Genomic DNA, 288,358 nt, shown 5'->3' on the forward strand with positions numbered 1-288,358 from the left:
CCTAGGATTAAAGGATGAGCTGCTTCCTATGGCATCATGAATTTCCTTCTTTCCGTTCTAGCAACTGATTCTACCTCCAGGATTTGCATATGTTTTGTGCTTCATTTTTTTTGTACAGATATCTGTGCAACCCTGTCATTCAAATTCTTGACATTTTTACTCTAATATTGCTAAGGATTGCATATGCTCTGAACAGACTGGTTAAGGGTCCGTATTTCTGTGACATAGGTATATTCATTATTGTATTATCATTTATCACCATTGAATGAAACTGCTACCTTGATTCTCAAACTCCCTTCCCACCATAAACAATTATACTCCTTGAATCATGGTACGTATGCAGAAAATATCAGCATAGGATCAGGATGAGTCCCTCTGATTGAGGAATTCTTAGAGACAGGCTGGGCTTGGTGGTATGTGACTTCCACTACAGCAACTGTGGCAGTCTGGGTACAAATATGAGCAAAGATGGAACTCTATTTTAGAATTATCAGCACAAAATGAGATGGCGAGCGTAGTTCAGTGGTAGAGCGTCTTCCAAACAAACATGAGTTCAAATTGTATTACCACCAGAAAAGGGAAAAGAATCAGTATGTATTTAGTAAACCAAGCAGAATAGACACATAAGGTCTGAAGATTACAGAGGGGGTAGGACAGGATTTATAGAACTTCAGGCTTCATCATAGTTTGAACAATTGGAAGGGGACTGGGGAACTTATCAGTGTTCCAGTCAAAATTGCTTAATGCAAGTGTGTCTGGGTTATTGTTTGTCAGTTGATTTGAGCCAAGTCTACAAGAGCTTTTTTTTCCAAGTAAAAGATTGGAGCTGGGTCTGTTCGATATGTCTTTTAGAGATGCCAGAAGCTCTCTCTCCTCATATTTGGTCTCAATCTGGATTAATTTAAGTCAGGTCTACATATTAAATATGAGAGGAAATTTAAGTATAGAGCTTTAATTTAACAATGGCAACTCAACACTGTCTTACTTGGTTGTACTCTTAAATACTCCTCAATATTTTTTATTAATCTCTTGAATAAACCATTCTCAAATAATGGTCCCTGATAAGAAAGTATTTGTGAAAGGTACTATTCTTATATCCTCCTCTGGCCTATATATATCCTCTGCTTTGCCTCCACCCATTAATGTAATATAATGTGTGTGTTCCTTTAAAAGAACAAAAAGAAACAACAACAACAAATAAAACAAAAAAGAGCTGCCACAGAATCTACTCTGATGCCCCTGTTTGCATAAGTTGATTCCACAGTTTTCTATATGGAGTGTGCATTTGGAGTTCATCTGTGTGTGTGTGTGTGTGTGTGTGTGTATGTGTGTGTGTGTGTATGTATGTGTGTGTGTGTGTACTGTCTCTTCTGTCTCCATTTTTATTAAATATGAAAATATTTTCTCTTCTCCAAACTAAGAAACTTTCAAGTGATACAGAACCTCATCAAACCCAATTTCTTGTTTACCACCAACTGAAAACTTAAGGATTAGGTCATTTCTAATCAGTAAATTGTTTTATTTCTTGGCATATTGAACTTAAAATACCATAGTGCATTTAGTCTGTTGAGTCTTAATATCTATGAATTGGCCTTGAAAATTCATTCTCATTGATCTGACTTTTCTTCTATTTGTCCTTCCAAACATTCAAGTGAACTCTGGCATCTTTTAAATGTCTGGAAAGAGGGAGCACTTGAAAATGAAAGCTTCATCTTGGGTAATGCATTTTGGATGTTGGACTCTGCTCACTATAGAGAAGGTTTTTGAAGTATTACCTGTGTCTATCCTGTACAATTTAGTCTGCAGATAACTGTAATAGGGGAAAATATCAAAAGTGGATGTTTTACAGAAATAATATGGTTTTTAACAACTTAAATTGCTTGTCCTTGAGGCTTTTTATTCATATGGCATGTCAAAACACTTCAATATTCACTGACCTTTCAAAGTTTTTATTTCTAGCTTTTATATGGAGCCTTTGAAATTATCTAATACTCAGTGGTACATTTTTACCACTTGTGCTTTCATTCATGTGAATTGTATTCCTTACACTTTACATTTTCTTTTATCTGTTCTTAAGTAAGAGAATACAATTTTTTGAACATTTAACCATTATGGAAACAACTCAAAATGTATCAAGTCATTGAAAAGTAAAGAGATGTGTTCCCCTCCCATGTGAATTTCAAAAAACATATTAATGTGGTCAATGTGTGTTGGAGTTATAATGAAGAGAGTAATTTCTCTGAGAAATCTAGCGTATTGAGAAGAGTAATCGCTGAGAAATCTAGCATATATTTATCTGCACAAATGTTGATTACTGTAGATGAATGGGTGGAGGATACTCTCTGCCTTGAGTGGGATATGCTAAATTAGCTGCATACCAATTACTCTGTGATTTGGAGAAATCATTATTAGTTACAACACATTGATTCTCCGATGAGCAGAATATGTGTGTGACATTTGCTGTCTGGATATCTCCAAAAGGACATGCATCATTGTACATCAGCAACACCTGAGAGAAATGATATATTTTAAAGCAATTCTATCATGTGACACTATAAATGTCCGCTGTGTCTGTCTTTGGATAGTTGACTTAGTCATTTTTGATGATTTCTGGGCACACAGTGCCCTCTTCCTACAGCAAGTGAAAAGCATGTGTACAAAAGAGCTTCAGCGCAGCTCTGTCAGAGAACACTCCTGAGGGCTATTTTACATCTTCTCTGTAAATTATAGTTAATAGACAGAAAAGTGCTAAAAATAAACTGAAAGAGACCAAAGGAAGGAGAGGCACATGTCTTTCATGCATATCCATCATAAGCTTATTGGCAATGTAGCTCGTTTGGTAACTTCAAAAAACTTCACCTATTTAATTTTTTAAAAAATGGGTTAAGATGTGGAATTCAATTGCAGTATTGGTTTTCAGCCTTGCAGAGCAATAGATTCCCTCTCTGAAACCATAGCTCTTGTTCTCTTCTCCACCACAGGGTGACAGAGAGCTGCAATTAATAGCTGTGGGTAGAAGCATATGGGATTCAAAATCAATCAGTTAAGAAGAAAAGATGGATGCAGACACTTGCTTTAACATCGAAGGACCTGAAATGATGAAAGGAAAAAATGTGAGAATGCTCCGATCCAATCTTTTGTTGTTCTTTTCTAAGGATAGGTTTTATGATGGTTCTAAAACTGAGGGAAAGAATCGTGGGGCAATGAGGAAGAAGAGTGGACATGGGAGAGGGCAGTCCACTGTTCTCTTACAATGTAAGGACAAAGTTTTGTCTCCATTGGCCCCATTTTCAACACTGTGAGCAGTATCAGTTGTTTCACTTTACTACCATCACCACCCTTCCCTGTTGGGGGCATACTGCAATACTTTTGAGACAGGAGATAGTATAATTGAGCTGGAGACCTGGTTGGGTAGAAGGGAGAGTCAAATTCTGTCCCTTGCCCAGCAGAAGCTCTTACCAGACATATGACACTTCTGAGAGACTTGGCACAAACAACACTGAGCATAACACACAGAAACTAGTTTGTCAAAGAGCAGCCACTAAGCAGATAAAGAAGAGAAAAGATATAGTTGAGAAAAAATTGGGACCAAGTTAAAAAACGATCCAAATATGCACCCAAAACATGAAAGAAGAATAGGTTTTAAAGAAAAGAAACAGTTGAAGCATTAATCATTTAGAACAAATGCTTCCATAGCTCCAAACAGCACACAAAACACTGACCCACGCATCAGTGGCTCATGCCTGTATTCAAGAGGCTGAGATCAGAAGATAGAGGTTTGAGGGCAGATCAATGGGAAAGTCCGAGAGGCAGCTTCCAATTTAGAATTCCAGAAGTAGAGCTCAGGGACAGTGTCTAGGTCCAGAGTTCAAGCCTCAGTGTTTTATATATTCTTTTAATTTGCTCCTGAGTCGAAATTTGTACTTGTCATTACCACTAGCCACAAATTGCTAAATGTAAACTAATAAAGCAAATCCTCTATGAGCCATAATTTCTGAATCCTTTTCTCCAGTGCTGTTTGCCTAACCATTTTACAGTAGTCCAACTTGACAATTCAGCAAATATGATGTTTTAATACCATTTATGCTATTAGTATTTCTCGTGAATGTGTTTACTTTGTTCCATTAGAGGCTCAAAGATTGTCCTCTACAATCAGTATGAAACTTTTCATGAATTCCCCAACCTCAACTCTGTGATTGTACCAAATGATCCTCACGTACATCCTAACTTACAATCAATTGTTTCACAAACTCTGTGCTCCTTGAAGCCGAATCTGCTTTGCGTCCTTATGTCTGAGGTACCATAGATGGCATTTTTTCTCAATATTGGTCAGCACACTTTAATTACTAAACCCTTAAAGCAACTTAAGACAATATACAATATGATATTCCATGTCATTTACTAGGACTGTTTTATGCCTACTTTCTCCCTGTATTTCCCATCTTGTAGCATTTTCTTTTTGCCATAGTCATGTAAAAAATAAGCAAAATTTTAGTTGTGATGAACTACTAGTGACGGAATGAAAGGTCATTTTAAAGTTAAATGTTAATATTATCTTCTGTCATTACTGGGCATTTCTCATTATTAGCTTGTCTAAATTTTTGTCTATGATGTTTGTCATCATTAGTTGCTCAAAATAAATGGGAAGCTATTCATTTTGCATTCACTTTATTTCTTTTCATGTAAAGACAGTGCATCTTGAAATGAAAAACCTTCAAATTTGACCTTTAAAAGCATACTTAGATTTAACTCCATTAGTAATAATGAATATGTTCTCTGACACATGTAACTTTCAAAATCAGGCTCATATTTCACGAGATGAACAATTCTACACATTGAGCACAGAAGTTAAAATCACTCCCTGCTAGTTTAACCTATAGAGGAAGAGTCAAATTATCTGCTTGTTTTTTAATTGGCTGAATAATACAGATGTTATTTCCTTTTTAACTATCTAATTACAATTATTTCTCAGCTTACATTAGAATTTATAACTATTGAAACTAGATAATTGTTTACCTACACGTTCTAGAAAAAAGACTTATGGTGCCGGGAGTTTGGCCTAGTGGTAGAGTGCTTGCCTAGCATGCATGAAGTCCCGGGTTCAATTCCTCGGTACCACATACATAGAAAAAAGCTGGAAGTGGTGCTGAGGCTCAAGTGGTAGAGCTCTAGCCTTGAGAAAGTCCAAGGACAGTGCTCAGGCGCTGAGCTTAAGCCCAGGACTGGCCCTCCCCCACCTCCCCCAAAAAAACACTTCTATGCTTCACAAATGTTACTATATCAAATTTACGCAAAAGAAACTTTTAGAGACTGTTTCTGGAGACTGTATTTCAGGGATAGATAGCCATTGATTGAAGAATGTATGGTAGGTACCCTTTCCTTTTATTCACAGTCTTATACTTCAAAATAAGCACTTTTCCTTCTATATCATGTGCCTGAGTTCCTGTTGGTGAGGTGGAAGTTATTCTTACAACCTTCTAGAACAAGGATTGGGTTGATATCAGCTAAACCAAAAGGCATACATAGCAAGATAGGGCCAGGCGTTTATTTATTGCAGAGATGACCCTAGCATAGGGAAGAGACAGTTCTGAAGCTCTATGGAAGATAGAAAGAAGGCCACACTTCTGGAGAATGCAGAGGAATAACTGATTTGACTAGAATGGGCCAAGAAAATTAACTTAGAATTAAAAACTAGTTGAGAGGCCATGCACACTTGCCTCTGACTTGTAATCCTAGCTACACAGGAGGATGGGATCTGGAATTGGAGGACAGTCAGGCAGAACAATTGATAGACTCAGTCTCCAAAATGAAAAGGATAAAGAAAGTGGAGTCATGGATCAAGTAGTAGAGCTCTAGTTCAGCATATAGAAAGCCTCTATTTCAAACCTCAGTATAACCCCAAAAATATATTTTTTAATATTCTACCAGACTTTAGTTAGTAGAGACCTAACTTACATCTGGAGGTTATAATATGCATTATTTTGTTTCCTATGGAAGTAATAATCCAGAAATGCAATTTTCAAAAAAAAGAGATGTTATGAAAAACTGTCTAAGGTGCAATGTTTATTTTCTTAGAAAAAGAAAATAGTAGAAAAATTCAACATTTTACCAGCTAGTTTGATGAAAAATTAACAAGTAAAATCAGTATACACTTAATGAACATGATGTGTTGGATATACATAAACAGTGCCTGAGGTAATAGCTATGTTAATTTGTGATGATCATTTCAATCACTATTTCTTTAATATGTTGTATACATACAAAATCCAAACTCTTACCAATTTTCAAGTAAAGTACAGCACTGATGGCAATCACCAACTTGTACCTGAAATCCCCAGAACTAACTTACAGCTAAGATTTTTGTGTCCGCTGACTAACATCTTCCCATTTATTTCACACTCCAAACCCTGGCATTCTAGCTTCTGTTTCCTTAAGTCTGATTATTTAGATTCCATGTACAATAGGGTTTGACCCTGTTGCACTTCTGATGCTGAGATTCAGCAGGATGAAGGTGTCTGCTAGACCAAGGGTTTCTATAAGCCTTACTTGGCCTCTGTGGCTTAGGCATTGAGAGGGTCTAAAATACAGAAATGTGATATTTCAACAAATGTCTTTTCAGATTTTGATCAGTGCTGCAAGATTAATTTTTCTTTCATAAGGCATCAAATAATATTCTATGCTTTGTAAAGGATAGGGAAAGAATTTCTTTTGACCTCAAATACAATTTGAGTACAGATAGACCATACATATATTTATAACTGTTTGAGCATGGATGGATTGGACAAAAAGGAACATGTTTTGAGATTAGTCCCTAAAGGAAAACACTAGTCAGCATTAACATCAGCAAAGCTGTTGATGGTTGTTGGAGTTCTTAACACATTCTGTCATCAACAGAAATGATTCTGCTTCTTCCCTAATACCTCCCATCTGATCACCCCATCTCTCTTCTGAAGCAAGCTTTTGTGCAGAAAGGGAAACATATTTGCACAAGAAAGCTCTGACTTCCTTTTTTATTTTATCTCTCTGAAGTCACAGTAAGGAAGGAAAGGAAATGTTACCATGGATACAATGACATGCAAGCCCAGAGCAGGGACTCAGTGAGGTGGAAATGACAGGAACTGGAGGATGTGAAGAGCTCACTTGCTTGCTTAGAGTTTATGATCATCTTGTGGCAGGGCAGGGTCTCCAGAAGGTGCTCAGTACTATAGAAAAGCAGATTTCACAAAGTTAAGAGAACAGGCTTTTCATTACAGATTGCAGATTGAACCATGCATGTGATCTGTTCCCTCACAACCCCAATAAATCCACAGTAAATGGATATTTTTTAAACTAAACCAAACCTATTAAAACGGAGGGAACAAAGAGGAGACAGTAGAAGCAAACTCTGAAAAACAGAAAAGCAGACATGCATACTAAACCAGCCAGCACAGCAAAACAAAAGGAAGAAAAATGCCAAAATCCAAACTCTCAACCAGCAAAAGGGAAATTCGAAAGACAACTCAATCCATACACCAAATGCATGAATGCTTGAGAAAATGAGGATGTGAAGTGTCACAGGATGCTTAGGAAGAAAAGCTAAATGAGTGAGGATTGAATACAAGCCGTTTAGGACATTCAAGGCTTTCATTTAGCGCCATATTATTTGGCCTTATGAATCTAGGTTTTGTTCTATTGTAAATCTCTGCTAGGAGAGCCCAAGGTTTCTACTGATTATGACAAATGAGGGAAACCATTGAGCATATATTCCTTTGAGTCTGGCTTACTTCAGTTAATATGATTTTTCCTAAGTCTTTCCATTTCCTTACAAATGGGGAAATGTCATTCTTTCTGACAGCAGCATAGAATTCCATTGTGTATAAATACCACATCTTGTTGATCTACTCATCAACTGAAGGGCATCTCATTGGTGCCATATCTTTGCTATTGTAAATAGTGCTGCAGTGAACAACATTGTGCTAGTGGATTTAGTATGTCCTTGTTTCTGGATGAGTGGGTATATACCAAGTAATGGAGTTGCTGGGTCATTGGGAAGCTATTGAGGTACTGCCATACTGCTTTCCACCAACAGTGTAGTAGTGATCCCTCCTGGCCACATCCCCACCAGCATCAATTGTTATTAGATTTCTTGGTCATGACCATTCTAACTGGAGTGAGGTGGAATCTTAGAGTTGTTTTTATTTGCATTTATTTTATGGCCAGAGATATCAAGCATTTCTTCATGTGTCCGTAGGCCATTCTTTTTTCTTCTTCAGAGGAGACTCTCTTTAAGTTTTTGGCCCATCTTTTAATGGGATGGTTGCTTCTTTGGAGATTAGTTTTGAAGTGATTCAATTTTTTGAGATGTTGATATATTTTAGATAGGAGGCCTTTGTCTGTTATATAGTTAGTGAAGATTTCTCCCACTCTGTAGGCTTTGAAATTCCTTCCAATACCTTGACTTAACTGATCACCCTATCCTAACTTAGCAATTCACTTCTTGGTGGAGTTTAAAATTAAGGTACTGGGAGTTTGAGTCAGAATAGGAATGCTGTCATCAAATAGAAAATAATGTCAATGTGGAACGCTAATTCTGAGACTGTGGTGTTTTCCACTTCAACACTATTTGGACTCCAAAATCTATTGGTTGGCCAGAATGTGTATACAAAAGCTGAGAAGATGCTTTTCTCTTGGAATCGAGTTTAAGAGGAACCATTAAGCATTCTTGCCTTAGGTTACTCCATCAGCCACCCATCAGTGTTAAAAAGACCAGTAGTGCACTAGAAGGAGAAAAGCAAAAGGAAACAGCAAAGGTGGATGATTAACTTCCCCTTGTACTGTAATGTGAAACCAGTAGGTAGTGTTTAAAATAGATTATTCATGCCTGTAATCCTAGCTATTCAGGAGGCAGGTATCTGACAATCACGATTTGAATCCAACCTGGGCAGAAAATTTCCTGAGACTCCTGTTGCCAATTAACTAACTAAAACTGGAAAGACCTCCAGTCTTGAGCAAAAAAGTCAAATAAGGGCAAAAGGCCCTGAGTTCAAGCCCCAGTATTAGAAAAAATGTCATTCAAAATGACTGCAACTATTGTCAAAACATACTAAGGAACTCAAAATGGTCAGTGATGTCTGAGTGCCTTATACAACTGCTGAGTGTCTGAAGTTACCTCTGGTGGAAGGACTCAGGGAATCAAGGACTAGTATGAAATCACTGCCAAGATACTTAGTGGTATGCTACAGCCAAATTATAACCTATTCCCCAAAGCCAAATATCTTCATCTCCTCTTTCTCTGTCATCAGTGATGGAGTGCTGATAGCTGGAAATTGGTCATGCTGGGAATATTTACACGGAGGAGCCCAGGAAATGGCACACATGGGTGCTTTCCCAATGGCTGAAGAACTGGTTGTTAAACATTTATCAGTAGTCCATTGATTATATGCAAAGTTGACTTTCATTCACAAATTTATAAAACATGTACAACTCAGTCAATGATAAATAATAAATAGCTTCATAATAATGAAACATTAAAACATTCCAGGAAATATTTTTATAATGCTGTGTTCCAAGAGTCTTAAGAATATTGATAACTCAAGAAGGCCTGAGGACTATAAAACTTATGCTAATACAATCACAAATTATTCCAGTGAGGAAGAAAGAGAAGGCACTTAAATTAATGCAAATGACAGCAGGCCCTATGATGAACTCAGAACTTTTAATGATCTATACACATGCTGAAAAGAGTGTTGAAGATCAAGTATGATTGTACTAAAGAGCCACAATGTCAAGCCAAAGAAGAAAGCAAGCTTAAAGTGAGCCTGGGCTAATGAAAAAAAAATAAGTATAAGAAGAAAGCTTTTCAAAGTACTTTATAAAAGAGGGAAATAACTGAAGAGTGGAATGTCTTTTCTCAGACTAGTGAGTGCAAACATTTGATATGGAAGTGAGCAAAGCTATTCAGTATCTCCTTTGCTACAACAGAGCCTCAGGCAAGGAAAAGGTCAGGATCTTACTTTAGGAGACTTTAGTTTATCTCACAGAGGCTACAGAGGTAGGAGAGATACTGTGCTCTACAGCCTGGCAACCTGCATATTAGGCACACATATGTCTATCCAAACTCCAGAATGACAATACAACTAAGAAATATGATGTCAATATACATATGTAATAAAGGAAGTGAGAAATGCATAAGTCTGGGGGGGGGGGAAAGAGCAGGTGGGTTAGAGAACAATGATGGAAGAAGTGATTGATCAAGATGCTCTGGACACATAATAAAATATGATAGATTATAACTTTCTCATACACAGTGTGGTAGTTTAGATTAAAAACAGAAATATGCTTAATTAAAAATGTGTTGTCGGGGGCCAGGAGTTTGGCCTAGTGGTAGAGTGCTTGCCTAGCATGCACGAAGACCTGGGTTCGATTCCTCTGTACCTCACATACAGAGCAAAAAGCCAAAAGTGGTGCTGAGGCTCAAGTGGTAGAGTGCTAGCCTTGAGAAAGTCCAAGGACAGTGCTCAGGCCTTGAGCTCAAGCCTAGGACTGGCAAAAAAAAATGTGTTGTCATAGGAAATCTATTTCCATTTTGTGTTTGTTCATCCTAGGATGTTGCAAGATGATCAAATGAAAAGGAACAGAGATAAAATGAGAGATGGAATTGTTTATGAGGCATGAGGGCCCATGCTTATAATCCAAGGTACTTGGAAATCGAAGCTGGGAATCATGCTCCAGATCATACTGGGTTGAAAAGTTTAAGAAACTCAAGCCAGGCGAGGTGGCTCACACCTGTTATCCTAGCTACTCAGGAGGCTGAAATCTGAGGATCATGGTTCAGAGCCAGCCCGGACACCAAAAAGTCCAATAGACTCTTTTCTCCAATAAACCACTAGAAAACAGGAAGTGGTACTGTGCCTCACGGGGTAGGATGGTAGACTTGAGCTGAAGAGCTCAGAGACAGTGCCCAGGCCCAGAGTTCAAGCACCACAAAAAAAAAACTTTTAGAAACCCTAGAGTACATGAAGAACAACAATCACAAAGATGAATCTCTTGTTTCTTTATCCTGGAATTCATTTTGCTTATCCTTATCCTATATGGCCATATATAAATAGCTTTTTAAGCTATTGTGATCCTGTACTAGTAGAATCCTAAATTGTTCTTAATACACTGTGTGAAGTTATTTCTTTTCTCTTTTCTTCCCTTTATGGTTAATCTCATGTGGTTACTGTATTTGACTTTGTTACCTGGTATGTTGTATATATGGTCCTTTATTTGAAATAGGGAAGGACAAAGGAAAAACAAGATGATTTTTGGGGGGTGGAGGGAAAGTGGGAGAAAAACATGGGAAGGGGTATCAATGTTCAAGAAGTAATGTACTCACTATCTGACAAATGTAACTGTAACCCCTACATACATTATGCCAGTAATAAAATACAATTATAAAAAAAGAAATATTATATATCAATCCATGGCTTGGTATGGTGAGTATGCTTGCTATCTCAGCTGTGAGCAGACTGAATGGAAGCAGAGGCAGGTACTTGTCATTTTTAGAGATATAGGGAATCTTACTAAGGGGCATCATATTTGAGGCTGACCAACAAATGAGACCTGAATTCAATCCTCAGTAATGGAAACAAAAAAAGGAACAATTTTTATCTTTGAAGACAAAAATATTGTCAAACTTGATCAAGCTAATCTTCATGATTCTTACAAGTCATTCCCAACAAATTCTCCCATCTTCCTAGCTTACTAAGAACATTTACACAGAGGAAAATGACTTTATCTTTTTAGCAATACAATTACAATATTAAATGTTTGGGGGAACATTGTGTTCATTAAGAGAGCGACAAAGACAAATACCACCAGCCTGAAATTGTTAGTTCAGAATCACATGGTGTGAAATTGAAAACATGCATTGACTGAAAATTATAAATATGCCAGCTACTCAATGGAAATAATATTTGCCCTTATAATGGTAGCTTCTACTAACTTAATGGGGCATTAGGAAATGATGTCACAGCTTTTCTGCTGTATTAGAGACTCTAAGTCTGTATTATAAATGTTATACAATATATGTGGAGACTCAGGAGAATCAAGATTACTGAGATAGGAAAGCAAATTAGGCTGCAGCATATAGAGAGGTTGTGAAAGAGTGTGCAGAGAACATCAAGACACTTGAATAAAGAGAAAAGCTGGTTCTTGTCTTAACTTTCCTTCTTACCAGTGATATAAATGGCATCCATGTGCTTCATTTTTTTTCTAAATTTCACTTTTCATGAAATAAGACAATTTACTTCTATAGCGCACATTGTTTTGGGTAACAATGAAGAAAATATTTAAGATAATGATGTCTAAAATATTAAACTCTTGGTTTAATAAAATAAAAATTAGTGTCCATTATTAACTGTAATTTAATAATCCAGATATGGATAAATGAAATTCTATATACAATTAAGTAATTTTTTAAACAATTTTCTACTAGTGGAATGTGGAATGGAATGGTTAGAACTCAACAGAAAGCAAATGCTGCAGACAATTCTATTAAAAAGCATGCTTCCTCAAAACTAATAAAAATTAATAAAAAATCTTTCGGAGTTTCAGTATTCATCTAAACTTACATTTGTGTGTATATATATGTATACATGTATACATGTATATGTACATATGTGTATATATGTATGTAGTCTGTGGCTATGTGTGTATATGTATGCATGTTTATTTGTGTGTATCTATATCCATGTGTATGTGTAAGCATGTACGTGTGTAAGTGCATATATGTGTATTTTGTTTTCATTTTCCTCCTTTTCTTCTGTATTGAATTTAGAGCATCCTACTTGTCAAGGAAGGACTCCACCAGCTGAGTCATATTGTCAGCCCCTCAACATATGAACGCTATTACCTAGACCATATACTTTGTAATCACAGATAATTCTATATGAATTCAGGTTGCTTGAAAGTTTTTAATACCTACATATATTTGCTCTAAAATTGATATAACGAGGTAAAAACTGAAAGCTAACCAATATTTAGTTAATCCTAACTACTTAGAAAGCTGAGATTTAAGGATTAAGCTTTGAAGCTAGTCCAAGCCAAACAGTTCATGAGCTTCATATCTCCAATCAATCAGCAAAATCTGCCTACCTTATACAAAACAAAGAGGACCTACCTTATACAAAAACAAATAAAAGAAGCCAAGAAAACCAGAGAGGCCCTGAGTCCAAGCCCCAATACTACCACCAAAAAGTAAAAATTTAAAAGTAGTTATAACATGACATACTATATTAGGCAGAATAGCATAGCCCTACCAAATTGTCTTAATCCCAATAATCCCTAGAACTTGTAAATTTCAAATAACATGCATTATCTCAATGGTCTCAGTTGTTTCTCAGGGGTCTTTAGTGTGGAAGATAAAGATAGCAAAATCAGAGTAATAGATAGAAGAAACAGATTATCCATAATTGGCTTTAAAGGTAGAAGAGGCTAGAAAAATGACAGACACCTCTCTTGGTGAAACAGATAGAAATTTATAGAGGCATCTGTTTCTTAGCAGGAAATACAACCCTACCAAGAGCTTGATTTTGGCCTACTGAAACATATTTCAGATTTTGGAACTACAAATAGTACGATGATGTATTCATATTATTCAAGCCACTATATCTGTGGTAACTTTTTCATAGTAGTAGTAGGAAACTAAAATGCATATACCCTACTTAGATGTTTACATGTAGTCAATTAATCTTTGAAAGGTCATATAACTTTAGAGTATTATTCTCTTTTATGACTAGTCACCAAGCAAAGCAAAACAAAAGTCAAATAACTTGACCAACAAAGCAAGATTCATTCTTGAGAAATTTGAATTTCACATTCTGGCTGCAGAACTCTTAAAGGTACCAAATACTGCCAAATATATTTTTATATGTTTATTATCCCTAAGTAATAACAAGCTTGAACATACTCCAGGCGATCATTAGAGGAAATAGATTTGTCTATCTTTATATGCCATTTCTGTGACTGGAGCACATTATGGACATATTAGGATGACTTAAATACTTTAAAATTAATCTCCATAGAATATAAGCATATTAGTTATTGCTGAAATCGCCACATGTCAAAAAAGAAAAGAAAGTGAAAGGTGTCTCCTGTAGACTTTTGGTGTTTTTGTTGCTACTGTTATTGCTGTTTACTGCTGTTAAAATCTCTGTACATGCCTGGTGTGGTGGCTCATACCTGTAATCATAGCTACTCAGGGGGATAAGATCTGAGGATCAAGGTTCAAAGCCAGCCCAGACACAACGTCCCCATGAGACTCTTATCTCCAATTAGCCACTAGAAAATGGAAAGTGGGGCTGTGGCTCCAGGGGTAGGGTGGTAGCCTTGAGATCAGGGACAGTGCCCAGGCCCAGAGTTCAAGCCCCCTGATTGACCAAAAAAAAATCTGTACACACACACACACACACACACACACACACACACACACACGCATACTTGCTTTCTAATCAGGTGATACAAAGAAACTTAGCAAGTACAATAGCAGATAGAATTCAAGTACATCTCACGCATGTCACCTGAGATTATTAGCCAAGCTTTCTGAATATACCTCTTGCCTTTTTCTCTCCCCCATAGAGCCTTTTCATTGCAACTAGCTCCAAAACAATACAAAGAAAATTTTAAAGAGGACAAAAGCAGAAATCATTTCCTTTCCTTACTGCCTCAATTAATGATTTCTCATCTCTTCATTCTGAGCCTCAAGAACAATGTTCAGTGTGTGTGTGTGTGTGTGTGTGTGTGTGTGTGTGTGTGTGTGTGTGTGTGTATGTATGGTGTGTCCTTATATGTGCTTATGTGCCAGTCCTGAATCTTGAACTCAGGTCCCTGGACTCAGGTCCCTGGGCTTTACCTTAGTTATTTTACTCACAAAAGACACTCTACAAAATGAGCCGTACCACAGACCAACTGGAGAAAAAGTTTAAACTAATTTTTTGTCTGCTCTGACATAATCCTCATATCTCAACTTTTTGAGAAACATGGACTTATACACACGAGCCACCAGGACCTGTTTATCTCCATTTTATTGTTTAAAGCTTTCTCTCTCATAATGTGAACTTTCGGAGATAAGAAAAATAACAAAGCACAGATTTTGCTCTTCATGTCCTAGCTCCATCTCAGTAGTGAATTAAGTTTCTATTTGGAGATGTGTTGAAATCAAGAAATAGGAAAGGATTAACCACACATAAGAAAAAGCAAAGAACTTGAAGATATGTATCCGAGGGTTTACACTTCCAAGTGATGGCAGGAACAGCTTGCTTCTCGTCAGCATTGTCAATTATTAGTTCTAGGACACTGCATGCTAAATGGAGACAAGCCTGCTGTGCGGTTGAACAGAACCCCCACCATTCTCCTGCAGACAGAGACAATGTGCTTCTCCTCTGCCTGTGAAAAGTGTTTTATTAAAATCATTTCTCTACACTCTGTCAGTGACAGGTGTTAACCCAGCCAGTTGGCAAACATTATTATTTTTTAGATAGAATGCTTCAAATGACAGTTTCATAATAACCTAAAAGTGAGCATGATATCCTGTGCAAAACCCACTGTAAATTATTAAGTAATGAACTGTACCATGATTGAACTGGTTCCTGGACTACCCATTGTTTTTGGCATATACAAAACCGAATCTACGTTTTCTTTTTTCTCATCCACAGGCAGGACAAGAAACACATAAACGCAAACATAAACACACATATACATACACACAAATACACAGGCACACATGCACACACACATACACAATCATAACAGCTTTTCAACTTCAGTTTAGTGAAAGCTTCTCTCAGGAAAACAGAAAAGTCCAAATACCTAACCCCAGCAATGTAAGTATAGCTCTTATAGTGTATCTAAACTAGGGGTGCTAGCTTTGCTCTTATTTTGCCCTTGAAGGGTGAAAAATTGAGCAAGATTTCCTTGTAATGAAATACACACATACAAATGAAACTACAGGCATGAGACTTAAGAAATAGAAAGAAGGAATATTTCATATAAAGTCCTACCTCTTTGTGATTGAAACCAAACTTTCTTTGCTTTTGAAGGAAATGTGATTAAGTGCACTGAAATATACTTAATGTGGCCTCCCAATATTAGACTCAAGATTCCAAAGTAGATCCTGAGAAAGGGTGAGTTTAGACATGTATACAAAATTCAATAAAAATAATTTAAAGTAGAACCAACATAATGAAAATGGCCATACTGTCAAAATGATATACAATTTCAATGCAATCCCCATCAAAATCCCAAAGACATTCTTTAATGAAATAGAAGGTGTAATCCAAAGGTCCATATGGAACAACAAAAGACCTAGACTCACCAAAGTAATTCTAGGCAATAGACCAATGCTGGTATTACAATGCCACACTTCAAACTCTACTATATTGGCGTAATAACAAAAACATCATGATATTGGCACAGAAAATACACCAGAAGATCAATGGAACAGGACAGAAGATCCAGAATGGAAAACACATATCTAAAGTCAACTTATATTTGGGAGATCCAGACATATACAGTGAAATAAACACAGACTCTTCAATTATTGGTGCTGGGAAAACTGAGCAGCCACATGTAGAAAACTATAAATTGATCCCAGCCTATCACCACGCACAAGCATTAACTCAAAATGGATCAAAGACCTTAATATCAGACCTGAAACCTTGAAACTGTTACATGATAGAATAGAGAGACACTGGAACAAGCAAAAACTTTCTGAACAGAGTCCCAGGTCACAACAGATTGGACAGAGACTCGACAAATGGCACTACCTAAAAATAAAAAGTTTCTGCACAGATAAAAGCATAGCTACTAAAGTAGAAAGACAGCCAACCAACTGGAAAAAGATATTGACCAAATGCTTAATATCCAATATCTGCAAGGAACTCAAGAAACTAATACACCCAGCAAACCCAATATACCAATCACTGAATTGGCAAGGGAACTAAAGGCTTATGAAAAGAAGAGGTTAAAATGGCAAAAAATGAGAAAATGCTCATCATCCATGGTCATAAAGAAAATACAAATAAAACCAACTCTAAAATGCCACCTTACCCCAATTAGAATGGCCAAGATTCTGAACTCAGACAATGACAAATGCTGGCAGGGATGAGGAAAAGAGGAATCCTGAACTGTTAGTGGGAATGTAAACTAGTTCAGCCACCACGGAAGGCAATTTGGAGGCTTGTCAAAAAACTAAACATAGGTTCTGGGAGTTTAGCCTAGTGGTAGAGTCCTTGTCTAGCATGCGCAAAGACGAGGGTTCGATTCCTCAGTACCACATACATAGAAAAAAGCTAGAAGTTTTGCTGAGGCTCAATTGGTAAACCTCTAGCCTTGAGAAAATAAAAGGACAGGGCTCAGGCCCTGAGCTCAAGCCCAGAACTAGCAAAAAAGAAAGAAAACTAAAAATAAACATTCCCTACAATCCAGCCATACCACTCCTAAGCAACTACCCTGCGTATCATAACCCAAGATATGATAAGGACACCTGCACAGCCATGTTCATCACTGCACTATTCACAATAGCCACATGATGGAAACAACCTACTAGTCCCATTACTGATTAATGGATACAAAAAAATGTGGTACCCAGGTTTGAATTCTCAGTCCCACATACATAGAAAAAAGCCAGAAGGGGTGTTGTGGCTTAAGTGGTAGAGCTCTAGCATTGAGAAGCCCAAGGACAGTGCTCATGCCCTGAGCTGAAGCCCAGGACTGGCAAGAAATTCTATGATGGTAAAAATATGTTACGCACCTAATGCTATATTATATAGATAGATATGTATCTATGACATACAAACTCTCAGCTAAATTTTAATTATGTTATAAAAATCTATGTGCCAGTGATTGCCTATAAAGATTTCCTTCTTGAATGCTTGTTTGTTAAACATGACATTTGAAATATGATGTAAAAATCAGTGTTAATAAAAATCTTTCAATAAAAAATATTTTAAAGTTTCAGAAATCTTATTCAAGGCAGGAACCAAAGTCACTTTACTGGCCATGGTATAAACTACAATTCTAGATGAGAAGACTTCCTGGCTAAAGAATTTTTAGAACAGGTAGAAAAAATAGGAATATTTTTATGAACTAACATTTTAAAATTCACTTTTTTTAACACAGATCATAGTTGTTCACATACTGTAAAGGGTCATAAGATAATATCAACATTATATGTTTTAGCAATGTATACTGTTAATATTTTGAAGCCACAATAAATTACCTTTTAAATGATACTGTTTTATTTTAACAATATAATTCTCATTTTAGCTCTGTTACTAAGGGGGGTTCACATTTACTGGATAAAGGATGAAGGAAGGGAGGAAGCATGAAACTAGTAGGTTTTTTTGACATTTTTAAAAGAAATTTTAACAAATCCTATTATAACTAGGCTGTAACATGGTTTCTCTGAGACTTAATTTACTTCAGACAAAAGTTTTATGAATGCCTACCAATTTATACTTATCTTTGTAAGAATAGGAATTGATTTTCCAATATAAGTGTTGCTTACTTGAGGGAATAGACACATTCTAGAAAGTTGCCGTAAGTGCTTTTTTATAATTCTTGGATTTTATAATCCTTGGTTATACATTTGAGGACCACAGGGTGATTTATGACCAAAAGAAAAAGTCATCTCAAGCTTAATATTCAGAAGCAAATACTCTTTCCTAGAAAAGTATATTTAGTGCAAAAACAAGTAAAAGATAAAGTGTAATGGATCATATAATTTGAAATTAGGCAATTGGAAAGATTTCTCTACTTTAAAGCATGAGGCTAAAAAACAATCAAAGTAAAAATAAGAAGTAAGAAGAGACCATTCATATCCTGGAGGTCCTTTCGTTTAGACTCATCCTATATGATCTTATGAATCTAGGTTTTGTGCTATTATAATCCTCTGCTAGGAGAGTCCTAGATGTGTACTAATTATGACAAATGAGGGAAACCATGGAGCTTGTGTTCCTTTGGGTCTGGTTTACTTCACTTAATATGATTTTTTTCCAAGTCTTTTCATTTCCTTACAAATGGGGCGATATCATTTTGTGATTGTTGTTCTTAATGTACTATTTTATTTCTCTCCTATTTTGTTGCCGTTTGGTTAATCTCATATTGTTACTATATCTGACTGCATTACCTGGTATATTGTATATACATTTGATTATTTGAAATAGGAAAGGGAAGGGGGGAAACAAGTTGATTGGGAGAGGATGGGGGGAAGGAAATGGGGAAAACATGAGAAGGGGTATCAATGTGTGAGAAGTAATACACCTTCTATCTGGTGAATGTAACTATAACCCCTCTATACATTAAAATAAAAATTACAAAAAAGAGATTATCCATGAATGTCACCAGATTAACGGAGCATTGGCTGTATATAATTACTTATTACTCGCTGAAAGCTCATCTGTACCCACAACAAGCTTCCCTCTGTATTCATTATCTAAATCATGAGATAACATAAATTACTCATGGCCTTAATGATTTTTTAGCTATCATGCTTTTGGTACTGAGATCAAACCCACGACCTTTTATTTGGCTGGACAAGCTCATTTTGCCAGCGAGCTTTCTCCAAACCCTAACAATGGCTTTAAGATTAAAGAGAACTCAAACAGAATCTAAAAATGTTTAAGTCATTAAAATAAGTTATCCAAACATGAGATATGAAGAGTGGTGAAATTTACAGAAACAGAACATGTATTTTTATTTTATTATTACTTGAGTCAATATAATTCTTACACAGCATATATGCTGGCAAACCCTGTCTTCTAGCATCATAACTCATCAAATCAATATTAAAGTTAGCTCAATTTTTTTTGAAAACCAACAAGTGTGTAAGACTAGGGATGTGCTCAGTGGTTCAGTTCAGGAACAAGTGTGATATACTTTGTCAGTGGCTTAGCACCACAATATAGAAATTAGAAATTAGAAAGTATGTTTCATTCTTTTTATGAACATAAAATAATCCTGAACACAACACAATTGAAATTATACTGATGCCATATAGGGTTCCATTTGTTTACAGTCAATAAAACTGTAATTGTATTCACTGAAAATAAGGTTATTTGAGGACGGCAAATTGGCTCACACCTGTAATCCTAGCTACTCAGGAGGCTGAGATCTAAGGATCAAGGTTCAAAGCCAGCCTCAGCAAAAAAGAACCTCAGACTCGTATCCCTAATTAACTTCTAGAAAACAAGAAGTGGGGCTTCTTGAATTGCACTATAATGTATATGTATTATTTGAGATTAAATTAGACTTAATTATTATAATATTGATCTTGTATACATCATTAATATTAAAAAGAAATTTAAAATACAGCTCCAACCTTCTCTTCATCACTCATTAATAAAGTAAGTGACATATTTTATTAGGCCACCTTGAAACAAGTAATTCCATACCCCATTTATGCTCACAGTTTTCACATAGTCAATGTAGTATCTCTTGGTGGATAAATAATGATTTTTTGTTGCAATTGTGATCATAGGTTACTTGTTTAAAGTTCATATCTTTCACCAGACTGGAAAACTGAGGACAAACTAGTTTAAATTTTCATTCATGTCCTTTTAGCATTCAATTCAAATAGGTGTTGCATTCACACTTATTAAATGATCAAAGGATAAAGCAAAGTACTTGAGTTACATATCATCTGTTAAAGTCATATATTTATTCTCTTCCATTGACAATATTGAAACATCATTCTTTAATACCTGGATTTTTATAAAAATTTATAGGAGGAGAAAAAGGCAAGCAGTAAATAATAAACATCTAATGTAGGGAAATAATAAAAATGTTATGAATATGATTAACGCATAAAAACAATTATGATATGATAAAGGCCTATTATCAAAACATGTATACATTTAGCTAAAATTGAGAACTTTGGACTAATTTCTGTACAATATTGATAACCCTATCATACAGGTTCCAAAGTTATGTCTACTAAGTGAACATCATTCTGGCAGGTGAAGTTAGGGAGAAATTCTGATATATTATACATACATATATACATATATATGTATGTGTGTATGTGCATATATATATAATAGATGATCGCTTTTTCTAGGAAAACAATCTTTATAAATTTAAGGTATTGAAAAAGATATATAATCGATATGTTTTTGGCCAGTACTCAGGGCCTGAGTACTGTCCTTGGGCTTTCTTCAAGGCTAGCACTCTACACTTGAGCCACAGTACCACTTCCATTTTTTTCTATGTATGTGGTACCAAGGAATCGAACCCAGGTCTTTGTTCATGCCAGGCAGGCACGCTTACCACTATACCAAACTCTCAGCCTATAATCAATATTCTCCACATTTAATTTTTTAACTATTTGTGGTTGAAGAATTTTTGTTTAAGGAAGGAATTTTCATCTGTTGGGAATATATACAAATTCTATTAACTACATGTGACTTCTGTCTCCTGTCTCCTCCAGTCCTCTCTTAATTGTAAGAATTGTTCTTAGGAGAAAAGAACAATAGCTTTAACTATGGAGCTGGTAAATCTCCTTTCTATCACAAGTACAGAACTTTCTGAGCTGGGCTCTCACCCTGAAGCATACCAAGAGAGTGATTCTGAGAGGAAGCTTAATCAAAACACTTTGATACACCATCAAAGCTGAGATTGTCTTTTACTAACATTCAATAGAACACATTGCTACATACTAAGAACTGATAGCTCAAAAGCCAATTGATGTCTCAGACAGTGCTAAAGTGGTTCATGGATTTGAAATGACTACAGATGCTTTGAAAGGGAAAGCCGGCTGGATTTTGATTGAACATGCTAATTTTCAAAAGGATCATTTCCTAGCACGATTTTACACAGTGCAACCTGTTAAGGCTATTTGGAAATCACAGGGGCTGGCGATAAAATAATATTGAACTCAATTATCCATTATCAGAGGAGGAGATGCCAGCATCTCTGGTCCCTTTACAGGCATTTGTGAATATACAATACAAAGGGAGAATGAGAAGAGGACTCACAAGAAAAGTGGCTATGTGCTCAGGGAGCCATCAGGGTGAATAAGTGACAGAATTTGGGGATGTATTCCTGCTAATTTAGTTTTGCTTTGAGATTGAAGTTTTAATTTCTACCACTTGAGAAAAGAGAGTTAAACAAACAGCCTCTATCCTTAAGGCAAGATTAAATTGAATCCTTTATCATGTGGATCCATAACAGATTGAAGATTGAAGAATTCTCATCAGTCAGTTAACTTTAGAAAATATTTAAGTGTAGAATTTAACAAAAGGGATTGTTTCTTTAGAACTACATTTGCTTTAGCTGAAGAGAGTGAAGCACATACATTTATAACTTACTGCATTGATTAGTAAATGGATGGCAAACCCTAACCTCCATCTTTATAAGAGTTTCAGAATTTCTCTTGCTAAAACCAGTGTGCTAGGATACTCTTGTACCCCAACAAATGTGACATGAAGGTTAGCTTTGAAATGTTTTATACTAGCCTAATACCTTGCCAACTTAATTTAATTATTTAAAGCTTTGCCAAGAATTCAGAGTCTTCTTGAGCTTTAGCAGGAGAGTTGGGATTAGGGTGAGGTGGATGAGATGTTTCTATTGTGAAAAAAAATGAAGAGAGTTATAGAAAACTCAGGAGTTTACAAAGGTATAGAATACTTTATGCCACATGGGATGAAGAATAAAAATGCAAGGAAAAAAGATGAGAAACGTGACAAAAATTTGTATGAATATGAGGAGTTATTTACTTTTGACAATAAACTCCTCTTTAGTGAATGTGGTCTGTTCATTTATATTATTTTAGGGGTCGAAGATGCAGTCCACCATTCTTGTTCCCCAATTTACAATACCCAGTAGATTTCTGAAGGTTAACAATGACATATGACTAGACTAAGAAAAAAGAAGTATGAATTTATTAATTATAAAGACATTCATTTTGGGCCATTTGCTTCACTGTATGGGAGGATATTTAAATAAATATAGGCACATATATTTTTTTGTCTCAAGCTACATCATTCCAGGACTTGAGAAAAAAAAAGAAGAAGAATCTGGGCCCAGTGTCTCATGCCTGTAATCCTAGCTACTCAGGAAACTGAGATCTGTGAATCACAGTTCCAAGCCAGCCCAGGTGCTAAAGTCTGTGAGATTCCTATCTCCAGTTAACTACTAGAAAACCAGAAGTGTTTCTCTGGCTCAAGTGTTGCATGGTATCTTTGAGCTAAATAGCTCAGGGACAGTACCCAGTCCCAGAGTTCAAGCCCCATGACTGTTAAAAAATAGAAGGAGAAGTATATACTTGAGGTCTATAGATCAATACTTTGATTCTGACTGGAATTTCAAGTAACGTTTGATAGTATGTGTAATACTAGATACTGCACTCTAAATAGTCCTGAGTTCATTGAAAGGAAAAGTTTCAATGAAAGCATCTGCAGGTGATGTGGAGATTGCTTATCTCATTAGTGAGATGTAGCAAGAAAGAAATAGATTGCTTCCCTTTCCTGCCTGCTGGTTTTCTGAAAAGTAGGATGGGTGAGGCAAGCCTTGGGGATGGGCTGCTGGCGAGTCAGGCACTGGGTTTCCTAGCCTCCCTTTCTCCAAGTCATTTCAGAAGGCAGTGTATGTTCTTTCCTGAGGACTTGTGCTCCTTTTTCTCTTGAGCTAAGCAGAGTTATTCACTGCCAGGTTAGTCTGATCCTGACAGACTGCCTCAGAGTGTGAAGATGCTTTTCCTGGAGGACTAGTGCTCACCTCTGCAGGAGTCTGTGGTGGAAAGGAGTCTGGTAGATGGATGTCTGTCTTTGTCCTTTTAAGGACACAGCAGCCCCTTGGGATTCCATTGTGGGTGCAAGGACAGATTATGAGATCAGAAGCGCAGTTCCTACGCATCTCATATGATACTCACATATTGATCTGGGGATAGTATGATGTACTGAAATTGTTGCTCAACAGAACTGTACACTTGCACTTGTCTTCTTCCAACTCCATTGGAGAAGGCAGTGCGTACCTCTTCTCCAATGGCTGGGGTAGATGGCTTATTCATTAAGCTTTGATTGTCATCAGGTATGCAAGTATGTAATAATACAAATTTACTACTTGAATACCTTCCACCAGTATTATGTTTTCTCTTTCCCAAATCCAGTCCATCCATTTCATAGAATCTATTACAATAACAATTTTAATGAAGTTGAGTCAAGTACTTTTTGCTCTAAAGATTTTCCTCTATCCTCATAAAGAAGATAACCATTTTTTTACTTTCTCTTACAGGAAAAAGCATTATTTTTCAGATTTCCTCAATATTACAGATGCTGCCATCACTATCATTATTTTATTTATGGACATCACATACATATTCTTTAATGCTACATTTTTTAAAGATATCCAAAGGTAGGAAACCCATGACTTAACTGTCACACTTTTCTTTCATTTGTTCTTTAATTTGTACTTATTATTGTCTTAAATTGTGTATATTGAACTGATTTCTGTTTAAGTTCTGAACCTGATACATTTTTTGAAAATAAAATATTAGGGATGATGACATGGATTGAGTGGTAGAGGCCTACTAAGCAAGTGTAAGGACCTGATTTCAAGGGACTGTAACACAAAAATGGAAGAACAAATGAAGGGAAAATGATGCATTTTCATACCCTTGAGATCTAAAAAAAGGCAACATTTAAGGCCAGTTAAAGGTGTCTTCACTAAAGTACTTCCATTGGATATAGGAACTGGAACATCATTTTGAAATCCCCCCTTGATGATCTACTAATCTGCTTTTCCTAATATTGCAAGTGTATTGACTTGAACATGTATGAAGTTTCAGTGGCTCTAGTTATACTTCTCTAAAAAATAGCCGATGGAAACCAGGAAATCACGTATATGGCAACCCAGATAATGGATTTTTGCAATGGCAGTTTGGTAAAATGAAGAATGTTAAGGCACAGTTAAAGCAGTAACGGATTACTAAGTAATATGTGTATGGGTGTGGCTGTCTGTCTGTATCTGTGTCTGTGTCTGCCTCTGTCTCTATCTCCCTTTCCCTAAATGAGATAGAAAAATACCAATGTACACTGGAGGGCTAATGTTAGGAGGCTTTTAGCTATATTCATTAGAAGTCAACGAAATAGATTCTTTCTTTACCAAAGTTTCTGAGAGGTCCAGTGTGATCCCCAAGTAAATATTGCTTTGGCTAGGGTTTGGATCTTGAAAATAACCTCAATCAATATGGTCCTTCAATGGGCAACCTCAACACCACTTGAGACCTTGGTAGCAAGACAACACTTGAGGTAGCAGCTACAGCAGCTGAATCAAGATGGATCAGAGTCAGAGTCATGGTCATGGCCAGAGGTAGCAAGAAGGATGATAAGGACAAGAAAAGGAAATATGAAGCACCTGTACCAACTAGAGTGGAGAAATAGAAGAAGAAAACGAAGTGACCAGATGCTGCCAGCAAACTGCCACTGGTGACACCTTACACTCAGTGTCGCTTGAAATAACTGAAGTTAGAGATAATTAAAGATTATCTTCTCATGGAAGAAGAATTTCTTAGAAATCAGGAACAAATGAAGCTATTTGAAGCAAAGCAATAGGAGGAAAGATGGAAGGTGGATGACCTGGGGGGGGGGACCCTGATGTCGGTAGGCACCTTGGAAGAGGATCACTGATGACATTTGTGCCATGGTGTCCACATCTGTGGGCTCTGAGCACTGTGTCATCATCCTTTCCATCCTGGACAAGAACCTGCTGGAACCAGGCTGCTCAGTCCTGCTCAACCACAAAGTGTATGCGGTGATAGGGATGCTAATGGATGACACGGTCCCGCTGGTCACAGTGATGAAGGTGGAGAGGCTCCCCAGGAGACATATGCAGATATGGGTGGCTTAGACAACCAAATCCAGTATATTAAGGAATCTGAGGAATTGCCGCTCACTCATCCTGAATATTATGAAGAGATTGGTATAAAACACCCATCATTCTCTATAGGCCACCTGGCACAGGTAAAACTGTTGGCTAAAGCAGTAGGAAATGAAACATTGGCCACTTTCTTGAGAGTGGTGGGCTCACAACTTATTCAAAAGCACCTAGGCAACGGGCCCCTACTTGTATGGGAATTGTTTCGAGTTGCAGAAGAACACGAACTATCCATTGTGTTTATTGTTTAAATTGATGTCATTGGCACCGGAATGTAAGATTTGGACTCTGGAGGTGAGAGAGAAGTTCAGAGAACCATGTTGGTGCTGTTAAGCCACTTGAATCGTTTTGATTCAAGGGGGGATGTGAAAGTGATCATGGCCCCAAACCAGATAGAAACTTTGGATCCAGCACTGATCAGACCAGGCTTCATTGACAGAAAGATTGAGTTCCCCCTGCCAGATGAGAAAAAAAATAAGCTCACCTTCCACATTCATAAAAGCATGACTGTCCTGGCAGACAACGTGACTCTAGATGACTTGATCAGGGCAAAGATGATCTCTCTGGGGCCAACAATAAGGCAATCTGTACGGAAGCTGGGCTGATGGCCTTGAGGGAACGCAGAATGAAAGTAACAAATGTAGACTTCAAAAAATCTAAAGAAAACCTTGTTTATTCAAAACAAGAAGGCACACCTGAGGGGCTCTATCTCTAGGAACCACAACTGCCTCAGGAAAGTGATGGGAGTTTTCCTGGCTCTCCACTGGGAAGCCATTAGTGCCTGCCCAGTGGAAACCATGGGTCAGATGATTTTACTAAAAATTCCCCTTTGTCTTAGGAAATGTGGCTTGTAGGTCTCACATCTGGCAATCTCTGTTGTCTATGCTGTGCAGCACTCTGCTTCCCAATAAAGTGCGTTTTTCAGAAAGAAAGATAGAAAGAAAGAAATGAGGAAGGAAAGAAGGAAGGAAGGAAGGAAGGAAGGAAGAAAGGAAGGAAGGATGGACAGAAAGGAAGGAAGGAAGAAAAGAAGAAAGAAAGAAAGAAAGAAAGAAAGAAAGAAAGAAAGAAAGAAGGAAAGAAAGAAGGAAAGAAAGAAAGAAGGAAAGAGAGAAAGAAAAGATGAAAGAAAGAAAGAAAGAAAGAAAGAAAGAAAGAAAAAAGAAAGAAAGAAAGAACACATCAGCCTCCACCCTAGACCACTGAATTGAAAACTCTGGGATCTGTGAACCATGGTTGAAGCAGTTCTGCCAAATGAATCTTGTTGGACATCAGCACACCTTTGTGTTTCTGAATGGAGGAGAAACACCAGCCAGTATGGTTGGGAAGTATTGCAACCTGTTCCCTGCCTGATATGCATGTACTAGCTGTAGGGAGCCTCTGTTACTAAAAGGAATAACACCAATGTAACAAACAATCAAAGTTCATTTGGGGGGAAGATGAAAATTAAATAGTCTATAAATCTGAATGAACTCGTTACTGTTTGTCCAGACAATAATTTCTCAATCTTAGCATTACTGATATTTTGAGAAGATAGTTATTACTTGGGTAGGGAAGAGAGGACAAAAACATCCTATCATTCTTCCTAGATTCATATTTATTGTAGAGTGTTTAGCAGCAGTCCTAGGTGTGATTAGCACCTGCATCCATTTGGTTGTGACCACCAAGTATGTCCATATGTTACCCATTGTCCTCTGGGATGAGGGGTATAGCTGACTGTTAGAGCACTAGAGCAGAACGTGGAGGCCATGGGTGTGGTGCAGAGCGATGTAACATATGTACACAGATTTAAACGTATGTATTGATGAACTCTTCTCTTTCTGAACTAAAAATGTGTATCTATAAATTTTTAGAATGATTGTATTCTTTCGGCTTCTGAGGCTGATAACACTTATGAGGATCTTTCACCTTGCAACTCAGAAAAGACATCTAGAAAAATTAATCAGAAGACTGGTAAGTGGGCAGGACATGTTTGCTTCCCATCCTGGTAAAAGTATTAGGTAGCAATATCAAATTCTTTGTGGTTGACTTCTGTTTTACAGCTTCATCATTTTTTGTTCCTCCCAGGTGTCTGGCAATAAGAGACGATATGCCAAGGATGGATTTGACCTAGATTTAACTTACATCACTGGTTTGTGAAACTTAACTGTTGGTTGACTTCTCTTAATTATAGTACTGTTTTTTGAGAAACTTGTCATGTGATTGACTTATGTTTAATCCACATTTTCCTTTGAAGTAAGAATATTCCCTTTGATTTTCCCAAACCACAATGTTTTTTATCTAAGGCACATTGGTTTATGCTTTTTGTTTTTGATTTGTTACTACGTTGGCTTCTTTGGTGGTTCTGGGAAAAGAACTCAGTCTCTTGCTTGCTTGGGAGGCTCTCCTACTTCTGCCACACCACTAGCACTTTTTATGTAGTTGTTATTTTCAAGGTAGGCTCTTGCTTTCTATCCCACCTTTTCTGAGCTACAGTCTTCTACTTGTATGCCATTGTACCAAGCCATTTATTGAGATGAAGTCTTTCCATGTTCCTCAGATCTTTGCCTCCTGAATAGCTGATTTCCAAGATTGAGCCAAAAATGCCTAGCTTTTTTGCTTTCTCTCTCTTCTTTTTTGTTTCTCTTCTTTCTTCCTTTCTCGGTCTCGCTTACCTTCTCTTCTTTCTTCTTTCCTTCCTTCCTTTCCATACTCTCAAAGTATTTTTCTCAATGATTTCATAGGCTACTGTGTTATGGTAATGGATTGGTAGATTACATCTGGGCACAGGTAATCTCATTCATTTCAAACCAAGACTCCCTGGTGGTTAGACAGTAAATACGATGCAATTTCAAGTGGCTCCATTAAAATTTCACTTATTATTTATTCAGTTTTGTTAGCTATCTAAGCATCCAAGAGAAAGAGACCTTAATCTTCTAAAATCCCAGAGAACAAGTTCATTATCCATGAGGTCAGGTTTGCTAAGGGAAGAGGGCTTCAAACACTAAGTTCCTGTTGAGCCTAAGGATATTATGATATTGTATAGCTTATTTATTTACTTTTGTATTGTATTGTCAGTCCTGGGGCTTGAACTCAGAACTTGATAACTGTCCTTGAGCTTTTTTGCTCAAGGCTAGCACTTTACCAGTAGAGCCACACTGCCACTTCTGGTGTTTTCTGTTTATGTTGTCCTGAGGAATCCAACTCAGAGTGTTTTTGCATGCAAGTCAAACGCTCTGCCACAAAATCACCTCCTTAGACCTCTATTGCTTCATCTTAATGCATCATCTTGGTTATGTCACTATCATATCAACTCTTCTTGTACTCTGAGAAAAGAACCTGGATAGATGTACAAATAATTTTTGTTATTATTGTTGTTCCCATCTGTACTGACTTTCCTAATAGGGATTCTTTTGCTTTCCAGACCGTCTTGTCGCCATGTCATTTCCATCCTCTGGGATACATACATTCTATAGGAATCCAATGCAGGTAAGCATATTTGTGCAGCACAGAGTGAACTCTATAGACTCAAAAGCTTAGTGTTGACCCAGGCAAAGCAGTGTTCTACCATTTTATTCTTTCTGGTGAAAAATCATAAAAGCATGGTATCAACTTGCTTTTGTTTATGCGAAGCCCTGGAGGTCCTACTGATTAGTAAGAGCACCCATTTATTTATCTCAAGATAGAGTGGTTTGAACATTTGGATGGGGCTTAATGGAGTGGTTCCAATGATTAGGTACAGGACTGGCTACTTCACTGGGCTGATCTGGTCATCTCTGATCAGTTGCCGCTCCTCTGAGGACTAGCTAATCTGAATTGGCTTTTCTGATTGCCTCTCTGTTATTATGTCTCTTCTCCCAGGCAGCTAGATCTTGGGGACCATTGAGATGGCCTTAGGAACAGCAAGCAAATGAATGTAATTACATTAAGACTAAGTCTTCAAGTGAGTGTGAGTGGCCTTGAATTCATTAGCTAAGACAAAAATGAATTACAAAAGCAGTCTGGATTCAAGGATCAGAAAATAGGCTCCATCACAGGAGGAGAGGAATTGTGTCCCCATATGTAGTCTTTTAGGGAGAAGAAAGCCATGTCTAAAAATATATATGTTCTTTCACATAGATTCCCTGATAATTAAATAAGGGAAATCCCACTTTTGGCTCTGTAAGTGACTAACTTAATTTTAAGCCCCTTGAAGCTCCTTACTAAGAAAGTACATAAAATTTTGGGTTAGGGATATATGTACGTATGTATTCACATACAGTGAATTCCTGTAGTAATTCCTACTGTTTTTCCTTAATGAAATATAATTGGAGATCTGTGTATGGGTTCATATATAATGTATTTACATTCAGTGGTCAATGACAGGAAATACTCTGATGGGTGATCACTCAGTGTGTGAACATCAATGAATGTACTTGAAGTAAGTTCCTGGAATTCTCAGCAGCTTTATCACATAAGAGTACTGTTGTGTAAGCTGGGCATCAGTTATCCAAACTCTTATGAGACAAGCAAGCAAGTCCTAGTAGGAGAGTGCTTTCCTAGTATGCATGAAGCCCTGGGTTCCATTCCTTGGTATTACATTCACAGAAAAAGCCAGAAGTGGTGCTGTAGCACAAGTGGTAGAGCCCTAGCCTTGAGAAAATCCAAGGAGAGTACCTGGCACTGAATTCAAGCCCCAGGATTGGTAAAAAAAATAGTGTAAGAGAAAATGTAGAACCTCACTCATCATCAGAAAAATGCAGGTGGAAACCACAATGTGATAGCACTGCAACATTCCACAAGCATGACAATTATTGAATAGTTAAGAGGTAACACATGCTAGTAAACTGTGGAGAAAGATGGCCCATGGCAAGCTATTGATGGGGATATCAATTAGCATAGACATTCAAGAAAACAGTGTGAAGATTCTCAAACAAATCTCACTTCAATGATCCTGGGATCCAATCATACCTCGAGTGGGTGTTGATGCGACTTAAAGAGATCATTATGTGGCAGAGACATATGTACCCCTGGTTAAAAGCTCACTGCTCAGCAGTGAATAGCCAAGAGATGAAATCCACCTCTTAAGTTTCCATTCCAAGGTGAATGTTGTGGCACCTCTACATGATAGTGCATTGTTTACTCCTGCAAACAACTGTCTTTGTCAATAACACAAAAGGAGAAGTTATAGGTTAATCAAATAAGCCAAATGGCAAGTATGGAATATGTGAAATAAAAAAGCATTGATCTCAATGAAGATGAGCCTAGACTAGTGAATATCAGAAACTTGGGAGAATCAGAAGGAGGAAGGTTTGGACAAAGGTTGATCAATGAGCAAGAGATTATAATGACATAAGAGGCAACTTTTCGCTGAGCTGTTGCACAGTAGATTGATTACACACAACAGCATTGTGTTATATATTATTAAAGAAGAAAGGATTTTAAAGTTTCACTATGATGTTATCTAATGCTTGACATAATAGTTGTATTTAACCTGATTTATGTACATGTATGTATGTGTTTTTGTATGTGTATACGCATATACATGTGTGTGTCTCAAAATTTCATGTGATATTTAGTAATATGCATGATATTTATTCTTCCGTATGTATCAATAAAGAACAATACGGTACCACATACCTAGAAAAAAGCCGGAAGTGTTGCTGAGGCTGAAGTGGTAGAGCTCTAGCCTTGAGAAAGTCCTAGGACAGTGCTTAGGTCCTGAGCTCAATTCCAGGACTGGCAAAAAACAACAACAACAAAAAAAAAACAATTGGTGTTTAACTGAAAAACTATCATTATGTAATGCATGCTTATATAAATAAACCTTTACTGATGCAGACTCCACATTGCCCTCATCTTACATTTGTCTATTAACACAATTATGTATGAGGGCATGCAATGAACACCATTATCAAATTGTTGACAATGTTCTGGCATTTATAATCACTTTTCAAACACTGAAAGTGTTCTTTTGATTTTTGATTGCCATAGATCAGTTTTAATGTTTCTTGAGTTTCTCATAGTAGAAACATATGGTAGGTCTTTTGTAACTGAGTTTCTACCAGCAAAAGAAATTCTAGTTTTGTGCCCTGGTTGTTCTTTTAAAAATAGGATTAATATTTATGGATCTTTGGAAAATGCACGCACAGAAAGTATAGTGTTATATACTGCTCCAAAGTGTCATGAAATGCATTATATTCTGCAAATCCATTTGGTAGAAAGGAAAACATGCAACTATGACAAAATAAAGCTGGAGGAAGAGATGTAAATTTGGCAGCTGGAAGTTTTTGAGTGGACATTTTATAGCTCATATGACTTTAAATATTTGAGTTTGAAAACAATGAGGGTAAACATTGTACTTTGTGTTGATCTGTACATCATAAACATAACACTGAACAAACTTAATTCCTGAGGAGGCTAAGCAGGTCATATGCTCCTGCTTGTCCTTCAAAGGGAAGAAGGTTTCAGCATTGAATTTTGAACAACACTGAATATAGGAAGAAAAGGGTCAGAGTGCAGATGCGTGGGACACAGCCACAGGTACTGGAGAAACAAACACAGTGAGGAAACATCAACAAGTCTGGCCACTTCTGTATGCAGTCAGGCCATGTCCCTTTGCCCCTAAGTCAAGAAAAAGCTACTTTTGCTGGAAAATACAATGTGTTCTTGATCTTAGCCATGCTCTCTTGCAGTCACTTCATAGATATCTAGGGATCCAGGAAGAACAGGATTTATAAAACTGCAAAAGGCAGACTGCTTTCCAAACACAATGCCTTTTCTTGTCATCTTGAAGAGAAAAATCCAGAACTATAAACACTGGCCAGGCCTCCAGAGACAAAGGCTAAGGGCAGGTCATTCAGACTGAGACTTGGACAGATTTAACATGCCTACCTTAATGCCTCCAGCACCTTCCTGTTTAATATGAGGGTCTATCTGGAGATAGACAAGAATTAGAAGGCATGAATGCTTGGCTGCTTTGTCCTTCAGAACAAGGGGGGAGCTAGTGTATACTCTTAGGTCAAAAGAAGCATTTTGCAGACTTGAAGAAGAAGAAAATCAGAAGATTAAAGCTGTGACAAAAGCGTTTTCAAAAGTAGACAGCATGTTTTACTAGTATCTTTAAGTAGTTGTACAAAGGAGCCGCCTTCAACAATATAGTTTATGAATGTGTTTATCTTTTTTAGAAAGTGGCTCGTTTCTTCAACACCAGACATCCTGAGCATTATTTTGTATACAACCTTTGTAGTATGTATATCACTTTAATATATTTGCTACTGTAGATATGTAAGAAAGTCACCTTGGGTATCTTTCATTTAATTGTAAATATTACGTAGTAAGAAGTCAGATCAGAAATCTCTGTAATGCACTGGTGCTATGTGAGCTTGGCAGCACAACATTCCCTAAGAAAGAGATGGGCCAGTGAGACCGAAGAGGCAGACTTACAGAGGAAGTGCTCAGGAAAGATCTGCTCGTGCTCTTATGCTCAATCAACTCTTCCTGCCTTTAATGCCAGATTGTATCACAGACAATTCAGCAAGTATGTTCTATGATCCACCAGAAAGGGTTGGTGATGAGAACAAGGCGCGTGATGAGAAACGACAAAAGAAAACAGAAGAAAGAGAAGAATGTGCCCCCAGTTTCTCTGCTGTGTCTGTCTTCAGTTTTTCTCCTGTCTAGACATTAACACCTGTCTAGATTTTTTTATGGTGGTGTGGGTTTTTTTTGTACTTTATGTAGGGTTAATGTATAGAGGGGTTACAGTTAGATTTTTTTAGGTAATGGTTACATTACTTCTCAAACCGTGATACTCCTTCTCATGTTTTTGTCCTCTTTTCACTGTCCCCTGATTTCCCAATCATGATTTTTATGTACATTTTTATTGCATTTTATTGTCAGAATAAACATTTAATGATATTTTCAGGGACTGAGCATTTAGACAGCACCATTAACCTCTGCTTAGTGGTACCTATGTAGTATGATAGAATAAGCAGTCTAGAAGATAGAATAAGCAGAATGCAGGATGATAGGATATGCAGTCTAGAAGATCGAATAATCACTCTGTTAGAAGGTTAAAGGTAAGGAATATAAAGCATGAGCTGATTTTAGATTACTTGGGATGAAAAAGTCTTTAAGGACAAGAATCTGTCCCTAACGTCCTTCATGTCTCTTTGGCTCTTTGGTCCACTGGTCTGCCTGTGTTCCTCTCAGGACCTTTGTGCTGGTGATGTTAAAAATCCTTTTAGAACAATGGAAAGGAGATAAGAATTCTTAAGAGAAATTTTAAACTTCGTTCCTAACTTTCATGTCAGTAGGCATACAGCTCTGACACATATCTCATTTCTTTCAGGCGAACGGTCTTATGACCCCAAGTATTTTCATCACCGTGTGCATAGAATAATGATAGATGATCACAATGTCCCCACACTTGAGTAAGTCTGATGCCACACTGATGTTCAGAAAAGCACTAAATTCACTGGGCTTGGAATTTGGGAATGAATTTTAATTAACTAAAAATTTTTGTTAAACCAGAGAGATGGTTTCCTTCTCTAAAGAAGTCATTGCCTGGTTATCCAAGGATCCTCACAACATCATCATAATTCACTGCAAAGGTGGAAAAGGTAATGATGCTTTCCTTTCTGTCTCCTTTGTAAAAAGATAGTTGAGAATAAATATTGACGGGCAGTAGGAAGATACCTACTGCTACTCCTCAGATAGATTCAGCATTGCTAACATATTAATATTGTGTTTAAAGGATGAAAGAAGCAAAGAATACTAAAAGGAAAATAGAGAAGGGGAGGGAAGAACAAAGGAAAAACTAATGTAAAGAAGGGAGGACAATGAGCTACTTCCCTTAATTGCTGATTATATGGGTTTCTTCCATTTTGGTTTACCCATGTATACCTGCCTCCCCCAAACAGTGTTCAACTTCAGGATGGTATTGCATTTGTATCTCATTTGCAGCGATGCCTTTTTCTTCTTCAGCTGACAATGCTGCACTTATGTATCATGTAAATGTAATACTTTCCTATTTATATACAATGTGGAATGCTGAATGAAGCTAGTTAACAAATGCATTCTCACCTTGGGCTTTTAAGATGCTCTTCCCTGTTACCTAGTGACATTGAGAATTGTTTCATAAATCTGTTGGCCACTTTAAGGTTTCGTTTTTAGAAATGTCTTTCCAAGTACTGTGTCCTACCACACTGCCTTTTGATTCTTGGGAGTGTGGGGTGATTTTGTATTGTTTCTTGGCATTAATATGGTCGGAACCCAAGGCCTCACACGTCCTGGGGCCCTTTACTACTGGAGCCATTTACATTCCTCATACCTGTTTGCTTTAGTCATTATTCACATTGGTTCTCACTTTTCATCCTGAATACAGAAAGGACTAGACTGTGACCCTCGTTAACTTTTTCACACACTTGGGTTCGTGGATACATACTGTGATGCTCTACTTTTTACTTGAGAAGAATTCTTGTATAGATTTGGGCTTGCCTTGATTGACAAACCTCCCCATTGTCTATATCTGAATAGCTAGTAATACAGCCACTATGGCTGGCTTTGTGTTTTGTGAGCATTTGTTTGGTTTTGATAGAGTCAGGATTTCCCTATATAGTCTCAAGCTTGTTATCTTCCTGCCCTTGCCTCTGTGTGCTGAATGGCAGAAATGGCCACCATACCTCCCTCTTTGTCCTGCTTTAGGAAAGGTTAATGTATTGTCTTGCTATTTGTGTTGTTTCTTAACCCATTTTGGAGATTCTCTGGTTCCATAGCGTATACCTCTTGCTCAGCTGATTATCTACTTTATTTTTAAAAATTTAATGTATAGAGGGGTTACAGTTATATTTGCCAGATAGAAGGTGCCAAACTTCTCACACATCTATATCCCATCTCATGTTTTTGTCCCCATTTCCCTCTGCCCAACCCCTCCCCTGATTTTTCCCCTCCTATATCAAATACACAAGTAAATATCTAGATAATATACCAGGTAACAAAGTGGGATACTGTAACAATATGAGATTAACCAAAGGGCAACACAAGAGTAGAGAGAAGAACATAATATATTACAATAACAGTCACTTATAATTAAGCTCTTGTTTCCATGTCCTGGTAGTCCATTAATTTGGCCTCATCCTATATGGCATTATGTGTGTAGGATTTGAGCTACTGTGTTCCTCAGCTGGGGGCATCCTAGATGTGTACTAATTATTACAAATGGGAATCCATTGAGCCTATGTTTCTTTCAGTACTTCACTTAATATGACTTTTTCCAAGTTTTTGCATTTCCTTACAAATCGTGTAATGTCGTTCTTTCTGATGGCGGCATAGAATTCCATTGTGTATAAATACCACATCTTGGTGTTTCAATCTCTACTGAAGAGCATATGGGTTGGTTGCATACCTTTGCTATGGTAAATATTATGGCAATGTAGATTGTTGTGCTAGTGGCGTTAGTATGTCCTTGTTTCTGTACTATTAGATATATGCCAAGTCGTGGAATTGCTGGGTCATGGGGTGATCTAGGTTTAGCCTTTTGAGGAACTGCCACACTGCTTTCCATAGTGGTTGAACGTGTTTGCACTCCCACCAACAGTGTAGTAATGATCCCTTCTGGCCACATCCCAGCCAGCATCTGTAGTTATTGCATTTCTTGATCATGGCCATTCTAACTGGAGTGTGGTGGAATCTCAAAGTTGTTTTGATTTGCATTTCTTTTATGGTTAGAGAGGTTGAGCATTTCTTCATGTGTCTATAGGCCATTCTTATTTCTACTTCAGAGAAGACTCTAAGTCTTGGCCAATCTTTTTATAGGATGGTTATTTCTTTGGAGCTTAATTTTGGAATGATTCTTTTTTTTTAGCTGTAGTTATATTTTAGATATGAGGCCTTTGTCTGTTGTATGATAACTGAAGATCTTCTCTTACTCTGTGAGCTTTCTATTTAACCTGCTACCTATGTCCTTTGACCTACAGAAGCTCTACAATTTAATGCATTCCACTCTGTCCTAGCTATATTTAATTTTTTGTGCTTGTTTGGTCTTTATTAAGAAAGTTTCGACCTGTGCCAGGGGGACTTAGTGTATCTCCCATTCCTTCTTGTAAAGTTTTTAAGATCCATTTGGAACTAATCCTAGTGTAGGGTGACATAGAAGGTACCAACTTTAATTTTCTGGAGGTGCTTAACCAGTTCTGCCAGCATCACTTGTTGAAGAGGCTGTCTTTCTTCCATTCTATTTTTTGGGCTCCCTTATCAAAGATTAAGTGGTCATAGGTTTGTGCATTGAGTTTTGGGCCTTCAATTTGATTCCTTTGGTCCTCTGCCCTGTTCTTGTGCCTGTACCAAGTTGTTTTGATTACTGTAACTTTGTAATAGAGTCTGAAATTTGATATTGATATTCCTTCAGAGTTGCTCTTTCTGCTATATAGGGTCTTTTATTATTCCATATGATATTGTGGATTTCTTCTTCAATTTCATTAAAGAATGACATTGGGCTATTGATGATTATTGCATTGAATTTGTACATAGCCCTTGGCAGGATTGCCATTTTCATGTTGTGAATTCTTCCAATTCAGGAGCATGGGAAGTTTATCCATTTCTTCAGATCTGCTTAAATTTCATTATTCAGGTTTTTAAAGTTTCCATCATAAATGTCCTTTACATTCTTAGTTAATTAATTCCTATGTATTTTATTTTCCTTGAGGCTATTGCAAACGGAGTTGCTTTCCTGATTGCTGCCCCAATCCCCTCTTTGCTGGTATACAGGAAGGCTGTTAATTTTTGAGGGTTAATTTTATACCATGCTACCTTGCCAAAGTGTCAAATCAGCTCAAGCAACTTGCAAGTAGAATCTATAGATTTCTTTAAATAAAGAATCATGTCATTTGCAAAGAGGGAAAGTTTCACTTCCTCTTTCCCTGTTTGGATCCCCTTTCTAATTGCTTCTTTTCTTATTGCTCTGGCTAGGAATTCTATACTATGTTAAAGAGAAGTGGAGAGAGTGGGCATCCTTGTCTCATTCCTGAATTTAGTGGAAATGGCTTTAGCTTTTCACCACTAAGTATAATGCTAGCTGTGGGTTTGTCATACACAGCCTTTATTATACTGAGGAATGTTCCATGGATTCCTAGTTTCTCCAGAGCTTCTAGCATAAAGGGGTGTTGGATCTTGTCAAATGCCTTTTCTGCATCTGTTGAGACAATCATGGAATTCTTGCCCTTGCTCCTGTTGATGTGTTGAATTATAGGAATTTACTTGCGTCTACTGAACCAGCTTTGCACCCCTGTGCTGAATCCTGTTTGAGCCTGGTGTATAATTTTTTTTCATAGTGTATAATTTTTTTGAGGAGTTGCTGAAGATGGTTGGCCAGTAATTTGTTGAGCAGTTTTGCATCAATATTCATCAAAGAGATGAGTCTTTCTTTGATGAGTCCCTATCTGGTTTTGGGATGAGGGTTAGGGTGGCTTTGTACAATGAGTTTGGCAGAAGAGTGTTCACTTTCAATTTCATTGAAGAGCTAGAGGAGTATTGGTGTGAGCTCTGTTCTGATGGCCTCATAGAATTCAGCTGTGAATTCATCTGGCCCTGGGCTTTTCTTGGATGGGAGGTCTCTTATTGCCATTTCTATTTCGGGACTTGACATAGGTCTGTTTATTTGGACTAGGTCTTCTTGGTTCAGCTTTGGTATGCTAATATTGGCTAGAAATTCATTCATCTCTTCTAGATCCTCAAATTTGTTGGCATAAAGGTAGAAATGTATTCCATTATGATGTTCTGTACCTTGGTAATTTCTGCTGTGGTATTTGCATTCTTGTCTATGATTTGGTTTAATTTTGCTTTGTTTGGTTTTGTATTTTGAGGGCCTCAAATCTAAAGTATATCAGCAGCTCAAAAAATTGAATGACTCCAAAACTAATCTCCAAATTAACAACCATCCCATTAAAAGATGGGCCAAAGACTTACAGAGAGTCTTCTCTGAAGAAGAAATAACAATGGCCTATAGACACATGAAAAAATGCTCAATATCTCCGGTCATAAAAGAAATGCAAATGAAAACAATTCTAAAATTCTACCTCACTCTAGTTACAATGGCCAGGATCAAGAAATCTAATAACAACCGATGCTGGAGGGGATGTGGCCAGGAGGGATCACTACTACACTGTTATTGGGAGTGCAAACTTGTTCAACCACTATGGAAAGCAGTTTGGCAGCTCCTCAAAAGACTAAACATAGATCACCCCATGATCCAGCAATTCCACCACTTGGCATTTACCCAATTGTCCAGAAACAAGGACATACTAAATCCACGAACCCAACAATGTTCATCGCAGCACTATTTACCATAGCAAAGATATGGAACCAAACCAGATGTCCCTCAGTTGATGAGTGGATCAACAAGATGATGTGGTGTTTATACACAATGGAATTCTATGCTGAGGTCAGAAATAATGACATTGTCCCACTTGTAAGGTAATGGAAAGACTTAGAAAAAATCATATTAAGTGAAGTAAGCCAGACTCAAAGGAACATATGCTCAATGGTTTCCCTCATTTGTCATAATCAGTAGAAACCTTGGGCTCTCCTAGCAGAGATTTACAATAGAACAAAATCTAGTAAGCACCTCCAGGATGTAGAAACAAAAGCCATATAATGAGTGATTGTTGTCCTTAATGTGCCATGTTATGTCTCATCTCTTTTGCTGTCCCTTGGTTATCTCATATTATTACAATATTTCACCTTGTTGTCTGATATATTTTATATATACTTAACTGGTCATTTGAAATTGGATAGGGAAGGGAGGAAATCAAGATGAAGTAATGCACTTTTTATCTGATAAATATAATGTAACCCTTCTATCAATTACAATAAAAGATGTATGGAAAAAAAGAATCCTGTCATCTGCAAAGAGAGAAAGTTTCACTTCCTCCTTTCCTATTTCAACTTCCTTTATGTTTGGCTCTTGCCTTATTGCTCTGGCTAGGAATTCTAATACTGTATTGAACAGGAGTGGAGAAAGTGGGCATCCTTGTATCATTCCTGATTTCAGAGGAAATGGCTTTACCTTTTCTCCATTTACTTTTATGCTAGTTTGTAGAGTGGTCGTGTAAGATTATATTGAGGAATGTTCCATGATTCCTACTTTCTCCAGAACTTTTTGCATCAAGGGGTGTTGGATCTTGTTAAATGCCTTGTCTACATCTATTTAGATGATCATGTGATTGTTGTCCTTGCTACTTTTGATGTGATGAATTATATTAACCCACTAGCATGTATTGAACCAGCTTTGGATCCCGGTGATCAGTCCTGTTTGATCACAGTGTATAATTTTTTGATGAGTTGTTGAAGTTGATTGGCCAATATTTTGTTGAGCAGTTTTGCATCAATATTTATTAAAGAACTGGGTCTCTGGTTCTCTTTCTTTGATGAGTTCCTGTCTCGTTTTGACATGAGGGTTAAGCTGGTTTCATAGAATGGGTTTGGTAGAGAGCCTTCAATTTTAACTTCATTGAAGATTTTGGGGAGTATTGGTGTGAGCTCTTCTTTGAAGGCCTTATAGCTTTCAGCTATGAATCCTTCATGTCCTGGGCTTTTCTTGGATGAGAGGTCTCTTATTGCTTTTTCTATTTCATTACTTGAAGTGGGTCTGTTTAGTAGATTTAGATCTTCATGGTTCAGTTTGGTTATTTCAATATTTGCTGGAAATTCGTCCATCTCTTCTAGATTTTCAAATTTGTTGGCATGAAGATTTGACAAGTAATCCCTTGGGATGCTCTGGATATTGGTAATTTCTGTTGTTGTATTGCCCTTCTTGTCTATAATTTTCTTTATTTAGGTGTTCTCCCTTCATTTTTTGATCTGATTTGGTAAGGGTCTGTCAGTTTTGTTAATTTTTTCCAAGAACCAACTCCTTGTTTGTGGATTCTGGGGTTTTTTGGATTCTTAATTCATTTGATTCTGCTTTACTTTTAATAATTTGTTTCCTTCTACTAGATTTTGGTTGGGTTTGGTACTCTTTTTCCAGCATTTTAAGTTGTACCATTAAATTGTTGGTTTGAGATTTTTCTGTAGTAAAATGTATGAAACACACACACACACACACACACACACACACACACACACACACACAGCACACACACACAGAGCTCACCACATCCAAAGTCACAAACAAGATATTCTATAAAATGGGAAGTTACCTTGTAACTTGTAAGACCTATAAAACTTACAAAGTAAGTCTATGATTAGTGTTTTGAAGAAGACCCTCCATACTGATTTCTCTAGTGGATAGACTAATTTCAAGCCAACCAACAGTATACTAATATAGTTCATTCTCACCTTTCTGCTCCATACTTGCCAGCCTTTGCTGTTGTTTTTTATGACTTCCATTTTGCCTTGGTGTGATGAAATCAGCACAGATTCAATTTGTATTTTCTTTATAGTTTCTTTAGGTATCAATTAGCCATTTGCATATCTTCTGAGAACCAGACCTCAACATGAATGACTTCTCACTTGGCATTTAAGATACTTTGTTTTTGCCTATGTGAAAGTTTCACCCAGGCACTGGTAACCCATGCTACTCAGGAATGTGAGATTTGTGGCAACCCAGGCAAAAAAAAATCCCTAAGATGGTTGTCTCTGTTTAACAAACAAAAGGCTAGAAGTAGAGGTAATATGACTGAATTGGTAGAGTACCTTCTCTTGATCAAAAGAAGCCAAAGGAGTTCATGAGTTGAAGCTCCCAAGACATATACTCACGATGAGATCCATCCTCACTGGGAAGGCACGTCCTCAGTCCAAAATATGTGACTCAAATTGGCAAGCTGGAAAAGGCAAAGGCTAAGGAATTGGCTACTAAGCTGGGTTACATGTGCAATGTTGATTTCTCTGTACATGAAGATAATAAATCTGTTCTTCCTCCAGTGGAAAAAAATGTTTAAAGAATAGATGAAAAGTGTGTACTTTTCAGGTGAAAGGGTATGTTAAAAATTAGATTATAGGGATGAATATAGAAAGAGAAAAGAACATATTTTCAAACTTAAATTTTGTAGGACAAAACTACGATATAAGTAGAAAGTAACAGAAGAGACTTAGAGGATGAGTGATTTGAAGCAGGAAGAAGTCAAGGATTTGCTATAATTGTCAAAGTATTTGCTACAAAACACTATCACACACACACACACACACACACACACACACAGGCAGAGGCAAAGAGAGAGGGAGAAGAGAGAAAAGCAGGCATGTAAGCTGAGGTAGAAAGTGAGCAAGAACACTACAGCAAAATACTTAGAATTACATAATCTGAGGAATAGGAATATGCGTATTCATTATGCTTGTCTCTCTATATTCTTATGTTTGCAAATGTTCACAATACAATTCAAATAATACAATTACATAGGGACTACAGTTCTAGTTGGTAATGTGGGTTCCTGCTTGCATTTGCACTCAGCACCTGGCACGTGCTTGGCCAGCATTCTCTCAGCATTCACTTCAGGTATATGCTCAGCTCTGTTTTGCTTCAATGCTTTTTTTAGATAAAGTATCCTACATTTTCCTGAGCTGGCATCAGTCTGAAACCCGTTTCTATATCTCCCACACAATGAGGGCTGTAGATGTGAAGCACCCGGCCCATCTTGCTGGTTGAGAATGGGGTCCTGCTTATTTTGCCTAAGCTGGTTGGAATCACAACCTTCCTGATCTTCCCACCTGGGAATCTGGAATTATACATGAGGACCAGCGTTCTTTTCATTACATTAATGAAAAATAAAGTCTTAATATTTCTCAATTGGAAATTTTGAGACAGCAACACTTCAGAAGAAACAGTACCAATACCAAATGAGTATTTGTGAGTGTATTTTTACACTAGAACAAAGGTTTCTTGAACTCATTTCTGCTCTTTTCTAGGACGAACAGGAACAATGATATCTATTCTACTTCTTGCCACTGGCACATTTTTAACCGCAAAGGTAGGAAAAAGGTTTTGATACTTAGTCTTTTATATGTATTGAATTTGCTAGTTCTGAAGCATTCATGGTAAAATATTAAGGAAATGCTTAGCTCATGGTGATTAAGTGAAAGTGAAAGCCTGGATTAATGCAGCCTTGTTTAATATGCAGTTATTTACTGGACTTGTACCCTTGTATTCTTGTTCTGGGCCAAGCCTATAGTGAGAGCAGTGAGACACAAATGCGAGGGAATGTCCAAATTCAGAATTACTAAGAAGAACAGCATTTTAAGGTATATTTTTTACCATTTATAAGTAGTTGCCATTCAAAAAAGCAGTCTGAGAATTCAGTGCATTGTGAGTAAGGTCACTCATTCATCATTCTCCTCCCTCCATCTCAACCCACTACTTCCTTCCTACCATTTCTTTAATGTTGTAGGATATACACATGACTTTGTAATTCTGTATTTAAGAAATAAGAATCAACGTTTTCTAAAAAGCTGTATCCTCATTAACTGACTTATGTAATTGTAGCCTCACTGTACAACACCTTTATAATGAGTTTTAAAGATATTTTTATTGTAATTCATAGGAGGGTTACATTACTTTCGCCAGATAGAAGGTGCATTACTTCACATACATTGATACCCTTTCTCAAGTCTTGGTCCCCATTTCCCTCCCCCCACTCCCACCCTCATCTTGTTTTTGCCCCTTTCCTATCCAATTTCAAATAACCAAATACGCATATGTACAATATATCAGATAACAAAGTGAAGTACTATAAAAATATGAGATAACTAAGGGACAGCAAAAGAAATGGGAGATAACATAGTACATTAAGGACAACAATCACTCATTTTATGGCTTTTGTTTCCATTTCCTATAGGTCCTTTCATTTAGCGACATACTGTATGTCCTTATGTATCTAGGTTTTGCTCTATTGCAAATCGCTGCTAGGAGAGCCCAAGGTTTCTACTGATTATGACAAATAGGTGAAACCATTGAGTATATGTTCCTTTGAGTCTGACTTACTTCACTTAATATGATTTTTTCTAAGTCTTTCCATTTCCTTCCAAATGGAGTGATGTCATTCTTTCTGACAGCAGCATAGAATTCCATTTTGTAAAAATACCACATGTTGTTGATCCACTTATCAATCGAAGGGTATCAGAGTTGGTTCCATATCTTTGCTATGGTAAATAGTGCTGCAGTGAACATCGTTGTGCTAGTGGCTTTAGTATGTCCTTGTTTCTGGACGGTTGGGTAAATGCCAAGCAGTGGAATTGCTGGGTCATAGGGGAACTCTATGTTTAGTCTTTTGAGGAGCTGCCATAATGCTTGAATGAGTTTGCACTCCCACCAACTGTGTAATAATGATCCCTCCTGGCCACATCCCCTCCAGCATCTTAATAAAATATATATATATATAAAGAAATTAGGCACAATAAAAATGTGTGATGGAAAAATATAGTCTTTTCAATAATTGGTATTAGGACTTCCATATGTAGAAAATTAAAATTGGATCCTTGTTTATCACCATGCACCAATATCAACTCAAATGAATTTAAAGACCTCAACGTCAGGCCTGAAACACTGAAACTATTGCAAGTTGGAGTAGGAGAAATATTAGAACTGATAGGCATAGGCAGGAACTTTTTGGAAATAGTGGCAAGGCCACAGAAAGTAGGAGAGACTTGACAAATGTGATTATATCAAAATAAAAATTTTCTGCACAGCAAAGAACATAGGTGCTAAACTAAAAAGACAGCCAACAGACTGGTAGATCTTTACCAGCAATATATCTGACAAAGTCCTAATATCCAAAATATACAAGTAGCTCAAAAATTAACATCTCCCTAAAACTAATGAGCTAATCAGTAATTTGGCAAAGGAGCTAGAAAGACCTTTCAAAAAATAATAAAGTAATTTTTAAAAGAATCAAAGGAAAGGTGGGCATTGTAGACTTGTGCCTGTAATCTTAGCCACTTAAAAAGCTAGTAACTAAGAAAGTTCATAAGTAGCTCTGTCCAAAGAGGACAGATAAGCACTGTGATTGTATTAACCCCTTTTCTATAGGACAGCATTGATTACTTCGGGGAGCACAGAACTGACAGAAATGTGAGCAGTCAGTTTCAAGGAGTAGAAACTCCTTCCCAAGTAAGTTTCTCTTGTCACAAAGTTATTTATGGGGAGATGTTAGTGGCACATTTAGCCTGGTCGCATCTGTAACCCTTCTTTAACAATCAATGATGGCAGAGGACTTGTGACTCCTAACCATTTCCTGATCTTTGGAGGCCCACATCTGTAGCCTCATAGGCTACCTGGCTTGGTTCTCTGCTGGGGCCTACCGGCAGCAAATTGGGGTTCCTGAAATACGGGGCAGGGACTGGAAAAAATAGAAGAGAGACAAACACATGGGGTTGGTAGGTCTGCAGCCCAGGTAAAGACTGCAGCCCAGTTTATCCTCAACTCAAGGCTTATATCCCTTCTTGAAACCAGGGAACTTCCAGGTGTTACATTCATATGGTAAATCTCAGGTCATTTAAACAGAATAAGGCCAGAAAACCATAAGGCAATAAAGCAATTGTCTGATGCAAATCAAGGTACAGTTTGATTCCACTCTGGCTCCCAACAGTTCTCAACAGAGCATCACACATTCCATTTCTTATTCTTTATTCCCTACAGCTTCTGGAATTGAGTCCCCTCCCAAAAAGGAAGGTCAAATATCTAAGGTTTTCTGATGCCTGAAGATGATCTCTGGCTAGTAGATGATCTACTAGCCATTGGTTTCCCTAGAAAGAGAGATTGGATCCTTCACCAGTTTTTGCTAAGGCAATGAGCAATTCAAGGTCTTTAGAACACTGCCAGGATGGTTTTGTGATGACCCCAGTGTAGGGGAAAGAAGAGTGCAGAGAAGAGAAAGAATGAGAGATCCTCAGACCAAGAATGAGAGATAAAGACACACAGAGATAATGGGAGTATGAAAGAAGAAAACAGAATGAACTGGGAAAATAAGTATTTTACAAATCTTGTTCCAGCAGACATTATCATATTCTTTCATTCCATATTCTTAACATTGTTTAAACTATCCACTGTTGTCCTATTTTCCTCTGATAATACTTTATTATGAAAATATGAAAAATCCCAATTATATTGGATTCGGGTGTTGGTCACTATAAAAAAAAAATAACTGACCAAAGAACTTAAAGTGGGGAAAGATTCATTTGGGCTCACAGTTTCAGGATTTCCTTTAAGGCCACTTGATCCCATTGCTTTGGGCCTACACTGACACTGAACAATCATGTCAAGGAGGCGGGTATTGTGGAGAAGGATTGCTCACCTCAAGGTTCCCAGGAAGCTGAGGAGAAGGAAGGGTTTGCGACATGATCCATCCTTCCAGTGACTTCTTTGTTTTCATGAGGCCCCAACTCCTAACATTTTCCCCACCTCCTACTAATGCTTTAAATTTAGGAAGCCCTCAACAAATGAATCTGTGGATAAAGTCAAAAGCCTCAAAATATAATTACTTCCCCATACCCACCTCTGAACGCTGCTGGTATACTGGGGATCAAGCCTTCCATCTATGAGCCTTTTAAGTGCACATTTCATATCCAAATTCTAACACACAAAGATGGAACCATACAGTGCATTCTACAATCATCATCCCAACCTACAGTCATGCTTTGTTTATTCCTTCCCCACTCTTCTCAAACCCTGGGTCACCCTTCCTACTCTTCATTCCTCAACCAGGATTACTTTGAAGGAAATTCTATTCATCAGGTCCTTTTACCTCACAAGAAGTTTGGCATGACACCCAACATATGCACTCTTAAAAAAAAATCCAACAACTGCAAAGCATCTACCCGACACTGATGACTGGCACCTGTCTGTATTTCTAGATACAGGCTGAGATTTGAGAATGGTGTTTCAAAGCCAGCCCTGGCAGGAAATCCTTTCATTCTTAGTTCTAATGAAGAACCAAAACAGCCTGAGTTGGAGATGCGAAGTGGTACAGCACTGCCCTATTGCATCTTGCATTGCCCTATTGCATTTTCAGGCATCTTTCTCACTATTGCCCTTTCATTGTTTGCCCATCCTGGGGCTTAAACTCAGTGGCCTGGTGCTCAGTAGGCTTGAACTCTTCACAAGTGGCACTTTACCAGGTGAGCTAGATCTCTAGCTCAACTTCTGGCTAAGTATATAGAGATGGATTATCTCAAAGTTTTCAGCCCTGGCTGGCATTATTCTTCAGTCCTCTCAGTTTCTGCCTCCTGAGTAGCTTGGATTACAGACATCAGCCACTCGCATGCAGTACAAGTGCTTTTGCTAATTGGAAATGTGGCAGTTCACTTTCTGAACTCTTCTCAGTTGGTTCATCATCAGACATCTGGAGTTTCTCAAATTGAATTCTAAGAAATCCTGTTTGAGCAACTTGCTAGGAGCCAAAGAGTATTGAAAGGTTCCCTTACCAAAAAAAAAAAAAACATATTGGAGAAAAAGGCAGATAAAGAATCTCTTCTCTGTAGAGGACCCCTCACTAATGGTACAGAATCATGTAGTGCAGCTATGTGGAGATGTCATTCCTCCTAATGAGGAACTATCTCCCAAACAATAGTCCTTTCTCTAGTGCATGACAACAGATTTTGTCATCGCTGTTTCAGCACCTTCACTGTTCTCATGGTCATAAGCAAGCCTAGAAGCAAGGGCTTGTTCTTTCCATGTTACTGTCTGCAAGTCTCAGCTGGGCTCTTTTTCCACAATGAGGAAAATACATAAGAATGTTGATAATGTAAGGGCTCATTCTAAATGTTGTCTTCCTTTCTTACTGCTGTTCACAAGCTGAAAAAGAGAAGGAGATTAGGATACTGACTTTACATCTGGCATTCCCACTAAAGTGGAGGCTTTTGTTGCTTTACAGAGTCGCTATGTCCGCTACTTTGACATCTTGAAGAATGTGTTGAACTGGGAAATGCCAGTGAAAAAACCTCTTAAAATTGTGAAGTTTGTGATTTACTCCATCCAAGGTAAGTGCTTTGGAAAGGAAGGAGAAGACAAGAGGATGTGCGATCCACTATTTGGGAGGGTTTTGCTTATGTTATGCAAATGATCCTACATCACAGCTAAGGGTCAATGCATGTGACCTTCTCCCTCTTGAGCTGCCATGTCAGCTCTCCTTAGATGCCTCTCTTATCCCTTACCCATTTCCACTTGAGGGGAGGTTCTACCCCTTGCGTTCTGTTCTCGATGTTCTTGTCTCAACCTAGGATAGATTTTTTTCATAGGAGAAGAGAAGATTAAAGAACCCAGTAGAGTCCTTCTTTCTCAGACTCATTTCTCCTTCATGGTTCATCTCAGCATTGCTGGCCCTGCCTCATTTTCTTGGCCAGTCCTTCCAGCGGCCCTTTCTTCTCAGAACTATAGTCTTTTCTCTCTTTCCTCCTCCTCTAAGCATCTCCTCACTATCTTCTCCATCAGGATGCCTTATTTTATTTGTTGCCACCTTTGGCCAGGTCATATGCTAGCATTCAGCTGGGTTGTGAGCAGAAAAGACAAATAAGTGCTTAGATTTTAAAAAACCAACTACAATGCAGGGGTTCTCAAGGCTCTTTACCTAAAAGCCTCCTTACTGAGAAGGCTGACATGTGGAGGACCACAGTTTGAAGCCATCCCAAGCCACTCTGAGTCTCCAATTGCAACCAAAAAAAGCAAAATGGGGGCATGCCTCAAGTGATAGAGTGTCAGCTAGACAAGCTGAGCAGGTTCAAGACCCAGACTTCAAACTCTGCTACTTGCAAATACAAAAGTTAGACTCTGTTGCAGGCCAGGTTTAGGTAGTACAGACAAGGTTCCTAGAGGGCAGCACTTGGATTCCCCTGACTGCCCTTGTTTGACACTCACACCTGAATCTCCATGGACATAGAACAGGTTTGGAGAACTTGTTCTTCTACTAGACTCCTCTAGCAACTGCCAAGTTGGTGCTGTTTCCAAGAAATCAGACTGTCTAGTTTAGACTTCCCAATATTGCTGGAAAGACTGGCACAGACCACCCAGTTCTCCAAAGTTTTCCCCTGGGTTCTCCATCTCAGTCTTCCCACAACTGGGACTACAGGCTTGGGCCGCTCTACTCTTTTCCTAGATGAAGTCTCTCTTTACCCAGGCTGGCCTAGAAAAATAGTGAAAGAGGTTATTTATTTAGAGCTAGAAACCTAAACATGTAGAAGAAGGTGAGACAGAGAATTTTCACTTCATTTTGTCTGCATTTTGTCGGTGGGTGCATGGGAGGATCATGGGTTTCCAGCCCAACCTGTGAGTTGTACCTGAACTCTTCAGCTCAAGGCTACGACCCTACCCCTGTTCCTGGGTGTTGTCCCTAAGCTCTGCAGTACCCTTGAGCCAAGCCCCACTTCCTGTTTTCTGGAGGTTAGATGGAGATAAGAGTCTCGGGTCCTTTTGTGCCCAGGCTGGCTTTGAACCTTGATCCTCAGATCTCAGACACTAAGGAGCTATGGTTACTATGGAAGCCACTGAGCCCAGCTTTGTCTGTATTTTTCAAGGATGAAATTCCTTTGTGTGATGTAAATTGTTTAAATGTGAGGAAAATAAAGGCTTAGCACATTGTACTTGTGCATTTCAGTGGCTTATTGCTAGAGGATATCAGTAGAAAGCAGTTGGACAACTGGAACAAGGGAGAGGAGAGTGCAGCAAAAGCCATGTTTCCATCAGAAATCTTTCTGATGACAGTGTTTGATCCATGAAATTAAGAGACACCAAAACAAGGCAAGATGAAAACCCAATCAGACATGCTTCATGTTAATGTGAAATAGGCAAGGTTGAAAGGAAAAGCTTCATTGTGGACTCTGAAACCAGATCTTGGAGGAAAGGCTGAAGGAAGAGGGGCCATTTGAACTGAGGAAAAGGTCACACACCCTGGGGTCACGTTGGTTATCCTAGCTACTTAGGAGGCTGAGAACTGAGGATTGTGGTTTGAAGCCAACCCAGATAGAAAACACTTATCCCCAATTAATTATAAATATTCCAAAGTGAAAGGGTGTCCCATCCAGCGGGACATCAACTAGGGCCAAGAACCTAGAGGGAGGAATGAAAGGGACAGGAGACATGAAGAAGGCAGCAAGACAAGCATCCTGATCAAGCTGCCAATTTATTTTTCACACAAGGGTTTATATGCCTCTTCAGGAGAGAGATTGGGGTATAGGAACTGCTCGGGGGAGGGGGTCCGGTAGTAGGATGTTTGCTTGGGGTAGAGGCCAGGTAGTAGGATGTTTGCATATCAACGCAAGCAGGCATGTGTTGCTTAGTGACCTACTTACAAGATGCAAGCACATTCTTACAGTAAGAATTCAGGGAGGGGGAGAATGTCCCCGATCTCCTCCCGTCATCTTGAAATAAGTGAGGGGCAAGGATTTAGGCAATATCTGAATTATGGTAGGCGTTAACCTGAGAGGGGGGACAGAGGCCCTGATTCCTAGAATGGAGGCAATGTTGAGGAAGAAGCAAGACCCACTGGCTCATGTATCTGTCTTTCTGCTGAGGCCAAGCATCTTTTTGCGGGGGAATGGTTTTCATAGATGCCAACTTCCATGCTATTGGGCGTGTCCCTCAGGAGACCCCGAGACTGAGGGCTGTTTAGGTTGTCTCCTCGCAGTCTTAGCTGCACCTCATGCAAATGCTCTACACCGGTCAACGGTAGATGCATATCCCTCGAGTGGGGATTACGGTTCCTCTGGGGCCCCATAGTCCTCATACCCATTTAGTATCTCCCTCATCTAGGCTGTTCAGCACTGGATGGAAAATTCACCCATCCAGAGTCACCATTATGGCTGGAACCAACTAGGGGACTTTGAGTTTAGCACAGAATGTCCCATCACCAAGAGTTTTTGGTTCCAGTCCTCTCAGGAAACGGCTGTGGGGTGGTGGTAGAATCAGGCAGAACAGAATATGTGGCAGCAGTTTCATCTCTCAGTAACTCCAATGGAATGTCACACCTCCTGCTGGGTTGCCAGCAAATTTCTGCACAAACTGGTTAAAGAAGCTAAACCTAAGGCCTGACTTCGGTGAATTCTCCCAATGATTCCCTGGTTGTTTTCCTGAGCACACTCATTTTGTCAGGCTGACAACCCATTAGTTTTTTTTTAACCTTTTCTTTTTTTAAAAAAAGAATTTATTAACGTTGATTTTTACATCATCTTTTAAATGACAAGTTTAACATACAAGTGTTCAAGGAGGCAATCTCTATTTACAATCACTGGGACTTAGTATTTAGAACTTAATCACAATGAAGCTAAGGTTTGTATGTCATAGAAACACATTAATTTATGAAATAAAACTATGTCTATAGAGTCATAGGTTTTTATGTCTATATAGAGGAGGAATTTAGATTAATGTGGAGAGAATAGGGGAATGCAGCCATAATATTTAACAACATATATCCTATGAACCTAGGGAAATGGAGAAGATAGGATAGGGGTTGATATATCCATCAAGATATATTGTACTTATAAACTGATTGGTTAATATAAACCCACTTGTGTAACCACCTAAGATACTAAAAGTATAAGTTAAAATGGCATAGAACTATTTCTCTCTAATGTTTGGGTATACCTGACCAATATTATCCTTGATATTGATTTATAAATTTGACTTAGAGAAAATTAAATTTAGATTATTATTATAGAACTCTAAAGGTAGCATTTCATAAGCAAGAAATTCTGGAAGCTCCCAATGTTTTTTTTTTCCTGGAATGGTGATGTAGTAAGAATTTATCTTGTAGAAGATTAAGATATAATGATTTTTGTCTTTCTTTGCAATATTGTGAACTGCTTTAAGAGGCAGAAACCATTTGTAAAGGACAAATTCTATGCAAGATCAAATGATTAACTAAACCCACAACCTTAGTAGGCCAATATTTTCTCTCTTTATTCTCCATTGAGTTAACTGGCAAGACATTTTGCTCTGTACTCTAACAAACATACACGTTTTCTTTTTCACTTTTATGCAGGAGTAGGAGAAGGTAATGGAGCAGACCTGAAAATTGAAATAATAATGCAGCACAAGACTGTATTTACTTGTACTCGCCAAACCTGCACGGTGAGCCAAAGCTCATGAATGAGAATTCTCATGTTTGTGTCAAAGCTCCCAGTCAAGTGGCATGATGGTCTTCCCCAAAGTAACATTCACCAAAAAGAGACAGCTCTTGCCCTCTGTCACCATTCCAGTTGGCATTGCTTAGTTCAGATGCAAAGCAGAGCCTTGTTCCAAACAGTTTCTGAAAGATATTGTCAAACTGTGCTTCAGTTTAGTGCTGCTTCGAATTCACTTGTGCCCACAAATGCTAAGAATGTCCCCAGGAATTACTCGAGGCTTTAAATGCATACATCATGTCAGTATTTGCCATATGATCTTCCTTTTGATCATTTTGATCATTTATTACAAAGCTCTCATTCTCAAATGCAGTGTTCTTGAAGGTCACCTTGGCACTTGTGGAAGTGGAAAGTCATAGGTTCAAAGAGTGATGCAGAATCTGTCCACTCAGCAATGGGCTCAGTGACTGTCATTGAGACGTTTTGTTGGATGTCATCTTGAGAGCAGTAGAGACAGCATATGGACTGAGGAGATGCCTCTTTACCCACAGCCATTTCTGAAATGTTCAAGAAATTCTCAAGACTGTGCACCTTTTCCAGGAGAAATTGGCTAATTTCCTTTTTAATCCCAAAGGAAGCTTTCAGAATGATTCCCAGGTTCCTGTTGTAACTTCTGTACATGCACACAAGTGTAGTGTGTTGTGAGGTTTAGGTAATATATTTGAATTTAATCTCTAATCTATGAGTTATCAAATCAGTGTAAAAAGTGACCATTTTCAAACCACTTTGTCACATGGGACACTGATCCCATCAATTCTTAGCCCACATTTATTCTTATTTTCCTGGATTTTAAGCTCTGAATCCGTAACAACCCTAGTGTAGCCAAGCTATTTCCATCAATATCTGGACCTACAAATTCCCATTAGAGAAGACTGACTCATCTGTTTGGCACATGGAATAAAATTCTCAGTTTCAGTGATATTTTTGCTGGTTTCTCTTCTCAGGCCTATATTATTCCTCCTTTATTAAAATCCTCCAATGACCAACTGAAATTCTACTTTCTAGAATATGCTTTGTTATTCAAACTTTCTGCTGTATACTGCCCTCCCATAGGACACACTTGCACACTTCCTTATAAAGCTTGAAAACAATATATTATTTTCATATTGTTCTGTATGTAGAAAACTTCCTGAAAACTTGAAAATCATGTGAGATCTTCTGTGGGTATGTTTCTTGAAGCCTAGCATAGCTTTCTTCTTATTCTATGATGGTATATGAATATCAGAGTAATACATGGGATGATTTCATAGTTGTTAATCCCCAAACTTGACCTGTTTGTGGTCATTCCATTCACTGGAATGGCTCATTGACCTCATCAGCAACATAATATTTGTCATGAAAGTGGGGTCAATTATTCATTGCTTCTTGAACATCAATATACTGTTTCAGACTGAAGTTAAAGTGCATCCTTAAAAGAATATAAAGATCGGATGATTCACATAGAACAGTCATGTGTATTACATTAGAAACTCCTGGTCATATAGGATGAGACTAAATGAAAGGATCTCTAGGATATTGAAACAAGAGCTTTATCTTGTGTGATTGTGGCTCTTAATGCACTCCGTTATTCCTCTTCTGTTTAGTTTCCTTCTGGTTAATCTCATATTGTTACTGTATCTGACTTTGTGACCTGGTATATTGTATGTATGTTTATTTGATTATTTAAAATAGGAAAGAGAAGTGGGGAAACAATATGATTGGGAGAGGTGTTGGGGGAGGAAAATGGGGACAAAACCATGAGAGGTGGTATCAATGTGTGAGAAGTAAGACACCTACTATCTGGTGAATATAACTGTAATCCCTCTATACATTACAATAAACAAAAAGACACTTGTCAAAAATGAATACTTTGCTTCTCAAGTGTAGTCTTAAGATAGCTATCAAACATTTGGAGCCCAGTACCTTTACCACTTCAGAAAAAAAAATACTGCTATTTTCTATATGAAATTACTGAGCTATGAAATTATGAGTATATAATGAATTAAGGATGATTTCATGAGTGAAAAAGAATACTAATTGCTGGCAACACTTTGAGTTCCTAATGCCATGTGTTCATTAACAGGTTGTCCATGATATTGATACCAATAGAGCAATCTTTTTGGTGCCCAACTGTCCGGACTTATGTGATGATATAAAAGTAAAATTTTCTTCTTCGGTGAGTCCTCAAGTATCCTGCATGATTGTATGCTCTTTTGTTTGGTCTGGGTTTGAAATTTCCTTTGCTGCAGTTCCCTAAAATACAAAGGACAGATAAAAATGCATGTCTCGGGAAGGGGAGGAAAACACAAAACAAAGTCATCAGGATTTCTTGTATATATTTAAAATATTTCTGATCACTTTCTTCTGAATTGTAAGCACTTGATATCTGTTACTTATCAAATGAGAAAAGTATGAAAGCAAAGATGCTAAAAAGAACCCGACATTGTTGGCTTTCCATAAAAGTAATTACAGTTATGTTGTCTATCTTTTAAACACGTCGTGATCAGTGTGTCTACCAAATGTGAGGGAGATTTTACTTTCCTGTCCATAATTATCTATTGACTTGCTATCATTAGTATGACTGTGTAATTTTAATGGATCAGCCGTACATGTCATGTCTGAGTGTCATATATGACTATAATGATTTTCTATGAAATCATCTATTCCTACTCTCAGTAAGAACTTCCATGTGTTCTGTATGCCCTCCTTCATTACCTGCTTGCTCACTGCTGAGCAGTCTTAGGTTCTGAGATGTGAATGTGAATGTTGAAGCAAGTGACCACCTGGGAAGTCTCTCCATTTCAATGTTTCCCCTTGGATAACAGAACCACTGTGAATTCTTGCTTAGCTAGTGTCTCTAAACAAACACTGTGGTTTTTTTCCCTGGTGCAGGGGGTCTTGATGAGAGCTAGTTTTGTGATTATTAAGGGTTAAGATGGGATGGCATGCTTGTGAAAAATGAGGAAATTATTGATTACTGGTTTGTTTTGTTTTTGGCCATACTTTGGTTTGGATTTTTGCTTGGTTTACTTGCTTGGCTAAACATCTATCATTCGAGTCATGCCTCCAGCCTGTTTGTTTGCTGGTTAACGTGGAAACAATACTTTACTTTTTGCCATGGCTGACTTTGATCCTCCAGATCTCAGCTTCTTGTGTAGCTAGCCATCACCAATATTGATGCCTAATTATTCAAACTAGCTGTCAGTTATGGAAATAGATGTGAGTACTAGGACTTTGGGCTGACTCTCAAGGACTCTGTCTCTGGACAGGACCATACATTCCAGCTTTGTTGTGATGGAGCTCCAGGTGAAATGGCTGTGGATGCTGTACAGTGTGTCTTTCACAGGATGATTGTTTACCCTGGTGGGGAGTGGCTTCATGTCTAATTGGCCCACTGGTGACCATGGATGCTCCTCACAGGAAGCTTGTTTGTACTGACAGATGACCTATATCTGCTGTCTGACTTTCTACCAAATTAATCACTCTAGGAAAACCCTGAATAGAGCAGGTTGTATATGCTTATTACATAAGTCACCAACAAAGCATGAAAACACAACACAGTGAATAAGAGAAGCAGTGTATGACAGAGAAGGGAAAGGCAGCACATCTTGCAGGGCCAGTGGATGGAGGGGAGCCATCCAGGGGAAACTGATACCTGACCAGTAGAGGGACACAAGGCAAACTTAGAAGCAAATAACATTCTCTTGGGGGCCAGGTGTGACCTTAGCAGGTTTTCCATGGGAGGTTTCAATGTGGTCCAAGGTGCTGTAACACAAGTAGTCACTATGACATATCTTCAGAGGTCCCTGGTAGTATGGAGTCACTAGGTCAAGTGCATTGTATCTGCTTTCACATAGACAGGTGATCACTAGAAAATGGGTGCATGAGACAAGTGTCTAGCTCATTCCCACTGAGGAACTGAGAGGTAGCAGAGACTGGAAACTGTTGGGGGTGGCTGTGCCCTGCTTCTGGTATTCCAGCCTAACAGAGTCAAAATGAAAGCAGAGCAAACAGAAAGGATGAAGAATTCACCACAGTATGTTTGGTGTGTGTGTGTGTGTGTGTGTGTGTGTGTGTGTGTGTGTGTGTGTGTGTGTGTCTAAACATAGGTCTTTAGTTGATTCTTTAGTGGTGTTCTAATCAGATTGAGAGATCATTGTCTATATTAATCATATAAAAACATCCCTGAAGTTGAATTGGTGCCAAATGGTCATTCTATGTTTAACTTATTGAGAAACCCACAGACGCTTTTCTACCATTGCTTTCCCATTTGGCATTTGTGTCAGCAAGGTCTGAGGACTCCAGTGGTCTGTGGTTTTGCTGAATTTTGTTGGTGATCCTAGTGGGTGAGACAGTAGAAGTCCAGCTCTGCTCTGAATTTGCTTGCCACCTTTGGGGTATACTCTCTGACTAACTGAAGTATATGCTCAAACCCTTGGTGTTTGTTGCATCTGCTTTTGTTTTTCAGACATTAGTTTTTGAATTAAAAATATTGTGAATACAAGATCCCATCCAGATACAAAATATGCCTATGTTTCCCTCTATTTTGGTGCTATATTTTTTCACCCTGATTATGTCTTTTAATGAAATCCAACTGAACACTTGTTTTCTATTTCATTGTAGTAATTTTGATCCTTTATATTTTTAATGAAAAAGTATTCTCTTCAAGCCTCTGAGTACATTGTAATAGATAGGATGTTGCAATTGATGTACACAAAAAGGCAGAAGGAAGGAACGTCAACCCCAATGCAATTATTAGTTTTTGGTATCCATTTTATTATACAAATCACCTCTTTCTTTAATCATGTGTTTTTAGAAGCTTCCAAACTATTATGATGACTGCGCATTCTTCATGTGGTTCCATACATCTCTCATAGAGAAAAACAGGTAAGGACAGATTGTAAGACAGATTGGCAATTCCTTTGCCTACTCTACTAAGCTCATTTTCTACAAAAATAAAGAATTGCTTAAGCAAACATTTCCTATCCCCTACCATAAGGCAATGTGTCAGTGAAGAGGCAATTACCCAGATCATAATAATGATCAAGTTCTCTCAGGAAGTGTACATCTACCCAGTTCCTGGAATATAGAAAGGTCTAAGTGGATGTCACTTTATTGGGTCATGATTGTGGGATTAGTCTAGGGAGGCTTTAGCTGGCTTTCTTCTGCTGTAAGCACATTTCCATGTAGGACAGAAGTTTTAAGGCCTGAGAAGTATTAACAATTTCAAAAGCATTGTTTGGTTAACCTCCCCTTTGAAAAGGTTTCCTCATAACTGAATGATGTATTATTGCTAAGAACCTACTACTTTATCTAGAAACTCATTCCTGAACCTACAAAGACTCAGTTTTCAGGAGTATTGACCTGTGGTGGTAAAAAGAAAAACACTTTCTAGATCATTCACATCAAGGCAGAAATGACTGTTGCCATGTCCTCATAAAACTGTGAGGATAGATATGAAGACCTTGGAGCTGGGGGAGGTGGCTCAGGCCTATTATCCTAGCTACTCAAGAGCCTGATCAAAAGATTAAGGCTCAAAGCCACCCTGGGCACTAAAGGACCTGAGACTCTTATCTCCAATTAACCTCTAGAAAAGGGAAATAGGGGTTGGGTTAAGGGTAGGGTGTTATTCTTGGGTTGTAGAGCTCAGGGACAACACTCAGGCCCCATGACCCACCAAGAGGGAGAGAGAGAGAGAGGGGGGGGGGCGGGGAGGAGAATGAAGACCTTGGGCCATGAGTTTGTCCTAGTGGTAGAGTGCTTGTCTAACATGCACAAAGACCCAGGTTTGATTCCTCGGTACCACATACATAGAAAAAGCCAGAAGAGGTGCTGGATAGTATTGGTTACATCCAGTGCCAGACTTCTCTTGAAATCTGAACTGGGCCTGATAATACCTCAAATCTATTAAGACAGCAGCAAGAAAGCCTCATTTCTACAGATTTGTAACACATACAATTTGATTTTGGAAAGAGTAAACTCTACATTTAAAGGAAAAATTCTATCAATTTTCCTACGTGTCCAGCTGTCTCTTGAGCAAAGTCCTCGACAAAGGCAGGGTGTTTACTTGTTGCTTCTTGTCAAACTGGTTCTTGCTAAAGGATAGCTTTGTCCTTTCCAGCACCATCATCTCATTGGAGATTATAAGAACATTGGATCCTCCTTTTTGTAGTCATTTCTGGAAAATTGGTATCATTTTTTCCTTGCTTGATAAATCTTTTTTTTGCCAGTCCTGGGCTTGAGCTCAGGGCCTGAGCACTGTCCTTGGACTTTCTCAAGGCTAGAGTTCTACCACTTGAGCCTCAGCACCACTTCCGGCTTTTTTCTTTTTTTTTTTTTTGCCAGTCCTGGGCTTGAGCTCGGGGCCTGAGCACTGTCCTTGGACTTTCTCAAGGCTAGAGCTCTACCACTTGAGCCTCAGCACCATTTCTGGCTTTTTTGTACGTATGTGGTACCAAGGAATCGCACCTGGGTCTTCATGCATGCTAGGCAAGCACTTTAACCACTAGGCCAAACTCCCGGCCCAATTCCGGCTTTTTTCTATGTATGTGGTACCGAGGAATCGAACCCGGGTCTTCATACATGCTAGGCAAGCACTTTAACCACTAGGCCAAACTCCCGGCCCTTGATAAATCTTTTTTACACTGATGAGATTGTGGCTTAGACAAAAACATCATTTCACCGATTCAGGGCGATATAGCTGGGCACTGGTGGCTCAGTGACCTGTCATTCTAGCTACACAGGAGGCTGAGATCTGAGGAACAGTTTGAAGCTAGCCTGGGCAGGCATGTCTATGTCACACTTATCTCCAATGAGTCCTTGAAAAATCAGAAATGCAACTGGAGCTCAAGTAAGAGAGGGTCAGCTTGAGCAGAGAAAGTTTATTGAGAACTCAAGGTCGTGAGTAGAAACCCCACTACTGACATTAATGTAAACAAAGACAAATACAAAAAAAAACCCAGAACACTATTTAATTACGAGGTTTCATTATACACCCAATTATGTCTTGGTAATTATTGTGACAGTCCTGGGGCTTGAACTCATGGCTTCTGCACTGTTCTTTGGCCTTCTCAAGGCTAGAGTCCTACCACTTGATCCACAGCACCACTGTCAGCTTTTCCTATGTATGTGGTACTGAGTCATTGATCCTGGGTCTTCATGCATGCTAGGCAAACACTCTTACACTAGGCCAAACTCCCAGCCCCTTGGTAACTTTTGTTAATTATGAACACTTAGAATATATGTTTGTTTGTTTATTTGAAGTAGGGAAAGGGGTGAAACAACATGATTGGAAGGGGGTGGGTGGAGGGAAACAGGGAGAAACACATGAGAAGGTGTATTAATGTGTGAGAAGACCTGCACCTCCTACTACCTGACAAATGAAATTTAAAAAGTTTTACAAAACACTTAGATAATATGCTCAATGTGGGTGTCAGTAATTCTCTAACAGGCATGTTGTGACTGATCAATTTGTTTCTGAAGATTAAGGTCTTTTATGTCATTCCAAAGAGGCAGAATGGGCTAAGTAGTGAAGACAAGTAGGACTTAAATCCTGGTTGCAGCCAGCAAGTCTCTTTGTAAACAAGGGTGTGCTATTGGATGACTATTCTGTTTTGGTTTTATTGTTCTTTTTTTAATGTCGGGAGAATGTAAAGATGGATTATAGTTATATTCGTCAGGTAGTAGGTGCATTACTTCTCATATAATTGTACCCCTTCTCATGCTTTTGTCCCCTCCTCCACCTCCCAGTCCTCTCTTTTCCCCCCATCCCTTCCCTGTTTCAAATAAACAAATAAATGTGTATACAATATACCAGGTAGCAAGTCACACACAGTAACAACATGAGAAAAACCATAAGGGCAAAAAAACGAGAAGAGAAATAACATAGTACATTAAGAACTACAATCACATACTGTAAGCCCTAAAAGAAAATGTAATGACTTTTTTTCCTGTCCTTAGACTTTATTTAACACGAGCTGACCTGGACAATCCACATAAAGAAAAGACATGGAACATATATCGTCCAGACTTTGCTGTAGATATATTCTTTGAAGAAGTCTTTCAGTGACAAACACACTATCTTTATACCCATCACTGTTTAAATTTTCTGTATGTTTATTAAATAAATTATATATTGGTAATAGTAACCTGTCTTCAGAGTGTGTATGTTTCTATGAACTCATCAATGCATGTATACATATGTACATACATCATAATCTTGAATTGGCTAGTTTATGAATTTACCAATTGTATGTCTCCACAACTACTGGCCTTCTTCTCTCAACTCATTTTCTTTCTTCCCTGTGTATCCATTTTTCAGAATTGCTACAAAAAAGCCAGGAGTGGTGGCTCACTCCTGTAATCCTAGCTACACAAGAGGATGAGATCTGAGGATCTGGGTTCAAAGCCAGCCAGGGTACTAAATACCATGAGACTGTTATCTCCAATTAACCACTACGAAAACCGGAAGTGGCCCCTGGTTCAAGGGCCAGGGCAATAGCCTTGAGCTGAAGAGCAAAGGGATTGTGCCCAGGCCCAGAGTTCAAACCCCATGACCAGTAGAAAAATAAAAAAGTACTGCTAGAAAAATATGCATATAATTTACATCATTCTACCTCTAATAGTCTATAGTGAAAATAATTTATTTCCAATACACTATGTTACAAGCTCTTTAAATTTTAAAAAGAGTTTTCAGGTAAGATAGGTATTTAGAACTACTTATGTTCCAGCAGTAACCCTCTTGGGAATTTATCCAAAAGACTGAAAGTCAGTATACAATAAAGATATATATATATATATACATATATATATACATATATATATATATATATATACCTCCATGTTCATTGATGCACTAATTACTATACAACCATGTTAAGGAAACAGCTCAGATGCCCTACATCAGATTGATCCAGAGAGAGAGGAAGAGTGAGGAATTTTATATCAAAATGGACCTAGGTAACTTGAGAAATGGAAAAGATTGGGAGAAATTGGGAAAAATGATTGAAGGCGTGGCATGGATCAACATGCATTGCACTCAGAAAGTGACATGTTCGATTGAAACCACTAATTAAATATAATGTACTAATTAAATGTAATGCACAAAAGATTTTCCAAAGATGTTTCAACTGGGAGATAATGCCTCATGCCTGTAATCCTAGCTACTCAGAAGGCTAAGATTTGAGGATCCCAGTTCAAAGACTGCCTGGTCAGGAATGTATGTGATTCAGATGTCCAGTTAATCACGTCCCCAAAAAAGTAAGAAGTGGATTAAGTGGTAGAACACTACACTAGAGCCAAAAAGCTCATGACAGTGCCCTGGCCCTGAGTTCAAGCACATAATGGGCACATACCCAGGTACATTCCCGCATGTATGGGCTCTCCCCCTCTCTCTCCCTCCCTGTCTCTCTCTCTGTCTCCCTCTCTCTCTCTCTCTCTCTTTTTCTCTCTCTCCCTCTCTCTCTCTCTCTCTTTTGCTCTCTCTCTCTCTCTCACACACACATACATACATATGCACACATGCACACACAAATTTTAAAAAGGAAAATAGACTTTTCAATATCATAGAAGAGCAAAGTTATTAGTATACTTCGGTAGCTACTTTAGAGAGTTATTCATGATAATTCTAAAAATAGTAACATTTATGGAGCCCAATCATAATAAATCGCACTGCCTAGAAGCTCTTCAATAGTAAATTCATTTAGTCCTCATAATTCAAGTGCTATCATTACTTCTATTTTCCTGGGAAATTAGAAGTTTGGACAATTAGATATATCAAAAAATTAGTAAAGTAACAAATTCAGGATTTACACCCAACATAGTAATCTAATACCTTGGATAGCATGCCAGTAAGGGAATAGCTTTCTCTATTTTTTCTTATTCACTTGGTACCATAATGATGGACTCTTAATCACCAAGAAGCCAGGTACTCTGCATCCCCTACCAAACTAAAGCTAAACAGTAAACCGCTGACAATTTGCATAATCCTTAGTCTACCCCCAGGCTCCCACCCCGTTTAGGGTGGAATTAATCCAGGATCAGAATATAACTCTGAAATCCTGTCTGGACTCGGGCGGTGCCGGAAGACGGTTCGGTTAGTGAGAGGGTTTAAATCCCACCTGTGAGGCAGCTTGGCTGCAGAGCCAAAGCTTGGAGCTTCAGCCTCGGCTCTGCGGGCTGCGCGGCTGGGAGCCAAGAGCTTGAGTGGCCATGGAGGAGCCGACTGAGCCAGAGCACAGGTTGCAGGAGGTGCTGCACTTGGTGCTGGGGCTGAGCCAGCGGCACCTCCAGGGGTTCCTCATGGCCAAGATGCAGCGCTAGGCCTAGGCCGAGGAGTTCCTGCAGCACCTGGAAGATGCACTGGACCTGAGCGCGCCCGCGCGGGACTTCGCCATCCAGCTGTGGCACAAGGTACCAGGGAAGCCGGTGGTAGAAAAGCCAGCTAGGGTCGCAGAGCGAGAGGCTCGAGCCCTGCTAGAGAAGAACAGATCTTACAAGTTGTTGGAAGAGAGTGAAGAGAGCAGTGAGGAAAGTGGGATTCTGAGTAAGAGCAGCCTCCAGAAAAAGCGTAAAAAACGGAAACATCCCAGGAAGAAGCACTGTGATGAGGAGGAGGAAGAAGAGGAAGACATTTCTAAAAAAAGGAAAAGGAAGACAGGGGAGCATGAAGAACGGACACCGAAAGCAGAATCAGAGGACGGGTGGAGAGAACGAGAGCGCCTTCGGGACGCGATGCCTTTGCGGAGCAAATGCGTCAGTGGGACAAGGCTCAGTCTCGCCATGTCCTGGAGCGCTCAGACAAGGAGGCTGATGAAGGGGCTCAGAAGCGCCTCACGGTGGCTGAAGAAGACCAGAAAGCCGTGGGAAGGAACACAAACAGATCTTGATACCAGCACCTTTTCTTTCTGTACATTGTTTAATTCCTGTTAAATAAAATTATTTTTTAATAAAAAAGTCATATTGCCTCACGTGATATGTCCATTTTTTTTCCTGCTCCCTTCAGTCAGGAATTCAGTTGGTTTGGGGATCATAGATGTGAATTTCGCTTTTCCATTTGAAAGTAGGATCAGTAAGGACTGAAAGGATTTGGAAAGAAATGGGTAGGTATTTCCAAGCCAAGAATAATGTCTGCTGTTCAGCACCCACCAAGAATGCTCAAATTGCTCCATGCAACAAGATATTATACAAAGGAATTTGATGACAGGAAGCAGTGCTTTGGGCTGAGGGCACAGCTGTGTGGTAAAGACTCCCTAGCACACAGAGGCCCTACCAAAAATTGAACTAAATATCAGAAAAGAAAAGAAAAGAAATTGCATACTAATTTCAGCACTAGCAACCTTGTTAAGCACATTTGAGGCTGTTCATTCACGCATTGACCTATTGATCCATTCATACCTCATAACCACCCATCCGTCCATTCAGCTCTCCATCCTCCCATACAGACAATCATTCATTATCCATTTCTCCATCCATCATCCATCTTTCTATCCATTCATTTGTTGAGGACATTTTGCAAATGCATAAGAGAGAACGAAGGCTACCCTGGTAGATAGGGAAAGTGGTACAATCTGTATTCATTTACACAATAGCCACCAGCCACAGATAGCATGACAGAGTACAATTAGTTCCATTGAAATCAAATGAAAATTTCAGGGGGTGCTTAACTACAGAACTTACATTGGATTGGGGAAGACTTATCAATTTCTTTCCAAACCACAGTCCAGCCTTTACTGCTTCTCTTTCAAGTTGAAAAACAAAATTCACATCTGAAATTCTAAAACTGCTTTAATCCTTGACTCAGGCAATCATGGAAAAATGGACATGTTAGGTGAATAAAAAGGCCTTGAGCTCAAGTGCCAGCACTGCTACCCCTCCCCCCAAAAATGTCATGAATAGAAATGTAGGTGAAGCCCTAAGGTAAACAAGGACAAGGCCAGGACTTTGATTCCCAGGAAGAAACACACACACACACACACACACACACACACACACACACACACACACACTTACTTCTCATAAATGATTCTTGGTTATCACTAACTCATCTTTGGCTAATGATGTGCTGTAAAAATAACAGCTAGATTTCAGTGAATGCTTCCCCTAATATAGAAATTCTTTAATAAAACTGTCCTTGCCTTCATATGCTGCTTTAGAATGTGTAATAGTATGCTTACAGCTTATAACACCTCAGGCCTCCTGTGTTTTACATGTTAAGTACATTTCCTTAGCAGCTGTAGTTTGATGGTTTAAATAGATGTAAGACTTTTACATTTGGCAACTTACAGTAATGTCTTTATAAAGATAAGATCAAAATTTACTGGTAGGCTCCAGTTATTTTGTAAATGGCAAGTGAGAAACTTTACGCATATGGGCAGATAGTGTGAGTGATATTTTGGGTTAAGGTAGGAAGATGTCAAATTCGAATGTAAAGATCGTGTCCAAAGTCCACAAGAATGAGCTGGATTGCTTCTCTGGGCATGATTCAGCTACCTCCCAGGCCTCTTACTCTCTTTCTCACATAGTTCTTCCCGAAGGGAGACTCAGGTAAAGCAGCCAGATGGCTAGTGCAGGTTGGCAGCAGACTAAGAGAAACTGAAAAGAAGACTTTGAATTTCAGTAATTGTATCTCTCCCCTCTCCTTCTCCTTATCTCTCTCCCCCTTTCCCTCTCTCTCACCGTCTTCTTCTCTTTCCTCCTGATTCTTTCCCTCCTCCTACTCTTTCCTTAATGTGGCACCAATTGAGGACCTAAGGCACTTGTTTGTCTTTTTTCACTCAACATTAGTTCACTACTAATTGAGTTACATTTTCACCCCTAGCTTTTCTTCTGGTTAATTGGAGATGTGAGTCTCATGGACTTTTCTGCTGAGGTAGGCTTTGAACCACTATCCTCAGCCTCCGGAGTAGCAAGGATTATAGTTGTGAGTCACTGGAATCAACAACTGTTGTGTTTTCACATTGAGAATTAATTGTAGTCCTAGTTTGTACAAAAAGATTGTAAAATATTACTGATAAATTATTAACCCCAAGAAAGCAGCTACTCTCATTTATTTGAAATAGAGAAATCAAATTGCCTGACACTGGTGGCTCATGTTTGTGATCCTAGCTACTCAGGAGATCGAGATCTGAAGATCGAGGTTCAAAGCCAGTCTATGCATGAAATTCCATGAGACCCTTATTTCCAATTAACCACTAGTGTACTAGTCTTGAGCAAAAACTTCAGGGACAATGCAAGGCCCTGAGTTTAAGTCTCAGTCCTGGCATACATGCCCAAGAATTATGACAATGTAAATATCTGACAGGAAATCACTACTTTTAGTTAGATTTGTTAGACAGAATAGGTGAGAGGTTTTCGGTGCCTGATAAATTTTTTTATTAGTTAACACATGCTTTTGCAATGGTAGATGTTGGAAATCAAGTTTCCATTCGTGAAACAAATACCTGAGAGTGAACTTCTAAAGAGGAGAGGCTTTGCAGGACATTGATGGCTCACACCTGTAATTCTAGCTGCCCAGAAAGCTGAGATCTGAGGATTGCAGTGCAAATTGAACTTGGTTTGCAAAGGGTATGAAGCTCTTATCTTCAGTTAACAAGAAGATGGAAAGAACCAAAAAGAACAGAAATCCTGGCCAAGTTTGTGAGATCAGTGCTGCGGGTGCAAGAGCTATTTCGTGGCAACCAGCTGGTTTTCACCCATCTTCTTCCAGATGGTTAAGCAGAGTTCGGCTGGCTCTTGCTCAACTGACCTTCCCTCAGAGCTCAGTGAGGATGCCCCTACCAGCTGGGCTGGCAACCTGCAGGTGGACTGCAGTCCATCCAAGCCCCGCCCCACGGCCCCACCCACCCGCGCTTAGACACGCCCCTCCTGCCCAGAGGACCATGGGAGCTGCTTGCCTGGAATCCCTGTGGAAAGCACAGTTGGAGGCCAACGGACAGGGGCTCTTGGTAGACCTACTAAAGGAGCATCTGGAGTTTGCTCGTACATTGACTTTAACTTAAAATATGTACTTTATTTATAATTTAAACGTTTATTTATATATAGTTTACTTATAACTAATAATTTGTTCATTCATTTTGGGGAGTGGGTCCTGAACTGGGGTGGGGAAAGGTCTGGGTTTTCTTGCTCACGGTTAGTGCTATACCATTTGAGCCACACTACTTATGGCTTTCTGGTGGTTTATTGAAGTCTTATGGACTTTCTTGACTGGGTTGGCTTCAAACCATTATCCCGAAGTCTCAGTCTGCAGAGGAGCTAGGGTTACAGATATGAGCCACTAACAAATGATAGATAATAAAGGTAAGCTTAGAAGGTAGATCCAAGGAATAATTACAATAGCATATTGAATTAGCCTTTTTCTTTATAGGTCAAAAGTTACCTTGTAAATTGACCATTTTTTATCATCAAATTCTATAAATGCCACAGAATGGGGTTCCATAATGAGTTTCAATAGGGCGTACAGGAGGAAGGAAATGATAATGAAGCTCACTCAGAGACAATGTACTAGATCCAGGAAAACAAAGTTTGTGTATAGAAATGGCTATGGGCAAATGAAGAACAACATTTTTTTCCTAGAAATGTAATAAATTATTCCCTTAGGTGTCACGCTTAATGTTGAGAAAGCTATTTGGAAAGAGTCTGATCACTGGACCAAAATACAATCTTAATTCTACATGCTCACAAGGCCATTCCTTTCTGAGCTTGTCAGGGAAAATAAGACAGTATAAAACTCCTTACCAGCAGGAAAGGGAAAACCATCTAAGGAAATATTGTCCATTCTGAGAGTTATAGATACAGTGAAAATTTGATAAAGAATTAAGCTAACCTCAAAGAATGTTAGTGTGGGCATCTAGGAGGAAAAGGAATCCTTAATGAAGGTTACAAATGGTAGACTAAGTCTTTAATGAGGAAAAGACTTGCCAAAGTAATCGAAGAAATACTTTGGGAAAATACCTATTGTTGAGGTGAAAGAAATTGGAACAAGGTGTTTATAGGTTATTCATGTGAAGTACACAATAACGTGCATTTTAAATTTGCTCATTTTGGTGTTTTTTTTTTTGCCAGTCCAGGGTGTGGACTCAGGGCCTGAGCACTGTTATGTGGTAACTAGGAATTGAACCTGGGTCTTCATGCATGCTAGGCAAGCACTCTACCACCAGACCAAACTCCCGACCCCTCATTTTGGTATTTTTTTAATGGCAGTCCTGGTGCTTGAACTCAGAGCCTGGGCACTGTCTTGAACTTTCTCAAGGCTAATGTTCTACCACTTGCGCCACAGCACCACTTCTAGCTTTTTCTATGTACATGGTACCAAGGAATTGAACCCAGGGCTTCTTGCATGCTAGCACTCTACCATGAGGCTATACTCCCAGCCCTCATTTTGGTATTTTGTGCCTCTCTCTCTCTGTCTCTCTGTCTCTCTCTCTCTTTGTCTCTCTGTCTCTGTCTCTGTCTTTTGCCAGTCCTGGGGCTAGAACTCACAGCTTGGGCATTGTTCTTGGGCTTTCTCAAGGCTAGCACTATATCACCTGAGCCACATCACCATTTCCAGCTTTTTTTCGGTGTATGGGATACTGAGGAATTGAACCTAGGGCTTCATACATGCTATGTGAGCACTAGACCATTAGAATACTACTGCTCCCAATTCCAGCCCTACTGTTTCTTTTTATTCTGCTAGCTTACTTGTGTCAAATTAATAACCAAAATGTTTCTGTGTGTTCATCTTACATGATACTCAGTATATATTTAAATGATGAAGATCTAGGTCACTGAAGTAATACCTGAAGGAAAAATAAAAGTATTCCAATAAGAATTACATTGAACACCTGAGGAAATATACTTTTGTTATTTCTTATTTAAGGATCAGTGTTTCTTTTGCTGTAAATACCACGATTTATCTGACTTTACAGGATGTGATTCAGTATATTGCATCAGAAGAGCAAGACAGTTGTGAGGAAACATATCCAGCCTTTGGTATGTTCATTATTTATATTCTATCTTCTCGTATAAGTGGGTTTTGTATTTTCAATAATATAGCCAAAGGAATTTACTTCCCAGACTACCCTGAACAATTAATAGGTCAAATCAGCAACTGCTATAATTATTTTTGCAAGTATGAGTACTTACTAAAACACTTAAGAAATATCAGCATCATATTAAGTATGATCTTTAGAGTTATGCTCAAAATGTGTGATTGATTTGTGCTTCTGATAATAAATATGCCTCATGTGATAAAACTTTAAATCCAAATCAAAGACTGACTAATTAGTCAGAATTAAGAATCCTATTTTGTCATTAACCCTTAGCTTCTTATCAAAGGGAAATAATTCTTAATGGCTCCCAATTCATAATTTCATATTAAAATCATTAATGCCAAAGACTGGAACAGAAATATATCATGTGGTATGCGTGCCTTCCATGTGTGGCTTGAGGGAGAGAAGAGTCTGACATGTGTCTGAAGGAGATGATTGGGAAGGGTGCTGAATATTACAAAAAACCCAGAATATTTCATTTTAATGAATTGGATCAGAAAATACAACCACATTTTTATAGACTGATATAAATATAGCTTAGCATAGATTCACACTGGACTTTCTGCTGTGAGTATACACAGATGAAAGACCCTGTATAGACTATAACCAAGTGGAAGAAAACCATTAATCCATATATCCAATAGAAACTTAGAAATCATGGCTTCATGCCATGATAAAATTGTGTTGTGTATTCAAAACTGAATCAGTTTCCCTTTCTGAATAGTTAGCTATGGAGACACCATCAGGAAACAAACCATGCATGCTTGCATTGTATTGACATGACAGAGAAGGAATCTGTCAGCAAAGAATTTTTAGCTCTAGAACCACTTCCAGTGAAGATGTTGAGAAGGATTTACATTTCCTTTGTACCTGAGATGGAAGCCAGAAGGAAGAAAATTCCCTACTCAGACAACAGGTTCCCTAATATGACATTGATCCTCCATGGAAAGAAAGCTGACAGATGAGTGAATCTCTAGGAAGATCATCATCCAGGGAGATGAGCAGAGCATGCCTAGGTTCATCATTTTATCCTGACAGTCAGGGGCTGAGCAGGTGTCAGCTAGAAAGATACCATTATCCTGGCATCTACATTGTTATAATGAACAGAAAGGAATGACAGCGGGAGGACAAGGAGATTTCTCACATTTAAAAAGCAGCTCTTCTTGGGATAGGAGTTTGGCCTAGTGGTAGAGTGCTTGCCTAGCATGCATGAAGACCAGGATTTGATTCCTTGGTGCCACATACACCGAAGTGGTGTTTTGCCTCAAGTGGTAGAGAACTAACCTTGAGGAAAAAGCCTAAAGACAGTGCTCAGGCCCTGAGTTCATGCCCCAGGACTAGCAAAAAAAAAAAAAAAGAAGTAACTCTTCTTACCATATACAGCTTATACTTTTGTTAATCAAGAGTCTGGGAATTGGTAGGTCCAAGTTCAAAGCCAACCCATCACAAAAGTCTGGGAGACTCCCTATCCACAATAAGTAGTAAAAAAAGGAGGCAGACAGTGTACCTCATGAGGTAAAGGCCAAGTGTGGTATAGAAAGGCGAGAAAGGGTAAGAGAGGCCCTCAGTTTAAAGGCTGAAACCAGCTAAATCTGAAATCCAAAGAAAGAAAGATAAAGGGATTAAGCAAGCAACTGTCCTTTTGCCTTTTTTTTTAAAGCTTATTATACTTTTTTTATTCACAGAGGAATGCTGTAAATGGTATTTTCTTCGGTTTTTGGCTGTTGGGCTTGGATTCTGGGCTTGGGTGCTGTCCCTTAGCATTTCAGTTTAAGGCTACTGCCCTACACCTTGGCCACAGTGCCATTTCCCATTTCCTAGTGGTTAATTGGAGAGAAGAGTCTCACAGTCTTCAGGGTCTTTAGTGCCTGATCTGGCTTTGAATAGAGATTCTCAGATCTCAGACTCCTGAATAGCTAAGATTACAGGCATGAGACACTGTGCTTGGCTGTAGTTCCTTCCTTCCTTCCTTATTCCTTTCTTTCATTCATTCTTTCATTCATTCTTTCTTTCTTTCTCTTTTCTTCCTTTTTGTTTTTTGCCAGGCTTACGACTTGAACTCAGGGCCTGAATACTGTCCTTATGTTCTCAAGGACAGTGTTCTAGCCCTTGAGCCACAGCACCACTTCCACCTTTTTCTACGTATGTGATACCGAGGAATCAAACATGACACGTGATATGGGATACGCAAGCACTCTTACCAATAGGTCAAACTCCTGGCTCAAACATAGTATTTAAAGCTAATGTACAATCTAAAATATATCAACAACTCAAAAAATTGAATCACTCCAAAACTAATCTCCAAAGTAACAACCATCCCTTTAAAAAATGGGCCAAAGTCTTAAAGAGAGTCTTCTCTGAAGAAGAAACAAAAATGGCCTATAGACACATGAAGAAATGCTCAACATCTCTGGTCATAAAAGAAATGCAAATCAAAACAACTCTAAGATTCCACCTCACTCCAATTAGATTGGCCAGGATCAGGAAAACGAATAATAACAGATGCTGGAGGGGATGTGGCCAGGAGGGATCACTACTACACTGTTGGTGGGAGTGCAAACTCGTTCAACCACTATGGAAAGCAGTGTGGCAGTGCCTCAAAAGGCTAAACATAGAACTCCCCTATGACCCAGCAATTCCACTACTTGGCATTTACCCAATCATCCAGAAACAAGGGCATACTAAATCCACTAGCACAACAATGTACATTGCAGCACTATTCACCATAGCAAAGATATGGAACCAACCTAGATGTCCCTCAGTTGATGAGTGGATCAACAAGTTGTGGTATTGTACACAATGGAATTCTATGCTGCTGTCAGAAAGAATGACATCACCCCATTTGAGAGGAAATGTAAAGACTTAGAAAAAATCATATTAAGTGAAGTAAGCCAGACTCAAAGGAACTTAGGCTCAATGGTTTCCCTCATTCATCATAATCAGTAGAAACCTTGGGCTCTACTAGCAGAGATCTGCAATAGAGCAAAATCTTGATATGTAAGGCCATATAGTATGAAGCTAATTGAAAGGACCTCCAGGATATTGAAACAAAAGCCATATAACGAATGATTGTTGTCCTTAATGTACTATGTTGTCTCTCATCTCCTTTGCTGTCCCTTGGGTACCTCATATTGTTACAGAATCTCACTTTGTTATCTGATATATTGAATTTATTTGTATTTGGTTATTTGAAATTTGATAGGGAAGGGGGGAAAACCAAGACGGGTGAGGGGTGTGGGGGGGAGGGTAATGGGTACCAAGACATGTGAAAGGGTATCAATGTATGTGAATTAATGCACCTTCTATCTGGCAAATATCATGTAACCCTTTTATTAATTACAATAAAAAAATTAAAAAAGAAAAAAATAAAGCTAATGTACAGAAGAAAATTTCCATTGAACTCTCTCACATGATTTACTGCTTTCTTGCCAGAGAAAGCTTTTCCTTAATAAATAGATTAATACCCTCTTGGGTCCTTTTGTATCTAGGAAAATACTTGTTTTTCTTCTTGTTGGTGTTGCTTGTTGGTGATGATCCTATGGCTTTAACTCAGAGCTGGGCACCTACATGTTTTTGCTCCTGGTTAGCACTTTCCCATTTGAGCCACAGCTCCACTTCTAGTTTTTTTGGAGGTTTGTTGGAGATAAGTCCCATAGACTTTGATTCCTAAGCTGATTTCAAGCAGGGATTCTGAGACCTCGGCCTCCTGAGTAGTTAAGATTACAGTTGTGAGCCACTAGAGCCCAGCTGATGATACTTTTTCTTTTGCTTAATTCAGTATTAGGATCCCTCTGATTATATCAATATCATCTTTTGAGACATAAGCAATTTTTCTTCTAGAAAGTGTTTTCATATTTTATTTCTAGCCCAGTGAAGATATTAGTACTTAAAATATGTATTTGATACTCAACTATAGTAGTTTAAGTTAAATAAAGAATAAACACAAATATAAAAGCTCTGATTTTCTCTGATGACTTCAGTGTGCAAGATGGAGTTTTAATATCTGTGAAAACTACTTTTATTTCCTCTGGCATCTGTTAAACCACATCTTGTAATTTTTGGGGGGTGGGTCATGGGTCTTGAACTGGGCCTGGGCACTGTCCCTGAGCTCTTCAGCTCAAGTTTACCACCCTACCCTAGGTGTTGTCCTTGAGTTCTTCAGCTTCCCTACTCTTGAGCCAAGCCCCACTTCCCGCTTTCTAGAGATTAATTGAAGATAAAGTGTCTCAAGTCCTTTTGTTCTGGGGCTGACTTTGAACCTTGTTCCTCACATTTCAGCCTCCTGAGTATCTAGGAGCTGATGTAAACACCTGAGAGCCTTTTATTGCAAGCTTGAGCCTGGGCTCCTAATCATCAGCCACACAGCAGGTTAGAATTGAGAGCCCCGACCCTTCAGTTAGCAGGGGTTTTTTTTTTTTAGTAATTTGACCATAAGGCACAAGCTGGCCATATGCAAGAGGTCAATAAAATTGTAACATTTCCACCTGGTTTCTTGCCTTTGTTCTTCTGTCAGGAATTTACAGCCCACAGCTTACTCAGGAAATTAGGGGGAAATCTAGAGAGGGGTCTCTTCAGCCTACTAGATTCCTTCTTTTTTTTTGCCAGTCTTGGGCTTTGAGCTCAGGGCTTGAGCACTGTCCTTGGACTTTCTCAAGGCTAGAGCTCTATCACTTGAGCTTCAGCACCACTTCTGGCTTTTTTGTATATATGTATGTGGTAACGAGGAATTGAACCCGGGTCTTCGTGCATGCTAGGCAAGCACTCTACCACTAGGCCAAACTCCCAGCCCTAGATTCCTTCTTAGAGAGGATACTTTCTGGCACTAATTTGATCACTGTGTGTGTGTGTATAGTAAGGCTTGAAATCCAATCCTCAAAAACTTGCTTGGTTGTTTACTTATGGCTGGCTCTGTACCACTTGATCCTCTACTTTCTAGTTTTTTGATGACTAACTGAAGGTAAAGTTCTTCTATATTTACCTACCCCTGGTAGCTATGAACCAAGATCCTCTGAGCCTCTTGAGTAAATAGGATTATAAGAGATGAACTACTGGCATGCATATCTATTGGCATGGGGTTTCTTTCTTTTATTCACTTGTAAGAAATGTCAGAGGAAAACAAATGACTTGTAATTAGGACTACTCAGATAAAACACTGATGTTTAACACATGGGTTAACATTCGCTATGCTCATCAACCTTCCGTATGATTTCAAACTTTTATCTCTGTAATGTGTAATTAGATTTCTTGAGCCCTATTTTTGGCAATAATTAGATCACTTACAAGAAAGTTGGTTCTTCCTCTCTTGGTTTTATAAATTTTTGGATATTTCAGGGCAGGATTTATGGAGTGTTAATTTTGCCCTGCTGTAGCAAGGCATCTCTGATGTCCTCTGTTCTGTAAAGACATCACTTCCTGGCAGTGTGTGAACAATAGGTAGTTTCCTGTCATCTCTTCATGTGTTTTATTCCTCAATGTCAGGCTCCTTTCTGAACACACGTGATCCACTGCTCCGTTACATATGCAAGGGGGTCCTGTGTAGCTCTCCTGGATTTCCCTCATACCACTCTGAACGCTCCAGTGCGCTGTCACGTGACACTCATCCTCCTCGCTTCCATCAGCCTGTTTCACTCACCATTGCATCTTGGGAACTTGGAGTGTGCACCACCTAGCTCCCTTCTTTCTTTGCCTTGGTCTGTGCATTCACTGACTCCATTCTCTCAAATAGGTTGTCTTCAAAGTGCTTTAATGTGGTTTGCTTGAATATTTTTGGATTGGCTTCATACAGAAACAGAGCTCAGTGCAGCTTACTCCACCTTAGGTAGAAACAGACTGCCATGAAGCATCAGTAAATATTATAGACTGGATAAATGCCAGTTCATAGTCTCTCTTCTTGCTTCCTTTTTAGTGTTTAGCTATCACTGTAGCTATTTTCTTCTGGAAAGTACTCCTGTGCCTAAAGAAGGTCAATTCCTAGGAGAAAATGCATTTTATTCCAGCATCTAGTGAATCGATAGTGGCCATTTTTCTGCCTTTCCATTGCCCTCGTCTCTAAGCTAACACAGAACAAGGATGTAACTCATCTACCTGCAGATCTTCATGTAGTTGTTTCATGAAGTAGAACCTCTTTATGCACTTGTACAGAGAGTGGATGAGAAAATATGTGTTCCTTTATAATAAAAAAATAACCCAACCTGACATAGCTTTTTCCCTTGTTTTCTTTCAGGTTGGTTATTTCAGCCAGAATGCACTTCATTCATATGTAAAATACATATGAGAATATGCTTGGGAAATATGTGGAGATGCCAAGACAAGGAGCAAAAAAAAAAGCAAAGAATATGTTATCACAGTTACAGTGTGAAGAACAGGAAGGAGAATTTTGTCATTTTGAGGTAAATGCCTATCTATATGTAGTGTTTGACAGTTTGGGACAAGTTAGTTTACCACTGATACATGTAATGATTAAAGGCATATTTCTTAAATCACAATTTTAATGACTTCCTAAAAGGAGAATATACTGAGATCTCATTGTAAAGCAAAACATTTTGAATATGCTATTTGTTGATGCTGCCAGAAAAAATATTCTGTATATAAATAATTTTATATGTTCCTATTTAATTACTTTCAACAAATATTTTTATGTAAAGGATTATAAAATTAAAACATGAGTTGATCAATATCTCAAAAATACTCATAGAAAGAATCTTCATTCACAGCTCCTCAGCACTCAGCCATGTTATGACATATTTCCAATATTACTAACACTATGGATGCAAAGGCATTTTTCATTTATTCTTTTGTTCTGGTTCTCAGAAATGCAAGTTCCTTAGGAGTTCTTTATTGACTAATGAAATGCTGGTATTTCTCCTTGGCAAACCTCACAGGACTGTGGACAGCATGAAGGAGGCCATTGAAGGAATTTCCTTGGTGATTGCACACACTCAGTCTCTTGCCCATACTCCTGTCACAAGGCCTAGCAGCGAGGGCTATTCTACAGAAAAACTTCCACATGTTGCAGAATTGAAGGGAAGTTTCTCTCCTGGAGAAAACCATGTGACTTCTTCCTCAAATGCATACACTTCAGTTGAGAGCCTGGACCAGTACCTGAGCAGGGTCAGTTGTGTCAATGTTTTCCACTGGCTTGCAGTATTTGAATGATTATTCTTCAGTTTTTGACATCCTGACTTGTTTGACTGCCTTGTATGTATTCAGTTAAGATTGCTACCATTCAGTGTTCATAAAAGAATTGGAGATCTTGGCATTTTTTAAAACCTCTAGGTCTCATTCTGAATTGCTACAGGTTTTTTTTTTTTTTTGGTCATGGGACAGGGTGTTGTCCCTGAGCCCTTTCAGCTCAAAGCTAAAGCTCTTGCCCTACCCTGGAGCCCCAGTGCCACTTCCGATTTTGTAGTCGTTAATTTGAGATAAGAGTCTCATTGACTTTAGAACCTGAGCTGGATTTGAACCGTGATCCTCAGATCTCAACTTCCTGAGTAGCTAAGATTACAGGCAGGAGCCATGGTGCCTGGCCAGCTGTTTTTGTTTGTTTGTTATTGTTATGTCTTTTTTGTTCACAGTGGGGCTTCCAGTATCCTCCATACTTGTGTTCTCCATTCGTGGGATAATTTCAACAGTTGCTCTGACTTTATTAATGTTTATCAGATAGTATACTGAAGAGCATTTTATACATGTCCCATACCTTCTCTTGTCATGTCCTCACTCCCCACTGCTGCCCTTACCGCAAAAGGTCCTCTTGTACATTCCTATTATTCATCTTTAAAGTCTAGATTTACAAAATGGAGAGAAGATGTGACATTTGGCTCTCAGTGTGATGTATTTGGCTTAGCATGATGAGTTCTCCTATCCATTGTCCTCATAATGATTTCACTCCATTTTTAGAGCAGACTCATTCCTCATTTTGTCCACATATAGCAGTTTTGTATATACTCATTGATGAGTAGGCAATAGTTTTGATTCCTGTGTTTCAACATTTTTGTTGTTGTTGTTGTTGTGAGACCAGAACTCTGGGCCTGGGCTCTTTCCCTGAGCTCTTCAGCTCAAGGCTAGGGCTCTAACACTTTGAGCTTCAATGTCACTTCCGTTTTTCTGGTGATCAATTGGAGAGTACTGTGCCATGTATTTCCTGCCTATGCTACTTTGAACTGTGATCCTCAGATCTCGTCTCCTGACTAGTGAAGATTGCAGGCGAGAGCCACTGGTGTCCAGCTTCAACTCTTTTGAATAGTGCTAAAATAGGCACAAAGGTACGATGAGAAAAGTTATGTTTTGTGTAACTTGACTCTATAAGGATATGGAAATTAGCATATTTTAAGTTTCTGTGGAAGCGGCATCTGAACTGGTTTGGAAATGAACACTGATGTCTAGACACATCACTGGCCATGCTCACCACCTGCGTGATTTCACCTCGCAAAACCTGATTGTCCTGCACCATCTCAAGCTTACCCTCCATGCTGGAGCTCATATGCTTACAATTAAATGTCAGCAAATAATTTTATGGACCTGTAAACTTTAAAAATGAACTCTGTTTCATGAATAAAATTGTGTCAATAAAATTTTGTTCAAACACAAAATATTTTTCTATGTGGTTTTGTTATTGTAATATATAGTGGGTTTACAGTTATATTTGCCAGATAGTAGGCGCATTACTTCTCACACACTGATACTCCTCATGTTTTTGTCCTCATTCCCCTTCCCCACCCGATCATCTTGTTTTATCCCCTTCCATTTCTTATTTCAAATAAACAAATAAATGTATGTACATTATGCCTGGCAACAAAGTCAGATATTGTAATGATATGAGATTAACCAAAGGGCAACAAAAGAGAAGAGAAATAACATAGTACATTAAGAACAATAATCACACAAGATAAAGCTCTTGTTTCCATATTCTGGAGATCCTTTCATTTAGCCTCATCCTATATGGCCTTATGTATCTAGGTTTTGTGCGATTGTAATCCTCTACCAGGAGAATCCTAGGTGCAAACACAAAATCTCTAAATTGTAATTTTCTTGACCACACTTTCACATTAATTTTTTTAAATAACATTTATTGCTGTAAGTCTTTTGGGTGTGATGGTAGATTTCACTTAAGTTCTAAGCAAATAATTGGATTTTACTATGCTACAGGTCAAACTTCCTGTGCCACACTTGTGAGCTCTATACCTTTGTCTTTAAATTCTCACTGTCTTGCCATCACTAGAATGCCTGCTGGATAAGTGAATATTAATAACTTCTATGTTAGCTATTGTGGGAAACCAATATGAGTCTGGGGTCTAACAGAGTTATACTCGAAAGGCCTATATTGAGGACAAAGCGTGAAGAGTACAATCTGCCTGCCTTTATGCAAGGGTGGAGTAACCTTTTTGCCTAAATTCTCACAGGTCATGACAATGTGCTTTGAAAGTATTCCCAGACTTGTTTGGTTACCCTACCCTCCAGGAGATGGATTTGCTGAGAATAACTTGATAGTTGAGACTGGATGATTCTTTATACAAACAATAAGTCTTCTGAGAATTCTTGTTAATATTCAAGTATTGAACTGCAGAGGAAGATGGGTCACAAGACCACCTGAGGGAGACATGTCTGGAGGCAGCAGCTGCTGCTCCACCTTGAAACCGGCCACTCCCACCATTGGCTGTGTGTCCCAGGTGGGCTGTTCAGCACCCAGGGAGGAACCAAGATCATCTAGGGCTGCAAATTCCCGATGCAGTGAGGGAAATCACCTGTGCCCAAAATTCACCTCAGGGAGCTGCCAGCCATTCCTGGGGTCACTGAAAGGCAGGACCGATAAGTAGGCGTGGGCTTCTGCTGGGGCCTTGGGGAGGGTCCACCCGAAGACAGGACCTGGACTGGACGTGGACTTGCTCTGGGGCGGGTCTATCTGAAGACAGGGCCTCTATTGGACGTCGACTTGCTCTGGGGCGGGTCTACAGGAAAACAGGACCTGTATTGGACGGGTACTTGTTCTGGGGGCGGGTCTACCTGAAGACAGGACCTGGACTGGACATGGACTTGCTCTGGGGCAGGTCTACAGGTAGACAGGACCTGGACTGGACGTGGACTTGCACTGGGGGCGGGTCTACCTGAAGACAGGACCTGGACTGGACGTGGACTTGCTCTGGGGAGGGTCTACCTGAAGACAGGACCTGGACTGGACGTGGACTTGCTCTGGGGAGGGTCTACCTGAAGACAGGACCTGGACTGGACGTGGACTTGCACTGGGGGCGGGTCTACAGGAAGACAGGACCTGGACTGGACATGGACTTGCTCTGGGGCGGGTCTACCTGAAAACAGGACCTGGACTGGACGTGGACTTGGGCAGGGGGCGGGTCTTCCTGAAGACAGGACCTGGACTGGACCTGGACTTGCTCTGGGGGCGGGTCTACCTGAAGACAGGGCCTGGACTGGACGTGGACTTGCTCTGGGGGCGGGTCTTCCTGAAGACAGGACCTGGACTGGACGTGGACTTGCTCTGGGGCGGGTCTTCCTGAAGACAGGACCTGGACTGGACGCGGACTTGGGCAGGGGCGGAGCCTCAACCAGGAAGTCACCGATGCAGCCTCAGCTGGATGCTGGGACACTGGGAACATTTACTTCCGGCTCTTGACGGCCATTTCCTCCAGCTGCACCTAGGGGACTAAGTTCTGTCCCCATGGCCTTCCTGGGGAAGGAGTGGCAGGACTCCTTTTCACCCTTGGGGTTCCCAGCAGCCCGGGTCACCTGTCCTGCGGGCAGTTTTGAAGCGGCCTGGAGCCCACGAGCACCCGGCAGTGGCCTGCGTGGGGGGCCCGGCCCGCCGGTCCACTTGGGCTGTCAGAGCCCAGGCTGCACAAGAGGTGACAGCTGCTCCTGGAACCTCCATCCTACAGGGGCTGCCTGGCTGGCCGAGTGCTGGGGCCAAAGGCCCAGACTTGCTGTTCTCCAGGCCTAGGAGTTGGTGCCTGCCTGACCCAGTGGGCCGCCTGCAGTGAGAGAAGAGGCATCTAGGCAGTGCCAGACTGGGGGATTTGCCTGGCGGACCTGCCGAAGTTATTCCATGGCCTGGCCTAAATTGCTGCAGCCCCAAGAGCCCCAGGGTTCTGGAAACATGGGGAAGGGGCAGGAAGGACTGTGAGTGAAGGGATGGAGGCCAGCCCCTCTTCTTCCCCAGATGAAGAGCAAGTATGCCAGATTGTCTCCCTGTAGCATTTGTATTCAGACTGTGGTCTGCCTGGACTGGCTTCCAGAAGATTTGACCCTGGCCATGCAGCTGCTAATACTGAGTCCTGAATTAAGCAAGAAGAAGAGGTGATGGAGGCCAGGTTCAACGACGAGGGAACGCATGAGGGACAGGAACAGGATTTCTGGAGGCCATCGTAGTTGTCCAGGAGTGGTCTGTGTGTTGAAGCAGAGCATTCAGTCTTCACAACCTCAGGTATTAGTAAATTGTGCATTCATGGAGAGCCTAGCATGCATCACTTACACCATCAGATGGGAACTAGTTACCACCCTTAGAAGCGTCACTGAATGTAGATTTTTCTACATGTTCACTGCAAGCTAATTCATTTACCCTGCATTTCACTTTTTTTTAACATTGATTTTTACATCCTATTTCAAATGTCATGTTTAACAAAGGGAATGTCAATATACAGTCACTGGCACATAGATTTTAGAACATAAATAAAATTAAGCTGAGTCTTTGTGTGGCATAGATAATATTAATCTATGTAATAAAACATTATTCTATAGAGTATATTGCCCATCATAGATTTTTATGTCTATGTAGTTATGTTTATATATACAGGTTAATGTACTTTCTTTACATTGTCAGAGTGAGGAAACTATCACTCCATATCACACATAATGAAACCCCATACCTAATAGCAGTCATATTTCCTGTTCTTTTCCTGACTGTCCATCAGAGCTATAAACAACTACTAATGTATCTGTGTATTTGCTTTTTCAGACTTTTCATGGATTGTTTTTCTTAGTATGCTTTGGAAGCTCCTCCTGGTTGTAGTATGTATCTATATATCTATTCTGCACTCTTTTGGATGGTCAATACCCCATCGCATAGACATGGCATATTTCAAGCATTCATTTGTGTTGTTACTACTTTTTGGGTGGTTTGAGTGATACAGCAGTGAACATTTGTGGATAAGTGCTTTCATTTCTCTTGGGTATGTACACAGCTTACATTAGAAGTATTGAGTCCTATGGTCACTGTGAAGATCTGCCTCATTACATGCATTTTCCAAAGCAGTTGCATCACCTTGTAGTCTTGTTCCCAATTCTTCCCCATGTCTCTTGTCAGCCTTCGGTATTGTCTGTGTTTTTGGGTACAGCCAGCTGTATTTCAAATGTTTTCATTGTGAGGAAAAATTCATTCAGTTCTATTTCCCCTCAATAGTATTGCATAGAGAATCTGAAGTATTCTGAAAAACTTTTTTCAGTATGTTGAGAGATTCCTTTCTCACCATTCCTGTGCATATTGACACATAAGTTACAAATAGTCTTGTATTAGCTTATATTAATTTTAAGGTGGAGAATTGGTTTGCCTTTTTTTCGTACATGTATACAATATATTGTAATCAATCTTCCTTTATTACTTTCCCCCAATTTTTTCAACAGGTTTCCTTGCTCTGTCAGAATTTTTGCAATCAAACTAGCTATTTCAATATTTACCCACTACTTTTATTTTACCCACCCTTCTCCATTTATACTTACGTAGTCCTTTAGTCAAATTCCTGCTGTATATTTATCCATATAGGCCTAAACATGAATATATACTCCTTTTAGTTTTTGATTCCGCATGTGAATGAAGACCTAATTTTTGTGAAGCTAGTTTGTTGGGTTCTATGAGATGTTCTCAAATTGCCTCCCATTTTGTTGCATTTTTAATTTGTATGGCTGTGTTATATTGCAGCTATACAGACATTATGTTAAGCTCATGAACAGTCTTTATAAAAATAAGAAGTCATGTTTATGTCTACTCTTCCTACACATTACTTTCTATAACTAGGGCAAATTCTGAAGTCGATAGATCATATTGACTTAACTGTTTCAATTTTCCTTGGTATTGAAATTGGTTTCAGCATTTTAGTGTAATGAGATTTACTAATTTTGTTTGCATAGTTATTTTGTAATGATTAAACAATTTATTAGCATTTATGAATAGTACCATGGGGTTTAATTATGATATTCCTATACATATGTACATTGAACTTTGAATGAGTTTCTCCTGTCCTATTCCTTTTTAACCCATTTGTCCATACAGCATTTAATAGGTTTCTGCAGACTCTCTCCATATATAGGTGAGTGTCTGTATGAAACATCATCTTCCTCATACCTGGTTTCCATCTCCCTCTCTCACTTATTTAATCAGCAGGTTTCCCTTTGTTGTGTTTTTGTTTCACTTTGTTTTGTTTTTTTATTACACATCTCCCATTTTTACTATTATTTATTATCATTACTTTAGATCTAGTTTCCACATGAATGGAAACCTGTGCTATTTGACATCTTGAGCTTGGTTTATGTCAGTCAACATGATGATCCCAGTTGCATTCATTTGCCTAGAGACAATGATATTTGACTCTTCTTCACGTGAATCAAACTCCATTGCTTGTAAGTATTACATTTTTTCCTTTTGCCAATCCTAGCACTTGAACTCAAGGCCTGAGCACTGTCCTTGGGATTTCTCAGGGCTAGGGTATTACCACTTCTGGCTTTTTCGGGCTTTTGTGTTGGTGGTACCAAGGAATGTAACACTGGGCTTCGTGCATAGTAGGCAGGCACACTACCACTAGACTATCCTTTGGGCGCGAGTGTTACATTTTCTTTACGCATTCATTGGTTGTTGTTTACCTTGGCTGAGGCACAGCCTAACTGTTGGGAAGAGCACTACAATAAAAATGGGTATTATAAATGTTTAACTGTTTTAACAACTTACATTTCTCCAGATGTTTGTCCAAAGGTCATATAGCAGCATCTGAGTTTTATGTCTAATCAATCCTTTGACTCTATATGCAAAGGTCACACAGCAGGATTATAAGGTTGCTCTATTTTAGCCTATCCCAAGTGCCCCTAAATAGGAGAATTTTAGGTCAAGCCCTAGAGTTTGTTCTCTTGGCTTGCTTGCTGGTACTTAGCCACTTAAACCATACTCCAGCGTGGCTTGTTGCTGGTCACTTTGGAAGATGAAGTACCATGGTCTTTCCTCCAGGGCTGGGGGGAACTCTCATCTATCAGGTTTCACTCTACTGATTAGCTAGGGTTAATGGAACTAGCCAACATAAATAAATAAATATATATGTATAAATACATTTATGTATATACACACATATATACTGATACATACACATATATACATACTTATATGTGAGTTTGTGTATATATAGTCATATATATATTTACATACAAGTATGTATATATTTATAGCATCCTATAAGTATGTGATTTCCACAGTGGACACACGAAATTACATGCCCACCCACTGTAGTGTATTGTATAAAGGATATTTTCCCCATGTCTACTCTCACAACCTCATCATCAGCATTTGTTGTTTGCTTTTATAATAATTGCTGTTCTCACTGTGGTGAGATTGCAGTCTCAGGGTCACTTTGCAAATGAGGTGGAAACTGTTTGTACTGCTGCAACCTGAAGAAGTCATTTGCTAATTTATTAATTGGTTTTTGTTTGTAGAATTGTGTATTCTTCATATTAACCCTTATGTGTTTTATAGAGGACCAAGATTTTCTCCTATTGTGTAAATTGTTGCATGAATTTATGGTGTCATTTGATGTGTAGAGACTTTTTAATTGATTGGAATCCTATTTGTCAACTAATTCTTGTTCTTATTTTCTTGAGTTCTATCCAGGAGATAATTTCCTGTCTCTCTTGTTCACTGCACCCTGTGTTGTTCTGTAGTGATGTCAAAGTTTCAAATCTTAATATAAATAGCTTTGATCCATTTTGAATTGATTTTTGAACTGTATAGAGAGACTATGATTGTAGGTTCACTCTTCTACATGTAGATAAGCAGTTGTTCAAAACTGTTAAACCATACTTTTGATTCCTTTTTCCAATAATTGTATGAGGATGGCTGTGTGCATTTAATTTTGAGTCTTCTATTTTGTTTTCTTAGTTTTCTAAGGACCATGTTGTTTTTATCCATGTAGCTTTACAATCTTTTAAAGTCTGGTAGTATAAAACCTTTAGTATTTTGATCTTTTTACCCAGGATTATTTTTACTACCTGGGATATTTTATGTTTCCCTATGAATTTAATGATTTATTGCTATGATGATTTCAGGAAAAAAATCACTGTGAAGTTTGGGTGAAATTTTGCAGAGATGTGAAGATTACTTTCAGAAAGGTTTAAAACTGATATTAGTAAATAATTAACATGAAATAATGATACATGTTAAGGCTTTACTGTAACTATCCCTTAATTATAATGATGAAGTACTATTAATATAAATTCCGACAATTCAGTTTTCCATGTTTTAATGTCTTTATCCATTTTTTGAAGGATTGATAGAGTACGCACCTCTAGTTATTATTTAGGGTTCCTGCTAGGTATTGTTTTAATAAAGGCTGGTATTAATTGAAGAGCTTAATTTTTAGTGTATATTTACTACATAAAGCAGTATATCCATAATATTTGCCATGTGTATACACTGCATTTTAATAGGAAGAATCTCATCCTATTTCTCTTTCCATCTCCCATTCCTCTGTTCATTAACAGCCTTTTTATTTACTATAGTTTGATTATATTTAGCCTCCATGTTGGTTTTTCTGTGTATATGTGTGTGTACAGACATATATATATATAATATACATGTACTGGTATGCCTTTAAAGTTTGGATTCCAGCAATAATTGAAAATGTGATATTTTCTTTTTGAGCTTGGTTCATCTCAATCACATGATCATTTCCAGGACTGTCCACTTTACTGTAAATCACAGGATGTTAGGATTTAAAAAAAAATAACTGAGGATTTACGGAAGACGGCATGGAACTGAGGACCCAGACATTAACCCACAGACCTATGGTCACCTAATCTTTGATAAGGGAGCCAAAAAAATAAAATGGAAGAAAGAAAGCCTCTTCAACAAATGTTGCTGACAGAACTCATTCAGCACCTGCAGAAAACTAAAGTTGGATCCTTCTTTCTCACCTTGCACTAGGATTAATTCCAAATGGACCAAAGACCTCGAAGTAAAAGCTGATACACTGAAAACTTTATAAGAAGGAATTGGAGATACTCTACGTCTCCTTGGCACAGGTTGAAACTTTCTTAATAAGGACCAAGAAACACTGGATAATTGGGACTGCATTAAACTGCAGAACTTTTGTATGGCAAAGGACATAGCTAGCAAATTAACTAGAAAGCCTACAGAGTGGGAGAAGATCTTCACTAACCATAGAATAGACAAAGGCCTCATATCTAAAATATATGAACAGCTCAAAAAATTGAATCACTCCAAAAGTAATCTCCAAAGAAAAAACCATCCCATTAAAAGATGGGCCAAAGACTTAAAGAGAGACTTCTCTGAAGAAGAAATAAGAATGGCCTATAGACACATGAAGAAATGCTCGACATCTCTAGTCATAAAAGAAATGCAGATCAAAACAACTCTAAGATTCCACCTCACTCCAGTTAGAATGGCCAGGATCAAAAAATCTATTACCAGCAGGTGCTGGAGGGGATATGGACAAGGAGGGATCATTACTACACTATTGGTGGAGTACAAACTCGTTCAACCACTATGGAAAGCAAGGCAGTCCCTCAAAAGACTAAATATAGAACTCCCCTATGACCCAGCAATTCCACTACTTGCCATTTACCCAATCATGCAGAAACAAGGACATACTAAATCCACCAGCACAACAATGTTCATTGCAGCACTATTTACCCTAACAAAGATATGGAACCAATCCAGATGTCCCTCAGTTGATGAGTGGATCAACAAGATGTGGTATTTGTACACAATGGAATTCTATGCTGCAGTCAGAAAGAATGACACCGCCCATTTGTAAGGAAATGGAAAACTTTGGAAGAAACCATATTAAGTGAAGTAAGCCAGACTCAAAGGAACACAGGCTCAATGATTTCCCTCATTTGTCATAATCAATAGAAACCTTGGGCTCTCCTAGCAGAGATTCACAATAGAACCAAATCTAGATTCATAAGGCCATATAGTATGACGCTAAATGTAAGGACGTCCAGGATAAAGAAACAAAAGCCATATAATGAGTGATTGCTGTCCTTAACGTACCATGTTATCTCTCATCTCTTTTACTGTCCCTTGGTTATCTCATATTATTACAATATTTCACCTTGTTATCTGATATATTTTATATATGCTTCATTGCTTATTTGAAATAGGAGAGGGAAGAGGGGAAATCAAGTTGTGCGGTGGGAAGGGGGAGTGGAATGGGGACCATGACATGAAAAAGTGTATGAATATATATGAAGTAATGTACCTTCTATCTGGTGAATATAATGTAACTCTTATATTAATTACAATAAAATATATGAGAGAAAAAATAACGGAGTCATATTCCATCATATATATGTACTACAATTCTTTATTTAATCTTTAGTTCCTAGGCACTTTAGCTGAATCCATCGTATGCTTGTGGTAATCGAATTGAAATAAACATGGTATGCATGGGTTTTCCTGTATATTCATTAGATTCCTTGAGATATATCCCCAATAGCAATATGGCAGGGTCCCAAGCTAAATCTATTTGTAGAACCTACATCCTTCACCAGGGTGTTTCAAACCTACACCTAGTATTCTTGAATTAGATGGACCCACGTTTTCTTACTCTCCCTATATCTGGTATTATTCAGCAGCGTCTGAATACTGTCTCCATTCACAGATACATTCTATTGCAGTAGTTTTCAACATCTATCATTCTCTTTTCCTCATTTCCTTCTAATCTAATAAAACATTCCCATAATAATGAAGATACTCCTGTATTTTTGTGTATGATCCCATGTATCCTTTTACATATGTTTTTGCATATATGAGAGGAAACGTGATTTTTCCCTTGTGAACCTGGCCTGAAAACAATATAACTTCATCTTTATGGATGAATAATACATATTATGTAGCTATACCCCATTTATCAATTCATTTGACAGTTTTGGGTCAACTGTTTCCATATGTTGGCTATTTTAAACAGTGCTACAAAGATTGTGTGTTTGCTTGTGCTTCTATCATATCCTGATTTACATTCTTTCAGATACATGACCCAAAATGTTATCACTGTATTGGTTGGTAAATGTATTTTTAGGTTTTTGAGGAACCTCCGTATCAGTTTCCATAGTGCTTGTACTGATTTCTGTTTCCTTACCATTTGTTGTTGTTTGTGTTGTGAGTGATTGCCAATTCTGACTGATGTTGAAGAAGTTCTCACGTTTGGTTTGTATTTCTCTAAGGGCAAGGAATTTTTGAAGACTTCTTCCTGATTGTATTCTTTCAAGATATGTCTCTTCCGTGTGTTTGCCCATTTGTTGGGTTACTGAGTCCCCCTTTGTGGTAATTTTTTTTCATAGAAATCTCCAAGGAGTCATATCCAGGGCATTTTAGCTTTATTTCATTTAATTTTCCTCTGTTACTGTATTCAACCATAACTATGATGTATAGTGTTAAAAATGTTAATTTGCAGTGATTTATTTCTTTTCATTTCTTTTTGAGGGAGGCAGCTCTTGCTTTATGTCTGGTCCAGATGAGCTTTTTGCAGTCACCTTGCTGGGTAGGATAGGCGTGCAACACGGATCCCAGCCATTGTGTCTCCCTTGGAGCTAGGATAATAACAGTTAGTTCAGATGTGCTTTCAAGAACTAGTATTCCTTGGCTGACCTTGAACCACAGTCTCCAGTCTCTGCTTCTCAATAGATAAGATGGCAAGCTACAGCCACCATACCCAGCCATATAAATTCTCAATTCTCTGAAATGAGAGCGTGAGCGATTCAACTATTCCTCCCCAAGTCCTCACTATCGCTCTTGCCTAGTGGACCCCAATTGAATATGGGTCAGAAAATATCCAGCCTTCTAGTCATTCTATCCAACCAACAGTGGAAGACACAGATCAATGTAATATATTTATCAGAATACATAATAGGTGATAAGAGGATTCTGAGACTTCTCAACTTGTTATGACTGTAGGATGGAGGAGGAAAGAGAAAAACAGCGTACATCAACAACATTAAACTAGAGAAAAGGGGACAATGCTTCAACTGAGTCCCTGTATTCTTAAGGTTAGTCACCAAGAACTTTGTACTTCTCCTTAAGAACCAATCAAGGAAGAGCAAATTTCTATCAGTTCAAGACTTTCCTCCCTTTGTGTTGTGCTTTCCTTTTCATGTGATGCAGTATAATATTTTAGTATTCTTTCAAGATATTCTTTGTATTAATGAAACACCCTGGTTCTCTTCACTAGGTGGGCAATTTTCCTTTTACCTATTCTCAGTAGGGAATTGGAACTAGTATTAACACTTATTTTTAATTAGAGTTTGTAAGAGTTTAGTAAAGCTTTTTATTTCAGAAATCTCTTTTTTGCCAGTCCTGGGATTGACCTCAGGGCTTGAGCACTGTCTTTGGACTTTCTAAAGGCTAGAGCTCTACCACTTAAACCACAGTACCACTCCTGGCTTTTTCTTTTTTTTTGAAATTATTTTTTGTATTTTTGAAACTCTTTGAAGAGCCAAGTCCTAAATGTAGTAGAAAACCACCTCCCAAAAGTTCAGTCCATTTTAAGATGATGAAGACATATAGATGAGTGACAGTTTGAGATGTCCTCCATATACCGTATACAATTACAATGAAACCCAACATGATTTTTATTCATAATTCTGATGTGATGAACTCAGAAGGAATGCCTAAGTAAAAGTCTTTGGCTTAACTCACTGTAGTGACATTAATACAGGATGGACATCTTGGATCAAAGATAAGAGGCTACTGGGGAACCCCTGGAATGCTTCAATATCTCTTATAACTGGATTTGACTTAGCAGGAATAAATTTTTTTAAAAAAGAATTCCTTTGTAAAAGAAAGTTTATACAAAAAATTTCTAAAAAACAAAGAACCATAGATATAATGTGTTCAGTACAGGAGAGAGAATGAATCTTAAAAGCTTAGCTCACTTCTGGTTTAATTTTACTAATCTAGGCCACTCTTGAAAAAAAGAGCTTATATGAAGAGCTCTGAAGTATGGCCTTCAAATATATTGGATATTAAGTTTACTAAGTAAATCTATGTCTAGTATATGACATATAGTATGCTACTCGTAATAGGATTATTCTATGTAATTAATCTGGGTTTGGAGGCAAAAATAAAATTTATTTCAATGCAGAACAAATTTTTCATGTTTCTATTAAATGTGTCATCCCAAACAACAATGTAATGGTGTTCTATGACTTGGAAACATAATGTAATTTACAGTATTGCCAAACAGAATTCCACAAAAATTTTATAGCACACCTTATGTGACTAGCTCAAAGTACTTAGTTCAACTAAGTGATATGGAAGCATTTTGGTAACTATCTGCAAACCAATACAGCAGTGAACAGTTCCTAATACAGAAGTCCATTAAGAAAAGTCAATTTTGTAACATTTTACATAAAAATAAAAGTAAAAAGGGCACTGCTTCATCAGCACATTCTTCACTTCTGTCTGGACGAGAGGCCAAACTTACTGTTCACTCTTCAGGTCATCTTGTTTTCCATTTAGTTCTTGATCAACTTGTTTTATGCATTCTGGTATGCCAGCGTATTCCTTGGGAACAAGCTCCACTAGTTTTGCCAAATTAAAAACATATCTAATTTTTGGCTGAATTTTGAGCTAATAAATGGTTTTGTAACACCCCAATTCTGGATTTTTTCTAGGTATGAACCAAATAATCAAATCCAAGTCTTCATGCATGCTAGGCAAATGCTCTACCACTAGGCCAATCTCCCAGACTTTTATTTCAGAAATCATTTTTCAAGTTTGGGTTAACGGAAAAATTCTCCACATTAAATATAGAGGCAAAAGAAAAGGTGAGGTATTCTATGTGTTGAAACTATTTTACTGTAGTGTTCGACTTTGGTCTTATGTCCTTTCCAATTTCAGTCCACTGTCTTTAAGGAGAACTGGTATGCCTTTAATTCTCAAACATTCCATTCCTCATTCTGCAGTGATGTAAAGATGACCAGTACATTCTGTTTGGGGTTGCCATAGGAGCAACTATATGAGTAGAGTTTGCTCTACAAGGTAAGGGTCTGAGCAAGGGCAGTCTGTCTATCATAGGGTTTGGTCTCTATGACATTGGACTTTCTTCCCATCCTTTCCATAGGGATTAAAGTAAAAAGAATGAGTTTTTTGAGGGAGGGCTTGTTGGATAATGTGAGGAGGAGAAGGGGCTGATTGGAGGGGACTTGGAGGAGTGAGAGCTGACTGGGGATCTCTCTGGTTCTTACATATGAAGGCTTTGCCTTGTAGCTACCTGAATAAAGTGTGTGTGTGTGTGTGTGTGTGTGTGTGTGTGTGTGTGTGTGTGTGTGTGTGTGTGTGTCTGTATGGGGACTTGAAACTGGGGCCTGGACACTGTTCCTTAGCTTTTTTTTTCTCCAACTCCTACCACTCTGCCACTTGAGCTACAACTCCATGTACAAGTTTTGCTGGTTAGTGGAGATTAGAGTTCCACGAAGCTTTTTGACGCTTTGAACTTCTTGTCTTCAGATCTCAGCTCCTGAATAGCTGGGATTTCTGATTAGTCAATCACCTAAAGCTCATTTCCTCTAAAGATTTATCTTAACAAACTGGGTTTAGGGGAAGTGATGAACCAAAAAGAATGAAAAGAAAAAGAAAAGAAAGTTCTTAGCCTGAAAGGTAGCAGGAAAATCAGCTATGATTTAAATTTGTGACAGAGATTGATCCTCCTCTGTGTCTAGCTGTTTACAAACTGAAAGGCTGGAGACAGTTTGAGTCCTTTTGCCTAATTCTTTTAGGTTACATGAAGCTCTTCACAGTTCTGTCACAGCTCCACAGCAGAAGCAGGGCTGGCTACAAGTCTTTTTTCTCTGCCTTAACCTCTTCTGGCTCCCATGGCTAGGGACTAAGGACTAGGGACTGCAAGCATTGGGAGTTCTGTTTCCTTTCTGTATGAAATGGTATGGCTGGATACAATGTGTTTTACAAGTGTCTGCTCCAGATCTAAAAGTCAGAACCAGTATTTTACCTAAATGTATTTATTTATATATTTTTACAAGAAGAATTTTATTTTCATGTTACTTTTTATTTTGAAGAGTGTAGGAATGTATTACATGTATCTGGATGCCTTAGTGTAAATATATTATTATTATTATTATTGGACAATTTTGAGTATGTGGGTGTGTTTGTGTGTGTGTACAGATGTTGTGAATGTGTGGTAACACTGGGGTTTTAATTAAGGGTCTTAAATGCTTTCACAACTTTTTTTGCACCCAGGATTAGTGAATTATGACATCTGCTACAGGTCCAATTTCAGCTTTTTTTCAGATATATATTTTTTCATATATTTTTATTGTAATTAATAGAAGGGTTACATTACATTCGCCAGATGGAAGGTGCATTACTTCACATACATTGATACACTTTCTCAAGTGCAGCTTTTTTTCCTTTTAGATAAGTGGAGTCTCCTGGCTGTTTTTTTTAGGTTTCTTTGAATTGAGATCCTCAGAACACCTTAGTAGCTAGGGTTATAATATCTTTTTATTTCCCATTGACATTGTATTATCTTAACATGTACCCACTCTGTGAAATATTATAGAATGTACAATATTTCTCATCCTTTTTATTTCTATTATAAAATGTTTCCAAGTAGAAAATCCATAATAACTGTGATATAAACTCTGTTAATAATGGATTTATTTACATCTCTATGTCCTGTGAAGCAATGCATTATCTGTAAAGGTGCCTTGTATATCAGTGAAAGTTTGTTGATTCAAAAATTTTTCTTCTCTTGTTCTGTAACAGAACTTTGAAAAGTAATTGCAGAATGTACTTTTCCCAGGATTGGTCAACTCTGAAGAATTATGGCTTTCAAGGTTTCATAGGCTATAGATTTTAAAAGGCTCACCACCACCTAAAACAGTTCTGTGTGCATGACTTTCCATAATGTTTGGTATATTAAGTATATTTTCAACACAATCAGTGTGAAATTCTTCTGTGTTTTCCTTCTCTTAGGTGAATGGTTTGTTACCTAGTGATACTATACTGAGATATATCCGGATTACACTGTAGCAGTGTTGACCCTCAACAAATATAATATGTAAGTCATGGGATTCAAAGATGCTTTAAACCATGAGTAAAAGTCCCAAGCTGGGCTGATGAGATTGAGAATATACCTATACTTTCTTTGTTAATAAATGTCAACTCTATGGAAATGATATGTCACACATTCACAAATTAAACACATTTCTTTTTCTTTCTTTCTTTCTCTTTTTCTTTTTGTGGTCTTGGTACTTAAAATTCAGGACATTAGCACTGTCCCTGAGCTCTTGTGCTTGGAGCTAGTTTTCAGATACTTTGTGCCACATCTCCATTTCTGTTTGTGAATTGCAGATGAGAGTCTCAGGGACTGTTGGCTGCGGCTGGCTTCAACCCTGAGCCTCAGCTGTATCTCCTACAGAGGAGAACTACCAGCGTATGCCAGCACCACCAGGCTTCCTTCTGTTTAAAATACTGCAGTTGAGATGCTGTGATAGGCATGCCTGAGTCCATGTAAACTGGGCTCTGGCAGCAGCTGTTGATCCAGCATGAGCAATTGGTGAGTGGATTTACCTGTCATCTGAAAGTAAAATCATTTTGAAATATGGTACCAAGACAAAGTTGATATTACTGCCCAACCATATCATGTAACTATTATCTGTTTTGAAAATAGATACCAAAGGAAAGAGGTCAAAAGAAACTTTCTCATAGGCTGTTCTAAAGTTAACTATGAGGAGCTAAAAGAGTATCACAGGTCAGGCACTCAAGTCACAATGACTAGTTTGAAGTGAGGAGGAATTCAGATATGAAGTAGCTAAAGGAATCAGGATAAATGTGTCAAAAGCCAGGACTATTTCACCTGAAATACCACCATCATGATGGATAGGAATCTTGCTTCCGCTGTGCAGATCTTTTTCTCCATAAGACAGGCAGGAAAGAAAGCTAGTATTGGTGGAAGCAAGGAGTAAAGGGGAAACAGAATCAAACATTTTGATGATATATCAGCTGGAATTTTTATTATAATGCATGAAGTGGAAAACAGTGAACAAGGATACAAAATTTAAAAGCCATATCAGCTGGAGTTTCTACATAACGAGCAAAAGGGATAAAAGGAGACCTGGAAGCAGAATTTGGGTGATATATCAGATTCAGCTTCTACATAGCAAGGGAAAGAAAATCTAGGAAACAACAAAACCACAGAAAACATTGGTGTAGGTTCACAAGGAAAGAATTCTTCATCAGTCTTGTCTAAAAGCTTTGTTTTTTAGAGATGAACATTTAGTTAGATCCCAAAGTCTCTTTTTTAGGAAAACACAAGAAATACCCTCTTGAATATATATATATATATATATATATATATCATATTTATAGTTAGTCTTCAGTGAATTGCAGCTAATTTGTGTGAAAAAGTACATATAGGAAGGGCCAGGTGTATGGCCTAGTGGTAGAGTGCTTGCTTAGCATGCAGGAAGCCCTCGGTTCTATTTCTTGGTAACACATACACAGGAAAAGTTGGAAATGGTGCTGTGTTTCAAGTGATATAGCGCTAGTCTTGAGAAAGCTCAAGGTCAGTGCCCAGGCCCTGAGTTCAGGCTCCAGAATTAGCAAAAATTAAAAAAGTATATATAGGATTGTACATAGTATTTGACTGTGCTTAATTTAATGATTCAAAGCAGATCCCATCTCTATCTAGAGAGGTCAGCTATGATAGGTCAAATAATGAACATAGATAGGCATATGTATGAAGATATACAGAGACTAAATAAGTATGTAGGACCGATTATTTTCTTTGATTTTATTTTGTAGGATGGGGACTTGAACTCTGGGCCTGTGTGCTATTGTCCCTGAGCTCTTCAGCACAAGGCAGGGGCTATACCACTTGAGCCATAGCACTACTTCTGGGTTTCTGGTGGCTAACTGGAGATTCCAGTCTCATTGGAAATTACAGTGGCAAGGCTGGCTTTGAAATATGATCCTCAGATTTCAACCTCCTGAGTAGCTAGGATTTTAGTCACTTGATCCCTGCATTATGGAAACTATTTTGAATGTCACAGCTGTGCAGCTCTATCTATGCCATACTGTCCTTTTAAAGTTGGGTGAATGATTGAGACACCAGTGAGGAGATGGGGTTCTTGATGTTTCAGTGAACAGTAAAGAGAAATCTTAGAAAACTCTGATAGGATAGCTTGTTTATAAGACCCTATTCTGAGAGACGGTACACATTTTGTAGACTGCAATGACAAATGATCACAGAAAAAGTAGCTTCCGCAGTAACAATTTACATCACAACACTGGGGGATATAGGGCTCAAATCAAAGGGCCCACAGCTACTTGGCACCTACACAGGGCTGAGGAAAAGGAAGTTCCTTGTAGATCCCTTTTCCCTGTTTTCCTGGTTGTGGACAATTGTCAGGCCCATGATTCCTCCTCTAGATTGCTGCCCTGCTTGGCACATGCCATTCTTATTTTTTCATATATTTTTATTGTACTTAATAGAAGGGTTATATGATATTTGCCAGATAGATGGTGCATCACTTCACATACATTGATAACCTTTCACATGTCTTGGTCCCCATTTCCCTCCCCCCACCCCCACCCCTCATCTAGTTTCCCCCCCCTTCCCTATCCAATTTCAAATAACCAAAAAGAAATATATCCGATATATCAGGTAACAAAGTGAGATACTGTAACAATATGAGATAACCAAGGGACAGCAAAAGAGATGAGAGATAACATAGTACCTTAAGAACAACAATCATTCATTATATGGCTTATGTTTCTACATCCTAGAAATCCTTTGATTTAGCGTCCTACTCTATGGCCTTTTGTATCAAGGTTTTTGCCCTATTGCAAATCTCTGCTAGGACAGCCCAAGGTTTCCACTGATTATGACAAATGAGGGAAACCACTGAGCCTAAGTTCCTTTGAGTCTGGCTTACTTTAGTTGATATGATTTTTTTCTAAGTCTTCCCATTTCTGAACAAATGGGCAATGTCATTCTTTCTGACAGCAGCATAGAATTCCATTGTGTACAAATAACACATTCTTTTGGTACAGTGAATACTTTTTCAAAATCTAAATCCAAGATTTATGACTCAATGAATAGTGTGTAGATATCAATAACCTTGGGTAAAGCATTGAAATCTAGGCATCAAGAATGATTTTAATTGTGAAAATGAACAGTGACTGGGTGTTCCAAAGAAATCATATTCTCAAAGAAATTAGGGAGAGAGTATGTGTGTGTGTGTGTGTGTGTGTGTGTGTGTGTGTGTGTGTGTGTGTGTTTATATGTGTGTTTGTGTGCTGGTACTCTGGTATTATGACATCTGCCCCTCTGCTCTTGTGCTTAAGTCTGATATTTTCTTTTCAACTCTCCTTTCCAGTCCAATATTTTGTTGCCAATATTTTGAATTGGAAATGTCCTTTCAAAGCCATTTCTATCTGATTTCCTTCCATTTATTATCATCAGTCCTCTCAGTAAATGTCATTATTGAGTTGAGCAGTGGTTCACCAATCCATTCCTGGCCATGCTGAGGGCACAACAGGGTTCATGTGATGAGACTGCGTTGCCAAATGCTAGTCTCATCCCATGCAGCTTCATCTAGTGCAGGCTTCTGAAGTCAAAGCTCAGTACTGCAAAGAGGCCTGGTAGGGATAGCAGAGGTGGAGGGGTAGCTCCTGTAGCAGATCCCATGCTTGGCATGGAGAAGTCCATGGTTTCAATACCCAGCATTGTAGATAGAAAATGATAGTTTTCTTTACTTTTTAGACTCAATTTTTGCGTATGTGTTTAATTTCTTCACAGTGTGGACACTTACACCCAGAGGGGAAAGTTGTCCCAGTCCTGGCCGGCCCTGAACATCTGGTGAGTCCCCCGTGTACTTCTCATCACAATGCTAACCAATATGCAGTGTTGTAACCATAGACAATACCCATGGCAGGCACACAGTGTTAGTACAACCTTGTTTTCAGTTTTGAAAATAAACAGGCCACAATGGAACACACCAATAAACAACTGTTCCTATTCTCTTTGGAAGTCAAGTTCCAGGATCTATGCAGATAAATGAAGATGGTCACGGTGAATATATGAAACTCACACTAATTGAATGGAATGGAATCAGATTTCACATACAAAGTAGCTAATGGAGCCTGAATCAGTTCTTTATACCCCACACTTATGTTACCTTGAAAGACTCAGCATCACATCAGATAGAGGTCCTGCAGATCCTTTTATCAATCAGAGAGGTAGGACAGACAGCCACTAATACTGCAAACAAGTAGGGAACAGAGGAGCTACGGAAGCAGAAATGTAAAGGATATGTCATCTTGATTTCCTACATAGCAAGTGAAATGGAAAATAAGGGAAGCCACAAAGCCACAGTCAACACTGTGTACATTCATAAGGCAAGATCTCTTGGCCAATGTTGAATAAAAACTTTGTTTGGTAGAGGTGAACATTTATTACAGTACGAAGCATCATTTTCCAGGAAAATTCAGGAAGTACTCTCTTGCATATACAATATATAGATAGTTTTTGATGAATTACAGATACTTTGGGAAAAAAGTAGGTGTGAGAATTAACATAGTATTTGACTGCGTATAATTTAAAGATAAAGTAGTGATAATAAGGGGAAGGAAATGTATGTCTAGAGAAGTCAGCCATGAGGGTCAGATACTGGAATATAGATAGGTATGTGTATAAAGTTGTACAGAGAGTATGCATCAAGTTTGTGGGCAGTATTTTGAATGTCACAGTAGTGCACTTTTATCTGTGCCATTCCATCCTTTCGCGAGTTGGGTGAATGACTAAGATGAGTGAGGAGAATGGAGTTCCTGTTGTTCTAGTGAGCCATAAAGAGAACTCTTAGAAAAATCTATAATCAGATCACCTCCATGAGACTTTATTCCAAGGGATTGTGTATGTTTTCTAGAGCTCAGAGACAAATCACAATGAAGTAGCTTCTGCACTAACAATGTATTTGAGAGCACTGAGGGGATTCAGTTCTCCAAGGGCCCATGAACACTTGGCTCTGACTCAAGGATGAAGAAAATAATTGAAGCACAAAGTCCCATTTTGTTGTGATAGTTTTCTTGCCCATGGATTCATCCTCTAGTTTTCTGACCTACTTGGCACATGCCATTCTTTCTGTACAGTAAATACTAACATTTTTTTGGCCAGTCCTGGGCTTGAGGTCAGGGCCTGAATCCTGTCCTTGGATTTTCTCAAGTCTAGAGCTCTACCACTTGAGCCTCAGCACCATTTCTGGCTTTTTTTTCTATGTGTGTGGTACTGAGGAATTGAAGCCAGATCTTCATGTGCTAGGCTAGCACTCCACCACTAGGCCAAATTTCCATCCCAATGCCAATTTTTAACAAATATGAATCCAGGGTTTATGAGTTGATGTGTATTGTATAGCATCATTTATCTTGGGCGAATCATTAAAGTCTTGGGATCAAGACATGATTTTAATTGCTGAAGTGAAGAGTGACTGGGTGTTCCAAAGAAATCACATATTCAACCAAAGAAATTATGGACTGTGTAACCTATGTGTTTGTATGTGTGTGTGTTTGTGTGTGTGTGTGTGTGTGTGTGTGATATGTGTGTTTATGTGTATTCATATGATTATGCACTGGTATTATGACATGCCCCTCTGCTCTTGTGCTCTAATATAACGCATTATCACTCAAACTCCACATTTGTAGTCCAATGTTTTGGTGCAGGATTGGAAATAGCCATTCAAAGCCATTTCTACTCTGAGTGCCTTCCACTTGCTATCATCAGATCTTCCACGAAATGTTATTCAGTGGTTCACCAGTCCATTCCCTGCCATTCTAAGAGAAAACAGAGGTTCACATGATGAGGCAGCATTGCCAAAACTCGAATCACTCCTATGCAGCTTCATCTAACCCAAGATTCTGAAGTCAAACCTCAATACTTCAAGGAGGCCTGGCAGGGATAGCAGAGGTGGAGGTGGAGCTCTAATATCAGATCCCATGCTTGGCATGGTTTCAATACCCAGCAATGTAGATATTTTTCTGTACTGTTCTGGCTCAATTTTTGTGTATGTCTTTAATTTCTTCACAGTGTGGAATCTGACACCCAGAGGGGAAATGTATCCCAGTCCTGGCCGGCCCTCAACATATGGTGAGTCCATGTACTTGTCAACTGAGTGATAAACAATGTAAAGTGTTGTAACCGTAGACAATATATATGACAGTCGATCAGTATCAGTACATCCTTGTTTTAAGTTTTGACATAAATAAGAATAGAAAAGGTCAAAAGACAATTGTTCCTGTTTTCTTTCAAAGTCAAGTAGTAGGATCTATAAAGGGAAATGAAGATGGTCACAGTTCGTGTATAAAACTCACACCAATTGAATGTATTGGAAACAGATTTCACATAAAAAAAACACTAATGGAACCTGAATCACTTCTTCATACTCCACTCCTCTGTTACCTTGAAAGGCATACTATCACATTGGATGGGAGCCTACAGATCTTTCTATCAATCAAGGAGGCTAGAAAGACAGCCAACAGTAGCACCAGCAAGTGGGAACTGAGGGAGTCATGGAAGCAGCACTGTAGATGGTATATCAGCTTGATTTCCTGCATAGCAAGTGAAATGGAAAATAAGGAAAGACACAAATCCACAATATATGTCCATAAGGAAAGAATTCTTTGTCAATCTTTTATACAAGATTCCTTTATCAGAGGTCAACATTTCTTTGGACCAAGAACCTCATTTCTAGGAAATTCCCCCTTCCAAAAATAGTATATTTTGTGATTGTTTTTGATGAATTGTACCAAATTTGGGTGAAAAATAGTTTTAGGAATTTCCACAGTGTTTTACTGTGTATAATTTAATGATTCAAAGCAGATCACACGTATATCTAGAGAGGTCAGCATAAAATAACAGATACCAGAATATGGATATACATGTGTACAAAGATGTTCAGAGACTGAGCACATAGAATGTGGAGAACTATTGGAGTGTCACGGCAGTGCGATTTTGTCTGTGCCATTCCATCCTTCTGAAAGTTGGGTGAAGGACTCAGACTCCAGGAGAAAGTGAATTCTCCCGGTCCTTGTGAGCAGTGAAGGGAACTCTTAGAAAACTCTGATCAGACCACCTGGGCATGAGACACAGATTGAAGGGTTTGTACACATTTTCTAGGATGGCAGTAACAAAGGATCACAAAGGAAGAACTACTAACAATTTACCTCCCACGACTGGGGATTATAGGTCTGAAAGTGGCTGTGAACATTTGTCTCTTGTTCGAGACAGTAGAAGAGAATGTCTCCACAAAGTCTCCCTTTTGGCTTGGACAATTGTTTGGTCCATCCACTCCTCCTTTAGATTTCTATCCTATTTGGCAGATGCCATGTTCTTCTGTACAGTTAATGCAACTTTTTCATAAATGTGAATTGAAGGTTTCTGACTCCATGAATAGTGCACAGACGTCATTTATTTGGGTAAAGACTTAAAGTCTTGGCATCAAGACATGATTGTAATTTTTGAAATGGACAGTTGCTGGGTTTTCTCACAAGATCACATTCTTCATCAAGGAAATTACCAATTGTGTGTGTGTGTGTGTGTGTGTGTGTGTGTGTTCCTGTGCAGTTGCTATGGTATTTGGCCTTGTGCTCCTTTTGTTCTTGTGCCATGGGTGTTGCTTCCATTCTTTTTTTTTTTGCCAGTCCTGAGCTTCGGGTCAGGGCCTGAGCACTGTCCTTGGACTTTCTCAAGGCTAGAGCTCTACCACTTGAGCCTCAGCACCACTTCCGGCTTTTTTCTATGTATGTGGTACCGAGGAATCGAACCTGGGTCTTCATGCATGCTAGGCAAGCACTTTAACCACTAGGCCAAACTCCTGGCCCTGTTGCTTCCATTCTTGATCTGTAGATTCCCTCATCAGCATTTTGCTGCTGAACTGAATTAGCCTTTCAGACACATTCTTTTCCTTAGTGACTTTGTTTTTGTCATCTGTCTTCAGTTCTCTCAGTACATGATCCAGTAGATCACAGAGGTCTGACAGTGGTTCATCTACCCATGCCAGATCATCCTGAGAGCACAGCCAGCAAGGGATGATTGAGTCAGCATAGACAAAAGCAATCTTCTGTCCTCAGAAGCTTCATTCAGCACTGGGCCCAAACTTTAAGCTGCAGTTTCAGAGACAGGGATTGAAGCTATAGAACAGTTAGATACACAACTCAAATGCATATCTAGCACAAACCATAGTTTAAACCCCCAACCTTTTAGGGAAATGCATTGTTTCTTCTCCCAGTGTCCCACTTAATTGTCTCTATGTTTTGTATTTTGTTATAGTGAGCACCACACATTAGAGGTCCTCATATCTGAACCGAGCGCAAATGTTTGGTGAGTTGATTTGACATCTCAGTGTACAATCGTTTTGGAGTCTGAGGACAATACAGATTATACAGACAGCCTAGGAATATCTTTATGAAGTCATTTTGAATATTGACACAATTAGAGGATGATTGAGTTGGTCAAAGAACACTGGTGGATTGGCTGCTCTGTAGTCTAGGAAGCAACCAAATTTTTCATAATGTCAGTGCTTGTATGTTGCTTTCTATTAGCCAACGGAGGTGACAGTCCTACTCAGAACTAACCCTGTGGTGAAATGGTGTGTAGAGCCTACTATTAAAGTTCTTATTGTGTATTGACCCTGCATTCTCCAAAATGGTGATACTGAAAAGCCCACCATTATATTGATGGAAGTCCTGCTTCTGGCCTACTGTCCATTGTTCCTATCTGAGAGTTGAAATCAGTAAAGATATCCCAGATTATTGAAGGAATGGAGGAAGCAGAAAATTAGGGAATTCAGGGTTGAGTTCCTTTGACTTGCATTGAAAGTTACACAAGATGGAATTAGGCATTGTGGTAGATGTACTGAGAAAAATTCTTCCATCTTGGATGAAACCTTTAATTTTCTGAGGTCCATATTTAATATCCCCAAGAGATACAATTCCATTTCTATGGCAAAATGGAATACTGCTTTTCATTTAATAACATGCCTCTCAGTTTTGCACTGCAGTACCAGAGAAAATCACTCGAGGGAACACAAGAGCTGGAGATGTAGATGTAGCTCAAGTGGCAGAACATTTTCCTAGCAGGAGCAAGGCCATGATTTCGATATCCAGCTTGTATAAAACATGTTTGAGTTCCTCTACATGGTCCAACTCAATTATCTGTTTCTAATTTTATTTCATTACTAGTGATGTCACGACGTTTCCAGCCACTGCGGTTTGTGACTCGAACATTGACATTTGGTGAGTTGTCTATCATCTGAAAGTTAAACTGATTTCAATGTAAGTACAATGCCCAATCAATATGGCAGCTTCTCAGAGAGTTCTCATGTAATCCTTGTGTGTATTGAAATAGAGAATGATAGCATAAATGAACACACTCTTGATCATGGTCTGCTTTGAAGTGAAACCTAGCAACCAAATCCTTATTTACATATCAGTTCCTGCATGCAACTTTCACAGAGCCAACAGTGGTAAGAATCCCAGTTAGAAACAGTGAGAATGGTCTTAGTGGTTTCTCAATGAAACGAACAACAGATCTTTTTCATTCTCCAGAATTCTGATACCCACTATCAGAACTGATGAGAATCCTTCTTCTTCGGCTACCGTTCCTTGTCCATTTGTGAGAGGCAGTTAAAAAAAACAACCAAATAAATGAAAGGACAGAGGGAGTAGAGCAGACTTAGAATGCAGAAAATTAGAAGTTCTAAAGCATTGAGTTCCTCTGAAGTGAGTTCCAACTAGCATTAAACTGCATAATATCAATAGCATTGTGCTAAGTTTACTAGGAAAGAAAGACTTTAATCATGCATAAAAGTTTTCTTTTACACAAGAAATTAATTTTCCTTTCCAGGGAAAAATGGAAATACCTTTGTTCATTTTGCTAAGTTATGTATTATTTCTACTCATGAATTTATTTGTGTTAGATAAACTGTAGCCAATTTGAATAAAAAACTAAGACTATGAGTTCACATGGCATTTGACTATCGTTTAATCCTCTAGCACGGATGGAAAAGATCCAACAGAAGTTGGGACAGACGAATTGACAAAAAGGTCAGATATCTATATGTAGATAAAGATATATAAATATACATGGTTGTTAAGCAGAGTGTTTCTGGGAATTATGTTCAAAATGTTCTCAGTGCAGCTTTTGTCTGTAATATTACTCCTTTTCCATGGTTGTTGAATAAATGAGAAACGAGTCTCATAAAAGTGTTTTGCTATTTCAGTAAGCAGTGAAGCAAAATTCCTAGAAAATCCACACCTTGCTGATATATGAGATCCTACTAGAATTAGATTTGTTCCTTTGGTGTTACAGCAGTGACACACAATTCCATGCATTTGTTCTGACCAAATGAATTTTTTCAAGGTGAAGAAATAAAATGTCATACCAAAGAGACTACAAGTTTGTTTCATTGTGAAAGGGGTAAATAACCTCTTGTACAACTCTTTCCCATATTTTTGCTGGTTATGCCCAGTTCTCTGATGGGTGTGCTCTTTGTCTAGATCCAAAACTTCATTTATGCATAATATTTTCATTGTCCACTTCATGCCACATTTTAAACACTGTGGTTCTAAGGTTGGTGACACTATGAACACTTTATAGACAGCATTTTTTTATTGTAATTAGTAAAAGGGTTACATGATATTTGCCAGATAGAAGGTGCATTAATTCACATACATTGATACCCTTTCAGATTATAGACAGCATTTATACTGGTGAAAGAGATGAATCCATGGCATTATGATTTTATTTTACTTCTTACTGCTCACATGTGAATACAGGGATCATGAAAAAATTCACATTTCAAATAAAAGAGTTTGGAGACAGATTGGGTCCACGAGTATGTGGGATGGGGTACTCTGATACTATGGCTTCTAGTCAGGGCTTCAGGAATAGTCTACTTTCTTGCTTATACCTGAGGCTCTGCTTCTGGAACCACACATACAGTGCAACATTTTACTGGATCCTTGGAGATGGACAATTACAAAAATAAATTTCTACCCTGGATGTTTTCATATTGCTGTCCTCTGATCTTTGCCACCTGTGTAGATATAATTATACATATGAACCAAAAGCATGCACATCCATCGTACATTCTGGTGAAAGCCCAAGTGGAAAGATCACTGATCAAGCAAGCCTAGGCACAAAGATTCACCATACCATGAACAGAGAGTATCACAGATAGTGCTCTGAGTTGAGACCTGAGTACTGGAGATAAGGGATGTTAGGGACAGAAAAGCTAGAGATACAGCTCCATTGGCAGATACTTGTGTGGCATACTCAAGGTCATAATTTCTATACCTAGTAGTGTCAGAAAAAAATGTGTGATTTTTTTCCAACATGGTGCAACCTGATTTTTGTATATGTTTAATATGTCCACAGTGAAGACAACGACTTGACAACGGTTGTTTTTCATTCTAATGAAGACAACAGTAATTGGTGAGTTGATTTTTTTTAGTAATATATCATTTTGGAGGATAATGTGTCTTCAGACTACACAGGACTGCCTGTCCATATCTGCAGGTAATCATGATCTGGTTTGAAACTTATTAGAAAATGATAGAGTAGATCAAAATACACTGGCTCATGGGGTGCTATGAAGTCAAGTACTAGCATCTCAAATCCTTAGATCACCACAGTGCCTGTCAGCTAGTCACATGAGCCCAGGCAGCTGGGAATCCCTTTCTGAAACAAAAAAGTAATCCCAGCGGTCTATATGGCCCATAAAGGAAGATTATATCCTTCCTTCTATAGATGCCTGCAACCACAATCAATGGTAGCCCTGCTTCTAGACTTCTGTTCCTTGTCCCTATCTTAGAGGCAGGAAAGTCACCAGGGAATAGAGGACACCTAGAATGCTGATATTTAGATGATATCTAAGTCTTGATTTCCATTGAAATTAGTTGAACTGAAACCAGAAGAGGTTATTCTCCATCAGATCAGGTAGATTTATTGGGTCATAGTATTCTTAACTTTTAGGGAAAAGTCTTACCTTTTGCAAGTAGAAGAGTTTAATTTCTCTAAGACACCTCCAATTGAGTTTCTTAGCATGTATGGATACTGAACATACCTATCCAAGTAGACAAATGTGCAGACTGAGAATTGTGATGTTCATGGAGGTTTCCAGCACTAGAGAACACCATTAACCTAGTTTCTATCTGATCTGAATACAGTGTGTATAGGAGTCTTTCTAACTTTGTTTCTTTGGGTAAAACAGAAACTTATCTGGATAAGAGAGAAACATGTCAGGAAAGCAATGTTTCATTTCCCTGTTGTGTTTAAGACACTGTAAAAACACCCACACAATCTAAAAGAACATTTCATTCAAAATGCTTTGGTATGAGATTTTTGAGATTGGGTGAAGGACAAAAGAATCCTGAAAGAGCAAGAAACAAAGAATTTGGAAAGAGCCAGGAACAGGCTGCAGTTGGCAGGGCGTAGAGGAACCTTCAACAGCAGGTGAAGCTGGTTCTACAAGTACCCACTCATCATCACTGTTGATGGAACCCGCCTCACATTTATACGTGTTTCATGTTTATTCTTAGTTGCAAACAATGAGCATAAAAGTTTTGTTGTATGGATATGGCTTTGTTGTATGGAATTGTCCCAGACCAAATATGTCCCTTCCCAAACTACTCTCTCTTCTTTATATGGAAAGGTTGTTGCCAAGTCTCAAAGTGACTGGATTGATATGGTAATAATGTTCAATCTTGGCACCACATACTCTGAAGATTATCCCAACATGTGAATGGAGGATATAGCAGTATCGTTCAGAGCAAGTAATGACTCCATGGTTATTTTCTCTCCTCTGTCTTCAGTTACTTGGGAAAACTGGAGGTTTTGATTACATGTGATGAAGATCATGGATAGATGACTACCCTGCCTTCTCCTTAGGAAGTTGTGGCCTAGTGTCTTGGTGACTCAATGAGTAATGTGTTCTCTTTACCTTTGGAGATGACCTTGCACCTGTCTTCTTTTCTGACCCAGTGAGCTAGATACACAATTACTTTAGAACGCTTATTGTTAATATTTTATCACCAAGTATATTTCTTTGATAATCTTAAACTGTAATGTTGTGCTGATTTGAAATCAAGTGTGTGAAGAATATCTCAGTTATAGGGAAGAAGCATAGTCCACTGTTTTGTGACTTGCAAAATAATTTGACCCAGAATATGAAGTTTAATTATTCATGTGATATCTGACTATATGTATTTTTTGTCCCTATAGCACATCTGCATTTGAATTTTGTTCAGCACATGATGATGACAGTGTGACTGAAAGGTAAGCTATAATCCAAGCCATATAATAGAGTGCTAGACAAATGTATATGTAGAAGTTTATGTACATATTTTATATGAATGTATGTACAGACACAGGGACACATAAGTATCCACATTCATAAGGCTGGAGCTGAGCCCTTGTATTTGAAGAAATACAAACAGCATGAAAGGAGCGGTGACATGTGTGATGCAGTGCAATTCAGAAAGTGAAAGATTCTGTGTTGGATCACCGGTGCTGCTAGGAAAATGAAAGAAATATGCATCAGGAAGGGTCTGCCTGTCACACTGACTGTGTGGTATGTGGAAATTGGAGGTGATCCTATGTAGAAGCCAGCATGGAAAACAAGTTATTGAGACCCTTATCTCAAGCAATGAGCCTGTCCTAGGAGCTCACAGCTGTATTCCCTTCTCCCAGGAGCACAGATAACCAGGTGATGATCTGAGGCCACTTCCAGACCTAGACAGAAGGAAGACCTTCCTGGAAAGACATCTACAGCACCAAATGACTTAGGCCATTACTCAGGTGGTCGAGTGTTTGCCTAGCAGGCAAACAGAATGCCCTGTCATCACACTCCAGTGTGACAAAAAGGGGAAGCATTCAGTAACTTTCCAACAAGCTCCTACTGGGCTCTGTAAAACATTAGGTGTGACTCCTTCTGTGCTAATACACCACTGACTCTGTACCCACCTCCAAAACTCCCCACCCTGTGACTACAATTCTACTTCACACTTCTTGAGTATCATGTTGAGCTGTCACCTTAAAGTTAATATGTTTTTCAATATCATCACTTTGTTTTCATTTGCTTCAAGACACTTTACATTTCTTTCTTGGTTTATCAGTCCCCCGATCATTCAAGTGTCTATCAATTAACTTTCATGCGTTGTTTTTTCCTCTCTCTTTTTGTATCTCTATTGCTTTGTAAAAATAAGATACATTGGTATATCCAATTTTTGTTTCAGTTTCTTCTAACCTGGTTATTAGCTTAACATGTGATTTTCTGGTAGAATGTATATTCTTCAGTTAGAAAATGAAATGTTTTGAAGTGTCTTCTAGACAAATTTGAAATGTGGAAAACTTTGATGTTTTGTGATTGACATTTTTGTCTGAATGATCCTTCCTTTCTAGCAATGGATATGAATGCATGTAATATACTCTTCAAGTATATGTCTCCTTGTAGGTCTCATGATGTTGTTTTTATAGAAAAGCATTTTCCTGCACTATATACCTCTATCTTTACAATAACTATTCCTGGTTGTTTATTTGATGTATTTGCCATAATTTCCTGCTCTTCTTGACATCTTTTTCCAGTGATTGCTGTAGTCTGGGTTTTTTTTTACATATCAAGAACTGCTTGTTATTACTTTCATTTGATTTTTTCTAGACATACAATCTTCCTTTCCATCCTCACTCTTAAAAATGGGTATTCAGCAGCCAGCATATCATTGGGGCAGGGGTTTTCAAACTTACTCTACCATTGGCAGTTTCATTGGATACAATAATGCATATTCCCCTAAGTTTCTGATTGATCAGAAGAGACATATTGCTCCCATTCTCATTTATTTCTGTCATATATCCTTGTTTCATTGCTTCTTTGTTATTTGGTGGCTGCCAACCCAGAGAAGGATTGATTCTCTTCTTCTTTGTGTATTAGCCTAAAATTGTACCCTGTATGACTGGCAGTAAGTTGACTTAGTGAGTGTCAGTAAAGATATGATTAAAATACTTGATTATCATCAAAGTACATATTTATTTCAGCTTGAAATAAATGCTTTTGTGGGGTCTGTGGTAATATTAACAAACTATTGTTAAGTGAAGGATAGTTATACAATAGTAAATGTTAATAGATCATTTTTATTATAATCAAAATGATGACCTAGTTTCATCTATCTTCTGATTTTATCTATCATTATGTATGGTATCCTATGAGGTAGCAATTTGCTATGAGTAGTGAAAATTGATCATTTGTATAAAGTAGATTGTTCTTTGACTGAACATGTATGCTAAAGTTATGTGTCATGCCTGCCTATATATTCCAATACACTTCTATCCTGAAAATTGGCTGTAGGACATAATGTGTGATCTAGGATGGGAATGTGAGTTAATATCCTTGAAGGCTCTCAATGATCTGATGATATTTACATATATACATATCTACGCGTACTCCTAAGGTCAGAATGAAGGCAAGAAATGTGTGTATACACACACAGATGTCAACATGTTAAACAAGAAGTAGCAGAGCAATATGGTATAGGCATGAGATCCCAGCTGTGAGACATAGGTAGGAATACTATAGTCTGCTGTCAAACCTAAGCAGTGAAGGAAACTCTGTGGGAAATGTATGAGTGGTAAGAGATTTTGCCCCAAAATGAAGAACTGTCATCTGATACTACAGCTGAACTTCCTGAAAGAAACAAAAATGAAGGTTAGGGTGTAAATATACATACACTCTCACCTATGTGTATCTATGCATATTTACATGTTGGTAAGTCCAGACACACTTGAATGGATAGTTACAGAAAAGAAAGTGATAGAGATTAGAGAATTTAATTTTAAGTATTGATGACACTGCAGAGCCTTTGATATTTTTCTAAGATCCTTGGGCTCTAGTATCAGTAGAGACCTTTCTAAAATTTTAGGTATTTCCAAGAAGAAATACCATGAATTCTTCTTGTTCCTAGTCTATTGTAGTGGCCAAAACCAATTCAGTGTTATGCTGTAAGACTCAGGAGGTTAAGAAATTTCTCTCTGGTGACTCCATTTTGTCTAGCTAGAGGATAAAGCAAGTTACAGGGGTTCTGTCTTGTCTGTCTGACTGACTGTCTCTGTTTCTCTCTCTCTGTCTATTGTCTGTGTCTCTGTGTGTCTCTCCCTGTCTCTCTCTATGTCTCAATGACTGAGAAAAGGTTGGTCATTAGGGGTTTTTAAATTTGATGTGTATTTTCCAGAAATGCCTTACTGTTAAGGTGTGTTTTCAGCCCCAAACAAAAATTTGCCTAATTATGTGCTGGATGTCTATCTCAAGAGATGATGCTGAAAAGACCAGAGAATCTTTTCATGCCCATGATCATCCCTGATATGTCTCATTTCATTGCTGTGGGAAGGAGGCTGGCTAAAATAGAATGACTTGCCTAGGATTTCACATGTTCTGGGGAAAACAGACAGCTGAAGACAGCTCCCTCATACCATTTGTGATATTTTTAGTGGATGAGAAGTCTTTTACCATCAAGTGATGGTTGGAATTTTATGTGAAAGGTAATACCCAAAGCATGTCTGTGTGTTTGTTTGCACATATATTCTGTAGATTAAGGTGAATAACTCATGAACTACAAATCCTTTTATGAATCAGAGAGGCTGGACAGACAGAGGACAGTAGTGCTAGCAAGGAGGGGAGAGAGGAAGCAGAAATGTAGATGGTTGATCAGCTCCATTTTCTTCATAGCAAGGGATATGGAACATAAGGAAACCCACAAAATCACTGCAAAAAGTGGTTTAGGGTCATGTGAAAAAAACTCCTTTTACACCTTGCGTAAATCTTTGTTTATCACATTTCATTGGAGAGAGAGACCTCATTTCTAGCAAAACACAGGAAATAACCCCTAGCATATAAAGAGTATTTAGAGTTAGTATTCAGCTAGTTATAGCTGTTTGGAGAGAAAAAGTAGTTTTGGGAATTTCCAGAGTATTTGACGGCGCATAACTTAATGGTTCATGTTGGTAATGAAGAGCAGAACACTCAGAGATCTACAGAGGACAACCATAAGAGGTCAGACACCCAAATACAGTCAGACTTGTGTAGAAAGCTGTACCGAGATGAAGGAACATGTTAGTGGGAACCATTTGGAAGGTCAGGGAAGTGCAATTTTGTCTGTGCCATTCCATCATTTTGCAAATTGGGCGAAGGACTGAGACTCCAGTAAGGAGAGGGAGTTCTCACTGTCCTAGTGAGCAGTGAAGAGTTCTCTGCTTCTGGCCTGCCACCCATTGGTCCAAGGTGAGAGTAAGTCAGTAAAGACATCCAGGATTACTGAAAGTAAGGAGGGAATAGAAGGAACAGGGGAAGCAGAGTATTAGCTATGACCTCAGGTTGAGTTCCCTTGAACAACATCGTATTGAAAGTCATACAAGATAGCATTAGGTCCCGTGTTAGGCTACTGGGAAAAATTCTTCTACCTTGGATTAAATCGGTCCATATTTAATTTCCTGAAGAGATTCAACTGCATTTCTGTGGTAAAATGAAAATACTGCTTTTCATTTGGTTCTGGTCTCTTAGTTCACACCAGAGTACTCGAGCAAATTGCTAGATGGAACAAAAGAGCTGGAGATGGAGCTGCAGCTCAGTGGCAAACATGATCCTAGCATGAACACAGACATGGTTTAAGTTCCCAGCCTCGTAGAAAAGTTTGATTTCTGCAGTATGTTCCAAATGAGTTTTCTGTGTCTTATTTTATTTTATTGTTTAGAGATGACACAACGTTAACTGCAATTGCAGTTTGTGACTCAAGAATTAACATTTGGTAAGTTGTGTTATCTGTCATCTGAGTGTAAATTCATTTGTAGTGTGAGTTTAGTGTACAATCTATGTGACAGCTTATCAGTATCCTCATGTAATAGTTATTTTTGTACTGAAACTAAGTAGAAATTGATAAAGTCAATTAGTACATACTTGGTCATGGTCTGCCATGAAGTGAAATTAGCAATCATATCCTTATTTACCTATTATCAGTGCCTACGTGCAACTTACACTGAGCTAATGGAGGTACGAATCCCAGTCAGGAACAATTAGGTTGTCTCAGTGGTTCTGAGGTGAAAGAGTTGTTGGGCCTCTTTCCTTCTCCAGAAATCTGTTTCTTAGACAGGCCCACTGTCAGTTCTGATGAGAGTCCAATTTCTAAGCTGTTGTTTCTTGTATTTTGTTGATAAGCAGTTAAGAAAAGAGCCAAGTTAGTGAAAATAAGAAGGGAGTAGAGCAGACTTAGACAGCTGAAAATCAGATTGCATAAAGGATTGAGTTTCTCTGTAGTGAGTTGCATGTACAGTTAAACTACATGATACCAATAAATATTTTGTTAATTTTAAGAAAGAAAATGTCTTTACTTGTGCATAGAAACTTTCTTTTGAAGAGATAACAGTGTAAATTCCCAAAGAAATTAATTTCCTTTCTAGGGAAATGTGGAGACAGATTTCTGATGTTCAGGGAGAGTTTTCCAGCACTAGAAAATGACATCAACTAAGTTTCTACCTCATCTCGATATTGTATCCCTGGGAATATTTCTAATTTTATTTGGACAAAACAGAAATATATTAAGATATGTTTTATGTCCCCATTGTGATTGAGATCCTGCAAAAACACCAGCACAATCTAAAGGGCATTTCACAATCCTTGGACACACACAACCAAATCCCCACTGTTGACTACACTTCTGTCTTACACATCTGGAATATCAACTTGAGCTACCACATACAAATTAGTGTGTTTTGCAATAGAATCATTTATTTTTCTATTTGCTTGAAGTAATTTTTACTTTCTTTCTTGGTTTATCAGGCCTCTGATTGATCAAGTGCTTATCAATTTACTTTCATGACTTTTTATAATCCCTAAAGTCTTTGGGATATTTGTAGCTCTGTCTTTATAAAAATAAAAGATACATAGAGCCTATAATCCTAGCTACTGAAGAGTCTGAGAACTGTGGATCGTGGATCAGAGACAGCCCTGGCACTAAAGACCTAGAGATTCCTACCTCCCATTTACTACCAGAAAAAAACAGAAGCGGTGCTGGGGCTCAAGAAGTAGAGTGGTAGCTCTGAGCTGAAGAGCTCAGGGACAATGCCCAGGCTCAGAGTTCAAGCCCCTTGAATATCAACCAAGTGATACAATCCTTTCTGGACGAAGCAGTGGAGACCTAATTAGTAATATCGGTGGGAAACTCTGGAATTCTTATCCAGTTAACTTCCTGAAAGCCAGAAGTATGGCTCAAGTGGTAGAGTACCTTCTTCACAGAGAAAGCTAAGGGAGAGCACCCAGGCCATAAGAGGAAGCCCAATAGTACCTGCACATAAACACAGTAAGAAAGAGAAAGAAGGAAGTCCACCTCCCTAGCAGAGACAGTCACAGGCCTGATGTGAATGGATGGAAAGAGATATTCCAATATGGCACCCAAAAGGAAGCAAATGTAAATGTACTCCTAGCTGGCAAAGAAAACTTGAAAGTATTACAACATGAAAGTCATTTCATTTTGCTAAAGACACTGCAATGATTAACAACAAAAAGGCAACTAATCCTCAATGCACCCAATTTGACACAACAGACATCGCTGAACATAAATGAGTAGATGGATCCCAACCATGTTGGATCCTTTCCAAAGAATCCGCAAGAATCCAGATTCAACTGAAGGCCAAGAGCCAAAGGCAGCACATATCTGCAGAATATTCCACACAACAGTCCCAGAATAAGTATCATCCCAGCAACCCCCAAGCTTTCTCCAAAGGAAATAATATTTAGAGCCTAGAGGCAGCATTATTCTTTTTCCTTTTCCCTTCCTCTAATATTCCTCTACAGTAATTATTCAAAGAGGTTTCTTGGGAGAGTATAAAGTAAGTCTTAACAATTACATATAAGAAAAGACAGGCCGGGAGTTTGGCCTAGTGGTTAAAGTGCTTGCCTAGCATGCATGAAGACCCGGGTTCGATTCCTCGGTACCACATACATAGAAAAAAGCCAGAAGTGGTGCTGAGGCTCAAGTGGTAGAGCTCTAGCCTTGAGAAAGTCCAAGGACAGTGCTCAGGCCCTGAGCTCAAGCCCAGGACTGGCAAAAAAAACAAAAAAGTAAAATGGGCTGGGAGTTTGGCCTAGTGGTAGAGTGCTTGCCTAGCATGCACGAAGACCCGGGTTCGATTCCTTGGTACCACATACATAGACAAAAGCCGGAAATGGTGCTGAGGCTCAAGTGGTAGAAAGTCCAAGTACAGTGCTCAGGCCCTGAGCTCAAGCCCAGGACTGGCAAAAAAAAAAGAAAAGACAATGTTACTGTTTGCTATCATACTATGATGGAATTCAATTGGAAATAGACAAAAGATAAAAGACAGAAAATATTGAAATACATAGAAATGGAACAAAATGCTTTGAATGGTTAATTGATTATTGAAGAAAGAAAGGATAGATATGTATTCAAGTCTATAAAAACCATTAGAGAGTCTGACTATGACATTTGGTTTCATCCTATAGGGACACCTCATCCTATACCACAACCAAACTTGACGAAACAAACAACAATGAAGGGTAAAGTCTAAATAGATAGATAGATACATAGATAGATAGATAGATAGATAGATAGATAGATAGATAGATAGATACTCTCATCTATGTGCATCTATGTATAATAAAATGTATGAAGTACAGTCATACATAAAAGGATAGTCACTGAAAAGAAAATGATTAGGATTATTGAACTTTATTTTAGGTATTGATGACACTGCAGGGCCTTTGATATTTTTCTAAGATTTTTGGGCTGTAATATCAGTAGATAACTTTCTAAAATCTTAGGTGTTTCCAAGAAGAAATGTCAAGAGTTATTGTTCCTAATCTATTGTGGTGCTCAAAGGCAATTTAGTGTTTTGTTGTAAGGCTCAGCAATTTAAAAACTTCTCTCTGATAAATAGAGGATAAAACAAGTTACAGTTGCGAGCTCTCTCTATCTCTCTGTCTCCTTCTCTCTCTCTCTCTTTCTCTCTGTCTCTCTGTCTCTCTCTGTCTCTGTCTCTCTCTCTCTCTCTCTCTCTCTCTCTGTATCTCTCCTTGTCTCTTTGTCTCCATGAATGAGAAAAGGCTGATTATTAGGGGATTTTTAATTTGATGTGTATTTTCCTAAAATGCCTTACTGCTAACGTGCGTTTTCTGCCCCAACAAAAATTTGCCTAATTATGTGCTGGATGTCTATCTCAAGAGATGATGATGATGATAAAAAGACCAGCGAATCTGTTCATGCCCATGTTCATCCCTGATGTGTCTTATTTCATTGCTGTGGGAAGGAGACTGTCTAATATAGAATGACTTGCCTAGGATTTCAGTTGTTCATGGGAGAAGTGGCAGCTGAAGAAACCTCCTCATATCATTTGTGATTTATTTAGTGAATGAGAAGTTTTTTATCATCAAGTTAGGGTTGAAATATTATGTGAAAATCAAATATTACTAAACAGCCAAAGCATGTCTGTGTTTTTGTTTCCACATATATTCTGTAGGTTAAGGTGAATAAGTCATGAACTAGAAATCCTTTTATGAAGTAGAGAGGCTGGAGAGACAGAGGACAGTAGTGGCAGCAAGGAGGGGAGAGAGGAAGCAGAAATGTAGATGGTTGATCAGCTCAATTTCCTTCATAGCAAGGGAAACGGAACATCAGGAAACCCACGAAAACAGTGTAAACAGTGCTTTAGGGTCATAGGAAAAGAACTCCTTGTGAATCTTGCATAAGTTTTTATTTAGCACAGGTAATCATTTCATTGGAGAGAGAGGCCTCATTTCTAGGAAAGCACAGGAAATACCCCCTTCCATATATAGTATATGTAGAGTTTGTTTTCCGGGTATTATAGCAATTTGGGAATAAAAAGTCTCTTTAGAAACTTCCATAGTATTTGACTGTGCATAATTTAATGGTTCATGTTGATAATGAGGAGCAGAACATACGTAGATTGACAGAGGACAGCCATATGTGGTCAGATACCCAAGTATAGACAGAGTAGTGTACAAAGCTGTACAGAGAACAAGAACCGTATTTGTGGGGACAATTTAGAAGGTCAGGGAAGTGTAATTTTGTCTGTGCCATTCTGTCTTTTTTGCAAATTGAGTGAAGGATTGAGACTCCAGTATGGAGAGGGAGTTCTCCTTGTCCTGCTGAGCAGTGAAGAGTTCTCTGCTTCTGGCCTGCCACCCATTGGTCCAATCTGAGAGTAAGTCAGTAAAGACATCTAGGATTACTGAAAGTAATGAGGGAATAGAAGGAACAGAGGAAGCAGAGTATTAGCTATGACCTCGGGTTGAGTTCCCTTGAAGAGTATTTTATTGAAATTCATACAAGATGTCAAGAGGTACTGTGGTAGGGGTACTGGGAAAAATTCTTCTACCTTGCATGAAACTGTTCCATATTTAATTTCCTGAACAGATTCAACTGTATTTCTGGGTAAAATGAAAATACTGCTTTTCATTTGGTTCTGGTCTCTTAGTTCACACCGGAGTACCAGAGCAAAGAGCTAGAGGGAACAGAAGAGCTGGAGATGGAGCTGGAGCTCAAATAGCAAACATGATCCTACATGAACACAGTCATGGTTTTAGTATCCAGCCTTGTAGAAAAGTTTGATTTCCTCTCTATGTTCCAAATCAATTGTTTGTGTCTTACTTTATTTTTTAGAGATGAAACAACGTTAACTGCAATTGCAGTTTGTGACCCAACCATTAACATTTGGTAAGTTGTATTATCTCTCATCTGAGTGTAAATTCATTTGTAGTGTGAATTTATTACACAATCTATATGACAGCTTCTTAGTGTCCTCCTGTTATCATTTTGTTTGTATTGAAAGTAAAAGAAAATGATAGAGTCAGTTAGCACATACTTGGTCATGGTCTGCTATGAAGCGAAAAGTAGCAAGCATATCTTTATTTACCTATTATCAGGGCCTTCATGCCACTTGCACTGAGCCAATGGAGGTAAAAATCCCAATCAGGAGCAATGAGGTAGTCTCAGTGTTTCTGAGGTGAAAAGAGCCGGTGGGCCTCTTTCATACTTGGGAAATGTGATATTTGGACTCTCAGTTCTGATGACAGTCCAGCTTTTGGACTCTATTTTGGTGAGAAGTAGTTAAGAAAACAACAAGTTAATGTAAGTATGGAGGGAGTAGAGCAGACTTGGAAAGTTGAAAATCAGATTGCATAAAGGATTGAGTTCCTCTGTAGTGAGTTGTATGTACAATGAAAATACATGATACCAATAAACATTGTGTTAGGTTTACTAAGAAAGGAAATTTCTTTACTTGTGCACTAAAGCTTTCTTTTGAAGAGATAAAAATGTAAGTTTCCACAGAAATTAATTTCCTTTCTGGGTAATAGTAGAATTCCTCTGTTTATTTAGCTAAGTATGGAAAAATTTAAATTCTACAAATTCACGAGTGTTTGGGTAACTTGCTACCTTGAGTAAGACTATGAATGTGCATGGTATTTGACTGTATATAATTTAATTCTCTAGCCTGGATAAAAATGATTCAACAGAATTTGGGACAGAAGAATTCAAGCAAAGGTCAGATATCTATCAATAGAAAAACATACATAAATATATATGTTATGAAACAGACTGATCATTTCTGGGTAGTTTCCAAATACTTTCAGTGTACCTTCTGTCTGTCATATTACTCCTTTTCATTTTGATGAGTAAATGAGAAAGGAGGTGCACACAGTGTTTTGCTATTTTAGGGAGCAGTACAGGAAAACCCCCCAAACCCTGCACATTGCCAGTGTATGAGAACCTACTACAATTGGTTATGTTCCTTTTTTCTGACGGCAATGACATACAATTCTATGTATTTATTTCCTGCCATAACAATTTCTTCACAGGTGAAGAAATACAAGTGTCAGTTCAAAGTGGCTATACAACTTTGTTTGATCTTTTCCGTAGTTTTTTGGCTATGTCTGATTCTTTGATGGGTATTCCCTTTCCCTAGGTCTGGACCTTCATTTTTACATATACCTTTCATTGTGCACTTAATGCCAACTTTTAAAAACTGTGGTTCTAAGTTTTATGTAACTATAAACACTGTCTCTGTACCATTTATATTGGATAATCAGATGACTCGGTGACATTATGACAAGGTCCTTACTACTGACATCTGTGAATACATGGTTCATGAATAAATGTACATTTTCAATGAAAGAGCTACGAGACAGAGAGTTAGAGAGAGAGAGTCCATACGTGTGTGGCTGAAGGACGGTACTCTGATATCCCTTCAAGTCAGGGCTCCAGGAATGTTTTCCTTTCTTACTTATCACTGAGGCTCTGCTTCTTGATACACACGTGCAGCACACCATTTTGCTGATTCATTGGAGATGGCCTACCACAGAAAGGAATTTCTACCCTGGATGGCTTCATCTTGCCATCCTCTGGTGGTCTTCCCCCCACATCCACCACACCCCTGGAAAACAGAATCACATCTGTGAACAAAAGGCTTGCACATCCCTCTCGAGTTCTGGTGAAAGACTAAGTGAAAGTGTCATTAAACAGGCAAGCCTAGGCATGAAGGCTCACCAGGCCATGACTAAAGGTGTAGCAAGGACAGGGCTCTGAGTTGAGACTTCAGTACTGGATGAAGGTTTGGCAGAGACAGAAGAGCTAGAGACATAGTACATTTGACAGACGACCTGTGTAGCACACACAAGGCCATAGTTTTCTAACCGAGAAGTGTCAGAAAAATGCATCACTTCTTCCTACATTGCCCCACTTAATTTCTGTATGTTTCAATATATCCACAGGGAGGACAGCAGCTTAACCAAAGTTGTTGTTCATTCAGATGAAGACATCAAGAGGTGGTGAGTTGACTAATTTTAAATTTTATTTTATTTTTGATTGTTGGGGTAATACATAGAGGAGTTACAGTTACATCTGCCAGATAGTAGATGCATTACTTCTCACACAATGATACCCCTTCTCATGTTATTGTGCCCATGGGCCTTCCCCCTCCCAATCATCTTGTTTTTTTCTACTTCCTTTTTCTATTTCAAACAAGGAAATAAACGTATATACTGTATGCCAGGTTACAAAGCCAGATACAGTAACAATATGAGATTAAGCATAAGGGGAAAAAAAGAGAAGAGAAATAACATAGTACATTAAGAACAGCAATCACACAAGATAAAGCTCTTGTTTCCATATCCTAGAGTTCCTTTCATTTAGTGTGAGTTGAGTTTTTGATCATCTAAATGATAAACCATTTTGGACAATGATGAATTTTCACAGTACACAGGACTACCTATCCATATCGCACGGAATCATGATATGTTTTGAAACTAAGGAGAAATGATAGAGCAGATCATAAGACAGTGGCTCACGGAGTGCTGTGAAGTCAAGAACTAGCACCCAGAATCCAGAGATTATCACAGAGCCTATGAGCTACTCACCAGAAGCCCAGGGACCTGGCAATCCCTTTCTGAAACCTAAAGGTAGTCCCAGGTGTCTGAAGGGCACAAGAGGAAGAAGCACATTCACACTGAATGGGAGTCCTGCTTTTAGACTGCTCTTCCTTGTCCCTAACTGAGGGGCAGGAAATAGAGCTGGGAGTGGAAGGCAAGTGGATGCGGAAATTGAATTGAGTTGGGTGCAAGAAGATGAGGCTGTTATCCACCAGGTTAGGTAGATTTATTTGTTTATAGTGTTATTAAACATGGATAAAAATCATCTTTTGCAGGTGTAAAAGTTTAATTTCTGCAAAAAGCCTCACTTCAGTTTCTTTGCATGTGTGGATACTGAACATACCTAATGAGTAGAGAAATGTGGAGACAGATTTCTGATGTTCAGGGAGAGTTTTCCAGCACTAGAAAATGACATCAACTAAGTTTCTACCTCATCTCGATATTGTATGCCTGGGAATCTTTCTAATCTTATTTGGACAAAACAGAAATATATTAAGATATGTTTTATGTCCCCATTGTGATTGAGATCCTGCAAAAACACCAGCACAATCTAAAGGGCATTTCACAATCCTTGGACACACACTACCAAATCCCCACTGTTGACTACTCTTCTGTCTTACACATCTAGAACATCAGCTTGAGCTACCACATGAAAATTAGTGTGTTTTGCAATAGAATCATTTATTTTTCTATTTGCTTGAAGTAATTTTTACTTTCTTTCTTGGTTTATCAGACCTCTGATTGATCAAGTACTTATCAATTTACTTTCATGTCTTATTATAATCCCTAAAGTCTTTGGGATATTTGTAGCTCTGTCTTTATAAAAATAAAAGATACATAGAGCCTATAATCCTAGCTACTGAGGAGGCTGAGAACTGTGGATCGTGGTTCAGCGTCAGCCCTGGCACTAAAGACCTTGAGACTCCTACCTCCCATTAAGTACCAGAAAAAAACAGAAGCGGTACTGGGGCTCAAGAAGTAGAGTGGTAGCTCTGAGCTGAAGAGCTCAGGGACAATGCCCAGGCTCAGAGTTCAAGCTCCTTGAATGAAAAAATATCAGAAATACTTTTGATTTCATTTTTTCAGCTTCTTGAGATCTGGTTATTAGCATATGATCTTCTGATAGAATATATATTCTTCAGCTAGAGGAACAGGTCATGAAGAGAATTTTTTCTAGTCAGTATGTCAGCTGCACTTCACAAGATGTTACAAATGCAGTCAACCAAAGGATAGAATCCTTTCTGGAACAAAGAGGTGGAGGTCTAAATAGTAATATCGGTAGGAAACTCTATGAGATTCTTATCCAGTTAACTTCCTGAAAGCCAGAAGGATGGCTCAAGTGGTAGAGTACCCTTCTTAATAGAGAAAGCTAAGGGAGAGCACCCAGGCCATAAGAGGAAGCCCAATAGTACCTGCACATAAACACAGTAAGAAAGAGAAAGAAGGAAGTCCACCTCCCTAGCAGAGAAAATCACAGGGTTGTTGTGAATGGATGGAAAGAGATATTCCAAGAATGGCACCCAAAAGGAAGCAAATGTAAATGTACTCCTAGCTGGCAAAGAAAACTTGAAAGTATTACAACATGAAAGTCATTTCATTTGGCTAAAGGCACTGCAATTATTAACAACAAAATCCTACTAAGACTCGATGCACCCAATTTGGCGCAACAGACAGTGCTGAACATAAATGAGTAGATGGATCCCAACCATGTTGGATCCTTTCCAAAGAATCCGCAAGAAACCAGATTCAACTGAAGGCCAAGAGCCAAAGGCAGCACATATCTGCAGAATATTCCACACAACAGTCCCAGAATAAGTATCATCCCAGCAACCCCCAAGCTTTCTCCAAAGGAAATAATATTTAAAGCCTAGAGGCAGCATTATTCTTTTTCCCTTTCCCTTCCTCTAATACCTCCTCTACAGTAATTATTCAAAGAGATTTCTTGGCAGAGTATAAAGGAAGTCTTAACAATTACATATAAGAAAAGTCAATATACTATTTCCTATCATACTATGGTGGGATTCAACTGGAAATAGCAAGATAAACTGCAGAAAATATTGAAATAGATAGAAATCGAACCAAACACTGTGAATGGTTAATGGGTTATTAAAGAAAGAAAGAAGGGATTTGTAATCAAGTCTACAAAAACCATTAGAGAGCCTGACTATGACGTTTGGTTTCATCCTATAGGGACACCTCATCTTATACCACAACCAAACTTGACGAAACAAACAACAATGAAGGGTAAGGTCTAAATATACATATACTCTCATCTATGTGCATCTATGCATAATTAAATGTAGGTAAGTACAGTCACACATTAAGGATAGTGTCTGAAATGAAAGTGATTAGGATTACAGAACTTTATTTTAGGTATTGATGACACTGCAGGGCCTTTGATATTTTTCTAAGATTCTTGGGCTGTAATATCTGTAGATCACTTTCTAAAATCTTAGGTGTTTTCAAGAAGAAATATCAAGAATTCTTTTTGTCCTAATTTAGTGTGGTGGCCAAAAGAAATTTAGTGTTTTGTTGTAAGATTCAGCAGGTTAAACATTCTGGTGACTCCGTTGTTTCTAGTTAGAGGATAAGACAAGTTAAAGGTGGTCTCTCTGTCTGTTTGTCTGTCTGTGTGTCTGTCTCTGTGTGTGTCTGTTTGTCTCTCTCTCTCTCTCTCTCTCTCTCTCTCTCTCTCTCTCTCTCTCTCTCTCTTTCTCACACACTGTATCTCTCTGTCTCCATCTCTCTCTGTCTGTCTGTCTCTCTCTGTCTCTCTGTTTCTCTCTCTCTCTCTCTGTCTCTCTCTCTATGAATGAGTAAAGGCTGATCATTAGGGGCTTTTTAATTTGTTATGTATTTTCCTAAAATGCTTTACTGATAAGGTGCGTTTTTGGCCCCAATCAAAAATTTGCCCAATTATGTGATGGATGTCTATCTCAAGCGATGATGATGATGATGATGAAAAGACCAGCAAATCTCTTCACGCCCATGTTCATCCTTGATGTGTCTCATTCCATTGCTGTGAGAAGGAGGCTGGCTAAAATAGAAAGACTTACCTAGGTTTTCAGATGTTCATGGGAGACGTGACAGCTAAAAAAGCTCCCTCATAGCATTTGTGATTCACTTAGTGAATGAGAAGTCTTTTACCATCAAGTCAGGGTTGGAATTTTATGTGAAAGGCAAATATTACTAAATAGCCAAAGCATGTCTGTGTGTTAGTTTCCACATATATTCTGTAGTTTAAGGTGAATAACTCATGAACTACCAATCCTATTATGAATCAGAGAGGATGGACAGACAGAGGAAGCAAGGAGGGGAGAGAGGAAGCAGAAATGTAGATGGTTAATCAGCTCAATTTCCTTCATAGCAAGGGAAACGGAACATCAGGAAACCCACAAAAACAGTGTAAACAGTGCTTTAGGGTCATAGGAAAAGAACTCCTTGTGAATCTTGCATAAGTTTTTATTTAGCACAGGTAATCATTTCATTGGAGAGAGAGGCCTCATTTCTAGGAAATACCCCCTTACATATGTAGTATATGTAGAGTTCGTTTTCTGGGTATTATAGCAATTTGGGAAGAAAAAGTCTCTTTAGGAACTTCCATAGTATTTGACTGTGCATAATTTAATGGTTCATGTTGATAATGAGGAGCAGAATACACATACATTGACAGATGAGAGCCATTTGTTGTCAGATACTCAAATGTAGACAGATTTGTGTAGAAAGCTGTACAGAGACTAAGTATCATGTTTGTGGGAACCCTTTGGAAGGTCAGGGAAGTGAAATTTTTCTGTGCCATTCCGTGTTTTCACAAATTGGATAAAGAATTGAGGCTCCTGTAAGGAGAGGGAATTCTCAATGTCCTGGTGAACAATGAAGTGTTCTCTGTTTCTGGCCTGCCACCCATTGGTCCAATCTGAGAGTAAGTCAGTAAAGACATCTACGATTACTGAAGGTAATGAGGGAATAGAAGGAACAGAGGAAGCAGAATATTAGCTATGATCTCAGGTTGAGTTCCCTTGAAGAGTATTGTATTGAAATTCATACAAGATGTCAAGAGGTACTATGGTAGGGGTACTGGGAAAAATTCTTCTACCTTGCATGAAACCGGTCCATATTTAATTTCCTGAACAGATTCAACTGTATTTCTGTGGTAACATGAAAATACTGCTTTTCATTTGGTTCTGGTCTCTTTGTTCACACCAGAGTACCAGAGCAAAGAGCTAGAGGGAACAGAGGAGCTGGAGATGGAGCTGTAGCTCAAGTGGCAGAACCTGTTCCTAGGATGAACGCAGTTATGGTTTTAGTACCCAGCCTGCAGAAAAAGTTTGATTTCCTCTACAGTTTCCAACTCAATTTTCTGTGTCTTTTTTTTTTACTTACATTTTAGGGATGACACAACCTTAACCGCCATTGCGGTTTGTGACTCGAGCATTAACATTTGGTGAGTTATCTGTCATCTGAATGTAAATTCATTTGTGGTGTGAGTTTAGTACACAGTCTATATGACAGCTGATCGTTGTCTTCATTATTCCTCCTCCTGTATTGAAACTAAATAGAAAATGACAGCATCTGGCAGCAGATACTTGGTCATGGTCTACTGTGAATTCAAACATAGCAACCGTATCTTTATTTACCTATTCTCTACCTTATTTACTTATTGCCTACATGCAACTTTTACTGAGCCAATGGAGGTAAGAATCACAGTCAGGCACAGTGAGGTGGTCTCCGTGTTTCTGAGGTGAAAGAGCTGGTGGGCCTCTTTCATTCTCCAGAAATCTGATACTTGGACAGGCCCACTGACAGTTATGATGAGAGTCCAGCTTCTAGGCTCTTGTTCCTTGTCCTTTGGTGAGAAGCAGTTAAGAATACAGCCAAGTATGTGAAAAGAAGGAGGGAGAAGAGCAGACTTAGAAAGCTGAAAATCAGATTGTGTAGTGGATTGATTTCTTCTGAAGTGAGTTACATGTACAAATGAACTAACGCATACCAATAAACAGTGTGTTAGGTTTACTAAAAGAGAAAAATTATTTGACCATGCATAAAAGCTTTCTTTTGTAGAGGTAAAAATATAAGTTCCTGCAAAACAAATTTCCTTTCTAGGGAAAAAAATGGAAATACCTTGTTCCTTTAGCTAAATGTGTAAAGGTTTCAATTTCTACAAATTTGTCAGTGTTAGATTAACTTACTACCTTGAGTAAAAAAGTAAAACTATGATTGCACATTGTATTTGACTGTATATAATTGAATTCTCTTTAGCTTCGATAAGAATGACCCAACAGAATTTGGGACAGAAGAATTCAAGCAAAGGTCAGATATCTATAAATAGAAAAACATACATAAATATATATGTTATGAAACAGACTGATCATTTCTGGGTAGTTTCCAAATATTGTCAGTGTACCTTCTGTCTGTCATATTACTCCTTTTCATTTTGATGAGTAAATGAGAAATGAGTTGCACAAAATGTTTTGCTATTTTAGGGAGCAGTGAAGGAAAACTCCTAAACCCCCCACTCACATTGCCAGTGTATAAGATCCTGCTACAACTGGTTGTGTTCCTTTGGTCTGGTGGCAATGACATACAATCCTTTGCATTTATTTCGTGCCGTAACAGTTTCTTCACAGGTGAAGAAATACAAGTGTCAGATCAAAGTGACTACAAGTTTGTTCGGGCCTTTCCATATTTTATTGGCTCTATCCAGTTCTTTGATGGGTATACTCTTTCTCTATATCTATTCTTTTCATTGTGAACTTCATGCCAACTTTTCAAAACTGTGGTTCTAAGGTTTGTGACACTGTGAATACTTTATGGACACCATTTATATTGTATAGACAGATGACTCCATGGTGTTATGACAAGCTCCTTACTGCTCACACCTGTGAATACAGGGTTCGTGAATAAATTTATGTTTGCAATGAAAGAGCTAGGAGACTAAGAGAGAGAGTGTGTGTGTCCACATGTGTGCTTTAGGTAAAGGGGCTCCAAATCAGGTTTCCAGGATTAATCTGTTTTCTTGCTTATCATTGGGCCTCTGCTTCTTGATCCACACATGAAGTGCACCCTTTTGTTGATTCCGTGGAGATGTACTTCTGCAGAAAGGAATACCCTGGATGGCTTTCTATTGCTATCCTGTCATATTTTCCCCATCTGTAAACCAAAGGTCTGCACATCTATCTAAAATTCTGTTGAAAGGGAAGGGTCATTGATCAGGCAAGCCTAGGCATGAAGGATCAACCTGCCATGATCATGGGAGTAGCAAGGACAGTGCTCTGAGTTCTGACCTCAGGAAAAGAAGGGTTGACAGAGACAGAAGACCTAGACACATAGTACATTTGACAGACCACCTGTGTAGAAAAACAAGGCCACAGTTTTCTAACCGAGTAGTGTTAGAACATTGTATCATTTCCTCCCACATTTTCCCACTTAATTTTTATATGTTTTGATATGTCCACAACAAGAACAGCAACTTAACAACTGTTATTGTTCCTTCAAATGAAGACATAAGTAGTGTGCGAACTGATTTTTTTTTTTGGTCGTGACAAGGTATAGAGGGGTTACACTTACATTCGTCAGGTAATAGGAAGATTACTTGTCACAAACTGATTCCTCTTTTTCATACTTTTTCCCATTTCTTTTCCCCACCCCCTCCCAATCATCTTGTCTTCCCTCCTTTCCTTTCCTATTTCAAATAACCGAATAAGAACATATACAATATACCAGATAATAAAGTCAGATACAGTCCCAATAGGAAATTAACCATAAAGAGGAAAAAGGAAAAGAGAAATAACATAATACCTTAAAAACAACAATCACACAAAATAAAGCTCTTGGTTCCATTTTTTTAAAGTTCCTTTCATTTAGTGTAAATTGAGTTTTTTGTCATCAAGTGATAAATCAGAATTGGACAGTGGTGACTTTTCAGGATACAGAGGACTACCTATGAATATCATATGTAATCCAGATGTGTTTTGAAACTAAGCAGGATATGAAGAGCAGATCAAAAGAGAGTGGTTCATGGGGTGCTGTGATGTCAAGAACTAGCACCTAGAATCCCTAGGTGCCTGTCAGCTACTCACAATGAGCCAAGGTCGCAGGGAATCCTTTTCTGAAACAAAAAGGTACTCTCATTTGTCTGTAGTTCCCAGGAGGTAAGACACTGATAAAACACCAGCACAATGCAAGGGACATTTCACAATCCCTCTACCCACACTGGCAACGCCTTATCTCTGACTACTATTCCATCTTACACATCTGGAATATCAGCTTTACTACCATATCAAAGTTAGTGTGTTTTGCAATAGTATCAATTTTTTCCCATTTCCTTTAAGTAAGTTAAACTTTCTTTCTTGGTTTATCAGTCCTCTGATTGATCAATTACTTATCAGTTAACTTTCATATCTAATATAATCTCTAATACCTTTAGTATTTTTGTAGCTCTATGTCCTTAAATAAGATACACTGCTGCTGTCATTCTGGCCACTCAGCAGGCAGAGATCTGAGGATCACAGTTCAAAACCAGCCCTGGCCTGTGAGACTCTGTGAGTCTCTTACCTCCAATTAACCACGAGCAAAACCATAAGTAGTGCTGTGACTCTAGGGACAGGGTAGTAGTAGTCTTGAGCTGAAGAGCTCACGGAAAGAGCCGAGGCCTAGGGTTGAAGCACCATGAATTGAAAAAAGTAAGATACACTTTTGATTTCAATTTTGTTTTTTGATTTCTTCAGACTAGGTTAGTAGCTCAGCATCTGATCTTCTGATAGAATATATATTCTTCAGGTAAAAGATGAAATGTTTTCACGTGTCTTCTAAACAAATTTGGACTGTAGTAAACTTTGGTGTTTTTTGATTGATATTTTTTGTCTAACTGATCTTTCCTTACTAGCAATGGATAGAATGCATCTAATGTCATTCAAGTGTATGTCTCCTTGAAGATTTCATGCTGTTGGTTTTATAGAAGAGCAGTTTCCTGCCCTATATACCTATATTGTTACAATGACTATTCATGGTTGTTGTTTTTTTGTCGGTCCTGGGGCTTGAACTCAAGGCCTGGGCAATGTGCTTGGACTTTCTCAAGGCTAGAGCTCTTCCACTTGAACCATAACTCCATTTCTGGCTTTTTTCTATGTACATGGTACAGAGGAATTGAAACCGAGTCTTTCTGCATGCTTGGCCAGCACTCTACCACTAGGCTAACCTCCCTTCCCCCCTTTTAATACACTTATTTGAAATAGAGAAGAGGAGGGGGAAAACAAGATGGGGTTTCTATTTTTGTTAGTTTTATATATTTTAACCTGAGTTCTCCATAAAGAAAGTCTAGAGACAAGAACTTATGACTAATTTCCTTCTTTGGGAATAACACCTCAGAAAAGCAGAAATCAGGAGATATCTATGCTGCCATGGTTGTTTATTGGATATAGTTCACAAAATTTCCTGCCAGTCTTGATACTTTTCCACTGTTTACTGCGCTTTTCTTTTAACTGTGTAACACGAATTTTCTGTCATTGCTTACATTTGATTGTTTTCCAGAAATAAATTCCTCCATTCCATACTCACTCATGAAATGCGTGTTTAGTGGGCAGTGTATCATTGAGTCAAGGTTAAATTCATTATATTTAAACCATTAAAACCATTGGCATCTTTCATTAAAGAGAATAGTCCGTATCACCCAAATTCTGCTTGATCATAAGGGACATATTGCTCACATTTCTTTTTCTTTACTGTATCCTTGTTTCTTTCCTCCTTTGTTGTTTGGAGAAAGTGTAGAGAAAGTTTTATTCTCTTCTTCTTTGTGTATCTGGCCTATCAATTTACTCTTTACTACTGGCAGTAGTTAACTTAATGAGCAACAGGAAGCATATGGTTAAAAGACTTAATAATCAGTAAAATCTGTGTGGGTGCAGTATTTACACTCTAACTTTCCAAGTGATACATGCCTTCATGTGCATATATGGTAATACTAAGAAACTGTTGTTAAGTGAGGGACAGTTCCACTATTAGTAATCATTAACAACATACTTTCATTCGAATCAAACTGATGACCTAGCTTCATTTATCTACTGATTTTAATTACTTATATGTATACTGAAGTATGAGGTATCAGTGTTATAGCAGTAGAGAAAATTGATCACTTCATGTATAAAGTAGGTAGCTATTTGACTGAAAATGTATAGTATAGTTGTGCCTTATGACGAGACTTTCTTATCCTGGAAGAAGTGTCTGTAGAATGTTATGTGGGATCTAGCATTGAAATGTGAGTTTAAATCTAGGAGGACTCTCTGAATATATATATATATACATATACATATATATATCCACACATATTTCTAAAGGCAGCATGAAGGAAAGAAATGTATTTGTGCGTACACCAACAGATGTCAAAATGTGAAATAAGAAGTATGGGAAGCAACTAAGACACAGGCATGACAGCCCAGCTACTGAGAGACAAATGCACATCTTTCTTCCTTCTTTATAACAACTAGGGTAAGAGAGGAACAGGTCATGAGGAGAATTTCTTCTAGTCATTATATCAGCTACACTTCAACCAAAGGATAGAATCCTTTCTGGAACAAAGCAGTGGCATTCTAAATAGGAATATCGGCAGGAAACCCAGCAGTTTACTTCCCGAAAGCAAGAAGTATGGCTCAAGTGGTAGAGTATTCATCTTAATAGAGAAAGCTAAAGTAGAACACCCAGGCCCTAAGAGGAAACCCAATAGTACCTGCAGAGAAACATAATAAGAAAGAGAAAGAAGGAAGTCCACGTCCCTAACAGAGACAGTCACATGCTTGATGTGAATGGATGGAAAGAGATATTCCAAGAATGGCACCCAAAAGGAAGCAAATGTAAATGTACTCCTATCTGGCAAAGAAAACTTGAAAGTATTACAACATGAAAGTCATTTCATTTTGCTAAAGACACTGTAATGATTAACAACAAAAAGGCAACTAATCCTCAATGCACCCAATTTGACACAACAGACATCGCTGAACAGAAATGAGTTGATGGATCCCAACCATGTTAGATCCTTTCCAAAGAATCCGCAAGAAACCAGATTTAACTGAAGACCCAGAGCCAAAGGTAGCACATATCTGCAGAATATTCCATCCAGCAGTCCCAGAATAAGTATCGTCCAGGCAACCCCAAGCTTTCCCCAAAGGAAATAATATTTAGAGCATAGAGGCAGCATTATTCTCTTTTTTCCTTTTCCTTTCTCTAATACTCCTCCGTAGTAATTATTCAAAGAGGTTTCTTGGCAGAGTCTAAAGGAAGTCTTAACAGGACATATAAGAAAAGATAATATTACCATGTGCTATCATACTATGGTGGAATTCAACTAGAAATAGACATGGAAGTAAACAATAGAAAAAATTACAATATATAGAAATGGAACAAAAATCTGAATGTTTAATGGCTCATGGAAGAAAGAAAGGAGGGACATGTAATCAAATGTAGAAAATCATTGGAGCCTCTGACTATATATTTTGGTTTCATTCTTTAGTGATATTTTATCTGATACCTCAACTGAACTTGACAAAGGAACCAACAATGAAGGGTAAGGTCCGAATAAACATACAATGTCACCCATGTGTATTTATGCATATATACATGTATGTAAGTACAGTCATCCATGAAAGGACAGTCACAGAAAAGAAAGTAATTGAGATTAGGCACCTGTAAGTATAGATGACAATTGAAGGTCTTTGATATTTTTCTAATTTACTTTGGCCATAATATCAGTAGTTCCTTTCTAAAACGTTAGCTACTTTTAAGAAGAAATACCAAGAATGTTTCTTGTTCCTAATCTATTTTAATGGCCAAAAACAATTTAATGTTTTGCTGTAAGATTTAGCAGGTTAAGAAACTTCTTTCTATTGAATTTGTTTTCTCTAGCTAGAGGATGAAACAACTTAGATGTGTTCTCTCCCTCTCCCTCTCTCTCTTCCTCCCTCTCTCCCTCCCTCTGTTCCTCCAGAATGAATGAGTAAAGGCTGGTCATTACTGGGTTTTAATTTGATAGGTATTATCCAAAAATGCCTTACCTCTAAGTTCACGTTCAGGCCTAAACAAAAATTTACACAGTTATGTGCTGGATGTCTATTTCAAGAGATGGTGATATAAAGACCAGAGAATCTTTTCATGCCATATTCATCCCTGATGTGTCTCCTTCAATTGCTGTGGGAAGGAGACTGGTTAAAATATAATGACTAGGATATCAGATGTTCATGGGAGACGTGACAGCTGAAGACACCTCCCTCATACCATTTGTGATTTATTTAGGGGATGAGAAGGCTTTTACCATCAAGTAAGGGTTAGAATTTTATATGAATGTGAAATACTACTAAATAGTAAAAGCATGTCTGTGCGATCATTCCAACATATATTCTGGATATTAATGTGAATAACTCATGAAATACAAATCCTTTTTATCACTCAGAGAGGCTGGATGGATAGAGAACAATAGTGCCAGCATGGAGGGAAGAGAGAAAGCAGAAATGTAGGTGGTAGATCAGCTTGATTAATTCCATAGCAAGGGAAATGGAAGATAAGGAAACCCATAAAAACAGTGTTACCAGTGGTTTAGGAAAAGAATTTGTCAGTCTTGCATAAGTGGTTGTTTAGCACAGGTGAACATTTCATTGAAGTGAGAGGCCATATTTTTAGGAAAACACACGAAATACCCCCTTGCATATACAGTATATGTAGAGTTAGTTTTCAGGCAGTTATAGCTATTTGGGGAGAAAAAGTAGGTTTTGAAATTCTCACAGTATTTGACTGTGTGCAATTTAATTATTGATGTTGATAATAACTAGCAGGATGCACATGGATGCACACAAGACAGCCCTAAGTGGTCAGATACCCAAATGTCGACAGACTTGTGTAGAAAGCTGTACAGAGACTAAGCACCATGTTTGTGGGAACCATTTGGAAGGTCAGGGAAGTGCAATTTTTTGTGCCATTCTTTCTTTTTGCAAATTGGGTGAAGGATTGAGACTCCAGAAGGAGAGGGAGTTCTCACTGTCCTGGTTAGCAGTGGAGAGTTCTCTGCTTCTGGCCTGCCACCCATTGGTACTCTCGGCAAGTAAGTCAGTAAAGACATCCACGATTGTTGAAAATAAGAAGGGAATAGGAGGAAGAGAGGAAGCAGAATATTGACTGTGACCTCTGGGTTGAGCGCCCTTGAATTGCATTGCATTGAAAGTCATACAAGATGGCATTAGGTACTGTGGTAGGGGGAACAATTCTTCTATCTTGTGTGAAAACTTTACTTTTCTAAGTTCCATATTTAAGTTCCTGAAGAGATTCAAATCCATTCTACTGTAAAATGGAAATACTGCTTTTCATTTAAGTACAGGTTTCCTACTTCACACCATAGTACCAGAGCAAATAGCTAGAGGGAACAGAAGAGCTGGAGATGGCGATGTAGCTCAAGTGGCAGAGCATGTTCCTCAGATGAACACAGTTATGGTTTTAGTACACAGCCTTGTAGAAACAGTTTGATTTCTTCTAAATGTTCCAACTGATTTTCTGTGGCTGATTTTCTATTATTTTATTTTTTAGAGATGATACAGCATTAACTGCCATTGCAGTTTGTGACCCAAGCATTAACATTTGGTGAGTTGAATTTTCTGTCATCTGAGTGTAAATTCACTTCTAGGGTGAGGTTAGTACCCAATCTATATAACAGCTGATCAGTGTCCTCATGTATTCCTTCTCTTGTATTGAAACTAAATTGAAAATGATAGCGTCAGGCAGCAGAGACTTGGTCATGGTATACTGTGAAGTAAAACATAGTAACCGTATCCTTATTTACCTATTCTCTACCTTATTTACCTGTTTCCTACATGCAACTTGTACTGAGACAATGGAGGAGAGAATCCCAGTCAGGAACAATGAGGTGGTCTCAGTGTTTCTGAGGGGAAAATGTTGGTGGGCCTCTTTCCTTCTCTAGAAATCTGGTACTTAGTAGACAGGCTCATTTTCAGGTCTGATGAGAGTCCAGCTTTTAGGCTGCAGTTTCTTGTCTTTTGGTGAGAAGCAGTTAAGAAATCAGCCAAGTTAGTGAAAGGAAGGAGAGAGAAGAGCAGACTTAGAAAGCTGAAAATCAGATTGTATAATGGATTGAGTTCTTCCGAAGTGAGTTGCATGTACAATTAAACTACATGATACCAATAATCAGTGTGTTAGGTTTAGTAAGAGAGAAAAATTCTTTGACCGTGCATAAAAGCTTTCTTTTGAAGTGATAAATATGTAAATGTTTCCATTTCTACAAATTTGTTAGTGTTAGGTTAACTTAGTACCTTAAGTAAAAAAGTAAAACTATGATTGCACTTGGTAGTGGCTGTATATAATTTAATGCTCTTTAGCTTGGATAAAAATGATCCAGGAGAATTTGGGACAGAAGAATTCAAACAAAGGTCAGATATAGACATATAGATCAACGTGTATAAGTATATGTTAGGAAACATATTGATCATTTCTGGGAAATTTCCAAGTATTGTCAGTGTATCTTCTGTCTGTCATATTATTCCTTTTTCATTTTGATGAATAAATGAGAAATGAGTTGCACAAAAGTGTTTTGCTATTGTAGGGAGCAGTGTATTAGGTTTACTAAGAGAGAAAAATTCTTTGACCATGCATAAAAGATTTCTTTTGAAATGATAAAATGCAACTCCCCTACGCCAAATTAAATTCCTTTGTTCATTTAGCTAAATATGTAAAAGTTTTGATTTCTACAAATTTGTTAGTCTTAGATTAACTTACTACACTGAGTGAAAACGTAAAACTATGATTGCACCTGATATTTGATTATCTATAATTTAATTCTCTTTAGCTTGGATAAAAATGACCCACCAGATCTTGGGACGGAAGAATTCAAGCAAAGGTCAGATATCTACAAGAAGATAAACATACATAAATATAAATGATATGAAACAGATTGATCATTTCTGGGTAGTTTCCAAATATTGTCGGTGTACCTTCTGTCTGTCAGATTGCTCCTTTTCCATTTTGATGAGTAAATGAGAAATGAGTTGCATAAAAGTGTTTTGCTATTGTAGGGAGCAGTGAAGGGAAACGCCTAAAACCCCCCACATTGCCAGTGTATGAGATCCTACTGCAACTGGTTGTGTTCCTTTGGTCTGATGGCAAAGACACAGAATCCTATGCATTTATTTCCTGCCATAACAATTTCTTCACAGGTGAAGAAATACAAGTGTCAGATCGAAGTGGCTACATGTTTGTTCGGTCCTTTCCATATTCTGTTGGCTATGTCCAGTTCTTTGATGACTATAGACTTTCTGTAGGCCTAGACCTTAAATTATACATATTATTTTCATTGTGCATTAATGCCAACTTTTCAAAACTGTGGTTGTAAGGTTTGTGACAGTGTGAGTACTTTATGGGCACCATTTCTATTGGATAGACAGATGGCTCCACAGCATTATGTCAAGCTCCTTACTGCTCACATCTGTGAATACAGGGTTTGTGAATAAATTTATGTTTACAATGAAAGAGGTAGGAGACAGAGAGAGAGAGATCGATCATGTCCACACGTGTGTGGCAGAGTTGCAATACTCTGATACTATGGCTTCAAGTCAGGGCTCCAGGAATATTTTACTTTCTTGTTTATCACTGTATCTCTTCTTCCTCATTCACACATGCAATGCATTTTGCTCATTCAGTGGAGATGGACTTCTGCCAGAAGGAATACTCTGGATGGCGTCATATTGCTGTCCTCGGCTGTTCACCCCCACTGTAGACAGAATCATACCTGTGAACCCAAGTCTACACATCCATCTACCATTCTGGTGAAATCCTAAGGGGAAGTGTCATTGAACAGGCAAGCCTTAGGTAGGAGGGATCACCATGCCATCACCATAGGAGCTGCAAGGACAGGGCTCTGAATTCAGAGTTCAGTACTGGAGAGAAGTTTTGGCAGAGACAGAGGAGATAGAGGCATAGTACATTTGACAGAGCATCTGTGTAGCATGCACAAGCTATAGTTTTCTAACCTAATATTGTTATAAATACAACATTCCTTCCCACATTGTCCTACTTAGTTTTTATATGTTTCAATTTGTCCACAGCAAAGGCAGCAACTTAACCACGGCTGTTGTTCATTCAAACGAAGACATCAGTACTGCGTGAGTTAATTTTTTTTTATTTTGGGGATCATGTATAGAGTGCTTACACTTATTTTCCTCAGATAGTAGGTGAATTTCTTCTCACACATTGATAGCCCTGTTTATGTTTTCATCTCATTTCCCTTCCCCTACACCTTTCCAATCAACTTGCTTTATCCCCTCCCTCTCCTATTTCAAATAAACATATGTAATATTCCAGGTAACTTTTCAGATACAATAACAATATGAGATTAACAATTAAGGGGAAAAAGGAAAAGAGAAATAACATAGTACATTAAGAACAACTATCACACAAGGTAAAGCTCTTGTTTCTGTATTCTAGAGTTTTTTTTCATTTATTGTAAGTTGATTCATTTTTCATCTAATTGATAAATCATTTTGGAAAATGATGGCTTTTCAGAGCACAGAGGACTGCCTGTTCATATCACACAAAATCATGACATGTTTTCAAACTAAGTAGAAAATGATAGAGCAGATCAAAAGACAGTGGTTCTTGGTGTGCTGTGAAGACAAATCCTAGCACCCAAAACCCGTAGATTAGCATTTCTCATTACAGGCCCTAATTGTCACCGTACCATGAACAAAGGAGTAGCAAGGACAGGGCTCTGGGGTGAGATCTCAGTAGTGGCAGGAGTGGCAGGGACAAAAATGGTACAGATGAAGCTCTGTTGGCAGCATTTTTGTGTTGCATTCACAAGACCTTAGTTTCCTAACTTAATGTTCTGGAAAAAAAATGCATGATTAATTCCCACATTTTCCCAGTTAATTATTGTGTGTTTTTAATATGTCCACAGTGAGGATAGTGGCTTAAGAGCTGTTATAGTTCATTCCAATGAAGACATCAGTAGTTGGTGAGTTGATTTTTTTTGTCATGTACGTTATCACTTACTCGTTTTGCACAATGATATCTTCAGGGTACACAAGCACTGCTTATTGATATTGAATGTAATCATGATGTGTTTTGAAACTCAATAGAAATGATAGAACCTGTCCAAAGACACTTGCTCATGGTGTGCTATGAAGGCAACTACTAGCACCCAAAATTCTTAGCTTATCACGGTGCCTGTCAGCTACTCCGAATGTGGCGAGGGACCTGGGAATCCTTTGCTGAAACCAAAAGGTAGGCCTAGCACCAGTAGCTAAGAGGTGATCCTTCCTTCTTTTGAATGCTTAAACCCTGAAAAGCCCACATTCATACTGAAGGGGATCCTTACTTCTAGACTGCTTTTTCTTATTCCTATCTGAAGAGCAGGAGCAGCAGCAGGGAATATTAGATGATAATTAGATGATATGTAAGTCTTGAGTTCTTCTGAAGTGAGTTGAACGTGAACAAGACATCATTATCTACTAGAGTAGGTAGATTTGTTGGGTTATGGTATACTTTTCTTTCTCCCTCTCTCTCACTTTTTTTTTTAATTTTTGTTTTTTTATTTTTTTGGTAATTCATTGGCTTGAACTGGGTGCTGTCCCTAAGTTCTTCAGCTCAGGGCTATTAGTGCTCTACCGCTTGTGCCACAGCGCCACCTTGGGTTTTCTGGTGGTAAATTGGACAAAAGAGTCATGGATTTTCATGGCTGGGTTGGCTTTGAACCATGGTGCTCAGATCTCAGCCCCTGAGAGATTTGTGGATCACTTTCTTTTCTAATACCATTGAAGCGTTGGAGAAAGACTCAGTCATGACAATATGCTTCAAGTACATTGTTAACATTAGTAACATATTCCTCTAGAAAACATGACGTTTCCAACTTGTGAGTCTGTAATTGATTGGACCAAAGGAGCAGATCCGATGTGCAGAAAAGTAAAAGAAACAAAAATAGAGGCTACCGAGTCTGCACAGAACTGCATGTATAAGATCAAGATCATGCATGCATCCCTGATAGTTCAGAGCCCTGTCATTGTGAAATTAGTGTCTACAATGGCACTGTGTCTTGCTCTGCCACCATGCAAGACTTGTTCTTATCCAAGTCTGTTACACACTGAAAAGGCTCGACCTCATGCCACACATAGTATTCGAGCAAGGTAGATATTTATAATGATGGCAATAAAAAGTTGGCACAAGGAGTGGAGAACCTGGAACTTAACTAGGAAGAAAGAGGAAATTTGGACTGAGAAAACAGAGGGCCACTAGGGAGAAAACACAAAAAGCTAAGAGCACTGCTTTCACTTAGTTGTAAGTCACGAACATAAAGATTTTGTTCTATCTACTTGTCTCAGATTAAATTTTTCCCTTCCCCTAATACTCACACTTATTTGCATGGAAAAGTGGTTGATAAGTTTCAAAGTGATGGATTGACATGGGAATAAATGTTCAATAGAGGGACTACACAAAAGTTCCTTGCTCCAACAGTCACTCTGATGATTTCCCCAGCATGTGAATGGAGGACACTGAAGTTTTCAGATCAGAAATGAGTCTGTAGCTACTTTTTCTCATCTAACTGTAGTTACTTGGAAAAACTGGAGGTTTTGATTAGATGTGAGGAAGGTCATGGATAGTCGAAGAGCCCGCCTTCCCCTTAGTGATTTGAGGCCAAATTTCTTTGGTGGCTTGGTGAGTAATGTGGTTGTTTTCTCTTTTGGAGATGACCTTGCACCTGTCCTCCTTAATGACACACTGAACTAGAAACACACTCACTCCCAGAATGCCAGTCATGCTAACTGTCATTTTTGTGTCATCAAGTGTATTTCTTCATGGTCTGAAACTGTAAGGTTGCATTTATTTCAAATCAACATGAGAAGAGAACCAGTTATAGGGAAAAACAGTGCATGAATGTAGGACCTGCATCAGAATTTGACCCAGAATTTGAACTCCTCCGTATTCATGTGATATGTGACCATAGGTGTTTTTGTTACTTTAGCACAACTGCACATGATCCTTGTCCAGCACCTGATGATGGCAATGAGACAAAAAGGTAAGATATAAACCAAGACAAGTGTAGAGGTGGAAGTTTATGTTCATATTATATATATATATATATATGTACAGACACATGTACTCATAAGTATGCACATACACATGGATGGAGCTGAGCACTTGGACACAAAGAAACACCAACACCATGAAAGGACTGGTGGCAGGCGTGATGCAGCGCATGGCAGAAAGTAAAGATCCTGTGTTGGAACACCAGTGCTGCTAGGAAAATGAAAGAAGCATACATCAGGAAGGGTCAGCCTGTCACACATGCCTCTCACATGGCTGTGTGGTGAGTGGAAGTTGGATGTGATCTCATTTAGAAGCCTGCTTGGGAAGGCACTTATCTCAAGTCGTATCATTTTTATTCTAATTAAATGGTGACCCAATTCACTTATCTTCTGATTTTAGCTACTAATATGTATGGTGTCATATGAAGTAGCAATATGACATGAGCAGTGAAAATCGATTGGTTCATATGTAATCAGTTTTTTGACTGAAAGTTTATGCTAAAAGAATCCTTTGTGGATCAAAGTCGAGGATCACACATAAGCTCTTCTTTAACCAGTCCTAGGTCATCTTGTGAGCCTGTCTGCCTAATTCCACATTATGGTGATAGTTTTATGAATATGACGATACTTTTTCTTCCTATGGCATTTTGTCATCAGAGTCATGTAGTTTGGTTTCTCTTCAGATTGTATAAATCTTTCACTTTTTAATAAAGATACTTTTATAATACTATTTTCTGAGGTCCTCATTGCTAGCCTATAAAGTCCTATTGTAGTAAAAATAAGAAGTTCAACAATACATCTTTCGGCATTTTGCTGCTGCTGTTAATCCATGGTCTCAAGGTACTCTGAGCTCTCCTGGAATGATCTTTCTTCTCCTGCGTTCAGTGTGCATTGATTACAGGCATGCAGAACTATAACCAGGTTGAAATCTTCTGTCTTCACAGGCCTGATATGATCAATTAGAATCATTTTCTAGAATAGATGACATGGTAGATTGCTACGTGCAAAGTTTAGAAGATCAGCTTGCTAGTTAAACATTAATTATAACTAACTTGACCCAAACTGACATGGTTTCTTTTGCATTCCTTTTTATTCTTTAGCAAAACTGAAGTAGAAACCAAAAGAGTACCTACAAGTGGATTACCATTTAAAATGTAAGATAGAAAGTACAGTGTGTGTGTGTGTGTGTGTGTGTGTGTAAAAAACAAACATGGAGATCACTGTATTGGCATCCAAGTGTCCATAGATTTCTTTTCAACACTTTTCTTAAAGTCTTCTCACAATTAAGATTTTTTAAAGAATTATTCTTTATTTTTCAAAGAATTTTATTTTGAAAAGGTATACAGACTTGTTTATTTGCCTCATATTCAGAACAAAAAGAGCAAGGGCCCCACCCACTGATGCTGGCTGAGATGGAAGTGTAGCATTCCTGCCATTCTTACTGGCCCACAGCAATGGGAGAAAAGCCTGCTGTCAGGAGCTATAGTCCTTAGTGTTCTGAGGCAGGTAGTGGCATAGGCTTTCTCATGTTTTCTGGGGTTCCGTGTCTTCACACTTGGTTATTTTTAAATTAGCTGCACTGCTCCAGAAGCAATCAGAGGAACAATACTGGATCGAGTGTTGGGAGTCCTCATCCAATCCATCTGCTCATCTGATTCGGGTTCTACCAATCTATTTTATTGCTGTTCTTTTACTCTCAGAAGCACATATGAGTCTGGATCTAGTTTGGTAACTGCCCTCTAGAGGTCCACCTTCTGTAAGTTGGGAGGCATGTGCTTTAAGGTGACATTTTTAAGATAAGTGTCCTTGTGAGCCATGTGCTCTTTGGTGAAGGGAAATTCCTCTGGAGAAAGGCTGCAAGGTTCCCCTTCAGGATCCTGTCTTCTCCTTCTCCTGAATGTGAGGGAAAAACTTCTCTATCATTGTGAGTCAATACTGCAAGCAGCTGCTAAGGACATAACGGCTTCTCTCCATCTCCATTTGACGTATACTAACCTTCAGATCTCCCTTTTTGGCTCTTTTGAGATTTTCTTCCATGTGATCCAGCTGTTCTGTGATGCATTCTACAATTTCACACTTGCTTTCCAGAAGTTCAGGAGCAAATTTTGCATCCTCCAGGCCGGCTCCAGCCTTTCAATGAGCACTGCAAGAGTTAGGACCACCTCCTCACTGAGTCTTGCCCTATGAAATCCAGTTCCTCTGTCATCTTCTCTGAAACCAGGAACCTCACCTCCCGCCATCCAACTCCTGCACTCCTGCACCAAGATTTTGTTTTTAACTTTAGACTCTAGATATATTTATGGCTATTTTCCCCATATATTTATATATCTTAGTTTACTCTAGAAGATGACAAAACAGCTTCCCCCCAGTAAAACCCTGTCCTAGGTAAATTTGCTTTACTTAGGTAGCAAGAGGATAACATTAAACATGGAAGCTTTAATTTGTGGCACTGAATGATGGCCTAAACAGGGCACCCTTCAGAAGGTACAATTAATGACCCACCTAGCTTTTCAGCAATACAAGCATGTTGAGGTCTTCCAGCACATTTGCTTGACATTCGTGCTTTATGCCTTGAAGCTTCTTTGTAATGGCATGGAGTTCACACAGATCATTTGACTTTTTTTGCTCCCACAAAAATATCAACTCTTCTAGAATTCGTGGTTTCAAAGCTTGCATCATACAAAGCATAGTGACAATCTGTTTCAAGAAGCACTCCCCCAAAATGCTTGAAAGGATCAGTTATGGTAACACCAACATCTCCATCCAAAATTACTTTGCCTTCTTCAACAATGATGTAAGTTTTGTCTGCAATGAGACAAAAAAGGACAACCTTCTTCCTTTTCTTGCTTTATTCTGGTGTGGAGAATTTTTAAACTTCCATGTCATAGAAAATGTGACACACTTAAGCAACTTGCACTCTAGAGGCCATCTTGGCTGGGGTGGTCACAGGGACTGGAAGGGCTGGGAAGGGAGAAGGCCAGTGTCTAGACTTCAGAGCATTTTCCTCACTGAAGCGGGCATTACGATCTTTACAGACTATTCCTCTGTCTTTGGTTTGAGATAGGATATGTGTAGCAAGTCATTTAAGTGTCTAGCATGGGCAAGTTCTTGGGTCCAATCCCCATTACAATGCAAGAGAAAGACAATTGGACAAAGGGAAGACATAAAAGATGAAGACACAGAAGAAAAAGAGTAGGGGGAGAAAGTGGCAGGAAGAGGAGAAGAAGGGGGAGGAGGGCAGGGGGGAGTGATTTTCTTATTGAGGGAATCATCATTCCTACATTTGTCACTTAGATACTTCATGTGGACTCTCTCAGGGAGATTAAAGTTCTCTTAAGTTTTACAAAGCAGTAGTGATTTAATTATTTTATTTGGAGGTAATAGGATGTAGGAGGCTCCACTGTTTTCTGAAGACTCTTTAGCAGAAAACAATGAAACTAAAATCCTAGAAGTATTCATTATCCTGCCAGAGTGCTTCTGCTATGGTGCTTCTACCAAGTGAAGTGAGGGCCACAATTCTAATCCCAAGGATCGAGCTCCTGCCTCAACACTATGGTTTCTGAATCCTATCTGAGACAGAAGCTTCAAGATGATGCTGAAGAATGGATGAGATGAAGGAATCAGCAAACTGGGTGGATTGAGGGCATTTACACCTCCAAACTGCAGCTGATTGAAAAGACAAATCAATGTTGTCACTGACATTTGATTTGATTGTGAATGCCACAGCTCAAGTCTTGAGTCATCTCACTTTACAGTTAATGTATTTCATTAAAAAATTATCAAGAATCACTGGGTGCCATTAGCTGACCCCTGCAATCCTAGCTATTCAGGAGGCTGAGATTTGAGGACTGCAGTTCAAAGTCACCAAAGCACAAAACTCCAGGAGCCTCTAATTAATCATCAGAAAACTGGAAGTGCAGCTATGGCTCCAGGAGCATAGCACAAGCTTTGAGCTGAAGACTTCTGGGAGAGGAGCCAAGCCCTGAGTATAAGACTCTGGACCAACGCCCACCGCATTCTCCCCAAAAATCAAGTATCAAGCCAGGTGAAGGAAAAAGAAAGAAAGAAAAAAGACAGACAGAGAGAGACAGATAGAGACAGACAGAGAGATAGAGACAGAGAGATGGAGAAAGGGAGGGAAGAAGGAAGGATGGAAGGAAGGGAGTGAAACTAAGAAAGAAAGGAAATAAAAGAAAAAAATAAACAACTAGTCTGAGTGGGTGGTCTACTATTAGATTGCCTATCTAGCACACAGGAAACCCTAGGTTTGATTCCTAGGTACTACATGCACATAGAAAAACTCAGAAGTGCTGCTATAGTGGTAGGTTGTGGTAGAGGGATAGATTGCAACAGCTCAAGGACAGTGCCCACACCCTGAGTTCAAGACCAAGGACTAGAAGGACAAAACCAACTAAACAAAGCAAAACAGCCGAAAAACTCAATGTTCAGTGTTTCATCTCTGTGAAGACATATCAAGACTTTATAGGGCTGTGAGAGAAGCTCCATCAGGAATGATGAAGGAACTTGTGAAGGCCTGGGGCACCCACCTAACATAGAGACAACACTACCTGAGAGGGAAGAGCACTTGTAGGATTCTTAGCTTCACTGAACTTTCTGAAGTCACCTCTGCTTCCTGCCTACCACTACCTCATGCTGTTCCAAATGCGATTGTCTTTATGTAGCCACCCCAAGAAGAGTCTTATATCTAAACAAATGATAAATTCCAGGAGACAGGAGACTCACCTAAGAATTCTCCATGTGTGTGTTTTTATACATATACATATATATATATATTTATATATTGGCACTGCTTTGCTGAAATTATGGAATCATGTATACTATGTACCTCATGAATACTATACACCTGGTACTTTTTACCTCAGTCAAGGTAGACGACACAGATTCTGGGCAATGGCGTCTCATGCCTGTAATGGTCAGTACTGTTGAGATCTCATGAAGACCATGGTTCAAAGACAGCATAGGCAGGAAATGTATGAGATTGTGATTTCCATTTAACTTGCAAAAAGCTGAAAGTATGGCTCAAGTGGTAGAGTACCAGAATTGATTGAGAAACCTAAGGAAGAGCAACCAATCCCTAAGATGAAGCCCTAGTAGTTTCAGCACAAAAATATCCCAAAAAGAAGTTCACCTCCTTAGCAAAGACAAGTACAGGTTGAAGTGAAAGGATGGAAAAAGGTATTCCCAGAATGAGCTGAAAAGGAAGAATATGAAAATGTATTTCTATGTAACAAAGAAAACTTGAAAATAATACAAGATGAAAGTGACTTCATGTGGCTAAGATACTGCAATGATTAGCAACAAAAAGGCAGCTAAGCCTCAATGCACCCAATTTCACACAACAGACACCGCTGCACATAAATGAGGAGATGGATCCCAACCATGTTAGATCCTCTCCATAGAATCCACAACCGATTCAACCGATGACATATAGCCAATGGAAGCACATATCTGCCTATTATTCCACTCAACAGTCACAGAATAAGTATCATCCCAGCACTCCCCAAGCTTTCTCCAAAGGAAATATTTACAGCACAAAGGCAGAATTGTTCTTTTCTTCTCTATTACAATGTAATTATACAAATGGTTTTCTTTGTAGAGTATAAAGGAAGTCTTAATAGATACACATAAGAAATGATTGGGGGAGCTCTGTTTAGTCTTTTGAAGAAATGCCATACTGCTTTCCATAGTGGTTGAACGAATTTGAACTCCCACCAACAGTGGAGTAATGATCCCTCCTGTCCACATCCTCTCCAGCATCTGTTGTTATTAGATTTCTCAATCACGGCCATTCTAACTGGAGTGAGGTGGAACCTTAGAGTTGTTTTGATTTGCATTTCTTTTATGGCCAGAGATGTCGAGCATTTCTTCATGTGTCCATAGGCCATTCATATTTCTTCTTCAGAGAAGACTCTTAAGTCTTTGGTTCGTCTGTTTACTAGATGGTTGTTTCTTTGTAGATTAGTTTTGAAATGATTCATTTTTTTGAGCTGTTGATACATTTTAGATATGAGGCCTTTGTCTGTTGCATGGTTAGTGAAGATCTTCTCCCACTCTGTAGGTTGTCTAGTTAATTTTCTAGCTATGTCCTTTGCCATACAGAAGCTCTGCAGTTTAACGCAGTCCTACTTATCTAGACATAGAGCTCCCCTATGATCCAGCAATTCCACTACTTGGCATCTACCCAATCGTCCAGAAACAAGGACATACTAAAGTCACTAGCACAACGATGTTCATTGCAGCACTAGTTACCATAGCAAAGAATGGAACCAACCCAGATGCCCCTCAGTTGATGAGTGGATCAACAAGATGTGGTATTTATACACAATGGAATTCTATGCTGCTGTCAGGAAGAACAACATCGCCCCATTTGGAAGGAAATGGAAACACTTAGGAAAAAATCATATTAAGTGAAGTAAGTCAGACTCAAAGGAACATAGGCTCTATGGTGTCCCTCATTTGTCATAATCAGTAGAAACCTTGAGCAGAGATATACAATAGAACAAAACCTAGATACATAAGCCCATGTTGTATGACACTAAATGAAAGGACCTCCAGGATATAGAAACAAAAGCCATATAATGAGTGATTGTTGTCCTTAATGTACTGTTATCTCTCATCTCTTTTGCCATCCCTTGGTTATCTCATATTGTTACAGTATTTCACCTTGTTATCTGATATATTGTATATACGTATATTTGGTTATTTGAAAACAGATAGGGAAGGGGGGAAAACAAGATAATGTTCCGGGAGGAGGGGAGGGAAATGGGGACCAAGACATGAGAAAGGGTATCAATGTATGTGAAGTGATGCACCTTCAATCTGGTGAATATAATGTAACCCTTCCATTAATTACAAAAAATATATGGGAAAAAAGAAATGATTGTATTACTGCATGCATTCCAGTAGAAATAGACAGCTAGATAAACTACAGAATATATTGAAATACATAGAAGTAGAACAAAACATTTTTGAACGGTTGGTTGATGGTTATTGGAGAAATATGCGGGGATATGTAATCAAGTCTAGAAGATACCTGACAATGTGCTTTGTTTTCATCCTATAGCGATATCTTGTCTGATACCACAACAAAACGTGATGAACTTAACAACAATGAAGGGTATGTTCTGAACATATATGCACCACTCACCTAGGTATACTTATAGATATTAACATGAATGTAGGTACAGACACACATGAAAGTATAGTCAAAGAAAGGAAAGTGATTTAGATTAGAGAACTTTCTTGGAAGTATTGATGACAATACAGGATTTTTGATATTTTTCTAAGATGCATTGGATGTAATATCTGCAGCTACCTTTCTAAAACCTTATCTGTCTTAAGAATAAATATCAAGAATTCTTCTTATTCCTAATCTATTGTAGTGGTGAAAGCCAATTCAGTGTTTTGATGGAAGCCCCAGCAGGGTAAGAAACTACTCTGCAGGTGCTCCATTATCTCCAGCTAGAGGATACAACACCAGCATTGATCCTCCTCCTCCTACACCACCACCTCCTCCTCCTCCTCCTCTTCCTCCTTCTTCTTCCTCTTTCTCTCTCTCTCTTTCCCTCCCTCCCTCCCTTCCTCCCTCCCTCCCCCCCTCTCTCCCCCTCCCTCCCTACCCCCTCTCTCTCTCCCTCCCTCCCTCCCTCCCTCCCCCCCTCTCTCTCTCCCTCCCTCCCTCCCTCCCCTCCCCTCTCAGAATGAGAAAAGACTAGTCCTTAGGGAAGTTTTAATTTGAAATATGTTTTCCTATAATGGCTCACCTCCAAGGTGTATTTCAAGCCTTAAACTAAATTCTGCCCAACTACGTGTCAGATGTCTATATCAAGAGATGATGCTGAAGACACGAGAATCTTTTTGGGCCCGTGTTTATCCCCGATGTATCTCATTTCATTGCTCTGGGAATTGGGTTGGCCAATATATAATGACTTGACTAGGTTTCCAGTTGTTCATGGAAAACTGACAGCTGAGGACAGGCCCCTCCTATCGTATGTGCTTTATTTAGTGGATGAAAAGTCTCTTACCATCAAGTCAGGGTTAGAATTTTATGTGAAAGGTAAATATTACACTAAAGATTCAAAACTTGGTGTATGGTATATGTATGTTTGTTTCCTCATATATTCTGGATGTGAAGGTGAAAAACTCATGAAACATAAATGTAAATATTTTAGTTGTTTATTAAAAGCATTTCATTATAAAACTGGTGTAGAATATCCCTTTAAATTGATATTATACAGGACTTTGGTTTTGGTTAATCTTGTACAATGCAAGTACTTTTGTTTGGATTTGCACCAAAGTTTTGGTTCCTAAGACCAACAGATTACTCTTTTCCTAAAAAGGTAAAAAAGCCATATGAAGAGAGACAAAATGTGACTGATTTTATTTTTATTCACATTTTACAGCAACCACATGCAGAAAATTGCAAATAAAATTCTACTGTCTCTTTCATTCAGGTGGGTAAGACTGTAGAAATACAAGCAATGAAGTATGTATATAAAATATAACATCAATATTTGAAGTGAAAAGAATCTAAGAAAGTCCAAACTGAGCAACAAGAGTTTCTACTGTTAAGATGTTGAAAAATAACCCGTGTGTGCCTTCATACTATAATCCAATTGATCTTGGAAAATTGTCTTAAGCTGGTCTTATAACTCAGAAAAAAATGGCATTTAAGCAAGTCTATGTAATGACATATGGCTATGTGTTTTTCTACTCATGAAAGTAAGTAAATATAAGTTGGGTGCTGGTGGCTCACATCTCTAATCCTTGCTGAAAGCTGAGGATTACCACTGGAAGCCAGCTTGGACAGGAAAGTTCTTGAGATTCTTATCTCAAATAAATGACCCAGAAAAAGCCAGAAGTGGCATTTTGTCTCCAGTGAGTTTGCTAGTCTTGAGCAAAAGCAGCTCAGGGACAGCACCTAGAGTACAAGGCTCAGGAATGGAAAAGGAAGAAGGAAAGACAGAAATACTGGAAGAATGAGAGGAGGGGTGTGAGGGAGAGGGAGAGGGAGATTGAGAGGGGGAGGGTGTGGGAGAGGGAGAGGGAGTGCAAGGAAGGAAGGAGGAAAGCAAGGAAGGAAGGAAAGTAGGAAAGAAGGAAAGAGGGAAAAGTATGGAGGGAGTGAGGAAAGAAGGAAAGCAAAAATAAAGGAAAGAGTAATAACGAAGTGTTAAACTTTTGGAAGTATAGGTTGTATTCTAATAACTCCCTTATTTATGTGATTCCTCCATTCTGGAAACACGTTCCTTAGGCTTCCACTCTACATATGAGAATAATTTTATACTGTGCCTTAGAGTACATAAAAATTAATAGTATTTTCATTTGAGTTTCAGTTTTAAAGACTTTGAAATCTTCTCAATTCATCGTCATAACGACATAAACGATACAATCAACCAATGGGTAGTTCGTTTAAAATATGTGACAGAAAGGCTTCAAAGCACTTAGAGTTCAATTCCATAAATATGTATGGAATTGAATTCTTTTTCATGTGTCCATAGCTGCGCAAGGAGTACCCCCAAATAAATAATCATATACATGTTAAAATCCTCAATAAAAATCTTAGGATCCAAGTGGGCATTAGTCATTTTAGGGCCTCATGCTTCCTGGACAGGCATTTTACTGACTGAACTAGACTTCTAGCCCTTCCTACTTTCTTATTTCTGAGATAAGGTTTGGCCTTTTGCTCTGACTGGCCTGGACTTCAGTAGGAAGATTGAAGTTGCCTTACTGACCTGGCTGGGACAAGAGGCTCACATCATCACACCTAGCTTGTCTTGTTGAAGTGGGTTTGTGGAATTTCTTTGCTGGGGCTGGCCTTGACCTGGTATCCTCCTCAGTCTCATGAGTAGCTAATATCATAGCTATGAACCACCGCACACAGGCAGGTAGTCCTTCAAGCGCTTAGGTCAGTTATGCCTTCACTGAGCTTTAACTATTACAGTCTGACAAAGATTCAGATTGATGACTTTTTATGTGCTAAAAGAAACTGATAGATTCATCTTCAGAATTTATCAATATTTAAAGAGTTTATACTGACAGACTAGTCATTTCATTTCCATTTTTGTTCTAGCTTGCAGTTATTGTGTGGTTTCTACATACCCTCCAGTATACTGTTTAGGAGGGAATGTGGTTCACTATGCAGTGCTTCTATTGGATAAAAACTGAACAATGTTTTTAGATAGGAATGCACTAATTCTTCATACCATTGGCCTGTATAATCTTAAATAATGTCTTTTTAGCATCTGACATATAGTTTTAGGAATTGTTGAAATGTGGTGCCAAACTCTCATTGTCTTTATTTATTTTAGGATTTTGGCAATACTACTGATTTTTGTCGATCTTGGTCTAATGGCAACAGATATTATAGTTACGACCAGCAAACTACATATTCCATTAGAGTATAGAACACTTTCCCTCGTGATTGCTGTATTTTTCCTTTTGGATGTTGTTCTACAAGTATTTCTGAAAGGGTAAGTTTTAATCTCTCTGAAGTCTAAATCTGAAGAACCCTACTGAGACTGGCTACTCCACCAAGTAGCTCAGGCTCACTATTTTCCTTAACTGTGTGCTTGAAACTCCCATTTATCTCCTTGATTTACATAAAATAACATTTATTTGCCAGTCCTGGTGCTTGAACTCAGGGCCTGAGCGCTGTCCTTGGACATTTCTCAAGGCTAAAGAACTACCACTTGAGCCACAGCACCACTCCCAGTGTTTTTCTATATATGTGGTGCCAAGGAATTGCACCAGGTTATTGGTGCATGATAGCAAGCATTCTACTAGGACAAACGCCCAGCCAAATTTTTTTCAGGATACTAAATTAATTAGAAGATCAATCCAAACAAATGTGTGCCTCTTGAAAAGCATTTTGAAGCCAAGGCCCAAACCCAGATTTTCATTGAATAGCTTTAATTAGTTTTATATTGCTTGAGACACTCTCATGGAGTAGTTGAGAAAAGTCTTTGAACAGATAAAGCTTAAAGGGATGTACCAAAAGGGACCAGGTAATTAATATGTCAATGTGTATGTTAAGAAGGCGAGGTATGAGTGCCAGGAGTCTGTCCTCATGGTGGAATGCCTGCCAACCATGCAGAAAGACCCAAGTTCAATTCCTCGGTTCCACATATAGAAAAAGCCAGATGTGGTGCTGTGGCACAAGTAGTAAAGCTCTAACCTTGAGAAAGTCCAAGGACAGTGTTCAGGCCCTGAGTTGAAGCACCAAGACTTGAGAAAAAAAAAAGAAGAAGAATCTGGGCCCAGTGTCTCATGACTGTAATCCTAGCTACTCAGGAAACTGAGATCTGTGAATCACAGTTCCAAGCCAGCCCAGGTGCTAAAGTCTGTGAGATTCCTATCTCCAGTTAACTACTAGAAAACCAGAAGTGTTTCTCTGGCTCAAGTGTTGCATGGTATCTTTGAGCTAAATAGCTCAGGGACAGTACCCGGTCCCAGAGTTCTGCCCCATGACTGTTAAAAATTAGAAGGAGAAGTATATACTTGAGGTCTATAGATCAATACTTTGATTCTGACTGGAATTTCAAGTAACGTTTGATAGTATGTGAAATACTAGATACTGCACTCTAAATAGTCCCGAGTTCATTGAAAGGAAAAGTTTCAATGAAAGCATCTGCAGGTGATGTGGAGATTGCTTATCTCATTAGTGAGATGTAGCAAGAAAGAAATAGATTGCTTCCCTTTCCTGCTTGCTGGTTTTCTGAAAAGTAGGATGGGTGAGGCAAGCCTTGGGGATGGGCTGCTGGGCGAGTCAGGCACTGGATTTCCTAGCCTCCCTTTCTCCAAGTCATTTCAGAAGGCAGTGTATGTTCTTTCCTGAGGACTTGTTCTTCTTCTCTTGAGCAAAGCAGAGTTATTCACTGCCAGGTTAGTCTGATCCTGACAGACTGCCTCAGAGTGTGAAGATGCTTTTCCTGGAGGACTAGTGCTCACCTCTGCAGGAGTCAGTGGTGGAAAGGAGTCTGGTAGATGGATGTCAGTCTTTGTCCTTTTAAGGACACAGCAGCCCCGTGGGATTCCATTGTGGGTGCAAGGACAGATTATGAGTTCAGAAGCGCAGTTCATACCCATCTCATATGATACTCATATATTGATCTGGGGATAGTATGATGTACTGAAATTGTTGCTCAACAGAACTGTTGCATTTGTCTTCTTCCAACTCCACTGGAGAAGGCAGTGCATACCTCTTGTCCAATGGCTGGGGTAGATGGCTTATTCATTAAGCTTTGATTGTCATCAGGTATGCAAGTATGTAATAATACAAATTTACTACTTGAATACCTTCCACCAGTATTATGTTTTCTCTTTCCCAAATCCAGTCCATCCATTTCATAGAATCTATTACAATAACAATTTTAATGAAGTTGAGTCAAGTACTTTTTGCTCTAAAGATTTTCCTCTATCCTCTTAAAGAAGATAACCATTTTTTTTACTTTCTCTTACAGGAAAAAGCATTATTTTTCAGATTTCCTCAATATTACAGATGCTGCCATCACTATCATTATTTTATTTCTGGACATCACATACATATTCTTTAATGCTACATTTTTTAAAGATATCCAAAGGTAGGAAACCCATGACTTAACTGTCACACTTTTCTTTCATTTGTTCCTTAATTTGTACTTATTCTTGTCTTAAATTGTGTATATTGAACTGATTTCTGTTTAAGTTCTGAACCTGATACTTTTTTTGAAAATAAAATATTAGGGATGATGACATGGATTGAGTGGTAGACGCCTACTTAGCAAGTGTAAGAACCTGATTTCAAGGGACTGTAACACAAAAATGGAAGAACAAATGAAGGGAAAATGATACATTTTCATACCCTTGAGATCTAAAAACAGACAGCATTTAAAGCCAGTTAAAGGTGTCTTCACTAAAGTACTTCCATTGGATATAGGAACTGGAACATCATTTTGAAATCCCCCCTTGATGATCTACTAATCTGCTTTTCCTAATATTGCAAGTGTATTGACTTGAACATGTATGAAGTTTCAGTGGCTCTAGTTATACTTCTCTAAAAAATAGCCGATGGAAACCAGGAAATCACGTATATGGCAACCCAGATAATGGATTTTTGCAATGGCAGTTTGGTAAAACGAAGAATGTTAAGGCAAAGTTAAAGCAGTAAGGGATTACTAAGTAATATGTGTATGGGTGTGGCTGTCTGTCTGTATCTGTGTCTGTGTCTGCCTCTGTCTCTATCTCTCTTTCCCTAAATGAGATAGAAAAATACCAATGTACATTGGAGGGCTAAAGTTAGGAGGCTTTTAGCTATATTCATTAGAAGTCAAAGAAATAGATTCTTTCTTACCAAAATTTCTGAGAGGTCCAGTGTGATCCCCAAGTAAATATTGCTTTGGCTAGGGTTTGGATCTTGAAAATAACCTCAATCCATATGGTCCTTCAATGGGCAACCTCAACCCCACTTGAGACCTTGGTAGCAAGACAACACTTGAGGTAGCAGCTACAGCAGCTGAATCAAGATGGATCGGAGTCAGAGTTGTGGTCATGGCCAGAGGTAGCAAGAAGGATGATAAGGACAAGAAAAGGAAGTATGAAGCACCTGTACCAACTAGAGTGGAGAAATAGAAGAAGAAAACGAAGTGACCAGATGCTGCCAGCAAACTGCTACTGGAGACACCTTAAACTCAGTGTCGCTTGAAATAACTGAAGTTAGAGATAATTAAAGATTATCTTCTCATGGAAGAAGAATTTCTTAGAAATCAGGAACAAATGAAGCTATTAGAAGCAAAGCAAGAGGAGGAAAGATGGAAGGTGGATGACCTGGGGGGGGGGGACCCTGATGTCGGTAGGCACCTTGGAAGAGGATCACTGATGACATTTGTGCCATGGTGTCCACATCTGTGGGCTCTGAGCACTGTGTCATCATCCTTTCCATCCTGGACAAGAACCTGCTGGAACCAGGCTGCTCAGTCCTGCTCAACCACAAAGTGCATGCGGTGATAGGGATGCTAATGGATGACACGGTCCCTCTGGTCACAGTGATGAAGGTGGAGAGGCTCCCCAGGAGACATATGCAGATATGGGTGGCTTAGACAACCAAATCCAGTATATTAAGGAATCTGAGGAATTGCCGCTCACTCATCCTGAATATTATGAAGAGATTGGTATAAAACACCCATCATTCTCTATAGGCCACCTGGCACAGGTAAAACTGTTGGCTAAAGCAGTAGGAAATGAAACATTGGCCACTTTCTTGAGAGAGGTGGACTCACAACTTATTCAAAAGCACCTAGGCAACGGGCCCCTACTTGTATGGGAATTGTTTCGAGTTGCAGAAGAACACGAACCATCCATTGTGTTTATTGATTAAATTGATGTCATTGGCACCAGAATGTAAGATTTGGACTCTGGAGGTGAGAGAGAAGTTCAGAGAACCATGTTGGTGCTGTTAAGCCACTTGAATCGTTTTGATTCAAGGGGGGATGTGAAAGTGATCATGGCCCCAAACCAGATAGAAACTTTGGATCCAGCACTGATCAGACCAGGCTTCATTGACAGAAAGATTGAGTTCCCCCTGCCAGATGAGAAAAAAAAAATAAGCTCACCTTCTACATTCATAAAAGCATGACTGTCCTGGCAGACAACGTGACTCTAGATGACTTGATCAGGGCAAAGATGATCTCTCTGGGGCCAACAATAAGGCAATCTGTACGGAAGCTGGGCTGATGGCCTTGAGGGAACACAGAATGAAAGTAACAAATGTAGACTTCAAAAAATCTAAAGAAAACCTTGTTTATTCAAAACAAGAAGGCACACCTGAGGGGCTCTATCTCTAGGAACCACAACTGCCTCAGGAAAGTGATGGGAGTTTTCCTGGCTCTCCACTGGGAAGCCATTAGTGCCTGCCCAGTGGAAACCATGGGTCAGATGATTTTACTAAAAATTCCCCTTTGTCTTAGGAAATGTGGCTTGTAGGTCTCACATCTGGCAATCTCTGTTGTCTATGCTGTGCAGCACTCTGCTTCCCAATAAAGTGCGTTTTTCAGAAAGAAAGATAGAAAGGAAGAAATGAGGAAGGAAAGAAGGAAGGAAGGAAGGAAGGAAGGAAGGAAGAAAGAAAGAAAGAAAGAAAGAAAGAAAGAAAGAAAGAAAGAAAGAAAGAGAAAGAGAGAGAGAGAGAAAGAAAGAAAGAAAGAAAGAAAGAAAGAAAGAAGGAAAGAGACAAAGAAAAGATGAAAGAAAGAAAGAAAGAAAGAAAGAAAGAAAGAAAGAAAGAAAGAAAGAAAGAAAGAAAGAAAGAACACATCAGCCTCCACCCTGGACCACTGAATTGGAAACTCTGGGATCTGTGAACCATGGTTGAAGCAGTTCTGCCAAATGAATCTTGTTGGACATGTCCACACCTTTGTGTTTCTGCATGGAGGAGAAACACCAGCCAGTATGGTTGGGAAGTATTGCAACCTGTTCCCTGCCTGATATGCATGTACTAGCTGTAGGGAGCCTCTGTTACTAAAAGGAATAACACCAATGTACAAACAATCAAAGTTCATTTGGGGGGAAGATGAAAACTAAAATAGTCTATAAATCTGAATGAACTCATTACTGTTTGTCCAGACAGTAATTTCTCAATCTTAGCATTACTGATATTTTGAGAAGATAGTTATTACTTGGGTAGGGAAGAGAGGACAAAAACATCCTATCATTCTTCCTAGATTCATATTTATTGTAGGGTGTTTAGCAGCAGTCCTAGATGTGATTAGCACCTGCATCCATTTGGTTGTGACCACCAAGTATGTCCATATGTTACCCAGTGTCCTCTGGGATGAGGGGTATAGCTGACTGTTAGAGCACCAGAGCAGAACGTGGAGGCCATAGGGGTGGTGCAGAGCAATGTAACATATGTACACAGATTTAAACGTATGTATTGATGAACTCTTCTCTTTCTGAACTAAAAGTATGTATCTATAAATTTTTAGAATGATTGTATTCTTTCGGCTTCTGAGGCTGATAACACTTATGAGGATCTTTCACCTTGCAACTCAGAAAAGACATCTAGAAAAATTAATCAGAAGACTGGTAAGTGGGCAGGACATGTTTGCTTCCCATCCTGGTAAAAGTTTTAGGTAGCAATATCAAATTCTTTGTGCTTGACTTCTGTTTTACAGCTTCATCATTTTTGTTCCTCCCAGGTGTCTGGCAATAAGAGACGATATGCCAAGGATGGATTTGACCTAGATTTAACTTACATCACTGGTTTGTGAAACTTAACTGTTGATTTTCCTTTGAAGTAAGAATATTCCCTTTGATTTTCCCAAACTACAATGTTTTTTATCTAAAGCACATTGGTTTGAGCTTTTTGTTTTTGATTTGTTACTACGTTGGCTTCTTTGGTGGTTCTGGGAAAAGAACTCAGTCTCTTGCTTGCTTGGGAGGCTCTCCTACTTCTGCCACACCACTAGCACTTTTTATGTAATTGTTATTTTCAAGGTAGGCTCTTGCTTTCTGTCCCAGCTTTTCTGAGCTACAGTTCTTCTACTTGTATACCATTGTACCAAGCCATTTATTGAGATGAAGTCTTTCCATGTTCCTCAGATCTTTGCCTCCTGAATAGCTGATTTCCAAGATTGAGCCAAAAATGCCTAGCTTTTTTGCTTTCTCTGTCTTCTTTTTTGTTTCTCTTCTTTCTTCCTTTCTCTGTCTCGCTTACCTTCTCTTCTTTCTTCTTTCCTTCCTTCCTTTCCATACTCTCAAAGTATTTTTCTCAATGATTTCATAGGCTACTGTGTTATGGTAATATATTGGTAGATTACATCTGGGCACAGGTAATCTCATTCATTTCAAACCAAGACTCCCTGGTGGTTAGACAGTAAATACGATGCAATTTCAAGTGGCTCCATTAAAATTTCACTTATCATTTATTCAGTTTTGTTAGCTATCTAAGCATCCAAGAGAAAGAGACCTTAATCTTCTAAAATCCCAGAGAACAAGTTCATTATCCATGAGGTCAGGTTTGCTAAGGGAAGAGGGCTTCAAACACTAAGTTCCTGTTGAGCCTAAGGATATTATGATATTGCATAACTTATTTATTTACTTTTGTATTGTATTGTCAGTCCTGGGGCTTGAACTCAGAACTTGATAACTGTCCTTGAGCTTCTTTTGCTCAAGGCTAGCACTTTACCAGTAGAGCCACACTGCCACTTCTGGTGTTTTCTCTTTATGTTGTCCTGAGGAATCCAACTCAGTGTTTTTGCATGCAAGTCAAATGCTCTGCCACAAAATCACCTCCCTAGACTTCTATTGCTTCATCTTAATGCATCATCTTGGTTATGTCACTATCATATCAACTCTTCTTGTACTCTGAGAAAAGAACCTGGATAGATGTACAAATAATTTTTGTTATTATTGTTGTTCCCATCTGTACTGACTTTCCTAATAGGGATTCTTTTGCTTTCCAGACCGTCTTGTCGCCATGTCATTTCCATCCTCTGGGATACATACGTTCTATAGGAATCCAATGCAGGTAAGCATATTTGTGCAGCACAGAGTGAACTCTATAGACTCAAGAGCTTAGTGTTGACCCAGGCAAAGCAGTGTTCTACCATTTTATTCTTTCTGGTGAAAAATCATAAAAGCATGGTATCAACTTGCTTTTGTTTATGCGAAGCCCTGGAGGTCCTACTGATTAGTAAGAGCACCCATTTATTTATCTCAAGATAGAGTGGTTTGAACATTTGGATGGGGCTTAATGGAGTGGTTCCAATGATTAGGTACAGGACTGGCTACTTCACTGGGCTGATCTGGGCATCTCTGATCAGTTGCCGCTCCTCTGAGGACTGGCTAATCTGAATTGGCTTTTCTGATTGCCTCTCTGTTATTATGTCTCTTCTCCCAGGCAGCTAGATCTTGGGGACCATTGAGATGGCCTTAGGAACAGCAAGCAAATGAGTGTAATTACATTAAGACTAAGTCTTCAAGTGAGTGTGAGTGGCCTTGAATTCATTAGCTAAGACAAAAATGAATTACAAAAGCAGTCTGGATTCAAGGATCAGAAAATAGGCTCCATCACAGGATGAGAGGAATTGTGTCCCCATATGTAGTCTTTTAGGGAGAAGAAAGCCATGTCTAAAAATATATATGTTCTTTCACATAGATTCCCTGATAATTAAATAAGGGAAATCCCACTTTTGGCTCTGTAAGTGACTAACTTAATTTTAAGCCCCTTGAAGCTCCTTACTAAGAAAGTACATAAAATTTGGGGTTAGGGATATATGTACGTATGTATTCACATACAGTGAATTCCTGTAGTAATTCCTACTGTTTTTCCTTAATGAAATATAATTGGAGATCTGTGTATGGGTTCATATATAACGTATTTACATTCAGTGGTCAATGACAGGAAATGCTCTGATGGGTGATCACTCAGTGTGTGAACATCAATGAATGTACTTGAAGTAAGTTCCTGGAATTCTCAGCAGCTTCATCCCATAAGAGTACTGTTGTGTAAGCTGGACATCAGTTATCCAAACATAGCCTCAGGACTACAGGTCTCTTTCCCCACACAAGGCAAATAATAAATGCTCCACAACTCTTATGAGACAAGCGAGCAAGTCCTAGTAGGAGAGTGCTTTCCTAGTATGCATGAAGCCCTGGGTTCCATTCCTTGGGATCACATTCACAGAAAAAGCCAGAAGTGGTGCTGTAGCACAAGTGGTAGAGCCCTAGCCTTGAGAAAATCCAAGGAGAGTACCTGGCGCTGAATTCAAGCCCCAAGATTGGTAAAAAAAATAGTGTAAGAGAAAATGTAGAACCTCACTCATCATCAGAAAAATGCAGGTGGAAACCACAATGTGATAGCACTGCAACATTCCACAAGCATGACAATTATTGAATAGTTAAGAGGTAACACATGCTAGTAAACTTGTGGAGAAAGATGGCCCATGGCAAGCTATTGATGATATCAATTAGCATAGACATTCAAGAAAACAGTGTGAAAATTCTCAAACAAATCACACTTCAATGATCTTGGGATCCAATCATACCTCGACTGGGTATTGATGCGACTTAAAGAGAACATTATGTGGCAGAGACATATGTACCCCTGGTTAAAAGCTCACTGCTCAGCAGTGAATAGCCAAGAGATGAAATCCACCTCTTAAGTTTCCATTCCAAGGTGAATGTTGTGGCACCTCTACATGATAGTGCATTGTTTACTCCTGCAAACAACTGTCTTTGTCAATAACACAAAAGGAGAAGTTATATGTTAATCAAATAAGCCAAATGGCAAGTATGGAATATGTGAAATAAAAAACCATTGATCTCAATGAAGGTGAGCCTAGACTAGTGAATATCAGAAACTTGGGTGAGTCAGAAGGAGGAAGGTTTGGACAAAGGTTGATCAATGAGCAAGAGATTATAATGACATAAGAGGTAACTTTTCGCTGAGCTGTTACACAGTAGATTGATTACACACAACAGCATTGTGTTATATATTATTAAAGAAGAAAGGATTTTAAAGTTTCACTATGATGTTATCTAATGCTTGACAGAATAGTTGTATTTAACCTGATTTATGTACATGTATGTATGTGTTTTTGTATGTGTATACGCATATACATGTGTGTGTCTCAAAATCTCATGTGATACTTAGTAATCTGCATGACATTTATTCTTCCGTATGTATCAATAAAGAACAATACGGTACCACATACCTAGAAAAAAGCCGGAAGTGGTGCTGAGGCTGAAGTGGTAGAGCTCTAGCCTTGAGAAAGTCCTAGGACAGTGCTTAGGTCCTGAGCTCAATCCCAGGACTGGCAAAAAACAACAACAACAAAAAAACAATTGGTGTTTAACTGAAAAATCATCATTATGTAATGCATGCTTATATAAATAAACCTTTACTGATGCAGACTCCACATTGCCCTCATCTTACATTTGTCTGTTAACGCAATTATGTATGAGGGCATGCAATGAACACCACTATCAAATTGTTGACTATGTTTTGGCATTTATAATCACTTTTTAAACACTGAAAGTGTTCTTTTGATTTTTGATTGCCATAGATCAGTTTTAATGTTTCTTGAGTTTCTCATAGAAGAATCATATGGTAGGTCTTTTGTAACTGAGTTTCTACCAGCAAAAGAAATTCTAGTTTTGTGCCCTGGTTGTTCTTTTAAAAATAGGATTAATATTTATGGATCTATGGAAAATGCACGCACAGAAAGTATAGTGTTATATACTGCTCCAAAGTGTCATGAAATGCATTATATTCTGCAAATCCATTTGGTAGAAAGGAAAACATGCAACTATGACAAAATAAAGCTGGAGGAAGAGATGTAAATTTGGCAGCTGGAAGTTTTTGAGTGGACATTTTATAGCTCATATGACTTTAAATATTTGAGTTTGAAAACAATGAGGGTAAACATTGTACTTTGTGTTGATCTGTACATCATAAACATAACACTGAACAAACTTAATTCCTGAGGAGGCTAATCAGGTCATATGTTCCTGCTTGTCCTTCAAAGGGAAGAAGGTTTCAGCATTGTATTTTGAACAACACTGAATATAGAAAGAAAAGGGTCAAAGTGCAGATGCGTGGAACACAGCCACAGTTACTGGAGAAACAAACACAGTGAGGAAGCATCAACAAGTCTGGCCACTTCTGTATGCAGTCAGGCCATGTCCCTTTGCCCCTAAGTCAAGTAAAAGCTACTTTTGCTGGAAAATACAATGTGTTCTTGATCTTAGCCATGCTCTCTTGTAGTCACTTCATAGATATCTAGGGATCCAGGAAGAACAGGATTTATAAAACTGCAAAAGGCAGACTGCTTTCCAAACACAATGCCTTTTCTTGTCATCTTGAAGAGAAAAATCCAGAACTATAAACACTGGCCAGGCCTCCAGAGACAAAGGCTAAGGGCAGGTCATTCAGACTGAGACTTGGACAGATTTAACATGCCTACCTTAATGCCTCCAGCACCTTCCTGTTTAATCTGAGGGTCTATCTGGAGATAGACAAGGATTAGAAGGCATGAATGTTTGGCTGCTTTGTCCTTCAGAACAAGGGGAGAGCTAGTGTATACTCTTAGGTCAAAAGAAGCATTTCGCAGACTTGAAGAAGAAGAAAATCAGAAGATTAAAGCTGTGACAAAAGCGTTTTCAAAAGTAGAGAGCATGTTTTACTAGTATCTTTAAGTAGTTGTACAAAGGAGCCGCCTTCAACAATATAGTTTATGAATGTATTTATCTTTTTTAGGAAGTGGCTCGTTTCTTCAACACCAGACATCCTGAGCATTATTTTGTATACAACCTTTGTAGTATGTATATCACTTTAATATATTTGCTACTGTAGATATGTAAGAAAGTCACCTTGGGTATCTTTCATTTAATTGTAAATATTACGTAGTAAGAAGTCAGATCGGAAATCTCTGTATTGCGCTGGTGCTGTGTAGTAGGAAAAGTGAGCTTGGCAGCACAACATTCCCTAAGAAATAGATGGGCCAGTGAGAGCGAAGAGGCAGACTTACAGAGGAAGTGCTCAGGAAAGATCTGCTCTTATGCTCAATCAACTCTTCCTGCCTTTAATGCCAGATTGTATCACAGACAATTCAGCAAGTATGTTCTATGATCCACCAGAAAGAGTTGGTGATGAGAACAAGGCGCGTGATGAGAAACGACAAAAGAAAACAGAAGAAAGAGAAGAATGTGCCCCCAGTTTCTCTGCTGTGTCTGTCTTCAGTTTTTCTCCTGTCTAGACATTAACACCTGTCTAGATTTTTTATGGTGGTGTGGGGTTTTTTTGTACTTTATTTAGGGTTAATGTATAGAAGGATTGCAGTTAGATTTTTTTAGGTAATGGTTACATTACTTCTCAAACCGTGATACCCCTTCTCATGTTTTTGTCTGCCTTTCACTGTCCCCTGATTTCCCAATCATGATTTTTATGTACATTTTTATTGCATTTTATTGTCAGAATAAACATTTAATGATATTTTCAGGGACTGAGCATTTAGACAGCACCATTAACCTCTACTTAGTGGTACCTATGTAGTATGATAGAATAAGCAGTCTAGAAGATAGAATAAGCAGAATGCAGGATGATAGGATATGCAGTCTAGAAGATCGAATAATCACTCTGTTAGAAGGTTAAAGGTAAGGAATATGAAGCATGAGTTGATTTTAAATTACTTGGGATGAAAAAGTCTTTAAGGACAAGAATCTGTCCCTAATGTCCTTCATGTCTCTTTGGCTTTTTTGTCCACTGGTCTGCCTGTGTTCCTCTCAGGACCTTTGTGCTGGTGATGTTAAAAATCCTTTTAGAAAAATGGAAAGGAGATAAGAATTCCTAAGAGAAATTTTAAACTTCGTTCCTAACTTTCATGTCAGTAGGCATACAGCTCTGACACATATCTCATTTCTTTCAGGCGAACGGTCTTATGACCCTAAGTATTTTCATCACCGTGTGCATAGAATAATGATAGAGGATCACAATGTCCCCACTCTTGAGTAAGTCTGATGCCACACGGATGGTCAGAAAAGCACTAAATTCACTGGGCTTGAAATTTGGGAATGAATTTTAATTAACTAAAAATTTTTGTTAAACCAGAGAGATGGTTTCATTTGCTAAAGAAGTCATTGCCTGGTTATCCAAGGATCCTCACAACATCATCATAATTCACTGCAAAGGTGGAAAAGGTAATGATGCTTTCCTTTCTGTCTCCTTTGTAAAAAGATAGTTGAGAATAAATATTGATGGGCAGTAGGAAGATACCTACTGCTACTCCTCAGATAGATTCATCATTGCTAACATATTAATATTGTGTTTAAAGGATGAAAGAAGCAAAGAATACTAAAAGGAAAATAGAGAAGGGGAGGGAAGAACAAAGGAAAAACTAATGTAAAGAAGGGAGGACAATGAGCTACTTCCCTTAATTGCTGATTATATGGGTTTCTTCCATTTTGGTTTACCCATGTATACCTGCCTCCCCCAAACAGTGTTCAACTTCAGGATGGTATTGCATTTGTATCTCATTTGCAGTGATGCCTTTTTCTTCTTTAGCTGACAGTGCTGCACTTATGTATCATGTAAATGTAATACTTTCCTATTTATATACAATGTGGAATGCTGAATGAAGCTAGTTAACAAATGCATTCTCGCCTTGGGCTTTTAAGATGCTCTTCCCTGTTACCTAGTGACATTGAGAATTGTTTCACAAATCTGTTGGCCACTTTAAGGTTTCGTTTTCAGAAATGTCTTTCCAAGTACTGTGTCCTACCACACTGCCTTTTGATTCTTGGGAGTGTGGGGTGATTTTGTATTGTTTCTTGGCATTAATATGGTCGGAACCCAAGGCCTCACACGTCCTGGGGCCCTTTACTACTGGAGCCACTTACATTCCTCATACCTGTTTGCTTTAGTCATTATTCACATTGGTTCTCACTTTTCATCCTGAATCCAGAAAGGCCTAGACTGTGACCCTCTTTAACTTTTTCACACACTTGGGTTCATGGATACATACTGTGATGCTCTACTTTTTACTTGAGAAGAATTCTTGTATAGATTTGGGCTTGCCTTGAATGACAAACCTCCCCATTGTCTATATCTGAATAGCTAGTAATACAGCCACTACGGCTGGCTGGCTTTGTGTTTTGTGAGCATTTGTTTGGTTTTGTCAGGATTTCCCTATATAGTCTCAAGCTTGTTATCTTCCTGCCCTTGCCTCTGTGTGCTGAATGGCAGAAATGGCCACCATACCTCCCTCTTTGTCCTGCTTTAGGAAAGGTTAATGTATTGTCTTGCTATTTGTGTTGTTTCTTAACCCATTTTGGAGATTCTCTGGTTCCATAGCGTATACCTCTTTGCTCAGCTGATTATCTACTTTATTTTTCAAAATTTAATGTATAGAGGGGTTACAGTTATATTTGCCAGATAGAATGTGCCAAACTTCTCACACATCTATATCCCGTCTCATGTTTTTGTCCCCATTTCCCTCTGCCCAACCCCTCCCCTGATTTTTCCCCTCCTATATCAAATACACAAGTAAACATCTAGATAATATACCAGGTAACAAAGTGGGATACTGTAACAATATGAGATTAACCAAAGGGCAACACAAGAGTAGAGAGAAGAACATGATACATTACAATAACAGTCACTTATAATTAAGCTCTTGTTTCCATGTCCTGGTAGTCCATTAATTTGGCCTCATCCTATATGGCATTATGTGTGTAGGATTTGAGCTACTGTGTTCCTCAGCTAGGGGCAAACTAGATGTGTACTAATTATTACAAATGGGAATCCATTGAGCCTATGTTTCTTTCAGTACTTCACTTAATATGATTTTTTCCAAGTTTTTGCATTTCCTTACAAATCGTGTAATGTCGTTCTTTCTGATGGCGGCATAGAATTCCATTGTGTATAAATACCACATCTTGGTGTTTCAATCTCTCCTGAGGAGCATATGGGTTGGTTGCATACCTTTGCTATGGTAAATATTGTGGCAATGAACATTGTTGTGCTAGTGGCTTTAGTATGTCCTTGTTTCTGGACTATTAGGTAAATGCCAAGTCGTGGAATTGCTGGGTCATGGGGTGATCTATGTTTAGCCTTTTGAGGAACTGCCACACTGCCTTCCATAGTGGTTGAACGAGTTTGCACTCCCACCAACAGTGTAGTAATGATCCCTTCTGGCCACATCCCAGCCAGCATCTGTAGTTATTGCATTTCTTGATCATGGCCATTCTAACTGGAGTGTGGTGGAATCTCAAACTTGTTTTGATTTGCATTTCTTTTATGGTTGGAGAGGTTGAGCATTTCTTCATGTGTCTATAGGCCATTCTTATTTCTTCTTCCGAGAAGACTCTAAGTCTTGGCCAATCTTTTTATAGGATGGTTATTTCTTTGGAGCTTAATTTTGGAATGATTCCTTTTTTTTAGCTATAGGTATATTTTAGATATGAGGCCTTTGTCTGTTGTATGATTAGTAAAGATCTTCTCTTACTCTGTGAGCTTTCTATTTAACCTGCTACCTATGTCCTTTGACCTACAGAAGCTCTACAATTTAATGCATTCCCCTCTGTCCTATCTATATTTAATTTTTTGTGCTTGTTTGGTCTTTATTAAGAAAGTTTCGATCTGTGCCAGGGGGACTTAGTGTATCTCACATTCCTTCTTGTAAAGTTTTTAAGATCCATTTGGAACTAATCCTAGTATAGGGTGACATAGAAGGTACCAACTTTAATTTTCTGGAGGTGCTTAACCAGTTCTGCCAGCATCACTTGTTGAAGAGGCTGTCTTTCTTCCATTCTATTTTTTGGGCTCCCTTATCAAAGATTAAGTGGTCATAGGTTTGTGCGTTGATTTTTGGGCCTTCAATTTGATTCCATTGGTCCTCTGCCCTATTCTTGTGCCTGTATCAAGTTGTTTTGATTACTGTAACTTTGTAATAGAGTCTGAAATTTGATATGGATATTCCTTCAGAGTTGCTCTTTCTGCTATATAGGGTCTTTTATTATTCCATATGATATTGTGGATTTCTTCTTCAATTTCATTAAAGAATGACATTGGGCTATTGATGATTATTGCATTGAATTTGTACATAGCCCTTGGCAGGATTGCCATTTTCATGTTGTTAATTCTTCCAATTCAGGAGCCTGGGAAGTTTATCCATTTCTTCAGATCTGCTTAAATTTCATTTTTCAGGTTTTTAAAGTTTGCATTATAAATGTCCTTTACATTCTTAGTTAATTAATTCCTATGTATTTTATTTTCCTTGAGGCTATTGCAAATGGAGTTGCTTTCCTGATTGCTGCCCCAATCCCCTCATTGCTGGTATACAGGAAGGCTGTTAATTTTTGAGGGTTAATTTTATACCCTGCTACCTTGCCAAAGTTTCAAATCAGCTCAAGCAACTTGCAAGTAGAATCTATAGATTTCTTTAAATAAAGAATCATGTCATTTGCAAAGAGGGCAAGTTTCACTTCCTCTTTCCCTGTTTGGATCCCCTTTCTACTTGCTTCTTTTCTTATTGCTCTGGCTAGGAATTCTATACTATGTTAAAGAGAAGTGGAGAGAGTGGGCATCCTTGTCTCATTCCTGAATTTAGTGGAAATGGCTTTAGCTTTTCACCACTAAGTATAATGCTAGCTGTGGGTTTGTCATACACAGCCTTTATTATACTGAGGAATGTTCCATGGATTCCTAGTTTCTCCAGAGCTTCTAGCACAAAGGGGTGTTGGATCTTGTCAAATGCCTTTTCTGCATCTGTTGAGACAATCATGGAATTCTGGCCCTTGCTCCTGTTGATGTGTTGAATTATAGGAATTTACTTGCGTCTATTGAACCAGCTTTGCACCCCTGTGCTGAATCCTGTTTGAGCATAGTGTATAATTTTTTTTCGTAGTGTATAATTTTTTGAGGAGTTGCTGAAGATGGTTGGCCAGTATTTTGTTGAGCAGTTTTGCATCAATATTCATCAAAGAGATGAGTCTTTCTTTGATGAGTCCCTATCTGGTTTTGGGATGAGGGTTAGGGGGGCTTTGTACAATGAGTTTGGCAGAAGAGTGTTCACTTTCAATTTCATTGAAGAGCTTGAGGAGTATTGGTGTGAGCTCTGTTCTGCTGGCCTCATAGAATTCAGCTGTGAATTCATCTGGCCCTGGGCTTTTCTTGGATGGGAGGTCTCTTATTGCCATTTCTATTTTGGGACTTGACATAGGTCCGTTTATTTGGACTAGGTCTTCTTGGTTCAGCTTGGGTATGCTAATATTGGCGAGAAATTCATTCATCTCTTTTAGATCCTCAAATTGGTTGGCATAAAGTTAGAGATGTATTCCATTATGATGTTCTGTACCTTGGTAATTTCTGCTGTGATATTTGCATTCTTGTCTATGATTTAGTTTAATTTTGTTTTGTTTTGTTTTGTATTTTGGGGACCTCAAATCTAAAATATATCAGCAGCTCAAAAAATTGAATGACTCCAAAACTAATCTCCAAATTAACAACCATCCCATTAAAAGATGGGCCAAAGACTTAAAGAGAGTCTTCTCTGAAGAAGAAATAACAATGGCCTATAGACACATGAAGAAATGCTCAATATCTCTGGTCATAAAAGAAATGCAAATCAAAACAATTCTAAAATTCTACCTCACTCTAGTTACAATGGCCAGGATCAAGAACCTAATAACAACTGATGCTGGAGGGGATGTGGCCAGGAGGGATCACTACTACACTGTTATTGGGAGTGCAAACTTGTTCAACCACTATAGAAAGCAGTTTGGCAGCTCCTCAAAAGACTAAACATAGATCACCCCATGATCCAGCAATTCCACCACTTGGCATTTACTCAATTGTCCAGAAACAAGGACATATTAAATCCATGAACCCAACAATGTTCATCACAGCACTATTTACCATAGCAAAGATATGGAACCAAACCAGATGTCCCTCAGTTGATGAGTGGATCAACAAGATGATGTGGTGTTTATACACAATGGAATTCTATGCTGAGGTCAGAAATAATGACATTGTCCCACTTGTAAGGTAATGGAAAGACTTAGAAAAAATCATATTAAGTGAAGTAAGCCAGACTCAAAGGAACATATGCTCAATGGTTTCCCTCATTTGTCATAATCAGTAGAAACCTTGGGCTCTCCTAGCAGAGATTTACAATAGAACAAAATCTAGTAAGCACCTCCAGGATGTAGAAACAAAAGCCATATAATGAGTGATTGTTGTCCTTAATGTGCCATGTTATGTCTCATCTCTTTTGCTGTCCCTTGGTTATCTCATATTATTACAATATTTCACCTTGTTGTCTGATATATTTTATATATACTTAACTGGTCATTTGAAATTGGATAGGGAAGGGAGGAAATCAAGATGAAGTAATGCACTTTTTATCTGATAAATATAATGTAACCCTTCTATCAATTACAATAAAAGATGTATGGAAAAAAAGAATCCTGTCATCTGCAAAGAGAGAAAGTTTCACTTCCTCCTTTCCTATTTCAACTTCCTTTATGTTTGGCTCTTGCCTTATTGCTCTGGCTAGGAATTCTAATACTGTATTGAACAGGAGTGGAGAAAGTGGGCATCCTTGTATCATTCCTGATTTCAGAGGAAATGGCTTTACCTTTTCTCCATTTACTTTTATGCTAGTTTGTAGGGTGGTCGTGTAAGATTATATTGAGGAATGTTCCATGATTCCTACTTTCTCCAGAACTTTTTGCATCAAGGGGTGTTGGATCTTGTTAAATGCCTTGTCTACATCTATTTAGATGATCATGTGATTGTTGTCCTTGCTACTTTTGATGTGATGAATTATATTAACCCACTAGCATGTATTGAACCAGCTTTGGATCCCGGTGATCAGTCCTGTTTGATCACAGTGTATAATTTTTTGATGAGTTGTTGAAGTTGATTGGCCAATATTTTGTTGAGCAGTTTTGCATCAATATTTATTAAAGAACTGGGTCTCTGGTTCTCTTTCTTTGATGAGTTCCTGTCTCGTTTTGACATGAGGGTTAAGCTGGTTTCATAGAATGGGTTTGGTAGAGAGCCTTCACTTTTAACTTCATTGAAGATTTTGGGGAGTATTGGTGTGAGCTCTTCTTTGAAGGCCTTATAGATTTCAGCTATGAATCCTTCAGGTCCTGGGCTATTCTTGGATGAGAGGTCTCTTATTGCGTTTTTTTGTTGTTGTTTTTTATTCTAATTCGTAAAAGGGTTACATGATATTTGCCAGATAGAAGGTGCATTAATTCACATACATTGATACCCTTTCACATGTCTTGGTACCCATTTCCCTCCCCCCCCACACCCCCTCCCATCTTGGTTTTCCCCCCTTCCCTATCAAATTTCAAATATCCAAATACAAATAAATTCAATATATCAGATAATAAAGTGAGATACTATACCAATATGAGATAACCAAGGGATAGCAAAGGAGATGAGAGACAACATAGTACATTAAGGACAACAATTATTCATTATATGGCTTTTGTTTCAATATCCTGGAGGTCCTTTCAATTAGCTTCACATTATATGGCCTTATGTATCAAGATTTTGCTCTATTGCAGATCTCTGCTAGTAGAGCCCAAGGTTTCTACTGGTTATGACGAATGAGGGAAACCATTGAGCCTAAGTTCCTTTGAGTCTGGCTTACTTCACTTAATATGACTTTTCTAAGTCTTTCCATTTCCTAACAAATGGGGTGATGTCATTCTTTCTGGCAGCAGCATAGAATTCCATTGTGTACAAATACCACAACTTGTTGATCCACTCATCAACTGAGGGACATCTGGGTTGGTTCCATATCTTTGCTATGGTGAATAGTGCTGCAATGAACATTGTTGTGCCAGTGGATTTAGTATGTCCTTGTTTCTGGATGGTTGGGTAAATGCCAAGTAGTGGAATTGCTGGGTCATAGGGGAGTTCTATGTTTAGCCTTTTGAGGCACTGCCACACTGCTTTCCATAGTGGTTCAACGAGTTTGCACTCCCACCAACAGTGTAGTAGTGATCCCTCCTGGCCACATCCCCTCCAGCATCTGTTGTTATTCGTTTTCCTGATCCTGGCCATTCTAACTGGAGTGAGGTGGAATCTTAGAGTTGTTTTGATTTGCATTTCTTTTATGACCAGAGATGTTGAGCATTTCTTCATGTATCTATAGGCCATTTTTGTTTCTTCTTCAGAGAAGACTCTCTTTAAGTCTTTGGCCCATTTTTTTAATGGGATGGTTGTTACTTTGGAGATTAGTTTTGGAGTGATTCAATTTTTTGAGTTGTTGATATATTTTAGATATGAGGCCTTTGTCCGTTGTTTGGTTGGTGAAGATCTTCTCCCACTCTGTAGGCTTCCTGATTAGTTTACTAGCTATGTCCTTTGTCATACAAAAGCTCTGCAGTTTAATGCAGTCCCACTTATCCAGCCTTTCTCTGATTTGTTGTGATTCTTGGTCCTTATTAAGAAAGTTTCGACCTGTGCCAAGGAGGCCTAGTGTATCTCCTATTCCTTCCTGTAATGTTTTCAGTGTGTCAGCTTTTACCTCCAGGTCTTTGACCCATTTGGAGTTAATTCTAGTGCAAGGTGACAACGAAGGATCCAGCTTTAGTTTTCTGCAGGTGCTTAACCAGTTCTGCCAGCACAACTTGTTGAAGAGGCTGTCTTTCTTCCATTCTATTTTTTTGGCTCCCTTGTCAAAGATTAGGTGGCCATAGGTCTGTGGTTTAATATCTGCGTCCTCAGTTCTGTTCCATTGGTCTTCAGGCCTGTTCCTGTGCCAGTACCAAACTGTTTTGAGAATTATAGCTCTGTAATAGAGTCTAAAGTTTGGAAATGAAATTCCTCCAGCGCTGTTCTTTCTGCTAAGAAGTGTTTTTGCTATACGGGGTCTTTTATTATTCCATATGAAATTTTGGATTGCGTTTTCTATTTCTTTAAAGAATGACATTGGGATATTGATGGGTATTGCGTTGAATTTGTAGATAGCTCTTGGCAAGATTGTCATTTTCACAATGTTGATTCTTCCAATCCAGGAGCATGGGAGGTTTTTCCATTTCCTTAGTTCTGCTTTAATTTCCTTTTTTAGGGTTTTAAAGTTTTCGTCAAAAAGGTCCTTTACATTCTTAGTTAAGCTAATTCCTAGGTACTTTATTTTTTATTTTTTATTTTTTTTATTGTAATTAGTAAAAGGGTTACATGATATTTGCCAGATAGAAGGTGCATTAATTCACATACATTGATACCCTTTCACATGTCTTGGTACCCGTTTCCCTCCCCCCCAACACCCCCCACCCGTCTTGGTTTTCCCCCTTTCCCTATCAAATTTCAAATACCGAAATACAAATAAATTCAATATATCAGATAACAAAGTGAGATACTATACCAATATGAGATAACCAAGGGACAGCAAAGGAGATGAGAGACAACATAGGTACTTTATTTTTTTTGAAGCTATTGTGAAAGGAGTTTCTTTCCTGATTATTGCCTCGTTCCTCTCACTGTTGGTGTAAAGGAAGGCAGTTGATTTTTGAGGGTTGATTTTATAGCCTGCTACTTTTCCTAAGTTTTGAATCAGCTCAAGGAGCTTGGGAGTATAGTCTATCCCACTTTGCAGATGACATGATTCTGTATTTAAAGAATCCTATAGACTCTTATTGCTTTTTCTATTTCATTACTTGAAGTGGGTCTGTTTAGTAGATTTAGATCTTCATGGTTCAGTTTGGTTATTTCAATATTTGCTGGAAATTCGTCCATCTCTTCTAGATTTTCAAATTTGTTGGCATGAAGATTTGACAAGTAATCCCTTGGGATGCTCTGGATATTGGTAATTTCTGTTGTTATATTGCCCTTCTTGTCTATAATTTTGTTTATTTAGGTGTTCTCCCTTCACTTTTTGATCTGATTTGGTAAGGGTCTGTCAGTTTTGTTAATTTTTTCCAAGAACCAACTCCTTGTTTGTGGATTCTGGGGTTTTTTGGATTCTTAATTCATTTGATTCTGCTTTACTTTTAATAATTTGTTTCCTTCTACTAGATTTTGGTTGGGTTTGGTACTCTTTTTCCAGCATTTTAAGTTGTACCATTAAATTGTTGGTTTGAGATTTTTCTGTAGTAAAATGTATGAAACACACACACACACACACCCACACACACACACATACACAGCACACACACACAGCACACACACACACACACGTACACACACACACACACACACACAGCACACACACACAGAGCTCACCACATCCAAAGTCACAAACAAGATATTCTATAAAATGAGAAGTTACCTTGTAACTTATAAGACCTATAAAACTTACAAAGTAAGTCTATGATTAGTGTTTTGAAGAAGACCCTCCATACTGATTTCTCTAGTGGATAGACTAATTTCAAACCAACCAACAGTATACTAATATAGTTCATTCTCACCTTTCTGCTCCATACTTGCCAGCCTTTGCTATTGTTTTATTTATGACTTCCATTCTGCCTTGGTGTGATGAAATCAGCACAGATTCCATTGTATTTTCTTTATGGTTAAAGAAGTTGAACATTTCTTTAGGTATCAATTAGCCATTTGCATATCTTCTGAGAACCAGACCTCAACATGAATGACTTCTCACTTGGCATTTAAGATACTTTGTTTTTGCCCTTGTGAAAGTTTCAACCAGGCACTGGTAACCCATGCTACTCAGGAATGTGAGATTTGTGGCAACCCAGGCAAAAAAAATCCCTAAGATGGTTGTCTCTGTTTAACAAACAAAAGGCTAGAAGTAGAGATAATATGACTGAATTGGTAGAGTACCTTCTCTTGATCAAAAGAAGCCAAAGGAGTTCATGAGTTGAAGCTCACGATGAGATCCATCCTCACTGGGAAGGCACGTCCTCAGTCCAAAATATGTGACTCAAATTGGCAAGCTGGAAAAGGCAAAGGCTAAGGAACTGGCTACTAAGCTGGGTTAGATGTGCAATGTTGATTTCTCTGTACATGAAGATAATAAATCTGTTCTTCCTCCAGTGGAAAAAAATGTTTAAAGACTAGATGAAAAATGTGTATTTTTCAGGTGAATGGGTATGTTAAAAATTAGATTATAAGGATGAATATAGAAAGAGAAAAGAACATATTTTCAAACTTAAATTTTGTAGGACAAAACTAAGATAAAAGTAGAAGGTAACAGAAGAGACTTAGAGGATGAGTGATTTGAAGCAGGAAGAAGTCAAGGATTTGCTATAATTGTCAAAGTATTTGCTACAAAACACTATCACACACACACACACACACACAGGCAGAGGCAAAGAGAGAGGGAGAAGAGAGAAAAGCAGGCATGTAAGCTGAGGTAGAAAGTAAGCAAGAACACTACAGCAAAATACTTAGAATTATATAATCTGAGGAATAGGAATATGCGTATTCATTATGCTTGTCTCTCTACATTCCTATGTTTGCAAATGTTCACAATACAATTCAAATAATGCAATTACATAGGGACTACAATTCTAGTTGGTAATGTGGGTTCCTGCTTGCATTTGCACTCAGCACCTGGCACGTGCTTGGCCAGCATTCTCCCACTTCAGGTATATGCCCAGCTCTGTTTTGCTTCAATGCTTTTTTTAGATAAAGTACCTCCTACATTTTCCTGAGCTGGCATCAGTCTGAAACCCATTTCTATGTCTCCCACCCAATGAAGGCTGTAGATGTGAAGCACCCGGCCCATCTTGCTGGTTGAGAATGAGGTCCTGTTTATTTTGCCTAAGCTGGTTGGAATCACAACCATCCTGATCTTCCCACCTGGGAATCTGGAATTATACATGAGGACCAGCGTTCTTTTCATTACATTAATGAAAAATAAAGTCTTAATATTTCTCAATTGGAAATTTTGAGACAGCAACACTTCAGAAGAAACAGTACCAATACCAAATGAGTATTTGTGAGTGTATTTTTACACTGGAACAAAGGTTTCTTGAACTCATTTCTGCTCTTTTCTAGGACGAACAGGCACAATGATATCTATTGTACTTCTTGCCACTGGCACGTTTTTAACCGCAAAGGTAGGAAAAAGGTTTTGATACTTAGTCTTTTATATGTATTGAATTTGCTAGTTCTGAAGCATTCATGGTACAATATTAAGGAAATGCTTAGCTCATGGTGATTAAGTGAAAGTGAAAGCCTGGATTAATGCAGCCTTGTTTAATATGCAGTTATTTACTGGACTTGTACCCTTGTATTCTTGTTCTGGGCCAAGCCTATAGTGAGAGCAGTGAGACACAAATGCGAGGGAATGCCCAAATTCAGAATTACTAAGAAGAACAGCATTTTAAGGTATATTTTTTTACCATCTATAAGTAGTTGCCATTCAAAAAAGCAGTTTGAGAATTCAGTGCATTGTGAGTAAGGTCACTCGTTCATCATTCTCCTCCCTCCAACTCCACCCACTACTTCCTTCCTACAATTTCTTTAATGTTGTAGGATATACACATGACTTTGTAATTCCGTATTTAAGAAATAAGAATCAACGTTTTCTAAAAAGCTATATCCTCATTAACTGACTTATGTAATTGTAGCCTCTCTGTACAACACCTTTATAATGAGTTTTAAAAATATTTTTTATTGTACTTAATAGGAGGGCTACATTACTTTCGCCAGATAGAAGGTGCATTACTTCACATACATTGATACCCTTTCTCAAGTCTTGGTCCCCATTTCCCTCCCCCCACTCCCACCCTCATCTTGTTTTTGCCCCTTTCCTATCCAATTTCAAATAACCAAATACGCATATATACAATATATCAGATAACAAAGTGAAATACTATAAAAATATGAGATAACCAAGGGACAGCAAAAGAAATGGGAGATAACATAGTACAACAATCACTCATTTTATGGCTTTTGTTTCTATTTCCTATAGGTCCTTTCATTTAGCGACATACTGTATGTCCTTATGTATCTAGGTTTTGCTCTATTGTAAATCGCTGCTAGGAGAGCCCAAGGTTTCTACTGATTATGACAAATAGGTGAAACCATTGAGTATATGTTCCTTTGAGTCTGACTTACTTCACTTAATATGATTTTTTCTAAGTCTTTCCATTTCCTTCCAAATGGAGTGATGTCATTCTTTCTGACAGCAGCATAGAATTCTATTGTGTAAAAATACCACATCTTGTTGATCCACTCATCAATCGAAGGGTATCAGAGTTGGTTCCATATCTTTGCTATGGTAAATAGTGCTGCAGTGAACATCGTTGTGCTAGTAGCTTTAGTATGTCCTTGTTTCTGGACGGTTGGGTAAATGCCAAGTAGTGGAATTGCTGGGTCATAGGGGAACTCTATGTTTAGTCTTTTGAGGAGCTGCCATAATTCTTGAATGAGTTTGCACTCCCACCAACTGTGTAATAATGATCCCTCCTGGCCACATCCCCTCCAGCATCTTAATATATATATATATATATATATATATATATATATATATATATATATATATATAAAGAAATTAGGCACAATAAAAATGTGTGATGGAAAAATATAGTCTTTTCAATAATTGGTATTAGGACTTCCATATGTAGAAAATTAAAATTGGATCCTTGTTTATCACCATGCACCAATATCAACTCAAATGAATTTAAAGACCTCAAAGTCAGGCCTGAAACATTGAAACTATTGCAAGTTGGAGTAGGAGAAATATTAGAACTGATAGGCATAGGCAGGAACTTTTTGGAAATAGTGGCAAGGCCACAGAAAGTAGGAGAGACTTGACAAATGTGATTATATCAAAATAAAAATTTTCTGCACAGCAAAGAACATAGGTGCTAAACTAAAAAGACAGCCAACAGACTGGTAGATCTTTACCAGCAATATATCTGACAAAGTCCTAATATTCAAAATATACAAGAAGCTCAAAAATTAACATCTCCCCAAAACTAATGAGCTAATCAGTAATTTGGCAAAGGATCTAGAAAGACCTCTCAAAAAATAATAAAGTAATTTTTAAAAGAATCAAAGGAAAGGTGGGCATTGTAGACTTGTGCCTGTAATCTTAGCCACTTAAAAATCTAGGAACTAAGAAAGTTCATAAGTAGCTCTGTCCAAAGAGGACAGATAAGCACTGTGATTGTATTAACCCCTTTTCTGTAGGACAGCCTTGAATACTTCGGGGAGCGCAGAACTGACAGGAATGTGAGCAGTCAGTTTCAAGGTGTAGAAACTCCTTCCCAAGTAAGTTTCTCTTTTCACAAAAAGTTATTTATGGGGAGATGTTAGTGGCACATTTAGCCTGGTTGCATCTGTAACCCTTCTTTAACAATCAATGATGGCAGAGGACTTGTGACTCCTAACCATTTCCTGATCTTTGGAGGCCCACATCTGTAGCCTCATAGGCTACTTGGCTTGGTTCTCTGCCGGGGCCTACCGGCAGCAAATTGGGGTTCCTGAAATATGGGGCAGGGACTGGAAAAAATAGAAGAGAGACAAACACATGGGGTTGGTAGGTCTGCAGCCCAGGTAAAGACTGCAGCCCCATTTATCCTCAACTCAAGGCTTATATCCCTTCTTGAAACCAGGGAACTTCCAGGTGTTACATTCATATGGTAAATCTCAGGTCATTTAAACAGAATAAGGCCAGAAAACCATAAGACAATAAAGCAATTGTCTGATGCAAATCAAGGTACAGTTTGATTCCACTCTGGCTCCCAACAGTTCTCAACAGAGCATCACACATTCCATTTCTTATTCTTTATTCCCTACAGCTTCTGGAATTGATTCCCCTCCCAAAAAGGAAGGTCAAATATCTAAGGTTTTCTGATGCCTGAAGATGATCTCTGGCTAGTAGATGATCTACTAGCCATTGGTTTCCCTAGAAAGAGAGATTGGATCCTTCACCAGTTTTTGCTAAGGCAATGAGCAATTCAAGGTCTTTAGAACACTGCCAGGATGGTTTTGTGATGACCCCAGTGTAGGGGAAAGAAGAGTGCAGAGAAGAGAAAGAATGAGAGATCCTCAGACCAAGAATGAGAGATAAAGACACACAGAGATAATGGGAGTATGAAAGAAGAAAACAGAATGAACTGGGAAAATAAGTATTTTACAAATCTTGTTCCAGCAGACATTATCATATTCTTTCATTCCATATTCTTAACATTGTTTAAACTATCCACTGTTGTCCTATTTTCCTCTGATAATACTTTATTATGAAAATATGAAAAATCCCAATTATATTGGATTGGAGTGTTGGTCACTATAAAAAAAAATAACTGACCAAAGAACTTAAAGTGGGGAAAGATTCATTTGGGCTCACAGTTTCAGGATTTCCTTTAAGGCCACTTGATGCCATTGCTTTGGGCCTACACTGACACTGAACAATCATGTCAAGGAGGCGGGTATTGTGGAGAAGGATTGCTCACCTCAAGGTTCCCAGGAAGCTGAGGAGAAGGAAGGGTTTGCGACATGATCCATCCTTCCAGTGACTTCTTTGGTTTCATGAGGCCCCAACTCCTAACATTTTCCCCACCTCCTACTAATGCTTTAAATTTAGGAAGCCCTCACCGAATGAATCTGTGGATAAAGTCAAAAGCCTCATAATATAATTACTTCCCCATACCCACCTCTGAACGCTGCTGGTATACTGGGGATCAAGCCTTCCATCTATGAGCCTTTTAAGTGCACATTTCATATCCAAATTCTAACACACAAAGATGGAACCATACAGTGCATTCTACAATCATCATCCCAACCTACAGTCATGCTTTGTTTATTCCTTCCCCACTCTTCTCAAACCCTGGGTCACCCTTCCTACTCTTCTTTCCTCAACCAGGATTACTTTGAAGGAAATTCTATTCATCAGGTCGTTTTACCTCACAAGAAGTTTGGCATGACACCCAACATATGCACTCTTAAAAAAAAATCCAACAACTGCAAAGCATCTACCCGACACTGATGACTGGCACCTGTCTGTATTTCTAGATACAGGCTGAGATTTGAGAATGGTGTTTCAAAGCCAGCCCTGGCAGGAAATCCTTTCATTCTTAGTTCTAATGAAGAACCAAAACAGCCTGAGTTGGAGATGCGAAGTGGTACAGCACTGCCCTATTGCATCTTGCATTGCCCTATTGCATTTTCAGGCATCTTTCTCACTATTGGCCTTTCATTGTTTGCCCATCCTGGGGCTTAAACTCAGTGGCCTGGTGCTCAGTAGGCTTGAACTCTTCACAAGTGGCACTTTACCAGGTGAGCTAGATCTCTAGCTCAACTTCTGGCTAAGTATATAGAGATGGATTATCTCAAAGTTTTCAGCCCTGGCTGGCATTATTCTTCAGTCCTCTCAGCTTCTGCCTCCTGAGTAGCTTGGATTACAGACATCAGCCACTCGCATGCAGTACAAGTGCTTTGGCTAATTGGAAATGTGGCAGTTCACTTTCTGAACTCTTCTCAGTTGGTTCATCATCAGACATCTGGAGTTTCTCAAAGAGAATTCTAAGAAATCCTCTTTGAGCAACTTGCTAGGAGCCAGAGTATTGAAAGGTTCCCTTACCAAAAAAAAAACATATTGGAGAAAAAGGTAGATAAAGAATCTCTGCTCTGTAGAGGACCCCTCACTAATGGTACAGAATCATCTAGTGCAGCTAAGTGGAGATGTCATTCCTCCTGATGAGGAACTATCTCCCAAACCATAGTCCTTTTTCTCTAGTGCATGACAACAGATTTTGTCATCGCTGTTTCAGCACCTTCACTGTTCTCATGGTCATAAGCAAGCCTAGAAGCAAGGGCTTCTTCTTTCCATGTTACTGTCTGCAAGTCTCAGCTGGGCTCTTTTTCCACAATGAGGAAAATACATAAGAATGTTGATAATGTAAGGGCTCATTCTAAATGTTGTCTTCCTTTCTTTTTTTTTTGCCAGTCATGGGCTTGAGCTCAGGGCCTGAGCACTGTCCTTGGACTTTCTCAAGGTTAGAGCTCTACCACTTGAGCCTCAGCACCACTTCCGGCTTTTTTCTATGTATGTGGTACCGAGGAATCGAACCCGGGTCTTCATGCATGCTAGGCAAGCACTTTAACCACTAGGCCAAACTCCCAGCCCTTAATGTTGTCTTCCTTTCTTACTGCTGTTCACAAGCTGAAAAAGAGAAGGAGATTAGGATACTGACTTTACATCTGGCATTCCCACTAAAGTGGAGGCTTTTGTTGCTTTACAGAGTCGCTATGTCCACTACTTTGACATCTTGAAGAATGTGTTGAACTGGGAAATGCCAGTGAAAAAACCTCTTAAAATTGTGAAATTTGTGATTTACTCCATCCAAGGTAAGTGCTTTAGAAAGGAAGGAGAAGACAAGAGGATGTGCAATCCATTATTTGGGAGGGTTTTGCTTATGTTATGCAAATGATCCTACATCACAGCTAAGTGTCAATGCATGTGACCTTCTCCCTCTTGAGCTCTCCTTAGATACCTCTCTTATTCCCTTTCCCATTTCCACTTGAGGGGAGGTTCTACCCCTTGCGTTCTGTTCTCAACCTAGGATAGATTTTTTTCATAGAAGAGAAGATTAAAGAACCCAGTAGAGTCCTTCTTTCTCAGACTCATTTCTCCTTCATGGTTCATCTCAGCATTGCTGGCCCTGCCTCATTTTCTTGGCCAGTCCTTCCAGCGGCCCTTTCTTCTCAGAACTATAGTCTTTTCTCTCTTTCCTCCTCCTCTAAGCATCTCCTCACTATCTTCTCCATCAGGATGCCTTATTTTATTTGTTGCCACCTTTGGCCAGGTCATATGCTAGCATTCAGCTGGGGTTGTGAGCAGAAAAGACAAATAAGTGCTTAGATTTTAAAAAACCAACTACAATGCAGGGGTACTCAAGGCTCTTTACCTAAAAGCCTCCTTACTGAGAAGGCTGACATGTGGAGGACCACAGTTTGAAGCCATCCCAAGCCACTCTGAGTCTCCAATTGCAACCAAAAAAAGCAAAATGGGGGCATGCCTCAAGTGATAGAGCTAGACAAGCTGAGCATGTTCAAGACCCAGACTTCAAACTCTGGTAGTTGCAAATACAAAAGTTAGACTCTGTTGCAGGCCAGGTTTAGGTAGTACAGACAAGATTCATAGAGGCAGCACTTGGATTCCCCTGACTGCCCTTGTTTGACACTCACACCTGAATCTCCATGGACATAGAACAGGTTTGGAGAACTTGTTCTTCTACTAGACTCCTCTAGCAACTGCCAAGTTGGTGCTGTTCCCAAGAAATCAGACTGTCTAGTTTAGACTTCCCAATATTGCTGGAAAGACTGGCACAGACCACCCAGTTCTCCAAAGTTTTCCCCTGGGTTCTCCATCTCAGTCTTCCCACAACTGGGACTACAGGCTTGGGCCGCTCTACTCTTTTCCTAGATGAAGTCTCTCTTTACACAGGCTGGCCTAGAAAAATAGTGAAAGAGGTTATTTATTTAGAGCTAGAAACCTAAACATGTAGAAGAAGGTGAGACAGAGAATTTTCACTTCATTTTGTCTGCATTTTGTCGGTGGGTGCATGGGGGGATCATGGGTTTCCAGCCCAACCTGTGAGTTGTACCTGAACTCTTCAGCTCAAGGCTACGACCCTACCCCTGTTCCTGGGTGTTGTCCCTAAGCTCTGCAGTACCCTTGAGCCAAGCCCCACTTCCTGTTTTCTGGAGGTTAGATGGAGATAAGAGTCTCGGGTCCTTTTGTGCCCAGGCTGGCTTTGAACCTTGATCCTCAGATCTCAGACACTAAGGAGCTATGGTTACTATGGAAGCCACTGAGCCCAGCTTTGTCTGTATTTTTCAAGGATGAAATTCCTTTGTGTGATGTAAATTGTTTAAATGTGAGGAAAATAAAGGCTTAGCACATTGTACTTGTGAATTTCAGTGGCTTATTGTTAGAGGATATCAGTAGAAAGCAGTTGGACAACTGGAACAAGGGAGAGGAGAGTGCAGCAAAAGCCATGTTTCCATCAGAAATCTTTCTGATGATAGTGTTTGATCCATGAAATTAAGAGACACCAAAACAAGGCAAGATGAAAACCCAATTTGACATGCTTCATGTTAATGTGAAATAGGCAAGGTTGAAAGGAAAAACTTCATTGTGGACTCTGAAACCAGATCTTGGAGGAAAGGCTAAAGGAAGAGGGGCCATTTGAACTGAGGAAAAGGTCACACACCCTGGGGTCACGTTGGTTATCCTAGCTACTTAGGAGGCTGAGAACTGAGGATTGTGGTTTGAAGCCAACCCAGATAGAAAACACTTATCCCCAATTAATTATAAATATTCCAAAGTGGAAGAGTGTCCCATCCAGCGGGACATCAACTAGGGCCAAGAACCTAGAGGGAGGAATGAAAGGGACAGGAGACATGAAGAAGGCAGCAAGACAAGCATCCTGATCAAGCTGCCAATTTTATTTTTCACACAAGGGTTTATATGCCTCTTCAGGAGAGGGATTGGGGTATAGGAACTTCTCGGGGGAGGGGGTCCGGTAGTAGGATGTTTGCTTGGGGTAGAGGCCAAGTAGTAGGATGTTTGCATATCAACGCAAGCAGGCATGTGTTGCTTAGTGACCTACTTACAAGATGCAAGCACATTCTTACAGTAAGAATTCAGGGAGGGGGAGAATGTCCCCGATCTCCTCCCGTCATCTTGAAATAAGTGAGGGGCAAGGATTTAGGCAATTTCTGAATTATGGTAGGCATTAACATGAGAGGGGGGACAGAGGCCATGATTCCTAGAATGGAGGCCATGTTGAGGAAGAAGCAAGACCCACTGGCTCATGTATCTGTCTTTCTGCTGAGGCCAAGCATCTTTTTGCGGGGGAATGGTTTTCATAGATGCCAACCTCCATGCTATTGGGCGTGTCCCTCAGGAGACCCCGAGACTGAGGGCTGTTTAGGCTGTCTCCTCGCAGTCTTAGCTGCACCTCATGCAAATGCTCTACACCGGTCAACGGTAGATGCATATCCCTCGAGTGGGGATTACGGTTCCTCTGGGGGGCCCATAGTCCTCATACCCATTTAGCATGTCCCTCATCTAGGCTGTTCAGCACTGGATGGACAATTCACCCATCCAGAGTCACCATAATGGCTGGAACCAACTAAGGGACTTTGAGTTTAGCACAGAATGTCCCATCACCAAGAGTTTTTGGTTCCAGTCCTCTCAGGAAACGGCTGTGGGGTGGTGGTAGAATCAGGCAGAACAGAATATGTGGCAGCAGTTTCATCTCTCAGTAACTCCAATGGAATGTCACACCTCCTGCTGGGTTGCCTGCAAATTTCTGCACAAACTGGTTAAAGAAGCTAAACCTAAGGCCTGACTTCGGTGAATTCTCCCAGTGATTCCCTGGTTGTTTTCCTGAGCACACTCATTTTGTCAGGCTGACAACCCATTAGTTTTTTTTAACCTTTTCTTTTTTTAAAAAAAAGAATTTATTAACGTTGATTTTTACATCATCTTTTAAATGACAAGTTTAACATACAAGTGTTCAAGGAGGCAATCTCTATTTACAATCACTGGGACTTAGTATTTAGAACTTAATCACAATGAAGCTAAGGTTTGTATGTCATGGAAACACATTAATTTTTGAAATAAAACATTATGTCTATAGAGTCATAGGTTTTTATGTCTATATAGAGGAGGAATTTAGATTAATGTGGAGAGAATAGGGGAATGCAGCCATAATATTTAACAACATATATCCTATGAACCTAGGGAAATGGAGAAGATAGGATAGGGGTTGATATATCCATCAAGATATATTGTACTTATAAACTGATTGGTTAATGTAAACCCGCTTGTGTAACCACCTAAGATACTAAAAGTTTAAGTTAAAATGGCATAGGACTATTTCTCTCTAATGTTTGGGTATACCTGACCAATATTATCCTTGATATTGATTTATAAATTTGACTTAGAGAAAATTAAATTTAGATTATTATTATAGAACTCTAAAGGTAGCATTTCATAAGCAAGAAATTCTGGAAGCTCCCAATGTTTTTTTTTTCCTGGAATGGTGATGTAGTAAGAATTTATCTTGTAGAAGATTAAGATATAATGATTTTTGTCTTTCTTTGCAATATTGTGAACTGCTTTAAGAGGCAGAAACCATTTGTAAAGGACAAATTCTATGCAAGATCAAATGATTAACTAAACCCACAACCTTAGCTGGCCCATATTTTCTCTCTTTATTCTCCATTGAGTTAACTGGCAAGACATTTTGCTCTGTACTCTAACAAACATATACGTTTTCTTTTTCACTTTTATGCAGGAGTAGGAGAAGGTAATGGAGCAGACCTGAAAATTGAAATAATAATGCAGCACAAGACTGTATTTACTTGTACTCGCCAAACCTGCACGGTGAGCCAAAGCTCATAAATGAGAATTCTCATGTTTGTGTCAAAGCTCCCAGTCAAGTGGCATGATGGTCTTCCCCAAAGTAACACTCACCAAAAAGAGACAGCTCTTGCCCTCTGTCACCATTCCAGTTGGCATTGCTTAGTTCAGATGCAAAGCAGAGCCTTGTTCCAAACAGTTTCTGAAAGATATTGTCAAACTGTGCTTCAGTTTAGTGCTGCTTTGAATTCACTTGTGCCCACAAATGCTAAGAATGTCCCCAGGAATTACTCAAGGATTTAAATGCATACATCATGTCAGTATTTGCCATATGATCTTCCTTTTGATCATTTTGATCATTTATTACAAAGCTCTGATTCTCAAATGCAGTGTTCTTGAAGGTCACCTTGGCACTTGTGGAAGTGGAAAGTCATAGGTTCAAAGAGTGATGCAGAATCTGTCCACTCAGCAATGGGCTCAGTGACTGTCATTGAGACGTTTTGTTGGATGTCACCTTGAGAGCAGTAGAGACAGCATATGGACTGAGGAGATGCCTCTTTACCCACAGCCATTTCTGAAATGTTCAAGAAATTCTCAAGACTGTGCACCTTTTCCAGGAGAAATTGGCTAATTTCCTTTTTAATCCCAAAGGAAGCTTTCAGAATGATTCCCAGGTTCCTGTTGTCACTTCTGTACATGCACACAAGTGTAGTGTGTTGTGAGGTTTAGGTAATATATTTGAATTTAATCTCTAATCTATGAGTTATCAAATCAGTGTAAAAAGTGACCATTTTCAAACCACTTTGTCACATAGGACACTGATCCCATCAATTCTTAGCCCACATTTATTCTTATTTTCCTGGATTTTAAGCTCTGAATCAATGACAACCCTAGTGTAGCCAAGCTATTTCCATCAATATCTGGACCTACAAATTCCCATTAGAGAAGACTGACTCATCTGTTTGGCACATGGAATAAAATTCTCAGTTTCATTGATATTTTTGCTGGTTTCTCTTCTCAGGCCTATATTATTCCTCCTTTATTAAAATCCTCCAATGACCAACTGAAATTCTACTTTCTAGAATATGCTTTGTTATTCAAACTTTCTGCTGTATACTGCCCTCCCATAGGACACACTTGCACACTTCCTTATAAAGCTTGAAAACAATATATTATTTTCATATTGTTCTGTATGTAGAAAACTTCCTGAAAACTTGAAAATCATGTGAGAGTCTTCTGTGGGCATGTTTCTTGAAGCCTAGCATAGCTTTCTTCTTATTCTATGATGGTATATGAATATCAGAGTAATACATGGGATGATTTCATAGTTGTTAATCCCCAAACTTGACCTGTTTGTGGTCATTCCATTCACTGGAATGGCTCATTGACCTCATCAGCAACATAATATTTGTCATGAAAGTGGGGTCAATTATTCATTGCTTCTTGAACATCAATATACTGTTTCAGACTGAAGTTAAAAGCGCATCCTTAAAAGAATATAAAAATCAGATGATTCACATAGAACAGTCATGTGTATTACATTAGAAACTCCTGGTCATATAGGATGAGACTAAATGAAAGGATCTCTAGGATATTGAAACAAGAGCTTTATCTTGTGTGATTGTGGCTCTTAATGCACTCCGTTATTCCTCTTCTGTTTAGTTTCCTTCTGGTTAATCTCATATTGTTACTGTATCTGACTTTGTGACCTGGTATATTGTATGTATGTTTATTTGATTATTTAAAATAGGAAAGAGAAGTGGGGAAACAATATGATTGGGAGAGGTGTTGGGGGAGGAAAATGGGGACAAAACCATGAGAGCTGGTATCAATGTGTGAGAAGTAAGACACCTACTATCTGGTGAATATAACTGTAATCCCTCTATACATTACAATAAACAAAAAGACACTTGTCAAAAATGAATACTTTGCTTCTCAAGTGTAGTCTTAAGATAGCTATCAAACATTTGGAGCCCAGTACCTTTACCACTTCAGAAAAAAATTACTGCTATTTTCTATATGAAATGACTGAGCTATGAAATTATGAGTATATAATGAATTAAGGATGATTTCATGAGTGAAAAAGAATACTAATCGCTGGCAACACTTTGAGTTCCTAATTCCATGTGTTCATTGACAGGTTGTCCATGATATTGATACAAATAGAGCAATCTTTTTGGTGCCCAACTGTCCGGACTTATGTGATGATATAAAAGTAAAATTTTCTTCTTCGGTGAGTCCTCAAGTATCCTGCATGATTGTATGCTCTTTTGTTTGGTCTGGGTTTGCGATTTCCTTTGCTGCAGTTCCCTAAAATATAAAGGACAGATAAAAATGCATGTCTCGGGAAGGGGAGGAAAACACAAAACAAAGTCATCAGGATTTCTTGTATATATTTAAAATATTTCTGATCACTTTCTTCTGAATTGTAAGCACTTGATATCTGTTACTTATCAAATGAGAAAAGTATGAAAGCAAAGATGCTAAAAAGAACCCAACATTGTTGGCTTTCCATAAGAGTAATTACAGTTATGTTGTCTATCTTTTAAACACGTCGTGATCAGTGTGTTTACCAAATGTGAGGGAGATTTTACTTTCCTGTCCATAATTATCTATTGACTTGCTATCATTAGTATGACTGTGTAATTTTAATGGATCAGCCGTACATGTCATGTCTGAGTGTCATATATGACTATAATGATTTTCTATGAAATCATCTATTCCTACTCTCAGTAAGAACTTCCATGTGTTCTGTATGCCCTCCTTCATTACCTGCTTGCTCACTGCTGAGCAGTCTTAGGTACTGAGATATGAATGTGAATGTTGAAGTAAGTAACCACCTGGGAAGTCTCTCCATTTCAATGTTTCCCCTTGGATAACAGAACCACTGTGAATTCTTGCTTAGCTAGTGTCTCTAAACAAACACTGTGGTTTTTTTCCCTGGTGCAGGGGGTCTTGATGAGAGCTAGTTTTGTGATTATTAAGGGTTAAGATGGGATGGCATGCTTGTGAAAAATGAGGAAATTATTGATTACTGGTTTGTTTTGTTTTTGGCCATACTTTGGTTTGGATTTTTGCTTGGTTTACTTGCTTGGCTAAACATCTATCACTCGAGTCATGCCTCCAGCCCTGTTTGTTTGCTGGTTAACGTGGAAACAATATTTTACTTTTTGCCATGGCTGACTTTGATCCTCCAGATCTCAGCTTCTTGTGTAGCTAGCCATCACCAATATTGATGCCTACTTATTCAAACTAGCTGTCAGTTATGGAAATAGATGTGAGTACTAGGTCTTTGGGCTGACTCTCAAGGACTCTGTCTCTGGACAGGACCATACATTCCAGCTTTGTTGTGATGGAGCTCCAGGTGAAATGGCTGTGGATGCTGTACAGTGTGTCTTTCACAGGATGATTGTTTACCCTGGTGGGGAGTGGCTTCATGTCTAATTGGCCCACTGGTGACCATGGATGCTCCTCACAGGAAGCTTGTTTGTACTGACAGATGACCTATATCTGCTGTCTGACTTTCTACCAAATTAATCACTCTAGGAAAACCCTGAATAGAGCAGGTTGTATATGCTTATTACATAAGTCACCAACAAAGCATGAAAACACAACACAGTGAATAAGAGAAGCAGTGTATGACAGAGAAGGGAAAGGCAGCACATCTTGCAGGGCCAGTGGATGGAGGGGAGCCATCCAGGGGAAACTGATACCTGACCAGTAGAGGGACACAAGGCAACCTTAGAAGCAAATAACATTCTCCTGGGGGCCAGGTGTGACCTTAGCAGGTTTTCCATGGGAGGTTTCATTGTGGTCCAAGGTGCTGTAACACAAGTAGTCACTATGACATATCTTCAGAGGTCCCTGGTAGTATGGAGTCACTAGGTCAAGTGCATTGTATCTGCTTTCACATAGACAGGTGATCACTAGAAAATGGGTGCATGAGACAAGTGTCTAGCTCATTCCCACTGAGGAACTGAGAGGTAGCAGAGACTGGAAACTGTTGGGGGTGGCTGTGCCCTGCTTCTGGTATTCCAGCCTAACAGAGTCAAAGTGAAAGCAGAGCAAACATAAAGGATGAAGAATTCACCACAGTATGTTTGGGGTGTGTGTGTGTGTGTGTGTGTGTGTGTGTGTGTGTGTGTGTGTGTGTCTAAACATAGGTCTTTAGTTGATTCTTTAGTGGTGTTCTAATCAGAGAGATCATTGTCTATATTTATCATATAAAAACATCCCTGAAGTTGAATTGGTGCCAAATGGTCATTCTATGTTTAACTTATTGAGAAACCCACAGACGCTTTTCTACCATTGCTTTCCCATTTGGCATTTGTGTCAGCAAGGTCTGAGGACTCCAGTGGTCTGTGGTTTTGCTGAATTTTGTTGGTGATCCTAGTGGGTGAGACAGTAGAAGTCCAGCTCTGCTCTGCATGTGCTTACCACCTTTGGGGTATACTCTCTGACTAACTGAAGTATATGCTCAAACCCTTGGTGTTTGTTGCATCTGCTTTTGTTTTTCAGACATTAGTTTTTGAATTAAAAATATTGTGAATACAAGATCCCATCCAGATACAAAATATGCCTATGTTTCCCTCTATTTTGGTGCTACATTTTTTCACCCTGATTATGTCTTTTAATGAAATCCAACTGAACACTTGTTTTCTATTTCATTGTAGTAATTTTGATCCTTTATATTTTTAATGAAAAAGTATTCTCTTCAAGCCTCTGAGTACATTGTAATAGATAGGATGTTGCAATTGATGTACACAAAAAGGCAGAAGGAAGGAACGTCAACCCCAATGCAATTATTAGTTTTTGGTATCCATTTTATTATACAAATCACCTCTTTCTTTAATCATGTGTTTTTAGAAGCTTCCAAACTATTATGATGACTGTGCATTCTTCATGTGGTTCCATACATCTCTCATAGAGAAGAACAGGTAAGGACAGATTGTAAGACAGATTGGCAATTCCTTTGCCTACTATACTAAGCTCATTTTCTACAAAAATAAAGAATTGCTTAAGCAAACATTTCCTATCCCCTACCACAAGGCAATGTGTCAGTGAAGAGGCAATTACCCAGATCATAGTAATGATCAAGTTCTCTCACGACGTGTACATCTACCCGGTTCCTGGAATATAGAAAGGTCTAGGTGGATGTCACTTTATTGGATCATGATTGGTGGGATTCGTCTAGGGAGGCTTTAGCTGGCTTTCTTCTGCTGTAGGCACATTTCCATGTAGGACAGAAGTTTTAAGGCCTGAGAAGTATTAGCAATTTCAAAAGCATTGTTTGGTTAACCTCCCCTTTGAAAAGGTTTCCTCATGACTGAATGATGTATTATTGCTAAGAACCTACTACTTTATCTAGAAACTCATTCCTGAACCTACAAAGACTCAGTTTTCAGGAGTATTGACCTGTGGTGGTAAAAAGAAAAACACTTTCTAGATCATCCATATCAAGGTAGAAATGACTGTTGCCATGTCCTCATAAAACTGTGAGGATAGATATGAAGACCTTGGAGCTGGGGGAGGTGGCTCAGGCCTATTATCCTAGCTACTCAAGAGCCTGATCTGAAGATTAAGGCTCAAAGCCACCCTGGGCACTAAAGGACCTGAGACTCTTATCTCCAATTAACCTCTAGAAAAGGGAAATAGGGGTTGAGTTAAGGGTAGGGTGTTATTCTTGGGTTGTAGAGCTCAGGGACAACACTCAGGCCCCATGACCCACGAAGAGGGAGAGAGAGAGAGAGAGAGAGAGAGAGAGAGAGAGAGAGAGAGAGAGAGAGAGAGAGAGAGAGAGAGAGAGAGAGAGAGAGGAGGGGGGGAGAATGAAGACCTTGGGCCATGAGTTTGTCCTAGTGGTAGAGTGCTTGTCTAACATGCACAAAGACCCAGGTTTGATTCCTCGTTACCACATACATAGAAAAAGCCAGAAGTGGTGCTGGATAGTATTGGTTACATCCAGTGCCAGACTTCTCTTCAAATCTGAACTGGGCCTGATAATACCTCAAATCTATTAAGACAGCAGCAAGAAAGCCTCATTTCTACAGATTTGTAACTCACATACAATTTGATTTTGGAAAGAGTAAACTCTACATTTAAAGGAAAATTTCTATCCATTTTCCTATGTGTCCAGCTGTCTCTTGAGCAAAGTCCTCGACAAAGGCAGGGTGTTTACTTGTTGCTTCTTGTCAAACTGGTTCTTGCTAAAGGATAGCTTTGTCCTTTCCACCACCATCATCTCATTGGAGATTTTAAGAACATTGGATCCTCCTTTTTGTAGTCATTTCTGGAAAATTGGTATCATTTTTTCCTTGCTTGATAAATCTTTTTTACACTGATGAGATTGTGGCTTAGACAAAAACATCATTTCACCGATTCAGGGCGATATAGCTGGGCACTGGTGGCTCAGTGACCTGTCATTCTAGCTACACAGGAGGCTGAGATCTGAGGAACACAGTTTGAAGCTAGCCTGGGCAGGCATGTCTATGTCACACTTATCTCCAACGAGTCCTTGAAAAATCAGAAATGCAACTGGAGCTCAAGTAAGAGAGGGTCAGCTTGAGCAGAGAAAGTTTATTGAGAACTCAAGGTCGTGAGTAGAAACCCCACTACTGTCATTAACGAAAACAAAGACAAATACAAAAAAAAACCCCAGAACACTATTTAATTACGAGGTTTCATTATACACCCAATTATGTCTTGGTAATTATTGTGACAGTCCTGGGGCTTGAACTCATGGCTTCTGCACTGTTCTTTGGCCTTCTCAAGGCTAGAGTCCTACCACTTGATCCACAGCACCACTGTCAGCTTTTCCTATGTATGTAGTACTGAGTCATTGAACCTGGGTCTTCATGCATGCTAGGCAAGCACTCTTACACTAGGCCAAACTCCCAGCCCCTTGGTAACTTTTGTCAATTATAAACACTTAGAATATATGTTTGTTTGTTTATTTGAAGTAGGGAAAGAGGGGAAACATGATTGGAAGGGGGTGGGTGGAGGGAAACAGGGAGAAACACATGAGAAGGTGTATTAATGTGTGAGAAGACTTGCACCTCCTACTACCTGACAAATGAAATTTAAAAAGTTTTACAAAACACTTAGATAATATGCTCAATGTGGGTGTCAGTAATTCTCTAACAGGCATGTTGTGACTGATCAATTTGTTTCTGAAGATTAAGGTCTTTTATGTCATTCCAAAGAGGCAGAATGGGCTAAGTAGTGAAGACAAGTAGGACTTAAATCCTGGTTGCAGCCAGCAAGTCTCTTTGTAAACAAGGGTGTGCTATTGGATGACTATTCTGTTTTGGTTTTATTGTTCTTTTTTTAATGTCGGGAGAATGTAAAGATGGATTACAGTTATATTCGTCAGGTAGTAGGTGCATTACTTCTCACATAATTGTACCCCTTCTCATGCTTTTGTCTCCTCCTCCACCTCCCAGTCCTCTCTTTTCTCCCCTTCCCTTCCCTGTTTCAAATAAACAAATAAATGTGTATACAATATACCAGGTAGCAAGTCACACACAGTAACAACATGAGAAAAACCATAAGGGCAAAAAAACGAGAAGAGAAATAACATAGTACATTAAGAACTACAATCACATACTGTAAGCCCTAAAAGAAAATGTAATGACTTTTTTTCCTGTCCTTAGACTTTATTTAACACGAGCTGACCTGGACAATCCACATAAAGAAAAGACATGGAACATATATCGTCCAGACTTTGCTGTAGATATATTCTTTGAAGAAGTCTTTCAGTGACAAACACACTATATTCTGTATGTTTATTAAATAAATTATATATTGGTAATAGTAACCTCTCTTCAGAGTGTGTATGTTTCTATGAACTCATCAATGCATGTATACATATGTACATACATCATAATCTTGAATTGGCTAGTTTATGAATTTACCAATTGTATGTCTCCACAACTACTGGCCTTCTTCTCTCAACTCATTTTCTTTCTTCCCTGTGTATCCATTTTTCAGAATTGCTACAAAAAAGCCAGGAGTGGTGGCTCACTCCTGTAATCCTATCTACACAAGAGGATGAGATCTGAGGATCTGGGTTCAAAGCCAGCCAGGGTACTAAAACCATGAGACTCTTATCTCCAATTAACCACTAGGAAAACCGGAAGTGGCCCCTGGCTCAAGGGCCAGGGCAATAGCCTTGAGCTGAAGAGCAAAGGGATAGTGCCCAGGCCCAGAGTTCAAACCCCATGACCAGCAGAAAAAAAAAGTACTGCTAGAAAAATATGCATATAATTTACATCATTCTACCTCTAATAGTCTATAGTGAAAATAATTTATTTCCAATACACTATGTTACAAGCTCTTTAAATTTTAAAAAGAGTTTTCAGGTAAGATAGGTATTTAGAACTTCTTATGTTCCAGCAGTAACCCTCTTGGGAATTTATCCAAAAGACTGAAAGTCAGTATACAATAAAGAAAGATAGATAGATAGATATACCTCCATGTTCATTGATGCACTAATTACTATACAACCATGTTAAGGAAACAGCTCAGATGCCCTACATCAGATTGATCCAGAGAGAGAGGAAGAGTGAGGAATTTTATATCAAAATGGACCTAGGTAACTTGAGAAATGGAAAAGATTGGGAGAAATTGGGAAAAATGATTGAAGGCGTGGCATGGATCAACATGCATTGCACTCAGAAAGTGACATGTTCGATTGAAACCACTAATTAAATATAATGTACTAAATAAATGTAATGCAGAAAAGATTTTCCAAAGATGTTTCAACTGGGAGATAATGCCTCATGCCTGTAATCCTAGCTACTCAGAAGGCTAAGATTTGAGGATCCCAGTTCAAAGACTGCCTGGTCAGGAATGTATGTGATTCAGATGTCCAGTTAATCACGTCCCCAAAAAAGTAAGAAGTGGATTAAGTGGTAGAACACTACACTAGAGCCAAAAAGCTCATGACAGTGCCCTGGCCCTGAGTTCAAGCACATACTGGGCACATACCCAGGTACATTCCCACATGTATGGGCTCTCCCCCCCCCCCTCTCTCTCTCTCTCTCTCTCTCTCTCTCTCTCTCTCTCTCTCTCTCTCTCTCTCTCTCTCTCTCTCTCTCTCTGTCTCCTTCTCTCTCTCTCTCTTTCTCTCTCTCTCCCTCTCTTTCTCTCTCTTTTGCTCTCTCTCTCTCTCTCACACACACACACATACATATATATGCACACGTGCACACACAAATTTTAAAAAGGAAAATAGACTTTTCAATATCATAGAAGAGCAAAGTTATTAGTATACTTCGGTAGCTACTTTAGAGAGTTATTCATGATAATTCTAAAAATAGTAACATTTATGGAGCCCAATCATAATAAATCCACTGCCTAGAAGCTCTTCAATAGTAAATTCATTTAGTCCTCATAATTCAAGTGCTATCATTACTTCTATTTTCCTGGGAAATTAGAAGTTTGGACAATTAGATATATCAAAAAATTAGTAAAGTAACAAATTCAGGATTTACACCCAACATAGTAATCTAATACCTTGGATAGCATGCCAGTAAGGGAATAGCTTTCTCTATTTTTTCTTATTCACTTGGTACCATAATGATGGACAGCTGTGGAGCAAAAACCAAGAGAATCAAAAAGGCCAATCAGAAATGATATTATTGAATTTTTCACATAAATTTCCACTAGAAATGTCTTCCTCCATTTCTGCTAAGTATCTTAAGAAATTGTGTGTGTGTGTGTGTGTGTGTGTGTGTGTTTAAATTTGTCTTCCGTTGCTAACTGCAGAAAGGAACTTAAATGACATAATTAAATACAAAACATATTTTATTTCTAAATTGTTGTCATGGACTACAGTATAAAATTAAAATTGTGGGCTGGGAAGGTGGCTTAATTGTAGAGTGCTTGCCTAGCATGTAAAGCCCTGGGTTGGAATTCCCAGTATCACACATACATGCAAAAAGCTGGGAAGTTGCAGAGAGCTAACCTTGAGTAAAAAGAAGCTCAGAGACAGTGCTCAGGCACTAAGTTCAAGCCCCAGGACTGGCAAAAAAAACATTATTTATTTATTTATTCATTGATTTACTTTTGTCTTCCTGCCTCAGGTTTATTGGTAGAATTGACACAGGCCACACCCCACCCTCTAGATGGCAGCCAGGGAGCCACAGCAGTTCACCTGTCATCACACTGGCAGACAAAGGTCTTCTCTGTGGGGCCTTCACAGAGCCCTCCAGCTTAGAGGCTGGAGTCAGCGCACCCTTAGGAGGCTGTGGCCTGAGCACCCTTAGGAGCTGGGGCCTGGGCCTTAGCTGGCATTGCAGCTGGAGTCTGGGCCTTGGATTGTGCCCTAGCCAAGGCCTGGGCCCTGGCCTTGGGCCAGGTGAGCCTAAGACCTTTGGAAATGTAGGAATGGATGTGATTCCCAAGCTTGGGGTGGGCGATGTAGGCAAGTTGCTGGAGCTTGCTGGTAGCCTGCTGTGGAACTTGTGTTTGTTGCTTTGAGCTTCTCAGGGTCTGATGGCCTTGGGCCACGTTCTCATGGCCTTGGCATCGTTGGCCTTCATCTTCTTAAAACCCTTCTTGTTGTGCTTCTTAGAACACGCATGTTCCTCAGGAACTTGGGGTCCTCCCCTTCAGAGATGCGTATCTTTGTGATCTGGGTGTCCTGACGCCATTTCTGTGCCATTTCCTGGACTGTTGTGTGCAGTGTGGTTCTTGGACTCGGCCATGTCTATCTGAACCACAAACCCACCGGAGCTGATGCACCTGGACTCAGGAGGGAAAATTTGTTGTTTAAAATTAAATTTTGTGCAAGTTTCTCGTTAGGTGAAAAGACAACAATAGTAATTTATACAGCAGCCCAAAGAACTGAGCGGAGGGACACAAGAATATATCATGATTCCTGGCCGCTGCTCAGTGGGCTCAGCTATGAAGACCACAGTGGATAGCCAGCCCGGAGAGACGACCCTGAGAGCCTGACTGCCAATAAACCATGAAAGGGCGATAGGAAAGCTGTGACTCACGTCGTACAGCACCAGCATTGAGCAAAAACAGCTAAAGGAAAATACATTCATCCAGTACTAGCACAAACACACACAAAAACTTAAAATATAAAATATACCTAGAACTAAACCAGGGTGGTGGTTAATAGCCTGTGATCTGGAACTAGACTGCCATGTTTGATCTCAGTCTTCCCTGCTGGCCTCTCTCAGTCAAATTCACTGGGCCCCTAATTCTCCTATAAACAGTTGACAGTAACAGATCCTATTCCATTTGCAAGGCCCTTGAAACTGTTGGCTCAAGCAAGTGCTCGTTATGTTAGCTGCTGTTCCTATTTGCACAGTATACTTAGACACAAGTGAAGCTATTAGATAGCAAGATACTCTAGGTTTATGGCTACTGTCTAGACTGTAGACCAAACCTAAGTTAATTCTGTTGAAAATTGAATTGTTCATTCTGAAGATACGGTCCAGATTTCAGGGTCTCCTCCAAGGAGCTGAATCCAATGTAAGAGCACAAGAGTCCTTATTGCAAGCTCAAGCCTGGACTCAAGACCGACACTGACACAGCAGGTCTGAATTGAGAGGCCTGACTTCCTGTTGTACACGGTTTCTATAGGGTTAGCTCACAGGGTTGATGTATTATTAATTGATTGGCTAGTGCTAGGGGATATGTGCCGAGCTGCAGGGCAGCTGAAGGGCAGCTGGCCAGGGTATCTCAATGGTTATCACAGGATGTTTCGATGGTTATTTTATCCTGGGGCCTCAAATCACTGGGAGTAGGCTGTAATTTATTACTTTCTTTGAAACTGCTATCTCTGCTGGTTTAGAGTTAGTTCAGAGTGACCTTCCGGTGGGGCCTGTTAAAAAACACCTTTTCGCTGAAGTTCATACAACTTCAATATTAACTTAGGCTTCCCAGTGGTACACTGACACAGCCTCTGCTTAGCAAGTGCTGGGTCTTAGGTTTGATCCCCAGCACCAGGCACACATAAACACACAAATACTTCTTGGAAATGTCCCTTTCAGACAACCTTCCCATAAGTATCACGTTTAGACTCCTACTGGCCTTTGGTAAAGTCATGATTGGCATTTACTAACATCTGACCAAATCTGAGCCCCAGTACCTGACACCTATAATCCTGGCTACTTAGTATGTGGAGCTGAGAGGATCAAGATTCAAAGCCAATCAAGGCAGAGAAATCCATCAAACTTTTTTCTGCAGTAAACCACATAAAAAAAAATCAAAAGTAGACCTGTGCTTAAGTGATAGAGCATCAGCCTTGCACAAAATAGCTAAGCAACAGCACGCAATCCGTGAGTTCAAACCCAGTATCATCACACATACACACACACACACACACACACACACACACACACACACACACACACACACATGCACTCTCGCACACAGGCACCACAAACCACCAGTTTATTCACACAAAATTGCATAGAATGCATGCAATTGATAGAATAAGATTTTATTCATGTGCTAATTCCAAGAACTAGACATACTTTGATTACTGTGCTGTTAACACAATCCTCTTGCGTTACTCATCACCCATTGTCTTGCCTGTCTGGCCAGCTGCAAAGAGCCAAAGTTGGCAGTTGGAAGGGGAGCTCCTGTCACAGGTAGTGGGGTTGGAGAGAGGCCAAAGTCAGAGGAGCTAGATAGCAGGAGGACTAGTGGTAGGCAATTATAGTAGTGGGGAGTGTTGTGCTTTATTTAATTTTTGTTATGTTTTGGGGTGTGTGTGTGTGTGTGTGTGTGTGTGTGTGTGTGTGTGTGTGTGTGTGTTTGTATTTGCCTGTGAGACTGTCCTGGGATTTGAACTCAGGGGGCGGGCATTAAACTTATACTTTTTTTGGTTCAAGTTTTGTTCTTTGTGCCTAAAGCCACAAATCCACTTGTAGATTTTTGGTTGTTTCTTGGAGATAAGAGTCTCACTGACTCAGTACCAGCTTTCAGTCACAGTCGTCATATCTCAGCCTCCTGAGTAGCTAGGATTAGTGGCAAGAGACACAACGACCTGGCTATCTGAAGTTTTAACAAGGACTACCTCGTGTAGTTTTCCTCAGAAAGACTACAATGTGGCAACGGGGAAATCCATATTGGACATTTGGAAACTGAGGCTCAGAGGAGGGAAGTTCCAACCCAGGGGGCACTGCCACATAGGCACTCATAGCTTTGCTTCTCTGAAGTCCTGTCTGTGGCTTTCTGACCAGGCTCTTGATTGAGCTATGGGTTTCTGTTGCTGCACACCCTCTTGTGGGGTGTCCCCTGAACACTGAGGACACTGGGGTGGGATCATCCTCTGGGATGTTCCTCATGAGCCCCACTGTGTGTGCAACGTCAGCCAGGGACACCACCTTCTTCATGCCAGAAGTACCTACTCCCACGTGCAGTAGCCAAAATGTACTGTCTAGAAGCCCCCCTGCTTCTGCAGTCAGGGCAGTCCGCTGCCCTGGCATCTGGTGAACACCACACATTAGCCTACCTTCCTGGGGTGGCCACACAACAGCCCAGGGGAGAAAGAGGTGCTCTCCCTTCTGCTCATCCATGCTACACTGACAATATTTGCTCTCCTGGGTGCCAGGGATCAATAATCCTAACTACACAGGGGGCTGAGATCTGAGGATTGTGGTTGGAAGCCAATCCAGGTAGAAACACCAGTCCATGAGACTTACATGTAATCAACCACAAAAAACCACATGTAGAACTGTGGCACAAGTACTAAAGCACACTCCCCTTGAAAGATAAAGCAAAAGAACAATGCCAAAGGCCTGAGTTCAAGCATCAGTATTAGCAAAATCATAAATAGGGAGAGAGCAAGACAAATACTATGTGTCTTGCCTATAATCCTAGCTACTTTTGCAACTTAACACCTTTGTATCTCAGCTTTATAAAAGCAATAAAAATTTTTATAAATGCTCTCTAAAAGGATGATGGAGAGGAGGGTAGTGACAGCAGGCAGAGGTCAGCTGTGTGTGGGTCTGGCAGATCCCTGTGCGGTGCTCAGGTGCTGTGTTTTCTTTGCCCAAAGTAGAGGGGGACCCCCTTAGCATAGGGCAAAATGCTAGGTATTGAAGGTCTGTCTTTGGAAGGTTCTAGAGACACTGCAGGGAGCATGTGTGTGATTCTTGGGATTGGATGTGGTGGCTGCTGTCCCTCTCTGTTCCAGAGCCTGTGGGCCAATAGCTGTCCTAGCCTCCATGTGCTCTCAGTTGTCCCCAGTGACACTCAGTCACAAACTCTAAATCCAAGTGAACAGGGAACAGATTTACTAGATCCAAAGCAGATCTTGGTATGTAAGATGCAACCTTTTAGATGTTTTTGCCAGGCTTTGTGAATTCACTGAATGGCCTCCTATCTGGATATCAACTATTCTGTGCTGCATTCTTTCACAATCACCTTTGGGCACCAGGAGGAAATAAAGACTCCCTGAGAAGCATCCTGTGTGGAAACAACAGCCTTAAGATGCGTCTTAGCAGATGAAAACCAATGGCCCAAATCTCAGGAGATAATTTGGTCCCTGTTTTGTTCCTGTAATCAAGTGATAACAACTTCTCTGGAATTCTTCTAGGGACAATGTCTGAGCTCACTAGTGGTCAACCAGGCCACCGTGGGATTTGGGACTATTTTTTGTATGCAAGCTCTTCTCCCTGCCTTCCCCTAAGCCTCCCTATTTAACCTAAAATCAATATCTGTACCTCTGAAGACAGCTGAAGAAGTAGTGCTATCTTCCTAAGCCTGCTATAAACTAAATATCCTTTACTCACACTTCACCATATCACTTTATTTGGCTTCTCTAGGAGAGTGGCTGGACCTTTTGTGGGTAGGACTCCTTGATTTGATGGCTGGAGTCTAAAGTCCCAGTTTCAGGTACAATAATGGTGCAGACAGTTTCATACTGGGTTTCTGATTTCAAAACTGGGCCCATATGGTTCTTCCTCTCATTAACCAAGAAGATAACAAGGACTTTCAATTAGTCCTGCACAAGGTGGCTCACGCCTGTAATTTAGCTACACAGGAAGCTGAGATGTGAGAATCAAGGTCCAGAGCCAGCCTGGGCAATCAAATCCAAGAGAACCTTATCTCCAGTCTTCCAGTAAAAAAGACAGAAGTGGAGCTTTGGCTTATAAGTTTTCTGCTTCAAGTAGAAATAGTTAAGGGAGAGCATAAGGCTCTGCTTAAAACCCTAGTACGAACACACACAGTCATGTACATATGCACATATGGAGGCACACACACACACACAGAGACACACACACACACACACACACACACAAAGATTTCATAAAAAATAATAGCAAACTGATCACCAGGAAAAAGAGACAAGAGGCTGCTTTTTTTTTCCTTTCCTCTTTCTCTTTTTTTTTCTCGTATGTCAGCATGCTTGACCTCAAGGCCTGGGCCCTCTGTCTAAGCTTTTCATTCAAGGCAGGCATCCCACCACTTTGAGTCATAATGCTACTTCCAATTTTCCAGTGTTTAATTGGATGTTAGAAACTGAAAGGTTTTCCAGCTTGAGCAGACTTGGAATTGCAGTCCTCAGTCTCCTGTGCAGCTGAGATAACAGGCGTGAACTACTGGCCTCTCACATTTTTTATTCCCCTTTCTTTTCATCCGGTGTTCTCATTCTATATCCTAGGAAGAATGGGGGGAGGAATGGTGGGAGAAATGCAGCAGTGGTATTCTCTGGATATTATATTGAAAATAATCTCTAAAACTTGTAGGTGGGTGCTGGGCACCAGTGGTTCTAAACTATAATCCTGGCTTCTCAGGAGGCTGAGATCTGAGGATCAGGATTCAAAGCCATCACTGGCAAGAAAGTCTGTGAACTCTTATTTCCAATAACAATTCAGGAAAAGCTGGAAGTGATGCTGTGGCTCAAGTGTAGAATACTAGCCTTGAGCACAGAGAGGCTCAGGGACAAAGCTCAGACCCTGAGTGCAAGCCTCAGGACTGGCAAAAACCAAAAACTTGTGGGTGGGGATAGAGGGAAAAACTGGGAGATAGTGAGGAAATGGATGCCACTGTTTCAACATCAATATACACATGACCTGACTGTTGACATAATCCCGCTGCATATCATCTTTCTATAATCAGTAAGAAAAATAAAAGAATGTAAATTGAATTTTAAAAATTTATAGCTGTTCAATTGCCTATAACGTGTAGCTTTATGACCTCTCTGCATTCCCTCCCCCATCACTCAGCTTCCCTCAGTAAAAGAGGGTTTTCTTTTCTATTCCCCCTCCAGAGCTTTAAAATCTGCCAGAATCCTTGGGCCCCATTGTTTCTAGTCCAAGTCTCTGTCTCCTCAAAGGCCTGGGTCTGGCTAGCCCAGAGATACCTGTGCTCACAAATGGCTCTGGGCCAGAGCACCCAGAGTTCCCTGGGCCAACCTATTCTTATTAACCCAGGGAAGCTGTGTTTAATGTTTGCTGTTATGGTCTTGTGGTCTAGGTCTCTCCTAGGCCCTGGATTGGAGGAGGGCTCTCTGAGCACCAAGCAACAGAGCAAAGTTGGGAGCATCTGAAGCTAAGAAATAATGGGTAAGGTACCATCTTCTCAACACCATACCCTAAAGTTACTACAAGCAAACTGGACTACTAGTGGCTGAGCAGTCAAGGAAGGAACCCAGAGACAACAGTACGGTAGATATTACAGGCAATTAAAAGGCTGTTTTGTATTCTATTTTATTTTTTGCCCAAGGCCTGGTATTTGAACTCAGGGCCTCATGTTTTCCTTACCTATTTACACTCAAGGCTGCCACTCTACACCCTGACCCACAGCAATTTCCTGCTTTGTTTCTGGTCAATTGGATATCAGAGTCTCAGAGGCTTTTTTGCTTGGCCTGCCTCAAATTGCAATCCCAGTCTTCAGCCTACTGAGTAGCTACGACTACAGGCCTGAGCAACCATCTTCTGATGATTTTCTGTTTTTGTTTCTGTTTTTTTATGGGCCTTTCTCTTGAGAAGGGGACATAATTCACCAACAGTTTATTGATTTAACATAGCTTAGCAGAATTAACACAGTTCCTGTATTCTAGTCCTAACTTGCCTAATTTTAGCCTGCCTATCCAGTGCACATGCTGGACCCACCACTCTGACATCTCTTAGTTTCTAAGTTAAACAGGGCCTGCCAGTCAGTTGGTAGATGCAGTTCCCAGTCCTGTCATGGTATGAGCTATGGGGCCCCATCAGTCCTCATCAGTCCTCTCGGCTCAAGAGTAGCTCCTGTAGAGCAAAGATCCTCAAACCACAGTCTTGGTTAAGGCCAGAAGAATTGCTGACCCTCATTTTTGGTCTTTTGGTTATATTGGGCATTGGCTGTTCCTCTCTGGCCCAAACTCCTTCTTGTTTATTTTGCTTGGTTAGGGCCCAGAAAAGTCTCTTTTCAATTAGTTGTGCCCAGGGGTGTGCTGGGTTCTTACCTTTTCTCCTATGGCAAGGTGTCTGGTTCTTAGCCATTTGCAATTACTCTATCCCGTGTGCCTGGATGCTGGCAGTTTCCATCGTTACTGCCCCATTCCCTGTTCTAGTGGTTTTATCTCTTATGGCCATATGCCTTTAGATACAAGTTGGCATTAACAATATACTTCTAGAAGTAGTTTAGCTATATTTCATCCCATTGTTCTTTCATTCTAATCATATTCATTATATTAGTATGTTCACATCATATTCATCTAGTATTTTCATAACATATTCATTATTCTAGTATTTTCCCATCATATTCATTATGTTAGTATTTTCACATTATTACCCCCTGTTCTACCTTCATATCTTTATGGTCAAAACAGCCTTGAACTCAAGGCCTGGACCCTGTTCCTGAGCTTTTTCAAACAAGGCTAGTGCTGTACCACTTTCTGTCACAGCACCACTTACTGTTTTCTGATGGGTAATCGGAGAGATGAGTTTTTATTGACATAATTGCCAAGGTTGACTTGGAATTCCAGTGCTCAGATCTCAGCTTTTCAAGAAGCAAGGATTACAGGTGCATTTGCTGCCTGTTTATTAATTGTAATCTTCAGACATCCAAGCCTATACATCTGGTATTTTAGCCTTTTTTTTTAGGGGAAACCTAGGACTCACCTGGGGACATGAGTGAGCACATGGTGATGGCCAAAATCGGGACAGGAGTCCAAGGTGACCAGAGGGGTCCAGCCAGGTTAGGAGTCAGGCACAGACAAATTGGTCCTCTATGCCGAGGACGTGCCATGCTTCCTGGGCCACATGTTCTGGTCATCTGAGACATCACAGGAATCCAGCATGCTCCTGGCCACTGTGTTTGTGTGTGTGTGTGTGTGTGTGTGTGTGTGTGTGTGTGTGTGTGTGTGTGATTATTGGTCCTTAAACTCAGGGCCTGTGACATAGTCTTTGGAGAAAAATTAAGAAAGATGAGCAAGCAAGAAGGAAGGAAAGCAGGCAAGTGGGAGCTCCAGTGGTAGAGAAGTACCCTGGCTACCACGGCCCCCACTCCGGGGCCAGGGCCAGGGGGACCTGCCGGGGCCAGCCGGCAGCAAACCAGGGTTCGCAGATTGGGGTTCCTGAAATAAGGGGCAAGGACTAGGAAAAAATAGAAGAGAGACAGACACACCGGGTCCGGGATGTCTGCAGTCCAGGTAAAGACTGCCCCGTTTATTTTCCACTCCAGCTTCTTCCCTTCTTCAGACCCAGGGAACTTCCAGGTGTTACATTCATATGGTAATTCTCAGGTCATTTAAACAGAATAAGGCCAGAAAACAATAAGGCAATAAAGCCATTGTCTGATGCAAATCAAGGTTCAGTTTGATTCCACTCTGGCTCCCAACAGGGACCCATGTGGGGTTCTGCACTTCACATAGGACAAGGAAGGCCATAGGCCTGAGGGGCCCTGAGGAACTGAACTTTGCCTGGTCCTACCTTGTGTAGAAGGGAGCAGCGTGACAGGGAAGACAGGGCATCCTCCCAAAGCTCCCAAGCACATCCACTATCCAGAGAGCAGAGCAAGGAGGTTTCCAGTCAAGGAACCCAAGGCCTCATCTCCCACCCTGCCCTGTGCTGAGTGGGTGTGCCCCAGAGTGTAGAATCAGTAAGGCCCAACATGTAGTTTGGAATGAACAGATAGGTCTTTCCCAATGCAGAGTAAGTTCTGTTGGTCGGCACCCCAAATCACCATACGGCAGGAATTCCCAAATTGTTCAATTTCAATGAGATATTGTGCATGGATATATGATGGTAAGAAGCAGTGCTATGGGCTGAGGCAGAGATGTGTGGTAAAGACCACCCAGCATACACAGGCCCTGGTAGGTCCTCAGCACTGCCAAAAATTGAACTATGTAACCCATCTATACATTACCGACAATAAAAATGAAAATAAAAACAGAACTAAAAAACCAAAGGCAAACTGTATGTTAATTTCGGCACTTACTGTTTTGTTAAGTATATTTGAGGTTAATGAACATGTTCATTCATGTGTTCATCCATCCATCCATCCCACATAACCATCCCTCCACCTATCCTTCCATGTCACTCAACCATTCATCCATCTCTCCAACATCCATCTTTCTACACATTCGTTTGTCAAAGACATGTCACAAATACATAAGAGATAATAAGAGCTACCCAGGTAGATGCAGAAAAGGGAACAATCTGTGTTATTTAACATGATAGCCACCAGACACAGATATCTGTGTCAGTACATTTCAATTGGTTCAGATGTGATCAAATGAAAAGTTACCACTAGCCACATTCCTAGAACCTAAAGTCACATGAGACTTCTAGGATGTACAGTATAGAACATTTCTGCTATCACAGAAGGTCAACTAAAGAATTTGACAAAATACGAACTTATTCAATTTAGACTATTGGAAATAATCTCAGAAAGTATCTAATAGTTACATTACTTTCTCCAGTAACCCTTCTATTAATTACAATAAAAAATAACTGTCACTAAGTCCCAAATGATGATCTAAAGAACCATTAGTAAAATTGTATTATTACGGTAGTTTCTTCTAAATATCAGATGGTCATATTATAGACTCATTCAGACTGTTGAAAATCAAATGAATATTATACTTGTATGCATTTTTCAAAATGGTAATTCTCCACTTGTTCCAATCAGTTGAATTTACTAAGCTAGGGAATAGTGGGAACATGAGGGGAAATGGTGGTTGTCTTGATAATTGCATTGCTCTAATAGTAGACCTGAGTGAGAAAACTGTATTTGAAAAGTAAAAGTCTGTCATATGGTTCTGGAGGCTGCAGGGTCACAGCCCAAGGCTGTGTATCCAATGAGGACAGATGCATATCCCACGTGGGTAGTGGATAGAGAGTCAGTGAGGAAGGGAAGGAACCCAACTTACATTTTCAGGAGGAACTCATTCTTAAGGTCCTTCAGCTGTAGCACTGGCATTTGCTCATTCTTTAAAGGACCAGCTGCCTAGGGTAGTTTACCAATTTATGCCTAGCATATGTGGACTCAAATGTGTTCAGAAAAGGGCTTGGCATTGAGGTAGAAATACACGAAAACACGACAGAAAACTACCTGTTATTCACACATGCTGCAGGCGAGTGATAACCTTACAAAACAGAGGACATCAGAAAGGTTTTCCATAAGCAGGGGAGAATTAACCCTCAATAAACCCTGTCCTGAAATAGCTAACAATTTATAAAACCAAGAGAAAGAGATCCGGAAGTTTGGCCTTGTGGTAGAGTGCTTGCCCGCCATGCACGAAGGCCTGGGTTTGATTCATAGGTACCACATACATAGTAAAAGCCAGAAGTGGTATTGTGGCTTAAGTGGTGGGGAGACGGCCTTGAGAAAGCCATCATGTTCAAGCCCCATGACTGGCAAAAACAAAAACAAAAACAAAAAACGAAACAGCAAAGCCAAACAAAATAAACAAACACAAATCCTAAGAGTAGGAATCAATTTGTTTATAAGTGACTAAAATGTTTCCACAATTAGAGCTAAAAGGAGCAAATTATGTAGTACTCATATAAATGATATAAATCATAGAGAAAGTTGGTAAGAATTACTAAAGTTACCCATGTGTTAACCTCCTGTGTCTTATCTGAGTAGTCCTAACTGTAAGTGATACATTTTCCTTTGACATTGGGGTGAACTTAATAAAAGAAAGAAATCACATGCTGATACACCTGGTTGCCAGTAGCTCATAGGTATAATCCTAGATACACAGGAGACTCAGAGGTTTAGGGTTCATAGCTACCCGAGACAGGTAAATACTTAACCAGTAAAAAGGAAGAAAGTGGAGGGTCAAGTGTAGTGATACAAAACCAGTCATAATCAAATGCCAAGCATTTGAGCCTCAGATTTCTAGCCTTACTATACACAGACAAACACATACAGACGTTACCAGATTCCCCACACTACTAAGCCTAATTAGCTTTCTATCATATTCATACTGTATATGCTATATGTACTTGGCTTCATTGGATTGCCTCCATTTTGATGAAGCTCAGTATTAAGTGTAAAATAAATGTATGCCATCATCAATTAAAATGTGATACGCAAATCACTACACTTCTAGTAGGAGAGATAAAATTTAAAAAGCCAAAACCACATGGGATCACCAAGGAATAGAGCAAGGACTGGATGTGCTCACAGCAAAGGTGGAAAACGCAGCCCGCAAGTTGGAAGCCATGACAAACTCGAAGCAGAGCATTGCGAAGAAGATCGATGCTGCTCAGAATTGGCTTGCAGATCCAAATGGTGGACCCGAAGGGGAAGAACAGATTCGAGGGGCTTTGGCTGAAGCTTGGAAAATAGCCGAATTGTGTGATGATCCAAAAGAGAGAGATGACATTCTGCGTTCCCTTGGAGAAATAGCTGCTCTGACTTCTAAATTAGCAGATTTACGAAGACAGGGTAAAGGAGATTCACCAGAAGCTAGAGCACTGGCCAAACAGGTAGCTACGGCCTTGCAGAACCTGCAGACCAAAACCAGCAAGGCTGTGGCCAACAGCAGACCTGCCAAGGCAGCTGTCCACCTGGAGGGCAAGATTGAGCAAGCCCAGCGGTGGATTGACAATCCCACAGTGGATGACCAGGAAGTCGGTCAGGCTGCCATCCGGGGGCTTGTAGCTGAAGGGCATCGTCTGGCTAATGTGATGATGGGACCTTATCGCCAAGATCTTCTGGCTAAGTGTGACCACGTGGATCAGCTGACAGCTCAGCTGGCTGACCTGGCTTCTCGAGGGGAAGGGGAGAGTCCTCAGGCCAGAGCACTTGCATCACAGCTTCAAGACTCTTTAAAGGATCTGAAAGCCCAGATGCAGGAATCCATGACTCAGGAAGTGTCAGATATTTTCAGTGATACCACAACTCCCATCAAGCTTTTGGCAGTGGCAGCTACTGCCCCTCCTGATACTCCTAATAGGGAAGAGGTATTTGATGAGAGAGCATCGAACTTTGAGAACCATTCAGGAAGGCTTGGAGCCACAGCAGAGAAGGCAGCTGCTGTTGGTACTGCTAATAAATCAACAGTGGAAGGCATTCAGGCATCAGTGAAGACAGCCCGAGAACTCACACCCCAGGTTGTATCTGCTGCTCGCATCTTACTTAGGAACCCTGGAAAACAAGCTGCTTATGAACATTTTGAGACTATGAAGAACCAGTGGATTGATAATGTTGAAAAAATGACAGGGCTGGTTGACAAAGCGATTGATACCAAATCTCTCTTGGATGCTTCTGAAGAAGCCATCAAGAAGGACCTGGACAAGTGTAAGGTAGCCATGGCCAACATTCAGCCACAGATGCTGGTCGCTGGAGCAACCAGTATTGCTCATCGGGCGAACCGAATCCTGCTGGTTGCTAAGAGGGAGGTGGAAAGCTCTGAGGATCCCAAGTTCCGTGAGGCTGTCAAAGCTGCCTCTGATGAACTGAGCAAAACAATCTCTCCGATGGTGATGGATGCCAAGGCTGTGGCTGGAAACATCTCTGACCCTGGCCTGCAAAAGAGCTTCCTGGATTCAGGATATCGGATCCTGGGAGCTGTGGCCAAGGTCAGAGAAGCGTTCCAACCTCAGGAACCTGACTTCCCACCGCCTCCACCAGACCTTGAACAGCTCCGTCTAACAGATGAACTTGCTCCTCCCAAACCACCACTGCCTGAGGGTGAAGTCCCTCCACCCAGACCCCCACCTCCAGAGGAAAAGGATGAAGAGTTCCCCGAGCAGAAAGCTGGGGAGGTGATTAACCAGCCAATGATGATGGCCGCCAGACAGCTCCATGATGAAGCTGGTAAATGGTCCAGCAAGGGCAATGACATCATTGCAGCAGCCAAGCACATGGCTCTACTGATGGCTGAAATGTCTCGGCTGGTAAGAGGGGGCAATGGTACCAAGCGGGCACTCATCCAGTGTGCCAAGGACATCGCCAAGGCCTCAGATGAGGTCACCTGGTTGGCCAAGGAGGTTGCCAAGCAGTGCACAGATAAGCGGATTAGAACCAATCTCTTACAGGTATGTGAGCGAATCCCAACTATAAGTACCCAGCTGAAAATCCTGTCCACAGTGAAGGCCACCATGTTGGGCTGGACCAACATCAGTGACGAGAAGTCTGAGCAGGCCACAGAGATGCTGCTTCACAATGCCCAGAACCTCATGCAGTCTGTGAAGGAGACTGTGCAAGAGGCAGAGGCTGCTTCAATCAAAATCCGAACAGATGCTGGATTTACACTGCGCTGGGTCAGAAAAACTCCCTGGTACCAGTAGGCACCTAACCAAACCTGGCTGTACAGAAATCCCAACTAAAGAAGAGAATAATCTGAGTTCCAGAAGTCATCCAGAAAGGCTGGGGATAGAAAGCCACATCCTAGCCTGGTACTTCAGAAAGAAATAGGGGCCCTCTTTATATTAGAAAACATTTGTATGCTTTTGCCATGCACACTTTGAAACATGTTTCCACATATACCTTGTATTCCCAAACACAGTTGTAGTTGTGCACACACTCTCCCAATAGGCAGACTGTTCTAGCCTATGAATTTCATGTAAACTCAGAATCTAAGGATGAACACTAGCCAGAAACCCTGCTCTGTCCCTACTCATTGTGGGACATTTCCTTATGTCTCCCATTCACTGGCTCTCATTTTCCTCTGTAAATTCCCAAGACCTAGGGCCCAAGCAAGTCAGTTAAGAAAATCATTGTGCGTCCAGAAATTGTTTTAGGTTTTCTGTGTTGCTGCTGACCTCGCCTATTTTTCTTAGGCTGTGCTGCCTTCATCCTTTTCTAAAGTTGGTTTCACTGCTGCAGGAAAAAGTGGCCTGTTGAGGAGTCTGGCATATATACCCCAGATTCATTTCCTATCTCTCCACATTTAATCCTTCTAGTTTCCCACTAAAATAATATCCAAGTCAGGAGGAAATCCCAGAATCACATGGTTCTGTTTTTTGCTTTTTTTTAAAACCAAGTCCCAGAGCAGTGTCTATAGTAGGGAAACTTCCAATCCCATCTCCTTCCGAGGTAACTGTCCCACAAACACTGCGTGTCTGGTGCTCTCTGCCACTGGAGGGGCAGAGGAGCGAAGGGTGTGGTTGTGCCCATCCTCCCAGGGGGCCACTCCCGGGGCTCTATGCTTTGTCACTGCCTGCAGAGGCCTGTGCTAGGCTTTACTGTTCACAGCTCATAACTGTTTTTTCTTTTCTTTTTTTTTTCCTGAGCTGAAATGCTGCATTTAATTTTTAATCAAATCATGGTATTTGATGTTAGGCCTTTGTTGTCTTCTATTATCCCTTACTAAATAAGCTTTTAAAGATACCTAGGTGTGTGCTTGTCAGTAATTTTTTTTTTGAGATTGGGGTTCTTATGTTGCCAGTGCTGGTCTTGAACTCTTGTACTCAAGTGATCCTCCTGAGTTAGCCCCCCAAATAGCTGGGACTACAGGTGCACACCACCATTCCTAACTGTCTTACCATTTTAGAAGATTCTTTCTCCTTTTGAAATTCAGCCCTAAGAATTAGTACGTGGTCTCCAAGAGCATTTAATGGAAAGGTATCCTTTTTTGAAGGACACTTTCTATCTAAGGAAAAGTGGTATTTACAGACTAGAATTCTGGTGCTGCTGTAGATAATCGATGAGAAATGCTCTCCAGTTCCTACCTCCCTTCTACCAAGTAAAAGCCGAGTCCCTACAATTCTTCAGGAGAATAATGAGTTTCTCTCCTAAATACAATTGTTCAGAGACTAATGAGTTTATTTTAACTACCACCATAGTAGTTTTCTTTTAGGCAAAGTCAGATGGAAGGTAACTTTTCCTTTTTCTTGCACTCTCATTGCTAAGTATTCCCCTGCACATAAAATTATATTTATTCCCAAACCCAGAACCAAATGGCTCCTTCCTACGCCCAGTGTGTTAGATTCCAACACCGAATGTGTAAATGCTGTCTTAAGTTGGTCCTGTACACTTGGGCATTCTCTGTTTTTTTAACTATTTTACCCCCACGGCCCTCAGCATACTTTCCATAGTTGCTTACCTGACATAAATGCAATATTAATGCCTTTAAAGTATGAATCTATGCCAAAGATCACCTTTTGTTTTTACTAAAAATTACTTAGAAGAAATAAGAAAACCATTTGCTGTTCATATTCTTCCAGTGTTTTGAGACACTGGTTTACACTTTATGCCAGCTGTGCTTTTCTCTAATAGCAGTGCTCAAGATGCAGTGAAGGAAAAGAAAAAAAGAAGAAAAAAAGCTCCCGAATGACTTTGAGATATCACCACTAAAAAAATCTACATTTATAACATAGGATTTGTTATATGCAAATATTTTCTGCCTCTTTTGTTCTCTTTAAACCAATAAAATGCATTTATATAAAAAAAAGCCAAAACCACGTGGGATCACCAAGGAATAGAGCAATTGGAACATCATACATCACTTTGGATGTAATGTTAGGAAAATCTGACATTTTCATAATATTAACATTTATGTGTTATGAGCTAATAATGATTTTCCAGAATATTTCCCTGAGAAAATGCAAGTATTATTCTAAACCAAGACTTCTATGGAATGTGTAGTCCAGGCTCAGTGGCTCACACCTCTAATTCTACCTACTCAGGAGGCTGGAATTGAGAGTATCTCTGTCCAGGGCCAGACCAAGCCAAGTGCTTGAAAGCCCTCATCTCAAAAATAAATAGCTGGGCATGGTGACTCATGCCTGTCATCCCAGTTCTGGAAGAAGCCAAAGTAGGGGGCTAGAGGTCCAGGATGGTCTGGGATAAAGAAAGGACCTATCTGAACAATAACCAAAGTTAGCCAGAGGTATGTTTCAACTGGTTAAAAATTAATCAACCCTAAACCTTCCCTGGCAAGCACAAGCCTCTGAATTCACTCACTCTAAGCATACCAAAAAGAAGACACAACCGTAAACAGGAAAAAGAGAGAATATCTGTAACAGTTGTAGGTTTCACAGCCAAAAAGTACAAACACACCTGATGTCAATGAATAGAATGAATGAATAAAATGTAATGAGGTACTATTCCAAAAGACAAAAAAGAATGCAAAGAGTTTATGTAATAGTTTAAATGTATTTATTTTCAGAATGAAAGAAGTTTCATATGGAACAGTGCTTTGTGCATTGTTACATTTATATGAAGTTCTAGAAAAAGGAATAAAACTAAACTATGGTAGGAAAGAGTAAGTATAACTCCGGTATGGTGAAGCTTATCTGTCAGCAGCTCCTAGGAGGATGAGACAGAAGGATCTGGAATTCAAGGCCAACTAGGCTATCCCTCAGACCTGGTCTCAAAAGAAAAAAGATGAAACAAGGAGTAGGGGAGGGAGGGTGGAGGGGAAGAGGAAGGAAGGTGAACAGGAGGGAAGGAAAGAAGAAAGAGAGGTAGTGAAAGATGGAGGAAGGAAGGAAGGAAGGAAGTTAGTTGGGTATGTTGGCACATGCTTTTAATCTCAGCCCCTTTTGAAGTAGATGGAGTGTGAAGAAAATGCTAATATTTACCACATTGAGGAATTAAAAAACAAAAGTACAGGAAAAGTATTCAATCTACATGAATGAAAATAATGATACTTTCAAAACTGAATATAATTCAAAGAATGGAGAGTTGGTATGAGAGCAGAAATGGAATTAAAGTGTGCATGTCTGATGCTCAATTTATCTCTATTTTATTTTCTTTGAACAGTAGGTAGACAAATGAAATTGGAAAGAGCATTCCCAAAAGATCATCCTGAACTTCAGATAAGTTTTCTAAGCCAGGCAGAGTGGCTCATGGCTGGAATACTAGCTAGTCAGGAGGCTGAGATCTGAGGATCTGGTTCAAAGCCAGCCTGGGCACAAAAGGACCTAAGACTCTATCTCAAATTAACTTCTAGATAAGGGGAAGTGAGGCTTGGCCCAAGGGTAGGGCGGTAGCCTTGAGCTGAAGAGCTCAGGGGCAGTGCCCAAGCCAACTTCAAGCCCCATGACTCACAATGCACAACAAAAAGAAAAGAAAATAAGTTTTTCTAATGAGGAAATGTTAGAATTTCTAAATTTTTGCAGAAAGCATGTATTTTAAAATCTAATATATTATATATATTGTTCTATCGTTCACTGAAACTTCAGTTGTATTTTGTACTTTATTTTCTACTGCTACATGTATTTAATTGCACCAGTTATTTTAAGACAGGGTTTTGGTTTTTGCCCAAGGTGTATGTGGACAATGACTCTCCTATTTCATACTCTGCCACAGATGATAGGAGCATGGCGCCTGAGAGACTCTTATCTGCAAGTAACTCTCTTTAAGAGCTGGATGTGGAACAATGGCTAAAGTGATCATGTACTAGCCTTGTGCAAAAAGCTCATGGACAATGCTCAGGTCCTGAGTTCAAGTCTCAGCACTGGCACACATGCACAAGTATTAGGACAAGATAAATAGGTGATAGTTAGGCACTAGTTTATTGGAATTGGCTAGGTAAATCTGTGAAAGCTTTTTAGTGCTTGATACATGTCTTACTAGGTCAACACATGGTGTTCTAATGCTAGATGTTTTGAGTCCATTTTCCACTCATGAAACAAAAACCTGAGAAAGAACGTCTAATCAAGAGAGGTTTAAGCAGGGCATTATTGGTTCTGACTTGTAATTCTAGCTGCCCAGAAGGCTGAGAACTGAGGACTGCAGTGCAAATTGAGCTTGGTTTGCAAAGGGTATGAAGCTCTTATCTTCAGTTAACAAGAAGATGGAAAGAACCAAAAAAAAACAGAAATCCTGGCCAAGTTTGAGAGATCAGTGCTGCAGCTGCAAGAGCTATTTCCTGGTAACCAGCTGTTTTTCACCCATCTTCTTCCAGATGGTTTAGCAGAGTTCGGCTGGCTCTTGCTCAACTGACCTTCCCTCAGAGCTCAGTGAGGATGCCCCTAGCAGCTGGGCTGGCAGCCTGCAGGTGGACTGCAGTCCATCCAAGCCCCGCCCCGCGGCCCCACCCACCCGCGTTTAGACACGCCCCTCCGGCCCAGAGGACCATGGGAGCTGCTTGCCTGGAATCCCTGTGGAAAGCACAGTTGGAGGCCAACGGACAGGGGCTCTTGGTAGACCTACTAAAGGAGCATCTGGAGTTTGTCGTACATTGACTTTACCTTAAAATAGGTACTGCAGTTATAATTTAGATGTTTATTTATATATAGTTTACTTATCATTAAGAAGTTGTTCGTTTATTTCGTGGGGAGTGAGTCCTGAACTGGGTTGGGGAAAGGTCTGGGTTTCTTGCTCACGGTTAGTGCTGTACCATTTGAGCCACACTACTTATGGCTTTCTGGTGGTAAATCGGAGATAAGAGTCTCCTGGACTTCCCTGTCTAGGTTGGCTCCAAACGGTCATCCTGAGATCTCAGCCTGCTGAGTAGCTACGGTGAAAGATGTTTGCTACTAACAACCAACTAAAAGTTTTCTTAATAATAACATTGTCATTTTCCATATATTCCAGTTTCACTCAAATAATAACTTACAAAAAGTTGTTAGGAAGTACAGAGAATATTGATCTGGCAATTGTAAGTTAAGTTGATGAAGAGGTCACCACTGAAATTTATATATCACCTTTTTCTCTCATAAAAGTTTAAAATTGCTGGATCAGATGAAAATTTATCCATGTTTTCAAGATAGTCAAGCCTTGTTTGTTACAGTTTTAGGTATAGAATATTAACATTTGCATCTGAGCTCTGTACTTGGGCACCTCATTCCTGTAATTCTAGCTAGTCAGTAGACTAAGAGCTGAGGATGGTGGTTTGAAGCCAGGCCATGCAGGAACGTCCATAGTTAACCAGTAAAAAGTGAAAAGTGGAGGAGAGTGGCTCAAATGGTACAGCACAACCTTTAAGCTAAAAGCTACAAGGCAGACTTAGAGACTGAGGTTGTGTCTGTGCCAGTACAGTCCCCAAAAAGGCCACCATAAAATACAAATTGTATGGCATCTGCTTACTATAGGAATGTCACACTCATGATTCTTCTGCCTCCAGAGTAGCTGAGATTAAAAGCATGTACCATCACACTCAGTTTCTCCTTCTTGTCCTTCTTCCTTCCTTCCATTTACTGTGCTTCTTCTTTGGGACAAGGTCTGAGACAAGGAGAGCCTAGTTGGCCTTGAATTCCAGATGTTTCTGTCTCAGCCCTCTGGGAGCTGTTATTACAAATAAGTTTCACCATAGCTGACATATGATTGTTTCCTACCATAGTATAGTTTTTGCATTTTTTAGGAACACTGCAGAACGCACCATTTCATATAAAATTTGTTTGTTCTGAGATACTTACATTAATTACATAAACACTCTGCATTATTTTCTTGGTTTTTATTTTTTTCCTTGTTACACTTAGTGAAGTTTGAACTCAGAGGCTTGTGCTTGCCAGGTAGTTTGGGGTTGATTTTATTTTAACCATTGAGCCATACCTCTTGTTAGCTTTGTGCTTGTGATTGTCTGAATAGGGCCTTCCTTTATCCCAAGCCGTCCTGGACTTCTATCCCCCTATTTATGCTTCTCACAGAACTGGGATGACAGCATGAATCACCATGTCCAGCTTTTTATTGTTGAGATGAGGGATTGTGAGTACTTGGCTTAGTCTGGCCCTGGACAATGATATTATCAATTCCAGTCTCCTGAGTCGCTAGAATTAGAGGTGTGAGCCACTGAGCCTGGGCTACACATTCTATGGAAGTCTTTCTTCAGATGCATTTATTTTTCTGAGGGAAATGTCTGGAATATAAGTGCTAGCTCATAAAACGTAAGTGTAAATTTTATGAAAATGTCAGATTTTTTCCCCAATAATGTATCTAAAATAATGTAGAAGTGTAAAAATTGTTCTGTATCCTTGATGATCCCATGTGTTTTGGACTTCTTAAATTTAATTTCTCAGGCTAACAGTGTAGTGGTTTTGGCCTTTCATTTTGATTGTTGATGATGTACATTTATTCTACACTTCCTCCGGGGCTTCATCAAAATTCAAGTCATATGAAGCCCTGTATATATAGTAATTATATTATGAATATTACATGGAGCTATTGGGTTAGTAGTTTGTTCATACAATCTGAAACGAAAAAGTATGAAATATTCAGAACTGGTAAATCCAGAGAGCAGAATGCTTTCCTAGGTAGGAGCAGGGAATTAGTCTGTCCAAAAGATTGTAAATGATATAGCATTTGAATTAAGGATTACTCCTTGACAAAAGAAATGTAGCTTCATCATGTACATAGTGTGTATGAAGCCTTTGCCTTCAGGTCTCAGCGTCAAATTAAAGACAAAAAGAAAAATAGCATTTTTATACCAATAATACGTTTACATTGCCATTTTTTCCACAGGTGCAGATGGTATACAAAATGCCCTTGGCACCAGAGATGTAATCACACCATCTAATATATTTATGAACATTACTGGGACTATGATACTGAGGGAAAAAGCTCAGTCTAGTTGTTTTTTTTCTGTGTTGATCTTTTGCTCAATGGCAAGACATATGTATAAAGATTTTCTTTGAGCTAGGCACCAGGGACTCATGCCTGGAATCCTAGCTACTCAGGAAGCTGAGATCTGAGGATCAGATTGAAGCCAGTAGTGGCAGCAAAGAATCAGAAGTGGAGCTATGACTCAAGTGGTAGAACGTTAGCCTTGATTGAAAAAAGGAAAAGGATAACATTTAGGCCCTATGTTTAAGCTCTAGTATTGTGTTAGAAAACAGGAGAAGGCCAGTTTGCATTTCAATGTAATCTGCTTTTTCGCCTTAAGTAAGCAGATTTAAAAACATAGAAAAGTGTTATTAGTGAAGAGACTAATTCTCAGCAGTGCTATTAATTGGAACAAAAGGAAAGATCATAAGAAAGAACATGTATAGGAATGTAGGGTTATGTGCTTTCTTCAGCAATAGATATTTGAATATCATAAGTAAAAAGACTGTGATTAGCTGAAGATACATGAGGCTAGTTTTATAGACTCTGGGTTAGAAAGGTGAACTATTTATTTTTTCTTTTAATTGTTACACAGCATTTCACAGAAAAATTCTGAAGCAATGAATAGTGATGAATATAAAGATAAAAACTAGTCATAAAAACTGTCACCACACAAAAAGTTTCAAAATTATCTCCTAGACTTCCATAACCATTTAGTTTGCTGATGTTTTTGAATATTAATATGTTCAGATAATTCCTCCCTGAATACAAGTACCTATGTGCAGATATGATTATACAATCTATCATCTATAAGTCTGTCTTTTCTATCTGTCATTTATGTACTTCCTGGTATTGGAATTGGGGCTTGAACTCAGGACTTGTCCTCCTGCTTTTATTCCCAATAAAATCCTGGTGGAACTATGCACCCTAGCTATCACTCTGTGTGTCAGGAAGTTGTGACTGAACATAGGAGTTTGGATTCCTGGTCAATGGCTCTACATCTTAAAAAGATATACTGGCCATACAAGTTGTGTATCAGCCCCTGTATTCATGATCTTTCATGTCATATACATGTTTCTCACATTTTCCTGTCCCATTACTGCTAAGAGAGGGGGAAAAACAAGATGAGGGGCAGAGTGGAGGGAGGGAAATGGGGACCAAGACATAAGAAAGGGTATCAATGTTTGTGAAGTAATGCACCTTCTATCTGGTGAATAAAATGTAACATTTCTAATAATTACAATAAAAGTATATGAAAAAAAAAGAAATAGCTCTTCTTACCAGAAACTTCTCCTTTAGGTAATCAAAAGCCTGGGATTTCGTAGGTCCATGTTCAAAGCCAACCCATCACGAAATTCTGGGAGACTCCCTGTTCACAATAAGTAGCATTAAAGGAGGCAGGCAGTGTGCCTTATGAGATGAGGTTGAAGCCAGACATGGTGTAGAAACTTGAGCAAGAGTTAAGAGAAGCCCTAAGTTTAAAAGTTGACATGGTCAGAATCTGAAATCGAGAGAGAGAGAGGGGGAGGGGGGAGCGCATAAGCAGTAAGAAATTGTCCTTTTAATTTCTTTAAGCTTATTATACTTTTTTCTTCCTAAGGGGAATTTTATATTGTGGTAAAATTTTCAGTATTTAAAACTAACACACTGAATATAATTCCATTGAGTTTTCTTGTTAGTGAATGCTTTTTCTTAACGCATAGATCAATATACTCTTGTGTCCTTGTGCATCTAGGAAAATACTCTTTCCTTTTCTATTGCTGTTGATCCTAGGACTTCAATTGAGGGCCTGGGCACTGAGATGTTTTTCTTTTTTTTTTCTTCTTTCTTTTTTTCTGTGCCAGTTCCAAGGCTTGTATTCATAACTGGGGCCCCGAGCTCAGGCCCCAAGACTAGCAAAAAAAAAAAAAAGAGAGAGAGAGAAAGAAAGAAAGAGGCATTGTCCTTGCATTTTCACAGGCTAGTGCTCTACCACTTAAGGCACAGCACCACTTTTAGCTTTTTCTATGTATGTGGTACCTAGGAATTGAACCCAGGGTTTTGTGCATGCTGGACAAACACTCTACCACTAGGCCATGCTTCCGGCCCACTGAGGTGTTTTTGCTCTTGGTTACCACTCACCCATTTGAGCCACAGCTCCACTACTGAATATTTGAAGGTTTATTAGAGATAAGTCTGTTAGACTTTGATTCCTAAGCAGATTTCAAATATGGATTCTGAGATCTCAGCCTCCTGAGAAGTTAAGATTACAGATGCAAGCTAGTAGAGCCCAGCTCACCATTACCTTTTCTTTTGCTTAATTCAGTATTAGGATCCTTCTTATCATACAAATATCATCTTTTGATACATAAGCAAATTCTCTCCTGGAAAGTGTTTCTGTATTTTATTACTATCCTAGTGAAAATATTTGTATTTTAAAAAATATGTATTTGATACCCTATCCTCCAAAGATTATGGGATGTGCAAGGTTGCTTTCTGTGTTCTTGAGTTAATTGCTTGCTGAAATATTCTCACCAGCCGTACTTCTGTATATCTGTAAGGTTTTTCTATAGTCACATGCTTGAATGACATGAACAATGACCTGACAACAACCATGGCCGCAACAACAGTGGTTTCACATGAAAATCAGAAGAAAAGAGCTCAGTGATAAAAGACACTGAAAACAACAAAGTTAATTTTTTACGAATTCAAACATTTTTACTTAATTAATTTTGAATACTAATTAAGGAATAGTAGCCATGAATTATAGCTGAAATAGGATCCTTACATCTTTATCTTATGCATTTGCTTTTTAATTTTTCCTCTAACCTTTAAGAAGCAAAAAGAACTCCAGGTCTGGTAATGAATAATTATCTCATTTGTATATTTGATGTATGGGATTGAATGTATTTTCTGAAATACATATACATTTTGAAATACTGTTATTTAATTTATAGATCACACATCAAATAAATGGAGCAGATGATTCTAATGTCTTCTCTCAGTTGTCTGAATTGGTCTCAGAGGAGTCTGCCTTGCCTCATGATGAGCATTTCTCCATGTAAAATACCACTGAATACCTCTAAGGAGTTCTTTATTGACTAAGAAAATGCTGGTATTTGTCCTTGGCAAACTTCACAGTACTGTGGACAGCATGAAGGAGGCCATTGAAGGAATTTCCTTGGTGATTTCACACTCTCAGTCTCTTGCCCATACTCCTGTCACAAATCCTACCAGCGAGGGGTCTTCTATGAAAAAACTTCCACATGATGAAGAATTGAAGGGAAGTTTCCCTCCTGGAGAAAACCATGTGACTTCTTCAAATGCATACACTTCAGTTGAGAGCCTGGACCAGTAGTACCTGAGCAGGGTCAGTTGCATTTCAATATGTTCCACTGGTTTGCAAAGTTTGAATGATTACACTTCATTTTTTGACATCCTGACTTGTTTGACTGCCTTGTGTTCAGTTAATATTGCTATCATTCAGTGTTCATAATAGAATTGGAGATCTGGGTATTTTTTTTTAAAACTTCAAGCTCTCATTCTGAATGTCTACAGATTTGGGGTTGTTTTTATTGGAATAACTTTGTTGTTTACAGTGGTGCTTCCAGTATCCTCCATACATGTGCTCTCCACACTCGGAATAATTTCAACCGTTGCTCTGACTTTATCAGATAGTATACTGAAGAGCATTTTATATATGTCCCATACCTTTTCCTATCATGTCCTCACTCCCCACTGCTGTCCTTCCCCCAAAAGGTCCTCTTGTACTTTCCCATTATTCATCTTTAAATCTAAATTTACAAATGGAGAGAAAAATGTGACATTTAGCTCTCAGTGTGATATATTTGGCTTAGCATGCTGAGTTCTCTTATCCATTTTCCTGATAATGATATCATTCCATTTTTAGAGCAGACTCGTTCCTCATTTTGTCCACACACAGCAGTTTTATATGTACTCATTGGTGAATAGGTAGCTTTTGTTTTTTTGTGGGTCATGGGGTTTTAACTCTGAGCCTGGGCTCTTTCCCTGAGCTGTTCTGCTCAAGGCTAGGGCTCTAACACTCTGAGTTTCAATGCCACTTCCGTTTTTCTCGTGATTAATTGGAGATCAGAGTCTCATGGATTTCCTGCCTAGGCTGGCTTTGCATCGTGATCCTCAGATCTCAGTCTCCTGAGTAGCTAGCATGGCAGGCGTGAGTCACCAGTGCCCAGCTTCAGCTCTTTTGAATAGTGCTAATATAAGCACAAAGGTACAATGAGAAAAGATACATTTTTGTGTTTCTTGACCCCATAAGTATATTGGAAATTGAAATATTTTAACTTTCTGTGGAAGCTGCGTCAGATGCAATAGCCCTTAATGCTTTAAAGCAGCTTCCACAAAATAATGAAGTAGAAGTAAGGCAACTTATTGGAACTAATCAGATAATTTTGAAACAGAAAGTAGGTATAATTCTGAATGTTTTTTTAATAGCAATCAGTGACATGTGACTAAGCTCACATAGAAATGCCAACGATACATTCAGATCACTACACTTAATTTGCAATGGTCAAAAAGCATAATGTAGCTAAAAAACTAGAAGAAAGACAATGCTGTCTTTTAACATGTTATACATTTATCCAACTAAATCAGAAGGGTACATCTCATGCTACAATGAACATGCAAAAATGCTGACAGTGATATCTGTACTGCAGTTTTTATATATGAACTTCCCCAATGCAAATTCCACATTCTGAGTATTTTGTGTGTGAATATATACTACATATGCTTATATGTACCGTATATATAGTAAATCTGGTTTATATTAGGTATTACATATAGCATATCTTATATAATACTGTAATCTGTGTTGTGGGTATAATATGTATAACATATACATAGATAGAGGCTCATGTATGAAAATGTACATACATATCCAAAGAAAAACACAAAGATACATATGTCCACACATATTTCATATATATGTGATTACAACAAATTAGTATTAACCCCCATGTATCTATGCATATTATGTACTCATTTATCTCCAACCTTTCATTTTACTGGGAAAAGTAAAGATTTGACTAATAACCTTGTACACTTTTTTTCAGAGAACTCCTAAAGATACAATAGTGCAAGCATATACTACAATATGACTATGCAGAAATAAAGACAGTGACACTCTGTGTAAGATTAGTCCTCATTATGGTCTTCCTACATGCCAACTTCTGGCTTTCTTTGTGTGTATTCAGTGGGCCACAGACATACTTGCCTACATATATACACATATATACGTATATATATATACATATATACATATAAACATATATACATGTGTATGTACACATGCATATACACACACAAGCCTCTTTACATGTAGTATGGATTTCTACTTGCCCATCATTATTTTCCACATGTCTTTTGTGAATAGTACTATCCAATCTATCCCATTCAAAAATATAAGATTGCAATATTGTTATGTAATTAAAAAGTACATATGACTCTTGACATTATATGACTTCCTAGATCATACATTATGGTTAGTATTTCTCTACAGCTAAATGATTAGTGAGATTTGTTCTCATATAAAGTAGTTGCTTATAATTTTTTCATCATTTTTCTATGTCTTTGAGTTTGACAGATTTGTGATAGACCCATTTAGTTTTGCAACATCAGTTCAACAATGGAACCTTTCTGTTTAAGTGTTTAGAGTGGCAGCTTTTTGTGTTGTGCTTTCTTGCTGCTTTTGCAATTTTCTTTTTATTATATAGGTGATATACAGAGGGGTAACCATATCACCAGTCAGGTAATGAATATATTTGTCTTTAGATAATGACATCCCCTCCTTTATTCTCTCCCATATTTCACCTCTGTTCCCTTCCACAAGTTATATAGTTCATTTTCTACATGATTTCTACTGAATATCACTACTTCATTTGTTCACTCTCTGTCCTTCCACTTTTGTGTACCTCCCTTATCCTCCCCATAGACAGAAGCAGAGAAGCTCTTTGTTCCTCCTCCAAGAGTGCCTGCTTTGGTCTAACGATATATGATTGACCAGAGTCCTCTATGACTTATCATGTCACCATGTATTTTAGATTTATTCTCTGCCTATGTGTCATTTGTCTTTCTGAACTTGACTTATCTTCACTTAATATGATTTGTTCTGGGCCCATCCATTAACTCGCAAATGACAGATTTTTTTTTGCCATTCCTGGAGCTTCAGTTCAGAGCCTGGGCAGCGTCCTTGGGATTTTTGAGGCTAGCACGCTACCACTAGAGCCACAGCACCACTTCCAGCTTTTTTCTAATATGAGTTACTAAGGAATTGAACTCAGGGCTTCGTACATGGTAGGTGAACACTCTACCACTAGGCCACACTCCAGGCTCCCAAATTACATTCTTTTATTTTATTTTTTGGTCAGTCCTGTGTTTGAACGCAGGGCCTGAGCATTGTCCTTTGGTTTTTTAATCAAAGATAGTGCTCTACCACTTGAGCCATAGCACCACTTCTGGCTTTTCCATATATGTAGTACCAAGGAATTGAACCCAGGTCTTTGTGCATCCTGGGCAAGCATTCTACCACTAGGCCAAACACCTGACCCCAAATTACATAATTTTTAATGGCAGTGTAAAACTACATTGTGTATCAGTATTGCATCACTTGGATCCACTCACCACTGTAGGCGATCTGGACTGTTCCCATAACTGGGCTATTATGAATATTACAGAAATGAACATAGAGGTGCAACTGTATTTACAGTGTTCTGGCTTGTGTTTTTCTGGATAGATGCCCTGAAATGATATGGCTAGGTCACAGTTAAGGGATTTTTTTGAGGAACCTCTAGACTGCTGTCCAAAGCGGTTGTATTAGTTTACAGTGAAATAGGATTCCTTTTCCCTCAAATCCCCCCAGCATTTGTTGTTCTAACTCCTAATGTTGGGCAATGTAACTGGAATAAGATGGAATCTTAGAGACATTTTGATTTGCATTTCCTTTATGGCTAGGGATGGTGGATTGCACATCCTCTTTTTCTTTGTCATTCTTACCTCTTCCTCTGAGAAGGTGTCTGCTCACTGTTTCTCATTCATTCACAACAGCTGCACTGCTATGACTTTGAAAATAGTTCCTTGGTCTCTACATATCTTTATACACATGTGTATTTATATGCAGATATCTAGCCTTTGATGGAAGACTTCACAAGAATGGTTCATTTTTGTTTGATTAAGTCATGGGCCTTGAACTCATGGCCTGGGTGTTGTCTCAGTTCATCAGCTCAAGGATAGTACTCTATTGCTTTGAACCTCAGCATCATTTTAAGTTTTCTGATGGTTTACTGGAGAAAAGAGTCTCTCAGATTTCTTGCCTGGTTGTTTTGAACTCTGATCCTCAGAGCTTAGGCTCCTGAGTAGATAGGAGTGCAGTCATGAGCCATCAGTGCCCGGCTGTTCATTTTCGTCTGTGCTAAATGATTAAACTATACACAGTCAAGGACCATGTGAATTCATAGACTTAGTTTTTCATTGATGTTAGCAATAATTCACCTAATACCAACTTTACATACTGTAAATGCAAAGGGTATTTCCTGCTTTTGTCTAGAAATGAAGCTTCTTCTAGCAAAAGTTAAAATGTAAACTCTCCAAAACAAAGCTTTTATGCAAGATTGAGACATATTATGTTCCTAGCTAACCTAATTCAGTGTTCATTGTGCTTTTGTTGCTTTATGTATTTTGCATTTCATGTGCTAATAGGAGTTCAATATGATATAACATCTAAATTTCTGCTTCTATGTCTTCTCTATTTCTTGTTTGCTCTAGTGTAGGCTGTCTGTCCTGCCGCTCTGATGGATAAAAGCATCTGCAGGTGGAATGCAGGACTCCATCCAAAGTGATGCTTAGCATTTCAAGCTGCAGAGTCCTGGGGTATGAGGGATTGACGCAAGGTCAAACAGCTCTTCCTCATCTGAAATCTTTGTCACGTCCCAGGACTTATTGTGAGTGGCATACACAGACTGTGATTATCTGACTAAGCATTGTGGTTGCAAGTACTTGACATCACAACGGAAAATGTCTTTGACTTTGTCTACTGTTTCTGTTTCATTTCAAAATTGAACATAATTGCATCCCTGAGCAAGATATGGACAGGCTTTCGAGTATACTATGTATTGTTATATTCCAGAATGGCTTAACACTCAGAGGACTAGTACATGGATATGCCAGGTATTTGGCTGGGCAGTTCAGTATATGATAATATTTGTGAGTATATTGTCCACATTTTCAACATTGCAAATACACAAAATGTTAATTTGGACAATATCAGAGAAATCACACTTTTTGTCTACAGTACTGGGTATTGAAGGCATGGCCTTGTGCATGCTAGGCATGTGGTCTGCCAGTTGAGCGACATCTCCAGCTTAGGTTTCCCCTCTACCACTTCTCTCCGGTGGTGAGATATGAACTCAGAGCCTTGAACTTTCCAATTAAGTTTCAAAACAGAACACGAAGACATGGTGATACAAATACTCTGTCTTGTATACTGGTATTGTCACAATATTCTAAAGCACTCAGATGACAAGGACATGGATTCATCAGGTGCTTAGGTCCAGACACCAACTGAGGACATTACTCCTTGGAGACCCGTATCCCCCAGTACTGTGATGTAAATTGTTAGTGCATAGGCTCTTACTTGGTGATTATTTGTTCTTGTACTCTAGAAAATGCATACAACCCCTCAAATTGGGTTTCATACACAGGTGGTTTGATGAGGATTTTTTAAGAGTTCTCTTCTCTGCTCAGTAGAAGAAGAACTGCATCTCCTCACTGGTGTCTCAGTCATTCACCCAATTTGTCAAAGGGCAGAATGGCACAGACAAAAGCTGCACTGCTGTGACCTTCAAACTAGTTCCTCACAATCTTGGTGCTTGTTTTCAGGGCATCTTTATACACATTCTATCTATATTCAGGTGTCTGAACTTTTTTGGCTGATCCCTCTGGATGTATGTGTACTCTGCTCCTTATTATCAGCACTGAATTGTTGAATTCTACACAGTCAAATACTATGTGAATTTCTACACCTACTTGTCCTTCCCAAATGCCTATAATTCACCAAAAACTGACTCTACAAGGCTGAATTTCCTGCCTTTTCCTAGAAATGAGTTTTCTTGCTCCATTTAAGTGTTCACCTCTGCTAAACAAAGGTTTTATGAAAGGATGAACAAGAGTTCATGCCTTATGAATCTACACCAGTGTTTCCTGTGGTTTTGTGGGTTATTTTCTAGTTCACTGGCTATGTGGGATACAGTTCAAGACTTCAAGCATTAATTTCCTTTTTCAGGGTTTTAAAGTTTTCATCCAAAAGGTCCTTTACGTTCTTAGTTCAGGTAATTCCTAGGTACTTTATTTTCATTGAGGCTATTGCAAAAGGAGTTGCTTTCCTGATTGTTGCCTCATTCTTCTCACTGTTGGCATAGAGGAAGGCAGTTGATTTTTGAGGGTTAATTTTATACCCTGCTACCCTTCCAAAGTTTTGAATCAGCTCAAGGAGCTTGGGACCATCTCTCTGGTTTAATAAGGATTTTTAGTTAATTAAAATTCATTCCCAAATTTCAAGCCCAGTGAATTTAGTGCTTTTCTGACCATCAGTGTGGCATCAGACTTACTCAAGAGTGGGGACATTGTGATCATCTATCATTATTTTATGCACTTGGTGATGAAAATACTTGGGGTCATAAGACCATTCGCCTGGAAGAAATGAGATACGTATCAGGGTTGTATGCCTACTGACATGAAAGTTAGGAACGAAGTTTAAATTTTCTCTTAGGAATTCTTATCTCCTTTCCATTGTTCTAAAAGGATTTTTAACATCACCAGCACAAAGTTCCCTGAGAGGAACGCCGGAAGACCAGTGGACCAAAGAGCCAAAGAGACATGAAGGACGTTAGGGACAGATTCTTGTCCTTAAAGACTTTTTCATCCCAAGTAATCTAAAATCAGCTCATGCTTCATATTCCTTACCATCAACCTTCTAACAGAGTGCTAATTCTATTTTCTAGACTGTATATCCTATCATCCTGCATTCTGCTTATTCTATCTTCTAGACTGTTTAGTCTATCATACTACATAGGTACCACTAAGCAGAGGTTAATGGTGCTGTCTAAATGCTCAGTCCCTGAAAACATCATTAAATGTTTATTCTGACAATAAAATGCAATAAAAATGTACATAAAAATCATGATTGGGAAATCAGGGGACAGTGAAAAGAGGACAAAAACATGAGAAGGGGTATCACGGTTTGAGAAGTAATGTAACCATTACCTAAAAAAATCTAACTGTAACCCCTCTATACATTAACCCTAAATAAAGTGCAAAAAAACCCACACCACCATAAAAAAATCTAGACAGGTGTTAATGTCTAGACAGGAGAAAAACTGAAGACAGACACAGCAGAGAAACTGGGGGCACATTCTTCTCTTTCTTCTGTTTTCTTTTGCCGTTTCTCATCACGTGCCTTGTTCTCATCACCAACACTTTCTGGTGGATCATGGAACATACTTGCTGAATTGTCTGTGATACAATCTGGCATGAAAGGCAGGAAGAGTTGATTGAGCATAAGAGCACGAGCAGATCTTTCCTGAGCACTTCCTCTGCAAGTCTGCCTCTTCGCTCTCACTGGTCCATCTCTCACTTAGGGAATGTTGTGCTGCCAAGCTCACTTTTCCTACTACACAGCACCAGCACATTACAGAGATTTCTGATCTGACTTCTTACTATGTAATATTTACAATGAAATGAAAGATACCCAAGGTGACTTTCTTACATATCTACAGTAGCAAATATATTAAAGTGATATACATACTACAAAGGTTGTATACAAAATAATGTCTGGTGTTGAAGAAACGAGCCACTTCCTAAAAAAGATAAATACATTCCTAAACTATATTGTTGAAGGCGGCTCCTTTGTACAACTACTTAAAGATACTAGTAAAACATGCTGTCTACTTTTGAAAACGCTTTTGTCACAGCTTTAATCTTCTGATTTTCTTCTTCAAGTCTGCAAAATGCTTCTTTTGACCTAAGAGTATACACTAGCTCCCCCCTTGTTCTGAAGGACAAAGCAGCCAAGCATTCATGCCTTCTAATTCTTGTCTATCTCCAGATAGACCCTCATATTAAACAGGAAGGTGCTAGAGGCATTAAGGTAGGCATGTTAAATCTGTCCAAGTCTCAGTCTGAATGACCTGCCCTTAGCCTTTGTCTCTGGGGCCTGGCCAGTGTTTATAGTTCTGGATTTTTCTCTTCAAGATGACAAGAAAAGGCATCGTGTTTGGAAAGCAGTCTGCCTTTTGCAGTTTTATAAATCCTGTTCTTCCTGGATCCCTAGATATCTATGAAGTGACTGCAAGAGAGCATGGCTAAGATCAAGAACACATTGTATTTTCCAGCAAAAGTAGCTTTTACTTGACTTAGAGGCAAAGGGACATGGCCTGACTGCATACAGAAGTGGCCAGACTTGTTGATGTTTCCTCACTGTGTTTGTTTCTCCAGTAACTGTGGCTGTGTCCCACACATCTGCACTCTGACCCTTTTCTTTCTATATTCAGTGTTGTTCAAAATACAATGCTGAAACCTTCTTCCCTTTGAAGGACAAGGAGGAGCATATGACCTGCTTAGCCTCCTCAGGAATTAAGTTTGTTCAGTGTTATGTTTATGATGCACAGATCAACACAAAGTACAATGTTTACCCTTATTGTTTTCAAACTCAAATATTTAAAGTCATATGAGCTATAAAATGTCCCCTCAAAAACTTCCAGCTGCCAAATTTACACTTCCTCCAGGTTTATTTTGTCATATTTGCACATTTTCCTTTCTACCAAATGGATTTGCAGAATATAATGCATTTCATGACTCTTTGGAGCAGTATATAACACTATATTTTCTGGGTGTGCATTTTCCACAGATCTATAAATATTAATCCTATTTTTAAAAGAACAACCAGGGCACAAACCTAGAATTTATTTTGCTGATAGAAACACAGTTACAAAAGAGCTACCATATGATTCTACTATGAGAAACTGAAGAAACATTAAAACTGGTCTATGGTAATCAATACTCAAAAGAACACTTTCAGTGTTTGGAAAGTGATTATAAATGCCAGAACATTGTCAACAATTTGATCGTTGTGTTCATTGCACGCCCTCATAAATAATTGCATTAATAGACAAATGTAAGATGAGGGCAATGTGGATTCTGCATCAGTAAAGGTTTATTTATATAAGCATGCATTACATAATGATGGTTTTTCAATTAAGCACCCATTGTTTTATTGTTGTTGTTGTTGTTGTTGTTTTTTGCCAGTCCTGGGATTGAGCTCAGGGACTGAGCACTGTCCTAGGACTTTCTCAAGGCTAGAGCTCTACCACTTCAGCGTCACTACCACTTCCGCCTTTTTTCTAGGTATGTGATACCATGTTGTTATTTATTGATACATACAGAAGAATAAATGTCATGCATATTAATAAGTACCACATGAGATTTTGAGACGCACACATGTATATACATATACACACACAAAAACACACACATACATGTACATAAATCAGGTTAAATACAACTATTATGTCAAGCATTACATAACATCATAGTGAAACTTTAAAATCCTTTCTTCTTCATTAATATATAAAACAATGCTGTTGTGTGTAATCAATCTAGTGTGCAACAGCTGAGTGAAAAGTTACGTCTTATGTCATTACAATCTCTTGCTCATTCATCAACCTTTTCCCAAACCTTCCTCCTTCTGACTCACCCAAGTATCTGGTATTCACTAGTCTAGGCTCACCTTCTTTGAAATCAATGCTTTGCTATTTCGCATATTCCATACTTGCCATTTGGCTTATTTTTTTAACATATAACTTCTCCTTTTGTGTTGTTGACAAAGATAGTTGTTTGCAGGAATAAACAATGTGCTATCATTAGAGGTGCCACACCATTCACGTTGGATGGACACTGAAGTGGTGCATTTCATCCCTTGGCTATTCACTGCTGAGCAGTGAGCTATTAACCACGGGTGCATACATCTCTGCCACATAATGATCTCTTAAAGTCGCATCAATACCCAGTCGAGGTATGATTGGATGCCAGGATCATTGAAGGGTGATTTGTTTGAGAATCTTCACACAGTTTTCTAGAATGGCTATGCTAATTGGTATCCCCATGAATAGCTTGTCAAAGGCCATCTTTCTCCACATGTTTACTAGCATGTGTTACCTCTTATCTATTCAATAATTTCCATGCTTGTTGGAATGTTACAGTGATATCACATTGTGGTTTCCACCTGTATTTTTCTGATGATGCGTGAGGTTCTATATTTTCTCTTAAACTATATATATATATAATATATATATTTTTTTTACCAATCCTGGGGCTTGAATTCAGAGCCAGGAACTGTCCTGGCAAAAGAATCCCTATTAGGAAATTCAGTACAGATGGGAACAACAATAACAAAAATTATTGGTACATCTATCCAGGTTCTTTTCTCAGAGTACAAGAGGAGTTGATATGATAGTGACATAACCAAGATGATGCATTAAGATGAAGCAATAGAGGTCTAAGGAGGTGATTTTGTGGCAGAGCGTTTGACTTGCATGCAAAAACACTCTGAGTTGGATTCCTCATGACAACATAAACAGAAAACACCAGAAGTGGCAGTGTGGCTCTACTGGTAAAGTGCTAGCCTTGAGCAAAAGAAGCTCAAGGACAGTTATCAAGTTCTGAGTTCAAGCCCCAGGACTGACAATACAATACAAAAGTAAATAAACAAGCTATGCAATATCATACTATCCTTAGGCTCAACAGGAACTTAGTGTTTGAACCCCTCTTCCCTTAGCAAACCTGACCTCATGGATAATGAACTTGTTCTCTGGGATTTTAGAAGGTTAAGGTCTCTTTCTCTTGGATGCTTAGATAGCTAACAAAACTGAATAAATAATAAGTGAAATTTTAATGGAGCCACTTGAAATTGCATCGTATTTACTGTCTAACCACCAGGGAGTCTTGGTTTGAAATGAATGAGATTACCTGTGCCCAGATGTAATCTACCAATCTATTACCATAACACAGTAGCCTATGAAATCATTGAGAAAAATACTTTGAGAGTATGGAAAGGAAGGAAGGAAAGAAGAAAGAAGAGAAGGTAAGCGAGACAGAGAAAGGAAGAAAGAAGAGAAACAAAAAAGAAGAGAGAGAAAGCAAAAAAGCTAGGCATTTTTGGCTCAATCTTGGAAATCAGCTATTCAGGAGGCAAAGATCTGAGGAACATGGAAAGACTTCATCTCAATAAATGGCTTGGTACAATGGCATACAAGTAGAAGAAATGTAGCTCAGAAAAGCTGGGACAGAAAGCAAGAGCCTACCTTGAAAATAACAATTACATAAAAAGTGCTAGTGGTGTGGCAGAAGTAGGAGAGCCTCCCAAGCAAGCAAGAGACTGAGTTCTTTTCCCAGAACCACCAAAGAAGCCAACGTAGTAACAAATCAAAAACAAAAAGCAGAAACCAATGTGCCTTAGATAAAAAACATTGTGATTTGGGAAAATCAAAGGGAATATTCTTACTTCAAAGGAAAATGTGGATTAAACATAAGTCAATCACATGACAAGTTTCAAAAAACAGTACTATAATTAAGAGAAGTCAATCAATAGTTAAGTTTCACAAACCAGTGATGTAAGTTAAATCTAGGTCAAATCCATCCTTGGCATATCGTCTCTTATTGCCAGACACCTGGGAGGAACAAAAATGATGAAGCTGTAAAACAGAAGTCAACCACAAAGAATTTGATATTGCTACCTAAAACTTTTACCAGGATGGGAAGCAAACATGTCCTGCCCACTTACCAGTCTTCTGATTAATTTTTCTAGATGTCTTTTCTGAGTTGCAAGGTGAAAGATCCTCATAAGTGTTATCAGCCTCAGAAGCCGAAAGAATACAATCATTCTAAAAATTTATAGATGCATACTTTTAGTTCAGAAAGAGAAGAGTTCATCAATACATACGTTTAAATCTGTGTACATATGTTACATTGCTCTGCACCACCCCCATGGCCTCCACGTTCTGCTCTAGTGCTCTAACAGTCAGCTATACCCCTCATCCCAGAGGACACTGGGAAACATATGGACATACTTGGTGGTCACAACCAAATGGATGCAGGTGCTAATCACATCTAGGACTGCTGCTAAACACCCTACAATAAATATGAATCTAGGAAGAATGATAGGATGTTTTTGTCCTCTCTTCCCTACCCAAGTAATAACTATCTTCTCAAAATATCAGTAATGCTAAGATTGAGAAATTACTGTCTGGACAAACAGTAACGAGTTCATTTAGATTTATAGACTATTTTAGTTTTCATCTTCCCCACAAATGGACTTTGATTGTTTGTACATTGGTGTTATTCCTTTTAGTAACAGAGGCTCCCTACAGCTAGTACATGCATATCAGGCAGGGAACAGGTTGCAATACTTCCCAACCATACTGGCTGGTGTTTCTCCTTCATTCAGAAACACAAAGGTGTGGTCATGTCCAACAAGATTCATTTGGCAGAACTGCTTCAACCATGGTTCACAGCTCCCAGAGTTTCCAATTCAGTGGTCTAGGGTGGAGGCTGATGTGTTCTTTCTTTCATCTTTTCTTTCTCTCTTTCCTTCTTTCTTTCTTTCCTTCCTTCTTTCTTTCCTTCTTTCCTTGTTTCTTTCTTTCTTTCTTTCTTCTTTCTCTCTCTCTTTCTCTCTCTCTTTCTTTCTTTCTTTCTTTCTTTCTTTCTTTCTTTCTTTCTTTCTTTCTTCTTTTCTTCCTTCCTTTCTTCCTTTCTGTCCATCTGTCCTTCCTTCCTTCTTCCTTCCTTCCGTCCTTCCTTCCTTCCTTCTTTCCTTCCTCCTTTCTTTCTTCCTTTCTATCTTTCTTTCTGAAAAACGCACTTTATTGGGAAGCAGAGTGCTGCACAGCATAGACAACAGAGATTGCCAGATGTGAGACCTACAAGCCACATTTCCTAAGACAAAGGGGAATTTTTAGTAAAATCATCTGACCCATGGTTTCCACTGGGCAGGCACTAATGGCTTCCCAGTGGAGAGCCAGGAAAACTCCCATCACTTTCCTGAGGCAGTTGTGGTTCCTAGAGATAGAGCCCCTCAGGTGTGCCTTCTTGTTTTTAATAAACAAGGTTTTCTTTAGATTTTTTGAAGTCTACATTTGTTACTTTAATTCTGCGTTCCCTCAAGGCCATCAGCCCAGCTTCCGTACAGATTGCCTTATTGTTGGCCCCAGAGAGATCATCTTTGCCCTGATCAAGTCATCTAGAGTCACGTTGTCTGCCAGGACAGTCATCGCTTTTATGAATGTGGAAGGTGAGCTTATTTTTTTTTCTCATCTGGCAGGGGGAACTCAATCTTTCTGTCAATGAAGCCTGGTCTGATCAGTGCTGGATCCAAAGTTTCTATCTGGTTTGGGGCCATGATCACTTTCACATCCCCCCTTGAATCAAAACGATTCAAGTGGCTTAACAGCACCAACATGGTTCTCTGAACTTCTCTCTCACCTCCAGAGTCCAAATCTTACATTCTGGTGCCAATGACATCAATTTAATCAATAAACACAATGGATGGTTCGTGTTCTTCTGCAACTCGAAACAATTCCCATACAAGTAGGGGCCCGTTGCCTAGGTGCTTTTGAATAAGTTGTGAGCCCACCACTCTCAAGAAAGTGGCCAATGTTTCATTTCCTACTGCTTTAGCCAACAGTTTTACCTGTGCCAGGTGGCCTATAGAGAATGATGGGTGTTTTATACCAATCTCTTCATAATATTCAGGATGAGTGAGCGGCAATTCCTCAGATTCCTTAATATACTGGATTTGGTTGTCTAAGCCACCCATATCTGCATCTGTCTCCTAGGGAGCCTCTCCACCTTCATCACTGTGACCAGGGGGACCGTGTCATGCATTAGCATCTCTATCACTGCATGCACTTTGTGGTTGAGCAGGACTGAGCAGCCTGGTTCCAGCAGGTTCTTGTCCAGGATGGAAAGGATGATGACACAGTGCTCAGAGCCCACAGATGTGGACACCATGACACAAATGTCATCAGTGATCCTCTTCCAAGGTGCCTACCGACATCAGGGTCCCCCCCCCCAGGTCATCCACCTTCCATCTTTCCTCCTCTTGCTTTGCTTCTAATAGCTTCATTTGTTCCTGATTTCTAAGAAATTCTTCTTCCATGAGAAGATAATCTTTAATTATCTCTAACTTCAGTTATTTCAAGCGACACTGAGTGTAAGGTGACACCAGTGGCAGTTTGCTGGCAGCATCTGGTCACTTCGTTTTCTTCTTCTATTTCTCCACTCTAGTTGGTACAGGTACTTCATATTTCCTTTACTTGTCCTTATCATCCTTCATGCTACCTCTGGCCATGACCACGACTCTAACTCCGATCCATCTTGATTCAGCTGCTGTAGCTGCTACCTCAAGTGTTGTCTTGCTACCAAGGTCTCAAGTGGTGTTGAGGTTGCCCATTGAAGGACCATATGGATTGAGGTTATTTTCCAGATCCAAACCCTAGCCAAAGCAATATTTACTTAGGAATCACACTGGACCTCTCAGAAACTTTGGTAAGAAAGAATCTATTTCTTTGATTTCTAATGAATATAGCTAAAAGCCTCCTAACATTAGCCCTCCAATGTACATTGGTATTTTTCTATCTCATTTAGGGAAAGGGAGATAGAGACAGAGGCAGACACAGACACAGATACAGACAGCCACACCCATACACATATTACTTAGTAATCCCTTACTGCTTTAACTTTGCCTTAACATTCTTCATTTTACCAAACTGCCATTGCAAAAATCCATTATCTGGGTTGCCATATACGTGATTTCCTGGTTTCCATCGGCTATTTTTTAGAGAAGTATAACTAGAGCCACTGAAACTTCATAAATGTTCAAGTCAATACACTTGCAATATTAGGAAAAGCAGGTTAGTAGATCATCAAGGGGAGAATTTCAAAATGATTTTCCAGTTCCTATATCCAATGTAAGTACTTTAGTGAAGATACCTGTAACTGGCCTTAAATGTTGTCTTTATTTAGTTCCCAAGGGTATGAAAATGTATCATTTTCCCTTCATTTGTTCTTCCATTTTTGTGTTACAGTCCCTTGAAATCAGGTTCTTACACTTGCTAAGTAGGCCTCTACCACTCAATCCATGTCATCATCCCTAATATTTTATTTTCAAAAAAAGTATCAGGTTCAGAACTTAAACAGAAATCAGTTCAATATACACAATTTAAGACAAGAATAAGTACAAATTAAGGAACAAATGAAAGAAAAGTGTGACAGTTAAGTCATGGGTTTCCTACCTTTGGATATCTTTAAAAAATGTAGCATTAAAGAATATGTATGTGATGTCCAGAAATAAAATAATGATAGTGATGGCAGCATCTGTAATATTGAGGAAATCTGAAAAATAATGCTTTTTCCTCTAAGAGAAAGTTTAAAAAAATGGTTATCTGCTTTAAGAGGATAGAGGAAAATCTTTAGAGCAAAAAGTACTTGACTCAACTTCATTAAAATTGTTATTGGAATAGATTCTATGAAATGGATGGACTGGATTTGGGAAAGAGAAAACATAATACTGGTGGAAGGTATTCAAGTAGTAAATTTGTATTATTACATACTTGCATACCTGATGACAATCAAAGCTTAATGGATAAGCCATCTACCCCAGCCATTGGACAAGAGGCATGCACTGCCTTCTCCAATGGAGTTGGAAGAAGACAAGTGCAAGTGTACAGTTCTGTTGAGCAACAATTTCAGTACATCATACTATCCCCAGATCAATATGTGAGTATCATATGAGATGGGTAGGAACTGCGCTTCTGAACTCATAATCTGTCCTTGCACCCACAATGGAATCCCAAGGGGCTGCTGTGTCCTTAAAAGGACAAAGACAGACATCCATCTACCAGACTCCTTTCCACCACTGACTCCTGCAGAGGTGAGCACTAGTCCTCCAGGAAAAGCATCTTCACACTCTGAGGCAGTCTGTCAGGATCAGACTAACCTGGCAGTGAATAACTCTGCTTAGCTCAAGAGAAGAAGGAGAACAAGTCCTCAGGAAAGAACATACACTGCCTTCTGAAATGACTTGGAGAAAGGGAGGCTAGGAAACCCAGTGCCTGACTCGCCAGCAGCCCATCCCCAAGGCTTGCCTCACCCATCCTACTTTTCAGAAAACCAGCAAGCAGGAAAGGGAAGCAATCTATTTCTTTCTTGCTACATCTCACTAATGAGATAAGCAATCTCCACATCACCTGCAGATGCTTTCATTAAAACTTTTCCTTTCAATGAACTCAGGACTATTTAGAGTGCAGTATCTAGTATTTCACATACTATCAAACATTACTTGAAATTCCAGTCAGAATCAAAGTATTGATCTATAGACCTCAAGTATATACTTCTCCTATTTTTTAACAGTCATGGGGCTTGAACTCTGGGACTGGGTACTGTCCCTGAGCTATTTAGCTCAAAGATACCATGCAACACTTGAGCCAGAGAAACACTTCTGGTTTTCTAGTAGTTAACTGGAGATAGGAATCTCAAGACTTTAGCACCTGGGCTGGCTTGGAACTGTGATTCACAGATCTCAGTTTCCTGAGTAGCTAGGATTACAGGCATGAGACACTGGGCCCAGATTCTTCTTCTTTTTTTTTTCTCAAGTCCTGGTGCTTCAACTCAGGGCCTGAACACTGTCCTTGGACTTTCTCAAGGTTAGAGCTTTACTACTTGTGCCACAGCACCACATCTGGCTTTTTCTATATGTGGAACCGAGGAATTGAACTTGGGTCTTTCTGCATGCTTGGCAGGCATTCCACCATTAAGACAGACTCCTGGCACTCATACTTCTCCTTCTTAACATACACATTGACATATTAATTACCTGATCCCTTTTGGTAAATCCCTTTAAGCTTTATCTGTTCAAAGACTTTTCTCAACTACTCCATGAGAGTGTCTCAAGCAATATAAAACTAATTAAAGCTACTCAATGAAAATCTGGGTTTGGGCCTTGGCTTCAAGAATGCTTTTCAAGAGGCACACATTTGTTTGGATTGATCTTCTAATTAATTTAGTATCCTGAAAAAAATTTGGCTGGGAGTTTGTCCTCGTAGAATGTTTGCTATCATGCACCAAGACTCTGGTGCAATTCCTTGGCACCACATATATAGAAAAACACTGGGAGTGGTGCTGTGGCTCAAGTGGTAGTTCTTTAGCCTTGAGAAATGTCCAAGGACAGCGCTCAGGCCCTGAGTTCAAGCACCAGGACTGACAAATAAATGTTATTTTATGTAAATCAAGGAGATAAATGGGAGTTTCAAGCACACAGTTAAGGGAAATAGTGAGCCGGAGCTACTTGGTGGAGGAGCCAGTCTCAGTAGGGTTCTTTAGATTTAGGCTTCAGAGAGAATAAAACTTACCCTGTCACAAATACTTGTAGAACAACATCCAAAAGGAAAAATATAGCAATCACAAGGGAAATTGTTCTGTACCCTAATGGAATATGTAGTTTGCTGGTTGTAACTATAATATCTGTTACCATTAGACCAAGATCGACAGAAATCAGTAGTATTGCCAAAATCCTAAAATAAAGACAATGAGAGTTTGGCACCACATTTCAACAATTCCTAAAACTATATGTCAGATGCTAAAAAGACATTATTTAAGATTATCGTGGCCAGTGGTATTAGTGCATTCCTATCTAAAAACATTGTTCAGTTTTTTATCCAATAGAAGCACTGAATAGTGAACAACATTCCCTCCTAAACAGTATACTGCAGGGTATGTAGAAACCACACAATAACTGCAAGCTAGAACAAAAATGGAAATGAAATGACTAGTCTGTCAGTATAAACTCTTTAAATATTGATAAATTCTGAAGATGAATCTATCAGTTTCTTTTAGCACATTAAAAGTCATCAATCTGAATCTTTGTCAGACTGTAATAGTTAAAGCTCAGTGAAGGCATAACTGACCTAAGCGCTTGAAGGACTACCTGCCTGTGTGCGGTGGTTCATAGCTATGATATTAGCTACTCATGAGACTGAGGAGGATACCAGGTCAAGGCCAGCCCCAGCAAAGAAATTCCACAAACCCACTTCAAAAAGACAAGCTAGGTGTGATGATGTGAGCCTCTTGTCCCAGCCAGGTCAATAAGGCAACTTCAGTCTTCCTACTGAAGTCCAGGTCAGTCAGAGCAAAAAGCCAAACCTTATCTCAGAAATAAGAAAGTAGGAAGAGCTAGAAGTCTAGTTCAGTCAGTAAAATGCCTGTCCAGGAAGCATGAGGCCCTAAAACAACTAATGCCCACTTGGATCCTAAGATTTTTATTGAGGATTTTAACATGTATATGATTATTTATTTGGGGGTACTCCTTGTGCAGCTATGGACACATGAAAAAGAATTCAATTCCATACATATTTATGGAATTGAACTCTAAGTGCTTTGAAGCCTTTCTGTCACATATTTTAAACGAACTACCCATTGGTTGATTGTATCGTTTATGTCGTTATGACGATGAATTGAGAAGATTTCAAAGTCTTTAAAACTGAAACTCAAATGAAAATACTATTAATTTTTATGTACTCTAAGGCACAGTATAAAATTATTCTCATATGTAGAGTGGAAGCCTAAGGAACGTGTTTCCAGAATGGAGGAATCACATAAATAAGGGAGTTATTAGAATACAACCTATACTTCCAAAAGTTTAACACTTCATTGTTATTCTTTCCTTTATTTTTGCTTTCCTTCTTTCCTCACTCCATACTTTTCCCTCTTTCCTACTTTCCTTCCTTCCTTGCTTCCCTCCTTCCTTCCTTGCACTCCCTCTCCCTCTCCCACACCCTCCCCCTCGCAATCTCCCTCTCCCTCTCCCTCACACCCCTACTCTCATTCTTCCAGTATTTCTGTCTTTCCTTCTTCCTTTTCCATTCCTGAGGCTTGTACTCTAGGTGCTGTCCCTGAGCTGTTTTGCTCAAGACTAGCAAACTCACTTGAGCCAAAATGCCACTTCTGGCTTTTTCTGGGTCATTTATTTGAGATAAGAATCTCAAGAACTTTCCTGTCCAAGCTGGCTTCCAGTGGTAATCCTCAGCTTTCAGCAAGGATTAGAGATGTGAGCCACCAGCACCCAACTTATATTTACTTACTTTCATGAGTAGAAAAACACATAGCCATATGTCATTACATTGACTTGCTTAAATGCCATTTTTTTCTGAGTTATAAGACCAGCTTAAGACAATTTTCCAAGATCAATTGCATTATAGTATGAAGGCACACATGGGTTATTTTTCAACATCTTAACAGTAGAAACTCTTGTTGCTCAGTTTGGACTTTCTTAGATTCTTTTCACTTCAAATATTGATGTTATATTTTATATACATACTTCATTGCTTGTATTTCTACAGTCTTACCCACCTGAATGATAGAGACAGTAGAATTTTATTTGCAATTTTCTGCATGTGGTTGCTGTAAAATGTGAATAAAAATAAAATCAGTCACATTTTGTCTCTCTTCATATGGCTTTTTTACCTTTTTAGGAAAAGAGTAATCTGTTGGTCTTAGGAACCAAAACTTTGGTGCAACTCCAAACAAAAGTACATGCATTGTACAAGATTAACCAAAACCAAAGTCCTGTATAATATCAATTTAAAGGGATATAGGGATATTCTACACCAGTTTTATAATGAAATGCTTTTAATAAACAACTAAAATATTTACATTTATGTTTCATGAGTTTTTCACCTTCACATCCAGAATATATGAGGAAACAAACATACCTATACCATACACCAAGTTTTGAATCTTTAGTGTAATATTTACCTCTCACATAAAATTCTAACCCTGACTTGATGGTAAAAGACTTTTCATCCACTAAATAAAGCACATACAATATGAGGGGCCTGTCCCCAGCTGTCAGTTCTCCATGAACAACTGGAAACCTAGTCAAGTCATTATATATTGGCCAACCCCATTCCCAGAGCAATGAAATGAGATACATCGGGATAAACACAGGCCCAAAAAGATTCTCCTGTCTTCATCATCATCTCTTGATATAGACATCTGACACGTAGTTGGGCAGGATTTTGTTTAAGGCTTGAAATACACCTTGGAGGTGGGCCATTATAGGAAAACATATTTCAAATTAAAACTTCCCTAAGGACTAGTCTTTTTTCATTCTGAGAGAGAGGGGGGGGAGGGAGGGAGGGAAGGAGAGAGAGAGGGGGGAGGGAGGAAGGGAGGGAGGAGGGAGAGAGAGAGGGGGGAGGGAGAGAGAGAGGAAGGGAGGGAGGGTGAGAGGGAAAGAGAGAGAGAAAGGGGAAGAAGAAGGAGGAAGAGGAGGAGGAGGAGGAGGTGGTGGTGTAGGAGGAGGAGGATCAATGCTGGTGTTGTATCCTCTAGCTGGAGATAATGGAGCACCTGCAGAGTAGTTTCTTACCCTGCTGGGGCTTCCATCAAAACACTGAATTGGCTTTGGCCACCACAATACATTAGGAATAAGAAGAATTCTTGATATTTATTCTTAAGACAGCTAAGGTTTGAGAAAGGTAGCTGCAGATATTACATCCAATGCATCTTAGAAAAATATCAAAAATCCTGTGTTGTCATCAATACTTCCAAGAAAGTTCTCTAATCTAAATCACTTTCCTTTCTTTGACTATACTTTCATGTGTGTCTGTACCTACATTCATGTTAATATCTATAAGTATACCTAGGTGAGTGGTGCATATATGTTCAGAACATACCCTTCATTGTTGTTAAGTTCATCACGTTTTGTTGTGGTATCAGACAAGATATCGCTACAGGATGAAAACAAAGCACATTGTCAGGTATCTTCTAGACTTGATTACATATCCCCCCATATTTCTCCAATAACCATCAACCAACCGTTCAAAAATGTTTTGTTCTACTTCTATGTATTTCAATATATTCTGTAGTTTATCTAGCTGTCTATTTCTACTGGAATTCCATCATGGGATGATAGCATGCAGTAATACAATCATTTCTTTTTTCCCATATATTTTTTGTAATTAATAGAAGGGTTACATTATATTCACCAGATTGAAGGTGCATCACTTCACATACATTGATACCCTTTCTCATGTCTTGGTCCCCATTTCCCTCCCCTCCCCCCGGAACATTATCTTGTTTTCCCCCCTTCCCTATCTGTTTTCAAATAACCTAATATACGTATATACAATATATCAGATAACAAGGTGAAATACTGTAACAATATGAGATAACCAAGGGACAGCAAAAGAGATGAGAGATAACAGTACATTAAGGACAACAATCACTCATTATATGGCTTTTGTTTCTATATCCTGGAGGTCCTTTCATTTAGTGTCATACGACATGGACTTATGTATCTAGGTTTTGTTCTATTGTATATCTCTGCTAGGGGAGCTCAAGGTTTCTACTGATTATGAAAATGAGGGACACCATAGAGCCTATGTTCCTTTGAGTCTGACTTACTTCACTTAATATGATTTTTTCTAAGTGTTTCCATTTCCTTCCAAATGGGGCGATGTTGTTCTTCCTGACAGCAGCATAGAATTCCATTGTGTATAAATACCACATCTTGTTGATCCACTCATCAACTGAGGGGCATCTGGGTTGGTTCCATTCTTTGCTATGGTAAATAGTGCTGCAATGAACATCATTGTGCTAGTGGCTTTAGTATGTCCTTGTTTCTGGATGGTTGGGTAGATGCCAAATAGTGGAATTGCTGGATCATAGGGGAGCTCTATGTCTAGAGAAGTAGGACTGCGTTAAACTGCAGGGCTTCTGTATGGCAAAGGACATAGCTAGAAAATTAACTAGACAACCTACAGAGTGGGAGAAGATCTTCACTAACCATACAACAGACAAAGGCCTCATATCTAAAATGTATCAACAGCTCAAAAAAATGAATCACTTCAGAACTAATCTCCAAAGAAACAACCATCTAGTAAACAGACGAACCAAAGACGTAAGAGTCTTCTCTGAAGAAGAAATATGAATGGCCTATGGACACATGAAGAAATGCTCGACATCTCTGGCCATAAAAGAAATGCAAATCAAAACAACTCTAAGGTTTCACCTCACTCCAGTTAGAATGGCCTTGATTGAGAAATCTAATAACAACAGATACTGGAGAGGATGTGGACAGGGGGGATCATTACTCCACTGTTGGTGGGAGTTCAAATTCCTTCAACCACTATGGAAAGCAGTATGGCATTTCTTCAAAAGACTAAACAGAGCTCCCCCAATCATTTCTTATGTGTATCTATTAAGACTTCCTTTATACTCTACAAAGAAAACCGTTCGTATAATTACATTGTAATAGAGAAGGAAAAGAACAATTCTGCCTTTGTGCTGTAAATGTTATTTCCTTTGGAGAAAGCTTGGGGAGTGCTGGGATGATACTTATTCTGTGACTGTTGAGTGGACTATTAGGCAGATATGTGCTTCCATTGGCTATATGTCATCGGTTGAATCGGTTGTGGATTCTATGGAGAGGTTCGAACATGGTTGTCATCTATCTCTTCATTTATGTGCAGTAGTGTCTGTTGTATGAAATTGGGTGCATTGAGGCTTAGCTGCCTTTTTGTTGCTAATCATTGCAGTATCTTAGCCACATGAAGTCACTTTCATCTTGTATTATTTTCAAGTTTTCTTTGTTACATAGAAATACATTTTCATTTTCTTCCTTTTCAGCTCCATTCTGGGAATACCTTTTTCCATCCTTTCACTTCAACCTGTACTTGTCTTTGCTAAGGAGGTGAACTTCTTTTGGGGATATTTTTGTGCTGGAACTACTAGGGCTTCATCTTAGGGATTGGTTGCTCTTCCTTAGGTTTCTCAATCAATTCTGGTACTCTACCATTGAGCCATACTTTCAGCTTTTTGCAAGTTAAATGGAAATCACAATCTCATACAATTCCTGCCTATGCTGTCTTTGAACCATGGTCTTCATGAGATCTCAACAGTACTGACCATTACAGGCATGAGGCACCATTGCCCAGAATCTGTGTCATCTACCTTGACTGAGGTAAAAAGTACCAGGTGTATAGTGTTCATGAGGTACAAAGTATACATGATTCCATAATTTCAGCAAAGCAGTGCCTATATATATATGTATATGTATATGTATAAAAACACACACATGGAGAATTCTTAGGTGAGTCTCCTGTCTCCTGGAATTTATCATTTGTTTAGATATAAGACTCTTCTTGGGGTGGCTACATAAAGACAATCGCATTTGGAACAGCATGAGGTAGTGGTAGGCAGGAAGCAGAGGTGACTTCAGAAAGTTCAGTGAAGCTAAGAATCCTACAAGTGCTCTTCCCTCTCAGGTAGTGTTGTCTCGATGTTAGGTGGGTGCCCCAGGCCTTCACAAGTTCCTTCATCATTCCTGATGGAGCTTCTCTCACAGCCCTATAAAGTCTTGATATGTCTTCACAGAGATGAAACACTGAACATTGAGTTTTTTGGCTGTTTTGCTTTCTTTAGTTGGTTTTGTCCTTCTAGTCCTGGGTCTTGAACTCAGGGTGTGGGCACTGTCCTTGAGCTGTTGCAATCTATCCCTCTACCACAACCTACCACTATAGCAGCATTTCTGAGTTTTTCTATGTGCATGTAGTACCTAGGAATCAAACCTGGGGTTTCCTGTGTGCTAGATAGGCAATCTAATAGTAGACCACCCACTCAGACTAGTTGTTTATTTTTTTCTTTTATTTCCTTTCTTTCTTAGTTTCACTCCCTTCCTTCCATCCTTCCTTCTTCCCTCCCTTTCCCCAACTCTGTCTCTGTCTCTCTGTCTGTCTCTATCTGTCTCTCTCTGTCTGTCTTTTTTCTTTCTTTCTTTTTCCTTCACCTGGCTTGATACTTGATTTTGGGGGAGAATGCGGTGGGCGTTGGTCCAGAGTCTTATACTCAGGGCTTGGCTGCTCTCCCAGAAGTCTTCAGCTCAAAGCTTGTGCTATGCTCCTGGAGCCATAGCTGCACTTCCAGTTTTCTGATGATTAATTAGAGTCTCCTGGAGTTTTGTGCTTTGGTGACTTTGAACTGCAGTCCTCAAATCTCAGCCTCCTGAATAGCTAGGATTGCAGGGGTCAGCCAATGGCACCCAGTGATACTTGATAATTTTTTCATGAAATATATTAACTGTAAAGTGAGATGACTCAAGACTTGAGCTGTGGCATTCACAATCAAATCAAATGTCAGTGACAACATTGATTTGTCTTTTCAATCAGCTGTAGTTTGGAGGTGTAAATGCCCTCAATCCACACAGTTTGCTGATTCCTTCATCTCATCCATTCTTCAGCATCATCTTGACTCTTCTGTCTCAGATAGGATTCAGAAACCATAGTCCTGAGGCAGGAGCTCGATCCTTGGGATTAGAATTGTGGCCCTCACTTCACTTGGTAGAAGCACCATAGCAGAAGCACTCTGGCAGGATAATGAATACTTCTAGGATTTTAGTTTCATTGTTTTCTGCTAAAGAGTCTTCAGAAAACAGTGGAGCCTCCTACATCCTATTACCTCCAAATAAAATAATTAAATCACTACTGCTTTGTAAAACTTAAGAGAACTTTATTCTCCCTGAGAGAGTCCACATGAAGTATCTAAGTGACAAATGTAGGAATGATGATTCCCTCAATAAGAAAATCACTCCCCCCTTCCCTCCTCCCCCTTCTTCTCCTCTTCCTGCCACTTTCTCCCCCTACTCTTTTTCTTCTGTGTCTTCATCTTTTATGTCTTCCCTTTGTCCAATTGTCTTTCTCTTGCATTGTAATGGGGATTGGACCCAAGAACTTGCCCATGCTAGACACTTAAATGACTTGCTACACATATCCTATCTCAAACCAAAGACAGAGGAATAGTCTGTAAAGATCTTAATGCCCGCTTCAGTGAGGAAAATGCTCTGAAGTCTAGACACTGGCCGTCTCCCTTCCCAGCCCTTCCAGTCCCTGTGACCACCCCAGCCAAGATGGCCTCTAGAGTGCAAGTTGCTGAAGTGTGTCACATTTTCTATGACATGGAAGTTTAAAAATTCTCCACACCAGAATAAAGCAAGAAAAGGAAGAAGGTTGTCCTTTTTTGTCTCATTGCAGACAAAACTTACATCATTGTTGAAGAAGGCAAAGTAATTTTGGATGGAGATGTTGGTGTTACCATAACTGATCCTTTCAAGCATTTTGGGGGAGTGCTTCTTGAAACAGGTTGTCACTATGCTTTGTATGATGCAAGCTTTGAAACTACAAATTCTAGAAGAGTTGATATTTTTGTGGGAGCAAAAAAAGTCAAATGATCTGTGTGAACTCCATGCCATTACAAAGAAGCTTCAAGGCATAAAACACGAATGTCAAGCAAATGGGCTGGAAGACCTCAACATGCTTGTATTGCTGAAAAGCTAGGTGGGTCATTAATTGTACTTTCTGAAGGGTGCGCTGTTTAGGCCATTATTCAGTGCCACAAATTAAAGCTTCCATGTTTAATGTTATCCTCTTGCTACCTAAGTAAAGCAAATTTACCTAGGACAGGGTTTTACTGGGGGGAAGCTGTCTTGTCATCTTCTAGAGTAAACTAAGATATATAAATTTATGGGGAAAATAGCCATAAATATATCTAGAGTCTAAAGTTAAAAACAAAATCTTGGTGCAGGAGTGCGGGAGTTGGATGGCGGGAGGTGAGGTTCCTGGTTTCAGAGAAGATGACAGAGGAACTGGATTTCATAGGGCAAGACTCAGTGAGGAGGTGGTCCTAACTCTTGCAGAGCTCATGGAAAGGTTGGAGCAGGCCTGGAGGATGCAAAATTTGCTCCTGAACTTCTGGAGAGCAAGTGTGAAATTGTAGAAGGCGTCACAGAACAGCTGGATCACATGGAAGAAAATCTCAAAAGAGCCAAAAAGGGAGATCTGAAGGTTAGTATACGTCAAATGGAGATGGAGAGAATCCGTTATGTCCTTAGCAGCTGCTTGCAGTATTGACTCACAATGATAGAGAAGTTTTTCCCTCACATTCTAGAGAAGGAGAAGACAGGATCCTGAAGGGGAACCTTGCAGCCTTTCTCCAGAGGAATTTCCCTTCACCAAAGAGCACATGGCTCACAAGGACACTTATCTTAAAAATGTCACCTTAAAGCACATGCCTCCCAACTTACAGAAGGTGAACCTCTAGAGGGCAGTTACCAAACTAGATCCAGACTCATATGTGCTTCTGAGAGTAAAAGAACAGCAATAAAATAGATTGGTAGAACCCGAATCACATGAGCAGATGGATTGGATGAGGACTCCCAACACTCGATCCAGTATTGTTCCTCTGATTGCTTCTGGAGCAGTGCAGCTAATTTAAAAATAACCAAGTGTGAAGACACGGAACCCCAGAAAACATGAGAAAGCCTATGTCTCTACATGCCTCAGAACACTAAGGAGCTATTGCTCCTGACAGCAGGCTTTTCTCCCATTGCTGTGGGCCAGTAAGAATGGCAGGAATGCTACACTTCCATCTCAACCAGCATCAGTGGGTGGGGCCCTTGCTCTTTTTGTTCTGAATATGAGGCAAATAAACAAGTCTGTATACCTTTTCAAAATAAAATTCTTTGAAAAATAAAGAATAATTCTTTTAAAAAATCTTAATTGTGAGAAGACTTTAAGAACAGTGTTGAAAGAAATCTATGGACACTTGGATGCCAATACAGTGATCTCCATGTTTGCTTCTTTACACACACACACACACACACACACACACACACACACACACTGTACTTTCTATCTTACATTTTAATTGGTAATCCACTTGTAGGTACTCTTTTGGTTTCTACTTCAGTTTTGCTAAAGAATAAAAAGGAATGCAAAAGAAACCATGTCAGTTTGGGTCAAGTTAGTTATAATTAATGTTTAACTAGCAAGCTGATCTTCTAAACTTTACAGGTAGTAATCTACCATGTCATCTGTTCTAGAAAATGATTCTAATTGATCATATCAGGCCTGTGAAGACAGAAGATTTCAACCTGGTTATAGTTCTGCATGCCTGTAATCAATGCACACTGAACGCAGGAGAAGAAAGATCATTCCAGGAGAGCTCAGAGTACCTTGAGACCATGGATTAACAACAGCAGCAAAATGCCGAAAGATGTATTGTTGAACTTCTTATTTTTACTACAATAGGACTTTATAGGCTAGCAATGAGGACCTCAGAAAATAGTATTATAAAAGTATCTTTATTAAAAAGTGAAAGATTTATAAAATCTGAAGAGAAACCAAACTACATGACCCTGATGACAAAATGCCATAGGAAGAAAAAGTATCGTCATATTCATAAAACTCTCACCATAATGTGGAATTAGGCAGACAGGCTCACAAGATGACCTAGGACTGGTTAAAGAAGAGCTTATGTGTGATCCTCGACTTTGCTCCACAAAGGATTCTTTTTTAGCATAAGCTTTCAGTCAAAAAACTGATTACATATGAACCAATCGATTTTCACTGCTCATGTCATATTGCTACTTCATATGACACCATACATATTAGTAGCTAAAATCAGAAGATAAGTGAATTTGGTCACCATTTAATTAGAATAAAAATGATACGGCTTGAGATAAGTGCCTTCCCAAGCAGGCTTCTAAATGAGATCACATCCAACTTCCACTCACCACACAGCCATGTGAGAGGCATGTGTGACAGGCTGACCCTTCCTGATGTATGCTTCTTTCATTTTCCTAGCAGCACTGGTGTTCCAACACAGGATCTTTACTTTCTGCCATGCGCTGCATCACGCCTGCCACCAGTCCTTTCATGGTGTTGGTGTTTCTTTGTGTCCAAGTGCTCAGCTCCAGCCATGTGTATGTGCATACTTATGAGTACATGTGTCTGTACATATATATATATCTATATATATATATAATATGAACATAAACTTCCACCTCTACACTTGTCTTGGTTTATATCTTACCTTTCTGTCACATTGCCATCATCAGGTGCTGGACAAGGATCATGTGCAGTTGTGCTAAAGTAACAAAAACACCTATGGTCACATATCACATGAATACGGAAGAGTTCAAATTCTGGGTCAAATTCTGATGCAGGTCCTACATTCATGCACTGTTTTTCCCTATAACTGGTTCTCTTCTCACGTTGATTTGAAATAAATGCAACCTTACAGTTTCAGACCATGAAGAAATACACTTGATGACACAAAAATGACAGTTAGCATGAGTGGCATTCTGGGAGTGAGTGTGTTTCTAGTTCAGTGTGTCATTAAGGAGGACAGGTGCAAGGTCATCTCCAAAAGAGAAAACAACCACATTACTCACCAAGCCACCAAAGAAATTTGGCCTCAAATCACTAAGGGGAAGGCGGGCTCGTCGACTATCCATGACCTTCCTCACATCTAATCAAAACCTCCAGTTTTTCCAAGTAACTACAGTTAGATGAGAAAAAGTAGCTACAGACTCATTTCTGATCTGAAAACTTCAGTGTCCTCCATTCACATGCTGGGGAAATCATCAGAGTGACTGTTGGAGCAAGGAACTTTTGTGTAGTCCCTCTATTGAACATTTATTCCCATGTCAATCCATCACTTTGAAACTTATCAACCACTTTTCCATGCAAATAAGTGTGAGTATTAGGGGAAGGGAAAAATTTAATCTGAGATGATTAGATAGAACAAAATCTTTATGTTCGTGACTTACAACTAAGTGAAAGCAGTGCTCTTAGCTTTTTGTGTTTTCTCCCTAATGGCCCTCTGTTTTCTCAGTCCAAATTTCCTCTTTCTTCCTAGTTAACTTCCAGGTTCTCCACTCCTTGTGCCAACTTTTTATTGCCATCATTATAAATATCTACCTTGCTCTAATACTATGTGTGGCACGAGGTCGAGCCTTTTCAGTGTGTAACAGACTTGGATAAGAACAAGTCTTGCATGGTGGCAGAGCAAGACACAGTGCTAATTTCACAATGACAGGGCTCTGAACTATCAGGGATGCATGCATGATCTTGATCTTATACATGCAGTTCTGTGAAGACTCAGTAACCTCTATTTTTGTTTCTTTTACTGTTCTGCACATCGGATCTGCTCCTTTGGTCCAATCAATTACAGACTCACAAGTTGGAAACGTCATGTTTTCTAGAGGAATATGTTACTAATGTTAACAATGTACTTGAAGCATATTGTCATGACTGAGTCATTCTCCAACGCTTCAATGGTCTTAGAAACAAAAGTGATCCACAAATCTCTCAGGGGCTGAGATCTGAGCACCATGGTTCAAAGCCAACCCAGCCATGAAAATCCATGACTCTTATGTCCAATTTACCACCAGAAAATCCAAGGTGGCGCTGTGGCACAAGCGGTAGAGCACTAATAGCCTTGAGCTGATGAACTTAGGGACAGCACCCAGTTCAAGCCAATGGATTACCAAAAAGAAAAATAAAAAATAAAAAGTGAGAGAGAGGGAGAAAGAAAAGTATACCATAACCCAACAAATCTACCTACTCTAGTAGATAATGACGTCTTGTTCATGTTCAACTCACTTCAGAAGAACTCAAGACTTACATATCATATAATATTCCCTGCTGCTGCTCCTGCTCTTCAGATAGGAGTAAGAAAAAGCAGTCTAGAAGTAAGGCTCCCCTTCAGTATGAATGTGGGCCTTTCAGGGATTAAGCATTCAAAAGAAGGAAGGATCACCTCTTAGCTACTGCTGCTAGGCCTACTTTTGGTTTCAGCAAAGGATTCCCATGTCCCTTGCCACATTCGGAGTAGCTGACAGGCACCGTGATAATCTAAGAATTTTGGGTGCTAGTAGTTGCCTTCATAGCACACCATGAGCAAGTGTCTTTGGACAGGTTCTATCATTTCTATTGAGTTTCAAAACACATCATGATTACATTCAATATCGATAAGCAGTGCTTGTGTACCCTGAAGGTATCATTGTGCAACATGAGTTATCACTTAGATGACAAAAAAAATCAACTCACCAACTACTGATGTCTTCATTGGAATGAACTATAACAGCTCTTAAGCCACTATCCTCACTGTGGACATATTAAACACACATAATAATTAACTGGGAAAATGTGAGAATTAATCATGCATTTTTTTTCCAGAACACTAAGTTAGGAAACTAAGGTCTTGTGAATGCAACACAAAAATGCTGCCAACAGAGCTTCATCTGTACCATTTTTGTCCCTGCCACTCCTGCCACTACTGAGATCTCACCCCAGAGCCCTGTCCTTGCTACTCCTTTGTTCATGGTATGGTGACAATTTGGGCCTATAATGAGATATGATAATCTAAGGGTTTTGGGTGCTAGTATTTGTCTTCACAGCACACCAAGAACCACTGTCTTTTGATCTGCTCTATCATTTTCTACTTAGTTTGAAAACATGTCATGATTATGTGTGATATGAACAGGCAGTCCTGTGTGCTCTGAAAAGCCATCATTTTCCAAAATGATTTATCAATTAGATGAAAAATCAACTTACAGTAAATGAAAAAAAATTCTAGAATACAGAAACAAGAGCTTTACCTTGTGTGATAGTTGTTCTTAATGTACTATGTTATTTCTCTTTTCCTTTTTCCCCTTAATTGTTAATCTCATATTGTTATTGTATCTGAAAATTTACCTGGAGCATTACATATGTTTATTTGAAATAGAAGAGGGAGGGGATAAAGCAAGTTGATTGGAAAGGTGTAGGGGAAGGGAAATGGGATGAAAACATAAACAGGGCTATCAATGTGTGAGAAGAAATTCACCTGCTATCTGAGGAAAATAAGTGTAAGCACTCTATACATGATCCCCAAAATAAAAAAAAAATTAACTCACGCAGTACTGATGTCTTCGTTTGAATGAACAACAGCCGTGGTTAAGTTGCTGTCTTTGCTGTGGACAAATTGAAACATATAAAAATTAAGTAGGACAATGTGGGAAGGAATGTTGTATTTATAACAATATTAGGTTAGAAAACCATAGCTTGTGCATGCTACACAGATGCTCTGTCAAATGTACTATGCCTCTATCTCCTCTGTCTCTGCCAAAACTTCTCTCCAGTACTGAACTCTGAACTCAGAGCCCTGTCCTTGCAACTCCTATGGTGATGGCATGGTGATCCCTCCTACCTAAGGCTTGCCTGTTCAATGACACTTCCCCTTAGGATTTCACCAGAATGGTAGATGGATGTGTAGACTTGGGTTCACAGGTGAGATTCTGTCTACAGTGGGGGTGAACAGCAGAGGATAGCAATATGAAGCCTTCCAGAGTATTCCTTCTGGCAGAAGTCCATCTCCACTGAATGAGCAAAATGCATTGCATTTGTGAATGAGGAAGAAGAGATTCAGTGATAAACAAGAAAGTAAAATATTCCTGGAGCCCTGACTTGAAGCCATAGTATCAGAGTATTGCCACTCTGCCACACACGTGTGGACATAATCGATCTTTCTCTCTCTGTCTCCTACCTCTTTCATTGTAAGCATAAATTTATTCACGAAACCTGTATTCACAGATGTGAGCAGTAAGGAGCTTGACATAATGCTGTGGAGCCATCTGTCTATCCAATAGAAATGGTGCCCATAAAGTACTCACACTGTCACAAACCTTACAACCACAGTTTTGAAAAGCTGGCATTAATGCACAATGAACATAATATGTATAATTTAAGGTCTAGGCCTACAGAAAGTCTATAGTCATCAAAGAACTGGACATAGCCAACAGAATATGGAAAGGACCGAACAAACATGTAGCCACTTCGATCTGACACTTGTATTTCTTCACCTGTGAAGAAATTGTTATGGCAGGAAATAAATGCATAGGATTCTGTGTCTTTGCCATCAGACCAAAGGAACACAACCAGTTGCAGTAGGATCTCATACACTGGCAATGTGGGGGGTTTTAGGCGTTTCCCTTCACTGCTCCCTACAATAGCAAAACACTTTTGTGCAACTCATTTCTCATTTACTCATCAAAATGGAAAAGGGGCAATCTGACAGACAGAAGGTACACTGACAATATTTGGAAACTACCCAGAAATGATCAATCTGTTTCATAACATTTATATTTATGTATGTTTATCTACTTGTAGATATCTGACCTTTGCTTGAATTCTTCCATCCCAAGATCTGGTGGGTCATTTTTATCCAAGCTAAAGAGAATTAAATTATAGATAATCAAATACAATGTGCAATCATAGTTTTACGTTTTCACTCAGTGTAGTAAGTTAATCTAAGACTAACAAATTTGTAGAAATCAAAACTTTTACATATTTAGCTAAATGAACAAAGGAATTTGATTTGGGGTAGGGGAGTTACATTTTATCATTTCAAAAGAAATCTTTTATGCATGGTCAAAGAATTTTTCTCTCTTAGTAAACCTAATACACTGCTCCCTACAATAGCAAAACACTTTTGTGTAACTCATTTCTCATTTATTCATCAAAATGAAAAAGGAATAATATGACAGACAGAAGATACACTGACAATACTTGGAAATTTCCCAGAAATGATCAATATGTTTCCTAACATATACTTATACACATTGATGTATATGTCTATATCTGACCTTTGCTTGAATTCTTCTGTCCCAAATTCTGCTGGATCATTTTTATCCAAGCTAAAGAGCATTAAATTATATACAGTCAAATACCAAGTGCAATCATAGTTTTACTTTTTTACTTAAGGTAGTAAGTTGACCTAACACTAACAAATTTGTAAGAAATGGAAACTTTTACATATTTATCACTTCAAAAGAAAGCTTTTATGCACGGTCAAAGAATTTTTCTCTCTTACTAAACCTAACACACTGATTATTGGTATCATGTAGTTTAATTGTACATGCAACTCACTTCAGAAGAACTCAATCCATTATACAATCTGATTTTCAGCTTTCTAAGTCTGCTCTTCTCTCTCCTTCCTGTCACTAACTTGGCTGATTTCTTAACTGCTTCTCACCAAAAGACAAGAAACAACAGCCTAAAAGCTGGACTCTCATCATACCTGAAAATGAGCCTGTCTACTAAGTACCAGATTTCTAGAGAAGGAAAGAGGCCCACCAGCATTTTCACCTCAGAAACACTGAGACCACCTCATTGTTCCTGACTGGGACTCTCTCCTCCATTGTCTCAGTACAAGTTGCAGGAAATAGGTAAATAAGGTAGAGAATAGGTAAATAAGGATACGGTTACTATGTTTTACTTCACAGTATACCATGACCAAGTCTCTGCTGCCTGACGCTATCATTTTCAATTTAGTTTCAATACAAGAGAAGGAATACATGAGGACACTGATCAGCTGTCATATAGATTGGGTACTAACCTCACCCTAGAAGTGAATTTACACTCAGATGACAGAAAATTCAACTCACCAAATGTTAATGCTTGGGTCACAAACTGCAATGGCAGTTAATGCTGTGTCATCTCTAAAAAATAAAATAATAGAAAATCAGCCACAGAAAATCAGTTGGAACATTTAGAAGAAATCAAACTGTATCTACAAGGCTGTGTACTAAAACCATAACTGTGTTCATCTGAGGAACATGCTCTGCCACTTGAGCTACATCGCCATCTCCAGCTCTTCTGTTCCCTCTAGCTATTTGCTCTGGTACTATGGTGTGAAGTAGGAGACCTGTACTTAAATGAAAAGCAGTATTTCCATTTTACAATAGAATAGATTTGAATCTCTTCAGGAACTTAAATATGGAACTTAGAAAAGTAAAGTTTTTACACAAGATAGAAGAATTGTTCGCCCTACCACAGTACCTAATGCCATCTTGTATGACTTTCAATGCAATGCAATTCAAGGGCGCTCAACCCAGAGGTCACAGTCAATATTCTGCTTCCTCTCTTCCTCCTATTCCCTTCTTATTTTCAACAATCGTGGATGTCTTTACTGACTTACTTGCAGAGAGTACCAATGGGTGGCAGGCCAGAAGCAGAGAACTCTCCACTGCTAACCAGGACAGTGAGAACTCCCTCTCCTTCTGGAGTCTCAATCCTTCACCCAATTTGCAAAAAGAAAGAATGGCACAAAAAATTGCACTTCCCTGACCTTCCAAATGGTTCCCACAAACATGGTGCTTAGTCTCTGTACAGCTTTCTACACAAGTCTGTCGACATTTGGGTATCTGACCACTTAGGGCTGTCTTGTGTGCATCCATGTGCATCCTGTTAGTTATTATCAACATCAATAATTAAATTGCACACAGTCAAATACTGTGAGAATTTCAAAACCTACTTTTTCTCCCCAAATAGCAATAACTGCCTGAAAACTAACTCTACATATACTGTATATGCAAGGGGGTATTTCGTGTGCTTTCCTAAAAATATGGCCTCTCACGTCAATGAAACGTTCACCTATGCTAAACAACCACTTATGCAAGACTGAAATATTCTTTTCCTAAACCACTGGTAGCACTGTTTTTATGGGTTTCCTTATCTTCCATTTCCCTTGCTATGGAATTAATCAAGCTGATCTACCACCTACATTTCTGCTTTCTCTCTTCCCTCCATGCTGGCACTATTGTTCTCTATCCATCCAGCCTCTCTGAGTGATAAAAAGGATTTGTATTTCATGAGTTATTCGCATTAATATCCAGAATATATGTTGGAATGATCGCACAGACATGCTTTTACTATTTAGTAGTATTTCACATTCACATAAAATTCTAACCCTCACTTGATGGTAAAAGCCTTCTCATCCCCTAAATAAATCACAAATGGTATGAGGGAGGTGTCTTCAGCTGTCACGTCTCCCATGAACATCTGATATCCTAGTCATTATATTTTAACCAGTCTCCTTCCCACAGCAATTGAAGGAGACACATCAGGGATGAATACGGCATGAAAAGATTCTCTGGTCTTTTCATCACCATCTCCTGAAATAGACATCCAGCACATAACTGTGTCAATTTTTGTTTAGGCCTGAACGTGAACTTAGAAGTAAGGCATTTTTGGATAATACATATCAAATTAAAACCCAGTAATGACCAGCCTTTACTCATTAATTCTGGAGGAACGGAGGGAGGGAGAGAGGGAGGAAGAGGGAGAGGGAGAGGGAGATAACCATCCTCTAGCTAGAGAAAACAAATTCAATAGAAAGAAGTTTCTTAACCTGCTAAATCTTACAGCAAAACATTAAATTGTTTTTGGCCATTAAAATAGATTAGGAACAAGAAACATTCTTGATATTTCTTCTTAGAAATAGCTAACATTTTAGAAAGGAACTACTGATATTATGGCCAAAGTAAATTAGAAAAATATCAAAGACCTTCAATTGTCATCTACACTTACGGGTCCCTAATCTCAATTACTTTCTTTTCTGTGACTGTCCTTTCATGGATGACTGTACTTACATACATGTAAATATGCATAAATACACATGGGTGACATTGTATGTTTATTTGGACCTTACCCTTCATTGTTGGTTCCTTTGTCAAGTTCAGTTGAGGTATCAGATAAAATATCGCTAAAGAATGAAACCAAAATATATAGTCAGAGGCTCCAATGATTTTCTACATTTGATTACATGTCCCTCCTTTCTTTCTTCCATAACCCATTAAATATTCAGATTTTTGTTCCATTTCTATGTATTTTAATTTCTTCTATTGTTTACTTCCATGTCTATTTCTAGTTGAATTCCACCATAGTATGATAGCACATGGTAATATTATCTTTTCTTACATGTCCTGTTAAGACTTCCTTTAGACTCTGCCAAGAAACCTCTTTGAAGAATTACTACGGAGGAGTATTAGAGAAAGGAAAAGGAAAAAAGAGAATAATGCTGCCTCTATGCTCTAAATATTATTTCCTTTGGGGAAAGCTTGGGGTTGCCTGGATGATACTTATTCTGGGACTGCTGGATGGAATATTCTGCAGATATGTGCTACCTTTGGCTCTGGGTCTTCAGTTAAATCTGGTTTCTTGCGGATTCTTTGGAAAGGATCTAACATGGTTGGGATCCATCAACTCATTTATGTTCAGCGATGTCTGTTGTGTCAAATTGGGTGCATTGAGGATTAGTTGCCTTTTGTTGTTAATCAATACAGTGTCTTTAGCAAAATGAAATGACTTTCATGTTGTAATACTTTCAAGTTTTCTTTGCCAGATAGGAGTACATTTACATTTGCTTCCTTTTGGGTGCCATATTGGAATATCTCTTTCCATCCATTCACATCAAGCATGTGACTGTCTCTGCTAGGGAGGTGGACTTCCTTCTTTCTCTTTCTTATTATGTTTCTCTGCAGGTACTATTGGGTTTCCTCTTAGGGCCTGGGTGTTCTACTTTAGCTTTTTCTATTAAGATGAATACTCTACCACTTGAGCCATACTTCTGGCTTTCGGGAAGTAAACTGGATAAGAATCTCATAGGGTTTCCTGCCGATATTCCTATTTAGAATGCCACTGCTTTGTTCCAGAAAGGATTCTATCCTTTGGTTGACTGCATTTGTAACATCTTGGGAAGTGTAGCTGACATAATGACTAGAAGAAATTCTCCTCATGACCTGTTCCTCCCTTACCCTAGCTGTTACAAAGAAGGAAGAAAGATGTACATTTGTCTCTCAGTAGCTGGGCTGTCATGCCTGTGTCTTAGTTGCTTCCCATACTTCTTATTTCACATTTTGACATCTGTTGGTGTACGCACAAATATATTTCTTTCCTTCATGCTGCCTTTAGAAATATGTGTGGATATATATATGTATATATATATATATATTCAGAGAGTCTTCCTAGATTTGAACTCACATTTCAGTGCTAGATCCCACGTAACATTCTACAGACACTTCTTCCAGGATAAGAAAGTCTCATCATAAGGCACAACTATACTCTACATTTTCAGTCAAATAGCTACCTACTTTATACATGAAGTGATCAATTTTCTCTACTGCTATAACACTGATACCTCATACTTCAGTATACATATAAGTAATTAAAATCAGTAGATAAATGAAGCTAGGTCATCAGTTTGATTCGAATGAAAGTATGTTGTTAATGATTACTAATAGTGGAACTGTCCCTTACTTAACAACAGTTTCTTAGTTTTACCATATATGCACATGAAGGCATGTATCACTTGGAAAGTTAGAGTGTAAATTCTGCACCCACACAGATTTTACTGATTATTAAATCTTTTAACCATATGCTTCCTGTTGTTCATTAAGTTAACTACTGCCAGTAGTAAAGAGTAAATTGATAGGCCAGATACACAAAGAAGAAGAGAATAAAACTTTCTCTACACTTTCTCCAAAAAACAAAGGAGGAAAGAAACAAGGATACAGTAAAGAAAAAGAAATGTGAGCAATATGTCCCTTATGATCAAGCAGAATTTGGGTGATACGGACTATTCTCTTTAATGAAAGATGCCAATGGTTTTAATGGTTTAAATATAATGAATTTAACCTTGACTCAATGATACACTGCCCACTAAACTCGCATTTCATGAGTGAGTATGGAATGGAGGAATTTATTTCTGGAAAACAATCAAATGTAAGCAATGACAGAAAATTCTTGTTACGCAGTTAAAATAACAGCACAGTAAACAGTGGAAAAGTATCAAGACTGGCAGGAAATTTTGTGAACTATATCAGATAAACAACCATGGCAGCATAGATATCTCCTGATTTCTGCTTTTCTGAGGTGTTATACCCAAAGAAGGAAATTAGTCATAAGTTCTTGTCTCTAGACTTTCTTTATGGAGAACTCAGGTTAAAATATATAAAACTAACAAAAATAGAAACCCCATCTTGTTTTCCCCCTCCTCTTCTCTATTTCAAATAAGTGTATTAAAAGGGGGGGACGGGGGTTTAGCCTACTGGTAGAGTGCTGGCCAAGCATGCAGAAAGACTCGGTTTCGATTCCTCTGTACCATGTACATAGAAAAAAGCCAGAAATGGTGTTATGGTTTAAGTGGAAGAGCTCTAGCCTTGAGAAAGTCCAAGCACATTGCCCAGGCCTTGAGTTCAAGCCCCAGGACCGACAAAAAAACAACAACCATGAATAGTCATTGTAACAATATAGGTATATAGTGCAGGAAACTGCTCTTCTATAAAACCAACAGCATGAAATCTTCAAGGAGACATACACTTGAATGACATTAGATGCATTCTATCCATTGCTAGTAAGGAAAGATCAGTTAGACAAAAAATATCACTCAAAAAACATCAAAGTTTACTACAGTCCAAATTTGTTTAGAAGACACTTGAAAACATTTCATCTTTTAGCTGAAGAATATATATTCTACCAGAAGATCAGATGCTGAGCTACTAACCTAGTCTGAAGAAATCGAAAAACAAAATTGAAATCAAAAGTATATCTTACTTTTTTCAATTCATGTGGCTTCAACACTAGGCCTGGGCTCTTTCCGTGAGCTCTTCAGCTCAAGACTACTACTACCCTGTCCCTAGAGTCACAGCACCACTTATGGTTTTGCTAGTGGTTAATTGGAGGTAAGAGACTCACAGAGTCTCACAGGCCAGGGCTGGTTTTGAACTGTGATCCTCAGATCTCTGCCTGCTGAGTGGCCAGAATGATCAATCAGAGGACTGATAAACCAAGAAAGAAAGTTTAACTTACTTAAAGGAAATGGGAAAAAATTGATACTATTGCAAAACACACTAACTTTGATATGGTAGTAAAGCTGATATTCCAGATGTGTAAGATGGAATAGTAGTCAGAGATAAGGCATTGCCAGTGTGGATAGAGGGATTGTGAAATGTCCCTTGCATTGTGCTGGTGTTTTATCAGTGTCTTACCTCCTGGGAACTACAGACAAATGAGAGTACCTTTTTGTTTCAGAAAAGGATTCCCTGCAACCTTGGCTCATTGTGAGTAGCTGACAGGCACCTAGGGATTCTAGGTGCTAGTTCTTGACATCACAGCACTCCATGAACCACTCTCTTTTGATCTGCTCTTCATATCCTGCTTAGTTTCAAAACACATCTGGATTACATATGATATTATATTCATAGGTAGTCCTCTGTATCCTGAAAAGTCACCACTGTCCAATTCTGATTTATCACTTGATGACAAAAAAATCAATTTACACTAAATGAAAGGAACTTTAAAAAAATGGAACCAAGAGCTTTATTTTGTGTGATTGTTGTTTTTAAGGTACTATGTTATTTCTCTTTTCCTTTTTCCTCTTTATGGTCAATTTCCTATTGGGACTTTATCTGACTTTATTATCTAGTATATTGTATATGTTCTTATTTGGTTATTTGAAATAGGAAAGGAAAGGAGGGAAGACAAGATGATTGGGAGGGGGTGGGGAAAAGAAATGGGAAAAAAATATGAAAAAGAGGAATCAGTTTGTGACAAGTAATCTTCCTATTACCTGACGAATGTAAGTGTAACCCCTCTATACCTTGTCACGACCAAAAAAAAAAAATCAGCTCGCACACTACTTATGTCTTCATTTGAAGGAACAATAACAGTTGTTAAGTTGCTGTTCTTGTTGTGGACATATCAAAACATATAAAAATTAAGTGGGAAAATGTGGGAGGAAATGATACAATGTTCTAACACTACTCGGTTAGAAAACTGTGGCCTTGTTTTTCTACACAGGTGGTCTGTCAAATGTACTATGTGTCTAGGTCTTCTGTCTCTGTCAACCCTTCTTTTCCTGAGGTCAGAACTCAGAGCACTGTCCTTGCTACTCCCATGATCATGGCATGTTGATCCTTCATGCCTAGGCTTGCCTGATCAATGACCCTTCCCATTAGGCTTTCAACAGAATTTTAGATAGATGTGCAGACCTTTGGTTTACAGACGGGGCAAATAAGGCAGGATAGCAATAGAAAGCCATCCAGGGTATTCCTTTCTGCAGAAGTACATCTCCACTGAATCAACAAAAGGGTGCACTTCATGTGTGGATCAAGAAGCAGAGGCCCAATGATAAGCAAGAAAACAGATTAATCCTGGAAACCTGATTTGGAGCCCCTTTACCTAAAGCACACATGTGGACACACACTCTCTCTCTTAGTCTCCTATCTCTTTCATTGCAAACATAAATTTATTCACGAACCCTGTATTCACAGGTGTGAGCAGTAAGGAGCTTGTCATAACGCCGTGGAGTCATCTGTCTATACAATATAAATGGTGTCCATAAAGTATTCACAGTGTCACAAACCTTAGAACCACAGTTTTGAAAAGTTGGCATGAAGTTCACAATGAAAAGAATAGATATAGAGAAAGAGTATACCCATCAAAGAACTGGACATAGCCAATACAATATGGAAAGGCCCGAACAAACTTGTAGTCACTTTGATCTGACACTTGTATTTCTTCACCTGTGAAGAAACTGTTATAGCACAAAATAAATGCAAAGGATTGTATGTCATTGCCACCAAACCAAAGGAACACAACCAGTTGTTAGGATCTTATACACTGGCAATGTGAGTGGGGGGTTTAGGAGTTTTCCTTCACTGCTCCCTAAAATAGCAAAACATTTTGTGCAACTCATTTCTCATTTACTCATCAAAATGAAAAGGAGTAATATGACAGACAGAAGGTACACTGACAATATTTGGAAACTACCCAGAAATGATCAGTCTGTTTCATAACATATATATTTATGTATGTTTTTCTATTTATAGATATCTGACCTTTGCTTGAATTCTTCTGTCCCAAATTCTGTTGGGTCATTCTTATCCAAGCTAAAGAGAATTCAATTATATACAGTCAAATACCATGTGCAATCATAGTTTTACTTTTTTACTCAAGGTAGTAAGTTAATCTAACACTGACAAATTTGAAGAAATTGAAACTTTTACATATTTAGCTAAATGAACAAGGTATTTCCATTTTTTTCCCTAGAAAGGAAATTCGTATGCAGGAACTTATATTTTTACCTCTACAAAAGAAAGCTTTTATGCATGGTCAAATAATTTTTCTCTCTTAGTAAACCTAACACACTGTTTATTGGTATGCGTTAGTTCATTTGTACATGTAACTCACTTCAGAAGAAATCAATCCACTATACAATCTGATTTTCAGCTTTCTAAGTCTGCTCTTCTCCCTCCTTCTTTTCACATACTTGGCTGTATTCTTAACTGCTTCTCACCAAAGGACAAGGAACAACAGCCTAGAAGCTGGACTCTCATCATAACTGTCAGTGGGCCTGTCCAAGTATCAGATTTCTGGAGAATGAAAGAGGCCCACCAGCTCTTTCACCTCAGAAACACGGAGAACACCTCACTGTGCCTGACTGTGATTCTTACCTCCATTGGCTCAGTAAAAGTTGCATGTAGGCAATAAGTAAATAAGGTAGAGAATAGGTAAATAAAGATACGGTTGCTATGTTTGAATTCACAGTAGACCATGACCAAGTATCTGCTGCCAGATGCTGTCATTTTCTATTTAGTTTCAATACAGGAGGAGGAATAATGAAGACAACGATCAGCTGTCATATAGACTGTGTACTAAACTCACACCACAAATGAATTTACATTCAGATGACAGATAACTCACCAAATGTTAATGCTCGAGTCACAAACCGCAATGGCGGTTAAGGTTGTGTCATCCCTAAAATGTAAGTAAAAAAAAGACACAGAAAATTGAGTTGGAAACTGTAGAGGAAATCAAACTTTTTCTGCAGGCTCGGTACTAAAACCATAACTGCGTTCATCCTAGGAACAGGTTCTGCCACTTGAGCTACAGCTCCATCTCCAGCTCCTCTGTTCCCTCTAGCTCTTTGCTCTGGTACTCCGGTGTGAACTAACAGACCAGAACCAAATGAAAAGCAGTATTTTCATTTTACCACAGAAATACAGTTGAATCTGTTCAGGAAATTAAATATGGACCGGTTTCATGCAAGGTAGAAGAATTTTTCCCAGTACCCCTACCATAGTACCTCTTGACATCTTGTATGAATTTCAATACAATACTCTTCAAGGGAACTCAACCTGAGATCATAGCTAATATTCTGCTTCCTCTGTTCCTTCTATTCCCTCATTACCTTCAGTAATCCTAGATGTCTTTACTGACTTACTCTCAGATTGGACCAATGGGTGGCAGGCCAGAAACAGAGAACACTTCATTGTTCACCAGGACATTGAGAATTCCCTCTCCTTAAAGGAGCCTCAATTCTTTACCCAATTTGTGAAAACACGGAATGGCACAGAAAAATTTCACTTCCCTGACCTTCCAAAGGGTTCCCACAAACATGGTACTTAGTCTCTGTACAGCTTTCTACACAAATCTGTCTACATTTGAGTATCTGACAACAAATGGCTCTCATCTGTCAATGTATGTGTATTCTGCTCCTCATTATCAACATGAACCATTAAATTATGCACAGTCAAATACTATGGAAGTTCCTAAAGAGACTTTTTCTTCCCAAATTGCTATAATACCCAGAAAACGAACACTACATATACTACATATGTAAGGGGGTATTTCCTAGAAATGAGGCCTCTCCCTCCAATGAAATGATTACCTGTGCTAAATAAAAACTTATGTAAGATTCACAAGGAGTTCTTTTCCTATGACCCTAAAGCACTGTTTACACTGTTTTCGTGGGTTTCCTGATGTTCCGTTTCCCTTGCTATGAAGGAAATTGAGCTGATCATTCATCTACATTTCTGCTTCCTCTCTCCCTTCCTTGCTTCCTCTGTCTGTCCAGCCTCTCTGATTCATAATAGGATTGGTACTTCATGAGTTATTCACCTTAAACTACAGAATATATGTGGAAACTAACACAGAGACATGCTTTGGCTATTTAGTAATATTTGCCTTTCACATAAAATTCCAACCCTGACTTGATGGTAAAAGACTTCTCATTCACTAAATAAATCACAAATGCTATGAGGGAGCTGTCTTCAGCTGTCACGTCTCCCATGAACATCTGAAAACCTAGGTAAGTCATTCTATTTTAGCCAGCCTCCTTCTCACAGCAATGAAATGAGACACATCAAAGATGAACATGGGCATGAGCAGATTCGCTGGTCTTTTCCTCATCATCATCATCTCTTGAGATAGACATCCATCACATAATTGGGCAAATTTTTGATTGGGGCCAAAAACGCACCTTATCAGTAAAGCATTTTAGGAAAATACATAACAAATTAAAAAGCCCCTAATGATCAGCCTTTACTTATTCATTGAGAGAGAGAGAGAGAGAGAGAGAGAGAGAGAGAGAGAGAGAGAGAGAGAGAGAGAGAGAGAGAGAGAGAGAGAGAGAGACAGGCAGGCAGGCAGGCAGACAGACAGACAGACAGAGACAGAGACAGAGAGAGACAGTGTGGGAGAGAGAGAGAGAGAGAGAGAGAGAGAGAGAGAGAGAGAGAGAGAGAGACAAACAGACACACACACAGACACACACACAGACAGACAAACAGAGAGACCACCTTTAACTTGTCTTATCCTCTAACTAGAAACAACGGAGTCACCAGAATGTTTAACCTGCTGAATCTTACAACAAAACACTAAATTTCTTTTGGCCACCACACTAAATTAGGAACAAAAAGAATTCTTTTTTTTCATATATTTTATTGTAATTAATAGAAGGGTTACATTATATTCACCAGATAGAAGGTGTATTACTTCACATACATTGATACCCTTTCTCATGTCTTGGTCCCCATTTCCCTCCCCCTCCCCCCCTCCTCTCATCTTGTTTTACTCCCTTCCCTATCTGACTTCAAATAACCAAATACGCATATGTACAATATATCAGTTAACAATGTGAAATACTGTAATATGAGATAACCAAGGGAAAGCAAAAGAGATGAGCGATAACATAGTACGTTAAGGACAACAATCACTCATTATATGGCTTTTGCTTCTATATCCTGGAGGTCCTTTCATTTAGCATCATTCTATATGGCCTTATGTATCTAGGTTTTGTTCTATTGTAAATCTCTGCTAGGAGAGCCCAAGGTTTCTACTGATTATGACAAATGAGGGAAACCATTGAGCCTATGTTCCTTTGAGTCTCACTTACTTCACTTAATATGATCTTTTCTAAGTCTTTCCATTTCCTAACAAATGGGATGATGTCATTCTTTCTGACAGCAGCATAGAATTCCATTGTGTATAAATATATTTTGGTTATTTTTGCAAAAACCTTTTTAATCTATATCCTTTCAATTCCTACATAAAATGTGAAATATGTTTGCTTATTTCTATGTAGAAGTATAGAAATTGCAACGTAAGTGTAAATAAACCTGATGAAAATTAACTGCTTGTCACGATTATATCATTGAACATTTGAACATGGGTTATTTCTCCTTATATTTCAGTTTCCCTTTAAGATTCTAAGGAATCTTTAACAGATTTTAACATGTGTATCATATTATATACTGTATATATTTTATTATTTATTCAACTACCATATTTCAGAATCTATAACTTATTTCTTGTGAGTATAAAGAAGTAAATGTTATTTTTATTCTAATATTATATAATGAAGCCCATGCAAATTCACTTAAATTTATTTGCTCTTCATAGACGTCTTAGATTGCTTTTAAAGACTGCTTATATCTTTTCTTTAAAAACATATGTATACTTTGCCTCTTTCCTTATACTGTTGATGAGAATCTCCTGTACAAGACTGAATAGCTTAAGATTAGAAAATTGAGTGTTGCTAGATAATTATAGGTTGCTTTGTAATATTTTCTACTCTTTCATATGTAGTTTATATATGCATATATAAATTTATTTAATTTAGAAATATTAATGTCTTAAGGATTTTGATGCATTTTGTCTTATTGTAAGAAAACACTGTGCTTTCAGGAGCTGATATTAAAAGGGGGTTGACTGAAATGTAAAGTAATGGAACCCTGATCCTCAGAACTCAGCCTCCTGTGTAGTTAGGATTACAGTTGTGAGGCACTGTGCCTAAATATTTTCTTTGTATGTGGTACCGAAAAATCGAACCCAGGTCGTTGTGCATGGTAGGCAAGCACTCTACCAGCAGGCCATACTCCTAGCCAGGATCTAATATTCTTTTCAGGCAATAATGCCTGGCATATAATAAGTAAGGCCATAATACAGTATTTAAATCAAAGCATACATTAATTACTAATGCCATGTGGAAGGACTTTGATATTTTGACCCTATATTATTAAAGAAGATGAAACAAACACTTCTAACAGGTGCATTTTATTTTCACCGATTTTCCAAGCTCAGGTGTGTCTTTGAGTTCTGCTCCTGTTGATCATGCTGCTGGATCACCAGGAACTTTAGCCTACCTGCAATCAAAATAATCATATGTCCTGCCCTGAACATTGTCTTGTATAAATTAGAAGAAAAAGCATTTTATCTTCATTACTTTTTAATACTCAGACTATGATTTTTGCAGGCTATCTCAGTGTCTTTCTCTTTTTTTTAATTTTTTTATTGTAATTAGTAAAAGGGTTACATGATATTTGCCAGATAGAAGGTGCATTAATTCACATACATTGATACCCTTTCACAAGTCTTGGTACCCATTTCCCTCCCCCCCACACCCCTCACGCGTCTTGGATTTCCCCCCTTCCCTATCAAATTTCAAATATCCAAATACAAATAAATTCAATATATCAGATGACAAAGTGAGATACTATACCAATATGAGATAACCAAGGGACAGCAAAGGAGATGAGAGACAACATAGTACATTAAGGACAACAATCATTCATTATATGGCTTTTGTTTCACTATCCTGGAGGTCCTTTCAATTAGCTTCACATTATATGTCCTTATGTATCAAGATTTTGCTCTATTGCAAATCTCTGCTAGTAGAGCCCAAGGTTTCTACTGATTATGACGAATGAGGGAAACCATTGAGCCTAAGTTCCTTTGAGTCTGGCTTACTTCACTTAATATGATTTTTTCTAAGTCTTTCCATTTCCTAACAAATGGGGCGATGTCATTCTTTCTGACAGCAGCATAGAATTCCACTGTGTACAAATACCACAACTTGTTGATCCACTCATCAACTGAGGGACATCTAGGTTGGTTCCATATCTTTGCTATGGTGAATAGTGCTGCAATGAACATTGTTGTGCTAGTGGGTTTAGTATGTCCTTGTTTCTGGGTGGTTGGGTAAATGCCAAGTAGTGGAATTGCTGGGTCATAGGGGAGTTCTATGTTTAGCCTTTTGAGGCACTGCCACACTGCTTTCCATAGTGGTTGAACGAGTTTGCACTCCCACCAACAGTGTAGTAGTGATCTCTCCTGGCCACATCCCCTCCAGCATCTGTTGTCTTTCGTTTTCCTGATCCTGGCCATTCTAGCTGGAGTGAGGTGGAATCTTAGAGTTGTTTTGATTTGCATTTCTTTTATGACCAGAGATGTTGAGCATTTCTTCATGTGTCTATAGGCCATTTTTGTTTCTTCTTCAGAGAAGACTCTCTTTAAGTCTTTGGCCCATTTTTTAATGGGATGGTTGTTACTTTGGAGGTTAGTTTTGGAGTGATTGAATTTTTTGAGTTGTTGATATATTTTAGATATGAGGCCTTTGTCCGTTGTTTGGTTGGTGAAGATCTTCTCCCACTCTGTAGGCTTCCTGATTAGTTTACTAATCTGTAGGCTCACAGTTCAAAGCCAATTAGGACAGAAAAGTCTATGCCACTCTTCTCTCCAATACAATATTCAAAAGAAGCCAGAAGTGGTGCTGTGGTTCAAATGGTAAAGTGTTAGCCTTGAGCAAAAGAAGCTCAGACACAGAGAGTGGGCCATGAGTTCAAGCCCCTGCACTAGCACAAAAACTAAAAAGTCTCATTTACTTGCTTGCAGAGACTAATTTCAAACTGCAATCCTGAGATCTCAGTTCAAGCCCCAGGCCTGGCAAAGAAAAGAAAAAGTAAAAGAAAAAGTCTTCTAAATGATAGAAAAAAGAATTCAAGTCAGCTGCAGATTTTCAGGTTTCTAGTACAGTAGGCAATGTGACTAAGTTCAATTTCAGTACCATAAGCTTCAGTAAAAATCTACCAGAAAAGGCATACAGTTCAAGCAGAGTATGTGGCTCAAGGTTTAAGAAATTAAGGTTTGGGGTTCCCAAGTGAAAGCTTCATTTCACCAACCATCTATTTCTCATCATCCAAGCTCCTACTTTGCTACTTGTCCAAATATGCCACCCAAATCATCCACAGACAGATGGCCCCCGCCACCTCAAGAAATGCCAGCACTATTACCTAGGGGTACCAGCACCTGGACTTGCATTCCTGTCACAATGCATCACAATCCAGCATGTAGAGAACAAGGAGCCTCTGCTGGATCTTAGCCCCACCTGCTTCATGCTTCCTGGTTAGCCCATCTGCAGTTTCTACATCCACACACCACAGTATTTCTTCTCAACCAAAGATAGCAATCTAATGACGTGCAAAGACTCTTCAGTGATCTGGTAGAGGAAGATCTGTTTTGAAGAACAAAGTATCACTGGGTAGCTTTAATGATTAGAACAGAAGTGTTGCATCTGTCTTTCTCCTCCCACCTCTCCAGACGAACAGAGCACAGTTAAGACAATTACTGAGCTTATACGACACCTAGTACCTTCCAAATGTGGTACAAGTATACAAGGAATTCGATTGGGGGGATTCAGGGAGGCTTTGAATCATTAAGGACAGGTCAGTGAGCCCTTCTCTGGGCAAAGCCCATGCTCCTTCAGCTGCATGTGCTATACAGTTTAGACCTCTATCTTACAGGAAGAGCCTCCCTCAACCTACCCTAGAAGCAAGTTTTTCTGTATGCATGTGTGTGTGCATGCCTGCCTGCGTGTGTGTGTGTGTGTGTGTGTGTGTGTGTGTGTGTCTGTGTCTGTGTCTGTGTCTGTGTGTGTTTTGGGTCTTGTTGTTGGGCTTGAACTCAGGGTCTGGGCACTGTCCTGAGCTCTTTTGCTCAAGGCTTGTGCTCTATCACTTTGAACCACAGCTCTGATTCCAGTTTTCTGGTGGTAAATTGGAGATGAGTCTTATGGACTTTCTCATGTGGGTTGGCATTGAATCATGATCCTCAGATCTCAACCTCAGGAGAAATTGATGGCTGGTGACGCAATCCCTCAGGAAGGCTCTTCTCACATATACCGTGGCCTCACAGTAATGCCATCATATTCGAAAAATTAAAGAAGTGATCAGTCCATGGATTAGCCAAGTTCCTGGTGCTCTAATTGTCTTTGGAAACACTGTAGCAGACCTACCATGAGGTACTTTATTTGTGGATGTACCTGAAGCACCTGGAGTGATAAGGGGGGAAGGGGATACATACCTATCCAGCCAAATGTGCCAAATCAGACCTGCTGATCAAGGCAGTGACAGGTCACACTGAGGTTGCCCTCACATCCTTTCATGATTTATTTTTACACCAGTCTTCATCCAGAATCAATCCACCCAGTTAGGATGGGGGCAGTGGCAATTCTAATTACTTGAGAGGTTGAGATAGAAGGATAGCAGTTTGAAGCTAGCCCACGAAGGAAACTTCATGAGACTCTCATTTCCAATTAACCAGCAAAAATAGCCAGAAGTGAAGCTATGGCTCAAGAGGGAGAATAGTAACCTTGAGCCAAAAAGCTCACAGATATCTCCCAGGTCCTGAGTTCTAACCCCAGGATTAGGACAAAGAAGAGAAATCAGCGGGCCACAGGTTAATATGGAAAGAACTTCCCAAATTGGTGTTTGGTTCAATTACCTTCTATCTCATAGACTTCACTCTGTTGTACTTGAGGATACAGTTTGAAATTGATCTATTTTAATACTTTCTGCAGAAGGAGCTAATATAAAGATTAGCCTTCCAAGAAATGGAAATTCTTTCACTCCATGAAGCAGACAAGTTGGTACTCATGACATACTCTTAAACATCATTTCTGAGCTTAGGTCAAACATAAAAGTGAAATACAATTTTCCATTTGATCTATTTTAGAATCCCAACAGTGGGGACAACCTTGAATACTTTTGTTTTCTTTTAGAAAGTGGTCTGCAAGGACAAATATTTGTGAAGATCAAAGTCACTTGCAATTCTGTGGGGAGTAATAGAGATACCCGGAGCTATTAGATTATAGCTCCTTGAATAGTTTATCTTTCTTTATTTGACCTTCTGTGAACTCTTTCTTAATGTCCACCAATTTTTCTCATCATCATCTTCCAATTAAAGCCATACAAAACCATACGATGGAGAGATAATGCTGAGGGAGAGAAAGGGAAAGACAAGAGAACACTCTCAAGGATAATGCCTGTTTTCCTTGTAAACACTCAGCCATGCAACTTCCCAGTCTGCTACTTTGACTTACAAATATTCTTTTCAAAGACAATCAGTTTTCAGAGTATATTCCACCATTTATGAGATCACCTGCAAACTCCAGTCCCACTAATTGGGAACCATGTTAAGGCAGCCCCCACTGTAGTGAAACAGAGTTGACCTCTTCCTTAGTGGAGGGGGTGGGGGGCAGGCCCTTCCCTTCACTCAAGTACTGAGGGTGGCAGCCTTCCCTATTCATACATAAAGTCATAGGCATCCTGTCAGATGGAAGACTGTCTCTGTAACATAGAGATAAAAGAAGAAAAGCACAAGGACCAGAGCAGAGAAAAACAAGAACTTTTATTAAATGTGAACATTCAAATCTAACTTATCTTTCTGAAAAACCCCTCCAGTCCCATTAGTATTTTACTTTCTGGCATATACACAAATATTCATTGCAAATAAATCATGTACAGAGCAAGGGCCCATGCTTCCTGAAATTCCAACCTTCAGTGGTCTCCAATGTCTGTGGTACTGCTCTGTGAAATGTACACGGACAATGGGCCACTGAGTCTGCATGTGTATGTAAGAATAAGTTCTAGCAGAGGCGTTTTCCACAACACCACAGCTCTGCAGTGTGTGGTTTCCATCACTTGGTGAGTCTCAATCAAGCCTCATGGCAGAGGCTTGGATTTTGGTGTAGCCTAACAAAGATTAGAAAGGCTGAGGGTCGCGAATTGTCCTTTGGTGAATCTTTGAAGAACAGAACTATGATTTTGGGAGTGGAAGAGCCAAGTGCACAAGTGGTGGTGACCTGTAGTAGAGTCCAAAATGTCAGGTGATAGTGTGGTGGGTACAGTTGTCCTGTGATGGCACAGGGTGCCCTAGGCACTCAGGGAGTCCAAGGAGGGGAGGGGAGTTTGGCTAATGCAAGTAGCCTGGGCACAGCAGGGTGGTTTTGTAGGTGGAGTGTGGGTATCCTGGGCTGGAGTAAAAGAAGGTGCAGGGTGGCCAGGGCCACTCAAGTCATCATGGTCAGTAGGACCCAGGGAGACATGCACACGTGGAGCTCTCCTTAAGCCTTGCTTCCCCTCCTCTTCCTGTGGAAGAGACTGAAGCTAGATCTCTGCTTGGCAGGTGTCCTCCGGGGGAAGGTGTACTTCCGCAGCACCACATGGTAGACGTCCATAGTCTTCAAGGCATAGAAAATGTTGGCATCATCAGGAATCCTCAGCTCTGGTGGAAGAGGGACACAAGCCTTCTTAGCTGTCCAAACTGGGGCTGAGACCACTACCATTCCCATGCACTTAGAGATCAATTGTGGGTTAGGACCCCGAATGCCTCCAATCTCTGATTTCTGCATGTGAAAGAACTGCTAAAAACTCCTTTCTCAGAGGACTTTGGACTTCAGGTCCTGCCAGGTCAGGGTGAAGGAGGCACAAGCTAATCCCCTTCTGACCTCACTGCTGCCATATCAGCATCACAGACACAACAGGCTTTGCAATGTGCAAACCAGCTCTCCCAAGATTGTCCTACAAACTTGTACCCTCAGTACCACAAAAAGCAAGGCCTAACTCAGGCTTCTTGCAGTGAGTTCTGGGGTCCTCTAAGACCATGTGCCCCAAGTAGACTGCAAGTCCTGCCTTTGGCCTTGAATTTCTCCCCAGTCTCCTCTGTCCTGCACTTTTTGTGAGGGGAAAACTCCATGCTGTGAGAGGGAAAACCCCATGCTGCCAGCATAGTGGGAATGGTCACAGAGGTAGGAAGGAATTTAGAACACATCCTGCATGGAACTTGTAATCAGTAATCTTAGCACTATGGGATCCAGTGGTTTCTCCCACTGTTGGTGCTGCCCTGAGTCTCTGTGCCAATGCCTTCTCTGGACTCCTGGAAATTTGTTTCTCCTCATTGTCTCATCAATCATCCAAATTCCTCAGTCTTCATAGGTGACAGGAGGGGACCGAGGAATAGGAAGGGATGGTGGCCTGTCCACTTCACTGTAGGCAATCATAGAAGAGACACTCTAACTCTGTGAGCAGGGTCCAGTCAGTGAGTGCTCCCATAATTGTCATGGGCCGGAGGGTAGAATAGTCAAGGAGGGAGAGGATTATCGACTTTCACCTAACTTCCTAAAAAAAAGTTCTGGATTTCCTCACCTAGGGGAGGGGCTCTGAATCATGAGAAAGCTTCTGTCCCACAAAGCACTTCCCTATGTGTCTGTGCCCTGACAGAAATCTTTCTCTATGCATCTGGGTGGGGAGTTCCCCAGATATACTGTAGTGGATAAGCGGGTCAAGGCATTGAGGAGTGCAATCTGTAGCCCTTCCCACTGAGGCTTCTGGAATCGTGTGTGAAGGAGCTCAGTATGTTGGAATGTAGAGATAGATACATCTTTTCCTTTCTTGATCTGTGTGGGTGACTCTATCTGAGCGACTAGTTCACTTGGGAGGTTTCATGGTTGAGTCTCAAGGTTTGGGCTCGCAGTCATGTCCAGCTGAGATTTCAGGGCTGAGTGAGCAGTGCCTGGCCTCCCTTGTCAAGAAAACCCCCAGCCACCTTCAGTTCCCCTGTCTAGTCCTTCTCTGTGTTTGTGTAGCGGTGAGCAGCATCTGCTCTAGGGAGAGCACAGAGAGACCCAGTTCCTTCAGGTAGACATCTGGCTCTGAATGTTAAGATTCAAACCAAGTGTGTGCTATGTCTGTTTGGCTCCAAGGACAGCTGTGAAATATCCTATGGCAGAGCAACTCACTCCTGAGCAGTGCAGCTGACTTACATACCAGGTACTCAAGAGCCTGAGATCGGAGGATCCCAGTTCAAACCACAGTCACTGAGTCTGTGAATTACAATCAACTCCAAACATGGAGTGGGCTTGTGACTGAAAATGAAGGGCACTGAGTATTAAAAACTGTGGACAACAGCCATGCCCTGAGTTCAAGATCCAGAATGGAGAGAAAAAAAAAACGGGAAAGCATTTCTTTTTGGAACTGGATCCCACTTTTGCCTTCTTAGCCCTGTTTTTTCTGACCCCTTTCTCTCTACCTGAAAGAGTAGCACTTTTGTACGGAAGGAGGGGGCCGGGAGTTTGGCCTAGTGGTTAAAGTGCTTGCCTAGCATGCATGAAGACCCGGGTTCGATTCCTCGGTACTCCACATACATAGCAAAAAGCCAGAAGTGGTGCTGAGGCTCAAGTGGTAGAGCCCTAGCCTTGAGAAAGTCCAAGGACAGTGCTCAAGCCCTGAGCTCAAGCCCAGGACTGGCAAAAAAAAAGAGCATGAAGGAGAAACGATCTCTGACAGTTTCTGATATATCTGCATGCTGTCTCTGTAGGAGGGACAGAGAGAAGTGACAAATGGTAAAGTGAGAGAGAAGGGAGACAGGCTTGGTTTTGTTTTAGAGCCAGGCCTGCAAGTTGCCTGAACAGGAGGTTTTCAAATGATTGCATGAAGCTCCCAAGGACCCAGGAGCTGGAAGAAATTTCTCCTTCCTGTCCCAATGGAGTCCAGCCCAGTTCTATTAGACAACTGTGCTCAGATTTCAATTGGACAGAAATGTAGAATTACCACAGAAACCCTGGACAGCTCCTCTGGGTCTCTGTCCAGCTTCAGTGAGACATTGAACTGAACATTTGCCGGTGCATGAACAGGCATAATGCAGGCACTGTCCCTGTTTTCCTGGCTAGCAGCCCAGGTCATACCGGCTTGGCTCTGGGGCTGGTGTTGAAGCTGGCTAGTCCCTGTGTGTGCACAGCTTCTGTGGAGAGAGGGACCCACCTGGAGACCTCTTGCCATGTGCTGTCCAGGCGCTGGATGGCGCTGCTGTGCAGAGCAGAGAGGATGGCATGGAGGGAGAAGTTCCTGAGGACTCTGCATTCCTGCATGGGAAGGGGGTGTGAGACTGCATGCTACTGCTGCCACCTGATGCCTTGCTGGCTGGGCTAAGCCAGGGTTAGTACAAGGATACTGGGGAGCTGCTTACAGGGTTTCTGGGGGGAGAGTTGGCTGACCAGGCCTGGGTGAAGTTGCCCCTGAGTCCTGAGTGTGAGGAAGGAGTGAGCACCATTGCATGTGTGGTATGTGGGAGTCCAGACAAGATGGCCCTGGGCAGGAGGCCCTGAAGTCCACACAGGGCTCTGAGCACATTGGCACACCTCAGAACATTAGACCCTGAAGGGAGAGTCTCTAGGCAGCAGCTGTGTCTTACCATGGCCACCGAGATCCAGTGCTCTAGCACCCTTGCCCTGGAGCAGGGCTGCATGCTGTGGCCCCCTAAGCAGGTGGTGAGCACGCAGGAGAACACCTGGTCGAGCTGTGTGAAGGTGGCCCGGATGGTGGGGGCCAAGTTCTCCATGTCATGTCTGTCCTTCTGGGAAATGGCAGAATGCAGGCAGTGGTGGGGCACCACCTTCAGGAACAGCTCCTGCCAAAGGAAGGAGTGTCTCATTGCCTGGCCCACAGCACAGTGCCCAGCCCCAGATTGGGTCCCGTAGTTGGGCTGAGAACTCAGGCTGTGTAGGGGTCTCTGAGGCTTGGCATGGCTTTGTAGGGATATCATGCCGCTTCGAAACCCTGGAGGGCACCTGAGTGTCCCTACCTAATGTCAGGGTCTGCTGTGCAATGTGACTCTTCCTCCTTGGCCTAGGCTGAATTTCTGCCCTCCCCAAGTCACCCCATGCCTGTCCTATTGTGCATATCCACAGAGGCTGCTTCTGAAGAACTTTCTGTTTTTGGCACTAGGCTCTGGCACACACACCAGAATCCTCATAATTGCTTGGGGTCATGTGGTCCCTGCCAAATGCGGAGGAGCTGCAATTCTGGCTGCACCTCTCTACGCATAGCTCCTGGGACACAGAGGTCTCATGTACACTTTAGTGTCTGCACTTAAGAGAGTGATGCTAGGAAGCGTGATCCAAGGTGAAGATCAGGCTGGATGAAAGCTTGGGCTCTAGGGCAAGGAGAAGGATGAGAAGACAGCCATGCACAGAAGGGAACCTCGTCCACCCTTCCCTGCCCAGGGCCTCACCGAGTCCATCCTGGTGAGCTGCTCAGCCACCAACAGGGGAGGGAAATCTAAGACCTCATTCTTCTCCTTGTTCAGTCCCTCCCCTGTGCTCCCTGAAGAAGGACAGGAAGATCCTGTGAGGAAAGCATGCCGGGTCCTGTTTTGATTCTCCATATATTAAGGGATCCCACCCAAGCTGTGGACCAGGTGCTAGCTTGTTGCTCCCCAGGATATGGATTCCAGGCTTCCTTGGGAGTCTGCCATGAGGCCAAGTTTCAAACTGGCTCCCAGTCAGCAGAGCAAAGGAGGCTGGCACTGCATGTGACATAGCCTCAGAGTCCCGGGAAGACATGGCTGCCACCCACATCTGATGCTGCTGCTCCCATCTCATGGTACAGTAGAGTCAAGGCTGACTTTGGGTGTTGGTCTAATCCTGGTAATGTTCCTGCAATTAGGCTGCATGCCAGAGCTTGGAGCTCAATGCTGCCCTCTTCTTATACGTAGACAAACACTGGGCTAATGCTAGAGATACAGGAGAAGACAAGGCCCTCTCCATGGAGGATTTGTCCTGAGTCTTTGATAAGAGAATAAAGACCCTCTTCCCCTTGACTTCCCAACCTGGATCCCTCTACACATCCACATTTTCAACTTCTTTGCACAATCTCTATGTTCCAGTGTCTTTCTTCTTCATGGCAGAAGGCCTATATTAGAGCCTTTCCACCCTGTTATGGCCCACATTCATCCCGCCTCTTTCTTCTGTCTTCCCACCCAGTTTCCACACCATCAGGCTGTGTCTGGCTTGGCTTTTGGGCCTCCATCTGACCCAAGAGCAGTTGTGCCCAGCTCTCCACGTGTGTTCCAGTCATGTGCCTCTTCAGATGAGCCAGCAACTGCTTGAGGCAGGCAAAGTGTGCAGGCTGGCAGAAGTCCTCCCAGTACTCGTCCAGCCACATGTCCAGGATAGAAGAGATGGCACTAGGGGAAGATGGTGGGCAGCAGAGTCAGAAACCTGGCCAGCGGCTACCCCAGACACTCTCAGCACTTATTTGAAACATGGACATCAGTATCTCCCCAAGCCAAGCTTCTTTGGTGGTGGAGGTAGTGACAGTCCTCAGGAACCAAGGAGGGTTGAAGAGAATTCCAGGGAGCCAGCACCCAATCAAGGGATGAGCAACTCTGCCCTCTCCAGGGAGCTCCCCATACTCCTGCAGCTCTCCAATCCCTCCCCACTGCATGGAGTCTCCATGGGGTCTGTTGTATGCCTGGCATGAACTGGCTGCTGGTGCACATCTACTGGGGACTCTGCTGACTCCGTTCCAAGAGCCACACGTGGGCTATCTCCCCACCTCACTGTTCTCTTGGTGACCCAGCCAGGCCTTCTACTCTGCCAGCCTTCCTAGGATCAGTAGAAGTCCTAAAACATGACATCAATGCTCTAATCCTGTTTGCAAGGCCATGGTGAGGACAGGCAAGGCTGGGCATCAGGGGCTTTGCAGAGGATGGGTTGGCACAGGGCTCAGCTCTGAGTTGAAGCCTCCACCAGTGATCCCAACAGCACTCCCGGTCATGGGTCAGCCTCCTCCTGCATACATATGCCACACTTCAACCCTGTGGTGAGAACGTCAAGATCTCTGGGATCCTGAGCTTGCCCACCACGCTACACTCAAACCTGGCTCCACTCTGCACACAGATGCCCTCCTTTGCTACCAAAGTCCACTCACTTTCTGAGTTTGTCCTGTGGCATGCCATCCTGGCTGGAGAAAGGCAGGATTTCATCCTGTGTAGAGGAGTCCTTGAAGGCCTCACCTCTACTGAACCTGTGGAGGAATTGGACAGTTACTGGCTGTCTCTTCCTGTGTTTTATCCAGCTTGCAACAGTGCGGCTTATTTGTGCTTTCTCCCTACAAACATGTCCAGACTCGTAGGGGCTTCAACCTCTATGCAATGGAAAGGCACAAGCCTTTTCTCCGTTGAGAATCTTGTGGGCCAAGGGTCTCTCACTCTGCCTTCAGCTATCCCTGCTCTGTCTACATGTAGTTGAGGAACCATTCTGCAAACAGGGAAAGTCTGCTTTGTCTGAGGGCTCAGAGTTTGGAGGCAGAAAGCTGTGTCCTGAGGAAGAAGGTCACAGGTCTGAGCCTACACTACTAGGGAGCACACAAGGCATTTCCCATGACCCTGGCATAACTTCAGATGCTTCTCTGCCCACCCCCACTCCACAGGATCACAGTAGCCCTGAGAGTTGTGCAGGTCATTCCCCGGGTCCCGTGGAGAAAAAGGGTCCACTGCCCTTGCAGTTGGTACTCACGTTTGGAAGAGCAGGTCCAGGACCTGTTCGGTGCTGGTGAATTTTCGGTAAGTGGAGAGGAAGGTGGGGATGAAGAAGTGTTCCCCGGTCAGCTGGGCAGGCACCAAGTGTTCCACCAGCTGCGGCAGGGTGCCTGCCCTGCAGCCCTCATCCTGGCTTGGAGCTTCATCCTGGAGTGGGACCAGGGGAATAGTTTAAGCTGAAACTAGGGAACCAAAGAGGACTCTGACATACAGTCCAGGGAATTACATTAAAATAAGTTCCTATTCTCTCTATGTATGTCTTGCTGTCTCTGTCTCTGTATCTCATTTCCTGTCCCTCTGTCTTAATGTCTTGTCACTCTGTCAGTCCTTCTGTCTCCATGTCTTTCTGTCTGTATGCCTCTCTCTGTGTCTGTGTCTGTCTGTTTGTCTGCCTCTCTCTGTCTCTGTCTCTGTCTCTTTCTTTCTCTCTCTCTCTCTCTCTCTCTCTCTCTCTCTCTCTCTCTCTCTCACACACACACACACACACACACACACACACACACAAATAGAGGAAATGGTGAGCTGGTAATGACTGGAGACTTAGATGTGGTGGGCTTTCCAGCCACTTACTGGCCTGGGCCTCCTCATATCACCTGTGGGGTCCAATGATCCAGAAGTTCTCACTGCCAGGACTGGCCTTGTTTGGACACACGTGTGCCAGGCACCCTCTGCACTCTTCCATGAGGCCTGAGCCTCTCCCATTTCAGGAAAAACTGGCAAACATTTCCTGAACGTCTGCTAGCCACACAAGTGAGTGGTGTGGGCCTTGTGTTGACTGTGGGTGCCAGAATACCAAGGTCCTAAGTTCCATTGTGAAGGCAGTGAGGTCATCTGTGGAGGTCCCTTCAATTGACCTCTTCCTTCTGACACTCTCTCTCCAAAGGTCCCCTTCTCTATCCATGTGCTGGCTCTGAGCAGGATACAGCTGTCCAGTGTTGCCCCAGCACCTCAATTCTATGGTCCTGAGGTAGACCTGAGTGGAGTTGACACCACCCTGGAGGAGACACAATTGGGTTCTCAGCCTCATGGGACCCAAACTTAAACCCCTTTTCTCTCAAGTCCCACTCTGCTCTTCACTTGTCTTCTAAGACATGAAAGGGGAACCTTAAGATGAAGATTCCTGAGAGATGCTATGGACTCCCCAGTGGTCAGGCTTCAGGGTCAAGTCTCACCAGTTGCCATGCTTCAAGTAGAAAATCACTGAGGCTCAGGCCAAGGTGCTCTGTCCCTGATACACAGTTGTTGTCTACACAGGGCACAACCCCTTCCTTACTGGGACCAGAGGACTGACACCTGGGTAGAGCATGCGTGAGTGTGGGCCAAGGGAAGTTTGACTTCCTCATTTTGTGGCTGTCAAGAGTGGGTTTGAGGAACACTGTATTTCAGGATGGACCTGTGCGGCCATTTCCTGGTCTGGGAAGTATGTTCTGTCATGTCTCTCCAGCCACAGGGACCTCTTTCCTACCTGCTCCTGGACACACGTGTGCTTCTGCTGTCTTCCTGGTGCCTTCATCGCTCCCCCCACATTCTCCCACTTATTCCTAGAGCGTTTGGCAGGGGCCTGAGAGACTGAATGGACATCTGCCCTCAGGAGTGAGGTGGAGGACTGGGCCCCTCCTTCCTGCAGGCGGCCAGCTTGCAGAGGACCCATGTAGCCTGCAGTCTCTCCCAGCTGCGGTCACATAGCTTGGATCCCATGAGCACCTGGGTATTGTCAAGGTCTCCAACCTTTCCCTTCCTGTCTTTAGGAATTTGTACTCAGGACCTGGACGTTGTTCTAGAGCTCTTTTTGCTCAAAGCTAGAGTACTGCAGCTTCAAGCCCCATGCCTACTTGTGGAGTTTTCAGTGGCTACGTGGCAGGAACATTTCATGGGGACTTTTCTGCACAGGCACCGTGATCCTCTGATCTCAGCCTCCCACCAGCACCAACCAGGCTCTCACTGTATTTTTTTATCACTATGTAAAGAAGTTACATTATTTTCACAGATGCGTAGAATGGTTAGTTACATAGGACATGTGTTGAGTTCTTTTCCTTTTCTCCAGTGTCAATCCTTCCGCAAACTATCAGTTTCCTGCTTCTGTTTCTACATGTGACTTGTGTAGATGTCTTTCAATACAATGTCTATTGAACATCACTGATGGACATTTTCACACTTTTGTCCTGAGTTCTATGTTCCTACCCAAGATACACACGAAAACAAATGTACAGAAAGAAATAAGAAAACAGAATCAGCAAAACCCCATAAGAAAAATATGTTTTTCTATACAGTGTCTTTCATAGAGATATGTTTCTGAGTATGTATATATAACTATTGTTTAACCCATGTATACATCAGTATATAGCTATGTATTTATATATATATGGCAAACTGATAAGTATATTGGGTAATTGTTTTCTCATATGTTTCAGCCTGGTCTTCACAGATGATTTAGTTGGGTTATCCTTTATTTTGCTGAGAGTAGATTGTTAACATCTATTGTTGAACGGAGCCATCATCTTTGGTTAGCCTTAAGACACTGTTTTAAAGTGTACATAGTTGATGGGCCGGGAGTTTGGCCTAGTGGTTGAGTGCTTGCCTAGCATGCAGGAGGACCCGGGTTCGATTACTCGGTACAGAGAAAAAAAAGCCAGAAGTGGTGCTGAGGCTCAAGTGGCAGAACTCCAGCCTTGAGGAAGTCCAAGGACATTGCTCAGGCCCTGAGCTCAAGCCCAGGACTGGCAAAAAAATAAAAATAAAATAAAGTGTACATAGTTGATTCATTGGTTTGTGCATCAATGTTTATTTACCTCTTCTTGGGTGTTTTCCCCTTAGATCATTCCTTTCATGAATATGCAGTGTCCTTCATTGTCTCTTTCCACTGGTTTGAATCAGAAGTCTATTTTATGGTGTAACCTCATACAAATCCCACATTCAGCCAGATATGAGCAAGGATGTGCATGTTCGGTATTCTTTTAGGCTATTTGTGTATCCTGGCAGTGGATCATTGTTGGAGAATGTTCTGTGTGCAGCTTCTTGAATGTGAGTTTCATGGTCATCTGGTGACATACTCCTTTGAGGCCTATTAGCCCCATTGGCATTATTTGAATTCAGAAATATGTTTGTCCATTTTCTGCAGTGAAATCACTTTTCGAGCAATTATTGGACTGCATAGAAGTCAGCATTACAGGACATCATCAGACATGGAACATCTGTACAAGAATGAAGCTTCTTTAACAGTGGAAGGGCCTACACACTGAGGAGAGTCATTAGATCTAGGGATACTGGAACTCTCGACTACATAGAGCAGCTGCTTTCTATCTCCACTATGTTACAGCATACCCTTGAGTTTCTTGAGCACACACACACTCACACACACACACACACACACACACACACACACTTATATATACTTATATATTTGTGCATCTCTCTCTTCTATGGATATATGTAAGTGTCAGAAGCCTAGACTGAATTGCCAAATATAATTTTTTTCTTTTATCAGTCTGGATATCTTTAAATACATGCTTGGGAGCTGTTCTTAAACTTTATTTTTTCCTATGTTTAGAGCTCTAGCGTTTGAGCCACAGGGTCACTGCCTGCTTTTCTGGAGTAGTTATTTGGGGTTTAGTGTTTCCTAGAGATTCTGGCCAAGGCTCTACCTCTTGTTTCTCGGCACCTCTTTGCAGGTTTTCCTGTTTCTGTTGTACTGTGGAGTTGAACCTAGGGATTTGTGCATGCCTGGCAAGCATTCTACCCCTAGGCCACATTCCCCGCCCTGTGCATTTAAATGGAATACCATGTGTTGTAAGTCCAGTGTATATTCTCTGCAATTCCAGTGACATTTTCTGAGAGGCTGCAGTCCTGTGTGGGTGGGTGACCTCGGGTCTCTTAAACCACATGCCTATGGGATAACCACCATTCATAAGGAGGATTGGAGCAAGGTACCCCTATCCCATTGAATATCCTCCATACTCAACAATGTACTAATGAGGAGTCCGGTTATTGAAAAAAGAACAGTGATTAAGGTTTACAGGCTCGGGGGTTGTCTATCTTAAGAATAAGGTCTCGGGTTCAATGCATAACAAAAACAAGCAAACAAACAATCCAAAAGTCATCTGTCCTGCACTGCTTTGATTCATTCCTTTTCTAAGATGAAAGAAAGAGGCTCATATAATGAATGATTGTTGTCCTTAATGTACTATGTTGTCTCTCATCTCCTTTGCTGTCCCTTGGGCATCTCATATTGTTACAGTATCTCACTTTGTTTTCTGACATATTGAATTTATTTGTATTTGGTTATTTGAAATTTGATAGAGAAAGGGAGAAAACCAAGACGGGGCGGGGGGGAGGGTAGTGGGTACTTAGACATGTGAAAGGGTATCAATGTATGTAAATTAATGCACCTTCTATCTGGCAAATATCTTGTAACCCTTTTATTAATTACAATAAAAATATAAAAAATACGTACTTTGGGTGTCAGGATAAGTAAGTAAATGAATGAATGTATAATAAATAAATTAATTTAAAAAAAAAGAAAGAAACAGGCTCAGTGACAGTGGCTTATGCCTGCACTCTAGCTACTATGGAGTCTGAGATGTCAAGGAGATTCAAAGGCAGCCTGAGGTGGAAATTCTGTGAGAGTTACATGTCCAAGTATCCACCAAGTGCCATAGGAACGTGTGTCTCATGCACTATAGTACTAACCTGAGACAGGAAAGCTGAGGGGACTCTAGCCAAAAGAACTTACCCCTGGCAATGTTTGTGTTCCCTTAGGATGACTTTCACCTGGCCTTCCCTTTTAAGACCAAGCATACTCCTATGCTTCCTCCTGAGTAGTGTGTCATCACATGTTTACACGAGTGTGGATCAGCCAGAGAGTCAACGAATATGAGTACACATCTCTGATTTTTGTTTGTCATTCATTTAGTATGCATGCACGTGACTATTGACAAAGCATACTTAATAGCTCTATGCTAAAAAAAAAGGCACATGGAATAGGCAAACATAGGGTCAGGTGAATTACTTAAAGAATTATTAACCACACATACACACAAGTACACACACACACACACACACACACACACACACACACACACACACACACGGAGAGGAGAGCCATTAATGACCAGGAAATTTCCATATGTTCAGCTCCCCAGACTCTCACTGCCCTGAACCTCCCCATGTCACCTGTTGGGTCCAGTAACAACATCTCCAGAAGTGTCCACGGGCAGGCCTGGCCTTGTTTGGGCACACGTGGGCCAAGCACCCTCTGCGCTCTTCTATGGGACCTGAGCCTCTCCCATTTGAGAAAAATCGGGCAAAATCTCCTGAACGTCTGCTAGCCACACAGGTAAGCAGTTGGGGGCTTGTGTTGACTGTGGGTGCCGGGATACCAAGGTTCCAAGTTCCACTGTGAAGGAAGTGAGGTCATCTGTGGAGGTCCCTTCAGTTGAGCCCTTCCTTCTGACACACCCTCCCCAGATGACCCCTTTTCTCACCACTTGCTAGTCCTGAGCATGAACTCATCCATTCACTGTTCTAGCAACTGTTCAATACTACTCTCCCCAGGTAGACCTGGGTGCAGCAGCCACACCACCTTAGAGGAGATACAGATGGGCTCTGTGCCTCCTGGTGCCCAGTCCTGTATCCCTTTAACCACAATTTCCAATGTTCTAAGCTGGTGACTTTAAAGAGAAAGAACAGGGCAATGGAAATTTGAGGAACCATAAAGATTGTATGGGATGCCCAGTGGACAGGCCTCAGGGCTAAACTCCACCATGTCCCAAGCTGCAAACAGAAAAGCACTGAGGCTCAGCCCAATATGTTCTGGCCCCTGACACAGAGTCTCTCAGTGTACAATCACAAGCCCGTCCTCACAGGGCCCTGAGCATTGAGGCCTGGCTGAATCCTGTCTGTCTGATGGAGTTAGGAAAATTTGATTTCCTTCAAGTGTGTGGCTGTCAGCAGTGGATTAGGGGACACTACATTTCAGCTTGGAAAGGTGATGTCATTTGCAGGCCCTATGATATTCCTTGGACACCTGTCCCTTCATGCCCCCTCATCCACACTTACCTCTGGACTGGGATGTTCCTATTTATGCCTCCAGTGGAGCTTGGAAGACAGATATGAAGTGGTTAATGTTTGTGTTCTTTCCTGGTGCCAGTTGTGAGGCTTACATTCTGGTTCTGGGCACTGTCCTTAAGCTTCTTGGCTCCAGGCTTGTACTCTGTCACTTCAGCCACTCTTCCACTTTTGACCTTTGAGTGTCAGGAACTTTTCTTCTGGAGATGGCTCGGAACCTCAGTCTCCACATCTCAGCCCCTGAGAAGCTATTAATACAGTGGTTCCTCATTGGCGCCTGGTTTCTATAATGAATTTTCACTGTTGTGTATCACATCTCCTTTTCCTTTCAACTGCTGGACCCACTGTTGTTGTCGTGACCTTCCTGACAGGCCAATATCTGAAGGTCCTTTCCCGGACTCTATGTCATAGACCTTTGCGTGGCCTGCCAAGGAAAATACAAACAGTGATGATGTCCCTCAGTTGATGAGTGGATCAACAAGTTGTGGTTTTTGTACACAATGGAATTCTATGCTGCTGTCAGAAAGAATGACATCGCCCCATTTGTTAGGAAATGGAAAGACTTAGAAAAAAATCATATTAAGTGAAGTAAGCCAGACTCAAAGGAACTTAGGCTCAATGGTTTCCCTCATTCGTCATAATCAGTAGAAACCTTGGGCTCTACTAGCAGAGATCTGCAATAGAGCAAAATCTTGATACATAAGGCCATATAGTATGAAGCTAATTGAAAGGACCTCCAGGATATCGAAACAAAAGCCATATAACGAATGATTGTTGTCCTTAATGTACTATGTTGTCTCTCATCTCCTTTGCTTTCCCTTGGTTATATCATATTGTTATAGTATCTCTCTTTGTTATCTGATATATTGAATTTATTTGTATTTGGTTATTTGAAATTTGATAGGGAAGGGGGGAAAACCAAGACGGCTGAGGGGTGTGGGGGAGGAGGGAAATGGGTACCAAGACTTGTGAAAGGGTATCAATGTATGTGAATTAATGCACCTTCTATCTGGCAAATATTATGTAACCCTTTTACTAATTACAATAAAAATGCAAAAAAAGTAAGGATTTAAGCTAGGAAATGGGTATGTAAAGTTCCAGGAGAGACCTTGCCTCCATATCCTGAAGGGTTCAAGAATGAACACAAGTACAAAACAATAACAACTCCCTGTGGCTTGTGTTCTTTCATCACTTTAGTTCATGTTCTGTGACAGCCGTTGTTGCTGACACCCTGTATGCGCAGGGTAGGTAATTCGTAATTCAAGGCTATTTCCAGACACTTTTCTTCTGAAAACCCTTCTGAATCCTACACCTGGCTCTCCCACATTGCTAGTTTTTAAAGTCCTAGAGATAAAAGAAACCATGGTGGATCATTGTAGCGGTGCCTCTGACCTCTTCTCTGTGCGAACAAGTAGTGCTGCTAAATAAGCAGCACAGACATTGGAGTGCTTTTATAACTATGCTGGGAAACATAAGCTAGATCTGAACCTGAAAATGGGGTCATTTTCAAGATCCCTGAAAATGAAAGACCAACTCTAATTGAAGTAGCCTGATTGCAAGCAAGTTTTGGCTACTATGCTCAACCTTCTTTCCAACAAGCTAAGCACACCATAAATTATTCATATGTGTCAATGAGATAGGCTGGTTGTCATGATGAGATTCTGGCTATGGGGCCATATCTAATTCATCCTCAATTTATTCTAACAATACTCTTACCCTGATCAGGGCCTCATGTCCTTGGAAAGAATTTTCCCAGATATGGATAAAAAGCTGCCCTTCCCCCTGCCTGAGCCTCCTGATAGCACTATACACTTAGAACACAAGGTGGCATATAAAAACCTTTCTGGCACTTCATGGAGAAATTGCTGATTCCATCCCTTTGCAAGCCAGAAAGAATGGATGTTAGCCAAAGATCCAGTCCAGAGACCCCCCAAGAAGGCAAGTGACTTAGCCCAAACCTCACTATTTTGAAGGACCAGACTTTGCAGGATCAGTCAGGTGTCAGTGCCTCATACCTGCACTCCTAGATACATGAAGTGAGGGGAGACACAGCTGAGTTCAAAGCCTACCTGAGCAAAACATCCTTGGGACTCTTTTATAATTAACTAACAAATAGCCTGTATGGTTCAAGAGGTAGAGTCCCAGCCATGGGCAGAAAAGCCTAGCAATTGATACTGCAAGGCCCTTGTATCAACACACACACACACACACACACACACACACACACACACACACACACACACACACACACACACTATTTTGCAAGACCCAAATAAGTCTTCTCACTATCAAATTCAAGTTCATTCCTTCAAATGGTTTGTTTCTAAACCAAAAGAAAATAGTGAACAATGAAACACCTTTTCTCACCTAATGAAATTTTACAAATGAATTTACTTCTTCCACCACCTGAGCACTCCTCCCCTCTGGTCTAGACAAATGACAGTGGAGTTACTCTGATTGTAAGAATTGTCCCTGAGGAACCACTGGAGAAGCACATGATTCCCAGGTAGTGGGGGGTGTGGAATAAACTGAACTAAGGCTCCCAGAACAATGCATCTGGTTTCTCTCTGCCTGGCCATAACTCATAGCTGCTAAGCCTGCCCTTGTCACTTCACGCATAGCTTCGTTGATGCTGGGGTTCTTCCTGACACCTATTTTACCAGTTCCACCCTGGACTACAGTCCATACACTTAGTCCCAGTCCTGGGAACACTTAAACTTGGCTGGCCATATGGTTTTCTGCCCTACTTCCTCTCTGTCTAATAGCTTGCCTTAGCTTCTCCTGCTGCCATAAAAATCTAACTGCATCTAACTGGATTTCAATGTTAGCCCTTGGCCATGCATGGCTCAGCACTCCTTTGCAGGCAAGTAAATTTCTTATCTATTCACCACAGAGGTAGTCTAGCCATCCAGCCCATCTTAGTTTTCCTTGTAGCCTGCCTTTTATTGTTCTAAAAAAAATGGAGCTCAAGGTCACTTTCACTGCAGTCCAACAAGAGTAGGAAAAGAAAACAATCCCAGTTTTCCAGATGAAAATCTGAGGCCTCAAAGATCAGTGCTGAGAAATGACAGAGCTGGAATGCTGGCCCCGAAACCTGTGTTCTCAGTTAAAATCCATATGACCACTGGTGAATGTTCCTGGAGCTTCCGTTAGAAAGCAAAAATGGGGCACCAGTAGGTTAGCCTAGAGGTAGAGTGCTTGCCTAGCATGCACAAAGACCCAGGTTTGATTCCCCAGTATCACATACACAGACAAAAATCCAGAAGTAGGGGCCAGGAGTTTGGCCTAGTGGTAGAGTGCTTGCCTAGCATGCATGAAGACCCGAGTTCGATTCCTCGGTACCACATGCATAGAAAAAAGCCAGAAATGGTGCTGAGGCTCAAGTGGTAGAATTCTAACCTTGAGAAAGTCCAAGGACAGTGCTCAGGCCCTGAGCTCAAGCCCACAACTGGCAAAAAAAAAGGAAAAGAAAAGTTGACTCATTTTGGGGCCGGGAGTTTGGCCTAGCGGTTGAGTGCTTGCCTAACATGCACGAAGACCCAGGTTCGATTCCTCAGTCCCACATACATAGAAAAAAAAGCCAGAAATGGTGCTATGGCTCAAGTGGTAGAGCTCTGACTTTGAGAAAGCCCAAGGACAGTGCTCATGCCCTGAGCTGAAGCCCAGGACTGGCAAACAAAAACAAAAGCAGAAACCATCTGGCATCCAGTCTGCCCACTGCCCTTCCTCCTACTACAGAACTTCCCTTTCCTCCTCTGCCAGTCTAGACAGTGAGACTCTTATCTCCAATTAAACACTAAAAAGCCAGAAGTGGAGCCATATCTCAAGTGGTAGAGTGCCAGCCTTAGTGAAAAAGTCAGGCCCTAAGTTCAAGCCCTAATATGTGTATACATATATATATACATATATATATGTATATATATGTACATACACATACAGGTACACTACATTCATACACACAGAGATCAATATTGGGTAATTTTACTTATGTGAGATAACTAGAATAATAAAACTCACAAGACAGAAGAAAAAATGGTTATGTTATCTGTCCCTGAAATAACATTGCCTAAGATTCCACCTCACTCCAGTTAGAATGGCCAGGATCAGGAAAACGAATAACAACAGATGCTGGAGGGGATGTGGCCAGGAGGGATCACTACTACACTGTTGGTGGGAGTGCAAACTCATTCAACCACTATGGAAAGCAGTGTGGCAGTGCCTCAAAAGGCTAAACATAGATCTCCCCTATGACCCAGCAATTCCACTACTTGGCATTTACCCAACCACCCAGAAACAAGGACATACTAAACCCACTAGCACAACAATGTTCATTGCAGCACTATTCACCATAGCAAAGATATGGAACCAACCTAGATGTCCCTCAGTTGATGAGTGGATCAACACGTTGTGGTATTTGTACACAATGGAATTCTATGCTGCTGTCAGAAAGAATGACATCGCCCCATTTGTTAGGAAATGGAAAGACTTAGAAAAAATCATGTTAAGTGAAGTAAGCCAGACTCAAAGGAACTTAGGCTCAATGGTTTCCCTCATTCGTCATAATCAGTAGAAACCTTGGGCTCTACTAGCAGAGATTTACAATAGAGCAAAATCTTGTTATCTGATATATTGAATTTATTTGTATTTGGATATTTGAAATTTGATAGGGAAGGGGGGAAAACCAAGATGGGTGGGGAGTGTGGGGGGGGAGGGAAACGGGTACCAAGATATGTGAAAGGGTATCAATGTATGTGAATTAATGCACCTTCTATCTGGCAAATATCATGTAACCCTTTTACTAATTACAATAAAAAAAGTTTGCCTTTATTCCCATGGAACGCTTCCCTGCCTGCCTCTGCTCGTTTTCCTATCACTTATTATTGCTTCTTCTCCCCCAACTGTCTTCTGTTTCCTGGTATTCATTTGGGATTTTGGTGATTTTTTGTTATTATTGATGTTGTTGTTTTCCTTAGAATTTCAGAGACAAAAACTTCCCCTTTACCTATACCTGACTATATTACCATACTTGTGAAAAACCATTTATATGTATTGCTGCCAGAAAAGGTTTTTTTCTTTTCTTTTCTTTTGAGATGGGACTAGTGCTTAAACTCCAGGCCTAAGTGCTCTCCTTTTGCTCCTTCACTCAAGGCTGGTGCTCTATTTCTTAAGCCAAAACTCCACTTCTGGCTTTTTGCTGCATAAAAATAAACATTTCTTTCCCCAATTAGCTTTGAACTGGGATCCTCAGACAAATCTCAGCTTCCTGAATAGTTAAGAACACAGGCATAAGCAGCAGCACCCAGCTATTACATTGTGTGTGTGGTATGTGTGTGCATGTGTGTGTGTATGCATACACATATACCAATATTGGGGCTGGTACCAATATTCAGGACCTGTGTCCTCTCCCTTAGCTATTGGCTTAAGGTTATCATTCTACCATTTGAGCCACAGCTCCAGTTCCAGCTTTTTGGTGATCAACTGGACATATGGGTCTCCTGAACTTTCCTGCCTGGGTTAGCTATGAATCTCAATCTTCAGATCTCAGCCTTCCAAGTAGGTTGGATTAGATGTGAGCTACCAGAATTGGGCTTGGTTACATTCTTTCTTTTCTTTTCTTTTCTTTTTGCCAGTCCTGAGGCTTGAACTCAGGGCCTGAGCACTGTCCTTGGGCTTTCTCAAGGCTAGCACATTACCACTTGAGCTGCAGTACCACTTCCAGCTTTTTCTATGTATGTGGTACCAACAAATCAAACCTGGGTCTTTGTGCATGCTAGGCAAGCACTCTACCACTAGGCCAAACTCCCAGCCCTTGGTTAGTTCTTAATCTTCATTTTCCTCACCTTGAAACTTTATGTTAGAATTTCAGACTTTTTCTAGCTGGCATAAATTTTAAAAGATATTTGTCACAAATTTTTCTTCCCCTCCCCCACTTTTTTTTCTGGTTTCATGGCTGGAACTTATTGTTCTTAGCTCAGTGTGTGTGTGTGTGTGTGTGTGTGTGTGTGTGTGTGTGTGTGTGTGTGTGCATGTGTGTGTGTGTGTGTGCATGCGTGCACACGTGCTTGAACTCAGGGCTATCACTTAGTTTTCTCACTTAAGGCAGGAGCTCTACCACTTGAACCACAGCTCCACTTCTAGTTCACCTTGTACATGGCCTTCCCAATTGACTTTTGTCTCCAATCTGGCTCATCATCATCATCCTCCTCCTCATTATTATTATTATTGCAGAGAGAGTTTCGTGGATTTTCCTGCCTGGATTGGCTTCAAATTGTAACCCTCCAGGACTAAGCCCCCCAAGTGGCTAGGATGATAGGCATGAGCCCCTGGGGCCTGGCTCAAACAAGGCATTTCTGACTTACAGAATTCTCATTTCATTAATACCTAAATTCCTTGGTGTTAGAAATTAATGGTACTAGCAATTTGCCTGGCACTTGTAAACTATAAAAAATCAGTGTCTTAGTGGCTGAGTCACTAAACTTTTCCTACTGTTAGGTGCTAATTCCTAGTTGGCTGTAATTTCTGTGGAATGCGTTCTTATACCTGGGAGAAACCTGTGAATTGGTATCCCCACTTCATTTTCATTTCATGTTCTAAGAAGTGCTTTTCTTCTGTATTGCGAATGTTCTTTGGCGATGGGGAGGTAGGATCATTATCCTTATGATAATGGAAGAATGGAAAGAATGAAAGAATTATGGAAAAAAAGAAAAAGAAAAGGAGAAAAACTTCAGCCAGGGGTCTCCATTCCCCTCTGAATTCCAGGATGAACTTGCAAATTCCAGTTGAATTGCTACATTGTTTCTGATCCATTCAGCATTAGCAGCTGGACTTACATATCAGAAAGAAAATAATATAAGGATAGAAATGTATCTCCAAGGTACAGCATGTACTCACTTATGAAAGGTCCTAGGTTCAATCTCTAGCACATCTCTAGCACAGAAGGTTTTTGTTTTCTTTATTTTTTTAATTTGAAAAAGGCAATGATGTAAAACATTATATTTGGCTTCTAAATATAAGTTAAATAGTCAAGATTTGGGCCGAATCAAAAGTTAAAACAAAATACCTAATCTCTGCAGTTAGACCCAATCCTCTAGATGTTTTATAAAGATAAGGAAAATGTCTAGATAAATACCCTACATGGCATACAGACACATGAAGAAATGCTCAACATCTCTGGCCATAAAAGAAATGCAAATCAAAACAACTCTAAGATTCTACCTCACTCCAGTTAGAATAGCCAGGATCAAGAAATCTAATAACAATAGATGCTGGAGGGGATGTGGCCAGAAGGGATCACTACTACACCGTTGGTGGGAGTGCAAACTCCTTCAACCACTATGGAAAGCAGTATGGCATTCTTCAAAAGACTAAACATAGAGCTCCCCTATGAACCAGAAATTCCACTACTCAGCATTTACCCACTTGTCTAGAAACAAGGACATACTAAATTCACTAGCACAACAATATTCATTGCAGCACTATTTACCATAGCAAAGATATGGAACCAGTCCAGATGCCCCTCAGTTGATGAGTGGATCAACAAGATGTGGTATTTATACACAACGGTATCCTATCCTGCTGTCAGAAAGAACGACATTGCCCCATTTGTAAAGAAATGGAAAGACTTTGAAAAATTCATATTAAGTGAAGTAAGCCAGACCCAAAGGAACACAGGCTCAATGGTTTGTCTCATTTGTCATTATCAGTAGAAACCTTGGGCTCACCTAACAGAGATTTACAATAGAGTAAAACCTAGATACATAAGGCCATATAAGATGATGCTAAATGAAAGAACCTCCAGGATATAGAAACAAAAGCCATATAATGAGTGATTGTTGTCCTTAATGTACTATGTTATCTCTCATCTCTTTTTCTGTCTCTTGGTTAACTCATATTGTTACAGTATTTCACCTGATTGTCTGATATATTGTATATATGCATATTTGGTTATTTGAAATAGGATAGGGAAGGGGGTAAAACAAGATGAGGGTTGGGGGTGGGGGGAGGGAACTGGGGACCAAGACATGAGAAAGGGTATCAATGTTTGTGAAGTAATGCACCATATATCTGGTGAATATAATGTAACCCTTCTATTAATTACAATAAAAATATATTAAAATAAATATATCCATTCACAGAATAAATAAATAAATAAATAAATAAATAAATAAATAAATAAATACCCTACATGCACTGAAATAACTGAGGCAATGTAAAGCTTATAAAATGCATATAGGCAGGTCCTGATGGCTCACATCCGTAACTCTAATCAAGAGGTTGAGATCTGAGGAACATGATTTGAAGGTAGCCTAGGTAAGAAGGTCTGTGAGACTTTTATCTTCAATTAACAACCAACCCAAAAAACTGGAAGTGGAGGCCATGACTCAAATGGTTAGAGCACTATCCTGGAGCACAAAAGCTCAGAGACAGAATGCAGGCCCTCAGTTGAAGCCCCCAAACTGGCATCAAAAAAGAAAAAAAAATCATGCAATGTGTTGGTTATATGTATGAGTGGTAATGATAAGGAGCTAGGTAATAGGACGCCCACCAGGCTTGCCTCAGAGAGACCGTAATAATTGAGACTGGATCTTGGTAGATAAAATTAAATTACACTGAGTTGTAGAGTACTTACAAAACAAGGAAGAGGAAGATACGCAAGATAAGGAAGATGACAAAGAGATGAAGGAGACAGGGATAACCTCAGAGGCTATAGTAAAAACTAATTTAAATTCTTTAATGTATAAAAGCAGTCAAAGGCTGGAGTGTAGCTTAGTGGTAGAGTGCTTGCCTAGCATGCATGAAGCCCTGGGTTTGATTCCTCAGTACCACACAGAAAAAGCCAGATGTGGTGCTTGTGGCTCAAGTAGTAGAGCACTGGCCTTGAGAATGCCCAAGGACAATGCTCAGGCCCTGAATTCAAGCCCCAGGACTGCCAAGAAAAGGGCAGTCAAGTCTGAATAAAGAATACGGATTCAATTTTCATGTTTTTGAATTCATTTTTGTGGTACTAGGGTATTAAACATGTTTGCTAAGGAGGCACTCTATCATTTAAGTTACACCTCTAACCCTTTTCTGCTTTTAGTTATTTTTCAGGTAGGGTCTTGAGTTTTTGCTCAGGATGGGCCTTAGACATTGATCTGTCTACTATTGGCCTCCTACGTAGCTGGGATTCTACATGCACAAGACACCACACCTGTCTTATTAGTTGAGATAAGGATTTCACTTTTTGCCCAGGCTGGCCTCAAACTCCCGATTTCTGCCTCCCACACAACAGGGATTATTGTTGTGAGCCACCAATCCAAGCCTCATATTTTTATGGCCAAGAGAATGGAAGCTGCTTAAAGGAGTAAATCTTACATCAACATTTTTTGTTTGTTGAATCATTAGAAGAGAGTATAAGGGACAGAGCAATGAATTCATGCATCATCAAAAAGAAGACAGGCTTCAGAGTGTATTCAACGATAGAGTAAGGTATAGAACAACATAGGACATTTGCGTTGCCTTCTACCATTCATGTAAATTCAGCATTTCATTTCTCAGGCATGTGGTGGTCCCTTGACTTCTTTGGAAATAACTTAGAACAACTCTGGTTTGAGAAAAAACAGTGGATATTATTATTATTATTATTTAAGTCAGGCTCTCACTATGTAGCCAAAGCTGGCCTCAGTCATTCCGTCTTTCTGCCTCAGTTTCATTAGTGCTAAAGTTACAGGCATGGGCCACCACAGCAGCTCTTTATCTGCTGCTGGGGATTGGATCTGGAGTATTTTCTTCCTCCATACCCCTAGTCCAAGGAGATGTTCATGTTGCTGAAGGAAAGTTTTATTTTTCCTTAAGGGAGGATTGCTTAATACAGAGAGATGTCTTGTTCTATCTATCTATCTGTCTATTTTGCCAGTCCTAATGCTTGAACTCAGGGCCTGAACACTGACCCTGAGCCTCCCTGCTCACAGCTAGAGCTCTACTTGTACTACAGCACCACTTTTGCCTTTTTCTGCGTAGTTTATTGGACAAAAGAATCTTATAGATTTTTCTGCTTGGGCTGGCTTCGAACCACAATCCTCAGATCTCAGCCTCCTGAGTAACTAGGATTACAGTGTGAGCCACCAACACCCAGCTTATTTATTTATTTAGCCAGTCCTGGGGCTTGAACTCAGGGCCTGGACACTGTCCCTGAACTTTCTCAAGGCTAGGACTCTACCATTTGAACCACAGCCCCACTTCAGGTTTTTTCTGCATATGTAGTACTGAGGAATCATACCCAAGGCTTCATGCAGGCTAGGCAAGCACTCTACCACTAGGCCATACTTTGAGCCCATATGTTTATTTTTAAATGAAAATTTTCTGCTACTCAGTTGAAAGTTGACTTCAACGAAGAATAGCTGTAAGAGAGCTGATGGGCTAAACTGGATATCTACTTCCCCTTCAATATTCTACCTAATATGATTTATTTTCTACCAAAGCAACATTTGGTAAGAATGCAAGAAGCAAGAATACATATTTTATAAGTGCAGAGCTAAAACATTGCAGGCCAATTTTAAACTTCAAAAATTTATTCCAAGAACTCTAGGTAAGGTAAGTGCTGGCTCTAAATTAAATTATTTGGGCTCAATCACTCCCAGCTAGGATTTTTGTCTGTTAACTTCTCTTTTTTCTCATTTTCCTTACAGGATAGGACCATCATAATTTTCTGCCTCATGTTTGTGATGAAGATTGAGTTAACATGTAGGAAACTCAGAACAGCATCTGGCATCTCTGTTCAAATGTTACCTGCATCTTTACAAAGTCCAGATCAGAATTTGCTACTTACAAATTGAACACATAACTGACTATATTTCACTAACAAGGGGAAATTTACACATCAGCTAGTATACTGGATTTCTAACTTTCTGACAGTCACCTAGGGTGGAAATTTTTATTTTATTTTATGTTATTACTCAGTATGCATACATATACAAAGGAAACAACTTTGAACATGCTACTTATTATAAGCATTGTAGTTTGATCTTCCTTTAAAAAAAATTGGTTACCACTTACCACTCAGTTGATTTTCTTTCATTCACTACAGAGGTGCAATCCAAAGTTCCAAAACTATTGATTTAACACAGTCTCTTCACTTCTGAGTTGAGAAAACTGAAACCCTAAGAACTAGGAATTAACAAGTTTAAGTTAGATTACAGAACTGGAGGTGTCACATAGCTACAAAACAGCATACAATTCTGGGACCAGAATGTTTTTGAATTGTCATTTATATTCAGTAAAAGTCACCTGTTAAGTATATGGTTGAGTGGGTTAATTTTGGTTTTGTATATTCACAAAGCTATCATAATTTCTGAATATTTTTATCACTCCAAAGGAAATCCTATAGTTATTAATAGTGGAGCCAAACTTTGTATTTTATTCAGAGTCCAAAGATCTTAGCATTGTCATAGCTTATGACAATGAATATACTCCTTATGAGTATATTCAAACTTGTCATCTTAATGTAAATAAGGCTTCGTGTTTACCTATCAAAACATTGAAATTGATCAATGACTTGCTGTGATTTGCAGAGTTCTGTTATTAACCACTTCATAACTAAATATAAAATTTCTATTTAATGTTTGCTTTTAACGTTTAGTGTTTGATTTTCTGCCTACCCCACAACCCCCAGATATCTCCCAGATTCTTGAGCACTCACAACAAACACTTAGGAACCGGTCCTATGTACTCTCCACAGACTCAGGAAATGCTTTGTTCTTTGGATGAACAGCACATCATCTTAAAGGAAATGACACTGGGCATTTTTACACAGAACTTATAAAGCTTCAGAGAAAAGCTTAAAGAAGTTGTTTGTTCTGGATCTTTTCCTAAAAGGTTTTTTGTTTTATTCTACTCACCCCCAATTTTAAGGTTTTCACATAAAATCCACAACTAGACAACAAAGATCACTAAGGGGCTTAAGGAGAACCTAAATGTTTTCTTGAACAAAAGTGGAACTATCTTTTATTTTAACTCATCATCTCATAAACAGAAATGTCCAGACTATGGCTTTTAAAACATCCGTCCCTTAGTGTCTTGCTTTGCTTCTATTTTAATGTGTCGGAATTAATCTTAGATAAAATGAGCACGTTTGGGTCATTTAAATAGCATTCTCTAAGTTGTGAAAACTAGCACATGTATTTGAATCTTCAATTCATGGTGGTTAATTCTTTAGTAAACATAGTTTTGAAAATGTTTAAGGACATTTACCTATGCAAATTCATCATCACAACTCAGGACCCCATCTGAAATGGCTTGGATTATACATAAACTCACTATAAAGTAATGAAAAGTAATAATGATGGTAATAAAACTAGATGAGGTTCAAAAAAATAATGGCTATTTCAATTAGAACAAACACACATGGCTGTAATTCTAATTACCCAAGAGGTTGAGATTAGAGGACCATGGTTCGAAGCCAGGGGGCAGAAAAATCTGTGAGATGCTTATCTTCAATTAACCACTCAAAAAATGAAAGTGGAGCTGTGACTCAAAGTGATAGAGCACTAGCATTGAGCAAAAAAAGTCAGGAACAGCACCCAGGTCTTGAGTTCAAGCCCCATGACTGACAAAAACAAAAACTCTTTCCAAGGGGAAAAAGTGGGAGAAAAACATGGGAAGGGGTAACAATGTTCAAGAATGCACCTTGGGTTGGGAGTTTGGCTTACTGGTAGAGTGCTTGCCTAGCATGCACAAAGACCCGGGTTCAATCCCTCAGTACCACATAAACATAGAAAAAAACATAAATGGGGCTGAGGCTCAAGTGGTAGAGCTTTAGCCTTGAGAAAGTCCAAGGACAGTGCTCAGGCCCTGAGCTCAAGGCCCAGGACTGGCAAAAAAAAAAAAAAAAAAAAAAGGATGTACCTACTACCTGATGAATGTAACTGTAACCCCTCTATACATTACCTCAACTATATTAAGAAAAATCATTTCCACAGGTCAAGTATTTACCATAACATTTTTATAGTATTAATTCATTTCCCTTTAGAAATAAAGAGCATACAAGGTCTTTGAAATTCTACTAATATTTACACTCCTTGGATTTCAGTTCTATTAATATTTATTATTATAAACATTGATGCACAAACCAATGAGTCAACTATGTACACTTTATTTTATTTTTATTTTTTTTGCCAGTCCTGGGATTGAGCTCAGGGCCTGAGCACTGTCCTTGCACTTTTACCACTTGAGCCTCGGCACCACTTCCGGCTTTTTTTTTTTTCTATGTATGTGGTACCGAGGAATGGAACCCGGGACCTCATGCATGCTAGGCAAGCACCTTAACCACTAGGCCAAACTCCTGGCCCCTCGCTTCCAGTTTTTTTTGCCACACTAGTCCCTGTGAGCAGGCACCAGGCCCAAGTAGCCTCAGCCCCCGCCCGCCCCGCCCCCGCCCCGCCCCCGCCCCGCCCCCGCCCCCGCGGAAGGCGCAAGGGGCGTGGCCCGGGCAAGGGGCGTGGTTTGGGAGTCGCCAGGTAGCAGAGCCCAGGAATTCCCTCCTCCTGAAGTCAGGCGTCCTGGCCAGCTCTGCAGTCCTGGCTGCAGCCTGCCACCCCATGCCTCGCGCCCCCATGCCTAGGAGGTGGTCCGGGTGGAGGAGGGAGAGCAGGAGGGCCTTGGCGGGCGTCTGCTCCGCCCGCTGCCCCTTCTCCTTCGGGTCAGAGCCGAGGCCACAGCTACCTGTGCCAGCGCGGTCGGAGGGCAGGTAAGGACCCCTCGGGGCCCCGCGGGCGGGGACTGCCGACCCCGCTCCCGGCGGCGCTGGGCCCGTGCGCCCTGCTCCGGGAAGCAACTCCAAGATCTCCGCTCTCCACCGGCCTGGAGTCGGGAAGTTGGGGAGAAATTTCTCCCCTCCCCCGGCCCGGCCGGCGCGTGTCTTCTGCCCAGGCTACCGCTCCCTGCTCGCCCAGGCCGCGGTCCCCGCCCCACCCCGGGCTTCCCGGTCCCTGCCCGCATCCTCTGGGGCCTCTTGTGCCCACCCCGCCCCGACGAGGTGTGCGTGTGGGTGGGGGAGGGAGGTTGGGTGGGCAATGTGTGGTGTGAGTGGGGGGCGTTGAGCCTTCATTCGGATCCCCGAGCCCGATCAGGGGTCGCGGGGAGCGGCTCCTTTCTGCCCTGGAGAGTGGACGGAGGTCCGCGGGCCGCCGGGCTCAGGGGGCCGCGGAGGAGCCGGGCTGGGAGGACCTGGGCGCGGGGACGAGCGGGGGTGGGGGGAGCTCCGGGCGGCCCGGGTTGGATAGAAAACCTCCACCTGTGTCAAGTGTTCCTTTGTTTTGCCTGGGGGTGGGGAGATCCACCCTTCCGTGGCCACTCGAGCGGCACCGGGCCGCTCCGCCGCCTCCCCAGGCCAGGCAGAAAAGCCCACCAAATACCATCTCCAA

At 39.7% G+C, this 288,358-nt stretch overlaps 2 protein-coding genes, 2 long non-coding RNA genes and 4 pseudogenes across 4 annotated transcripts; 5 read left to right on the top strand and 3 right to left on the bottom strand.

The window, feature by feature from the left end:
• The first annotated feature begins 41,602 nt into the window (after positions 1-41,602).
• LOC150064915 (phosphatidylinositol 3,4,5-trisphosphate 3-phosphatase TPTE2-like) lies at positions 41,603-77,452 on the top strand. The gene is made up of 10 exons (XM_090329282.1): positions 41,603-41,675; positions 42,748-42,809; positions 44,864-44,944; positions 47,706-47,811; positions 51,804-51,892; positions 54,008-54,100; positions 67,830-67,893; positions 74,176-74,341; positions 74,834-75,062; positions 77,351-77,452. The coding sequence occupies exons 1-10, from the start codon at positions 41,603-41,605 to the stop codon at positions 77,450-77,452; spliced, it is 1,065 nt and encodes a 354-aa protein (XP_090185408.1).
• Positions 77,453-89,171: 11,719 nt separating this feature from the next.
• On the top strand, positions 89,172-185,371 carry LOC150064916 (uncharacterized). The gene is made up of 36 exons (XM_090329283.1): positions 89,172-89,214; positions 91,168-91,750; positions 94,997-95,056; positions 97,277-97,336; positions 99,518-99,568; positions 100,429-100,482; positions 101,242-101,292; positions 102,626-102,682; positions 104,471-104,524; positions 111,747-111,800; positions 113,923-113,976; positions 114,754-114,804; positions 116,031-116,087; positions 118,878-118,931; positions 121,078-121,131; positions 121,947-121,997; positions 127,189-127,242; positions 129,249-129,302; positions 130,522-130,572; positions 131,777-131,833; positions 132,628-132,684; positions 134,689-134,742; positions 141,837-141,890; positions 148,234-148,357; positions 150,880-151,009; positions 152,212-152,276; positions 156,009-156,069; positions 157,177-157,258; positions 157,359-157,447; positions 168,234-168,295; positions 170,376-170,456; positions 173,429-173,534; positions 177,497-177,585; positions 179,702-179,794; positions 182,428-182,498; positions 185,214-185,371. The coding sequence occupies exons 2-36, from the start codon at positions 91,740-91,742 to the stop codon at positions 185,320-185,322; spliced, it is 2,316 nt and encodes a 771-aa protein (XP_090185409.1). The 5' UTR covers positions 89,172-89,214; positions 91,168-91,739; the 3' UTR covers positions 185,323-185,371.
• On the bottom strand, positions 136,318-139,113 carry LOC150064917 (DNA replication complex GINS protein SLD5 pseudogene; annotated as a pseudogene).
• Positions 137,214-137,681, bottom strand: LOC150064918 (destrin pseudogene; annotated as a pseudogene).
• A 10,272-nt stretch (positions 185,372-195,643) lies between the features above and the next one.
• On the top strand, positions 195,644-201,260 carry LOC150064919 (vinculin pseudogene; annotated as a pseudogene).
• A 4,737-nt stretch (positions 201,261-205,997) lies between these two features.
• Positions 205,998-216,877, top strand: LOC150064920 (uncharacterized). Its single transcript, XR_016534843.1, has 3 exons — positions 205,998-206,121; positions 211,338-211,750; positions 216,178-216,877. It is a non-coding gene; the product is annotated as an uncharacterized LOC150064920 (long non-coding RNA).
• A 20,205-nt stretch (positions 216,878-237,082) lies between these two features.
• On the top strand, positions 237,083-237,789 carry LOC150064921 (DNA replication complex GINS protein SLD5 pseudogene; annotated as a pseudogene).
• Positions 237,790-243,959: 6,170 nt separating this feature from the next.
• LOC150064922 (uncharacterized) lies at positions 243,960-246,887 on the bottom strand. Its single transcript, XR_016534721.1, has 3 exons — positions 246,832-246,887; positions 244,787-244,840; positions 243,960-244,036 (listed from the first exon to the last, which is right to left on the bottom strand). It is a non-coding gene; the product is annotated as an uncharacterized LOC150064922 (long non-coding RNA).
• Positions 246,888-288,358: the final 41,471 nt, after the last annotated feature.

The sequence above is a fragment of the Megascapheus bottae genome, chromosome 3, assembly GCF_031878675.1.
Source record: "Megascapheus bottae isolate mThoBot1 chromosome 3, mThoBot2.hap1, whole genome shotgun sequence".
NCBI classification, from domain to species: Eukaryota; Metazoa; Chordata; class Mammalia; order Rodentia; family Geomyidae; genus Megascapheus; species Megascapheus bottae.

Coding starts and splice junctions, on each gene's coding strand:
- LOC150064915 (XM_090329282.1), top strand. CDS start 41,603: ATGAGATCCATCCTCACTGGGAAGGCACGTCCTCAGTCCAAAATATGT. Junction 42,810..44,863: donor GCACATTTTTAACCGCAAAG/GTAGGAAAAAGG, acceptor CCTTTTCTATAG/GACAGCATTGATTACTTCGG. Junction 75,063..77,350: donor TGGACCAGTACCTGAGCAGG/GTCAGTTGTGTC, acceptor AAATTCTCACAG/GTCATGACAATGTGCTTTGA.
- LOC150064916 (XM_090329283.1), top strand. Junction 156,070..157,176: donor TTTTGTATACAACCTTTGTA/GTATGTATATCA, acceptor CATTTCTTTCAG/GCGAACGGTCTTATGACCCT. Junction 170,457..173,428: donor GTGTAGAAACTCCTTCCCAA/GTAAGTTTCTCT, acceptor GTTGCTTTACAG/AGTCGCTATGTCCACTACTT.